General features: G+C 43.4%; 1 protein-coding gene across 3 annotated transcripts; it reads left to right on the top strand.

Moving 5' to 3' along the window:
• Nucleotides 1-81,836: 81,836 nt before the first annotated feature.
• KCNMB4 (potassium calcium-activated channel subfamily M regulatory beta subunit 4) lies at nt 81,837-241,482 on the top strand. Of its 3 annotated transcripts, XR_012222402.1 has the most exons (4): nt 81,870-82,750; nt 133,782-133,909; nt 240,721-241,177; nt 241,324-241,482. XR_012222402.1 is itself a non-coding variant. In XM_073555524.1 (3 exons), exons 1-3 carry the CDS (start codon nt 82,415-82,417, stop codon nt 164,633-164,635), a joined length of 621 nt encoding a protein of 206 aa, XP_073411625.1. In that variant the 5' UTR covers nt 81,837-82,414; the 3' UTR covers nt 164,636-168,232. The 3 variants fall into 3 exon arrangements, 2 of the variants coding, with proteins under 2 accessions (XP_073411625.1, XP_073411624.1); XM_073555524.1 differs by lacking the exons at nt 240,721-241,177; nt 241,324-241,482 and adding an exon at nt 164,479-168,232 and having other exon boundaries at nt 81,837-82,750; XM_073555523.1 differs by having other exon boundaries at nt 240,721-241,482.
• The last annotated feature ends 46,876 nt before the right edge of the window (nt 241,483-288,358 follow it).

Consider the following 288,358-nt stretch of genomic DNA (forward strand, 5'->3'; position numbering starts at 1 on the left):
TCCGTGCGGAACCCAGAGCCATCTGTCCAGGATGAGAGCAAGTCCATGACCTTCAATTGCGTGATGGAGGTACCCGAAGACATGCGAGAAGCGTGTGCCAGCGAAGGTGTGCATGAGACCTTTAAAAAGGCAGTAAAGGCCTATAGTGTGAGCTGGGCACCAGAAACAGACCAGTTGGTGATACTGGCAGAAACGGAAGACACAGAGAGAAGGGTGGCTGTCCTGAAGGAGATGCACCTACAATGTCTCCGCACGAAACAGCTGCTCGTGGAGCGTAATAGGAAAGCCGCTCGACGTCTGGAGCTTGCAAGGGAAGCACAAAGTCGGCTGGGCTTTGTGGAAGACATAATTCCGGTACCCAGAAATCTGGTGGGGAAAGTCGTTGGCAGACTTGGAAAGGTGATGCAGGAGATGGTGAATCGGTCCTGTGTGAAGAGAGTGAGGATCCCACCTGCTGGTGAAATCCAAGTCGTTATTGAAGATGACATGGTTCCTGTCATTGTGGTTGGTTCGGTGGAAAGCATTGGGAAGCTTCGCATGCTCCTGGAACATCGGGTAGCGTACCTGAAGGAGATTGAGCAGCTAAGACAGGATCGACTGCAGATGAATGAGCAGATAGAGAACGTCAGGTGGCGTCCACCTCCAACCCAAGGTGTAAGGACCCGAAGGGATCCTCCAAGGAATGAAAGGACAGGTAGTCGAAGGCAAGAACGTCGAGAGTCCGCAAGTGGCCGTTCTAATCGTAGTAACATAGGCACGAGACCCGGTGGTGGACATAGTGACAGAGGGTCAGACTCAGACCAGCCAGTTGGCCCAGCTGGACGTGGGACTCATGACAGTGTGAACTGGGAGAGCCGGCCGGTGAGAGAAAGGTCGGGTGTCGGAGCGCACTGCAAACAGGTGGAGACTAAAGAGTGTCTGATCACACTGACGGACGTTGACGGGAAGGCCAAAGCCCAAGGCCGAGATACTGACCGCTGGGGGCGGGGGAGGCCTAACGTGAATATGAGGCAGTTTGACTACCGAAACAGACGGAGATGGTCCTCTCGACTTGTAGGGCAAGGTGACATGGGTGCCAGGTCTCAAGATACCTGGGTGATGTCATGTGTTCAACCCCACAAGTTTGAACAGAGGGGGGAGGTATGTGGTGTAGTTACCACTGTGTCGGCTAGGGGGCGCTGTGTGGGTGTCCCAGGACGGGTGTACAGGCACATTCAGTGTGGTAACAGGAGCAGGGTCCTAAATGACCATTGTGGGTGGCCTTGGGATGCAGGCTCCAGGGTGTATTGATCAGCAGAGGTACTGCTGATCTTTCTGTTACACTGTATCAGGGAAGCCTGTGTGTCTATACAACCTTTGGTGATGTCATAGCCATGTGATCCCCTTTGGGTGTGGTTACAGGGCTATGTAATTGAGGTGTTTGGCACATGTGAGAGAGTGGAGGGAGTCTGAGTGTGGACAGACTTCCATGTGTCCAGGTGGGACACTACAGAGAGTGTATATGGGGAGGACTACAGCTCCCAGCATGTGCTGAGACTCTCAGTCCGAGTCTGAAGCCACGGACATTTATGTTCCTTTGCCTGAAGTGAAGGTTACATTTCAGTGTTATGCTGTCTATGGTTTATGGAGTAATAAACCTGGTGAAATTTTAAAGGAACGTGCCTCATGTTTGTCTCCCGCTGCACCTAAGCGAGTCAAATCCCTACAGTGCCATTAAAGCTTTTTGCCTATATATATGTAATAGTACTGCCTTTTTATGGTCATTATAACACTTCTGTGTGAAATAATTTTGTTATGTGCCATTAAAGAGTCTTGCTGTTTTGGTTTGCACTGGGTACATATACTAATTAGGGTTGTATGATATACTTAATTTTAACAAAAAAACTTTTGTACACACTTATTTGTAATTAATTAATAAATATTATTTTCACTTTATCATATTGTCGTGTACTTCATTGTATGTATTGCACTCCTTTTCTTCTTCTGGCACATTCTGTTCGGAGTTTACATTTACTTTATCCGTATTTTTGGGCACATATTATTTTTGTTCACTAGGTTTATTATTGATTGATAATAGGTGTTATTTTGCCCATAGTTGCATTTGGAAATTTGTTGAATATACATAAATAGAACAGACACTGTGAATCAAAGGGAAACGCATTTTCAAAGGGTGTTTTTCAGCTGCAGGGACAGGATGACTGGTTGCCATTGAAGGAAACATGAATGCGGCCAAGTACAGAGATATCCTTGATGAAAACCTCTTCCAGAGTGCTCTGGACCTCAGACTTGGCGAAGGTTCACCTTCCAACAAGACAATGACCCTAAGCACACAGCTAAAATTATAAAGGAGTAGCTTCAGAACAACCCTGTGTCCATTCTGGACTGGCCCAGCCAGAGCCCTGACCTAAACCCAATTGAGCATCTCTGGAGAGACCTGAAAATGGCTGTCCACCAACGTTCACCATCCAAACTGACTGAACTGGAGAGGATCTGCAAGGAAGAATGGCAGAGGATCCCCAAATCCAGTTTTGAAAGACTTGTTGCATCATTCCCAAGAAGACTCATGGCTGTACTAGCTCAAAAGGGTGCTTCTACTCAATACTGAGCAAAGGGTCTGAATACTTATGACCATGTCATGTTTTAGTTTTTCTTTTGTAATAAATTTGCAGAAATTTTTACATTTCTGTTATTTTTTCAGTCATATACTGCCTTAATAAGAGAGGTAGTGAGAAGGGCACAATCTGAAAGAAAAGGAATTATTATTGTATTACTTACTATAAAGCTGGAATAAGGGCAGGTGCAGCGGGTCTGTGACTGTGCATAATAGATTGCGTTCTTAACCGCTCCTGACAGTGACTACCGGGTCTCAGCTTTTCCTTACACCAAGCTACCGGCGGCGATCACGTGTGCCTAGAACCCTCTATCTACCATAAGTGAGTTCAAAGCCGGTACAAAGTATTTTGGTGCCCTAAGCAGATAAAGCCAATGGTGCCTCCCCTCCCAAAGCAAAGGAATGGCTCAGAAATTAACGTAACATTAACCCTAATGCAAATCTCCACTTCCCCGCCGATGAGTTAGGTAGCCAAATCTGATGACTACTTTCCCTAGAATTGTTACCTTTTTCACAAAAAAAATCAAAAGTAAAAAAAAAATGGTGTACTTTAGGGATGCGACTTAACAGGGAGTGCAATATCAAAGTCAGATGCAGAATTATTTGAAGACCATTTACGCAATACAGGTAAAAAAATAGCCATGTTCATCCCAGATGTCGGGTCTGTCACTACCTTTCTGCCTTCCATGTGTAGTGCAGGGGTCTGTCACTATATACATGCCCTCCATGTGTAGTGTGGGGTCTGTCAGTCCCTACCTGACCCTCCATGTGTACTGGGGGGTTCTGTCACTCTCTACATTCCCTCCATGTGTACTGCGGGGTTCTTTCACTCTCTAGCTGCCCTCTGTGTAGTGCAGGGTCTGTCTCTCACTCTCTTACCTGCCCTCCATGTGAAATATTCTCTCACTTTCTACCTACACTTCCAGCAAGCATTGGACTGAAGCACCCTGGGCCTACCAAAGTTAGTCATTATTGGGGATTATTGCGGCCCACTTTGTAGCTACATAGAAATAAATACAATACCACCAATTGTATGGTTATACACGTGGGTCACCCTCCCAGGGCTGTGGGGTACTCGGTACCGGGCCGGTATCAGTGGGATGTGTCACAGCAGCGGTGACCGGGACCGTGGCTCTGGGCGCCCAAGTAATAGGAAGATGTGAATGGTGGACTGTAGGTTAGATGAATAGTTCGTTAAGCCACCTGTGGTGCTCGGCAAGGGAGGCGTTAAGCCGACGCTGCATGCAGGTCCGCTGGGACTGATGGTATGGTGCAGCAAAGATGTAAAAGCTCCCCACAGGTGAAGCTATAGTCCCAGGGCAGTGTAGATGTGGTTGGCACGGGGATGTAGGAAGCAGACAAGACACAGCGGGGTGCAATTTGTGTACCTTTACTTGATAACTGCAGTCCAGGTCCTGATTACAGATGGTATTGGAGCAGGCTAGCCTGGAAGCAATTCATGGATTCTCTCTCAGCAGATGGGTTGTGCAGTCTCCTTACTGGCGCTTGTTTGCAGGATCTCCAGTACCGAGTTACACTGAAGTTCCTCGTGTCAGATGTTCTCAAGAACCTCACTTGCATGGCAGACAGCTGTAGCCTATCTCGGGGACTCCTCTCTCCTGAGTCCCGGCTCACTATCCAAGCTGTTTTTGTTCCCTCAAGTCTTAGATGGGAATAGGGCATTTACAGCCTCCTACTCCTCTGGTGTCTGTTGCAGGACCGTTAGTATCCATACAACCGTGGAGACCAGGCTCCAGTTCATGCGCTCTTACGGGAGATGAGCTCTTCCTCTCAGCGCTCCTTCCACACGTCTGCACACTTCACCCTCCGCAGACTAACTACTCACCACCCCTTCCTCTTGGCCCTCAGAGAGCACTCCTCCCCTTAATCCCTTCTCAGAGTTCCCCCTGCTGGCCTGGAGTGGAACTGTGTTGCATGCATAGATTGACTGCGAGAGAAACCCATCATTGCCTCCAAGCCTGGCATTACCCTCCCCTGGAGGAAGGCAAAGCCACTGTGGCGACCATACCCCTCGTGGCGTCACACACGCTAATGTCAGGGTATAATATAAGGTAGTACACTTCTTAATAATAGGCACCCACATTGTGGTACAAACTCTATAAATGTCTCCTGGTGCTTATTAACCATATAGACTTTGCCTATGGGGAATGCATTATACAATATAGAGTCTGCTTAAGTGGGTGCATTATACAGTAAAGAATCTGCATTTAGGGTGTGCATTATATAATATAGAGTCTGCCTATGGGGGGTGCATTATACAATAAAAAGTCTGCCATAGAGGCCTATAGGGAGTGCATTATAGTATATAGAGTATGCCTATGGGGAGTGCCTTATACAATATAGAGTCTGCTTATGGGTGGTGCATTATACAATATGGCATATGACTATGTGGGGTGCATTGTAATATTTAGAGTCTGCCTACGGGGGTGTATTATATAGTATAGAGTCTGGCAGGTGCAGAACTGTGTAAGGATTGCGCCTCTGACTGTGGAGCCCATCTAACAACAACAATACAATACTGCCAGTGCCAAGTCCCCCCCCCCTCACACCAATCCCCTTGGTGATGCACTAATTGAGATGACCCGGCCGGCCAATGGTTCTTAAAGGGGAAGGGTCCTACGGCCACACCTACAGGGGTTAAATCCAGGTGTCCGTGCCATTAACTCCCTCTTTCCCTCCCGGCGGACACCTGGAAGCGATCGTGCTATTGCTAACTGATGGACTCAGTTATATTTCTGGATTCAAATGAGGTTTATTGTACTAACAGAAAATGTGCAATCTGCATTTAAACAAAATTTGACCGGTGCAAAAGTATGGGCACCCTTATCATTTTCTTGATTTGAACACTCCTAACTACTTTTTACTGACTTCCTGAAGCACTAAATTGGTTTTGTAACCTCATTGAGCTTTGAACTTCATAGCCAGGTGTATCAAATCATGAGAAAAGGTATTTAAGGTGGCCACTTGCAAGTAGTTCTCCTATTTGATTCTCCTATGAAGAGTGGCATCATGGGCTCCTCAAAACAACTCTCAAATGATCTGAAAACAAAGATTATTCAACACAACTTTTCAGGGGAAGGATACAAAAAGTTGTCTCAGAGATTTAACCTGTCAGTTTCCACTGTGAGGAACATAGTAAGGAAATGGAAGAACACAGGTACAGTTCTTGTTAAGCCCAGAAGTGGCAGGCCAAGAAAAATATCAGAAAGGCAGAGAAGAATGGTGAGAACAGTCAAGGACAATCCACAGACCACTTCCAAAGACCTGCAGCGTCATCTTGCTGCAGATGGTGTCACTGTGCATCGGTCAACAATACAGCGCACTTTGCAGAAGGAGAAGCTGTATGGGAGAGTGATGCGAAAGAAGCCGTTTCTGCCAGCACGCCACAAACAGAGTCGCCTGAGGTATGCAAAAGCACATTTGGACAAGCCAGTTACATTTTGGAAGAAGGTCCTGTGGACTGATGAAACAAAGATTGAGTTGTTTGGTCATACAAAAAGGCGTTATGCATGGAGGCTAAAAAACACAGCATTCCAAGAAAAACACTTGCTACCCACAGTAAAATTTGGTGGAGGTTCCATCATACTTTGGGGCTGTGTGGCCAATGCCGGCACCGGGAATCTTGTTAAAGTTGAGGGTCGCATGGATTCAACTCAGTATCAGCAGATTCTTGACAATAATGTGCAAGAATCAGTGACGAAGTTGAAGTTACGCAGGGGATGGATATTTCAGCAAGACAATGATCCAAAACACCGCTCCAAATCTACTCAGGCATTCATGCAGAGGAACAATTACAATGTTCTGGAATGGCCCTCCCAGTCCCCAGACCTGAATATCATTGAACATCTGTGGGATGATTTGAAGCGGGCTGTCCATGCTCGGCAACCATCAAACTTAACTGAACTGGAATTGTTTTGTAAACAGGAATGGTCACAATTACCTTCATCCAGGAACTCACTAATAGCTACAGGAAGCGACTAGAGGCTGTTATTTTTGCAAAAGGAGGATCTACGAAATATTAATGTCACTTTTATGTTGAGGTGCCCATACTTTTGCACCGGTCAAATTTTGTTTAAATGCAGATTGCACATTTTCTGTTAGTACAATATACCTCATTTGAATCCAGAAATATAACTGAGTCCATCAGTTATTAGATATATGAAACTGAAATAGCTGTTGCAAAAACCAAAATTGTTATAAAGAAAAAAGGTTAACATTAATAGGGGTGCCCAAACTTTAACATATGACTGTATATGTGTCCCTCTAGTTAGATTTCCTTTCTGTGGTAGAAAGATCAATAATTTTGGATGATTACCATTGTCCCTTCATTGTCTGCGCCGTTGCATTCGAATAACCTGTTCACAATATCAAAGTATGTCATTGGGTGGGCAAGGGTTAAACAGTCAGTTTTGATGACATCACAAAGCACATAAACATCATAGGCATTGTATGACATCACAATTGGCATAGAATGAGGAAAGTGCAACACATGAGCCATCTTGTTCCATTAGAGCCTGACAGCTTCAAGGAAACAAGTCCAGGTAGGGAACTCTTCACTTATGACCTCACTCACAAATTGTTTAGATGGGAGATTAGAAGTGGGATTCAGAACTGCATCATTCATCTGAAAATCTTACCAAAAAAAAAGCTATAGCCTGTGTCCTGTGAAATTTATAATGATTCTATGATTAAAAAACATGCTATTGATCAGATTCTAAGGAAAATCTGCACATTTGGGTTCTTTACAAAGCGAGTGTGAGCCCGGCCTAACAGGAGTTGCCAATCTGGACCACCCCTTCCCTAAATGAGGACTTGCTGACGATCAACTGATCATTGTCACTGGTCTTGAAGACCCTCAGCAATCGGCTGGTTTTGCCCTCTATGACACCCATGTGCTCTAATAAAATCATATAGGAAGGGGTTGGGCAGTGAGACAACTCCACTTGGTTACATTTTTCGGTAGCTTTGCCATTAATGTTGTGAAAATGGTATCATAACATAAATGTAGTTGCAGACTGCTACAGTTCTCTATTGTCAGCTCTCTTGGTCCTGTTGGATCAGGGGTGACCAGGAACTGACGGTTTATCATGATCAGGAATTGCAGTATGGGGTCCTGTGTTTTCCTTTAGTGCATAGAAAAGTAGGTGATACAGATTAGAAAAATTGGGTGCAAATGCTTAGGTTTGAATATGCATCATACTCAATAAAAAATGAGGCTGGTGGTTATTTGCGGCCTGTGATTTTGTTTTATTAATTCTACTCTTGATGTTGGAAACTTGATACATAACACACCAGTGGCAGTTATGACGACAGGGCACATGACATCACAGGGCACATGCCATCATAGATATCACATAACATCACAGGGCACATGACATCATAGATATCACATGACATCACAGGGCACATGACATCACTGGGCACATGACATCATAGATATCACATGACATCACAGGGCACATGACATCACTTGGCACATGACCTCACAGGGCACATGACATCATAGATATCACATGACACATCACATCATACATATCACAATTGTTACAGAATGTATAAAGTTATTATCCTGAACCACATTGTGTCCCCAGAGGAAGCATCTTGAGGAAGACAAGTCCAAGTAGGTAGCTGCCCAATTAACACTAAGGCCCCATTCACACATTGTGTAGCTGTGGGGTGTTGAAGTTTAGAACTGCACCATTTACCCCTAAAAAAAAAAAAAAAAATCGCAGCAAACATCTTTCTTTCGTGCATTAGAATGATTCCTTAAATAGGACCTACCATTTAATCCTCTTTTTTTGTACTGATAGGTGTTATGTCTCATCTAGTTCAAATGATGTGCTGTAATGAAGCACGGACAGATGACGGTGGCGCAGCAGGAAGGCTGAGCTGAAATGATGGAGAACGTAGTAGCACGATGGAAGCAGGAGGACCAGAACTGGAACCACAGGATATCATGAGCAGAATTGATTTAACGGCAACTGAGGTAAGAGTTGCAGACTCAAATCAGGCACAGATTAGAATTGCATCAGTTTTTCTCAGGTGTGGAGAGGGGGAAAAAAGGTTTCTCCACCTTCTGCATTGACAGTCTGTGAGAATCAGACACACTTAGATGTCATCCAAGTGGAGTGCAATTTTTTCATGGGCCCATAGACTTGCATTGCCGAATTTGATCTGACACTGGGATCAAATTTGGACTTGTCTCAGATTTTTTCCATGGGGCACTGGATCTGAGCCAAAAATCTGTCATTTGCACAGGCCCATAGAATATCATAGGTATGAGTGTTATCCATCAAAACCACAGACAGCAAACTCATATATATATTTATTTATTTTACTCACTTTCATAGCGCCATTAATTTCACAGCGCTATGTATACATACTATATATAGAAAAGAATTAAATATTTATAAATAAATATAAATATATTTATAAAAATATATTCACTCATATATATGCGCTTCGATTTTCACAGACTGACAAAATGAAGACACTTTTTTCCCCCCTCTCCACCACCAAGAAAAACTGATGCCACTCTGATCACACTCTAATCAAAGCCTAATCGGAGTCTGGAACTCTATTATGTATGTGTGTGTATAGTGCAGTATATGTATTGTATAGTAAATGTATTGTATAGTATATGTATATTATAGTATAGTAAATTTATAGTATATGTGTATGCCTATTGTATAGTATACAAGTATGTCTGTTGCATGGCATACATCTATGTCTGTTGCATGGCTTACGTCTATGTCTGTTGAATGGCGTATGTCTGTGTCTGTTGCATGGCATACGTCTATGTCTCATGCATAGCATACATCTATGTATCTTGCATAGCATAGGTATATGTATCTTGCATAGCATAGGTATATGTCACTTGCATAGCATAGGTCTATGTCTCTTGCATAGCATACATCTGTGTCTCTTGCATAGCACAGGTCTGTGTCTCTTGCATGGCAAACGGCTATGTCTCTTGCATAGCATAGGTCTATGTCTCTTGCATAGCATACATCTATGTCTCTTGCATAGCATACAACTATGTCTCTTGCATAGCATATGTCTATATCTCCTGCATAGCATACGTCTGTGTCTCTTGCATAGCATAGATCTGTTGCTCTTGCATAGCACACGGTTATGTCTCTTGAATAGCATAAGTGTGTGTCTCTTGCATTGCATAGGTCTATGTCTATTGCATAGCATGCGTCTGAGTCTCTTGCATAGCATAGGTCTGTGTCTCCTGCACAACATATGTCTATGTCTCGTGCATAGCATATGTCTATGTCTGTTGCATAGGATACGGCTATATCTCTTGCATAGGATACATCTAAGTCTCTTGTATTGCATACGTCTATGTCTCTAGCATAGCATACGTCTGTCTTTTGCATAGCTTAGGTCTGTGTCTCTAGAACAGCATACATCTATGTCTCTTGCATAGCATACGTCTATGTCTCTTGTGTAGCAAACGTATATTTCTCTTGCATAGCATATTTCTGTGACTCTTGCATAGCATAAATCTGTGTCTCTTTCATAGCATAGGTCTGTGTCTTTTGCATAGCATACATCTATGTCTCTTGCATAGCATACGTCTGTCTCTTGCATAGCATACGTCTATGTCTCTTGTGTAGCAAACGTATATTTCTCTTGCATAGCATATTTCTGTGACTCTTGCATAGCATAAATCTGTGTCTCTTTCATAGCATAGGTCTGTGTCTTTTGCATAGCATAGGTCTGTGTCTTTTGCATAGCATAGGTCTGTGTCTTTTGCATAGCATACGTCTATGTCTCTTGCATAGCATAGGTCTATGTCTCTTGCATAGGATACACCTAGGTCTCTTGCATAGCATACGTCTATGTCTCTTGCATAGCATAGGTCTTTGTCTCTTGCAAAGCATACGTCTGTGAATCTTGCATATCATAGGTCTGTTGCTCTTGCATAGCATACGTCTATGTCTCTTGAATAGCATAAGTGTGTGTCTCTTGCATAGCATAGGTCTATATCTCTTGCATAGGATATAGCTATGTTTCCTGCATAGCATACATCTATGTCTCTTGCATAGCATATTTCTGTGTCTCTTGCATAGCATACGCCTATGTCTCTTGCATACCATACGTCTATGCGTCTTGCATAGCATATGTCTATGTCTCTTTCAAAACATGCGTCTGTGTCTCTTGCATAGCATACGTCTGTGCCTCTTGCATAGCATAGGTCTGTGTCTCTTGCATAGCATACGGCTATGTCTCTTGAATAGCATAAGTCCGTGTCTCTTGGAAAGCATAGGTCTATTTCTCCTGCACAGCATAGGTATACGTCTCCTGAATAGCATAAGTCTGTGTCTCTTCCATAGCATACATCTGTGTCTCTTGAATAGCGTAAGTCTGTGTCTCTTGCATTGCATAGGTCTATGTCTCTTGCATACCATACGTCTGTGTCTCTTGCACAGCATAGGTCTGTTGTTCTCGCATAGCACACGGCTATGTCTCTTGAGCATAATTGTGTGTCACTTGCATAGCATACGTCTATGTCTCGTGCATTGCATAGGTCTATGTCTCTTGCATAGCATACATCGGTGTCTCATGCATAGCATATGTCTATATCTCCTGCATAGCATACGTCTATATCTCTTGCATAGCATAGGTCTATGTCTCTCTCTTAGGATACACCTATGTCTCTTGCATAGGATACATCTGTGTCTCTTGCATAGCATAGGTCTGTGTCTCTGGCATAGCATACGCCTATGTCTCCTGCATGGCATACGTCTATGTTTCTTGCATAGCATATTTCTATGTCTCTTGCAAAGGATAGGTATGTGTCTCTTGCATAGCAAACGTCTGTATATTTTTCATAGCAAAAGTCTATGTCTCTTGCAAAGCATACGGCAATGTCTCTTAAAGAGCATAGGTCTGTGTCTCTTGCATTGCATAAGTTTGTCTCTTGAATAGCATACGTCTATGAATCTTGCATACCGTAGGACTATATCCCTTGCATAGAATATGCCTATGTTTCCTGCATAGCATACATCTATGTCTCTTGCATAGCATAGGTCTGTGTTTCTTGCATAGCATAGGTCTGTGTCTCTGGCATAGCATAAGCCTATGTCTCTTGCATAGCATACGTCTATATATCTTGCATAGCATACGTCTTTGTCTCTTGCACAGCATAGGTCTATGTCTCTTGCTTAGGATATGTCTATGTCTCATGCATAGCATAGGTCTATATCTCTTGCTAAGCATCGGCTATGTCTCTTCAAGAGCATAGGTCTGTGTCTCTTTCATAGCATACGTCTATGTCTCTTGCATAGCATAGGTCTATGTGAACTGCATAGCATAAATCTGTGTCTCTTGCATAGCATTGGTCTGTGTCTCTTGCATAGCATATGTCTATGTCTCTTGCAAGGCATACGTCTATGTCTCTTGCATACCATACGTCTGTGTCTCTTACATAGCATAGGTCTGTGTCTCTTGCATAGCATACACCTATGTCTCTTATTTATCATGCGTCTATGTCTCTTGCATAGCATACATCTATGTCTCTTGTGTAGCATAAGTCTTTGTCTCATGCGTAGCATAGGTCTATGTCTCTTGTATAGCGTAGGTTTATGTTTTTTGCATAGCATATATCTTTGTCTTTTGCATAGCATACGTTTATGTTTCTTGAATAGCATAAGTCTATGTCTCTTGCATAGCATACATTTGTGTCTCTTGCATGGCATACCTCTATGTGTCTTTTGCATAGCATAGGCCTGGATCTTTTGCATAGCATACGTCTATGTATCTTGCATAGCATACGTCTGTCTTTTGCATACCATACGTCTATGTTTCTTGCATAGCATAATTCTATGTCTCTTGCATAGGATACGCCTATTTCTCTTGCATAGCATACATCTATTACTCATGCATAGCATACGTTTGTCTCTAGCATAGCATACGTCTGTGTCTCTTGCATAGCATGTTTCTATGTGTCTTTCTTAGCATACGTCTGTGTTTCTTGCATAGCATACGATTGTGTCTCTTGAATAGCATAAGTGTGTGTCTCTTGCATTGCATAGGTCTATGTCTTTTGCATGGCATAGATCTATGCCTTTTGCATTGCATAGGTCTATGTCTATTGCATAGCATACGTCTGTGTCTCTTGCACAACATATGTCTATGTCTCGTGCATAGCAAATGTTGATGTCTCTTGCATAGGATACTGCTATATCTCTTGCATAGGATACAACTAAGTCTTTTGTATTGCATACGTCTATGTCTCTTGCATAGCATACGTCTATGTATCATGCATAGCATACGTCTAAGTCTCTTGCAAAGCAAATGTCTATGTCTCTTGCAAAGCATACGTCTGTGTATCTTGCATATCATAGGTCTGTTGCTCTTGCATAGCATATGTCTATGTCTCTTGAATAGCATAAGTGTGTGTCTCTTGCATAGCATAGGTCTATATCTCTTGCATAGGATATAGCTATGTTTCCTGCATAGCATACATCTATGTCTCTTGCATAGCATAGGTCTATATCCCTTGCATAGGACATACCTATGTTTCCGGCATAGCATACATCTATGTCTCTTGCATAGCATAGGTCTGTGTCTCTTGCATGGCATAGGTCTGTGTCTCTTGCGTAGCATACATCTGTGTCTTGCATAGCATACGTCTATGTCTCTTTCAAAACATGCGTCTGTGTCTCTTGGAAAGCATAGGTCTATTTCTCTTGCACAGCATAGGTATATGTCTCCTGAATAGCATAAGTCTGTGTCTCTTCCATAGCTTACATCTGTGTCTCCTGCGTAGCATACGTCTGTGTCTCTTGCATAGCAAAGGTCTGTGTCTCTTGCATACCATACGTCTGCGTCTCTTGCACAGCATAGGTCTGTTGCTCTCGCATAGCACACGGCTATGTCTCTTGAGCATAATTGTGTGTCACTTGCATAGCATATGTCTATGTCTTTTGCATTGCATAGGTCTATGTCTCTTGCATAGCATACATCTGTGTCTCATGCATAGCATATGTCTGTTTCTTGCATAGCATAGATCTGTGTCTCTTGCACAGAATACGTCTATGTCTCTTGCATAGCATACGTCTATATCTCTTGCATAGCATAGGTCTATGTCTCTTTCATAGGATACACCTATGTCTCTTGCAAAGCATACATCTGTGTCTCTTGCATAGCATATTTCTGTGTCTCTTGCATAGCATAAATCTGTGTGTCTTCCATGGCATCGGTCTGTGTCTCTTGCATGGCATAGGTCTGTGTCTCTTGCAAAGCATACGTCTATGTCTCTTGCAAAGCATAGGTATGTGTCTCTTGCATAGCAAATGTCTGTGTATCTTTCATAGCAAAAGTCTATGTCTCTTGCAAAGCATACGGCATTGTCTCTTAAAGAGCATAGGTCTGTGTCTGTTGCATTGCATAAGTTTGTCTCTTGGATAGCATATATCTATGCCTCTTGCATAGCATTCGTCTATGTCTCTTAGATTGCGTAGGACTATCTCCCTTGCATAGAATACGCCTATGTTTCCTGCATAGCATACATCTATGTCTCTTGCATAGCATAGGTCTGTGTTTCTTGCATAGCATAGGTCTGTGTCTCTGGCATAGCATAAGCCTATGTCTCTTGCATAGCAGAAATCTATGTCTCTTGCACAGCATAGGTCTATGTCTCTTGCATAGGATATGTCTATGTCTCATTAATAGCATAGGTCTATGTCTCTTGCTAAGCATACAGATATGTCTCTTCAAGAGCATAGGTCTGTGTCTCTTTCATAGCATAGCTTTATGTCTCTTTCATAGCATAGCTTTATGTCTCTTTCATAGCATAGCTTTATGTCTCTTGCATAGCATAGGTCTATGTCTGTTGAGTAGCTAAGTCTGTGTCTGTTGCAAAGCAAACTCATACTTCTGTGTCTGTTGCATAGCATACGCCTGTGTCTCTTACATAGCATACGCCTATGTCTCTTGCAAATCATAGGTCTGTTTCTCTTGCATACCATGCGTCTGTGTCTCTTGCACAGCATAGGTCTGTTGCTCTCGCATAGCACACGGCTATGTCTCTTGAGCATAATTGTGTGTCACTTGCATAGCATATGTCTATGTCTTGTGCATTGCATACGTCTATGTCTTTTGCATTGCATAGGTCTATGTCTCTTGCATAGCATAGATCTGTGTCTCTTGCACAGCATACGTCTATGTCTCTTGTATAGCATACGTCTATGTCTCTTGCATAGCATAGGTCTATGTTTCTTTCATAGGATACACCTGTGTCTCTTGCATAGCATAGGTCTATGTTTCTTTCATAGGATACACCTGTGTCTCTTGCATAGCATAGGTCTGTGTCTCTGGCATAGCATACGCCTATGTCTCCTGCATAGCATATGTCTATGTCTCTTGCAAAGCATAGGTATGTGTCTCTTGCATAGCAAATGTCTGTGTGTCTTTCATAGCAAAAGTCTATGTCTCTTGCAAAGCATACGGCATTGTCTCTTAAAGAGCATAGGTCTGTGTCTGTTGCATTGCATAAGTTTGTCTCTTGAATAGCATACGTCTGTCTCTTGCATAGCATTCCTCTATGTCTCTTGCATAGCGTAGGACGATATCCCTTGCATAGAATACGCCTATGTTTCCTGCATAGCATACATCTATGTCTCTTGCATTGCATAGGTCTGTGTTTCTTGCATAGCATAGGTCTGTGTCTCTTGCATAGCATACGTCTACGTATGTTGCATAGCATAGGTCTATGTCTCTTGCATAGCATAGGCCTATGTCTCTTGCATAGCAGAGATCTATGTTTCTTGCACAGCATAGGTCTATGTCTCTTGCATAGGATATGTCTATGTCTCATGCATAGCATAGGTATATGTCTCTTGCTAAGCATACAGCTATGTCTCTTCAAGAGCATAGTTCTGTGTCTCTTTCATAGCATAGGTTTATGTCCCTTGCATAGCATAGGTTTATGTCTCTAGCATAGCATAGGTCTATGTCTCTTGCATAGCATAGGTCTATGTCTGTTGCGTAGCATAAGTCTGTGTTTGTTGCATAGCATACTCATACTTCTGTGTCTGTTGCATAGCATACGTCTGTGTCTCTTACATAGCATACGCCTATGTCTCTTGCATAGCATACGTCTGTGTCTCTTGCATATCATACGTCTATATCCCTTGCGTAGGATGCGTCTTTGTCACTTGCATAGCATATGTCTATGTCTCTTGCATAGCATAGGTCTATATCACTTGCATAGGATACGTCTATGTCTCTTGCATAGCATACGTCTGTGTCTCTTGCATAGCATAGGTCGATGTTCCTTGCATAGCATAGGTCTATGTCTCTTGCATAGTATATTTCTATGTCCCTTGCACAGCATAGGTCTGTTTCTCTTGCATAGCATAGGTCTATGTCTCTTGCATGGAATATGTCTATGTCTCTTGCATAGCATACTTATGTGTCCCTTGCATGGCATACTTCTATGTGTCTTGCATAGCATAAGTCTGTGTCTTTTGCATAGCATAGGCCTGAGTCTTTTGCATAGCATACGTCTATGTTTCTTGCATAGCATATATCTATGTTCATGCATAGCATAGGTCTGTGTCTCTTGCATAGCATACGTCTGTGTCTCTTGCACAGCACGGGTCTGTTTCCCTTGCATAGCATACGGCTATGTCTCTTGCATGGCATACGTCTATGTCTCTTGCATAGCATACGTCTGTGTTTCCTAAATAGAATACAAATGTCTCTTGCATAGCATAGGTCTGTGTCTCTTGCATAGCATACGCCTATGTCTCTTGCAAAGCATAGGTATGTTTCTCTTGCATAGCATACGTCTGTGTCTCTTGCATAGCATACGTCTATATCCCTTGCGTAGGATGCGTCTTTGTCACTTGCATAGCATATGTCTCTTGCATAGCATACGTCTATGTCTCTTGTATAGCGTAGGTTTATGTTTCTTGCATAGCATATATCTTTGTCTTTTGCATAGCATACGCCTATGTCTCTTGCACAGCATAGGTCTGTTTCTCTTGCATAGCATATGTCTGTGTCTCTTGCATAGCATAGGTCTATGTCTCTTGCATAGCATATGTCTATGTCTCTTGCATGGAATACTTATGTGTCCCTTGCATGGCGTACTTCTATGTGTCTTGCATAGCATAGGCCTGAGTCTTTTGCATAGCATACGTCTATGTATCTTGCATAGCATACGTCTGTCTTTTGCATAGCATACGTCTATGTTTCTTGCATAGCATATATCTATGTCTCATGCATAGCATAGGTCTGTGTCTCTTGCATAGCATACGTCTATGTCTCTTGCACAGCACAGGTCTGTTTCCCTTGCATAGCATACGGCTATGTCTCTTGAATGGCATACATCTATGCATCTTGCATAGCATAAGGTCCATGTCACTTGAATAGCATACGTCTATGTCACTTGCATAGCATAAGTCTATGTCTCTTGCATAGCATACATCTGTGTCTCTTGCATAGCATTGGTCTGTGTCTCTTGCATAGCATATGCCTATGTTTCTTGCAAGGCATACGTCTATGTTTCTTGCATAGCATACATCTATTTCTCTTGTTTATCATGCGTCTATGTCTCTTGCATAGCATACGTCTATGTCTCTTGTGTAGCATAAGTCTATTTCTCATGCGTAGCATAGGTCTGTCTCTTGCATAGCATACGCCTATGTCTCTTGCATAGCATACAACTATGTCTCTTGCATAGCATATGTCTGTGTGTCTTGCATAGCATACGTCTGTGTTTCCTAAATAGAATACAAATGTCTCTTGCATAGCATAGGTCTGTGTCTCTTGCATAGCATACGCCTATGTCTCTTGCAAAGCATAGGTCTGTTTCTCTTGCATAGCAAAAGTCTGTGTCTCTTCCATAGCATACATCTGTGTCTCTTGCATACCATACGTCTGTGTCCCTTGCATACCATACGTCTGTGTCTCTTGCACAGCATAGGTCTATTGCTCTCGCATAGCACACGGCTATGTCTCTTGAGCATAATTGTGAGTCACTTGCATAGCATATGTCTATGTCTTGTGCATTGCATACGTCTATGTCTTTTGCATTGCATAGGTCTATGTCTCTTGCATAGCATACATCTGTGTCTCATGCATAGCATATGTCTGTCTCTTGCATAGCATAGAGGTGTGTCTCTTGCACAGCATACGTCTATATCTCCTGCATAGCATACGTCTATGTCTCTTGCATAGCATAGGTCTGTGTCTCTGGCATAGCATAAGCCTATGTCTCCTGCATGGTATACGTCTATGTTTCTTGCATAGCAAATGTCTGTGTAGCTTTCATAGCAAAAGTCTATGTCTCTTGCAAAGCATACGGCATTGTCTCTTAAAGAGCATAGGTCTGTGTCTGTTGCATTGCAGAAGTTTATGTCTCTTGAATAGCATACGTCTGTCTCTTGCATAGCATTCGTCTATGTTTCTTGCATAGCTTAGGACTATATCCCTTGCATAGAATACGCTTATGTTTCCTGCATAGCATACATCTATGTCTCTTGCATTGCATAGGTCTGTGTTTCTTGCATAGCATAGGTCTGTGTCTCTGGCATAGCATAAGCCTATGTCTCTTGCATAGCATAGGTCTATGTCTCTTGCATAGCATACAGCTATGTCTCTTACATAGCATAGGCCTATGTCTCTTGCATAGCAGAGATCTATGTCTCTTGCACAGCATAGGTCTATGTCTCTTGCATAGGATATGTCTCATGCATGGTATACGTCTATGTCTCTTGCATAGCATACGCCTATGTCTCTTGCATAGCATACGTCTGTGTCTCTTGCATAGCATACGCCTATGTCTCTTGCAAAGCATAGGTCTGTTTCTCTTGCATAGCATAGGTCTGTTTCTCTTGCATAGCATAGGTCGATGTCTCTTGCATAGCATAGGTCTATGTCTCTTGTATAGCGTAGGTTTATGTTTCTTGCATAGCATTTATCTTTGTCTTTTGCATAGCATACGTTTATGTCTCTTATATAGCATACGTCTATTTCTCTTGCATAGCATATTTCTATGTCCCTTGCATAGCATAGGTCTGTTTCTCTTGCATAGCATACGTCAGTGTCTCTTGCATAGCATATGTCTGTGTCTCTTGCATAGTATGTTTGTGTCTTTCTTAGCATACGTCTGTTTCCCTTGCATTGCATACGGCTATGTCTCTTGAATAGCATACATCTATATATCTTGCATAGCATAGGTCCATGTCACTTGAATAGCATACGTCTATGCATCTTGCATAGCATACATCTGTGTCTCTTGCATAGCATAGGTCTATGTCAACTGCATAGCATAAATCTGTGTCTCTTGCATAGCATTGGTCTGTGTCTCTTGCATAGCATATGTCTATGTTTCTTGCAAGGCATACATCTATGTCTCTTGCATAGCATAGTTCTGTGTCTCTTGCATAGCATACATCTATGTCTCTTGTGTAGCATACAACTATGTCTCTTGCATAGCGTACGTCTGTGTCTCTTGCATAGCATAGATCTGTTGCTCTTGCATAGCCCACGGTTATGTCTCTTGAATGGCATAAGTGTGTGTCTCTTGCATTGCATAGGTCTATGTCTTTTGCATTGCATACGTCTGAGTCTCTTGCATAGTATAAATCTGTGTGTCTTCCATTGCATAAGTCTATGTCTCTTGCATAGCGCAGGTCTATGTCTGTTTCGTAGTGTAGGGCTATGTCTCTTATATAGCATATGTCTATTTCTCTTGCATAGCATATCTCTATGTCCCTTGCATAGCATAGGTCTGTTTCTCTTGCATAGCATACGTCAGTGTCTCTTGCATAGCACAGGTCTGTGTCTCTTGCATAGCACAGGTCTGTGTCTCTTGCATAGCACAGGTCTGTGTCTCTTGCATAGCACAGGTCTGTGTCTCTTGCATAGCACAGGTCTGTGTCTCTTGCATAGCACAGGTCTGTGTCTCTTGCATAGCACAGGTCTGTGTCTCTTGCATAGCACAGGTCTGTGTCTCTTGCATGGCATACCTCTATGTGTCTAGCATAGGCCTGAGTCTTTTGCATAGCATACGTCTATTATTATTATTATTATTATTATTATTATTATTATTATTATTATTATTATTATTATTGTTATAGCGCCATTTATTCCATGGCGCTTTACATGTGAGGGGGGTATACATAAAAACAAGTACAATAATCTTAAACAATACAAGTCATAACTGGTACAGGAGGAGAGAGGACCCTGCCCGCGAGGGCTCACAATCTTCAATGTATCTTGCATAGCATACGTCTGTTTCTTGCATAGCATAGTTCTATGTCTCTTGCATAGGATACGCCTATTTCAATTGCATAGCATATATCTATGTCTCATGCATAGCATAGGTCTGTATCTCTTGCATAGCATACGTCTGTCTCTTGCATAGCATACGTCTGTGTCTCTTGCATAGCATGTTTCAATGTGTCTTTCTTAGCATACGTCTGTGTCTCTTGCAGACCATACGTCTATGTGTCTTGCACAGCTCTGTTTCCCTTGCATAGCTACGGCTATGTCTCTTGAATAGCATACATCTGTGTCTCTTGCATAGCATAGGTCTATGTCAACTGCATAGCATAAATCTGTGTCTCTTGCATAGCATTGGTCTGTGTCTCTTGCATAGCATATGTCTATATTTCTTGCAAGGCATACGTCTGTTTCTTGCATAGCATACATCTATGTCTCTTGCATAGCATAGGTCTGTGTCTCTTGCATAGCATACATCTATGTCTCTTGTTTATCATGCGTCTATGTCTCTTGCATAGCATACGTCTATGTCTCTTGTGTAGCATAACTCTATTTCTCATGCGTAGCATACGCCTATGTCTCTTGCATAGCATATGTCTGTGTGTCTTGCATAGCGTACGTCTGTATCTCTTGCATAGCATAGATATGTTGCTCTTGCATAGCACACGGTTATGTCTCTTGAATAGCATAAGTGTGTGTCTATTGCATTGCATAGGTCTATGTCTTTTGCATGGCATAGATCTATGTCTTTTGTATTGCATAGGTCTATGTCTCTTGCATAGCATAGGTCTATGTCTCTTGCATAGCATAGGTCTATGTCTCTTCCATAGCATACGACTATGTCTCTTGCATGGCATACAACTACGTCTCTTGCATAGCATATGTCTATGTCTCTTGCATAGCATAGATCTGTTGCTCTTGCATAGCCCACGGTTATGTCTCTTGAATGGCATAAGTGTGTGTCTCTTGCATTGCATAGGTCTATGTCTTTTGCATGGCATAGATCTATGTCTTTTGCATTGCATAGGTCTATGTCTATTGCATAGAATACGTCTGAGTCTCTTGCATAGCATAAATCTGTGTGTCTTCCATTGCATAGGTCTGTGTCTCTTGCATAGCATACGTCTTTGTCTCTTGCTTAGCATACATTTATGCCTCTTGCATAGGATACGTCTGTGTTTCCTGATTAGAATACAAATATGTCTCTGGCATAGCATAGATTTATGTCTCTTCAAGAGCATAGGTCTGTGTCTCTTTCATAGCATAGGTCTATGTCTGCTGCGTAGCATATGTCTGTGTCTGTTGCATAGCATACGTCTGTGTCTCTTACATAGCATACGCCTATGTCTCTTGCATGGCATACATTTATGCCTCTTGCATAGGATACGTCTGTGTTTCCTGATTAGAATACAAATATGTCTCTTGCATAGCATAGGTCTGAGTCTCGTGCAAAGCATACATCTATGTCTCTTGCAAAGCATAGGTCTGTGTCTCATGCATAGCATTCGTCTGTGTCTCTTGCATAGCATACGTCTGTGTCTCTTGCATAGCATACGTCTATGTCTCTTGCATAGCATACGTCTATGTCTCTTGCATAGCATACGTCTATGTCTCTTGCATAGCATACGTCTATGTCTCTTGCATAGCATACGTCTATGTCTCTTGCATAGCATACGTCTATGTCTCTTGCATAGCATACGTCTATGTCTCTTGCATAGCATAGGTCTGTGTCTCTTGCATAGCATACACCAATGTCTCTTGTTTATCATGCATCTATATCTCTTGCATAGCATATGTCTATGTCTCTTGCATAGCATACGTCTATGTCTCTTGTGTAGCATAAGTGTATGTCTCATGCGTAGCATACAACTATGTGTCTTGCACAGCATACTTCTATGTGTCTTCCATAGCATACGTCGATGTCTCTTGCACAGCATACGCCTATGTGTCTTGCGTAGCATACATCTGTGTCTCTTGCATAGCATAGGTCTATGTCTCTTGCATAGCATAGGTCTATGTCTCTTGCATAGCAAACATCTATGTCTCTTGCGTATCATACATCTATGTCTCTTGCACAGCATACGCCAATGTCTCTTGCATAGCATACGCCAATGTCTCTTGCATAGCATACGTCTATGTCTCTTGCATAGTATAGGTCTGTTTCCCTTGCATAGCATATGGCTATGTCTCTTGCATAGCATACGTCTATGTCTCTTGAATAGCATAAGTCTGTGACTCTTGCATAGCAAAGGTCTATGTCTCTTGCATAGCTTATGTCTGTCTCTTGCATAGCATAGGTCTATGTCTCTTGCATAGGATACGCCTATTTCTCTTGCATAGCATACAGCTATGTCTCTTGCATTGCATAGGTCTATGTCTCATGCATAGCATAGATCTATGTCAACTGCATAGCATAAGTCTGTGTCTCTGGCATAGCATACACCTATGTCTCTTGTTTATCATGCATCTATATCTCTTGCATAGCATATGTCTATGTCTCTTGCATAGCATATGTCTATGTCTCTTGCATAGCATACGTCTATGTCTCTTGCATAGCATACGTCTATATCTCTTGTGTAGCTTAAGTCTATGTCTCATGCGTAGCATAGGTCTATGTCTCTTGCATAGCATACGCCTATGTCTCTTGCATAGCATACAACTATGTCTCTTGCATAGCATACAACTATGTCTCTTGCATAGCATACAACTATGTCTCTTGCATAGCATACAACTATGTCTCTTGCATAGCATACAACTATGTCTCTTGCATAGCATACAACTATGTCTCTTGCATAGCATACAACTATGTCTCTTGCATAGCATATGTCTATGTCTCCTCCATTGCATATGTCTGTGTCTTGCATAGCATACGTCTGTGTCTCTTGCATAGCATAGATCTGTTGTTCTTGCATAGCACACGGCTATGTCTCATGAATAGCATAAGTGTGTGTCTCTTGCATAGCATAGGTCTATGTCACTTGCATTGCATAGCTCTATGTCGTTTGCATGGCATAGATCTATGTCTTTTGCATTGCATAGGTAGATGTCTCTTGCATAGCATAGGTCTATGTCTCTTGCATGGCATACAGCTACGTCTCTTGCATAGCATATGTCTATGTCTCTTGCATAGCATATGTCTATGTCTCTTCTATAGCATATGTCTGTGTCTCTTGCATAGCATATGGCTATGCCTCTTCAATAGCGTAAGTCTGTGTCTCTTGCAAAGCATAGGTCTATGTCTCTTGCATAGCATAGGTCTATGTCACTTGCATAGCAAACATCTGTCTCTTGCTTAGCATACATCTATGTCTCTTGAATAACATACATCTATGTCTCTTGCGTAGCATACATCTATATCTCTTGCATAACATACGTTTATGTCTCTTGCATAGCATACGCCTATATCTCTTGCATAGCATACGTCTGTTTCCCTTGCATAGCATATGGCTATGTTTCTTGAATAGCATAAGTCTGTGACTCTTGCATAGCATAGGTCTACGTCTATTGCATAGCTTATGTCTGTTTCTTGCATAGCATAGGTCTATATCCGTTGCATAGAATACACCCAAGTTTCCTGCATAGCATAGTTCTATGTCTCTTGCATAGGATACGCCTTTGTCTCTTGCATAGGATACGCCTATTTCTCTTGCATAGCATATGTCTATGTATCTTGCATACCATAGGTCTGTGTCTCTTGAGTAGTATAGGTCTATGTCTCATGCATAGCATAGGTCTATGTCAACTGCATAGAAAGAACACCGTGAACACAACTCAAGATGGTGCTAAGGTTAGGTTCCCAAACCGTTAAAGAAACAAATATGAACCTAGCACTCAACTTAAAGGTATTTGTAAGGAGGTTTATTGTAGCACACGGCTATGTCTCTTGAATAGCTGTGTCTCTTGCATAGCATAGGTCTATGTCTCTTGCATAGCATAGGTCTATGTCTCTTGCATAGCATAGGTCTATGTCTCTTGCATAGCATAGGTCTATGTCTCTTGCATAGCATAGGTCTATGTCTCTTGCATAGCATAGGTCTATGTCTCTTGCATAGCATAGGTCTATGTCTCTTGCATAGCATAGGTCTATGTCTCTTGCACAGCATAGGTCTATGTCTATTGCACAGCATAGGTCTATGTCTCTTGCATAGGATATGTCTATTTCTCTTGCATAGCATAGGTCTATGTCTGTCACGTAGCATAAGTCTGTGTCTGTTGCATAGCATACAAGTAATAGAAAAAACTGACGGCACATCTAGAACTTGTCTGAATAGGTGCATACCAAAAGGCAACTTACATATTAAATAGAAAATGGTAGCACACCAAATATGAAATATGTGAAATACGAATAGCAAAATGGCTTTAGTAATACATTTCATAATGGCTTTTGTAAGGCATATCAAATATGAAATAAGTGAAACATGAATAGCATAATGGCTTAGTATAGGGACCCATTCAATCTGAGATCACCTTGTCGTTGGTGAATGGGCTCACATCTTTTGGCCAAATTTTGTGCTAAGTATCTCATATGTTTTTCTAGATTACAAAAGCCATTATGCTATTCATGTTTCACTTATTTCATATTTGATATGCCTTACAAAAGCCATTATGAAATGTATTACTAAAGCCATTTTGCTATTCGTTTTTCACATATTTCATATTTGGTGTGCTGCCATTTTCTATTTAATATGTATGTTGCATAGCATACTCATACTTCTGTGTCTCTTGCATGGCATACGCCTGTGTCTCTTACATAGCATACGTCTATGTCTCTTGCATAGCATACGTCTATGTCTCTTGCATAGCATACGTCTGTGTCTCTTGCATAGCATATGTCTGTTTCTCTTGCATAGCATATGTCTATATCCCTTGCATAGGATGCGTCTTTGTCACTTGCATAGCATATGTCTATGTCTCTTGCATAGCATAGGTCTATATCACTTGCAAAGGATACGTCTGTGTCTCTTGCATAGCATAGGTCTATGTCACTTGCATAGCATAGGTCTATGTCTCTTGCATAGCATATGTCTGTTTCTCTTGCATAGCATACGTCTATATCCCTTACATAGGATGCGTCTTTGTCACTTGCATAGCATATGTCTATATCCCTTGCAAAGGATACGTCTGTGTCTCTTGCATAGCATATGTCTATGTCAATTGCATAGCATATGTCTATGTCTCTTGCATGGCATACCTCTATGTGTCTTGCGTAGCATAAGTCTGGGTCTTTTGCATAGCATACATCTATGTATCTTGCGTAGCATACGTCTATTTCTTTTGCATAGCATACGTCTATGTTTCTTGCATAGCATAGGTCTGTGTCTCTTGCATAGCATGTTTCTTTGTGTCTTGCACAGCATACGTCTGTGTGTCTTGCACAGCATAGGTCTGTTTCCCTTGCATAGCATACGGCTATGTCTCAGGAATAGCATACGTCTATGTATCTTGCATAGCATAGGTCTATGTCTCTTACATAGCATACATCTGTGTCTCTTGCATAGCATACATCTGTGTCTCTTGCATAGCATACGTCTGTGTTTCCTGAATAGAATACGAATATGTTTCTTGCATAGCATAGGTATGTGTCTCTTGCATAGCATACGTCTGCGTCTCTTGCATAGCATACGTCTATGTCTTTTGCATAGCATAAGTCTGAGTCCCTTGCACAGCATACGACTATATCCCTTGCATAGGATACGTATTTGCCACTGGCATAGCATATGTCTATGTCTCTTGCATAGCATGTGTCTGTGTCTCTTGCATGGCATAGCTCTATGTTTCTTGCAAAGCATGCGACTATGTCTCTTGCATAGCATACGTCTGTGTTTCTTGCATGGCATAGGTCTGTGTCTCTTGCATAGCATACATCCATGTCTCTTGCATTGTATAGGTCTGTCTCTTGCATAGCATAGGTCTATGTCTCTTGCATAGCATACATCTATGTCTCTTGCATAGCATACATCTATGTCTCTTGCATAGCATACATCTATATCTCTTGCATAGCGTAGATCTATGTCTCTTGCATAGCATACGTCTGTGTCTCTTGCATAGTATACGTCTATATGTATTGCATAGCATGCCTCTATGTCTCTTGCATAGCTTAGGTCTATATCCCTTGCATAGAATACACGTATGTTTCCTGCATTGCATAGTTCTATGTCTCTTGAATAGGATACGCCTATTTCTCTTGCATAGCATACACCAATGTCTCTTGCATAGCTTAGTTCTTTGTCTATTCCATAGCATACGTCTGTGTCTCTTGCATAGCATACTTCTCTGTGTCTTGCATAGCAAACATCTATGTCTCTTGCATAGCATACATCTATGCCTCTTGCGTAGCATACATCTGTCTCTTGCACAGCATACGTTTATGTCTCTTGCATAGCATACTTCTCTGTCTCTTGTGTAGCATAAGTGTATGTCTCATGCGTAGCATACAACTACATCTCTTGCATAGCATAGGTCTATGTCTCTTGCATAGCATACAACTATGTCTGTTGCATAGCATATGTCTATGTCTCTTGCATAGCATATGTCTGTGTGTCTTGCATAGCATACGTCTGTGTCTCTTGCATAGCAAAGATCTGTTACTCTTGCATAGCACACGGCTATGTCTCTTGAATAGCATAAGTGTGTGTCTCTTGCATAGCATAGGTCTATGTCTCTTGCATTGCATATGTCTGTCTTTTGCATTGCATACGCCTATATCTCTTGCGTAGCATACGTCTATGTCTCTTGCGTAGCATACGTCTATGTCTCTTGCGTAGCATACGTCTATGTCTCTTGCGTAGCATACGTCTATGTCTCTTGCGTAGCATACGTCTATGTCTCTTGCGTAGCATACGTCTATGTCTCTTGCGTAGCATACGTCTATGTCTCTTGCGTAGCATACGTCTGTGTCTCTTGCGTAGCATACGTCTGTGTCTCTTGCGTAGCATACGTCTGTGTCTCTTGCGTAGCATACGTCTGTGTCTCTTGCGTAGCATACGTCTGTGTCTCTTGCGTAGCATACGTCTGTGTCTCTTGCGTAGCATACGTCTGTGTCTCTTGCGTAGCATACGTCTGTGTCTCTTGCGTAGCATACGTCTGTGTCTCTTGCGTAGCATACGTCTGTGTCTCTTGCGTAGCATACGTCTGTGTCTCTTGCGTAGCATACGTCTGTGTCTCTTGCGTAGCATACGTCTGTGTCTCTTGCGTAGCATACGTCTGTGTCCCTTGCGTAGCATACGTCTGTGTCCCTTGCGTAGCATACGTCTGTGTCCCTTGCATAAGATATGGCTAGGTCTCTTGCATAGCTTATGTCTGTCTCTTGCATAGCATAGGTCTATATCCGTTGCATAGAATACACCTATGTTTCCTACATAGCATATGTCTATGTCTCTTGCATTGTATACGTCTGTATCTCTTGTGTAGCATAAGTCTATGTCTCATGCGTAGCCAGGCCCGGATTGGCAATATAACCAACCGGGCATTTTCCCGCTGGGCCGCCGTCACCTGGGCCGCGGGCAGCAGCGCCCGATCATCTGGCCGCTTGCCAGCTGCTGCGGCCACTGTTGCTCCTGCCGCCGGCCCTCTGCGGGCACGGCGGTGATAGTTTCCAAGTTCCTCCCGCACTGCAGGGAGATGAGCAGCCACGCCCCCCCTCGCACCCCATCCTCGCCTCCCCTCGCACCCCATCCTCGCCTTAGCATGAGTGTGTGTACGAGGTGTACGGAGCGGAGCCGCGCGTGTACGAGGTGTACGGAGCGGAGCCGCGCGTGTACGAGGTGTACGGAGCGGAGCCGCGCGTGTACGAGGTGTACGGAGCGGAGCCGCGCGTGTACGAGGTGTACGGAGCGGAGCCGCGCGTGTACGAGGTGTACGGAGCGGAGCCGCGCGTGTACGAGGTGTACGGAGCGGAGCCGCGCGTGTACGAGGTGTACGGAGCGGAGCCGCGTGTGTACGAGGTGTACGGAGCGGAGCCGTGTGTGTACGAGGTGTACGGAGCGGAGCCGTGTGTGTACGTACATCTCGTACACACACGGCTCCGCTCCGTACACCTCGGAGAGGATCCACGCGTGTACGAGGTGGACAGAGTGGAGCTGTGTGTGTATGGAGTGGAGCCATATGTGTACGGGATGTACGGAGCGGAGCCAAGTGTGTACAAAGCGTGCTTTTCCCACGGACACAGGAGTATACGGCGGAGCCCCGAGGAGCATTTTAAAACACACATGATGTTCCACCTGAAGTGATGTGCTGGAAGCTGACCGGAAATGAGATAATTTCTTGAGGAGATTGTGACGGAACCAGGAATGCTTCAGATCCATCACCGTGTCCTCCTCCGACAGCGCAGACAACAGGATCGCCTTGGAATCGGGGATGCCGGCCATGTGAGCGGATCATGATAGGTCCTGCACCGGGAGGCTCAGGTGGGCACTACAATGGGAGCCGGGCTGCTATAGTATCTTTGTAGAATCTTTCTTTCTCTCTTTTTCTTTCTCTCTCTGTTCTTTCTTTCTCTCTCTGTTCTTTCTTCCCCTCTTTCTTTCTTTCTTTCTTTCTTTCTTTTTCTTTCCCCTCTTTCTCTCTGTTCTTTCTTTCTTTTCTTTACTTCTTTCTTTCTCTCCCTGTTCTTTCTCTGTCTCTCTGTTCTTTCTTTCTTTCCCCTCTTTCTCTGTCTCTCACTGTTCTTTCTTTGTCTCTCACTGTTCTTTCTTTCCCCTTTCTTTCTCGCTCTCTGTTTTCTTTTTTCTCTCTCTCTCTCTGTTTTCTCTCTTCCTTAGTGCCAGCCACTGTGCCCTCAGTACCAGTCAGTGTGATCAGCAGTGCTAAATGGGTGCGATTAGGTGTGGACATGGGTGTGACTATTTGTGACATGGGTGTGGCTGGGCGTGGCCAAAATTTGCAGTCTTTCTCCGTCTTTCCCTTCTTCAAAAGTTGGGAGGTATGATAGGGGCAGCTATGACCAGGGGGTCTGGTTGCCCAATAGAGAGCAGTTCTGCCAGGAATTCTGTAATCATGCATACAAAAGGGGACAGAGATTTGGGAGGAGTACTGTACCTAAAAGCAATAAATAGGACTGAGCTGAAATACTGGGCACAGCTCTGACTACATGTTATATAGTCTTGTTAATCTCCTCTCACTTCTTGTAAACTACAAGTGTACAAAGATATTATATAGTCACCATGTGACTAGTGGGCCTGTGTAACTTCAAATGCCAGGGCTGAATTTTAGTCCCAGTCCGGCCCTGTGCGTAGCATAGGTCTATGACTCTTGCATAGCATAGGTCTATGTCTCTTGCATAGCATACGCCTATGTCTCTTGCATAGCATATGTCTTTGTCTCTTGCATAGCTTACGTCTGTGTCTCTTGCATAGCATACGTCTGTGTCTCTTGCATAGTATACGTCTATATGTATTGCATAGCATGCCTCTATGTCTCTTGCATAGCATAGATCTATGTTTCTTGCATAGCTTAGGTCTATATCCCTTGCATAGAATACACGTATGTTTCCTGCATTGCATAGTTCTATGTCTCTTGAATAGGATACGCCTATTTCTCTTGCATAGCATACACCAATGTCTCTTGCATAGCTTAGTTCTTTGTCTATTCCATAGCATACGTCTGTGTCTCTTGCATAGCATACTTCTATGTGTCTTGCACAGCATACTTCTCTGTGTCTTGCATAGCATACGTCTGTCTCTTGCACAGCATACGTCTGTGTCTCTTGCACAGCATACGTCTGTGTCTCTTGCATAGCATACATCTATGTCTCTTGCATAGCAAACATCTATGTCTCTTGCATAGCAAACATCTATGTCTCTTGCATAGCATACATCTATGCCTCTTGCGTAGCATACATCTGTCTCTTGCACAGCACACGTTTGTCTCTTACATAGCATACGCCAATGTCTCTTGCATAGCATAGGTCTGTTTCACTTGCATAGCATATGGCTATGTCTCTTGAATAGCATAAGTCTGTGACTCTTGAATAGCATATGTCTGTGTCTCTTGCATAGCTTATGTCTGTCTCTTGCATAGCATAGGACTATATCCCTTGCATAGGATACGCCTTTGTCTCTTGCATACAATACGCCTATTTCTCTTGCATAGCATACGTCTATGTCTCTTGCATAGCATAGGTCTATGTCTCTTGCATAGCATAGGTCTATGTCTCTTGCATAGCATAGGTCTATATCTCTTGTATAGAATACACCTACAGTATATTTCCTGCATAGCATAGTTCTATGTCTCTTGCATAGGATACGCCTATTTCTCTTGCATAGCATAGGTCTGTGTCTATTCAATAGTATACGTCTGTGTCTCTTGCATAGCATACGGCTATGTATCTTGCATACCATAGGTCTATATCACTTGCAGAGGATACATCTGTGTCTCTTACATAGCATAGGTCTGTGTCTCTTGCATAGCAAACGGCTATGTCTCTTGAATAGCATAAGTCTGTGTCTCTTGCGTAGTATAGGTCTATGTCTCATGCATAGCATAGATCTATGTCAACTGTATAGCATAAGTCTGTGTCTCTTGCATAGCATATGTCTATGTCTCTTGCATAGCATACGTCTATGTCTCTTGTGCAGCATAAGTGTATGTCTCATGCGTAGCATACAACTACGTCTCTTGCATAGCATACGTCTATGTCTCTTGTGTAGCATAAGTCTATGTCTCATGCGTAGCATAGGTCTATGTCTCTTGCATAGCATACGCCTATGTCTCTTGCATAGCATACGTAAATGTCTCTGGCCCAGCATACGTCTATGTCTCTTGCATAGCATACATCTATGTTTCTTGCATAGTATACGTCTATATGTATTGCATAGCATGCCTCTATGTTTCTTGCATAGCTTAGGTCTATATCCCTTGCATAGAATACACGTATGTTTCCTGCATTGCATAGTTCTATGTCTCTTGAATAGGATACGCCTATTTCTCTTGCATAGCATACACCAATGTCTCTTGCATAGCTTAGTTCTTTGTCTATTCCATAGCATACGTCTGTGTCTCTTGCATAGCATACTTCTATGTGTCTTGCACAGCATACTTCTGTGTCTTGCACAGCATACTTCTCTGTGTCTTGCATAGCATACGTCTATGTCTCTTGCACAGCATACGTCTGTGTCTCTTGCACAGCATACGTCTGTGTCTCTTGCACAGCATACGTCTTTGTCTCTTGCATAGCATACACCTATGTCTCTTGCATAGCATACACCTATGTCTCTTGCATAGCATACACCTATGTCTCTTGCATAGCAAACATCTATGTCTCTTGCATAGCAAACATCTATGTCTCTTGCGTAGCATACATCTGTCTCTTGCACAGCATACGTTTATGTCTCTTGCATAGCATACGCCAATGTCTCTTGCATAGCATACGCCAATGTCTCTTGCATAGCATACGCCAATGTCTCTTGCATAGCATACGCCAATGTCTCTTGCATAGCATACGCCAATGTCTCTTGCATAGCATACGTCTATGTCTCTTGCATAGCATAGGTCTGTTTCACTTGCATAGCATATGGCTATGTCTCTTGAATAGCATAAGTCTGTCTCTTGCATAGCTTATGTCTGTCTCTTGCATAGCATAGGTCTATATCCCTTGCATAGGATACGCCTTTGTCTCTTGCATACAATACGCCTATTTCTCTTGCATAACATGCGTCTATGTCTCTTACATAGGATACGCCTATGCCTCTTGCTTAGCAAAGGTCTGTGTTTCTTGCATAGCATATGTCTGTGTCTCTTCCATGGCATATGTCTAGGTCTCTTGCATAGCATACGTCTGTGTTCCCTGAATAGAATACGAATATGTTTCTTGCATAGCATAGGTATGTGTCTCTTGCACAGCATACGTCTGTGTCTTGCATAGCATACGTCTGTGACTCTTGCATAGCATAGGTCTATGTCTCTTGCATAGCATAGGTCTATATCTCTTGTATAGAATACACCTACAGTATATTTCCTGCATAGCATAGTTCTATGTCTCTTGCATAGGATACGCCTATTTCTCTTGCATAGCATAGGTCTGTGTCTATTCAATAGTATACGTCTGTGTCTCATGCTTAGCATACGGCTATGTATCTTGCATACCATAGGTCTATATCACTTGCAGAGGATACATCTGTGTCTCTTGCATAGCAAACGGCTATGTCTCTTGAATAGCATAAGTCTGTGTCTCTTGCGTAGTATAGGTCTATGTCTCATGCATAGCATAGATCTATGTCAACTGTATAGCATAAGTCTGTGTCTCTAGCATAGCATATGTCTATGTCTCTTGCATAGCATACGTCTATGTCTCTTGTGCAGCATAAGTCTATGTCTCATGCGTAGCATACAACTACGTCTCTTGCATAGCATACGTCTATGTCTCTTGTGTAGCATAAGTCTATGTCTCATGTGTAGCATACGTCTATGTCTCTTGCATAGCATACGCCTATGTCTCTTGCATAGCATACGTAAATGTCTCTGGCCCAGCATACGTCTGTCTATTGCATAGCATATACCTATGTTTCTTGCATAGCATACGTCTATGTCTATTGCATGGCATGCCTCTATGTCTTTTGCATAGCATAGGTCTATGTTTCTTGCATAGCTTAGGTCTATATCCCTTGCATAGAATACACGTATGTTTCCTGCATTGCATAGTTCTATGTCTCTTCAATAGGATACGCCTATTTCTCTTGCATAGCATACATCTATGTGTCTTGCATAGCATACGTCTATGTCTCTTGCACAGCATACGTCTGTGTCTCTTGCACAACATACGTCTATGTGTCTTGCATAGCATGCGTCTGTGACTCTTGCATAGCATATTTCTGTTTCCCTTGCATAGCATACAGCTATATCTCTTGAATAGCATAAGTCTTTGACTTTTGCATAGCATTGGTCGATGTCTCTTGCATTGAATACACCTATGTTTCCTGCATAGCATAAATCTATGTCTCTTGCATAGCATATGTCTGTGTTTCTTCCATAGCATACATCTTTGTCTCTTGCATAGCATACATCTATGCCTCTTGCATAGTATAGGTCTATGTCTCTTCCATGGCATACGTCTATGTCTCTTGCATAGCATACGTCTGTGTTCCCTGAATAGAATACGAATATGTTTCTTGCATAGCATAGGTATTTGTCTCTTGCACAGCATACGTCTATGTCTCTTGCATAGCATACGTCTGCGTCTCTTGCATAGCATACGTCTGCGTCTCTTGCATAGCATATGTCTGTGTCTCTTGCATAGTATACCTCTGTGTCTTGCATAGTATACCTCTATGTGTCTTGCATAGCGTAGATCTATGTCTCTTGCATAGCATACGCCTATGTCTCTTGCATAGCATACGTAAATGTCTCTTGCCCCAGCATATGTCTATGTCTCTTGCATAGCATATGTCTATGTCTCTTGCATAGCATACGTATGTGTCTCTTGCATAGCATACATCTATGTCTCTTGCATAGCATACATCTATGTTTCTTGCATAGCATACGTCTATGTCTATTGCATGGCATGCCTCTATGTCTCTTGCACAGCATACGTCTGTGTCTCTTGCACAGCATACATCTATGTCTCTTGCATAGCATATGCCTATGTCTCTTGCATAGCATATGCCTATGTCTCTTGCATAGCATACGTCTATGTCTCTTGCATAGCATACGTCTATGTCTCTTGAATAGCATAAGTCTGTGACTCTTGCATAGGATACGCCTTTGTCTCTTGCATAGCATACGTCTATTTCTCTTGCATAGCATACATCTATGTCTCTTGCATAGCATACATCTATGTCTCTTGCATAGCATACATCTATGTCTCTTGTATAGCATACACCTGTGTCTCTTGCATAGCAAACGGCTATGTCTCTTGAATAGCATAAGTCTGTGTCTCTTGCGTAGTATAGGTCTATGTCTCGTGCATAGCATAGATTTATGTCAACTGCATAGCATATGTCTGTCTCTTGCATAGCATACGTCTATGTCTCTTGCATAGAATACTTCTCTGTCTCTTGTGTAGCATAAGTGTATGTCTCATGCGTAGCATACAACTACATCTCTTGCATAGCATAGGTCTATGTCTCTTGCATAGCATATGCCTATGTCTCTTGCATAGCATACAACTATGTCTGTTGCATAGCATACGTCTATGTCTCTTGCGTAGCCTACGTCTGTGTCTCTTGCGTAGCCTACGTCTGTGTCTCTTGCGTAGCCTACGTCTGTGTCTCTTGCGTAGCCTACGTCTGTGTCTCTTGCGTAGCCAGGCCCGGATTGGCAATATAACCAACCGGGCATTTTCCCGCTGGGCCGCCGTCACCTGGGCCGCGGGCAGCAGCGCCCGATCATCTGGCTGCTTGCCAGCTGCTGCGGCCACTGTTGCTCCTGCCACCGGCCCTCTGCGGGCACGGCGGTGATAGTTTCCAAGTTCCTCCCGCACTGCAGGGAGATGAGCAGCCACGCCCCCCCTCGCACCCCATCCTCGCCTCCCCTCGCACCCCATCCTTGCCTTAGCATGAGTGTGTGTACGAGGTGTACGGAGCGGAGCCGCGCGTGTGCGCGAGGTGTACGGAGCGGAGCCGCGCGTGTGCGCGAGGTGTACGGAGCGGAGCCGCGCGTGTGCGCGAGGTGTACGGAGCGGAGCCGCGCGTGTGCGCGAGGTGTACGGAGCGGAGCCGCGCGTGTGCGCGAGGTGTACGGAGCGGAGCCGCGCGTGTGCGCGAGGTGTACGGAGCGGAGCCGCGCGTGTGCGCGAGGTGTACGGAGCGGAGCCGCGCGTGTGCGCGAGGTGTACGGAGCGGAGCCGCGCGTGTGCGCACATCTCGTACACCTCGGAGAGGAGCCGCGCGTGTGCGCACATCTCGTACACCTCGGAGAGGAGCCACGCGTGTACGAGGTGGACAGAGTGGAGCTGTGTGTGTATGGAGTGGAGCCATATGTGTACGGGATGTACGGAGCGGAGCCAAGTGTGTACAAAGCGTGCTTTTCCCACGGACACAGGAGTATACGGCGGAGCCCCGAGGAGCATTTTAAAACACACATGATGTTCCACCTGAAGTGATGTGCTGGAAGCTGACCGGAAATGAGATAATTTCTTGAGGAGATTGTGACGGAACCAGGAATGCTTCAGATCCATCACCGTGTCCTCCTCCGACAGCGCAGACAACAGGATCGCCTTGGAATCGGGGATGCCGGCCATGTGAGCGGATCATGATAGGTCCTGCACCGGGAGGCTCAGGTGGGCACTACAATGGGAGCCGGGCTGCTATAGTATCTTTGTAGAATCTTTCTTTCTCTCTCTTTCTCTCTCTCTGTTCTTTCTTTCTCTCTCTGTTCTTTCTTCCCCTCTTTCTTTCTTTCTTTCTTTCTTTTTCTTTCCCCTCTTTCTCTCTGTTCTTTCTTTCTTTTCTTTACTTCTTTCTTTCTCTCCCTGTTCTTTCTCTGTCTCTCTGTTCTTTCTTTCTTTCCCCTCTTTCTCTGTCTCTCACTGTTCTTTCTTTGTCTCTCACTGTTCTTTCTTTCCCCTTTCTTTCTCGCTCTCTCTGTTTTCTTTTTTCTCTCTCTCTCTGTTTTCTCTCTTCCTTAGTGCCAGCCACTGTGCCCTCAGTACCAGTCAGTGTGATCAGCAGTGCTAAATGGGTGCGATTAGGTGTGGACATGGGTGTGACTATTTGTGACATGGGTGTGGCTGGGCGTGGCCAAAATTTGCAGTCTTTCTCCGTCTTTCCCTTCTTCAAAAGTTGGGAGGTATGATAGGGGCAGCTATGACCAGGGGGTCTGGTTGCCCAATAGAGAGCAGTTCTGCCAGGAATTCTGTAATCATGCATACAAAAGGGGACAGAGATTTGGGAGGAGTACTGTACCTAAAAGCAATAAATAGGACTGAGCTGAAATACTGGGCACAGCTCTGACTACATGTTATATAGTCTTGTTAATCTCCTCTCACTTCTTGTAAACTACAAGTGTACAAAGATATTATATAGTCACCATGTGACTAGTGGGCCTGTGTAACTTCAAATGCCAGGGCTGAATTTTAGTCCCAGTCCGGCCCTGTGCGTAGCATAGGTCTATGACTCTTGCATAGCATAGGTCTATGTCTCTTGCATAGCATACGCCTATGTCTCTTGCATAGCATAGGTCTATATCCCTTGCTTAGGATATACCTATGTTTCCTGCATAGCATACATCTTTGTCTCTTGCATAGCATAGGTCTGTCTTTCTTGCATGGCATAGGTCTTTGTCTCTTGCATAGCATACGGCAATGTTTCTTAAAGAGCATAGGTCTGTGTCTCTTGCATTGCATAAGTTTATGTTTCTTGCATAGCATTCGTCTATGTCTCTTGCATAGGATACGTCTATTTCTCTTGCATAGCATACAGCTATGTCTCTTGCATAGCATACGTCTATGTATATTGCATACCATAGGTCTATATCACTTGCATAGCATAGGTCTATGTCTCTTGCATAGCATACCTCTGTGTCTCCTGCATAGCATAGGTCTGTGTCTCTTGCATAGCAAACGGCTATGTCTCTTGAATAGCATAAGTCTGTGTCTCTTGTGTAGTATAGGTCTATGTCTCATGCATAGCATAGATTTATGTCAACTGCATAGCATATGTCTATGTCTCATGCGTAGCATACAACTACGTCTCTTGCAGAGCATACGTCTATGTCTCTTGTATAGCATATGTCTGTGTGTCTTGCATATCATACGTCTGTGTCTCTTGAATAGCATAAGTGTGTGTCTCTTGCATAGCACAGGTCTATGTCACTTGCATTGCATATGTCTATTTCTTTTGCATGGCATAGAGCTATGTCTTTTGCATTGCATAGGTCTATGTCTCTTGCATAGCATATGTCTGTCTCTTCCATAGCATATGTCTTTGTCTCTTGCATAGCATATGCCTATGTCTCTTGCATAGCATACGTCTGTGTCTCTTGCATAGCAAACATCTATGTCTCTTGCATAGCAAACATCTATGTCTCTTGCATAGCATACATCTATGTCTCTTGCATAGCATACATCTATGTCTCTTGCATAGCATACATCTATGTCTCTTGCATAGCATACATCTATGTCTCTTGCATAGCATACATCTATGTCTCTTGCATAGCATACATCTATGTCTCTTGCATAGCATACATCTATGTCTCTTGCATAGCATACATCTATGTCTCTTGCATAGCATACATCTATGTCTCTTGCATAGCATACATCTATGTCTCTTGCATAGCATACATCTATGTCTCTTGCATAGCATACATCTATGTCTCTTGCATAGCATACATCTATGTCTCTTGCATAGCATACATCTATGTCTCTTGCATAGCATACATCTATGTCTCTTGCATAGCATACATCTATGTCTCTTGCATAGCATAGGTCTGTGTCTCTTGCATAGCATACGTCTGTGTCTCTTGCATTGCATACGTCTATGTCTCATGCGTAGCATAGGTTGATGACTCTTGCATAGCATACGCCTATGTCTCTTGCATACAATACGTCTGTGTCTTGCATAGCATATGTCTGTCTCTTCCATAGCATGTGTCTGTGTCTTTTGAATAGCATAGGTCTAGGTCTCTTGCATAGCATACGCCTATGTCTCCTGCATAGCACACGCCTATGTCACTTGCATAGCATATGTCTATGTCTCTTTCAAAACATCCATCTGTGTCTCTTGCATAGCATACGTCTGTGTCTCTTGCATAGCATACGGCTATGTCTCTTGAATAGCATAAGTCCATGTCTCTTGGAAAGCAAAGGTCTATTTCTCTTGCAGAGTATAGGTATATGTCTCCTGAATAGCATACGTCTGTGTCTCTTGCATTGCATAGGTATATGTCTCTTGCATACCATACGTCTGTGTCTCTTGCACAGCATAGGTCTGTTGTGTGTCTCTTGCATCGCATGCGTCTATGTCTTTTGCATAGCATACGTCTATGTCTCTTGCATAGCATACATCTATGTCTCTTGCATAGCATACGTCTATGCTTCTTGCATAGCATATGTCTATATCTCTTGAAAAGCATAGGTCTGTGTCTCTTGCATAGCAAACGTCTGTCTATCTTTCATAGCATAAGTCTATGTCTCTTGCAAAGCATACGGCAATGTCTCTTAAAGAGCATAGGTGTGTGTCTCTTGCATAGCATAAGTTTATGTCTCTTGAATAGCATACGTCTGTGTCTCTTGCATAGCATTCGTCTATGTCTCTTGCATAGCGTAGGACTATATCCCTTGCATAGAATACACCTATGTTTCCTGCATAGCATACATCTGTGTCTCTTGCATAGCATGTGGCTCTGTCTCTTGAATAGCGTAAGTCTGTGTCTCTTGCATTGCATAGGTCTATGTCTCTTGCATACCATACGTCTGTGTCTCTTGCACAGCATAGGTCTGTTGCCCTCGCATAGCACACGGCTATGTCTCTTGAGCATAATTGTGTGTCACTTGCATAGCATAAGTCTATGTCTCTTGTATTGCATACGTCTATGTCTTTTGCACAGCATACATCTGTGTCTCATGCATAGCATATGTCTATGTCTCTTGCATAGCATACATCTGTGTCTCTTGCATAGCATACATCTGTGTCTCTTGCATAGCATACATCTGTGTCTCTTGCATAGCATACGCCTATGTCTCCTGCATGGCATACGTCTATGTCTCTTGCAAAGCATAGGTCTGTGTCTCTTGCATAGCATACGCCTATGTCTCCTGCATGGCATACATCTATGTCTCTTGCAAAGCATAGGTCTGTGTCTCTTGCATAGCATATGTCTATATCTCTTGCATAGCATAGGCCTATGTCTCTTGCATAGCATAGATGTATATCTCTTGCACAGCATAGGTCTATGTCTCTTGCATAGGATATGTCTATGTCTCTTTCATAGCATAGGTTTTTGTCTCTAGCACAGCATAGGTCTATGTCTCTTGCATAGCATAGGTCTATGTCTGTTCCGTAGCATAAGTCTGTCTGTTGCATAGCATACTCATACTTCTGTGTCTGTTGCATAGCATACGCCTGTGTCTCTTACATAGCATACGCCTATGTCTCTTGCATACCATACGTCTGTGTTTCCTGAATAGAATACAAATGTCTCTTGCATAGCATAGGTCTGTGTCTCTTGCATAGCATACGCCTATGTCTCTTGCAAAGCATAGGTCTGTGCCTCTTGCATAGCATACGTCTGTGCCTCTTGCATAGCATACGTCTGTGTCTCTTGCATAGCATACGTCTGTGTCTCTTGCATAGCATACGTCTATATCCCTTGCATAGGATACATCTTTGTCACTTGCGTAGCATATGCCTCTGTCTCTTCCATAGCATAAATCTATATCACTTGCATAGGATACGTCTGTGTCTCTTGCATAGTATATGTCTATGTCAATTGCATTGCATTGGTCTGTTTCTCTTGCATAGCATACGTCTGTGTCTCTTGCATAGCATAGGTCGATGTGCCTTGCATAGCATAGGTCTATGTCTCTTACATAGCATACGCCTATGTCTCTTGCATAGCATACAACTATGTCTCCTGCATAGCATATGTCTGTGTGTCTTGCATAGCATATGTCTGTGTGTCTTGCATAGCATAGATGTGTTGCTCTTGCATAGCACACGGCTATGTCTCTTGAATAGCATAAGTGTGTGTCTCTTGAATTGCATACGTCTCTGTCTCTTGCATAGCATAGGTCTGTGTCTCTTGCACAACATATGTCTCTGTCTCGTGCATAGCATATGTCTATGTGTCTTGCATAGGATACGGCTATATCTCTTGCATAGGATACGTCTAAGTCTCTTGTATTGCATACGTCTATGTCTCTTGCATAGCATACGTCTGTGTCTTTTGCATAGCACACGTCAATGTCTCTAGCATAGCATACATCTATGTCTTTTGCATAGCTTAGGTCTGTGTCTCTAGAATAGCATACATCTATGTATTTTACATAGCATATGTCTATATCTCTTGTGTAGCATACTTATATGTCTCTTGCATAGCATATTTCTGTGTCTCTTGCATAGCATAAATCTGTGTGTCTTCCACTGCATAGGTCTGTGTCTCTTGCATAGCATACGTCTATGTCTCTTGCATAGCATACGTCTATGTCTCTTGCATAGCATACGTCTATGTCTCTTGCATAACATAGGTATATGTCTCTTTCATAGGAAACGCCTAAGTCTCTTGCATAGCATACATCTGTGTCTCTTGCATATCATACATCTGTGTTTCTTGCAAAGCATAGGTCTGTGTCTCTTGCATATCATACATCTATGTTTCTTGCAAAGCATAGGTCTGTGTCTCTTGCATAGCAAGTGTCTGTGTATCTTTCATAGCATAAGTCTATGTCTCTTGCAAAGCATACGGCAATGTCTCTTAAAGAGCAAAGGTCTGTGTCTCTTGCATTGCATATGTTTATGTCTCTTGAATAGCATACATCTACGTCTCTTGCATAGTGTAGGACTATATCCCTTGCATAGAATACGCCTATGTTTCCTGCATAGCATACATCTATGTCTCTTACATAGCATAGGTCTGTGTTTCTTGCATAGCATAGGTCTGTGTCTCTGGCATAGCATAAGCATATGTCTCTTGCATAGCAGAGATCTATGTCTCTTGCATAGCATAGATCTATGTCTCTTGCACAGCATAGGTCTATGTCTCTTGCATAGGATATGTCTATGTCTCTTGCATAGCATAGGTCTATGTCTCTTGCTAAGCATATGGCTATGTCTCTTCAAGAGCATAGGTCTGTGTCTCTTTCATAGCATAGGTTTATGTCTCTTGAATAGCATAGGTTTATGTCTATAGCATAGCATAGGTCTATGTCTCTTGCACAGCATAGGTTTATGTCTGTTGCGCAGCATAAGTCTGTGTCTGTTGTATATCATACGCCTATGTCTCTTGCAAAGCATAGGTCTGTGTCTATTGCACAGCATACGTCTGTGTCTCCTGCATAGCAAACGTCTGTGTCTCTTGCATAGCAAACGTCTGTGTCTCTTGCATAGCAAACGTCTGTGTCTCTTGCATAGCATACGTCTATATCTCTTGCATAGGATACGTCTTTGTCACTTGTGTAGCATATGTCTATGTCACTTGCATAGCATAGATGTATATCACTTGCATAGGATACGTCTGTGTCTCTTGCATAGCATATGTCTATGTCAATTGCATAGCATTGGTCTGCGTCTCTTGCATAGCATAGGTCTATGTCTCTTGTGTAGCGTAGGTTTGTTTTTTGCATAGCATACATCTTTGTCTTTTGCATAGCATACATTTATGTCTCTTGCATAGCATAAGTCTTTGTCTCTTGCATAGCGCAGGTCTATGTCTGTTGCGTAGTGTAGGGCCATGTCTCTTACATAGCATACATCTATTTCTCTTGCATAGCAAACATCTATGTCACTTGCATAGCATACGTCTATGTCTCTTGCATAGCATACGTCAATGTCTCTTGCATAGCTTATGTCTGTGTCTCATACATAGCATAGTTCTATGTCTCTTGCATAGCATACGCCTATGTCTCTGGCATAGCATATGTCTATGTCTCTTGCATAGCATATGTCTATGTCTCTTGCATAGCATGGGTCTGTGTCTCTTGCATAGCATACTTCGATGTCTCTTGCATAGCATAGGCCTGAGTCTTTTTGCATAGCATTCGTCTATGTCTCTTGCATAGGATACGCCTATTTCTCTTGCATAGCATACATCTATGTCTCATGCATAGCATAGGTCTGTGTCTCTTGCATAGCATACGTCTGTCTCTTGCATAGCATACGTCTGTCTCTTGCATAGCATACGTCTGTGTCTCTCTTAGCATACGTCTGTGTCTCTTGCATAGCATACCTCTGTGTCTGTTGCATAGCATACGTCTATGTCTTGCATAGCATACATCTATGTCTCTTGTGTAGCATAAGTCTATGTCTCATGCGTAGCATAGGTCTATGTCTCTTGCATAGCATACGCCTATGTCTTTTGCATAGCATACAACTATGTCTCTTGCATAGCATGTTTCTATGTGTCTTGCTTAGCATACGTCTGTGTTTCTTGCATAGTATACGTCTGTGTCTGTTGCATAGCATACGTCTATGTGTCTTGCACAGCATACGTCTGTGTGTCTTGCATAACATAGGTCTGTTTCCCTTGCATAGCACACGGCTAAGTCTCTTGAATAGCATTCGTCTATGTATCTTGCATAGCATAGGTCTATGTCACTTGCATAGCATAGGTCTTTGTCTCTTTCATAGCATACATCTGTGTCTCTTGCATAGCATAGGTCTGTGTCTCTTGCATATTAAACGGCTATGTCTCTTGCATAGCATAGGTCTTTGTCAACTGCACAGCATAGGTCTATGTCACTTGCATAGCATAGGTCTATGACTCTTGCATAGCATACTTCTATGTGTCTTGCATAGCATAAGTCTGTGTCTTTTGCATAGCATACGTCTATGTATCTTGCATGTCATACATCTATGTTTCTTGCATAGCATAGTTCTATGTCTCTTGCATAGGATTCGCCTATTTCTCTTGCATAGCATACATCTATGTCTCATGCATAGCATACATCTGTGTCTCTTGCATAGCATGTTTCTATGTGTCTTGCTTAGCGTACGTCTGTGTTTCTTGCATAGCATACGTCTGTGCCTATTGTATAGCATACGTCTATGTGTCTTGCACAGCATACGTCTGTGTGACTTGCATAGCATAGGTCTATGTCACTTGCATAGCATAGGTCTTTGTCTCTTGCATAGCATACATCTGTGTCTCTTGCATAGTAAACGGCTATGTCTCTTGCATAGCATAGGTCTGTGTCTCTTGCATAGCATAAGTCTGTGTCTCTTGCATAGCATAAGTCTGTGTCTCTTGCATAGCATAGGTCTGTGTCTCTTGCATAGCATAGGTCTGTGTCTCTTGCATAGCATAAGTCTGTGTCTCTTGCATAGCATAGGTCTGTGTCTCTTGCATAGCATAGGTCTGTGTCTCTTGCATAGCATACGTCTATGTCTCTTGCATAGCAAACGTCTGTGTCTCTTGCATAGCATAAGTCTATATCTCTTGCAAAGCATACGGATGTGTTTCTTAAAGAGCATAGGTCTGTGTCTCTTGCATAGCATAGGTCGACGTGCCTGGCATAGCATAGGTCTATGTCTCTTGCATAGCATACGTCTGTGTCACTTGCATAAGATACGTCTATGTCTACTGCATAGCGTAGGTCTATGTCTCTTGTATAGCGTAGGTTTATGTTTTTTGCATAGCATATGTCTTTGTCTTTTGTATAGCATACGTTTGTCTCTTGCATAGCATAAGTCTATGTCTCTTGCATAGCGCAGGTCTATGTCTGTTGCGTAGTGAAGGGCTATGTTTCTTACATAGCATACAGTTGTGGCCAAAAGTATTGACACCCCTGCAATTCTGTCAGATAATACTCAGTTTCTTACTGAAAATGATTGCAAACACATTCTTTGGTATTATTATCTTCATTTAATTTGTCTTAAATGAAAAAACACAGAAAGAATTGTCCTAAAGCCAAATTGGATATAATTCCACACCAAACATAAAAAAGAGGGTGGACAAAAGTATTGGCACTGTTCGAAAAATCATGTGATGCTTCTCTAATTTGTGTAATTAACAGCACCTGTAACTTACCTGTGGCACCTAACAGGTGTTGGCAATAACTAAATCACACTTGCAGCCAGTTGACATGGATTAAAGTTGACTCAACCTCTGTCCTGTGTCCTTGTGTGTACCACATTGAGCATGGAGAAAAGAACGAAGACGAAAGAACTGTCTGAGGACTTGAGAAACCAAATTGTGAGGAAGCATGAGCAATCTCAAGGCTACAAGTCCATATCCAAAGACCTGAATGTTCCTGTGTCTACCGTGCGCAGTGTCATCAAGAAGTTTAAAGCCCATGGCACTGTGGCTAACCTCCCTAGATGTGGACAGAAAAGAAAAATTGACCAGAGATTTCAACGCAAGATTGTGCGGATGTTGGATAAAGAACCTCGACTAACATCCAAACAAGTTCAAGCTGCCCTGCAGTCCAAGGGTACAACAGTGTCAATCCGTACTATCCGTTAGCGTCTGAATGAAAAGGGACTGTATGGTAGGAGACCCAGGAAGACCCCACTTCTTACCCCGAGACATAAAAAAGCCAGGCTGGAGTTTGCCAAAACTTACCTGAAAAAGCCTAAAACGTTTTGGAAGAATGTTCTCTGGTCGGATGAGACAATAGTAGAGCCTTTTGGGGAAAGGCATCAACATAGAGTTTACAGGAGAAAAAAAGAGGCATTCAAAGAAATGAACACGGTCTCTACAGTCAAACATGGCAGAGGTTCCCTGATGTTTTGGGGTTGCTTTACTGCCTCTGGCACTGGACTGCTTGACCGTGTGCATGGCATTATGAAGTCTGAAGTCTGCCAACAAATTTTGCAGCATAATGTAGGGCCCAGTGTGAGAAAGCTGGGTCTCCCTCAGAGGTCATGGGTCTTCCAGCAGGACAATGACCCAAAACACACTTCAAAAAGCACTAGAAAATGGTTTGAGAGAAAGCACTGGAGACTTCTAAGGTGGCCAGCAATGAGTCCAGACCTGAATCCCATAGAACACCTGTGGAGAGATCTAAAAATGGCAGTTTGGAGAAGGCACCCTTCAAATATCAGGGACCTAGAGCAGTTTGCCAAAGAAGAATGGTCTAAAATTCCAGCAGAGCATTGTAAGAAACTCATTGATGGTTACCGGAAGCGGTTGGTCGCAGTTATTTTGGCTAAAGGTTGTGCAACCAAGTATTAGGCTGAGAGTCCCAATACTTTTGTCTGGCCCATTTTTGGAGTTTTGTGTGAAATGATCAATGTTTTGCTTCATTCTCTTTTGTGTTTTTTATTTAAGACAAATTAATTGAAGATAATGATACCAAAGAATTTGTGTTTACAATCATTTTCAGGAACAAACTGAGTATTATCTGACAGAATTGCAGGGGTGTCAATACTTTTGGCCACAACTGTACATCTATTTCTCTTGCATAGCATATTTCTATGTCTCTTGCACAGCATACGTCTATGTCTCTTGCACAGCATATGTCTGTTTCTCTTGCATAGCATAAGTCAGTGTCTCTTACGGACCATATGTCTCTTGTGTAGCATAGGCCTTTGTCTCTCGCATAGCTTATGTCTATGTCTCTTGCATAGGATACATCTATGTCTCATGCATAGCATATGTCTGTGTCTCTTGCATAGTATACGTCTGTCTCTTGCATAGCATACATTTATGTGTCTTGCATAGCATTCGTCTGTGTCTTGCTTAGCATACGTCTGTGTTTCTTGCAAAGCATACGTCTGTGTCTCTTGCATAGCATACGCCTATGTGTCTTGCATAGCATAGGTCTGTTTCCCTTGCATAGCATACAGCTATATCTCTTGAATAGCATAAGTCTGTGACTCTTGCATAGCATAGGTCTATGTCTCTTGCATTGAATACACCTATGTTTCCTGCATAGCATACATCTATGTCTCTTGCATAGCAAATGTCTGTGTCTGTTACATAGCATACGTCTGTGTCTCTTGCATAGCATAGGTCTGTGTCTCTTGCATAGCATAAGCCTATGTCTATTGCATAGCATACTTCCATGTGTCTAGCATAGCATATGTCTATGTCTCTTCCATAGCATACATCTTTGTCTCTTGCATAGCATACGTCTATGCCTCTTGCATAACATAGGTCTATGTCTCTTGCATGGCATACGTCTATGTCTCTTGCATAGCATACGTCTGTGTTTCCTGAATAGAATACGAATATGTTTCTCGCATAGCATAGGTATGTGTCTCTTGCATAGCATACGTTTGTGTCTCTTGCATAGCATACGTCTGTGTCTCTTGCATAGTATACGTCTATGTCTCTTGCATAGCATAAGTCTGAGTCCCTTGCACAGCATACGTCTATATCCCTTGCATAGGATACGTCTTTGTCACTGGCATAGCATATGTCTATGTCTCTTGCAAAAAATATGTCTATGTCTCATGCATAGCATGTGTCTGTGTCTCTTGCATAGCATAGGTCTATGTTTCTTGCATAGCATAGGTTTATATCTCTTGCATAGCATACTTCTGTGTCTCTTGCATAGTATACTTCTATGTGTCTTGCATAGCATGCGTCTGTGTCTCTTGCATGGCATAGGTCTGTCTCTTCCATAGCATACAGCTATGTCTCTTGAATAGCATACATCCATGTCTCTTGCATTGCATAGGTCTGTCTCTTGCATAGCATAGGTCTATGTCTCTGGCACACCATACATCTATGTCTCTTGCATAGCGTAGATCTATGACTCTTGCATAGCATACGCCTATGTCTCTTCCATAGCATACGTAAATGTCTCCTGCCCAGCATAGGTCTATGTCTCTTGCATAGCATACATCTATGTTTCTTGCATAGCATAGGTCTATGTTTCTTACATAGCTTAGGTCTATATCCCTTGCATAGAATACACGTATGTTTCCTGCATTGCATAGTTCTATGTCTCTTGCATAGGATACGCCTATTTCTCTTGCATAGCATACATCAATGTCTCTTGCATAGCATACTTCTATGTGTCTTGCATAGCATACCTCTGTGTCTTTTGCACAGCATAGGTCTGTTTCCCTTGCATAGCATAAGGCTATATCTTTTGAATAGCATAAGTCTGTGACTCTTGCATAGCATACATCTTTGTCTCTTGCATAGCATACATCTATGTCTCTTGCATAGCATACATCTATGTCTCTTGCGTAGCATACATCTATGTCTCTTGCGTAGCATAGGTCTGTGTCAACTGCATAGCATAGGTCTATGTCACTTGCATAGCATACCTCTATGTGTCTTGCATAGCATAAGTCTGTGTCTCTTGCATAGAATACACCTATGTTTCCTGCATAGCATAGTTCTTTGTCTCTTGCATAGGATACGCCTATTTCTCTTGCATAGCATACAGCTATGTCTCTTGCATAGCATAGGTCTGTGTCTATTCCATAGTATACGTCTGTGTCTCTTGCATAGAACACGTATGTGTCTCTTGCATAGCATGCGTCTATGTCTCTTGCATAACATACGTCTATGTCTCTTGCATAGGATACGCCTATGCCTCTTCTATAGCATACATCTATGTCTCTTGCTTAGCAAAGGTCTGTGTTTCTTGCATAGCATATGTCTGTGTCTCTTCCATGGCATATGTCTGTGTCTCTTGCATAGCATACGTCTGTGTCTCTTGGATAGCATTGGTCTGTTTCCCTTGCATAGCATACGTCTTTGTCTCTTGCATAGCATATGTCTATGTCTCTTGCATAGCATACATCTATGTCTCTTGCATAGCATCCGTCTGTGTCTCTTGCAAAGCATACGGCTATGTCTCTTAAAAAGCATAAGCCTGTATCTCTTGCATAGCATAGGTTTATGTCACTTGTATAGCATAGGTTGATGTCTCCTGCATAGCATAGGTCTATGTCTGTTGTATAGCATACGTCTGTGTCTCTTGCATAGCATACGTCTATGTCTACTGCATAGCGTAGGTCTTTGTCTCTTGCATAGCATACGTATGTGTCTCTTGCAGAGCATACGTCTATGTCTCTTGCATTGCTTAGTTCTATATCACTTACATAGGATATGTCTGTGTCTCTTGCATAGCATACATCTGTGTCTCTTGCATAGCATAGGTCGATGTGCCTTGCATAGCATAGGTCTATGTCTCTTGCATAACATACGTCTATGTCTACTGCATAGCGTAGGTCTTTGTCTCTTGTATAGCATAGGTTTATGTTTTTTGCATAGCATAAGTCTTTGTCTCTTGCATAGCATACGTTTATGTCTCTTGTATAGCGCAGGTCTATGTCTGTTGCGTAGTGAAGGGCTATGTCTCTTGCATAGCATACGTCTATTTCTCTTGCATAGCAAACATCTATGTCACTTGCATAGCATACGTCTATGTCTCTTGCACAGCATAGGTCTGTTTCTCTTGCATAGCATAAGTCAGTGTCTCTTGCATAGCATAGGTCTGTTTCTCTTGCATAGTATATGTCTGTGTCTCTTGCATAGTATACGTCTGTCTCTTGCATACCATACGTCTATGTGTCTTGCATAGCATACGTCTGTGTTTCTTGCATAGCATATGTCTGTGTCTCTTACATAGCATATGTCTGTGTCTCTTGCATAGCATAGGTCTGTGTCTCTTGTATAGCATACACCTATGTCTATTGCATAGCATACTTCCATGTGTCTTGAATAGCATATGTCTATGTCTCTTCCATAGCATACATCTTTGTCTCTTGCATAGCATACGTCTATGTCTCTTGCATGGCATACGTCTATGTCTCTTGCATAGCATACGTCTGTGTTTCCTGAATAGAATACGAATATGTTTCTTGCATAGCATAGGTTTGTGTCTCTTTCATAGCATACGTCTATGTCTCATGCATAGCATAGGTCTGTGTCTCTTGCATAGCATACGTCTGTGTCTCTTAGATAGCATACGTCTGCGTCTCTTGCATAGTATACGTCTATGTCTCTTGCATAGCATGAGTCTGAGTCCCTTGCACAGCATACGTCTATATCCCTTGCATAGGATACGTCTTTGTCACTGGCATAGCATATGTCTATGTCTCTTGCAAAAAATGTCTGTCTCTTGCATAGCATGTGTCTGTGTCTCTTGCATAGCATAGCGCTATGTTTCTTGCAAAGCATACGGCTATGTCTCTTAAAGAGCATAAGTCTGTGTCTCTTGCATAGCATAGGTCTATGTTTCTTGCATAGCATAGGTTTATGTCTCTTGCATAGCATATGTCTATGTATCTTGCATAGCATATGTGTATGTCTCTTGGATAGCATATGTCTGTGTCTCTTGCATGGCATAGGATTGTGTCTCTTCCATGGCATACGGCTATGTTTCTTGAATAGCATACATCCATGTCGATTGCATTTTATAGGTCTGTCTCTTGCATAGCATCGGTCTATGTCTCTTGCATAGCGTAGATCTATATCTCTTGCATAGCATACGCCTATGTCTCTTGTATAGCATATGTAAATGTCTCCTGCCCAGCATATGTCTATGTCTCTTTCATTATAATAAAACTAGGAAACAGAAAAGCGCAATAGGGTCTTATCTGGTGGACAATTGAATAGATATAGTAAAAGTCTACTCACCCTTTCCAGGAAAGGTATAAGCATATAAACCCGCCGTCAGCCTGCTGCATGCCCGAAGGTCCACTGCGTGACCTCCAATACGAATCCTTATGGATAAAATGTTATTCTCGGGCTTACTGTGCGCTGCTTGACCAGGATAAAATCACCACAACATGAGAAATTTAACCATTTATTTCCCAACGTGTTTCAAAGTGTGAACCACTTCTTCCTCAGGGGATGACATGTCATCCCCTGAGGAAGAAGTGGTTCACACTTTGAAACGCGTTGGGAATTAAATGGTTAAATTTCTCATGTTGTGGTGATTTTATCCTGGTCAAGCAGCGCATAGTAAGCCCGAGAATAACATTTTATCCATAAGAATATGTCTCTTTCATAGCATATGTCTATGTCTCTTGCATAGCATACGGCTATGTCTCTTGCATAGCATACATCTATGTTTCTTGCATAGCATACGTCTATGTCTATTGCATAGAATGCCTCTATGTCTCTTGCATAACATGCGCCTATGTCTCTTGCATAGCATAGGTCTATGTTTCTTGCATAGCTTAGGTCTATATCCCTTGCATAGAATACACATGTTTCCTGCATTGCATAGTTCTATGTCTCTTGCATAGGATACGCCTATTTCTCTTGCATAGCATACATCAATGTCTCCTGCATAGCTTAGTTCCTTGTCTATTCCATAGCATACGTCTGTGTCTCTTGCATAGCATACGTCTGTGTCTCTTGCATAGCATACGTCTGTGTCTCTTGCATAGCATACATCTATGTGTCTTGCACAGCATACTTCTATGTGTCTTGCACAGCATACTTCTATGTGTCTTGCACAGCATACTTCTATGTGTCTTGCACAGCATACTTCTATGTGTCTTGCACAGCATACTTCTATGTGTCTTGCACAGCATACTTCTATGTGTCTTGCACAGCATACTTCTATGTGTCTTGCATAGCATACGTCAATGTGTCTTGCATAGCATACGTCTGTGTCTCTTGCATAGCATAGGTCTGTTTCCCTTGCATAGCATACGGCTATATCTCTTGAATAGCATAAGTCTGTGACTCTTGCATAGCATACGTCTTTGTCTCTTGCATAGCATATGTCTGTCTCTTGCATAGCATACATCTCTGTCTCTTGCAAAGCATACATCTATGTGTCTTGCGTAGCATACATCTATGTCTCTTGCGTAGCATACATCTATGTCTCTTGCGTAGCATACATCTATGTCTCTTGCGTAGCATATGTTTATGTCTCTTGCATAGCATACGTCTATGTCTCTTGCATAGCATAGGTCTGTTTCCCTTGCATAGCATATGGCTATGTCTCTTAAATAGCATAAGTCTGTGACTCTTGCAGAGCATAGGTCTATGTCTCTTGCATAGCTTATGTCTGTCTCTTGCATAGAATAGGTCTATATCCCTTGCATAGAATACACCTATGTTTCCTGCATAGCATAGTTCTATGTCTCTTGCATAGGATACGCCTATTTCTCTTGCATAGCATACAGGTATGTCTCTTGCATAGCATACGTCTGTCTCTTTCATAGCATACGTCTATGTCTCTTGCATAGCATTCGTCTTTGTCTCTTACATAGCAAACGTCTATGTCTTTTGCATAGCATACGTCTGTCTCTTGCATAGCATTCGTCTATGTCTCTTGCATGGCATGCGTCTATGTCTCTTGCATAGTATTTGTCTATGTCTCTTGCATAGTATTTGTCTATGTCTATTGTATAGTATTCGTATATGTCTATTGTATAGTATATGTATATGGCTATTGTATAGTATTCGTATAAGTCTATTGTATAGTATTTGTATATGTCTATTGCATAGTATATGTATATGTCTATTGTATAGTTTATGTATATGTCTATTGTATAGTATTCATATAAGTCTATTTTATAGTATTCGTATAAGTCTATTCTATAGTATTCGTATGTGTCTATTGTATAGTATTCGTATAAGTCTATTGTATAGTATTTGCATATGTCTATTGTATAGTATATGTATATGACTATTGTATAGTATATGTATATGTCTATTGTATAGTATATGTCTATTGTATAGTATTCGTATAAGTCTATTTTATAGTTTTCGTATAAGTCTATTCTATAGCATTCGTATATGTCTATTGTATAGTATTTGCATAAGTCTATTGTATATTATTCATATAAGTCTATTGTATAGTATTCGTATTTGTCTATTGTACAGTATTCGTATATGTCTATTGTACAGTATAAGTATATTTCTATTGTATAGTATTCGTATATGTCTATTGTATAGTATTCGTATATCTCTATTGTACAGTATTCGTATATGTCTATTGTACAGTATACAGTATGTATTTGTCTATTGTATAGTATTCGTATGTGTTTATTGTATAGTATTCGTATAAGTCTATTGTATAGTATTCGTATGTCTATTGTATAGTATTCGTATATCTCTATTGTACAGTATTCGTATATGTCTATTGTACAGTATATGTATATGTCTATTGTATAGTATTTGTATATGTCTATTGTACAGTATATGTATATGTGTATTGTATAGTATTCGTATATGTCTACTGTATAGTGTTCGTATAACTCTATTGTAGAGTATTCGTATAAGTCTATTGTATAGTATTCGTATGTCTATTGTACAGTATATGTATATGTCTATTGTATACTATTCGTATAAGTCTCTTGGATAGTATTCGTATAAGTCTCTTGGATAGTATTCGTATAAGTCTATTGTATAGTATTCGTATAAGTCTATTGTATAGTATTCGTATAAGTCTATTGTATAGTATTCGTATAAGTCTATTGTATAGTATTCGTATAAGTCTATTGTATAGTATTCGTATAAGTCTATTGTATAGTATTCGTATAAGTCTATTGTATAGTATTCGTATAAGTCTATTGTATAGTATTCGTATAAGTCTATTGTATAGTATTCGTATAAGTCTATTGTATAGTATTCGTATAAGTCTATTGTATAGTATTCGTATAAGTCTATTGTATAGTATTCGTATAAGTCTATTGTATAGTATTCGTATAAGTCTATTGTATAGTATTCGTATAAGTCTATTGTATAGTATTCGTATAAGTCTATTGTATAGTATTCGTATAAGTCTATTGTATAGTATTCGTATAAGTCTATTGTATAGTATTCGTATAAGTCTATTGTATAGTATTCGTATAAGTCTATTGTATAGTATTCGTATAAGTCTATTGTATAGTATTCGTATAAGTCTATTGTATAGTATTCGTATAAGTCTATTGTATAGTATTCGTATAAGTCTATTGTATAGTATTCGTATAAGTCTATTGTATAGTATTCGTATAAGTCTATTGTATAGTATTCGTATAAGTCTATTGTATAGTATTCGTATAAGTCTATTGTATAGTATTCGTATAAGTCTATTGTATAGTATTCGTATAAGTCTATTGTATAGTATTCGTATAAGTCTATTGTATAGTATTCGTATAAGTCTATTGTATAGTATTCGTATAAGTCTATTGTATAGTATTCGTATAAGTCTATTGTATAGTATTCGTATAAGTCTATTGTATAGTATTCGTATAAGTCTATTGTATAGTATTCGTATATGTCTATTGTACAGTATATGTATATGTCTATTGTATACTATTCGTATAAGGCCTGTTTCACACTTCCGTTTTTTCAAATCCGTCAAAATCCGTTGTTTTCCGTAAAAAAACGGATCCGCCATTTTTTGCAGGATCCGTTTTTTTTGTCCCATAGACTTCCATTACGGTTACCGCGGATCCGTCAAAAAAACGGATCCGTTTTTAAAAAAACGGATCCGTTTGCATCAGTTTCCGTCAAAAAAACGGAAACGGATCCGTTTGGCGGACACAAAAACGGAAGTGTGAAACAGGCCTAAGTCTCTTGGATAGTATTCGTATAAGTCTATTGTATAGTATTCATATAAGTCTATTGTATAGTATTCGTATATGTCTATTGTACAGTATATGTATATGTCTATTGTATACTATTCGTATAAGTCTCTTGGATAGTATTCGTATAAGTCTATTGTATAGTATTCGTATAAGTCTATTGTACAGTATTCATATATGTCTATTGTATAGTATTCGTATGTCTATTGTATAGTATATGTCTATTATATATTAGAGTGTAAGCTCCTAGGAGCAGTTTGTATATTGTATATTAGAGTGTAAGCTCCTAGGAGCAAGATACATTTATCTTTTCCGTTCCAGATCGACTCTCCTGAGCTTATAATTCATGCAGATATACAGCAATATGCAGCAGGACAGATGTGATCCATGGAAATATCCGATCGCCACAACTGGGGTTAGGAAGGAATTTTTTCCCCCCTGAGGCAGAACTCTCCGGGGGGTTTCTTCGCCTTCCTCTGGATCTTGTGGTCCAGTGGCTCTGAGCCGGTCCTCAATGCCCACAGCTAGTTCTGTGGTCTGTATAGAGACTGACCTGAGAGTCATTGTGATTATGGTTCAATTTCTTAAAGGGCCCGTAATATTTTTATTACAATGTTGCTTATTGCTATTCCAATAAAAAAAGTAAGAAAGAAAATAAAAGTGTCATGGGATCTTTTTTCTATCCACTTTATTTTTACACAGTTACAATGATGGGCGTGATCATTACTACCCTCAGTACTCTACAAGTTGAACCAGGAATTATGGGGGGCACCATTTACAGAAGGCAGACCACATAAATCTCCACCCATTGTGGTATCATAATGTCAACTCCTGTCCCAAGTTACATTAAAATTGTTATGGAGGCAGTGCCCTAAAATAGTATATGTCCTACACAAAAAAACTACCCGATAATAATCTGAAGACTGGGACATAGAGCTCCAGAATGCAAGAGACACAAGCAGTGTCGGACTGGGGTGCCAAGGGCCCACTAGTAACCAACTCCAGGGCCCACTTTTACAGCTACATGCAAATGTGACATTATCCTTAATCACAAATTTATACACTCCCTGACAGAAGTTATATCGCTTTTCCATGTCATGTAAAAAAAAAAGCTTATAACCTGACGTTAAATTCATACATTGTGTCATGATACCAGTGCTGGATGGCCGGCACTTCTGGGGTTAATGTTCTGATCTCAGTGCAGACTCTCACCTGCACACCTGGGACCTATTATGGTGGCCTCTCATTGGTTCTGGGGATGCTTCTTATAGCCGCAGGAAGCTCCCATCCCCAGTCAGTTATACTTTCGCCCTTGGCATTGTGTGGTGACACCTGAGTGTGTTAGTGCTGTGTTCAGGTTGCATGATTCTCTGTGTATGACTCGGTCTGTTCTCTGGATATCACTTTGGATTCTGCTTGGTACCTTCTATGTCTGTTTGGTTTTGATTTCTGCTTGGCCCGGATTATCCGTCCTGTCTCATCCCTGGTACTGTATTGATATCTTGTGTATGACCTTTTGGCTTTGTCTGACCTTCCGTCTGTTTATCCCTCTTGTACCTCGATTGTCTGTATGGTGCTTGACCTCTGCTTCACCCTACTCTGAGTGTTTTTCCATCTCAGTAAGCAGGATGCTAAGCCCCGCCCCTTGCAGTCACATGACCGTTCACATGACCGAAGGTCCTGTGCCTGCTTTCTAGACTTCTACGTTCAGGCCCCGTGCATCTTTGTTTTCCGACTATTCTTGTCCCCTGGGGTCCCTGCGGTGCGGCTGAGTCCCTGCCTAGTGGAGGCTTTATGCCAGCGCTGTCAGGACCCTGACACATTGGTTGTATAAATTATTCTTTTGAAAGCTGAAACCCTCCGAAATGTGGTTTAGGTTAAGAAATTAAATTGGCATCAATGCGGAAATATTGATCATTTAATGGACACAGAATGGTCAGATTTTGGCAAGACAAAAGTTTTGTCGCCTGGTCATATAATGCACCCAATCCTAGTTTACATCCTCACCTGTGCTCAGTAAATGATCGGTTAATTAGTGGGTGTGTATAAAAAGAAACACAGCACCCCAGAACTTCACTTGAACTGCAACTTGAACTCTGACAGCATGCCAAAAATCCACCCTGCGATCAAAGCCTGGATTATCAAGAGGCTGAAGACCAGATCCAATGCAGAGGTGGCTGGCACTTTTAATGTGCCTCAGCGTCAAGTACAAAGAATTAAAAAAAGATTTCAAGAGACTGGAGATGTGTTTGACAAGCTCAGGTCCAGCAGACCACGCAAGACAACTGCTCAGGAGGAACATTTGTTGGTTAGAAAATCCAAAGCAAGCCCCTCTTCCACTGCAGCAGAGCTCCAACAGGCCTGGTCACCTCAAGTCACTGTGTCAACTAGAACAGTTTGTAGGATTCTGTCTCGAAATGGCCTCCATGGTCGAATCAGTGCCCAGAAGCCAGCACTAAACAAAAGGCAAATAAAAAACCATGTGGCATTTGCCAAGTCCCACAGCCTGCTAAACAGATGGACGCTGGAAAAGTGGCAGAAGGTGGATTTCTCTGATGAATCTTCAGTAGAATTACACCACAGCCGCTGCAAATACTGCAGGACACCTACTGGAGCCCATTTGGATCCAAAATACACCCAGAAAACAGTTAAATTTGGTAGTGGAAAGATCATGGTCTGGGGTTACATTCAGTATGGGGGTGTGCAAAACATTTGCAAGGTGGAAGGTATTATCAATAGCTTAAAATATCAAGAAATATTAGCTACCTCTTATATTCCAAATCGTAAAAGGGGTCAAATTCTGCAGCAGGATGGTGCTCCATCTCATACATCCATCTCTACAACAAAGTTCCTCCAGGCAAAAAGATCAAGGTGCTCAAGGACTGGCCAGCCCAGTCACCAGACATGAACATCATTGAGCATGTTTGGGGTAGGATGAAAGAGGAAGCTTGGAAGACAAAACCAAAGAATCTAGATGAACTCTGGGAGACATGTAAGACTGCATTCTTTGCTATTCCTGATGACTTCATTAATAAATTGTATGAATCATTGTTGAACCGCATGGATGCAGTCCTTCAAGCTCATGGAAGTCACACAAAATATTAAATATGACTCTAATAGCACCACAATTTCATTCACCAATGTTAAGCAACATACAGAATATTTGTATTTTAAGTTAATTATTTGTTTGAATAACACATTACTTTGTGACTGACAAAACTTTTGTCTTGCCAAAATCTGACCATTCTGTGTCCATTAAATGATCAATATTTCTGCATTGATACCAATTTATTTTCTTAACCTAAACCAAATTTTGGAGGGTTTCAGCTTTCAAAAGAATAATTTATACAACCAATGGATGAATTTAACGTCAGGTTAGGCCTGTTTCACACTTCAGTTTTCTGTGTCAGTTAAAATCTGCCAAAAAGGCGGAAAGCGGATCCGTTCCTAACTGATGTGAACGGATGCCACTTGATCCGTTTTTTTGACGGATCCGCCGACTGAAGAATTTTAAAGGAACCGCTGCCCGGGAAGGAGAGAGGGAGAGAGAGGGAGAGGTTATTTTTTCTGTCCGCCAGAAGTGAATTCAGGGTTAAATTTCCTCCAGACTTCAATCCTCCGTGCATGCGTAGTATAAAAATGCGGATCCTTCAGCCCAAAAAACGTTACATGGTCCGTCCAGGCATCTTGGCGGACGCAAAAAAATTGACGGACCGCAAAAAAGCGGATCCAACGGATGGCCATCCGTCAAGATCCGCCGGTAATGCAAATCAATGGGGGAAAAAACGGATCCGCCAAAAAAAATGGCGGATCCTTTTTTTTGCAAAAACGGCGGATTTTGACTGATGGTCAAAAACGGAAGTGTGAAACAGGCCTTATAAGCTTTTATTTATAAAACATGGTAAGCGACATAACTTCTGTCAGGGAGTGTATAATAATGAACTGGGAAGATTGTTACACGAATAAGATGCTGCCACTGTAAGTACATAGTGAATAAAGGGTATTTTTCCAAGTACTGCTATATAAGAGGGTGGTGGCCCATTAATGAACAGTGACCCACCGGAGGATTCTCCTGTGGGCCAGTCCAAGCCTATATGTGTAATATATGTAAATGTAATACTTTGTGTTTGTGGTGGAGCTCTGCGCAGCTGCATACTGTAGGGACAGACTTAGTTAAAGCTTAGGACTGGCCCATAGTGGTAGGGGAACCCCCCAGTAAAAGAAGAGTACTTCCTGATAGTCAGGGAAGTACGGTAACCAAGGTTAAGTTCAAGTTGCAGTGGGAGGGTATCACGATCTCATCACTGACACCGATATGTCACGGACAAGGGGATGTGACCTTTGGCCGCATATGGCAATCACAGGCACAGGGGGGCTTATAGTTATCCCACTGCTGGCACCATGTGATAAAAAACAGCAAGCTAGTCTTGCCCTAACAATTTACTGAAGGGGGGTTTATTTTAGTTACCCCACCACTGCCACAATATGTTACAAGCTGTCGGGATTTATGGATATCCCACTTTTTAGTTCCACTTTGGAACTCGCAGCTCTCCTGCACCCCCCTTACCCTCAGGTCAGTCATGGAACTACACCTAGGATAATTGGTCGCCGGACGGACGGCTCACTGTGGACTGACTGTTAGGCATGCTGCAACGAGGGAATTATAAATGCTCTGGCCGCAGCCACACAAAAGCTTATAAACCCCTTCCGTCGCTGCCAGCTTCACCCACCCAACCGGGACCACACTTCGCTGCCACCAGCTAACGATTCCTCGTATTAATATTTAAAATTAATAGAGGGGTTCATAGCAAACGTGAATCAGTAGCGTAATTAGCTTACAGGCACGTATGAATTTGTCACAGAGCAAAGAGACTGAACTAATAAAGTTTATAGTTTATTCCCAAAAGATGGGCAGTGTTTACAGAAGATAAAAAAGGTTTTATGAAATGAGACTATGATATGTATGTAGAATACGATTGCAAATAAAAGGGATTTAAAAGCAGAGATAACTTACATATTGCTTAGATCATTTCAGGCAGAACCATGCTGGGGAGAGGAGCCAGATATTTCAATGCATTTGAGAGTCTATTGGCACGGCATCCCAGGCTAGAATGAGGTAGGGGATAGGGGAAAATACCTTATACCTTTGGACTGGTGACATCACTAAAGGGGCTGTCTTGTGACGATCCTCCCCCTAGCTCAGGGTTACAGAACTGGTTCTGAAACTTATAATAACCATATCTCGCAGAGGGTACCTCGTATAGAAACGCACATAGTATTATCTTTTCCAGCTCATCGCTGGCATTCATCCAAAACCAAACTTGAGCTAGTTATTTCACACGATTCAGGGGAAATCCATTTATCTGGTTCCGTGGGTGCTAGAAATTAGCAAGAACCCCTGTGGTGGAGCCTGATAGGAGCACATCCCAATGTGTAATTTTCATATTTCTGTTGTAATCTGGCAGCTTTTTACGACCAAATGATTAGATTCTCAGTATTGTCTATGAGAGTAGCTGCACATGGTGGAAGGGACAAAGGGACCCCCTGCTGTGAGTCAGGAAGCCAGTCACTAGTAATTCAGGCTACACTGATTGCGTGTGTGAGTGGAGGGGAAGGGACAAGGGGGGTGAGTGGCTGCCTTCTCAGGTTACCGGCTAACAGTGAGCCAAAACTTGCAGGCAAAGGGAAAATGAAGGGGGGTGGTCAAGCCCCCACACTGACATAGCATAGTTCAGTGTGTAAATAGAAGATTCTGCAATGTGATAATCCGGGGAATCTCACGTCATATTTTACATTACCATTACAGAGAGTGTGAAGAAACCAGACTATATCTTAATTACCCAGTGTGCTTTTGCAGGCCAAGGGGAGTTTTTTTTTATCTGTATATTGGCTTGTGGATTAAAGTGTTTGTCTGGTGGGTCAAGAAGACAGTCTTGCAAGCTGATATACTATTTAACATACTGTATAAGGCTAGTTTCACACTAGCGTATGGCCGAGGTGCGGAGGGCTGCGGACTTCCTCCGTGAAGCACCGCCCCTGCCACGCCTCCTCCGTTCAGCCCCACCTCTGTCGGCATGTGGCCTGCATACCCTTTCTTTAGCATTAGGTACGCAGGCCATGCCGATGAATGCGGTTGCTGCCGCATGCGTCTTTTTGACGGTGTGGCGATTGCACCAAAATGCAACACATTGTGTTTGGCGCAGGTCGCCGCACCGACCTGCGTACCTAATGCTAAAGAGAGGATACGCAAGCCGCATGCTGACAGAGGCGGGGCTGAACGGAGAAAGCACGGCAGTGGGTGGAGCTTCACGGAGGAAGCCCGCAGCCCTCCGCACTTCGGCCATACGCTAGTGTGAAACTAGCCTAAGTCTGAAATAGTGACAGTACATAGAGTGTTTATCTTTGTCTATTGATGTGTACTGATATTCTAATTGTGCACTGTATTATGAAACTAGTTTGTTGACTTCTAAAGTAAAGATGGAAAAGAATGTGAGGCTGGATAATTCTAAAAATAGCTTACACGCTGTTAGGGCTGGCAGAACGTGCCAAATAATAAAATGATAGTAAGGTGCGTTCGCTGCCCGGGGTCCACTGTGCAGAGGTGGTAAACTGCTGCTTAGTAATGGCGAATGTATATAGCGGTATACAAAAGGTCACACACGGGTTAACGTCACCCAGTGTGAACAGTACCGTGGAACTTAAATGCCGGAGTCTGTTAGAACTCACAGAGCTCGGCAAGCGGGCGCACAGAATGCGGTCACAGAACTCTGCCCCAAAGGACACGGGGTCAGAGTCCCTCTAGACCTTCTGAGCATGTGACGTCGCACCTGCGGACACCATTATAGACGCTGCCTATGGTGGAGTGTCGAGCACGTGCACCGTGACGTGTAGAGCCACCGGTGGACACTGATTCCAGACTCTGCCTCTACCTACACCTAGGCCTGGGCGCAGGTTAGGCTGCACAACACATGCGTACCAAGGGTAGGGGTTTCTTAATGAGTCATTCACCAGAGACATTCATACATGCAAACATACCCTCCATATGGTCTAATCTTTGTCTATATTAGCGCATGGCCGAGCGGCCATGCGAACCTTTTATAGCAGCGTCCTTCCGGGTCCTTCCTGACCTTCCTGATGGTCCAATCCGAGCTGGAGAAGGACCTGAGCATGTGACCACCGATCTCCAATGAGAGATCATCCCATGGGCATGCTTAGTGGACCAAAAGGAGGACTTAGTCCCTGGAGTAGCTTGCTGCTGTCCAGCATGTGTTGCTATAGCTGGACCAGAGGTGGCAGCAGCAACCAAACCCACAGAGCTGGTCTGAGCAGAATACCGGGATCGACGAGTCTGCTGAGCAGCCTCCTCTGCGGCCGGAGAGGAATGGGAGACTGCCAAATGCAAGGCTCGGGAATCCTGCTGTGCAGCGACAGGAACCCGATGCTTAACACATGCCTTGGGTATAAAAAGACTCAAGAGACAGAGAGAGCAGATCTCATCACCCAGAGTTACCAGTCGTACATTCTGCAAAACATTCAACGGACAAGAGGACTGCAGGCAATTCATCATGGCACCATCACGAGGGACACGGATCTATGGTTCTATAGGAATCAACCTAGGGGTTGTTGGCCCCGGTTGGAAGGACACAGATCTGATCCAGTGACCATCTCTCAACCATGGATATGCTTGGGGAAAGCCAGGTTTGGGACCCGCTGGTCGCCTGGTTCCATGGGGATGGTGGTGACTCTCGTGCCCACTGGCTTTGAACCTTGTATGGACTCTATGGGCTATTCTCAGTCATCTCCCTACACCTGTAGTTTCCTTTTCTCTGTATGTGTATCACAGGGGGAATTACGACCCTGGGAGCTCTGACGTATTATCTACTAGTATCCCGGCGTGTCAGCGGAAAGGTCAGACCCTGTAATGTGCACCATCTAGGGGGTAATTGCTGGGATTGTCCTGTTTGCTATTTGATGTTGTGGTTCAGTAAAGCTTGGTCACACTGTTTTACCCTTACCCTGTGTTGTCTGTGTAGTGTTCTGCCCACAGGGAGAGCGCGTGTTCAGTGGTATGAGCCCTGGTCCATGCAGTCTTGCTAAAGACAGCCAGGCAGGCGGACGAGAGCACCCACTAACCGTGTTTCTCCACAGAGGGCACTCATCGTTCAAGGCAGTGGGAGGCCTTACTATAATCTCTTGTGGACATTCCTGCAACATCCGGTGCCTAGGGTTCGGTATAGATACTGCCAAGAGTGCCTTATCCTCTAGTATACAGAGGAAAAGGATGTGAAACTGCATTAAGAGAAGGTAACGGATGCCCGATGCACTGAGGAACTGAACAGGAAATCCCTGGAAGACCAGTTAACGTGAGGATAGTCCAGGAGGAATGAAGAGTGATGCTGGAGACATACTGTACTAAAAAAACAAAGAATAAGATGTTTTGTGCCAGAAACTGCATGTTACAGTCTGATGAACATAAACTGCCCAATAAATGTTTGCTTGTTACAATGAACTGCGTGTTCCCTTAGTTATGTGTGGTGTCTCCAGAGGAGGGAGATCTGGGGAAAGCAGAGGTCTGTGGTCTACAGGTGAATGTGATGCACCCTACAATTGCCAGTAAGTTGGGACTGGGACCAGGGCCAGTTTTAAACAAAGTGGGGACCTGGGCAAAAGTTTAAAGAGGGGCACTAAATGCTCACATATTGCACCATCACCATTTACATGGGCAGAGCTCATGCTATTAAACGAACGTTTTCAATAATATTGAAGTCGTTCGATGCTTGTTTCCCGGCCTCTTTACTCCGATTGGGGAAGAATGATGGGGACAGATGCAGAAATCTACAAGCCATTAACCCTCATACACTTTCAGACTCCCTACCAGGGGCGTAATTACCATGGTCTCAGCAGTAGCCACTGCGACCGGGCCCGGGGAGAGTCAGGGGCCCGGCAGGTCAGATCATATCTCCCAACCGTCCCAATTCTCGCGGGACAGTCCCGTTTTTGACCCCCCACCCATGTCGAGGTGTACGGAGTGGAGCCGCGCATGTACGAGGTGTACAGAGCGGAGATGTGCGTGTATTTTGGAATGAGGGGACCTCATTTGAAAGTTTGCACCAGGGCCCATAACTTTGTACTTACGCCACTAAAGAGAGTTGACATGCCAGATAAGAAAGCCATGCCGACTGTTCCTCCAATTGATGAGGACGGCGAGTTTGAGATTTCACGCATTTTAGATTCCAGGTGGCACAGAGGAAGGTTGCAGTATCTCATGTCCTGGAAGGGTTTCGGTCCCGAGGACAATTCCTGGGTGAAAGCTGAGGACATCTCAGCCTCAAGGCTGATTAATGAGAAAATGGAAGACGGATCCTCCGTCGAAACGCGTTGTGGTTTAAACCCATCTCTTGTCTGAGTCTTTCCTGCGCTCCTAAGACCGTTTTCCATTTTCTCATTGCTCCTATCCTCCATTGGAGGTTTTCGGCTGGAGCTGCGGTGGAGACCTGACATTCTTGTCTGCCCCTGGGTTGCTTCCTAAGCGCTCCTTTATGACCGCTTATCGCTGACTCTCAAGGCTGATTAAGGCTTTCCACAAGAGATTTCCAAATAAGGCTCGGCCAAGAGGATCTGGAGGATCCTCATAAAAGGAGAGGTACTTTTAGAATCTCTTTCGTTTTGACCATTTGCCATCTTGTTGTGGTTTTCTGGCTGCTGGTCTTTTTCCTCCGGTGCTGGGTTTGTCTTGGGTCAGGTGACTGTATCATCCTTTATTATCCTGCACCTGCTTCCCAGTCCTTTGCTAGACAACAGTGTTAATCCGCTAGTGTTCTGGCTAGGTGCCTTGTTTGCTTTCTGTGTGTGATTTTGTGCAGTTCTTGGGTCTCTAGTTCTGCCAGTTTTGTTTTTGGTTTTCCCTTCGTTTCTGCAACTCCCGCTATTTTCCTACAAGGAGGTTATCTGTTTTTGTTTACCAGTTCCTAGACTTCCCAGGGATTCCCTTCCCCCTACCTACAGGTCTTCGTTTGAGTTTAATCTAGGAAACGCCGGTGGGTCTATTCACAAGGAATAGGTCGCCCACTCCATCGTAGGGTTACAGCCTAGTCCTAGTGCAGGGTCAGTTTCTCCCCGATCTACCCTAGTCCTGAGATGCAGATTCGAAACACCTCTGGCACTGGAGCTGGATACAGCGCAGCCATTTCACAAAGCGGGTAAGGTTCCTCTTGGGTTGAATATCCTGGCCAATGCCAAAGTTCTTAGGCCATTTCTCGAACAGCGGATTCACTTAGACCTTCAGGTGGTCAGAGACAGTTTGACTCTGGGTGATGGACAGGGGATACTGGGCCTTACGAGGGTACGGGGTTCCAGACTCGAGTGACATCCGCACTGGCGCAACTTGAAGTCTCCCCAAATCCTGGGGTCTCTTGGACCATAGGCTTTCTGGTACTACATCCAGCACCTCCTTGGGTAGGCTTGCACCGGTTGTTTGAGTCTCTTGTAGGGCCGCCAGCAAGATTGATTCTTCTTGGGTCAGGGGTGGAGAAAGTGTCATGGTCCCACCTTCCTGGAACACTTTGGTCACCTTCAGCTTCTGCAGTTGGTCTGCTGCCAGCAGATTGAATGGGCAGGTCCTTGACACCACAAACTGGGACAGGATGGAGTGTCCTGGCTGTGTCCACATGCTCAGGGGCTTGTAAGCTGGGATTGTCTGACTTGACCATCAGTCCCCACGCAAGACACAGAGGATTCTGATAGGCAGATGGGATCGGGGAGTTCCACAGTGTCTCATCACACTTCTGGCTGCACCAGTGTCCACAAGAAAAGATTTGACAACGCAATCCATTTTCAGGGTAATTTGAAGTATTGGGCTCACTGATGGGGTTTCACATATTAGGAGTGTGGTGTCCTGTGGACCTGGCTTGCCCCTGTCCTATGGACGGGGTTCTTCACTGCTTCCTGTGTTTCTTCCTTGGCCTGTTCCTCTGAGCAATGTCCTGGGTTGCGGGGGTGCTCTGCACTGGTTCCGGAAATGGCCAAGTTTGCCACAGTTGTAACACTTGACCTTTCTTCTGTCCGTATAGTATGGTTGCTCTTCTTCCAGGTCAGTGGTCACCATAAGAGGGGCTATCTTCCGCACTCCTGGTTGGGACTCAATCCCTTTGGCTACTGTGAGCAGGGTATCCATTGCTATTGACCTATACTCAGGCCTGGCTACTACCAGTGGTTTCCTGATTGGTTCTCTTAGTCCATGCACAAAGGCCTGTGCCAACATTTGTCTATGTATCTGATCATGAATATTGAATCCCAAATCTTGGAAAACTTGCATTACTCTGCGGTGAAACTCCTCTACAGACTGTCTTGTCTTGGCTCATGTCATATAATCTGAGGGCTTGTCCGGCCAATCTGCCTTTGGCCCACTCTCTGAGCTTCTCAATTAGATTTGGTCCTGACTCCCAGGCTTGCACATCTAATTCTGCTGGAAGCTTGAAGTGTTTCTTCATGATTGGCCAGAATGCATCACCTGCTTTTATTTCCATTACGGCCCAGAGATCAATCCAGGTGGCAGCATATGTTTGCTGGTTCTGCTGCATTCTTCGGTAAAATGACAAGGGGGGCATCTCTGGGTTTGGCAGATTATTTAGAATACTGGTCACCTGACTTGGGTTGAAGGGCACATAGTGTAAGGGTCCCGTTACACTAAACATCGCACCAGCGATCCCGACGATACGACCTGGTCAGGATCGCTGGTGCGTCACTACATGATCGCTGGTGAGTTTTCAAACAGGCAGACTCACCAGCGATCAGTACCAGCGAGGACGCTTGTAGCCAGGGTAAATAGCGGGTAACTAAGCGCACGCGTCCCTTAGTTACCTGCTGTGTAACCTTGATACCAGCGTGCTCGCGCTGGGAGCTGGTATCCAAGGTAAACAGTGGGTAACTAAGCGTGCTTAAACAGCCTCTTGTACAGCCTGAGATGGCATGGTTGGAACAATGGTGCCTTCTCCCTGTAGGGAGAAACAGGGAGCACCACACCCTGCACAAAATTTCCTATACCATGGACTCTGTCGGGAGCAGACTACACATATCCGATATCTACCGTCCCTATATGGGGGAGGCGCTGATGGCTTAAAATCTTTTTCCATCTTGAACACATAAAAATCCTTTCCTGGTCCATTCACATAACTTTCTGTACCTCCTAAATGCTGTAAGTCTGCTGCTACTTCTATACCATGCAGTCAGCAACCTAGCTTCAACTAATTTCCCTTTTTTCCTTTCAACACATCATACCATGTCGCAGCCTGAAGACTTCCTGTAAATCCACATGCTTAAATCAACCGTCTAAAACTCTTCACATACTTAACCTTCTTATTCACCAACTGTGTCTATTCCAAAAACTTCAAAAAAAGGAGATAAAAAACTTCAAAAAAGGGTGATTAAAAGACTTCAAAAAAGTTGGTCAAAAACTTTGAAAAGAAAAGGGAAAAAATAAAAAGGTTGGTAAAAACTTTAAAAAGAAAAGGAAAATCACGGAGTTTTTACAACTTAATAAACTCCAAAAAAAATCAAAAATCAAAAGTTGGTACAACTTCCAACACTTTTGTCTGTGCTCAGATGCACAACACACACACTTCCCCTTTTTCTGCTGGTGTATCTATACTCACTAAAGTCACGTATCTAAAAACAGGTGTGTAATGTATTGTAAGATATGTATGTTAAGTAACATTTGATCTTGCTGGAACCTTCCAGAATCCTCCATTCTATGAGAAATCTCCCATTTCACTCTACTGAGGACAATGTAGACTGTCAGCTCCTGCAATTCCCCCTTCCCCCCTCCTTAACAGCTCTGTGCCTGCATTTGGTAACAGGACACCATCCATTTCCTGCTACAAGCATTTGGCCCCTCTCCACAGCTAGGAATGTTAATTAAGCTGAGTGGAGAGCATGTCTTTGTTTAAAACCAGGGGCTTGAATTCAGCTATGGGAAGTATTAAAACAAGTCATATCGCAAAAACCATACACCGCAGAGATATAATAATCACATCTCTGCGTAGGCAACAAAGCCAGCTTTCTAACCCCTCCAGAAACTGAAATATGGATTGCTCCCAAATGGAGTGTCCTAATTACGGCAAGTTTGATGTTGTTTTATTATATTCGAGAAACTACAACCAATGATACCATATGTGTGTTTATACGAGCTTCCCTCGTTAAGATATAGTTATTATAAGTTTTACAGTGAAATTGCAACTGGGAGAAAGGGGGGCTGAACTTCTGCAGTCTGCCCCTTTCGTGATGTAACCGACCTTAGGCTATAAGATACCCCACCCTTACAATTCTTCAGTTGAAGCTGGAGTTCTGATGCTGAAAAGACCTGTAGATGTCCAGGGATAACTGGCTAAGCGGCCCATCCCCCTTGCCACACATGGTCTGCCTAATACCAACTAAGCACATGTAAGTGTCACTCTGTTTTATAAACCTTGTTGTTTTTATATTTGCATTGTACATATTTAATGTCTCAACTTTGTAACAACTTTTATCTGTGTAATCACTGCCCACCTTTTGGGAATAAATAATAAAATTATCAGTTTGTCTCCATGCTCTAAGAAACGAATTATGCGCCTTTTTTAGATAATCGCTACTAATTTGGGGGTTTGCCACGGACCCTCTTAATTAACTCTTTGATTAAGTGAATCGTGGCTGGTGGCAGCGTGGTGTGTTCGGTTGGTTGGGCTAGTTGGCAGTATGGAAGGGTCTTACTTGTCATGCAGGTCATGCGCCAAGAGATCGATGAGATGTTAAGGCTGGAGGTGATTCGACGGTCAAAAAGCGCATGGGCCTCGCCTGTAGTTCTTGTGCCTAAAAAGGATAGGACCACCCGGTTCTGCTTGGACTACAGGGGGCTCAATGCCATCACAACCTCTAATGCACACCCGATGCCGCGCATTGAGGATCTGCTTGAGTGGTTGGTGAAAGCAAAGTACATATCAATCATGGATTTAAGTCGGGGATATTGGCAGATTCCCCTGAGCCCTGAGGCACAGGAGAAATCCACCTTTATCACCCCCTTTGGACTGTACGAGTCCACAGTCATGCCCTTCGGCATGAAAAATGCCCCTGCCCCTTTCCAGCGGATGGTCAACCACCTGCTCCGGGGACTGGAGGAGTACGCGGTGGCGTACTTGGACGACATCGCCATCTTCAGTTCCACCTGGGAGGAACACCTTCGGCATGTCCAGGAGGTACTCAAGCGTCTTCACCAGGCAGGCCTATCAAGCCGGGAAAGTGCCAGATGGGCATGAGCGAGGTCCACTACCCGGGGCACCGGGTAGGCGGAGGTTCCATGAGTCCGGAGCCAGAAAAGGTGGACGCAATCATGTCCTGGCCCACTCCCAGGACCAAGAAACAGGTTAAGTCCTTCTTGGGTACTGCAGGATACTATAGGCAGTTCGTGTAGGACTATAGCGCCCCTGCAAAACCCTTGACTGACCTCACCAAGCAGAGGCTACTCCAAACAGTCAACTGGACAGATGACTGTGAGGCGGCCTTCCAAGCTTTGAAAACAGCCCTGTGCAACTCTCCACTGTTGAAAGCAGTCGACAGCAGTTGCCCGTTCCTGGTACAGACCGACGCCAGTGAGTTTGCACTCGGTGCTGTGCTCAGCCAGGTCGACTCAGGGAACCAGGAGCACCCCGTGATGTACCCTAGCTGGAAACTTTTGCCGAGGGAGGTGGCATACTCCACCATCGAGAAGGAGTGCCTGGCCATGGTGTGGGCACTGCAACGTTTGCAGCCCTACCTGTACGGGTGCATCTTCACGGTGGTAACCGACCACAACCCTCTGAGCTGGTTGCAAACAGTGTCCGGAACTAATGGAAGGTTGCTCCGCTGGAGCCTTGCCCTTCAACAGTACGACTTTACTGTACAACACAAAAAGGGCAGCGAACATGGTAATGCCGATTGGTTGTCCCGCCGAGGCGAACCCGCTGAGGTGAGCATGGCAGATTACCGTCAGGTAATGCCTCTGTAGCGCCCTCTAAAAGGGGGAGGTGTAATGTACTGTAAGATATGTATGTTAAGTAACATTTGATCTTGCTGGAGCCTTCCAGAATCCTCCATTCTATGAGAAATCTCTCAATTCACTCTACTGAGGACATTGTAGACTGTCAGATCCTGCAATTCCCCCTTCCCCCCTCCTTAACAGCTCTGTGCCTGCATTTGGTAACAGGACACCATCCATTTCCTGTTACAAGCATTTGGCCCCTATCCATAGCTAGGAATGTTAATTAAGCTGAGTGGAGAGCATGTCTTTGTTTGTTTAAAACCAGGGACTTGAATTCAGCTATGGGAAGTATTAAAACAAGTCATATTGCAAAAACCATACACCGCAGAGATATAATAATCACATCTCTGCGTAGGCAACTAAGTCAGCTTTCTAACCCCTAATTTTCACGGTTCTAACCCCTCCAGAAACTGAGATATGGATTACTCCCAAATGGAGTGTCCTAATTACGGCATGTTTGATGTTTTATTATATTCAAGAAACTACAACCAATGATACCATATGTGTGTTTATACGAGCTTCCCTCGTTAAGATATAGTTATTATAAGTTTTACAGTGAAATTGCAACTGGGAGAAAGGGGGGCTGAACTTCTGCAGACTGCCCCTTTCGTGATGTAACCGACCCTAGGCTATAAGATACCCCACCCTTACAATTCTTCAGTTGAAGCTGGAGTTCTGATGCTGAAAAGACCTGCAGATATCCAAGGACATCTGGCTAAGTGGCCCATCCCCCTTGCCACACATGGTCTGCCTAATACCAACTAAGCACATGTAAGTGTCACTCTGTTTTATAATCCTTGTTGTTTTTATATTTGCATTGTACATATTTAATGTCTCAACTTTGTAACAACTTTTGTCTGTGTAATCACTGCCCACCTTTTGGGAATAAATGATAAAATTATCAGTTTGTCTCCATGCTCTAAGAAAGGAACTATGCACCTTTTTTAGATAATCACTACTAATTTGGGGGTTTGCCATGGACCCTCTTATTTAACTCTTTGATTAAGTGAATCGTGGCTGGTGGCAGCGTGGTGTGTTCGGTTGGTTGGGCTAGTTGGCAGTATGGAAGGGTCTTACATGCTGAATGAGTGGCTGTGGCCAAAGCATTGATAATTCCCTTACTACAGTAGTCTAATTGCCCGTGCACAACAAGCAGCCCATCCGGCGACTAATAATCCTAGGTGCAGTTCCCTGTCTGACCTGAGGGTAAGAGGGTGCCGGAGAGCTGCAAGTTCCAAAGTGGAACTGAGAAAGTGGGATATTCATAAATCCCCGCAGTTCTTGGAAGGTTGTTAGCAGTGGTGGGGCATCCAAAATAAACCCCTGCGATAAATTGTTAGAGCAAGATTAGCTTGCTGTACATTTTTGTCACATGGTACCAGTGGTGGGATAACTAAGATAAGCCCCCACTGTGCCTGTGATAGCCGTGTGTCGGCAGTGCGTCGCATCCCTCCGTCCGCTGACATACCCGTGTCAGTGGTGGGATCGTGACATATTGGTGGCACAGGGTGCGCGTTCGTCGCAAGGTGGCAGACTGCACGATGACAGATACAGCTCAGTTTCAATTCCTCAAAATTCCTACACTACACTACAGCTAGAAATTAGCTCAAAATACAAAAACCAGGAAACAGAGCAAAAACAGATGTGACAGCGTGATTTACTTGCTAACAGCAGAAAGGAAGTGTGCAAAATACTTTCTGTTCTAACTCTACATTTAAAACAACAGTACATTACATTACATGAACAAACATGAATAGACGTCCGGGAGAAATCGATGCCCTTTTTATTATTCTGTGACACGTACAAGCCGTTCTGGTAACTGACAACTGCCAATCACACTGAACGCTCAGGAGCCCAGGAGTATCACCCTTCTTCCCGGTCGACCTGCCTGGCCCGCTGGGTACGGGAACCCTGTAATATCCCTCTAGGTTTTCACTATCCGTGCCTGGAAGCCTGGGCGCACTTGTCCCTCCTATGCACAGGAAGCCTGTGATAACCTATCGAGTGATTAGCCTGTGATATCTCTTCAAGTTAACACCATCCGTGCCTGGTAGCCTGGGCGCACGTGCCCCTCCTATGCACGAGAAGCCTATGATAACTTATCTGAGAGATTCAACTTCCTGTTATCGGTTTCCTAGCAACCACAAGCAAAATCAGTCACTGTTCCAACTCTCTCCCGGATCTACACATACATGAAACAAATACAGCATGCAGCAGACACCTTGGCTTATATCCCACGGTTTGGATAGGAGCGTGGACTTTTTACACTACCTGGGAAATGCGGCGGTGACCACACCTGACCGGCAAGAGGTATGGACCCAGACTGGGCACAGGGGACGTTCAGGTAAGATGGCAAGATTTTCTTACCTTACTTATGGAGCTGCGCAGTCTCCATCCCGTGAGCCAAGGCCATGGCCGGCACCTCCGTCTCTCCGGTCAGCAGAGTCCCCGTGCGTTTCGTCCACCGCCCCGCGTGCAGGTGCCAGATGTTATGGAAATTTGGTTAGGTTAAATCTATCCCTGTGTGTGCTGCGGCTGTTCCCAATTAAACTGAGTATTTTTGAGCGCTCAAAGAAAATGACCCTGTTCATGCATAGTGACAAGATAACATTCCCTGAATACTCTGGAGGTTTATTGCACATACATGGTTTTATAATTACATATAGAAAGGGGTGGTTAGTTAATTACCATATTGTCAAGCTTCAATGTGATTGGCTGCTTGAGTATATGGAATATATCATGATCAATGCATGGCAAAAGGCTGAATAAGTAACTAAAGTGTAACTCTTGAAATCAGGACAAAGTTGAGACATCTACTCATCACTTTTGCACATCTGTTGTTCTTCCTCTTTTCTTATTTTGGAAAAAAACCCTAAGAGCTGTCTGGTTCGTGGCAGCCATTTTAAAGCACTGGATTATAGTGTATATATTAGCTGTGAATATATGAGTATATATGCAAGTGAGAGCTATATGAAATGTATATTTCCATCACAGAAACAGGAGGTCAATTTTCCCTGCATGAGTCATAAATGACTGCAAAACGCCCTACCAGAGGGAGCAGAGCAGCTGGGTCAGGAGCTGAAGATGTGAATGATGAATGCAGGGACAAGAGACTTACTGTTTCTACATAGAGCAAAGAGAAGAATTAGCTCTGTAGAAAGGCAGAATGAGCAATTGTAAGTACACAGCGCTATATAGTAGGATGACTGAAAAATATATATATTTTTAAATTCTTTATTTTAAATTGTAAACATACAAAGAAGGTAAACTCACAAAGCAACAGATCACGGAGAATTAAGAGGATAAAAACTTTGATGGGAGGAGGAGTGCTTTTTTAATAGTAAGAAAATTAGGAACATACAATGTGATGAGTTTTTGGTGAGCTTTTGATGATACCGAATTTCTGCACCTATAATTTAAATTAGACTACTTTTTTATTGCCTTTTTGTGCTAATTTTTTAATGAGTTTTTATCTAATTTTTGACGCTGAGGTTTTTGTGTGTTTGGTGTGTCATGCTTTAAATAAAGCTGCTTCGTTTTTGATACTACCTCAGCTCCCTTGCATTTTTATCTCTCTTTGGTATGCTATTAGATATGCAAAGATATAGATAATTTGATACAGGGTAATAGAAAATAGATATGGGGTAGATAGATAGCTATGAGATGTATAATTAGTGCTTTGCAAGTGTAGATAACTGTACATGCATTAACCAAATAAATAAATAAATGAAAAACTACATGGGATCCCACCTTATATTTTATAACCAGCCAAGGTAAAGCAAAACAGCTGAAAGCTGATATTATGATAACATGCTGGGAAGGTCCATGGTTATTGGGACCTCCCAGCCAGAAAATACCACACTGTAGATGCCCCAGAAGAGGCGCATACCTTTAAATTAGATTTTCCAATTCTGATGCTTCGCCCGACTCTTCATGATTGCCCTGGTGAGGTGGCTATCAGGGTTATAGTAGTTGGGGTTGATGACTGTCGTGGCTGTGACTTGTCATCCATTACAAACCCAGTAATTAAAAACTGAAACACACAAAAAAAACCATTTTATTTGAATAAAGACTCCCTCACACTATCCCACGTTCACCAATTTATTGAACCACCCCCCCAAAAAAAACGCAGGTCCAAAGTGATCCAACAAATCGGAAATAGTCAAGAAAAGGATACCTGAAAAACATAAAAAGACAAAAATAAAAACAAAACACCACTACGTTCAGCAACCGAAAATGTGGCCATGCAAGACCAATGTAATCCACATTCTGTGATGTCTCCGGAGACTGTGAATAGCAGTAAAGTGACCAATATTCACAGGTGTGGGGAGTGGATTACTTCGAAACTGATTTTTTTTTTTAGGTGGGGTGTCAATAAATTGATGAACGAGGGATAGTGTGGGGAAGTCTTTATTCAAATAAAGTGGGTTTTCTTTTCTGTGTGTGTGTTTTTCAATTTTTTATTACCGGGTTAGTAATGGGGGTGTCTGATAGACCCCTCTCCATTACTAACCCCAGGGGTTGATGGCAGCTGTGATTTTTGCATCAGAAAGAGTGAATGCAAAGTGCCAGAATTGGAGCATTTAACCCCTTAATCCCATATGACGTACTATCCCGTCCATGTGCCCTGGGACTTAATTCCCAGGGACGGGATAGTACGTCATAGCGATCAGCGGCGCACACGTGGTGAGCCCCGCTGATCGTGGCCGGGTGTTAGCTGATTATCACAGTTGACACCCGGCACAATGTGTCAGGGGTGGTAACGAACTGCCCCCGACACGTTAACCCCTTGCACACCGCGATCAAACACGATTACGGTGTACCGGGGGTTAAAGGGAAGCATCGGCAGGGAGGGGGCTCCCTCCGTGCTTCCCTGAGCCCCCCACGGCAGCGCAATGTGCAGCGCTGCTGCGGGGGGCTCCTTCCCTGCAGGCCCCTGAATCCAAGATGGCGACGGGGACCTTCGGGGGCCTGCAGGGAGCTGGCTTCCTCAGTGCCTGCAAAGCGCAGGCACGAGGAAGCCTGATGCACTGCCTGTGACAGATCGCTGATCTGTTACAGTGATCTGTGATGTGACAGATCAGCGATCTGTCACAGGACAGTGATGTCCCACCTGGGACAATGTAATAAAGTTTAAAAAAAAAAAGTGTTAAAATAATTAAAAAAAATTCGCCAAATAAATTAGAAAAAAAAAAATATTCCCCCAATAAATTCATTTTTTGGAAATAGTAAAAAAAACCCAATAAAAGTACACATATTTGGTATTGCCGCGTCCGTAACGACCTGCCCTATAAAACTGTCCCATTAGTTAACCCCTTTAGCGAACCCCTTAAAAAATAAAAATAAAAAACGAAGCAAAAAATAATGATTTATTATCATACCGCCGAACAAAAAGTGCAATAACGTGCGATCAAAAAGACACATATAAATATCCATGGTACCACTGAAAACGTCATCTTGTCCCACAAAAAACGAGCTGCCATACAGCATCATCAGGGAAAAAATAAAAAAGTTATAGCTCGCAGAATAAAGCGATGCAAAAATAATCATTTTTTTATATAAAATAGTTTTCATTGCATAAAACCGACAAAACATAAAAAAACGGCCTAAATGAGGTATCGCTGTAACCGTACTGACCCGAAGAATAAAACCGCTTTATCAATTTTATCGCACGCGGAACGGTGTAAACTCACCCCCCCCCCAAAAGAAATTCATGAAACGCTGGTTTTTGTTCATTCTGCGTCCCAAAAATCGGAATAAAAAGCGATCAAAAAATGTCACGTGCCCGAAAATGGTACCAATAAAAACGTCAACTCGTCCCGCAAAAAATAAGACCTCACATGACTCGGTGGGTCAAAATACGGAAAAATTATAGCTCTCAATATGTGGTGATGCAAAAACTATTTTTACAATAAAAAGCATCTTTTAGCGTGTGACAGCCGCCAAACATAAAACCTGCCATAAATAGTAAATCCAACCCCTCGTTATCACCCCCTTAGTTAGGGAAAAATAATAAAATAAAAAATGTATTTATTTCCATTTTCCCATTAGGGCTAGGGCCAGGGCTAGGGTTAGGGCTAGGGGTGTGTTGGGGTTAGGGTTGGAGTTAGAATTGGGGGTTTCCACTGTTTGGGCACATCAGGTGCTCTCCAAATGCAACATGGCATCTGATCTCAATTCCAGCCAATTCTGAGTTGAAAAAGTCAAATGGTGCTCCTTCCCTTCCAAGCTCTGCCATGCGCCCAAACAGTGTTTCACTCTCACATATGGGGTATCAGCCTACTCAGGACAAATTGCAAAACAACTTTTGGGGTCCAATTTCTCCTGTTACCCTTAGGAAAAAAGAAAAATTGGGGGCAAAAATATCATTTTTGTGGAAAAAAATGATTTTTCTATTTTCACGCCCTGGCGTTATAAACTTCTGTGAAGCACTTGGGGGTTCAAAGTGCTCACCACACATCTAGATAAGTTCCGTGGGGGGTCTAGTTTCCAAAATGGGGTCACTTGTGGGGAGTTTCAATAGTTTAGGTACATCAGGGGCTCTCCAAACGCACATGACACCCGCAGACCATTCCATCAAAGTCTGCATTCCAAAACATCACTACTTCCCTTCCGAGCCCCGACGTGTGCCCATACAGTAGTTTTCTCCCACATATGGGGTGTCAGCATACTCAGGACAAATTGGACAACTTTTGGGGTCCAATTTCTCCTGTTACCCTTGGTAAAATAAAAAAATGGGGACTAAAAGATCATGTTTGTGGAAAAAATACGATTTTTTTATTTTCACGCCTGGTCGTTATAAACTTCTGTGAAGCACTGGGGGGTTCAAAGTGCTCACCACACAACTAGATAAGTTCCTTAGGGGGTCTAGTTTCCAAAATGGGGTCACTTGTGGGGGGTTTCCACTGTTTAGGTACATCAGGGGCTCTCCAAAAGCAACATGACACCCGCAGACCATTCCATCAAAGTCTGCATTCCAAAACGTCACTACTTCCCTTCCGAGCCACGTGTGCACATACAGTAGTTTTCTCCCACATATGGGGTATCAGCGTACTAAGGACAAATTGGACAACAACTTTTGGGGTCCAATTTCTCCTGGTACCCTCGGGAAAATAAAATAATTGGTGACTAAAAGATCATGTTTGTGGAAAAAATACTATTTTTTATTTTCACGCCCGGGCGTTATAAACTTCTGTGAAGCACTGGAGGGGTCAAAGTGCTCACCACTAGAGTTGAGCGATACCGTCCGATACTTCAAAATATCGGATCGGAATGGATCGGCCGATCTTTAAAAAAAGTATCGGTATCGCCGATGCCGATACCGGAAGTCCCATTCAAGTCTATGAGACTTCCGGTATCGGAATTGGAAAAACCCTTTCCTGCCCTTGTACAGCCTCTCGGGGGTCTGTACGGGCCTTCCGGGGGTCTCTGCCGGCCTGCCGGGGGGCTGTGCCGGCCTGCCAGTGGGCTGTGCGGACTGCCCGGGGTCTGTACCGGCCTGCCGGGGGGCTGTGCCGGTCTGCCGGGGGGCTGTGCACCCTGTGGGGGTCTGTACCGGCCTGCCGGGGGGCTGCGCTGATGTCCAGGGGTCCGTGCAGGCATTGTCCGATGGGACTACAAGTCCCATCGGGCGATGCCTGCTACCATGACAGTGATTGACACATTAGCCAATGATGGGACAGTAGTAGTCCCATCATCCGGCTAATGTGTTAAATGTAAAAAAAAAAAAAAAAATACTACATACATACTACATGCATGCTACATACATACTGCATGCTACATACATAGTACATATATACTACATGCATGCTACATGCATGCTACATAAATACTACATACATACTACATATATACTACATGCATGCTACATACATACTACATATATACTACATGCATGCTACATACATGCTACATACATACATGCTACATATATACTACATGCATGCTACATACATACTACATGCTACATACATACCACATATATACTACATACATACTACATATATACTACATGCATACTACATACATACTACATACTACATACATACTACATGCTACATACATGCTACATACATACTGCATGCTACATACATAGTACATATATACTACATGCATGCTACATGCATGCTACATAAATACTACATACATACTACATATATACTACATGCATGCTACATACATACTACATATATACTACATGCATGCTACATACATGCTACATACATACATGCTACATATATACTACATGCATGCTACATACATACTACATGCTACATACATACCACATATATACTACATACATACTACATATATACTACATGCATACTACATACATACTACATACATACTACATGCTACATACATGCTACATACATACTACATGCATGCTACATACATACTACATGCTACATACATACTACATACATACTACATACATACTACATGCTACATACATACCACATATATACTACATACATACTACATATATACTACATGCATACTACATACATACTACATACATACTACATGCTACATACATACTACATATATACTACATGCATGCTACATACATATTACATGCTACATACATACTACATATAGAAAACCAAAAGCAAAACACAAAACAAATATCCTGGAAGAAAAAAGTAAAAAAATATATTGCAAAAATTGCATGAAGGTAGTAATAATAGTAATAATGAGGGTATTTAGTTAACATAATTTTGATCAAAATAATGTAGAAGCCATCCCTCCACGTCACGGCAACCCTTGTGGGACAGTCCTAACTCTTGTATTTAAAACCTTTCCACTTGTCAAGTGACGTAAATGTGAACAAGGACAGAGGGACTGAACCACCAGTAATAGTATAGGCCAGACAGGATGGATTTTCCAACTCAGAAACAGGGCGGTCACACCCTTATATGCACAGAATGCACAATGAAACAAATGAGAAACTGGGTCTGAGCAGAAAAAGTAAATTAATGTGCATTAATGTGCATGCAAAATGTAATTGCATATGAACACATGACCTTTACACAGAGAAAACCAAAAGCAAAACACAAAACAAATATCCTGGAATATACTACATGCATGCTACATACATACTACATACATACTACATGCATGCTACATACATACTACATGCTACATACATGCTACATACATGCTACATACATGCTACATACATGCTACATGCATGCTACATACAATACATTCATACAATACATACATAGACATACAGTACATATAACATAGAGTAACATACTTACCAATACTTGTCACATTGTTCCCTAGTCTCACTTTATGGTAAAAGCTGTGTGGGAAATTCCCACACAGCTTTTACCATAAAGTGAGACTAGGGACTTTTTTTTTTTTAAGTGGCGGAGGAATACAGTGCGGAAGGATACCTACCTTCAGTCATTGGATTCCTGCAGCCCGTAGAGAGCGGCAGCATCAGCTGATGCTGCAGTTCTCTACCCAAGATCATCGTGGGACACACTCGTGGACTGCTTCGGATCATGGGTGAGTGTTTTTGTGGTTTGTTATGTTAATATTTATTCCGTAAAAGACAATGGCTTCGGGGAACAATGTGACAAGTATTGGTAAGTATGTTACTCTGTTATATGTACTGTATGTCTATGTATGTATTGTATGAATGTATTGTATGTAGCATGCATGTAGTATGTATGTAGCATGCATGTAGTATGTATGTAGTATGTATGTAGCATGCATGTAGCATGTAGTATGTATGTAGCATGCATGTAGCATGTAGTATGTATGTAGCATGCATGTAGCATGTAGTATGTATGTAGCATGCATGTAGTATATATGTAGTATGTATGTAGTATATATGTAGCATGTAGTATGTATGTAGCATGCATGTAGTATGTATGTAGCATGCATGGAGTATGTATGTAGTATGTATGTAGCATGCATGTAGTATATATGTAGTATGTATGTAGCATGCATGTAGTATGTATGTAGCATGCATGTAGTATGTATGTAGCATGCATTTAGTATGTATGTAGTATGTATGTAGTATGTATGTAGCATGTAGTATGTAGCATGCATGTAGTATATATGTGGTATGTAGCATGTAGTATGTATGTAGCATGCATTTAGTATGTATGTAGTATGTATGTAGCATGTAGTATGTATGTAGCATGTAGTATGTATGTAGTATGTATGTAGCATGTATGTAGCATGTAGTATGTATGTAGCATGCATGTAGTATGTATGTAGCATGCATGTAGTATGTATGTAGCATGTAGTATGTATGTAGCATGCATGTAGTATATATGTGGTATGTATGTAGCATGTAGTATGTATGTAGTATGTATGTAGTATTTTTTTTTTTTAAATTTAGCACATTAGCCGGATGATGGGACTTCTACTGTCCCATCATTGGCTAATGTGTCAATCACTGTCATGGTAGCAGGCATCGCCAGATGGGACTTGTAGTCCCATCGGACGATGCTTGCACAGACCCCCGGACATCAGCACAGCCCCCCGGCAGGCCGGCACAGCCCCCCGGCAGGCCGGTACAGACCCCCACAGGGTGCACAGACCACCGGCAGGCCGGCACAGCCCCCCGGCAGGCCGGTACAGACCCCGGGCAGTCCACACAGCCCCCCGGCAGGCCGTCACAGCCCCCCGGCAGGCCGGCACAGCCCCCCGGCAGGCCGGCACAGCCCCCCGGCAGGCCGGCAGAGACCCCCGGAAGGCCCGAAATGACGGCGCATCATGATGCGCACACACCGCGCATCATGATGACGTCATTTCGTCTGTCAATCAACTTTGAACTTCCGATTCCGATGCCGATGCCCGATATTGAAAAAATATCGGATGTCGGTATCGGAATTCCGATACAGCAAGTATCGGCCGATACCCGATACTTGCGGTATCGGAATGCTCAACACTACTCACCACACATCTAGATAAGTTCCTTGGGGGGTCTAGTTTCCAAAATGGTGTCATTTGTGGGGGGTTTCCACTGTTGTGGTCAAATGGCGCTGCTTCCCTTCCGAGCTCTGCCATGCGCCAATAGTGGTTTACTCCCACATATGGGGTGTCAGCGTACTCAGGACAAATTGCACAATAACTTTTAGGGTCCTGTTACCCTTGGAAAAATAAGAATTGAGGGTGAAAAGATCATTTTTGTGGAAAAAATATGATGTTTTAATTGTATGGCTGTATGTTATAAATTTCTGTGAAGCCCTTGGGTGTTCAAAGTTCTCTCCACACATCTAGATAAGTCCCTTGGGGGGGGGTCTAGTTACCAAAATGGTGTCATTTTTGGGTGGTTTCCACTGTTTTGGTACATCAGGGGTTTTCCAATCGCGACATGGTGTCTGATCTCAATTCCAGCCAAAAACGTCAAATGGCGCTGCTTCCCTTCCGAGCTCTGCCATGCGCCCAAATAGTGGTTTACCCCCACATGTGGGGTATCAGCGTACTCAGGACAAATTGCACAATAAATTTTAGCGTCCTGTTACCTTTGGGAAAATAAAAATTGGGGGTGAAAAGATCATTTTTGTGGAAAAAATATGATTTTTTAATTGTATCGCTGTACGTTATAAACTTCTGTGAAGCCCTTGTGGGTTCAAAGTTCTCACCACATATCTAGATATGTTCCTTGGGGGGTCTAGTTTCCAAAATGGGGTTACTTGTGGGGGGGGTTTCCACTGTTTAGGTACATCAGGGGCTCTCCAAACGCGACATGGTGTCCGATCTGAATTCCAGCCAATTTTGCATTCAAAAAGTCAAACGGCGCTCCTTCCCTTCTGAGCTCTGCCATGCGCCGAAACAGCGGTTCCCCCCACATATGAGGTATCAGCGTACTCGGGACAAATTGCACAATAACTTTTCCAGTCCAATTTCTCCTGTTACCCTTGGTAAAATAAAAAAAATTGAACCTGAAAAAAGTTAAATGTTCATTTTTTTTTAAATATTCAAAAAATTCCTGTGACGCACCTAAAGGGTTAATAAACTTCTTGAATGTGGTTTTGAGTACCTTAAGGGGTGCAGTTTTTAGAATGGTGTCACTTTTGGGCATTTTCTATCATATAGACCCCTCAAAGTGGCTTCAAATGTGATGTGGTCTGTAAAAATAAAATGGTGTTGCAAAAATGAGAAATCGCTGATCAATTTTGAACCCTTATAACTTCCTAAGGAAAAAAAATTTGGGTTCCCAAATTGTGCTGATGTAAAGTAAACATGTGGGAAATGTTACTTATCAAGTTTTTTATGTGCCGTATCTCTGTGATTTAAGGGCATAAAAATTCAAAGTTGGAAAATTGCGAAATTTTCAAAATTTTCGCCAAATTTCCGTTTTTTTCACAAATAAACGCAAGTTATTTTAATGAAATTTTACCACTAACATGAAGTACAATATGTCACGAGAAAACAGTGTCAAAATCAGTGGGATCCATGGAAGCGTTCCAGAGTTATTACCTCATAAAGGGACAGTGGTCAGAATTGTAGAAATTGGCCCGGTCATGAACGTGGAAACCACCCTTGGGGCTTAAGGGGTTAATAATGATGCGCCAATTGTAAGGAGGCTGTGGGTTGGTATTTTTATGCTGGGAAGGGCCCAATTACCAGGGATCTTCCCAGCACGATAATATCAGCTGTATGCTTTACCTTGGCTAGTTATCAAAAAATAGGGCTATTGACATGCTGCGCAGGAGAGTTTATGCAGTGTAAAAAAAAAAGCACAGTGGGATTTCTAATAGTCCCATCCACTCTGCGAGAATGCATTGCTTCCAGAACTGTTGTGAGTTCATTTTCCCCTTCACCGTCGATGTCTGATGAACTCCCTCTTCTGGTGAAGGAATGTAGTGAGGCTGATTACCACCTGATCTGGTAGATGATGACTGGGTAACAGAAACTGCTGACTGGATATAAGGCAGCCGACGCCCTTCTGAGTCGCTGGTGATTTCTCTGCTGGATTCTTGGAGACCAGTCTGATTCCTGCTTCCAAAGATAAGTTTTTGCTCTGCTATTGAACTTATTAGTTTTGTTTTGTTTACCTTGTTTTTTGGAGTTCAGCCATCCCTGGTCGGGGATGTGCTGAGTTCCATTTTTGTCTCTGATCAGTTTGTCTCTTTGCTCTGTCTTCAGAATTTACCTGAGTGCTGATATAGTCTTTTTGAAGTCCTAGCGACTTCAGGGCCTATTTTTCCTATCAGTCGGTTGGGACATTTTTTGGTAGGGTTTTTTACGGACTGCAGACAGCAGCTTTTCTATCCTGTCCTTTTTAGTTAGCTTGGGCCTCGTCTTTGCTCAGTCTATCTTTCTATCTGTGTTAGTGTTTTCATCTTGCTTCACCATCATTATATGTTGGGGGCTGCCTATTGCTTTGGGGTCTGCTCTGGGGCAGTTTAGATTTGCCCTTTCTTTCTTTAGGCCTATTTCTCTGGCTGTGATCGAGGGGTCTAGGGCACCGTAGGAACCCCCCACGGCTACTGTTAGTTGTTGTGGATAGGATCAGGGGTCTGCAATCCGATAGCTGCCAACCTCTCCGATTTTTTTCCTCCTTCGGTGACTCATTCATAACACAGAACACTAGTGTCACTGATCATGGGCATGCAGCCTTACAGTTAGCTCTTTATAGGGGCTCGGAAGGGGGCAGCCAGTAATGCGGCTGTACAGGGAGAAGCACTAAGGGGGACATGGCGCTAAAGAATTTAGCCCTTTAGTCTTGGGATTTGTAGGGCTCTCCCAAGCAGCAGACTGAGAGCTTGTTCACGTGACAGGTTTTGCCATGTTTTCTACAAATGATAGAAAGTGTGACGTGATGGTGACATGTGGCTACACCCTGAGGGTGTCTGGACATCACCCTACACTCAGCCTCATCCGAGCCTGAAATGGCTGACAACTGCGAACAACAAATTGCATTATCTGCACAGTGACACCGTGGTGGCCACTTTAGGGTCCGCTGTCACGGAGGCTGTCCTCTCCGGGCACATGTGGCCGTCATGTCTCGGCCAGCTGCCGCCATTGGCTGGCGTGGAGTCGGGGCAGTCCCTCCCGGCGGGGCGGGGTGAGACCGGAGACTGGAGCTGCTGTTTCCACGCTGAGGGAGAAGTAGAGGCGGCATGTCCCTGAGTGTGGGCAGAGTTGCTCCTCGTCCCCTGAGTGTGGGCAGAGTTGCTCCTCGTCCCCTGAGTGTGGGCAGAGTTGCTCCTCGTCCCCTGAGTGTGGGCAGAGTTGCTCCTCGTCCCCTGAGTGTGGGCAGAGTTGCTCCTCGTCCCCTGAGTGTGGGCAGAGTTGCTCCTCGTCCCCTGAGTGTGGGCAGAGTTGCTCCTCGTCCCCTGAGTGTGGGCAGAGTTGCTCCTCGTCCCCTGAGTGTGGGCAGAGTTGCTCCTCGTCCCCTGAGTGTGGGCAGAGTTGCTCCTCGTCCCCTGAGTGTGGGCAGAGTTGCTCCTCGTCCCCTGAGTGTGCCCCTCTGCTGAGGACACCATGGCGAAGCTCAGGGTGGCTTATGAATACTCCGAAGCCGAGGACAAGAGCATCCGCCTGGGCTTATTCCTCATCATCTCCGGGGTGGTCTCGCTCTTCATCCTGGGCTTCTGCTGGCTGAACCCGGCGCTGCAGGATCTCCAGGGCACCACCGCGAACTGCACGGTGCTGACGGTGCAGCAGATCGGGGAGACGTTCGAGTGCACGTTCACCTGCGGGAGTGACTGTAAGGGCACGTCCCTGTACCCCTGCCTGCAGATCTACGTCAACAACTCGGAGTCCAACTCCCGGGCGCTGCTCCATGAGGACGAGCAGCAGCTCATCAGCAACCCCAAGGTACGGCCGCCCGGCGGGATGTGGAGGTGCTGCACCCACCTGCCCGTGCCCCCTGTATAACACATATCCCCCCGGAGAGCGCCTTTACCATCTCTCCATGCCACCCTATGTGCCATCTCTTCTCTGTCTGCTACTCCTTGTATTCCTAATGTTCCTGTAATATTTCTGTACGGAACATCCTAATGTCACTCCGCGTGGGTTCTGTTCTTTATGTGCCACCCCCTGTAACTTGTTCTGTGTGTCTCCACTGTCATTATGCCTTCCTCTGTGCCCATATTCCCCTCTACTCCTTATGTTATTAGTGCCCATCGTGATTGCAATCCTTCATTGAGACCAATACGTCCCATGTCCATCTTTCCACTCTATACGTCCCATGTCCATCTTTCCACTCTATACGTCCCATGTCCATCTTTCCACTCTGTGTGTCCCATGTCCATCTTTCCACTCTGTGTGTCCCATGTCCATCTTTCCACTCTGTCCCATGTCCATCTTTCCACTCTGTGTGTCTCATGTCCATCTTTCCACTGTTTGTGTCCCATGTCCATCTTCCCACTCTGTGTGTCCCATGTCCATCTTCCCACTCTGTGTGTCCCATGTCCATCTTTCCACTCTGTGTGTCCCATGTCCATCTTTCCACTCTGTGTGTCCCATGTCCATCTTTCCACTCTATACGTCCCATGTCCATCTTTCCACTCTATTCGTTCCATGTCCATCTTTCCACTCTGTGTGTCCCATGTCCATCTTTCCACTCTATACGTTCCATGTCCATCTTTCCACTCTATACGTTCCATGTCCATCTTTCCACTCTATACGTACCATGTCCATCTTTCCACTCTGTGTGTCCCATGTCCATCTTTCCACTCTGTGTGTCCCATGTCCATCTTTCCACTCTATACGTCCCATGTCCATCTTTCCACTCTGTGTGTCCCATGTCCATCTTTCCACTCTGTGTGTCCCATGTCCATCTTTCCACTCTGTCCCATGTCCATCTTTCCACTCTGTGTGTCTCATGTCCATCTTTCCACTGTTTGTGTCCCATGTCCATCTTCCCACTCTGTGTGTCCCATGTCCATCTTTCCACTCTGTGTGTCCCATGTCCATCTTTCCACTCTGTGTGTCCCATGTCCATCTTTCCACTCTGTGTGTCCCATGTCCATCTTTCCACTCTGTGTGTCCCATGTCCATCTTTCCACTCTGTGTGTCCCATGTCCATCTTTCCACTCTGTGTGTCCCATGTCCATCTTTCCACTCTGTGTGTCCCATGTCCATCTTTCCACTCTGTGTGTCCCATGTCCATCTTTCCACTCTGTGTGTCCCATGTCCATCTTTCCACTCTGTGTGTCCCATGTCCATCTTTCCACTCTGTCCCATGTCCATCTTTCCACTCTGTGTGTCTCATGTCCATCTTTCCACTGTTTGTGTCCCATGTCCATCTTTCCACTCTATACGTCCCATGTCCATCTTTCCACTCTGTGTCCCATGTCCATCTTTCCACTCTATTCGTTCCATGTCCATCTTTCCACTCTGTGTGTCCCATGTCCATCTTTCCACTCTATACGTTCCATGTCCATCTTTCCACTCTATACGTTCCATGTCCATCTTTCCACTCTATACGTCCCATGTCCATCTTTCCACTCTGTGTGTCCCATGTCCATCTTTCCACTCTGTGTGTCCCATGTCCATCTTTCCACTCTGTGTGTCCCATGTCCATCTTTCCACTCTGTGTGTCCCATGTCCATCTTTCCACTCTGTCCCATGTCCATCTTTCCACTCTGTGTGTCTCATGTCCATCTTTCCACTGTTTGTGTCCCATGTCCATCTTTCCACTCTGTCCCATGTCCATCTTTCCACTCTGTGTGTCTCATGTCCATCTTTCCACTCTGTGTGTCCCATGTCCATCTTTCCACTCTGTGTGTCCCATGTCCATCTTCCCACTCTGTGTGTCCCATGTCCATCTTTCCACTCTGTGTGTCCCATGTCCATCTTTCCACTCTGTGTGTCCCATGTCCATCTTTCCACTCTGTGTGTCCCATGTCCATCTTTCCACTCTATACGTTCCATGTCCATCTTTCCACTCTATACGTTCCATGTCCATCTTTCCACTCTATACGTACCATGTCCATCTTTCCACTCTGTGTGTCCCATGTCCATCTTTCCACTCTGTGTCCCATGTCCATCTTTCCACTCTATTCGTTCCATGTCCATCTTTCCACTCTGTGTGTCCCATGTCCATCTTTCCACTCTATACGTTCCATGTCCATCTTTCCACTCTATACGTTCCATGTCCATCTTTCCACTCTATACGTACCATGTCCATCTTTCCACTCTGTGTGTCCCATGTCCATCTTTCCACTCTGTGTGTCCCATGTCCATCTTTCCACTCTGTGTGTCCCATGTCCATCTTTCCACTCTGTGTGTCCCATGTCCATCTTTCCACTCTGTGTGTCCCATGTCCATCTTTCCACTCTGTCCCATGTCCATCTTTCCACTCTGTGTGTCCCATGTCCATCTTTCCACTCTATACGTCCCATGTCCATCTTTCCACTCTGTGTGTCCCATGTCCATCTTTCCACTCTGTGTGTCCCATGTCCATCTTTCCACTCTGTGTGTCCCATGTCCATCTTTCCACTCTGTGTGTCCCATGTCCATCTTTCCACTCTGTGTGTCCCATGTCCATCTTTCCACTCTGTCCCATGTCCATCTTTCCACTCTGTGTGTCTCATGTCCATCTTTCCACTGTTTGTGTCCCATGTCCATCTTTCCACTCTGTCCCATGTCCATCTTTCCACTCTGTGTGTCTCATGTCCATCTTTCCACTCTGTGTGTCCCATGTCCATCTTTCCACTCTGTGTGTCCCATGTCCATCTTCCCACTCTGTGTGTCCCATGTCCATCTTTCCACTCTGTGTGTCCCATGTCCATCTTTCCACTCTGTGTGTCCCATGTCCATCTTTCCACTCTGTGTGTCCCATGTCCATCTTTCCACTCTATACGTTCCATGTCCATCTTTCCACTCTATACGTTCCATGTCCATCTTTCCACTCTATACGTTCCATGTCCATCTTTCCACTCTATACGTACCATGTCCATCTTTCCACTCTGTGTGTCCCATGTCCATCTTTCCACTCTGTGTGTCCCATGTCCATCTTTCCACTCTGTGTGTCCCATGTCCATCTTTCCACTCTGTGTGTCCCATGTCCATCTTTCCACTCTGTCCCATGTCCATCTTTCCACTCTGTGTCTCATGTCCATCTTTCCACTGTTTGTGTCCCATGTCCATCTTTCCACTCTATACGTCCCATGTCCATCTTTCCACTCTGTGTCCCATGTCCATCTTTCCACTCTATTCGTTCCATGTCCATCTTTCCACTCTATACGTTCCATGTCCATCTTTCCACTCTATACGTTCCATGTCCATCTTTCCACTCTATACGTTCCATGTCCATCTTTCCACTCTATACGTACCATGTCCATCTTTCCACTCTGTGTGTCCCATGTCCATCTTTCCACTCTGTGTGTCCCATGTCCATCTTTCCACTCTGTCCCATGTCCATCTTTCCACTCTGTGTGTCTCATGTCCAACTTTCCACTGTTTGGGTCCCATGTCCATCTTTCCACTCTGTCCCATGTCCATCTTTCCACTCTGTCCCATGTCCATCTTTCCACTCTATACGTCCCATGTCCATCTTTCCAATCTGTGTCCCATGTCCATCTTTCCACTCTGTGTGTCCTATGTCCATCTTTCCACTCTGTGTCCCATGTCCATCTTTCGACTCTGTCCCATGTCCATCTTTCCACTCTGTGTGTCTCATGTCCATCTTTCCACTGTTTGTGTCCCATGTCCATCTTTCCACTCTGTGTCCCATGTCCATCTTTCCACTCTATTCGTTCCATGTCCATCTTTCCACTCTGTGTCCCATGTCCATCTTTCCACTCTGTGTGTCCCATGTCCATCTTTCCACTCTGTGTGTCCCATGTCCATCTTTCCACTCTGTGTGTCCCATGTCCATCTTTCCACTCTGTGTCCCATGTCCATCTTTCCACTCTGTGTCCCATGTCCATCTTTCCACTCTGTGTGTCCCATGTCCATCTTTCCACTCTGTCCCATGTCCATCTTTCCACTCTGTGTCCCATGTCCATCTTTCCACTCTATTCGTTCCATGTCCATCTTTCCACTCTGTGTGTCCCATGTCCATCTTTCCACTCTATACGTCCCATGTCCATCTTTCCACTCTGTGTCCCATGTCCATCTTTCCACTCTATTCGTTCCATGTCCATCTTTCCACTCTGTGTGTCCCATGTCCATCTTTCCACTCTATACGTTCCATGTCCATCTTTCCACTCTATACGTTCCATGTCCATCTTTCCACTCTATACGTACCATGTCCATCTTTCCACTCTATACGTACCATGTCCATCTTTCCACTCTGTGTGTCCCATGTCCATCTTTCCACTCTGTGTGTCCCATGTCCATCTTTCCACTCTGTGTGTCCCATGTCCATCTTTCCACTCTGTGTGTCCCATGTCCATCTTTCCACTCTGTGTGTCCCATGTCCATCTTTCCACTCTGTGTGTCCCATGTCCATCTTTCCACTCTGTGTGTCCCATGTCCATCTTTCCACTCTGTCCCATGTCCATCTTTCCACTCTGTGTGTCTCATGTCCATCTTTCCACTGTTTGGGTCCCATGTCCATCTTTCCACTCTGTCCCATGTCCATCTTTCCAATCTGTGTCCCATGTCCATCTTTCCACTCTATACGTCCCATGTCCATCTTTCCAATCTGTGTCCCATGTCCATCTTTCCACTCTATACGTCCCATGTCCATCTTTCCAATCTGTGTCCCATGTCCATCTTCCCACTCTATTCGTTCCATGTCCATCTTTCCACTCTATACGTACCATGTCCATCTTTCCACTCTGTGTGTCCCATGTCCATCTTTCCACTCTGTGTGTCCCATGTCCATCTTTCCACTCTGTGTGTCCCATGTCCATCTTTCCACTCTATACGTCCCATGTCCATCTTTCCAATCTGTGTCCCATGTCCATCTTCCCACTCTATTCGTTCCATGTCCATCTTTCCACTCTATACGTACCATGTCCATCTTTCCACTCTGTGTCCCATGTCCATCTTTCCACTCTGTGTGTCCCATGTCCATCTTTCCACTCTGTGTCCCATGTCCATCTTTCCACTCTGTGTGTCCCATGTCCATCTTTCCACTCTATATATTCCATTTCAGTCTTTCCACTCTGTGTATTCCATGTCCATCTTTCCACTCTGTGTGTCCCATGTCCATCTTTCCACTCTATATATTCCATCTCAGTCTTTCCACTCTATGTATTCCATGTCCATCTTTCCACTCTATATATTCCATGTCCATTTTTCCACTCTATACATCCCATGTCCATCTTTCCACTCTGTGTCCCATGTCCATCTTTCCACTCTGTGTGTCCCATGTCCATCTTTCCACTCTATACTTCCATGTCCATCTTTCCACTCTGTCCCATATCCATCTTTCCACTCTGTGTGTCCCATGTCCATCTTTCCACTCTGTCCCATGTCCATCTTTCCACTCTATACGTCCCATGTCCATCTTTCCACTCTGTGTCCCATGTCCATCTTTCCACTCTATTCGTCCCATGTCCATCTTTCCACTCTGTGTGTCCCATGTCCATCTTTCCACTCTGTGTGTCCCATGTCCATCTTTCCACTCTGTCCCTTGTCCATCTTTCCACTCTGTCCCATGTCCATCTTTCCACTCTGTGTGTCTCATGTCCATCTTTCCACTCTGTGTGTCTCATGTCCATCTTTCCACTGTTTGTGTCCCATGTCCATCTTTCCACTCTGTGTCCCATGTCCATCTTTCCACTCTATTCGTTCCATGTCCATCTTTCCACTCTGTGTGTCCCATGTCCATCTTTCCACTCTATACGTCCCATGTCCATCTTTCCACTCTGTGTCCCATGTCCATCTTTCCACTCTATTCGTTCCATGTCCATCTTTCCACTCTATTCGTTCCATGTCCATCTTTCCACTCTATACGTTCCATGTCCATCTTTCCACTCTATACGTTCCATGTCCATCTTTCCACTCTATACGTTCCATGTCCATCTTTCCACTCTATACGTTCCATGTCCATCTTTCCACTCTATACGTACCATGTCCATCTTTCCACTCTGTGTGTCCCATGTCCATCTTTCCACTCTGTGTGTCCCATGTCCATCTTTCCACTCTGTGTGTCCCATGTCCATCTTTCCACTCTGTGTGTCCCATGTCCATCTTTCCACTCTGTGTGTGTCCCATGTCCATCTTTCCACTCTGTGTGTGTCCCATGTCCATCTTTCCAATCTGTGTGTCTCATGTCCATCTTTCCACTCTGTGTGTCTCATGTCCATCTTTCCACTCTATTCGTTCCATGTCCATCTTTCCACTCTGTGTGTCCCATGTCCATCTTTCCACTCTATACGTCCCATGTCCATCTTTCCACTCTGTGTCCCATGTCCATCTTTCCACTCTATTCGTTCCATGTCCATCTTTCCACTCTATACGTTCCATGTCCATCTTTCCACTCTATACGTTCCATGTCCATCTTTCCACTCTGTGTGTCCCATGTCCATCTTTCCACTCTGTGTGTCCCATGTCCATCTTTCCACTCTGTGTGTCCCATGTCCATCTTTCCACTCTGTGTGTCCCATGTCCATCTTTCCACTCTGTGTGTCCCATGTCCATCTTTCCACTCTGTGTGTCCCATGTCCATCTTTCCACTCTGTCCCATGTCCATCTTTCCACTCTGTCCCATGTCCATCTTTCCACTCTGTCCCATGTCCATCTTTCCACTCTGTCCCATGTCCATCTTTCCACTCTGTCCCATGTCCATCTTTCCACTCTGTCCCATGTCCATCTTTCCACTGTTTGTGTCCCATGTCCATCTTTCCACTGTTTGTGTCCCATGTCCATCTTTCCACTCTATACGTTCCATGTCCATCTTTCCACTCTATACGTTCCATGTCCATCTTTCCACTCTATACGTACCATGTCCATCTTTCCACTCTGTGTGTGTCCCATGTCCATCTTTCCACTCTGTGTGTGTCCCATGTCCATCTTTCCACTCTGTGTGTGTCCCATGTCCATCTTTCCACTCTGTGTGTGTCCCATGTCCATCTTTCCACTCTGTGTGTCCCATGTCCATCTTTCCACTCTATGTATTCCATGTCCATCTTTCCACTCTATATATTCCATGTCCATTTTTCCACTCTATACATCCCATGTCCATCTTTCCACTCTTTGTGTCCCATGTCCATCTTTCCACTCTGTGTGTCCCATGTCCATCTTTCCACTCTGTGTGTCCCATGTCCATCTTTCCACTCTATACGTTCCATGTCCATCTTTCCACTCTGTGTCCCATGTCCACCTTTCCACTCGATATGTCCCATGTCCATCTTTCCACTGTGTGTGTCCCATGTCCATCTTTCCACTGTGTGTCCCATGTCCATCTTTCCACTGTGTGTGTCCCATGTCCATCTTTCCACTGTGTGTGTCCCATGTCCATCTTTCCACTGTGTGTGTCCCATGTCCATCTTTCCACTGTGTGTGTCCCATGTCCATCTTTCCACTGTGTGTGTCCCATGTCCATCTTTCCACTGTGTGTCCCATGTCCATCTTTCCACTGTGTGTGTCCCATGTCCATCTTTCCACTGTGTGTGTCCCATGTCCATCTTTCCACTCTATACGTCTCATGTCCATCTTTCCACTCTATACGTCTCATGTCCATCTTTCCACTCTGTGTGTCCCATGTCCATCTTTCCACTCTGTGTGTCCCATGTCCATCTTTCCACTCTGTGTGTCCCATGTCCATCTTTCCACTCTGTGTGTCCCATGTCCATCTTTCCACTCTGTGTGTCCCATGTCCATCTTTCCACTCTGTGTGTCCCATGTCCATCTTTCCACTCTGTGTGTCCCATGTCCATCTTTCCACTCTGTGTGTCCCATGTCCATCTTTCCACTCTGTGTGTCCCATGTCCATCTTTCCACTCTGTGTGTCCCATGTCCATCTTTCCACTCTGTGTGTCCCATGTCCATCTTTCCACTCTATACATTCCATGTCCATCTTTCCACTCTATACATTCCATGTCCATCTTTCCACTCTATATGTCCCATGTCTTTCCTAGTCTGTATTTCCATGTTTCCATTGTGTGCCTTTCTACTCTCTGCGTTTTATGTCCCATGTTCTCTCTTTGTGTTTCATCCTGCTCGTCTCCATATGTCCCCCCTGCCCTCCCGATTGGTACCATGTTACTTTTGGTAGGTGCAGGGATGGATAGATCTCAGGGAGCAGGCAGCCATTGTGGTAGGAAGTTAATGTTAAATCCTAACTTTTTGAGTTGTTCTATTCTGATGTCTTTGAAGTTTCTTGTTCACTGATAAAATGGCTCCTAACAAGTGTCTAACTGGCCTTAAAGTCTAGGTACCTTGTAATTCTCTGGCTCAATAAATATTATTTTAAAGGCAATTTTGCAACAGTTGGGTAACAGTAGAATAATGAAACAAATACCTGCTCAATCCTCCACCTCTCCATTGCTGCTGTTCCATTGGTCCTTCCTTTACTTCCCTGCACATATAACATTGCGTACATCTGCCTGACCACTGCAGCCAATCACTGGCTCCAGCAGCTTCACTGCGTAGGCCAGTGATTGGATGAACGGTCACGTAAATGTATGTGATGTCACTGTATCAGGTCAGTAAGTATAGCCGGTTGGGTACTGTAGGAACATCGGTGCTGAAAGGACAGTGGGATTGAACAGATGAGTATTGCTCATTTTTTATTTTATCACATTTTCTGTAGTTAGCCATTTTTTTTTAGTTCCGGAACCCTCTTTGACTTTATTTGCTCTGTAGTTGGTAACAGTCATTATTACATTCTATGAGAGTTTCTCATCAACTTGGTGACACGTGATACACTTCATGCTATGACATAGAAGCATCCGAAGAATCATCATCCTCATATCTGTCATCTTTTCACATCATACTTCTGTAGCTAGTAAGGGGTGTGGATAGAGGGTCGGATATGTGTGACAGTGATCTGATCACAGAATAGACCTGTAAGGAATATTACCTACCTAGGTGAAGTATCTGCCATATTCTGTAGGCTGCAGGTAAATGGGGGATCTTATGCCCCTAATCACATAAGAGATGGTACTGATGCCCCCCGGCCAGTCGCTTGTCACTGCTGGGATAGATATATTAGTCGTCTGTAGCGCTGCAGTGTTCTGAGCGGGCTGGATAGCATTGCATTGCTGGCACTAAACCCAACATGATGAGGTTAAGTAACATGTGAATAATGGATTTGTTTCTTCTCCGTGTGCCAGATTTTATGGCGGTGTCTCATGCTGCCTCGCCGTGGCATAGGATGACAATATTCCATGGTGATCACATAGTACAGTCACTGGTATTAGTGCTATGCTATTCATAAATGGTTATTATCAGCTGGTAATATAGCAAGGGCAGTAAGGGTTAATTGGGGCTGTAGACTAATTGATGAAGGAGTTAATACAGCTGTTACCATTGTGACATAAGCTCTGTTGCCTAGGGAATGCGATTCTGTACATGTGTTTCCCCATCACGGCGCTGCGCACACTGTACGCCGGAGTCACTCATTCCTCACACTACATTACACTTCCCGAGATCTGTCACCTGTGCTCATCCCGAATCCACAGTCCAGTTCTGTGGATGATTTCCCTCTGAGCTGTGTGTCCACAGCGCTGTGTTCTGCAGTCTACGTAGGATGTGCAGGTGAGCGCACTGTCACACCTGCGCAGGGCTCCTTACCGTAATGTGTGCTGACACGTCGCCCCTGCGTGAAGGACGTGGCTCTGACTGTTGTGTCTCTCACTCTCTCCCCACTGGAAATGTTGCCTTGCTCTTGACGATGCATGAAGTCTCACAAATCATATATTTTAGTGTATTTTTCAGCGCAGTTATAGGCAGGGTTGCCATTGTAAAATGTAATGGGCAAATCAGTATTTAAAGAGAGTTTTTATATATACTGTATATGTTTGGGGCTAAAACTATTTTTTACAATTAGGTTACATTAAAAAAAAAAGGCACGATTTGGCTTCTAGGCTGGGGTCACACTTGCAAGTGTGATGCGAGAAACCCGCATCAATACGTGGCACTGCCGCCGGCACTCGGGACCGGAGCGTGCACCTGCATGTATTTCTATCAGAAGAGGGGAGAGGCTAAGAGGAGCTAAGAAAAACACAGAGAAAAAAAGAGATACAAACTCCTCACAGCGGGCTCACTGATGCTTGCTCAGTTAACTCATGCAACACTGATGCTATAGAATGCAAACGGTGCAAAATTCGAAATAAAACGCAGATGAAAATGATTTTTAGCCCAAATCTATGAATATAAGTAAAATGTAAACCTCTTCACAGTATCTCCAATACCAGTGTACTAGTGGATGCTATCTCAATACTTATTCCCCTGTGCTGGAAATAAGTGTTCCACTAAGGCCTCTTTCACACGTCCGTGTCTCCGGTACGTGTGGTGACAGTTCTCACACGTACCGGAGACATGTACACACGTAGACCCATTCAAATGAATGGGTCTTGTCACATGTCAGTGTGTTTCCATGGATCGTTTGTCAGTGGACAAAACACGCTGACATGTCCGTTTTTTACTGTCAGTGCGGACGGCAAAATGTTCTGCACATGGAGAACACACATCGATGTCCTCCGTGTGACACGTATCGGGACTGGGGAAGAAGCGCTACAGTAAGTGCTGTTCCCCCGGCGGCAGGCGCTGAAGCTGGCTCTCATCATTCTCCCCTGCTCTGCCGGCGATCAGCATGAGCAGGAGAGAATGATGAGAGTTATATTAAAGTCAGAATGATGACAGCAGGTGGGGGCTTTTGGGACAATTACTCCCATCATCCGACACTTGCTGCCGCTAATAGCAGTGACAGCAGGAGCAGATAACCGGGGTATTCCTCACCCGCCACCTGCGATCTAATGAAATAAAGGAATGGAAATACCCGACGTGGGGCCCCCCTAGTTTCTTCAACCAACCAGACAAAACTCACAACTGGGGGCTGCAACCCTCAGCTGTCAGCTTCAACAAGGCTGGTTATCAGGAATAGAGTGGTCCTCACGCTGATTTTTTAATTAGTTAAATAAATAATTTAAAAAACTGCGTGGGGTCCATCCCATTTTTGACAACCAGCCTTGCTAAAGCAGACAACTGAGGGCTAGTATTCTCAGGCTGGTAAGGGGCCATTGATATAGGCCCCCCTAGCCTAAAAACAGCAGCCCGCAGCTGCCCAGAAAAGGCACATCTATTAGATGCGCCAATTCTGGTGCTTTGCCCGACTCTTCCCACTTGCCCTGTAGTGGTGGCAAGTGGGGTAATACTTATGGGTTTAATGTCACCTTTGTATTGTTAGGTGACGTCAATCCCACGGCTTAGTAATGGAGAGGCGTCTGTAAGACACCTATCCATTACTAAACCTACAGTTACTTGGTAAATAAAGACACAACCAGAATAAAGACCTTTATTTGAGAAACTCCTTTACTAAACTCAATCAAACAATACTGCTTTGACTTGCAGCTTTTACAAATGTTTTTTTTTTTTTTTTTACAATATCTTTATACACCCTTTTTAGCACCTAATGTATTTCCTGCAGATAAAAATGCTAATTGTGAAAGTGCCCTAAGATATTACACCGATGTACTAGTTTAGCCTAGGTGCAGATAACTGTGTATTCCCCTATCTGAGATCATCAGAACAATTGAGCAAATCACACTGTGATTATAGTGTGATGCGATTCTCTCAGATGAGGAGCAGATGGGAGAAAATGATGTCTCCATCTTCTCCATTCTGTCAGGCCATGGACTCATTGACTTGCGTGGCCGACCGTGATCCGAATATCGTGTAAAACTCTGGCATGCAGTGATTTTTTTTTTTGCCTCATGGCAAAGGGCTTATGCACCTGAACGTATTTTGGGTCCAAGTGCGATCTGATACAACATTGGATCGCACTTGGGCCAATGTTATTTCATGGGGCTGTACATAAGTCAGATTTTTATTTTGGATTCAGCTGATCTGAAGGAAAAAAAATCACTTCATTCCCAAGATTGACACGATATTCGGATGACACTCGGCCATGCAAGTCAGTGAGAGAGGAAACCATCGGACTGCACTCGGATGACATCAGAGTGCAGCCTAATTTCCATGGCCTGACAGAATGGAGAAGATTTTAGCCATTTTTATCTATCTTCTCCTCCACCAGGAGAATCGTAACACACTGTGATCACACTGACCAAACTCTGATCAGAAATCAGTGTGATTTGTCGGTACTTAGCCTAAATGTGACTGTACATTTCTAATGGTTGCTCATTATGTCTAATGGCCTTGGCTCTGCCTCAGCTCCTTCTGAATTTGAGCTTGGTATCCTACTGCAAAGCAAAGGGGAGGCCATTGAGTATAGTGAGGACACATAAGAAAAGCTTACTAAGGAGGAGGGGATGTGGTAGAGGTTCCTGCTAAATAACCCCTGCAGGCACCAGAATACTGTAGGATTCATTATGTACTGTATTGACTTACAGTAGAACACACTGGACTTTACAATTCCAACTTTTCGATAGTTGCCAGGGGCATATGTGGAATAAGATAGTCATGGCCCAACAAGTTCTAATTAAAGCTGGAAATGTTATCACGTACGCCCTAATTACAGTATAGATTGCACATTGTGACCACTGCCCCACGATCTGCCGGTACAGAGGCTGATGGATGACGGGGCTCGTAGTACCCCTACCGGCAAACACTGGAGATATATGATGGGACCTATATATTATAACCATAAATAATACTCATGATGGGTATTGATGGATGTGAAATGTATGATTATACTCATTTGTTTTCTCCTTGATTATTAATGAGACAGACCTAAGGCAGCTGATATGTCATTCTGAGATTAGAAAACAGTGTTAATAGTGGTTTCACAAACAGTGCCATTCTTGTACACAGGCTGTGTCTGGTATTGCAGCTCAGGTGAATGACGCTGGAGTGCAGTACCAAACAGGGCCATGGGCAACAGTGGCCATTTTCCTGGGAAAATAAATCAGATCCTTTCTTTTAAATGAACACTGATCAAAATTGTATTATTCCCCGTTTTCATAAGAATCTTATTTTACACAGTTAATCGTTTCAGTATTGATTAGGAAATCCATGACACTAACAGAATTAGAACGTCAGTCACATTCATCAGTGTCAGCTTGCTCTAAACAGGCATAAACCATGCCATTCTGCTGGCGTGAAATGCGCAGTTTTCCATTTCTAGTCATCATCCCATGGTACCAGGCTGCGCTATGATGTTTATAGACCTCATTATGGGTCTGTACAGTGACATACTAACTTTCCTCTTCAGGGGGGACTTCATAAATGACTGAGGACATGCTTTATTGTGCTCCAGTGACGATCAATACATCAGTAAGTGTCCCATATATCAATGAAATGGAGCTACTCTCTCCAGCTCAGATGTCTCTGCTGCCGTCAATTAAAGGAATTGTCTGGGATCTAAAAAAAAAGTGGCAAAAAATGGCCCAAATTAGCAAAAGAACCATCACTGTTTAATCCCTGCTGCACCAGTGTCGAGTGCTACTGATCCCATTCCCATGACTGGCCTCAGTGTTTTGTCAGCATGTACGGGACTCGACCTATGAAGCAGTGATTGGCTGCAGTGGTCAGAGTGGGATATGATAAATGAGCAATCCTGTTTTTTTTTTTTTTATGGAATTTCCTTTCGTATTGAAAATGACCTCTTTAGTCCAGTACTTTGGCGTCACTATGGCTGCAGTTATATGTGCAGCAAAAAAGTGTCATCGTTTCTTCAGAGTGTCTGGATGACGCACCAGCAATCTGATAGGCGACATAGGTAGCACGCGCTCTCCTGTGCCGTGTTGTGCGGTGACTTGTCACTTCTTGGCACAAAACGTAAACTCTTCTTCCAGTTATTCCCTGGCTTAAGAAATGATCATTAGATTTATAAAAACGTCACTTCCAGGAACTGAAGTTTTTATTTACAGAAAACAATCCATTTATTTGTAAACATGTCACAGTGATTCTGACTTGGTGAATACAGGGCATACAAGGATCAGCACTTCCAGGGTCTAGCAGTCCATGAGAATAAATCTGCCCACGTAGTCGTCCTATTCATTATTAGCGTGTTATTATACAATTTGCGGGATCCAGAAATTAACGGTTAATTCAGCCTTGTATTACAGGGACTGCTTTAGGAACGGTTCTCTTTTATCGTTTATTCTTTTCAGTCATTTCCGTTTTGAGCAGTCAGTGCCTAAAATTATATGGACAGAATAATGTATGTCTTAATGGATGTCGCAGATGCTCAGTATAATCTTTGTAATATATCTCTATTACATTTTATGTATTTTTACTCTTATATTCCAAGCCCTCCGCATAGAAATAAATCTTTGCCCATAGTCCGTGCTTGCTGATCTTGTGATCCATTGAAACTCTCAGCACGTGTGAGTGCATAAGGCTGTGTTCACACATTGCTTTTTTTTTCTGCAAATTTTAGCTTTGCTTCCATCATACAAGCATGAGCAATACAAGGTGTTAGGCCACCAATGCAACACCTATATGAAACCATAAAATGTTTTTGGAAAAAAAGGGCAATTGATCAAATTATTTAGTTGAAAAAGACTTTTGTCTGAAAAAATGACTATTCTGAACGAAAAAGTTTATATGAGTTTATGAAAAAATGCACAATTGAAAATGTAAAAACAGCGGAAGGGAGTGAATTGGTCCGGCATAGTTTACCTCCGGCCGGGATCACACATGCTAGAAACTCGGACGAGTCTCGCATGTTAATACCCGACACTGCCGCCAGCACTCGGAGCGGAGCGTGCAGCTGCATAGCAACACATGTAGCCACAGGCTTCACTCCCTCGTGCCGGCGGCAGTGTCGGGTATTAACATGCGAGACTCGTCCGAGTTTCTCGCATGTGTGATCCCGGCCTAACACATTGGCAGTGCATTGAGTTAGTCAGGTATTGTTCAATTTCACACTGTGGTCAGACAATATTTACTTTTACACATATCACTAATTTAATTAAACTGTACTGATACTAAGGGTCCCATTACATTTAGGGATGCACCAGTGATCCCGACAATGATATGACCCGGTCAGGATCGCTGGTGCATCGCTAAGTGGTCGCTAGTGAGCTGCCACACAGGCAGAACTCACAGCGACGCAGCAGCGATCGTTACCTACCTGTCATACGCGGCGATGAAGACGTCCTCCCGCCCGCGTCCACGCGTCGCTCGTTGGCGCCAGCAGGAAGTGGCCGACGAGAAACGGCCCAGGAGGTTCTCGCGTGATCACCAATAGCCAGCGGGGGAGACGGTCGGAGGTGAGTGTCACACATAGCGATATCGCTAGCAATATCGCTGCTGCGTCACAAAATCGGTGACGCTTTAGCGATATCGCTAGCGATCTCACTGTGTGTAACGGGGGCTTAACTGCCAGGCTCATGGGATGATACCAAGACATTGATGTTTAAACTTAAAAATCACAAAACTAAATGGGTTTCACATCCCGCTGTACCTGCTTTTTTTCATTAAAAACACTGCAAAAACTGATGGCAACATTTTTTTGCTGTTTTTATCCACTTACTCATTGCTTTCTATGGGTGAAAAAAAGTTACAAAAACACTGAAAGAATTGACATGCTGCAGTTTTCAAAAAAGCAGCAGTTTTCTACTTCAGGCAGGAAAAATCAACAACGTGTTTGCCTGAGATTTCTGAAAAGCTTTTGCTGTTGCTGTAAAAAGCAGCTTATCGCTATGCCTAAAAAGACGCAGCAATAAATCACAACAAAAGCACAACGTGTAGCATAGCCTACAGTACACTTGTGCAGACTATGTTCCTGCATGGTCAGTCACAGCCATTAGGATAGTTTCACATTTGCGTTTCAGGGCGCAGCGACAGCCTGCGCACGGCCGCCACTAAGCCCCACCCCTGCCGCGCCTCCGCCAGTAGCTCCACCTCCGGGCGCATGACGCTGCATGCGTCATGCGTCCCCTATCTTTATCACTGAGGGCGCAGTATGCGTTTGGCGGTGCCTGCGTCCTTTTGACGGTGCGCCGAGCACAACCAAATTGCAGCAGGTTGCGTTTGGCGCTGGTCGGCGCACCGTCAAAAGGACGCAGGCGCCGCCAAAACGCATACTGCGAACGGCCTGCGTCCTCAGTGATAAAGATAGGGGACGCATGACGTATGCAGCGTCATGCGCCTGGAGGCGGAGCTATCGGAGGGGGCCAGGCAGGGAGCGGGGCTTAGCGGCAGCCGTGCGCAGGCCATCGCTGCGCCCTGAAACGCAAATGTGAAACTAGCCTTACACAGTACATAGCAGGGACAAGTTGCACTTTTGAATGACACGGCTGATTTTACCATGTAGTGTACTGGAAAATGGGAAATTCCCCTGGAGAATGCAAGATTTAAATGTAAAACTCGTTTTCTATGACATGAAATCTATTCCTCGGATGTTTGGGTTAGGCTGGTTTCACATTCGCGCTTTTTAAGCGCACGCACGGCCAGGGGTAGCTCCGCCCCCGAGCCGGCTCTCTGCCCGGCGTGCCCGCCCCTTCCTTGTAGCGCCGCCTCCTAGCGCACAGCGGCGCCTGCGATCGGCGCACCCTATCTTTAGCATAGGGTGCGCAGATCGTGCGCAGGCCGTGCGCTAGTTGCGCTTTGACCTGCGCTGCGCACTTTTGACGGTGCGCCGTGCGCGCCAAAATCCGAAAAGTTGGATTTTGGCGCGCACGGCGCACCGTCAAAAGTGCGCAGCGCAGGTCAAAGCGCAACTAGCGCACGATCTGCGCACCCTATGCTAAAGATAGGGTGCGCCGATCGCAGGTGCCGCTGTGCGCTAGGAGGCGGCGCTACAAGGAAGGGGCGGGCACGCCGGGCAGAGAGCCGGCTCGGGGGCGGAGCTACCCCCGGCCGTGCGTGCGCTTAAAAAGCGCGAATGTGAAACCAGCCTAAGGTGCGCCCTTCTAAACTAATTGCTAATTGTGCCCACTAGGCCTGTAATATTTGATCATATAGGCTGATTAGGGTTGCTCCTACCTATAAGCATACTGCATGTATAAGCACTTGTTCCTTACTCACTGCGGCAGTGATCACTCATGGTTGTCTGTTTGCGTGTCTTTTCTATACACTGTTTGAAAAACTGCTTAAACTTTTGTACTTTTTTGCCCTGCAGATTTTTCCGCACAGAATTGAAGAAATCCGCAGGTCAAATGACCTGCATTTTTCCTGCGGATTTCTTCCTGTTTTTTTGCGGTTTTCTTGCAGTTTTTGTGCGGTTTTCCCCTGCGGATTTGGAGAATGGAGCAGGTGGAAAACCGCACAAAAGAAGTGACATGCTGCATATTTTGAACCACAAGAAAACCGCGCGGAAAAATCTGCAGCGTCTGCACAGCGGGTTTTTTTTTTCTATTGATTAACATGCTACTGTACATCACAATGCGGATATGCAATGTTTCTGCGCGGTAAAATCCGCTGCGGATCCCCTGGAAATCTGCATCGTGTGCACATGGCCTTAGACTCCGTTTTCTCCAGTTCCTGTATGTCTGCTTGGAGTGTTTTTCCCCTGTAATCTATCTCACAGTTGTCATGCGACTGCGTTATTCTATGAAGATACCAAACATGTATAATTTATTATTTAAATGGGGGAAAAAAATTCAGAAATTTGTAAGAACAAAGTTTTTGCTTTTGTCGTCAGTTTCCGGGACCCGTAACGTTCTCATTTTTCGAGATCTGGGGCTGGGTGATGGTTTATTTTTGCTGATGTTTTTTATTGATACCATTTTGGTGTAGATGCGATCTTTTAATCTCCCTTTATTGCATTTTATTGCAATGTTGCAGCTTACAAAAAAACATAATTCTGGTGTTTTGATTTTGATGTTGTTACGCCGCTTACCGATCTGATTAACTTACTTTATATTTTGATAGATTGGACATTTCTGAATGCTGCAGTATTAAATATATATAAATCAAACCGTACCACTATACGATATTCCTAGAGAAGCCTAGTAGGCAGACATGAACACTGGGGGATAGTTATGCAGAATATATCCTTTATTGAACACGATCAAAATTGACATACAACATTAATAATAAAAACTGATGCCTGTAGTGTGAGGAACCATATAAAGTACAGACCCAGCATATGAAAATTGTACTGACCAAGTGCAGATATGCAATTAACCCTTATGAGCTATACATCAGCCTAATCTGGAGACAGTTATATTGTTAAATGCATGTGCATGCAATGAACAGGAGGTGATGTCTAGCCCAAAATACTGTATTATTTTCCTTAAAGTGTCAGTGCATAAGGGGATTCCATTATCCTAGTGGGACCATATCATCCAATACTATAGTATCATAATGGCAATAGTATAACTTAAATATTTTCTGTTTTGGTGCTGTGATTCGCTTTGTACCCAGAAGAGGCAGACCCTAGGCTGCCATGACAACCCATCGATCATGAGACAGGGGTGCCGACGGGCAGGACTTGTGATGCGCTTACGGCCTGCGCATGTTACGTGCCGCTGTCAGTAATGGATAGCAACATTTGACTTGCAAACAGCTGCGGGTAGATACAGTATGTGGTGTGTGCAAGGTGAAAAGACCTTGCTTGTGTGGCTCAGTCTCTGCTAGAGGTTGAGTGAAGGACTCACATTTAACCCGCCGATACGCATTAAAACGGCGGCCGCTAAGTGTACCCATTCCCTCATTGCCCTCACCGTTTTAGAACAGCGATAGAGAATAAGGCTGTAGTGCCCCTCAGAGTCCAAAAATCCAGTGTACGATCACGTGATCGCTGTTATTCACTGAATAATGACGATCACAAAAAAAAGTTGCCAGCTGATTCAATGATTTCTCTCTCTTCTGACATGATATGCATATTAGAGGAGATGGAAATAATGGGTTAGGGTTGGGGTTAGGGGTATGTTAGGGTTAGAATTGGTGTTTTTTCAAAAGTAAAAAAAAAAAATTTTGATATGTCTTCATTAGTGTTGAGTCAAGTGCTCGCTAGTCAAGTTTTCATCAGGTGCTTGGGTATGCACAGAGTATCTCAGATCTCTATTTGTTTTTTTGGGTGTTTATCAGCTCTGAAACATGCGGGGCAGGATCTCAACCACCCAAGATATTCGTTGCATACCAAGCACCTGATGCAAACTGGAGTAGCAAGTCAACACTAAAATAATGAATATGACAACCTAATGTTATCAAATTCTGTGTCGTACCTGTGGGTTCAAAATGCTCACCAGACACTTGGATAAAATCCTTTAGAGATGTGGTTTTCAAAATGGGGTCACTTGTGGGGTTTCTCCACTGTTTAGGCACAACAGGGGCTCTCCAAACGTGACATGGCTAATTGTTCCACCAAATTTTGCATTCAAAAAGTCAAATGGCGCTCCTTCTCTTCTGAGCTCTACCATGCGCTCAAACAGTAGTATTCTCCCACATATAGGGTATAATCATGCTCAGGAGAAATTGCACAACATATTTTAGGGTCTTTGGTCTTGATAAAACACAGTGGACCTACACCAGCAGATGTCACGGCTCCTGAAACCATCATTGGTTGTGGAAACTTCACACTAGACCTCAAGCAGCTTGGATTGTGCGCATCTCCACTCTTCCTCCAGACTCTGGGACCTTTATTTCCAAGGTCTAGTGTGAAGTTTCCACCATCAATGATGGTTTGGGGAGTCATGTCATCTACTGGTGTAGGTACACTGTGTTTTATCAAGCCCAAAGTCAGCGCACCCATCTACCAGGAAATTTTAGAGCACTTCATGCTTCCCTCTGCCGACAAGCTTTTAGGAGATGGAAATTTCATTCTCCAGCAGGACTTGGCACCTGTCCACACTGCCAAAAGTACCAATACCTGGTTTAAAAACAACAGGATCACTGTGCTTGATTGGCCAGCAAACTTGCCTGACGATAACCCGTATTGTCAAGAGGAAGATGAGAGACACCAGATCCAACAATGCAACCTGGGCTTCCATAACACCTCAGCAGTGCCACAGGCTGATCGCCTCCATGCCACGTCGCATTGATGCAGTAATTGATGCAAATGAAGCCCCAACCAAGTATTAAGTGCATTTACTGAACATACATTTCAGTAGGCCAACATTTCGGATTTTAAAATCATTTTTCAAGCTGGTGTTATAAAGTATTCTAATTTAATTGGATAATGACTTTTGGGTTTTCATTGGCTGTAAGCCATAATCATTATCATTAACAGAAATAAACACGTGAAATAGATCCCTCTGTTTGTAATGACTCTATATAATACATGAGTTTCACTTTTTGTATTGAAGAGCTGAAATAAATTAACTTTTTGATGATATTCTAATTTTGTGAGAAGCACCTGGATATGGACTGTTTATTTTCTGTGTTGATGCTGTGATTCCTTTTGTCCCCTGAGGAGGCTGTTTTCGTTTAAGCTGGATGGCTTATGTACATTTAATAAACCGCACGTTTGTTTGAACCAATGAATTGGACTCCTGTGTTTGCTCCAGCGTTTACCTGAGAGCTCATCCCTTGCAATATATATATATATATATATATATATATATATATATATATATATATATATATATATATAATTTTAATTTATATTTCTCATCTTAGGCAATGTCACTTTGTTATATGTTTGGTCAGACTGAAAGGAAAAATTCTTGAATGGATAAAGATTTAAAGGGATTGTCCACTACTTTTCTTTTTCTGACTTATCATTTTGGTCATCAGTATAAAGGCGACGTCTCACATAGCGAGATCGCTGAAACGTCACAGATTTTGTGACGCAACAGTGACCTCGCCAGCGATCTTGCAACGTGTGACACATAGCGGTGACCAGGCCCCCGCTGTGATCTTGCTGATCATGCTCGAATGTCCTGGGCCATTCTCTGATCGCTGGTGTCCCGCTGGGCAGCATGCATCGCTGTGTTTGATGCCGACGAGCGACCTCGTTGGTGACTCAGAACTCAGGGATGCAGGCGTGAGTCGTCAGAATAGCTGCTGTGTGACAAGGTCCCAACGACGGCTAAGGTCGTTATACGGATCCCCGGATCGTTAGTGCATCGTTGTGTAGATCTGCTTGTTTGACAGCTTACTAGCGACCATTTAGCGACGTACCAGCGATCCTTACCAGGTTGTATCGTTGTCGGGATCGCTGGTGCGTCACTGGAGTGTAACGGTACCTTAAGATTAGAGCTGGTCCGAGACACAACATTCCCACCAATCAGATGTTATCACCTCTGGGAGAGGCCATAGATAAACTTTGTACGGAGGGGAACCACACAGCTCCTTACAGTGTATAGTGTCTGCTGAAAGATACTGTAGCTCAGCTCCCAAAGTGCACAACCCTTTAGAGGAGAAAAGTTGTGAGATTACGCTTTAGGTCGGGGTCACATGATCGTAGATTTTCTTTTCCGAGACAATCAGATTGACTATGTAAATGACACTCGGATCAAACACTGATCAAAGTTTGATCCGAGTGTCAGCTTTGTATGATGATAAAACGTTGCACAGGTGAGGTGAAGATGGGGAACAAAATTTCACCTTTGTGTGAGTCTGAGGATATCGGATTGCATTCAGATGTCACCTCAGTGCAGTCCAATGTTTTCCATGCAACCGTACATTTCAGAGCGTGAGTGCAATCTGATTTTAGCTGCTAATTGCAGTGTGCTGCAAATTTTTTATTATGCCTAACAGGCATGAGAAAACAAAAACACTGATCTGCACTCCCCCATAGAATAACATTGGTCTAACACTTGTCTGATGTATACGCTCGCTCATGATAATACAGGGACTACCAGGGCCATTTTACACAGGAACTCTGAGTATAGTGTACAGATAATATAGGGATCACCAATGACATTATACACAGGAGCTCTCTATATAGTATATAGTGTACAGTAATAGTGATCACCGGTGACATTATGCAGAGGTGCACTGTCTATAGTGTGCAGGTAATACAGTGATCACTGGTGATATTACGCACAGGAGCTCTGTATATAGTGTTCAGGTAATACAGTGATCACTGGTGACATTATCAAAGAAGCTCTAAACATAGTGTATAGTGTACAGGTAACACAGTGATCACCTGTTGCATTTTACACAGGAGCTTTGTGTATAGAGTCAGGGTACTGGTAATACAGTGACTTACCAGTGACATTATGCACAGGAGCTCTGTATGTAGTGTACAGGTAATATAGTGATCACCAGTGCCATTATACGCAGGAGCTCTGTATATAGTGTCAGAGTACAGGTAATACAATGATTACTGGTGACATTATACACAGGAGCTTTGTATATAGTGTAAGTGTACACAGGTAAAACAAGTGATTACCTATGGAATTATGTACAGGAGCTTTGTGTATAGTGTCAGTGTACAGGTAATACAGTGACTTACCAGTGACATCATACACAGGAGCTCTGTATATAGTGTACAGGTTATAGTAATTACTGGTGACATTATACACAGGAGCTCTGTATATAGTGTCAATGTAAAACTTTATAACTCTGCCGTTTATCTGGCCAAACAATCCTACTTCACCACACTCATCACTTCACTAGTTAACAATCCAAAAAGACTTTTTCATACTCTAAACTCCATCCAGAGCCCTAAAGCACAGGTCTCCATCACGAACCTCAGTGGTGAGGATCTGGGCAGAAATGAGTGGCCAATCTCCTCAGAGCCTGGATCTCCTTACCTGCTGCACTTCAAGTTCACTTGCCATCTTTGAGCCTGTTGCAGAAGAAGTTGTTACCCGACTCCTCACATCTTTTCGGCCTACAAACTGCAACAGTGACCTCTTGTCCTGCAGTCTCTCTCACCAGTTGTCACCACTCACTTAACTAAAATAATCTCTATCTTTCTTCTGGTATCTTTCCACCTAATTTAAACACGCCATCATAACCCCTTTACTTAAAAAACCATTCCTCGACCAGAACTGTGCTGCTAACTATAGACCTGGTTCTAATCCTCTCTTCATAGCTAACTCCTGGGACTCTTGAGCCACTCCTGCCTAAGGGTACCGTTACACCTAGCGATGCACCAGCGATCCCGACCAGCGATATGACGCGGTCAGGATCGCTGGTGCATCGCTAGGTGGTCGCTGGTGAGCTGCCAAACAGGCAGATCTCACTAGCGACATCGCTGGGGACGGGGGTCGCTACTTACCTGTCAGACGCGGCGATCCTGCGTCCTCTCGCCTGGCTCCACGCGTCGCTCGTCGTCACAGCAGGAAGCGCCGCAGGAAGTGGACGACGAGAAATGGTCCAGCAGCTTCTCGCGCGATCAGCGATAACCAGTGGGGGAGCCGGTCGGAGGTAAGTATCACATGCAGCGATATCGCTAGCAAGATCGCTGCAACGTCACAAAATCGGTGACTTTACAGCGATATTGCTAGCGATATCGCAGTGTGTAACGGGGGCTTTATCAGCTATCTCTCAGATCACTTTCTTCTTGATCTTTTACAATCTGGTTTTTGCTCTTCACACTTTACCAAAACTAAAGTCTCTAACGGTCTATTAACAGCTAAATCTAATGGTCACTGCTCCCTGCTGATTCTCCTGGATCTCTCTGCTGCATTTGACGCTGTGAATCATCAGCTCCTCCTCACTATGCTCCACTCTATTGGCCTCAAGGACACTGTTCTTACCTGGTTCTTCTCCCACCTCTCAGACCCCTCCTTCACTGTATCCTTTGCCGGCTCTTACTCCTTTCCTCGTTCCCTTACCATAGGGGTTCCTCAGGGCTCAGTTCTAGGCCTCCATCTCTTCTCCCTATACAAACACCCTAATAATGGACAAGCAATCAGTAGATTTGAATTCCAGTATCATCTTTATGATGACGACACGCAATTATACACTTCTTCCCCTGACATCACCGCCACCCTAAAAGAGAATGCAAAGGATTGTTTGTCTTAAAACAATGTCCTCCCTCTATCTGAAACTGAATCTCTCCATATCTGAAATTCTTGTGTTTGCTCCCTCTACTAACCCTAACTCTACATGACATAGAAATTATCTTGGTGGGTTCAATCATAGCTCACAAGCAGCACTCTCACTGTCTTGAGTTTATATTTGAAACAAAATAGGAGAGAGGAGGGGGCGCTCCTGGTGTGATACTCGGTGGTCAAGTAGAGGAGGTTAAGAACAAAGTAGTCTAACCTGCCATGGTTATGCTGCCGGCAAGACCACGTTTGCAGAGCCTGCTGTGCTTATCGTGCACCATTTGTCGTCCCGACTTCCGGGTTCAGAGGTTAGCCGGTCACGTGGGGCGTCACGTGATGCTGATGTCAGCACAGGTCCTCCGTCTTTAAGGTCTTGCAGGATGGCTGAAAGTCTGCTGGGTCCGTGCTGCACCAAGCCGCTCACCCAGAAGGGTGTAAAATGCAAGGAAAGAGAAGTACGGCTGATTAAATATTTTTACGTTACAATGTTACCCACTTAAGAAGTGAAGACAACATTGACTTGGATCACACCATGCTGACACTCTCATCAAAATTTGGTCAGAGTGTGATCAGAGTGTGCTTAGCATAATCGACCTGGATGTCTCCGTTGAGAGAATCTACCGCCGTCTGCACCTGCCCTTAATGACTATCACCATTATCACTTGTCAGGAAATGTCATGTGATACGTGTGAAGGTGGGATATAGTGGTCTGTAAGATTTTCTACCGGTTGTCAAGATGGCTGAGTTATTGATTTTCTTTGTAGACTGTTTATCAATATGATTGGTTGGAAAAGGTAATTGAAGCCTTCAGCCGTAATTGCTCTATAACTCTGCCTTCTCAGTTTATGGCATTGTCAATCAATACGTAGGACTGACTGTACACTTCAACAGCAACATGATGTTACAAATAACAGTCTCGGAGAAGTGAAAAAAAAAAAGAACATTGATTTTGTTAGAAAGCCAAAAACAAACAAAAAATATCAGTACTTAATAAAAGTTGTGTTTTAGTTTTTAATTACAAGTAGCTGACTCACCCGCTGTCGGTGGATTAGAAGCACTTTATTAAAAACTTACCAATCAATAATTGTGCAGAGTGAGGTGACTCGCCATCAGCACGTAAGGTTCAGAATATGCTTGTTCCTATAGAAGAAAACATCTCATACACATTACCCTCAAATGACAAACTGGGGCTTACTGGAAACATATTTGTCAAAAGGTGAAATTCTGACTTTGCGGCTCACCTTACACTACAAGGTTGTTGGGTTATTGGACATGCCCAATGAAGAGTAGGCGCAAGATCTGCGTGAAAGATTCAAGCAGGGGTGGTACACGGGGCGGCAACAAGGTCCAGCAAGGAAGACCCCTACTTAAATGAGAAAAAGTCAAGTCAGCCACGAATTGGATGAAAGTCACCCTCAGAGGGGTTTATTTGGCAAAAATAGTAGCCATTCAAATGTGTTCTTGCGCTACAATGCTTCTATTTGCCGCAAATACAGCTGCAGATTGTTTTGTACTTAAATACATGTGTTTTTTTGGTTTAACTTCAATTTATGATACAACATTTTTAGGGAAAGAGTTTATCATTTGCCTTCTACAGCCTTTATCTCTTAGCAGAATGAGTGAATAAAAGGGTGAAAAAAGGCCCTCATACACATTACACTAAACTCAGCCGCCGGTGCTAATGTCAGTGTAATGTACAGATGATGTAGGAGGAGAAAAGGATCCAGCCTGCCGAATTTCAGCGACCAGTAATTTTATTCTGCCTGAAGATTAGCCACCAAGCTCAGTATTTCTGTTTATCATCGGGACAGGTGGCTGTCGGCCAAACAGTCATTGGGTAGTTGTCCCTTATGACTTATAAACTCTGCCATCACTAGCAGATTTAGTGTTAAATTATTTTGCAGTCTGCCATGCAGTGTGATAAAAAAACAAAAACACCTTATAAGAATGAAGGATAGGGTCTCGTATGTAGATTCTGGATTCATTTCATATAAGCATTTATGTGCTTGTGCATATGCTTAATGTCTATTGTCTGTACAAGTCGCCTCTAAAATGTAAAGTGCTGTGGAATATGTCGGCGCTATCGAAATAAAATTATTATTATTATAATTATTATTATGTGCCCCAAACAACCCACATGGTTATATTTTCTGCACTAAGGCTGGTGTCACACTAGTGTTGAGGAGAGCTGCGGCTGGCTGCCTTCTTCTGCCTTCCTTCTTCCGTGAAGCTCCGCCTACTGCTGCATGCGTCCTGCGTTTCCCTGCGTACCTATCTTTAACATTGGATACGCATGGTCATGCGTTGTATGCGGATGCATCCGCACGTGGCGATTTGACGTGTGTGGCGACCGCACGGAAACGCAAAAAAACAGAGAATTGTTAAATGGTAACAATATATATTCTATTCTTTTTCCTGCTAGAAATTTTTGTAGTGTTTGTGTGGGTGTCCGTACAGTGCTTTTAAAATTATCAATAAAAGTGTATTTTATAGGGCCCCGTCTTATGGTTTTTCTATGCGCTGTCATACATAGAAGCTGTGAAAAACAAATTTTGTTTTATCAAACTCTGTTGTAAAAATGTAAACAAAATGCCCCTGAGGGTGTTTATTGTTGGCGAAACTGAGCTCCACGTTTTCTAAAGAACCCCATACATTAAAGTATTTATTTTTATTATTTAGTATTAGTGATGAGCGAGTATGCTCGTTGCTCGGGTGGTCTCCGAGTATTTGGAAGTGCTCGGAGATTTTTTTTCTGTTGTCGCATCTTCATGATTTTTGGCTACTTGACAGCCTGAATACATGTGGGAATTTCCTAACAAACAGACAATCCCCGCATGTATTCAGGCTGTCAAGTAGCCGCAATTATGTATTTATTTTGTTTGCGTAAAAAGCACCATCATATATGTTCATCGCTGTCCACATTGGGGCTCACAATCTAAATTCTCAATCAGTAAGGCTATGTTCACACGTAGCGGAACTCTCGCGGAAGTTACCGTGAGAATTCCGGAATTTCATTCCACGGGAAAATCGCATTTTAAATTCCCGCGATTTTCCCGCAGAAAAACTAGCGATTTGCAAGCGTAATTAGCTTGCAGAATGCTAGCGTTTTCCAAGCGATCTGGCGCATCGCTTGGAGAACTGATTGACAGGTTGGTCACGTCACACTCGTTAAACACAGTGTTTGACTATTGTGACCAACTTTTTACTATTGAGGCTGCCTATGCAGCATCAGTAGTAAAAGACAGGATGTAAAAAAAAAAATAAAAAATATTGTTATTCTCACCTTCTGGCGTCCCGCACAGCCTTCCCGCCTCTCTCCACGCACCCGACATCTTCCGGTCCCAGTAATCCTTTGTGTGAATGACCGCAAGATGTCGCGCTCCCTCGACGTCATCTCGTATGACCGCGAGACCGCGACGTCATCGCGGTCATTCTTGCAAAGGATTACTGGGACCATAAGATGCTGGGAGCGTAGAGAGAGGCGGGAAGGCTGTGCGGGATGCCAGAAGGTGAGAATAACAATATTTTTTATTTTAATTCTATTTTTTACAGGGATATGGTACCCACAGCCCGGAGGACAGTCTCCCCTCCTCCGGATCGTGGGTACCATTCGCAAATGTTCTGCTTACTTTTCGCATGGTGGGCACAGCCACATGCGGAAAGTAAGCAGAACAATGCATTCCTGTCTGGGCGGAATCGCCGCCATTCCGCTAAATTAATGAGCATGCTGCGTTTTTTACCGCGAAGCGATTCTGCCGCGGAAAAAAACGCAGCATTAGCACAGCATTGCGGAATCCCATAGGATTGCATGGGATGCTTATTTTTCGCGGCAAAATCGCGCATTTAAAACCGCCGCAAAAACCGCGACGTGTGACCTCAGCCTAAATCTTTGACCCATTGCAGTCTGAATACTAGCCATGAGACTATTTTCTTAAATAGGTGTTTTATAAATTGGGATAGTGCTTTTAGACATTGTCTGGTAGTGGGATTACATTTGCTTCAGTTACCCCGTTTCCAGAGGACATGGCTTTACATAGTGGAGTGATAACCTTCTTCAAGCTTTCTTTTACCCTCTGTAATTCTGTTACTTTTCTAGCACAAAAACATGACTGGATAATTACATTTCCTCATATCATGTTCAACAGATGACGTCAAGTATTTCTGCTGCATAGGTTATTTGTTCTTTTCATCATCTTCTCTGTGATCAAAATTCCTTAAATTAAATTTAGAGTTGTCTGATCGTAGCACTTGTGTCCAAACATCTTCTATATCTTCTATCCAATGTTTATCTTCTTGTTTTCCCATTTAATCTCCTGCTTTTATTACTAATGCCAGATGTGCCACAGAGCAGTTATCCGCATAGGGGTTTATTGTTCCCTATGCACATAATGATTAACAAGCATCTAGAGAACGATGGCTTTTCTGGATGAAGGCAGTGGAGAAACACGTGTGTTTGATGGATGAACCAGTGCAGGAGCTCCAGAGCGCTAAGGCTATGTGCACACGTTGCGGATTTTGATGCGTTTCCGCAGCATTTTTGGACTCGCGAAATTTAATCAAATCCGCAGTGTAGTGCACTACCAATGTTAGGCTAAGTTCACATTTGCGGTTGAGTCCGCAGCGTATCGTCCGCAACCACATGCAAAAACGCATGCATGCGTTTGCGATTGCAGACGATCGGCAAGTGCTATTTTCCCTGCGAATTTTTGACTGTACACACGCCACGCCCAATGTCTTATGTAAATTTGTGCGTACGCAAAGCGTACCCATGTCGTTGCGTACGCTTGCGTTTCTATAGCCAGTAATGCGTTTTTTTACGCACGTCATCCGCATGCGGATCACTCCGCTGTCGGGAAAATTCTCAAGCAGAAGTGCCGTAAAGTGAGAGCATAAAGTGAACCATCAGTGATAAGACTGCAGGAGCCATTATCTCCTGTCAGTGTGTCACTGGAGGCCCTGTAGAGAGGTTACATGTCCTGACCACTCTATAGGGGATATCATCATGGGACACTCGTTATTAAATAGATTACGTCGGAACAGGGAGTATACTGTTGGTTTATTATTTTTTTTAGCAGATTATCAAGGGCGTTGCAGGAATTAGGAGTACAATAAAGATGGCAAAGTGTGTAGTGTTTTATTTAATTAAAATACTTTATTCTGGCTGTGTGTTTATTTAACCCTTTACCAAATATAGGATTAGTAATGGATAGGTATCTTATTGACGCCTCTCCATTACTAAGCCGGGCTTGATGTCACCTTACAATACAAAGGTGACATCAACACCACAAATATTACCCCATATGCCACTGCTACAAGGCAGTGGAAAGAGAGAGGCTAAGCACCAGAATTGGCGCATCTTAGAGATGCGCCATTTCAGGGGCAGCTGTGAGCTGGCATTTGTAGCCGGGGGGGGGGCAATATCCATGGCCCCTTCCTAGGCTATTAATATTAGCCCACAGCTGTCTGCATAGCCTTTTCTGGCTATTAATTATAGGGGGACCCCAAATCGTTTTCTTTGGGGGGTCCCCCTATTTTAATAGCCAGTAAAGGCTAAATACAGCTGTGAGCCTGGCTATTAACCCATTGCTAGGCTATAAGCATCGGCCCCCGGTCGCCAGCTTTCCCTGTCTGGCGCAGAAAATTGCGTGGGAGACCATGCCATTTTAAAAAAAAATTTTTTTTTAATTAAACATGTTGCGTAAGGCCGGGGTCCCATTTGCGAGAAACTCGCACAAGTCTCGCACCTCAGTACCCGGCCCTCGGAACTGGAATGTGCGGCTGCATGCATTTCTATGCAGCGAATGCTCTGGTCCGAGTGCCGGGTACTGAGGTGCGAGACTCGTGCGAGTTTCTCGCAAGTGTGATCCCAGCCTAACGCAGATTTTGTGTGTTTGTGTGTCTTTATGTACCATTTTATTATGTTTATTACTAAACATCGGGCTTGGCATTATCTATCTGTCTAATGTGAGGTAGCGCTGTTATTCAGATAGGGGATTCTCGCTTAGCCGCCACAAAACCAGATCCAGCACGGGTTTTCATAAAGCATAACACATTCCATGCGGTTTATTCCTCCTTCATAAACCCATAGAAGCAACATAAACAGCATTACAGCATAGCGTCCATTATAGCTTCACTCTCGTTAAGCCTGTGGTCACACACCGGTTACTCAATGTCCATACTCAGGCTCTTCAGCCTCATCATTATCTCACCCACGTCAGGGTTTCCTCATGGCTGTTGCTCCACGCTGCAGACATCCACTCTCTCCTCTGGGACTCTCAGACGCTGGCAGCCATTACACCCAGCCGCACACAGGCTGTTAGCCAGGAGACAACTCTCCTCACGGGACCTTCCGCTCTGGACCAACCAGGTCCCTGCATTCACCCCCATGTGACCTACCCTGGCCACATTATATGGTTCATAGCCACGCCCATTAGGTCACATGACTCTGACCTCATCACAGGTCCTTCAAGCATTTACACACTCTTTCCAACAGTGCTTTAAACACATCCCCTGGGTGGATTTGTAGGTAACCAGGTCTGCCCATCTCTTTAGTTACCTGGAGACTTCTCCCTTACACCTTGAAACAACACCTCAGCAATATCATTGCTGAACAACACCTAAGTCTCCATCTCAAGGCCACCCACCTTGAGATACATAACGGTCCTTCCATATTCTGCCACTCATCTTCTCTCTTGGAACATCCATACAGCGCCCCCTAGAGGACACAGTGGTTACTACACCACACTATCTATCTATAGATATATCTATCTATCTGTCTATCTATAGATCTATCTATAGATAGATCTATATATTATATCGATAGATCTATTGATAGATAGATCGATAGAGCTATAGATAGAGCTATAGATAGACAGATAGCTCTAAAGATCTATCAATAGATATACGCGTATCTAATCTATCTGTGTGTGTAAACATTATTCAATGGAGTATGTAAAAGAAGAGGTTGGACAAAGAAATGACATCACAATTCTTTTTTTTTTGTTAAATAATATGTCTTTATTTAGCTTACAAAAACACATACAAATCCACATGAAAAAAACGCATAAAAAATGCATGGATTTTTACCTGCGTTTTCTGCCAAGAGATGCAGAATCTGCGCAGAAAATTCCACAGGCAAATTAGCAATGTGTGCACATAGCCTTACTGTTTATGGCGCAGAAGTAGGGGTATCCATCCTGAGTATTTAGTAGAGTGTTACTAAGCATTTGGTATTAGTAATTATCCGTTTATACAATATACATGTTGCATCCGGACTAGTTAGCCATTAAAAGGTATCAACCATTGAGGACTCTCAAATTCTATATTTTTCTTTCTAATCGCTAAAATGGTACAAAGCTTTGTTTTTCCTGCATCCGGACAATGCCCGTTTTGCCGACATAGAATACTAGTTTGTTCTATACTGCCTGTCTTGCTCTTTCAGTGTGCTTTTTTATGTCATTTTAATCTGTATATCATGACAGGTAATTTTATTATATGTAACAAATTTTTCTCTGACATTTATCTCAGATATGATCAATAGTTCTTGTGAAAATAACCATTCTTTAAAAGAGAACCTGACCTCTGATACATGCTGCCAGGCACAGGCAGTATGTATCAGGCACTAGCTGTATGATCTCAGCCAGGTATGTCTGACTGCGGCAATTCTCAGAAAAATATACATTAAAGCCTGGGACTGAGACCGTGCTGAAGACTAGTTGGACAGATAGTTCCCCAGCGGCTTCTCCATATCTTCTGGCCTAGATTGACAGGTCTCTGCCTATGTGGGTGTATAGGCAGATACATGTCACTCCCGGGCAGCAGGCGGGAGAAGCCGCCGGGGACCAAACTGTCCAACTAGTCTTCAGCACGGTCTCAGTCCCAGGCTTTTTAAGTATGTTTCTCTCTAAAATGCTGCAGCATTTCAGAGTCAGACTTATGTAGCTTAGATCATACAGCCGGTGCCTGATACAGGCTGATGATAAATGCTGTTTGCGGATCCGGCGGCATGTATAAGAGGCTAAGAAAGGCTAAAACCCAAGTGACCAATTGGTAGAATAAAATGCCATCACGTATCTGCCGGCTCCATTGCAGCAGATTTTTGTGATTTGTGAGAATATAGTAATGGTAATTTAGCACAAGTTTCCTGCCACTGTTGAAATTCATGTGTTGGCAATGACTAACCGATATTGTGGAGAAATTACATTTGTGACTTAACTTCACTTTTGGTAAAACTTACGTGGTTGTACACAAATTGTGCCATTAAACATCATGTCTTTTATAAATTATTATGGCTGGTGATGCCTTGGTTAGATGGCATATGGGTCAGAAGGCCGACAACACAGTCTTCTCATTAATCACTGGAAGGATGATGATCCGTCTGTGTCAACAGCTAATACTGCATCCTTTTCAAGAAGAGTCTTTCTTTTAAAATGTTCACTTTATTCAGAGTTGGAAGGAGCTTATGGGAGACATGAATGAAAACCATTTCTGATATACATACATTCTTGAAGATTTCCTCCACCTCTGAGCCCCGCTTCTGCTCCAAGGGGATCTTCTCTTACAAATTCTAGGGCTATAATTGTCTAAATGGCTGTGGCATGATCGGCCTCCACTTTCTCATGATTGGCTCTCTCGCTCATTTGATGTAATTCTTTGATCTTTTAAGCAAAGCAGTGTAGCTGGAGACAAAGTGGGCCATATCAGTACAAGTACTGTAGGTACAGTGCTCAGCATAAATTAGTACACCCAATTTGAAAAGAAAGATTTTAATCAGTATCCTACTGAACACAAGAACAACTTCCAAATGTTTGATATCACTGAGTTTCATAGGACATTTTTTAACCCATAACATGAAAGTAAGGTTAATAATGTAACTATCCTTACAAAAGCTTCAATTTTACTCCAATTAGTTAATGAAAACACGAATACACACACATCAAAAAGTACAGTGAACATTTGGTTTACTTTTTATTGTGAAGCAAACAACAAATAAGACAAAATAACTGAAAACTTCAGAGTGCGTAACTATTCACCCCCTTAAAGTCAGTACTTTGTAGAGCCTCCTTTTGTGGCAACTACATCTGCAAGTCTTTGAGCTTTTCACATCTTGCCACTGGGAATTTTGCCTCATCCTCAAGGCAAAACTGCTGCAGCTCCTTTAAGTTACCATATTTGTGGACTATATGATGCACTTTGCCCCCAAAAAACATTTAGGAGGAAAATGGGCGTTGCCTTAGTCCAAATGTAGCTTACTGGAGGGGGCGGAGGCGGTGGAGTGGTGTCTCTGCTGCAGGAAGCTGCCAGCAACAGGAGTGGGGCGATGCTGCGGGCCCTGCACTATGAGGAGGGGATGTCTCGTCAATGCAAGGCAGGAACGGAATTCTCGTTGCACACATTGACCTTGCAGTGGGCTTCAGGAAAATGGCACCAGTTGTCATCCCTTGTGCAAATTTAGATTTTGTATCCTCTAAACTTGAGGTGTGTCCTATGGTCCAATGAGTCTTTTAGTCCAAAAAATACGTTTCTTCCGGTGACAGCAATCTTTTAAGTCTGACCACAAATGTTCGATTGGAGTAGTGTCTCGTCTTCCAAAACATTTACATTTCTTTTCAAACCACCAAGTGTTGCATCAGCAGTATGCTTTGGATCCAGCGGCGTACATAGAAATCATGGTGCCCCATGGCATAAGTTCTACTCCCCCCCAAAAAGAAGTAAAACAACAAAAAACAACCAAACCTCATTATTCAGTATTGTCACAGAAGAGCATATCTCACCACTTTTTGGATCATTGTCTTCATAGAAGGTGAACCTCCGTCCCAGTCTCAAGTAAATGACAGACTGAAACAGTATTTTTACCATTCTTCATCCCCTCAACTCTGACCATTTTCCCTGTCCTTGCTTCCGAAAAATATCCCCACAGCATTATTCTGCTACTACCATATTTCACTGTAGGGATGGTGTTCTTGGGGTGATGAGCTGTGTTGGTTTGGCGCCAGACATAGTGTTTACCTTGATGGCCAAAAAGTTTCATTTTGGTCCCATCTGACCACAGCACCTTTATCCATACATTTGAGGAGTCTCCCACATGTCTTTTGGCAAACTCAAAACGAGCCTTACAATTTGAGTGTGTGAATAAAATTTTCTGCCCACTCTTCGATAAAGACCACTCTTTGGAGTGTACATATAATTGTGGTCATATCTACAGATATTCCAGTCTGTGCTTGGAAACTCTACAGCTCTGATTGGGTTACCTTTGCTCTGTGCACTGCCTCTTTGATTAATGCCCTCCTTGCCCGGGCTGAGAGTTTGGTGGGCGACCCTCTCTTGGCAGGTTTGTTGTGGTACCATGTTCTTTCCATTTGATGATAATGGATTTGATGGTGCTTCGGGGGATCATCAGAGATTGGGCTATTTTTTTATAACCCAACCCTGACTTGTACATCTCAACAACTTTGTCCCTGACTTGTTTGGAGATCTATTAGGTCTTCATGGTCTTTTCTGGTTAGTGGAGCCTCTTCCTTAATGGTGTTGCAGCCTCTGTGGCCTTTCAGAAAAGGTGTGTATATACTGACAGACCATGTGACACTTAGATTGCTTGCAAGTGGATATCCTTTCCCTAAACATGTGATTTAGGAATGCAATTGCTTGCACCATAAATTTTTAGGGACTTCATAGAAAAAGGGTGAATACATATGCACATGCCAATTTTTAGTTATTTTTAGTTATTTCATCCCATAAATCTTATTTATGCCTATATTTTTCTCACTTCACTTGACCAACTTAGGCTGCACACCATACACAAATCGCATTAAAAAAATATTTACGCACAGGTTGTGCTATAACAAAAAGAGGTAAAAAGCCAAGAGGGGTGAATACTTTCATAAGCTACTGTACTATATCTAATATTTTGTATGACCTCGATGATTTTTATAAGTCTTCTAGTCATAGAATGAACAAGTTGCCAACATTTTGCAACATATATCTTTTTCTATTCTTCAATTGCAACATTTTTTAGCACTTGGATGGTGGATGAAAAATTTCAGTTATCTTCATATTTTTTTAGCATTGGTCTTGGCAAATTGTAGGCAGTCTTTTTAATGTGTGGGCTTTAGGAGGAGCTTCCTTCGTGGACAAAACCCATGCATACCATTTCTCTGCAGTGTATGCGGTTTTACTTTCTACTTCTTTAGCTAACTTCAGTGAACTTGCATGTCATTTTTCTTCAACATTTTTCATCAGAAGACGCTCCTGTTTAGGTCTTAACCCCCATGGTCGGCCTGTACGTCTTTGTGAGATAGTTGCAGTTTGTTAAATTTTTGTATTACTTTTGCTCCAGAATTCTGACTGACAAATCTTTGATCATCTTGTAGCCTTCACTTTTCTTGTGTAAAGAAATTATTTTCTCTCTTGTGACATTTCTCTTCCATGTGGTACCATTGCTAACAGCATTAAACTAAGGGGTTTTTCTTTTTTAAATAACAACTTTTTATAGTCAACTGTCTGCTGGACACCTTTTTAATGAGTAATTAATTACTTATGGTTCATTTCTTGTTAATTAGAATTTTGTAGTCTAAACTTTAGCTTTGCTCCCTTCATTGGGTTGTACTCATTTTTGCAACATGGTCTTGATTGAATTTGTTAGACAAATTACTTTTTGAGGTAAGTAAAATTACAAATCTTGTTTGCCCTCAATGGCCCACACTTTTGAGAGTATTTGGTATTATGGTATCCCAAAGAAATGCTGATTCTGAAAGGAGAATAAAGGTTTTCTGAAAAAACTGTTGGGCTGTACTCATTTATGCTGAGCACTGTACATTTGACCTTTTGATGTACTTTCTCACAGCAAATACCAAAAATATCAAAGATATTGTTTTTTTAAATTCACTGGATTGTTTCAATGTAGAAACCACAAAAAAAGTTCCGTCAAATAGCTAAATTTATAAAATACACCTTTGTTAAGACATGTTAAAATCAAGTTAAGCCATGATAAAATGAATAGAGGACCAGCATTAGATACAGAAAATAAAAGTAAAAAGCTTAGAAACCTCCTGGTTATGTTGTGCTTAACCCAGATTTAAAATTACTATGTATAATGGTATCTGTATAATGATATGACATGGAAAGCTGAAACAAAGCTTATGATGTGAACAGGGCCTAAGAATAAAGTTTCAAATATTTTAATACCTGAAAACATTAAATTTCTAATTAAAAGAAAGTTAAAGATAATCTGTCAGTAGGATCAACCTTCCTAAACCATCAATATGGGCACGCAGGTCATTGGAAGATGAATGATGTCTGTCTGCAATCCGGTGTCTTATTCCAAAGATATCCATGTTTTTCTTATATGTAAATGAGCTGCTAATATCTATGAGCTGGACACTGATCTGCCTGAGAATCTGTCTCTAGAAATTATTTTTATTAAAAGGGGGCTTATATAGCACCCACTGGGACTCACAATATATATTCCCAATCCATATGTCTTTGGTATGTGGGAGAAAACCAGAGAACCTGGAGGAAACACGGGGAGAACATTCAAATGCCCCGCAGATGTTGTCCTTGGTGGGAATTGAACCCACAGCTCATTATTATGCAGATCCTTAACTACTTTCTTATGTTATGTTATTTTTTTAGTAATCTCCTGGTCTTTTAGACAAGGGTTTGCTATGTACTGATCAGCAGTAGGGTTTCCTCCTGGCCAAAGGTGGAGATACACCAATAGATATTTTGTTGCATTTGGATCTGTGTTGTGAGAGATCAAGAGCATCTGACTGTTATGTCCCAATTAGGCTGGTTTCACATTTCTGGTTGTGTCCGCAGCGTTTCTGACGCATACATCTCCATGCGTCATGTTTTCCTATCTTTAACGTTGTGGACGCAGGTACATGCGCTTGTATGCGTTCAATCGCGTTTGCTTACGCATGCGTCGTTTCCAGTTGTGCGGCGGAGCGCGGCTAACGCAACATGTTGCAATTGTGGAGGCGGCAAATTGCCGCCACCAAACGCATGCGGACACTTGCAAAAGGAATGCGTCTAAACAACGCATTACAGTCTATGGTAACGAATGCGTACGCAAGCACATGCATACGCTTTGCGTTTGCATATGTAAGAATTTACATAAGACGCACCCATCGGCGGTGGCTTGTGTACATTCAAAAATTAGCCAGGAAAATAGCACTTGCCAATCGTCCGCAACCGCATGAATGCATTTGCATGTGTTTTTGCATGCGTTTGCGGTTGCGGACGATACGCTGCATACTCAACCGCAAATGTGAACCTAGCCTTATTGAGGTGAATCTTGGAAATCTTTGTCCCGATGAGGTGAGATAAATCAGTTGAAGCATCAAAGGCTACTTAAGCAGGAAGGTGGCTGACAGAATAGAGGCTGTATGGCAGATGAAGGAATGGAAGCTGTAGAGTCTAGTTGGCTTTATGGCACAGCAGAGTTGTGTCACAAATCGTAGATGTAACAGAGTAGAGTGCTGTCGCATAGCCCAGTGAAACATCAGAGTTGGGTATGTGAGGTGACTCAGTAAATAATGCTGAGTCCAATGCTCCTAGCAGAGCTGGATTTGTCTATAGAGTCCAGCAGTTGTAGTAGACTCCAGCAGTTGTAGCAGAGTCCAGTGGTTGTAGCAAATCTGGTTTTGACAGGGGGCACTTCTGTGGCAGATGGTGGAGCTCAGTGACGTAGCAGTGGTAATGATGCCAACCACCTGAATACTCAGGCAGCATTTCACCACCTTAGCTGGCCTATGTGGCCTTCTAAAGTCACTTCAGTAGTATGCCCCATATTAAAATAGTAACTTAAAGAGCACAGGAGTAGAGGGAGCCAGCTGCAACGGGAGGAGGACAAGGAGCCTGATGCTGGACCTGGGACAGATGGTTAACACTGACATTCAAGAGGACATGAACTTGATATTTCCTCATGAACTACTAGACAGACAAAAGAATTGGGTCATGTACAGACATTTTATTGTTAAAGATTTTTGAAAACCAAAATAGACTTCTGTACAACATTAACTGTGGCAGTGCTGTACCAAGACAAGCACAAAAGAAGTGCAGCGAAGGGACCTTGTTTAAAACTAGATTTTGCAGCAAGGAGGAGGAAGAGGACAGACAGAATGAGATAGATCAGAGTTGTGTAGGAGGAAGACAAAGCAAGCTGCAGAGACAACATCAAGAAGAGTGACAAGAGCAGGGGGAGATGGAAAATGGAAAGATTAATGGAAGAAGAGAAGACAGAGAATTAATCAGGCACCTTGTAAGAAAGAATTGGTGGTAGAGCTCAAAAAGTCAACTATACAGTGAAGCAGATAAGGACAAAAATTACTAGACTTATCGTGGTAAGCAACCATGTAATGACTCACATAGAAAAGTTATGGGAGGATTAACCTATATAGTTAATGCCATAGATATTGTTTAGAACAAAGCACGGCTGTGCTAGAGACTGGCTGAGATGTAAATTGCAGAAAGCTGGATCTGTACTTTAATCTGATCTATGAACAACATATCGTTTGATCCACTTTGATGCAATTTTAGGAACGGTTCTGAAGTGGTAGGACTCGTATATCTGTCATTCACAACAATTTATATGTTCTTGCATTGTGAAACAGAATAAGTTGTCAGAAGTTCTGTTATTTCAGAACATTATACCTCTGAAGGTGTTTTCTCGTTAGTGGAGCCTCTCCCATTCTTCTCAGTGACACTTTCCGCATTTTGCCAAGGATTCATGGTTCCTTTTCATTCTTGTAATCACTTCTGATGGGCTGATAACGCCTTTCCATCCACTGATTTCATATAATTCTGTTCCTTATTACAGCAGAAAAACCTATAAGGCTATGTGCCCACGCTAGCGTTTTTAAACGCTCAGGAATCGCATCCCCTTTCCCAGAAAATGCGCGTCTTTTTCCGCGCGATTCTTGCGCGTTTTTTGTCAAAAAGCCGCGCGTTTTTGACGTGTTTTTTGACACGCGTTTTCTGGGAACATTGGGGGAATGCTAAAAACGCTCAGCTATGCGGAAATTATTGAGCATGCTGCGTTTTTAGCCGCTAAGTGATTCCTGAGCAGTTAAAAACGCATGCATTGGCAAAAAAAAGCCAAAAATGCATGCAAATTAATTGTATGCATCTTGTAAGCGTTTCTGCAGCGTCTGATCCGGCACAAACACTGCGGAAACGCTTACAAAAACGCAACGTGGGCACACAGCCTAAATGTTTTTTTGCCGCATAGACACTGTAACCTTTCCTGCTTTAGGAGCGGCCTAAAGTGTTTCTTTACATGTACAGGGACAATTAATCTATGAATATGGCAATCATTATGCTGCAGTTAGTCCACGTTATTCTCATTATGCAGTTTACTGATTGTGCCTCTAAAGGGACGTGCAATTTATTGTAAGACCTAGATGAAGTCAGTGCACATCTGTGTCCTGTTTGTACAGCATACCAGATGCTTGCCCGTCCCCCTGCCTTTTTCCAAAGTTAAGCGGGAGTCACACATAGCAATCTCGCTAGCGAGATCGCTGCTGAGTCACAACTTTTGTGACACAACAGCGATGTCACCAGCGAGATCGCTGTGTGTGACAGCGATCAGCGACCGGCCCCTCTGCCGGTATCGCTGATCGCTGCAAGAAACCTCTGGACATATTTTTCGTCGCTGGTCTCCCGCTGGCCAGCACGCATCGCTGCGTGTGACAGGCGGGAGACCAGCGATCAGCAGTAAAAAATAATAAAAAAATAAAAAATATTGTTATTCTCACCTTCCGACGTCCCGCGCAGCCATCCCGCCTCTCTCCACGCTCCCGGTCCCAGTGATCCTTTGCATGAATGACCGCGAGATGTCGAGCTGCCGCGAGACCGTGACATTCTCGCGGTCATTCTCGCAAAGGATTACTGGGACTGGAGCGTGGAGAGAGGCAGGATGGCTGCGCGGGACGTCAGAAGGTGAGAATAACAATATTTTTTATTTTAATTCTATTTTTTTACAGGGATATGGCATCAGCGCTAATGAACACAGCGATGCCGGGCGCTCGGTATCGCTGTGCTGATCGCTTTTGAAGCTGTCTGTTTGACAGCTCACCAGCGATCACATAGTGACTTACCAGCGATCCTGACACGTTGATATCGTTGTCGGGATCGTGGGAAGTCGCTATGTGTGACTCCAGCTTTAGGATGCCTAACACAATGACAGGAATGCCAGATAGCCAAGGAGGAACTTGCCAGATGGGCTTACCATAAATCAGGGGTGGGGAACCTCAGGCCCCAGGACCATTTACGGCCCTTGATGACCTTTTATCAGGCCCCCGAGCAGATTCTCAGGGACCGCATTCTTGGGCAGGGAGCTGTGTTTTGATTGCCACAAACTCATTAATTTCTTCTTGCTCTGTTACCGCACACACGCAGTGTTTACTAATGAACACTGAAGGTCATGCAATGCAAGATTACGTCCTGACACCAGTGCCAGAGTCAGGATGTACTTTGTGGGCGGAATTTGTACGGCCCCCGAAGGATGGTATAAATATCCAAATGGCCCTTGGCAGAAAAAGATTCCCCACCCCTGCCATAAATAGTGTGAAACATGGCACGAGTCTAGGCGCATAACATTTTAGTATTGCAATTTAAAATGGCATCGCTATTAGTTTTCCTCTTGATGCAAATCAAGGTTCACTAATAACTCTGTTGTCTAATACCTCGCTCAACATCCTTGATCTGACGTCTTCATATGGAAAAAATATAAAAGTAATTGAACTGCACATGCAACCTCCCATTCTGGAAACCAGCACTACTAATACAAGTTGCTTAAATATTTTTGTATGGGTGTACGATTCTGATTAAACACTGCATATATTTGATATACTATTTGTATGTGGTGTAGTTGGATGTCTTTTTTTATTTAAACACATACTTGAAGCCTCATCAGCATCACTTTGTGTCAGTGCCTCTCTCTCTGTCTAGCTGATCCCTCCTTCTCCCCCCGACCTCTCTGTACAACTTTATAGGCAACAGCTGTAGACATTAGAACACATACTAGAAGCCGCAGCATCATCACTTTGTGTCAGTGCCTCTCTCTCTGTCTAGCTGGTCCCTCCTCCCCCTGACCTCTCTGTACAACTTTATAGGCAACAGCTGCAGACATTAGAACCCCTACTAGAAGCCGCAGCAGCATCACTTTGTATCTGTGCCTGTGTAGCTGGTCCCTCCTCACCATGACAGCTCCAAACAACTTTATAGGCAACAGCTGTAGACATTAGAACACATACTAGAAGCCGCAGCAGCATCACTTTGTGTCAGTGCCTCTCTCTCTGTCTAGCAGTTGTATTGTGACCTCCTTAAAATGCTACTAAACCTTCTTCATTGTAGTTACACTGAAAATGAATTTTAGCACTGAGTTGGGAGTAAGTGAATACCGTAATACATAAAGGCAGTAGGAGGAAGAGTGGTGTCTGATAAGTTTTTTTCCTGTTAAAAGCACCATGGATGTATCTTATCTTGGCTTTTATTATACACTTATGGACAAATAGTTTAAGCAACAGTCACTCTTTAAATAGGTTGGCTAGAATTAGAATAAAGGGTCTTCTTTTTGTCAAGAAACAGTACTACTCTTGTATTTGATTTGTGTCCGGTATTGCAGCTCATGTCCTCTGAAGTGAACAAGCTAGAGCTACAATGCTAAACAGTTTCTGGGAAAAAATTGGGCTATTTTTAATTAAGGACTAAAGCTTGATTAAAATGTGAAAACTTTTTGGTATATAGTCAATAGTCTTGATTATGAAAACTGTTATAACCTTTGGCCACAATAGTTTCAGAAGAATCCTACATCCAGTGCTACTGTGGTTCTAGTACAGGTTGAAAATTTGATGCTCAGTTTTTCACACATTTATATATAATATACAGCAGGTGAAATAAGCATTGAACACCAATTTTCTAAGTAAATTTATTTCTAAAAGTGCTATTGACATTTCTCACCAGATGTCGGCAACAACCCATCCAATGCTCACAGGCAAATAAATCAAAACATAGATGCCCATAAATTCAGTTATGTGTAATAAACAGAAATGACACAGGGAAAAGTATTGAACACGTTTACTGATATTTAATTAACACTTTGTCCAAAAGTCTTTGTAGGTGAATGTACAGTTGTGGCCAAAAGTATTGACACCCCTGCAATCCTGTCAGATAATACTCAGTTTCTTCCTGAAAATGATTGCAAACATTCTTTGGTATTATTATCGTCATTTAATTTTTCTTAAATGAAAAAAACACAAAAAGAATTGTCCTAAAGCCAAATTGGATATAATTCCACACCAAACATAAAAAAGAGGGTGGACAAAAGTATTGGCACTGTTCGAAAAATCATGTGATGCTTCTCTAATTTGTGTAATTAACAGCACCTGTAACTTACCTGTGGCACCTAACAGGTGTTGGCAATAAATTAATCACACTTGCAGCCAGTTGACATGGATTAAAGTTGACTCAACCTCTGTCTTGTGTCCTTGTGTGTACCACATTGAGCATGGAGAAAAGAAAGAAGACCAAAGAAGTGTCTGAGGACTTGAGAAACCAAATTGTGAGGAAGCATGAGCAATCTCAAGGCTACAAGTCCATCTCCAAAGACCTGAATGTTCCTGTGTCTACCGTGCGCAGTGTCATCATGAAGTTTAAAGCCCATGGCACTGTGGCTAACCTCCCTAGATGTGGACGGAAAAGAAAAATTGACAAGAGATTTCAGCGCAAGATTGTGCGGATGTTGGATAAAGAACCTCGACTAACATGCAAACAAGTTCAAGCTGCCCTGCAGTCCGAGGGTACAACAGTGTCAACCCGTACTATCCATCGGCATCTGAATGAAAAGGGACTGTATGGTAGGAGACCCAGGAAGACCCCACTTCTTACCCCGAGACATAAAAAAGCCAGGCTGGAGTTTGCCAAAACTTACCTGAAAAAGCCTAAAACGTTTTGGAAGAATGTTCTCTGGTCAGATGAGACAAAAGTAGAGCTTTTTGGGCAAAGGCATCAACATAGAGTTTACAGGAGAAAAAAAGAGGCATTCGAAGAAAAGAACACGGTCCCTACAGTCAAACATGGCGGAGGTTCCCTGATGTTTTGGGGTTGCTTTGCTGCCTCTGGCACTGGACTGCTTGACCGTGTGCATGGCATTATGAAGTCAGAAGACTACCAGCAAATTTTGCAGCATAATGTAGGGCCCAGTGTGAGAAAGATGGGTCTCGCTCAGAGGTCATGGGTCTTCCAGCAGGACAATGACCCAAAACACACTTCAAAGAGCACTAGAAAATGGTTTGAGAGAAAGCACTGGAGACTTCTAAGGTGGCCAACAATGAGTCCAGACCTGAATCCCATAGAACACTTGTGGAGAGATCTAAAAATGGCAGTTTGGAGAAGGCACCCTTCAAATATCAGGGACCTGGAGCAGTTTGCCAAAGAAGAATGGTCTAAAATTCCAGCAGAGCATTGTAAGAAACTCATTGATGGTTACCGGAAGTGGTTGGTCGCAGTTAATTTGGCTAAAGGTTGTGCAACCAAGTATTAGGCTGAGGGTGCCAATACTTTTGTCTGGCCCATTTTTGTAGTTTTGTGTGAAATGATCAATGTTTTGCTTTTTGCTTCATTCTCTTTTGTGCTTTTTCATTTAAGACAAATTAAATGAAGATAATAATACCAAAGAATTTGTGTTTACAATCATTTTCAGGAAGAAACTGAGTATTATCTGACAGAATTGCAGGGGTGTCAATACTTTTGGCCACAACTGTAGCTTCAAGATGACTCCTGTATGGAGAAACTAGTCGCATGCATTGCTCAGGAGTGATTTTGGTTCATTCTTTCACACAAACACTCTTCAAATTCTGATGGTTCCATGGGCTCCTTCTGTTAACTCTGAGCTTTAGTTCCTTCCATAAATTTTCTATTGGATTCAGGTGTATACTTCATCAGTTTAGTTTAGAGATTGATTGTTTTTTTGTATCAGTGCAAATGGGTCATTGGGGCCATTGGATAGGCAACCATTTTTTATTTTTCTGTCAATATAGCCATATGTTTTACATATTTCCCATAAGGGATGGGGGCAGTGCTCTAGAATCACTGCGTTGAGAAACACGTGATGGTGTCTCCGCAGTGTCGGATGTTGATCTCCATGAGTTCATTCATCCTCCTCTTCATAGTCTTTTTACTAGGCATTGCTCCTACCAGCCAGTTTCCTACTCCACACTGATGAGGGGCAATACCCCGAAACAGCTGTATGTGGATGGATACCATGTTTTGGCATAGGTGGTTTCCTTCATTGGAGACTGCCCTTCCCTTGGTTGTTCCTTCCCGGGCAAAGACCTGGCTGGTCATTGCTTGCGTTGAGAAACACGTGATGGTGTCTCCGCGGCTTCTGTTTTCTATGTAACTGAAGACTTATGAATGCTCACAACATTCGCATCATCTTTTCACTTCTATTGCTTGAGGCGACTCAAGTTTTGCCTTTTTCATGCCACATCTTTCCCGTCACATGTCAGCTGTTTTGAACAGCTGGCATATGCCCCTAACAGCCGCAGGTGGAATCGTGATGCACCCTAGGCTGTTAACCTGTTAAATACCGCTGTTAACCTTCGGCATTTAATGTGATCGCGCAGGAAGCGCGTCACTAATCCCGCCCATCGGCACCCGTTTCACAGGACCGTGGGTCGGCGATGGGTTTGCATGACAAAACAGGGTCTGCAGTAGGCCCCTGTGGTTGTCATTGTCGGATTGCTATGAGTGCCGCCCATCTGTCACACAGGCGATTTGACCATCGCGTGTGTGTAGCATAGGCGATCAGATTATCGCAGCTTTTTGTCTCATATGAAGACTATTGAGGTAAGTGAAAAGTAAAAAAAAAAATTTCAAATCACCCCCCATTTACCCCATTCGTTGCTATGCCCTCTTCATAAGCGAACCTGACAGCTGATTCATGCTGCCCTAACCACGGGCACCCTGGGTCAGTGACTGCCACCATTATTGTAGCCAGGATTTAAATGCTGCATTATTTAAGAAAAAACATGGTTTTAAAATCTGTTTAGGGATGATGCAGCTAGGATCCAAGTCCATGATGGATTCTTCCTGCCCTTCACCTCTAGTCTGACAGGTCTCTCCTTATGTGTGTGAATAGGGAGAGACCTGTCAGTCAAAGATAGTGGGTTGGGGAGAAGCTGTTTCTGACTAGTCATCCAAGACACATTGTCCAAGCTTGTTTTCTCTGAAACGCTCCAGATAAAAATATACATGCCTGCAATAATGGAGACAGTATTGTGTGGCCTGTGGTTCGGACAGCATGAATCAGCTCTCAATTTTCCTTTAAGATCAAATATCATAGGAAGAAGAGTGTTTAGGCCCCAATATATATTTGATTAACATTGAATGAACCCGCCAATATTGATGGATTCAGCCAGCAGTCTAATATGTATGGGGGCCCCATGAAAAATGATATCGGGGGAGATTAGGATCCACTATGTCTGATTTTGTTCTGTAAGAGATCAACTGCCGCAATATACGGTATGTCTAGCAGCAGCTCTCTCAGGGTATGTGCACACGATCAGGAATTGGCAGCACTTTGGACGCAGCACATGTCTGCTGTGTCAAGCATTGCCATCTATTTAACGTAGGCAAATCCGCTTGTGTGCACTGAACCATGCGGAATCACCGTGTCCAATACATTGTATGGGTGAAATTTACCTTGCGCAGATTCAGGTCTCCTTAAGAGAAATAGACATGCTGCAGTCTGGAAGACGTGCCGCTTGTCCGTCTCCGTGGGTGAGCCGCAGGCGTCTCTGGATGCATAGTGGGCATGGGATTTCATGAAATCCCATTCACTATGCTGTAACATCTGGACGCCGTGGGTTGGACACTGCACAAGTGTGTAGCGTCCAACCTGCTACGTTTACTGATCGTCTGCATATACCCTAATGGAAAACACTGGGGTGCTTGGCAGAGTGAGCGCTCCTGTGTATGGGAGAGATGGCTAGTGGCCGAACCATTGTTTGCCCAACAGCTACCCAGTGCAGTGTTGGACTGAAGTGCCAAGAACCCACCAGTAACCAACCCCAGGGCCCCACTTTTCAGTTAGATGCGAATGTGACATTATCCTCAATCACTAATTTATATAACATCTAGCTGAAGAGCCCGGCGCTGCCCGGGCATAGTAATTAACTACGGTTAGTTATAACAAATTATAATGATTATCTCTATATATAAAGCTGAATGTTTAGCCCCGCCCACTCCATAGCCACATTCACTATAATATCTCACATCATCCCGTCAGCCAGAGGTACCGGACTACTACCCCTAATTTACCACATCGTCCCGTCAGCCAGAGCCACCGGACTATTACCCCTAATATCCCACATCATCCCGTCAGAGCCACCGGACTACTACCCCTAATATCCCACATCATCCCATCAGCCAGAGCCACAGGACAACTACCACTTATATCCCACATCATCCCGTCAGAGCCACTGGACTACTACCCCTAATATCCCACATCATCCCGTCAGAGCCACCGGACTACTACCCCTAATATCCCACATCATCCCGTCAGCCAGAGCCACCGGACAACTACCACTAATATCACACATCATCCCGTCAGCCAGAGCCACCGGACTACTACTCTTAGAATCATAGAATCATAGAATTGTAGAGTTGGAAGGGACCTCCTGGGCCATCTGGTCCAACCCCCTGCTCAAAGCAGGAATCTCTAAATCATCCCAGTCAGATGTCTGTCCACCCTCTGTTTGAAGACTTCCATTGAAAGAGAACTCACCACTTCTTGTGGCAGCCTGTTCCACTCATTGATCACTCTGTCAAAAAGTTTTTTCTAATATCTAATCTGTGTCTCCTCCCATTCAGTTTCAACCCATTGCTTCTAGTCTTTCCTTGTGCAAATGAGAATAAAGATGATCCTTCTACAATGTGACAGCCCTTTAGATATTTGTAGACAGCTATTAAGTCTCCTGTCAGTCTTCTCTTTTGCAAACTAAACATTCCCAAATCCTGCAACCTTTCCTCATAAGACAGGGTTTGCAGACCGGTCACCATTCTGGTCGCTCTTTTCTGAACTTGCTCCAGTTTGTTGATGTCTTTTTTAAAATGTGGTACCCAAAACTGGACACAATATTCCAGATGAGGTCTGACCAAAGAGGAGTAGAGGGCAATAATGACTTCACGTGATCTAGACTGTATGCTTCTGTTAATACATCCTCGAATTGCATTTGCCTTTTTTGCTGCTGCATCACACTGTTGACTCATATTCAGTCTGTGAATATGAGTCAACATCCCACACCAACCCGTCAGCCTGGGGTCAGAACCAGAGCGCTGAGTGGAACGGTCCTAACTTCCATACTGGGAATCCCTTTAAGAGAGGCCTGGTGTCAGAACCAGAGAGCAGAGTGAATTTGCCCTCACTCCCATACCGGGGATCCCTTTAAGAGGGGCCTGGGGTCAGAATCAGCTCAGAGTGGATTTGCCCTCACTTCCATACCGGGGATCCCTTTAAGAGGGGCCTGGCGTCAGAACCACATTGCTTAATGGAATTGCCCTATCTTCCATACCAATGATCCCTTTAAGATACGCTGGGGTCAGAACCACAGAGCTGAATGGAACGGTCCTAACTTCCATACCGGGGATCCCTTTAAGAGAGGCCTGGGGTCAAACCCAAAGCGCTGGATGGATTTGCCCTGACTTCCATACCAATGATCCCTTTAATAGAGGCCTGGGGTCAGTACCAGAGCATTTGAAGGCAATTGACCTGACTTCCATTCCGGGGATCCCTTTAAGAGAGGCCTGGCGTCAGAACCAAAGCACTGGATGGATTTGCCCTGACTTACATACCGATGATCTCTTTAATATAGGCCTGGGGTCAGTACCAAAGCGCAGAATGGATTTGCCCTAAGCTCCATACCAATGATCCTTTAAGAGATCCTGGGGTCAGAACCACAGAGCTGAGTGCAACGGTCCTAATTTCCATACTGAGGATCCCTTTAAGAATGGCCTGGGGTCCAAACCAAAGCACTGGATGGATTTGCCATGACTTCCATACCAATGATCCCTTTAATAGAAGCCTGGGGTCAGAATCAGAGCGCTGAGGGATTTGCCCTAACTTCCATACAGGAGATCCCTTTAAGAGGGAAGATGTGCCTATGGGATGGAGGATGTGTGATGGGTGTAAGGGCACGGGAGGGGGGGATTCATTTCTGTCATGTGCTCTCTGCTTTTTTCTGGGGGGCAGACGATGGCTGGGAGCTTATGTTTCCGGAGATGCTAGATTTCTCCTACCCACCCAGTGTCTGCTAAGGTGTTGTCGTGAAGTGAGAAAACTGTTGCTCATAGCAACCAATCACAGCTTAGCTTCTTTTAAACAGCTCTGGTGAAATGAAAGATGCTTCGTGATTGGTTGGTGATACACACACATACAGTGGGGCAAAAAAGTATTTAGTCAGTCAGCAATAGTGCAAGTTCCACCACTTAAAAAGATGAGAGGCGTCTGTAATTTACATCATAGGTAGACCTCAACTATGGGAGACAAACTGTGAAAAAAAAATCCAGAAAATCACATTGTCTGTTTTTTTTTCATTTTATTTGCATATTATGGTGGAAAATAAGTATTTGGTCAGAAACAAAATTTCATCTCAATACTTTGTGATATATCCTTTGTTGGCAATGACAGAGGTCAAACGTTTTCTGTAAGTCTTCACAAGGTTGCCACACACTGTTGTTGGTATGTTGGCCCATTCCTCCATGCAGATCTCCTCTAGAGCAGTGATGTTTTTGGCTTTTCGCTTGGCAACACGGACTTTCAACTCCCTCCAAAGGTTTTCTATAGGGTTCAGATCTGGAGACTGGCTAGGCCACTCCAGGACCTTGAAATGCTTCTTACGAAGCCACTCCTTCGTTGCCCTGGCGGTGTGCTTTGGATCATTGTCATGTTGAAAGACCCAGCCATGTTTCATCTTCAATGCCCTTGCTGATGGAAGGAGGTTTGCACTCAAAATCTCACGATACATGGCCCCATTCATTCTTTCATGTCCCCGGATGAGTCGTCCTGGCCCCTTTGCAGAGAAACAGCCCCAAAGCATGATGTTTCCACCACCATGCTTTACAGTAGGTATGGTGTTTGATGGATGCAACTCAGTATTCTTTTTCCTCCAAACACGACAAGTTGTGTTTCTACCAAACAGTTCCAGTTTGGTTTCATCAGACCATAGGACATTCTCCCAAAACTCCTCTGGATCATCCAAATGCTCTCTAGCAAACTTCAGACGGGCCCGGACATGTACAGGGTTAAGCAGTGGGACACGTCTGGCACTGCAGGATCTGAGTCCATGGTGGCGTAGTGTGTTACTTATGGTAGGCCTTGTTACATTGGTCCCAGCTCTCTGCAGTTCATTCACTAGGTCCCCCCGCGTGGTTCTGGGATTTTTGCTCACCGTTCTTGTGATCATTCTGACCCCACGGGGTGGGATTTTGCGTGGAGCACCAGATCGAGGGAGATTATCAGTGGTCTTGTATGTCTTCCATTTTCTAATTATTGCTCCCACAGTTGATTTCTTCACTCCAAGCTGGTTGGCTATTGCAGATTCAGTCTTCCCAGCCTGGTGCAGGGCTACAATTTTGTTTCTGGTGTCCTTTGACAGCTCTTTGGTCTTCACCATAGTGGAGTTTGGAGTCAGACTGTTTGAGGGTGTGCACAGGTGTCTTTTTATACTGATAACAAGTTTAAACAGGTGCCATTACTACAGGTAATGAGTGGAGGAAAGAGGAGACTCTTAAAGAAGAAGTTACAGGTCTGTGAGAGCCAGAAATCTTGATTGCTTGTTTCTGACCAAATACTTATTTTTCACCATAATATGCAAATAAAATGAAAAAAAAACAGACAATGTGATTTTCTGGATTTTTTTTTCTCAGTTTGTCTCCCATAGTTGAGGTCTACCTAAGATGTAAATTACAGACGCCTCTCATCTTTTTAAGTGGTGGAACTTGCACTATTGCTGACTGACTAAATACTTTTTTGCCCCACTGTATACATTCAATATATATATATATATATATATATATATATATATATATATATATATATATATAGAGAGAGAGAGATTAACATGGTAGATTAGTAAATGAATAAGATGCCGCCTTTGTCTGTACATTGTGATTCAAATGTATAGTGCCAAGTACTGCTCATATAATAGGATGGTGGCCCACCGGAGGATTCTCCTGTTATCATGTGGGCCAGTCCAAGCCTGATCGAGTCTGTGGGGGGCTTCAAACTGATGCACCACAGTTATTAATAAATGTGGCACACCTTAATCTCTTTGTTATGGCATCAGAAAATGACCTGTATGAGCTTGAAATGATTTGCCTTCTAATTTTCACCAGTTTCTGACATGAAGTCTCTCAGACCATACCCTACCTCATTAAACACTGTCCTCCCTTCTTGACACTTCTGAACAGTTGTGAGAGATGGGGAAATCCCCAAGAAGTCACCATTTTTGTATTTATGTTCTAGTAATGGTGGTGGGAAAATAAAGATAAGAATTGTTTTTTTGTTTTTTTTATTATTACAATGGTCTTCCCCTTAAGCTATGCGTTTTTTACTTTTATTTTGTTAATATGTACTTTAAGTTTAAAAACGTTATTCATTTTTATTGCAATATTTTTGTCTCATTCTGATCCTATGAAATTATAGTATCACTTTAAGGTCACATCCACACATTCAGTATTTGGTCAGTATTTTCCCTCAGTACATGTAAGCCAAAATCAGGAGAGGGTGATAAGTACAGAAGTGGTGACGTGTTTCTATTATACTTTTCTCTGATTGTTCCACTCCTGGTTTTGGCTTATAAATACTGAGGTAAAATACTGACCAAATATTGATAGTGTGAACGTGGCATAAAGAAAGTATACAGAAATATCGCTTCTGTTTCAGTGGAAAATTGACTATTTTACATTTATCCCAACAGTGTTCGTATATTCCTCCTTGTGAGCGAGAGAACCAAAAGAATTCAGACAATGTTCTACAATGGGAGAAGTATTGGAACCAAGAGATTGGATTCCAGCCATTTATCTGCTATTTTAACCAGCATAGAAGGTACGTATATTATGTTAAAGCTCATTTTAACCCCATAGCGACCGCCGATACGCCTTTTAACGGCGGTAATTAAGTGTACATAAACCACAGCGCCGCTAATTCACGGCACTGTGGAGAAAGTGAATAGCGCCCCCCAGTGTCGGATTTTCTCCGGGGTCTCGGCAGCCGGGGGTAGCCGAGACCCCAGAGAACATGAATCGGTCGTTTTTTACCGACTCCGCTTTTGCGATCGCCGTTATTAACCCTATAACGGCGACCGCAAAAAAAAAGAAGCCGCGATTTTGCATTAAATTTCTCTTTCCTCTGATGTGATCGCACATCAGAGGAGAGAGAACTAGGGTCCCTGATCCCCCCCCCCCCGGTACCTCTCTGTGGTCCAGGGTCCCCTCCCGGTGGTCCCGCGTCCCGCCGGCATCCTCCGGTGGGTGCCGCCATCTTGGATCTGGAACAAAATGGAATCTCTGGCTGGCAGATTCCATTCATTCATTTTGATCACTATGATAAACTATCATAGTGATCAAAATAAAAAAAATAGTACATAACCCCCCTGTTTATCACCCCCTTAGTTAGGCCAACATAACGAAATAAAGAAAATATTTTTTTCAGTTTTCCATTAGGGTTAGGGCTAGGGTTAGGGTTAAGGTTAGGCTAGGGTTAAGGTTAGGAGTAGGGTTAGGGCTAGGGTTAGGGCTAGGGTTAGAATTAGGGTTAGGGCGAACTAAGATTAGGGTTAGAATTATGATTAGGGATTAGGGTTGGGATTAGGGCTAGGGTTGGGATTAGGGTTAGGGGTGTGTTGGGGTTAGGGTTGGAGCAAGAATTGAGGGGTTTCCACTATTTACCAACTTTGGGGGTCTAAAAATTGGGGTCTAAAAAAATCACTTTTGTGGAAATAAAAGACTTTATTTTCACGGCTCTGCGTTTATAAACTTCTGTGAAGCGCTTGGGGGTTCAAAGTGCTCACCACACATCTAGATAAGCTCCTTGGGGGGTCTAACTAATTTCCAAAATGGGGTCACTTGTGGGGGGTTTCCATTGTTTAGGCCCATCAGGGGCTCTGCAAATGCAACAAGATGCCCACACTCCTTCCCTTCCAAGCTCTCCCATGCGCCCAAACAGTGGTTCCCCCCACATATGGGGTATCAGCGTAATCAGGACAAATCACACAACAACTGTGGGGGTATGATTTCTCCTGTTACCCTTGTAAAAATACAAATTTGGGGGCGAAAAAATCTTTTTTGAGGAAAAAAAATGGATTTTTTATTTTCACGGCTCTACGTTATAAACTTCTGTGAAGCACTTGAAGGTTCAAAGTGCTCACCACACATCTACATAAGTTCCTTAGTGGGTCTAGTTTCCAAAATGGGGTCACTTGTTGGGGGTTTCCACTGTTTAGGCCCATCAGGGGCTCTGCAAACGCAACATGATGCCCGCAAACCATTCCATCAAAGTCTGCATTCCAAAATGGCACTCCTTCCCTTCCAAGCTCTCCTATGCGCCCAAACAGTGGTTTCCCCCCACATATGGGGTTTCAGCATACTCAGGACAAATCGAACAACAACTGTGGGGGTATGATTTCTCCTGTTACCCTTGTAAAAATAAAAATTTGGGGGCGAAAAGATCATTTTTGTGGAAAAAAAATGATTTTTTATTTTCACGGCTCTACGTTATAAACTTCTGTGAAGCACTTGAAGGTTCAAAGTGCTCACCACACATCTAGATAAGTTCCTTAAGGGGTCTAGTTTCCAAAATGGGGTCACTTGTTGGAGGTTTCCTCTGTTTAGGCACATTAAGGGATTTCCGAACGCAACATGGCATCCGATCTCAATTCCAGCCAATTCTGCGTTGAAAAAGTCAAACTGCGCTCCTTCCCTTGCGAGCTCTGCCTTGTGCTGAAAAAGTGGTTTACCCCCACATATGGGGTATCGGCGTATTCATGAGAAATTGTACAACAAATTTTGTGGTTGGTTTTCTCTTTTAACACTTGTGAAAATAAAAAAAATTGGTTCTGAAGTAAATTTTTTGCAAAAAAAAAGTTAAATGTTAATTTTTTCCTTCCACATTGCTTTAGTTCCTGTGAAGCACGTAAAGGGTTAATAAACTTCTTGAATGTGGTTTTGAGCACCTTGAGGGGTCTAGTTTCTAGAATGGTGCCACTTTTGGATATTTTCTGTCATGTACACCCCTCAAAATGACTTTAAATATGATGTGGTCCCTAAAAAAATGGTTTTGTAAATTTTGTTGTAAAAATGTGAAATTGCTGGTCAACTTTTAACCCTTATAACTTCCTAACAAAAAAAAATTTTGCTTCCAAAATTGTGCTGATGTAAAGTAGACATGTGGGAAATGTTATTTATGAAGAAATTTGTGTGACACATCTCTCTGATTTAAGGGCATAAAAATTTAAAGTTTTAAAATTGCAAAATTTTCGCCATATTTCCGTTTTTTTCATAAATAAACACAAGACTTATCAAAGAAATTTTACCACTAACATGAAGTACAATATGTCACAAAAAAACAATCTCAGAATCAGCGGGATCCATTAAAGCGTTCCAGAGTTATAACCTCATAAAGTGACAGTGGTCAGAATTGTAAAAATTGGCCCGGTCATGCTGCAAACTGGCTCTGTCGCTAAGGGATTAATATCAGGCAGGAAAACTTTTAAATATAGTTGTACACCAGTTTTGACAATAGTTTTCAAAGTACACCAGCCTCATCAGGTCTAAGATCTGTTGATGACCAATCCACCGTAAAATTTTGTAAGATGTATAATAAACTCACACACGCTTAGCATGTATCTCTCTTCATTAATCTTAAGTCCACGCTGAAAACTTGGTGTAATGGATATCATTTCACTCGGAAAGTTCTTTTGCCTGCCTTCAGTAATTATGGTATTGGCCTACAGACTACAAAATGGATGCCTGTAAATGACAAGGAAAAGCCAGCACTACGTAATTTCTTGTGTGTTTTTTCTCTGCTATCTTCTCACAAGAACATTCTCACTCCTTCTGAGCTTCACCATTACCATAAGGAAAACACTGTTGCAATATTAAAATTGTAATTAAAATTGTATTTAAATTGGCGCTAAAATTGTTTCTATAAGACAAAAAATTCACTTAAAAAGCAGCTTTCCACACCCACAGCAAAGTAAAGAACCGCAATTAAAAGGAATTTTATCATGAAAGCTACCGCTTTTTAAAGGGAAGTCATAACCAAAGAATGACCTATTGGTTAAATCAGGTTTTTTCTTACATGTATGGTAAAAAATAATTGGGCAAAGGTTTTTTTTTTTAAATATTATCTTTACTAAAAAAGAAAATTAAGAAATCTTGCAATTTTGACTTTGGCTACTGGGGCTTTTTTAGACTTATACTTCTGGTCCTTTGACAAAGAGTTCTAGAAAATCTCTTAACCAAAGGCAGGATTACAATGACAGGTAACACCTCTATACACAGCTGATATCACATCTGACCCTGCTCCCCGTTACTCCACAATGACCTTTGCTCAGGCTCATTAGACATTTTAATACAAAATGTAGTCAGGATTTGACTATTGTGACTATGTACATGTGTTGTTTCCTGAAACAAAAGGGAATGCTGAAATTTCAAGAGTTCTTTTTTTAAAATTGTGAAATGTTTTAAAACATTTAACACAGAATCCTGTTGTAAACAATGTGTCATATTGTGATAGATTAAAAAGGAACCTGTCACCTGTTCCGGCCGCTATAAGATGCGGCCACTGCCTTTCAGGGCTTATATACAGCATTCTATAATGCTGTTGATAAGCCCCCGGTCCGACCTTAAAGATAAAAAAAAATAACTTTTATTATACTCACCCAGGGGGGCGACCGGTCCGATGGGTGCCACAGGTCCTGGTCCGGCGCCTCCCATCTTCTTGCGATGCCACCCTCCTGCTTGCTTCATCGCTCCCCGGGCATCACGCTCCTGCGCTGCTTCTCTGCCCTGTTGAAATTCCTGCAGTGCCCAAGCACTGGGCCCCACTGACCTTTCCCGGCGCCTGCTCACTGCAGTACTTGCCAGGGAGCAATGAAGCAAGCAGGAGGGCGCCGTCGCAAGAAGATGGGAGGCACTGGACCCACAATACCCATCGGACCGGACCGCACCCCCCTCCCGGGTGAGTATAATAAAACTTATTTTTCTTATCTTTCCGGTTGGACCAATGGCTTATTGGCTTATCTACAGCATTATAGAATGCTGTAGATAAGCCCTGAAAGGCAGTGGCCGCATCTTATAGTGGCCAAAACAGGTGACAGGTTCCCTTTAAAATACCTGCTGCTTGCCATCTCGAACTTCCATGATTCAGCTGGTCATGCATCTCCTCTGCAATGGCGGCAGCATGCGAATCATTGCAGTACATGGTGGGTATTCCATTGAATAATCATCTTATGTATGGGAGGATTGAGTCCACCAGATTCCACCAGAGTTGGAGTCGCTCTTACACAACTGCTCTTAGTTCTGAGCCCTAGAAGGAGGTCCCAATTTAGAAATTTCTTCCTAATATATGTATATGCTTAATTGGGCCACATTAAATGATCATTTATTTTGCTGAAATTCTGATGTATTAAAGAAACATATGAGAAGTTGTGTACCGAGAGCTGGGTGCAGACTATGCAGGACCTTGTTTCTAGGTTGACAGAATTTTAGCAAAATGTTATGGGGCCCTTTAACAAATATATGACCATGTGCTTCTTTCCAGAAAAGACAGTTGCTGCCGATTGCTTACCATGTGTTTTACAATCCTGCCAGTGTTTGAGTAGGAAGCAGTTTATTCGGAGCCAGTTTACTGTGACTCTGACTTTAGATGAGGTTGTAAATTTGGTGTGTAACTATTCTTTTTTTTTTTTTTTTTTAAGTTTAGTGTAAACATATGGCTGCACAAAGTATAGTAAAGTTCTGCAGGCAATGTGATTTAGGTGCTGTTCTGTTTCAGCTATCTTGGGGTAATTGAATGAAGGACAATAGACATACTGCATTGCCTGCATTCACATGCAGTCTGCAGTGATTTATTAGTATGAGTTAGGCTGCGGCAACCAAATCACTATTCTGTCTTCACTGCAGAGCCAGAAATTACACCACTGATGGTTTTCCTAAAGCACACAATGTTTTGTAGAAAGATAAAGCTAACTGATTCCTTTATAGCTGGAGTGAAATCGGCTGAGCCAAAGTTTCAGCTTGGGAAGATGTGTCAAGTTCAAGGTTTCATATATGAACCTGATCTTCACTCTTGGCTTCCATCTTTTAAGTTCCCATATCTACATAGTCATCCACAAGGACATGCTATAAGTGTTACTGTCTTCTTAGCACAGCTATTTACCATATATTCACATAAATGACTGATAGACATTGGTCATAGCCATCTTCTGCAGATGCCTTATTCACATAGATGACTGATAGACATGGGTCATTGCCATCTTCGGCAGATCCCCTATTCACATAGATGAAAGACATTGGTCATATCCACCTTCGGTAGATCCCCTTTTCACATAGATGACTGATAGACATGGGTCATAGCCATCTTCAGCAGATCCCTTATTCACATAAGTGACTGATAGACATGGGTCATAGCCATCTTCAGCAGATCCCTTTTTCACAGATGTCTGATAGACATGGGTCATAGCCATCTTCGGAAGATCCCCTATTCACATACTGTAGATGACTGATAGACATGAGTCATAGCCATCTTCGGTAGATCCCCTATTCACATAGTTGACTGATAGACATGGGTCATAGCCATCTTCGGTAGATCCCCTATTCACATGGTTAACTGATAGACATGGGTCATAGCCATCTTCGGCAGAGCCCTTATTCACATAGATGTCTGATAGACATGGGTCATAGCCATCTTCGGTAGATCCCCTATTCACATAGTTGACTGATAGACATGGGTTATAGCCATCTTCGGCAGAGCCCTTATTCACATAACTGACAGTTAGACATGGGTCATATCCATCTTCAGCAGATCCCCCACTCACATAGATGACTGATAGACATGGGTCATAGCCATCTTCTGCAGAACCCCTATTCACATAGATGACAGATAGACATGGGTCATAGCAATCTTCAGCAGAGCCCTTATTCACATAGATGACTGATAGACATGGGTCACAGCCATCTTCAGCAGAGCCCTTATTCACATAGATGACTGATAGACATGGGTCATAGCAATCGTTGGCTGATCCCCTATTCACATAGATGACTGATAGACATGGGTCACAGCCATCTTCAGCAGAGCCCTTATTCACATAGATGACTGATAGACACGGGTCATAGCCATCGTTGGTTGATCCCCTATTCACATAGATGACTGATAGACATGGGTCACAGCCATCTTCAGCAGAGCCCTTATTCACATAGATGTCTGATAGACTTGGGTCATAGCCATCTTCGGTAGATCCCCTATTCACATAGTTGACTGATAGACATGGATTATAGCCATCTTCGGCAGAGCCCTTATTCACATAGATGACTGATAGACATGGGTCATAGCCATCGTTGGCTGATCCCCTATTCACATAGATGACTGATAGAAATGGGTCACAGCCATCTTCAGCAGAGCCCTTATTCACATAGATGACTGATAGACATGGGTCATAGCCATCGTTGGCTGATCCCCTATTCACATAGATGACTGATAGATTTGGGTCACAGCCATCTTCAGCAGTGCCCTTATTCACATAGATGACTGATAGACATGGGTCATAGCCATCGTTGGCTGATCCCCTATTCACATAGATGACTGATAGAAATGGGTCACAGCCATCTTCAGCAAAGCCCCTATTCACATAGATGACTGATAGACATGGGTCACAGCCTTCTTCAGCAGAGCCCTTTATTCACATAGATGACTGATAGACATGGGTCATAGCCATCGTTGGCTGATCCCCTATTCACATAGATGACTGAAAGACATTGGTCATATCCACCTTCGGTAGATCCCCTATTCACATAGATGACTGATAGACATGAGTCATAGCCATCGTTGGCTGATCCCCTATTTACATAGATGACTGATAGACATGGGTCATGGCCATCTTCGGTAGATCCCCTATTCACATAGATGACTGATAGACATGGGTCATATCCATCTTCAGCGGATCCCTTTTGCTATCATAGCTGCATCTATTAGACAGTTATTGAATATTTTGTGGATATGCTATAAAAGTCTGTGTTGGGAATGTTGGGAATACTCTTCTATGTTGGAATCGTGCAAACAGCTTTTATATTTCAACATCCATGATCCTTAGTTCTCAAGTGAAATACAGTAAGTCTCTGCTAAAAGTGTCTGGTAGCTTAAGGTCGCAGCCATGGATTAGCTGCAGCGCTCTCCCGACACTGCTTGTGGATCTATGCCTTGAGACTAGCAGGGGACACACTAACAAGTGCACAAAAGCAGTGATAGTCCAGGAGATGTGTGGAGGAAGGACGCGGTTCCTCCCACGTCACCAATGTGACGTAACTACACAGGCACAGCTCTCCGGCGCCCCCTTTGTCTCTCAGGTCAGTAAGGGAACTGCACCTAGAGCAAATGGCCGCCGGGGAGGATGTCCTGTTACCCGCTGGGTATTCTAAGATCCGTAAACAGAGTAAAATCATCAGCCCAAGACTAATTTTATGGTTTAATTGCCTTAAGGGCGCACTAGATAATTACAGAAATATACAGTAAGCTATACAACGGAATTACAGTGGATTTGCAGTCAGAGTAAAAATATAACAATAATGGTACAAGACTTAGATATTAAGCTGGAGGTCAATTTACCAGGTTGTAGGTTGCATGTGGATGCCGGGAGCTCTGCAGTCCACAGGTACAAGAATCTTAGTCGCCGGACAGACCCCAAAGTGTGGGCCGCTGCTCCCTTGGCAGGTCTGCCCCCAGTTCCTTCTTAGATCATCATCATCTGGTTCTTCTGTGAGAGATAGTGTCTGCCATGTGCTCCGAGTTCGTAAGCATGCTGGGTTCCTCCCCCCTGTGTCAGAGGGTGGGCTAATAATCTCCACCCTTTAGCTCCCTGCAGAACTTATTCCCAATATCTAAGAAAGGGGGTAACTTCCTCCAGGATGATCGGATCAGGACACGAGAGGTACCGGTGAATGCGGTTTGTTTTGCCTGTCTTGTGGAGAGCAAACATGGCCCCAGTGGGTCGCTGTGGAGGGCCAATCTCTATATCTCAGGTCCCAGAGCCTTCACCGACTCAGGAGGCGCACTGCCAGATGCGCAATTTCCTCAGGATCATGCAGATATTTTTTATGAGTTTATAACTTGAAAGGTGTGTTCATAATCCTTGATCCTAGAATGGAGTCGGAGCGGCTGGGAGAGACAATGGATGTGTATTTCTGTGTCCAGCTGACTGGTATATTCTAATTGAAGCCCCCAGACACCTTCCTGCCCCATGCTGGCGTGGCTCCTACTCAAGCTTTGAAGTTCTGTTTTGGCCTTATCTCATTATCATACTAAAAGGCCTTGCTATTCAACATTGGAGCACTAAATCCTGTTTTCTTCAATATGCTTACAGGCCCTGTGGGGGGGTAGGAGCAGTTAGCTGCCTGTAATTCTTGTGAACTCAGACCAAAATGGCATTACTGGGACAGGCCAAGCTCAGACATGAGGCAAGCATTAGGCCCCATATCCAAGATGGCGGATGCTCCTTCATCACAGATGAATATTGGATTTTTGTTTTATAAGTCCACCCTGGACCTATGTAGAATAACTTTTGAAGTAAGGAAACCTCATTTAAAGTTCCACGTGTACCTCGTACTGGCATGTGCTAATGGGTAACTGAAATATAAAAGTACATTATGAAGGCAGTCCAGTGGATCACCATATGTGGCCATACATACCCCAGAGACTATCACCTAATGGTAACCAATCCAATCTTATTCAAAGAAGTCTGGTACCACACAATGGTATAAAGTTATAAAAATACATCTTTATTAATATAAAGCACAATATAACAAGAAAGGTATCAGACACTAGTTAGGGACGAAAAAAATCATGGAGAATCCCACTCTAACGAGTTGTCAGCGACATGTAATAAACCCACATATAGGCAATAATCAGGGGGAAAAAACACACATACCGCCAATATAGCAATTATTATTGTCCATAACGGACATATATAGATACTAATGGCTAAATGCACAACCCCTTCTGAACATAAGCCCGAATGGCGCTAACCGCAACCGGGTAAACAATTACCTTGTGTGTGTCAGCTGGTGGGAAATCCTGGACGTCCCTTCTGCCCCGACGCGCGTTTTGCACTGCTTCTTCCAGAGGTGTGTCAGGGCAGGGGGCGCTCTGATCTAAATACCTAACCTCATTCCACCATTGGCCAGAAAATGTGATGTCAATCATGAATATAAATGAAGCGCCAAATCAGCGACTGCTCAGTAAAAACCCGAAGGTCCTGTGTACAACTATGTGTGAAAAAGCTAAAGAGAGTTCTTGGCAGGCTAAGGCCTCAAATATTTTTCAGAAAGGTGCTGGACATTCTACTTTCACTACTAATGACTGCAATGAGAACATTAAAAAATACAAAAATGTTTTACATAAAAAAAATAAAGATTTGGTGGACCAAGATTACCCTGGAAAATTATGTTGTCCAAAAGATTATTCCAAGGGGATTGAGAATTAATATTTTTCCCACATTTGACTTGGGTGATGAGAGTTTGATTAATCGGTGGATAAAGGCGGCAAACACATGTTCCTTGGAGTTTATTGCCATTATTATTGAGAAAAACACTTCATCATTAAAGATTATTGAAGCAGAAATAGATGTCCTTCAAAAATCTCTCCAACAAGAACTTGGTGTGGATAAATTTCAGGAAAAGGTAAAAAACCTGGAAAAAGATATTGAGAAATGGGAGAGTAATATCAGCCAGGGTTAGCAGAAGAAATATGAAAGAGATCCGGGAGATTTTGAATCAAATAAGATTTTTTGTTGGCAATTTAAGAAAGAATCAGTTAAAAGGAATTTCTTTAGAAGCTCCTCCATGGCTTCCATCTCATCCTTGAGTAAAAGTGGGGGATCCAATTTTGAAGGAAGATATGGCCCCAAAACGAGACAAGCATATAAGAAAAATGCCTCTATGAGGAAACCAGAAAACTATGGTGTTAAGGTAATTAATTTATCCTCACATCAGTTGACTGAGGCTCAGGAAAATGTATTGTTCAAGGGATTGACCTTTTCACCTTCATCTGATTTAGACCCATGCACGGTCATAAAAGACCTTCATCTTTTTTCAAGAAAATTGGTCTTGAAAAGGATGCATTGCAGAGGAGAAACAGATGATGGGATTCCTAATAGAGAGGAATTACAGGCCATTGAAATTTTGGAATCATTAATGGAGGAGAATACTTCCACAGTAAGTACTGTTTTCCCTATGAAGTTAATTAACAAGTCCAAAAAATTTCCCCCTCTAACTACGGTACCTGCAGTGGATACTTTCATGAAAATGGTGTCACTTGATATAGAAGACTTGAGGAAGTCCAAAAATATGACATTTAATAATTTGACTAGGGTTGAGAGGGAGGCCTTGCAGCAATTGAGAGAATGGGATGAAGTTGTCTTCAAGATGGCTGATAAAGGGGGGAATATATATTTATCTGGCCTAATACTATGTACGAGGCCCAGGCATATAAAATTCTTGATAATTCCATCGAATATAAGCCACTTACTTATAACCCCATGACTAAATTCCAAATGGAATTGGTTGACATCTTGAGGAAGGCACATGAAGACAACATCATCCCAAAAAAACTCTTGGAGGTTTATAAGAGCTTAACCCCAGATTAGCTACCTTTTATTTATTTCCAAAGGTGCATAAGGATCCCCTCAACCCCCCTGGAAGACCAATAATTTCTGCTAACGAAGGTCTCTGTGAGATCATCTGTGATGTGGTGGAGTATTTTTTGAAACCACTTGTGGTACAACTACCATCTTTCATAAAATACACCACTGCGGCCTTAAGTCATTTGGAAAATGTATTACTAACAGGCATTGTACTCCTCAATTGAACATGTGAATGGCCTAAGAGCTGTTGAAAAGTACCTAAGACAAAGTAATCTTAGCAGTGAGACAGCATCTTTTATTTTGGTGCTGTTGAAATTTATTCTTACCCACAATGCCTTCATTTTCAATGGCAAAATATTTTTACAACAGAGAGGCACTGCTATGGGGCCATCATGTGCCCCCTCGTATGCCAATTTGTTTATGGGGGCATGGGAGTGGTCAATTTTCCAGGAGGGTGACATCAATGTTGATCGGGTTCACAACTGGATCCGCTATATAGATGACATACTGTTCATTTGGGAGGGTCCAGTTGTGGACCTTGAGGTTTTCATGGATCATCTGAATGTGAACGATCAAAATATCAACTTATAAATTTGTACGTCAAATCGATTTTTTGGATTTATCAATTTCAATGCTTCCGAATGGCCGTTTATCCACATCCATCTACCAGAAACCTACTTCTACTAATTCTTTCCTGCATGCCTCATCCGCTCATCCCAAATCTATATCTGGTATTCCAATCGGACAGTTTTTATGTGCAAAAAGGATTTGTTCTGAGGAATCACATTTTGATGAACAATCACAAATTAAAAAAAAACGTTTTCAAGATCGTGGCTATGGACATCGTGCCATTCAAAGAGAATACAGAAGAGCAAAAAATATGTCAAGGGATCAACTTTTACATAAAAATCTACCTATCTCGTCCAAGGAGGATGATGGTAACCAGGTAGGTTCATAACGAACTACAACAACAGATGGTGTGATCTCAGAAAGATCTTTGAAAAATATTGGAAAATTCTTTTTACTGATCCGATTCTCAAGCAATGTTTGCCACCCTCTCCTTTGTTCATGGCAAAAAGGGCTCCGAACCTACGTGATATTTTGGTTCACAGTCCCTATGAGGTTAAGAACAAAGAGAGAATTAGTAGAAACCCAGTACGCAAAGGATTTTTTCCTTGCGGTCTCTGCAAGGGCTGCGCCAATATGAAGAAAGCATTCACTTTTCTAAATTTTGATCAATTAAGGAAATTTGAAATTCGAGCACATATGTGTTCGACAAAAGGTGTGATTTACTATGCAGAGTGTCCGTGTGGGAAAATCTATATAGGTATGATGAGCCGAGAACTCAGGGTGAGGGTACGTGAACATTGCCTTGATATAGATAAAGAAAAACCATTATGGATGTTACAACTCTAAAAACTCTTCCTAAACATTTTAGGAAACATCATCAGTGTAATTCTAGGCTTCTTTCTATTAAGGGAATTGATGCCATTGATTTGGGGTCTAGAGGGGGGGATCTGTCCAATCATTTGGCCAAAAAGGGATGCCAATGGATTTTTCGATTGGGAACTTTAACTCCCCAAGGGCTGAATGAAAATGCAGGGTTTGGTGCTTTCATATAGTAGCCTTATAGTGAGGGGTGGGGGGTTGCTTTTAATACTTCTGTATTTTATAATGTTTTAATTATTCATTATTGTTTATTCTAGTCACTTCATCCATGGTTTGATCATGTGCGCCATCCTTGATAGGTCGTCTTGGAATATCAATTTGTGGTCCGGCATCAGAAGAACATGTTTAGTTCAGCTTTTTATTACATTGTATTATGTTGTTTTTTCAGTTATTTTTGTGGCCTTTTTTGACCACCATTTGGCTATGCATTATGTGTGATTATTGTAGCACAAATTGTTTTTATGTAATTGCACTTTGTCTATATATTAGAATATAAAATATTGGACTAGCGGTAATCATTTGGCATTTATAAATTGTAAACTAAGCACTATGCACTTATTTATGGATATTGTTTACAGTGGGGAAAAAAAGTATTTAGTCAGTCAGCAATAGTGCAAGTTCTATCACTTAAAAAGATGAGAGGCGTCTGTAATTTACATCATAGGTAGACCTCAACTATGGGAGACTGAGAAAAAAAAATCCAGAAAATCACATTGTCTGTTTTTTTTTCATTTTATTTGCATATTATGGTGGAAAATAAGTATTTGGTCAGAAACAAGCAATCAAGATTTCTGGCTCTCACAGACCTGTAACTTCTTCTTTAAGAGTCTCCTCTTTCCTCCACTCATTACCTGTAGTAATGGCACCTGTTTAAACTTATCAGTATAAAAAGACACCTGTGCACACCCTCAAACAGTTTGACTCCAAACTCCACTATGGTGAAGACCAAAGAGCTGTCAAAGGACACCAGAAACAAAATTGTAGCCCTGCACCAGGCTGGGAAGACTGAATCTGCAATAGCTAACCAGCTTGGAGTGAAGAAATCAACTGTGGGAGCAATAATTAGAAAATGGAAGACATACAAGACCACTGATAATCTCCCTCGATCTGGTGCTCCACGCAAAATCCCACCCCGTGGGGTCAGAATGATCACAAGAACGGTGAGCAAAAATCCCAGAACCACGCGGGGGGACCTAGTGAATGAACTGCAGAGAGCTGGGACCAATGTAACAAGGCCTACCATAAGTAACACACTACGCCACCATGGACTCAGATCCTGCAGTGCCAGACGTGTCCCACTGCTTAAGCCTGTACATGTCCGGGCCCGTCTGAAGTTTGCTAGAGAGCATTTGGATGATCCAGAGGAGTTTTGGGAGAATGTCCTATGGTCTGATGAAACCAAACTGAAACTGTTTGGTAGAAACACAACTTGTCGTGTTTGGAGGAAAAAGAATACTGAGTTGCATCCATCAAACACCATACCTACTGTAAAGCATGGTGGTGGAAACATCATGCTTTGGGGCTGTTTCTCTGCAAAGGGGCCAGGACGACTCATCCGGGTACATGAAAGAATGAATGGGGCCATGTATCGTGAGATTTTGAGTGCAAACCTCCTTCCATCAGCAAGGGCATTGAAGATGAAACGTGGCTGGGTCTTTCAACATGACAATGATCCAAAGCACACCGCCAGGGCAACGAAGGAGTGGCTTCGTAAGAAGCATTTCAAGGTCCTGGAGTGGCCTAGCCAGTCTCCTGATCTCAACCCTATAGAAAACCTTTGGAGGGAGTTGAAAGTCCGTGTTGCCAAGCGAAAGCCAAAAACATCACTGCTCTAGAGGAGATCTGCATGGAGGAATGGGCCAACATACCAACAACAGTGTGTGGCAACCTTGTGAAGACTTACAGAAAACATTTGACCTCTGTCATTGCCAACAAAGGATATATCACAAAGTATTGAGATGAAATTTTGTTTCTGACCAAATACTTATTTTCCACCATAATATGCAAATAAAATGGAAAAAAAAACAGACAATGTGATTTTCTGGATTTTTTTTTCTCAGTTTGTCTCCCATAGTTGAGGTCTACCTATGATGTAAATTACAGACGCCTCTCATCTTTTTAAGTGGTGGAACTTGCACTATTGCTGACTGACTAAATACTTTTTTTCCCCACTGTATATATCTCAGTATATTATTATTAGTTTGATTTTTTATTACTTTATTATATTGTATTTTTATTATATGTGATTTATTGAATTTATATGGTTTCTTATATATAGGCGCATTTACTTGTATTCACTATAATATGAGTATTTATAATTTTCTGAGGCTGTGCGCATGCCGATCTACAGAGCCACCGGGGGTTTATGCCATGATCGGTTGTGAGTTGCGGTTTCAACATGTCCTACTAGGACCTGTCGCTGCCGAGCCACGTGATTGCTAACTATTCCCCCTATTGGTTGGTGAGTCTCATGTGATTAGACGCATGCGCCGTTTATGCTTCTTCACACATAGTTGTACACAGGACCTTCGGGTTTTTACTGCACAGGCGCTGATTTGGCGCTTCATTTATATTCATGATTGAAGTCACATTTTCTGGCCAATGGTGGAATGAGATTAGGTATTTAGATCTGGGCGCCCCCTGCCCTGACACCCCCCCCCGGAAAAAGCAGTGCGAAACGCGCGTCGGGGCAGAAGGGACGTCCAGGATTTCCCACCAGCTGACACACACAAGGTAATTTATCCGCTATTGTTTACCCGGTTGCGGTTAGCGCCGTTCGGGCTTATGTTCAGAGGGGGTTGTGCATTTAGCCATTAGTATGTCCGTTATGGACAATAATAATTGCTATATTGGCGGTATGTGTGTTTTTTCCCCCTGATTATTGCCTATATGTGGGTTTATTACATGTCGCTGACAGTTCATAGAGTGGGATTCTCCATGATACTTTTCGTCCCTAACTAGTGTCTGACACCTTTCTTGTTGTATTGTGCTTTATATTAATAAAGATGTATTTTTATAACTTTATACCATTGTGTGGTACCAGACTTCTTTGAATAAGATTGAATTGGTTACCATAAGGTGATATTGAATTTTGGATGGTATATTACCCTTGAGTGGGGATTCATGTGATCTCTTGGGCAGTTTTTGTGATTACATACACCAGAGACTGCCTGGTCCTTTATATACTACCTCTCCTCCTCCTGATGTGTCATCTGGAAATGGAGACCTCATACTTAAAACATTTTGTTTAATCATAGCAAGGCTGTGGCTTAGGAGACAAAGGGAAAGCCTAAAATATTCAGCTTTTCCTCCTTTTCTTCTGACATCTGCCATGTACACGTATACATTATTAAAGGGCAAATCTGTCACAGTGATCATGCTACTCTTTCTGCAGATCCTATCAAGTCATTTATGGTGTTTTAAAGTGTTGTCTCTTTTCCAGGAGAACAAAGCTCCTTTAACTCTAAAGTTCTTGCTTGCCAGGGGTGATAGTTTGAACCAGCCGCATTGTTGAGCTGCCGACCCCTTTTTACTTTCTTTGATAAGCTTTGCCTCTGCAGCATCGGGTTAGTGCAGTGACACAGGCTGGATTCGGCCAGTTTATCTGCAATGCTTACAAGCTCTATTCAAGAGAACTTGTAAGCACTGCTCACCTAGCCTAAGAGACTTTCCATCGCTGTTAGCTTGCAGTGATAGTTGATAACCTAGGCAATGAGCAGTAACAATACATTTAAAAATCAGTTTGGTATCAAGAATGGAGGAATTTTTAAGAATTGGTAAATTGCAAAGTTGATTGTTTTTGCAAGCTTCTTGCAATTATAACAATTTATGCTGTTGGAAAAACTGCTGTAGTTTAATGCGTGGCCCTACATATTGGGTGAAAAGTGAAGGTTTTTGCATTGTTATTGAGCATTCTAAGCTGTTCATTAAGGGTAAATCACTACTCTTTGCATTGCTTTTGTATGTGTTTCTCTTGTCAGCTAGATGATTTTTCGACAATTCCACTTTACCATGAGACTTAAAATGCAAATCTGTTGAGTAATTTGTTATCTCTTTCCAAGCCACCTCGATTATTAAATGCAAACAGTATGACCTTTTCAGCTTCCTACATTTCAAATCTTACAAAGAACGAAGAACAGGAGAGGAAACTAGTAATACTCATAGGTTAGGCATTGCAAGACATTGGATATCCTTCTGCAGTTTCTTTGTATTTCTAAGGCACATTACCTTGTATTAAAATTGTACTTTGCTTAGAGAAACAAAGATAAATGAGCTGTTAAGTGGTAAGTAGTCTGAAATATACACATTGCAGAAAGGGCCATGTGCACCTTCATAATCATTCTTTATTGCTCCGGGGCATCTAAAAGGAAAATTGAATCAAATTTGTAAACAGTTTCACAGTCTATGGAAATCTGTTGTTTGGCATCTACATGTCCTGTGCAGGCTTTTACATCTCCATTGTAACAAGACACAAATGTACCCTGCCTAGTCCAGTCCCCCAGTTATACTGCCTTCCGTACTGAGTGTGCATTAGGACATTGAACATATAGTGGGTACGGAAAGTAGTCAGACCGCTTTAAATTTGTCACTCTTTGTTTCATTGCAGCTATTGGTAAATTATTATTATTATTATGCATTTATATAGCGCCATTTATTCCATGTCGCTTTACATGTGAAAAGGAGAAATATAGACAAGTATAATAAACATGTGTAAGACAAGGGACACACAAGTACATAAGGAGAGTGGACCCTGCTCGCGAGGGCTCACAGTCTACAGGGATGGGTGAGGATACAGTAGGAGAGGGTAGAGCAGGTCGTGTGGTGGTTCTGTAGACCGAAGATCATTGCATGCTGTAGGCTTGTCGGAACAGGTAGGTCTTCAGGTTCTTCTTGAAGGTTTCCATTGATGGTGAGAGTCTGATGTGTTGCGGCAGAGAGTTCCAGAGTATGGGGGAAGCACGGGAGAAGTCTTGTATGCGGTTGTGGGAAGAAGAGATAAGGGGAGAATAGAGAAGGAGATCTTGAGATGATCATAGGTTGCGTTCGGGTAGGTACCTGGAGACTGTGTCACAGATGTATGGAGGAGACAGGTTGTGGATGGCTTTGTATGTCATGGTTAGGGTTTTGAATTGGAGCCTCTGGGCAATAGGAAGCCAATGAAGGGCCTGGCATAGGGGAGAGGCTGGGGAATAGCGGGGAGACAGGTGGATTAGTCGGGCAGCAGAGTGTAGTATGGACTGGAGTGGTGCCAGAGTGCTAGAGGGGAGGCCAGAGAGTAGGATGTTGCAGTAGTCAAGGCGGGAGATGATAAGAGCATGCACTAGTGTTTTTGTGGTTTCGTGGTTGAGGAATGAGCGGATCCGGGAAATATTTTTGAGCTTGAGGCCGCAGGAGGTGGCGAGGGCTTGGATATGTGGTTTGAAAGAGAGCGCAGAGTCGAGGATCACCCCAAAGTACCGAGCGTGCGGGACTGGGGAAAGAGCAGCCATTGACATTGATGGATAGGTCTGGTGGAGGGGTAGAGTGAGATAGCGGAAAGATGATGAATTCTGTTTTGTCCATATTCAGTTTGAGAAAGTGAGAAGAAAAGAAGGCTGAGATAGCAGACAGACATTGTGGGATTTCAGTCCGTAAGGAGGCGAGGTCGGGTCCAGATAGGTAGATCTGCGTGTCATTGGCGTAGAGGTGATACTGCAAACTGTGGGATTCTATGAGCTGTTCCAATCCGAAGGTGTAGATGGAGAATAGTAGGGGTCCCAGGACAGAGCCTTGAGGAACACTGACAGACAGGGGGCGAGGTGAGGAGGAGGTGGTGTGTGAGAGGGAGACACTAAATGTTCGGTCTGTTAGGTATGATGAGATCCAGGATAGGGCCAAGTCTGTGATGCCAAGAGATGAGAGAGTCTGTAGCAGGAGGGAATGGTCTGCGGTGTCGAAGGCAGAGGACAGGTCCAGGAGAAGGAGGACAGAGTAGTGTCGGCTTGCTCTTGGCGGTTAGTAAGTCGTTAGTGACTTTAGTTAGGGCAGTTTCAGTTGAGTGATGCGGTCGGAAGCCAGATTGTAACTGGTCAAAGAGGGAACAGGAGGAGAGGTGGGAGGACAGTTCAAGATATACATGCTGTTCCAGTAGTTTTGAGGCATAAGGGAGTAGAGATTTTGGGCGATAGTTAGACACAGAGGATGGGTCAAGGGAGGGCTTTTTGAGGATGGGTGTGATTGAGGCATGTTTGAAGGAAGAGGGAAAGACCCCATTTGTAGGTGAAAGGTTGAAGAGGTGAGTTAGAGATGGGATGAAGACTGTGGCCAAGTTAGGGATGAGATGGGACGGGAGTGGGTCGAGAGCACAAGTGGTGAGGTGTGATCTTGACAGAAGAGTGGAGAGCTGATCTTCTGTCATGGTGGAGAAGCTGGCTTTTGCAGAACAGGGCTGAGCGGCTAAGAGGGGCATTGGGGGCTGCGGGTCAAAGTTTTGTCTGATCGTGTTGATCTTCTGCTTAAAGAAGAAGGCAAAGTCTTCAGCAGAAATGAGAGGAGAGGGAGGAGGTGCTGTGGGACGGAGTAGAGAATTGAAAGTGTTGAAGAGCTGTTTAGGGTTGTGAGACAGGGAGGATATGAGAGATGCAAAGTAAGTTTGTTTTGCGGCAGAGAGTGGACTTAAAGCTGGCTAGGGACTGCTTGTATGCGCTGAAGTGATCAGTAGAATGGGTTCTCTTCCATCTCCGCTAAGCGGCCCTGGAAACCTGTCTCAGTTCTTTGGTCAGCCTGGTCAGCCAGGGCTGCCTATTGATTGTTCGAGTTTTGCTGTGCGTGAGGGGGGCAGCCAAATCAAGTATTGCTGTTATTGTGGTGTTGTAAAAAGTGGCGGCAGCATCTGTGTCTTGAAGGGAAGCTATGTCTGTAAGAGGGAGAAGGGACTCGGAGAGTGATTGTAAATTGAGGTGTTTGAGATTCCTGCGAGGGTGAGAAAGTTTATGGAGCGGGGGTTGCGCAGTAGGAGAGGAGAGGGAAGAGAAAGTCAGTAGGTTGTGGTCAGACAGGGGGAGGGGTGAGTTATTGAGATTAGTGAGAGAGCAGAGGCGGGTGAAGATAAGGTCCAGCGTGTGACCATCTTTGTGAGTGGCCGCAGAGGACCATTGAGTGAGGCCGAGGTAGCCGTCAGCGATAGAAGTTTAGAGGCAGCCGGGGTGGAAGTATCAATGGGGTTGTTGAAGTCGCCCATGATGATGGTGGGGATGTCAGCAGAAAGGAAATGGAGTAGCCAGGTGGTGAAGTGGTCGAAAAAGGTGGAGATGGCTAGTTCTGGGGGCAGTAGATGACAGCCAGTTGGAGGTTGAAGGGGGAATAGATGCGGACGGAGTGCACCTCGAACGAGCGGAGGGTGGCAGAGGAATTGTGGTAAAGGAGCAGGTATCAGACAGGAGCAAGCCAACTCCTCCACCACGTTTGTTGCTGGGGCGAGGGGTGTGAGAGAGATGGAATCCGCCATAGGAAAGCGCAGCTGGAGAGGCTGTGTCAGATGGAGTGAGCCAGGTTTCAGTGAAGGCAAGGTATGAGAGTTTGTTGGTGATAAAGAGGTTATGGATAAATTACAGCTTGTTGCAGACAGAGTGTGCGTTCCATAGGGCTCCAGGTAAGGGGGTTGGGGGAGTGGGGGCTGGATGAATGGGTATGAGGTTATCATGGTTGTGAAGACGTGTACAGGGTCGTGGCAGGGTGATAGAAGTGAGTATAGGGATGTGTTGAGGATGGCCAGGATTTGGGGACACGTCGCCAGCAATGAGGAGTAGTAGACAGAGCATTAGAAGGTGGGAGCAGGATAGGACATGATGATGTGGCCGTGTGTGTCTGGAGAAAAAGGATTGTATGTGGAGGAACAGTTGTGACGAAGAGGTGAGATGGCTGGGAAGGATGGAGGGGGAAATGACAAGTTCCTTACTGGGTGGAGGGATTGCAGGAGTTAGGGAGAAATAGAGGAGTCTGGGGGAGATAGTAAAAAGAAGGTGAAACATTGTTGTGGTGTTATAGTCTGTTACCTTACAGTCAATTCCAGTCGAATTCTAGTCTAATTCAGAGTATTGTACTTAGAAATCTGTACTTTGAAACATGAATTTTGAAATAGATGGAGCTGACTACATCTGGAGCAGACCAATGGTGCTGAATATATGTGCAGCTAAAGACAATCAGGTGTGAGTGAAAAGTGGGGTGTGACTGCCCAGGCCAAATGCACAGAGTTAAGCAGAGGTCATAAAAGAGGGAAGGGGTTATCTAGACCACTTAGATGTGTGGCAAAAATAACAAGAATGGAGTACAATTATGGATAAGCAATGCATACCATATAAAATACAATGCAGTTCAGATGGGGCATTCAGGAGCATGAGAGAGAGAGGTGGAATTCAGCAATGCATACCATATGCAGTTCACATGGGACATTCAGGAGCATGAGAGAGAGAGGTGGAATTCAGCAATGCATACCATATAAAATACAATGCAGTTCACATGGGGCATTCAGGAGCATGAGAGAGAGAGGGGTGGAATTCAGCAATGCATACCATATAAAATACAATACAGTTCACATGGGACATTCAGGAGCATGAGAGAGAGAGGTGGAATTCAGCAATGCATACCATATAAAATACAATGCAGTTCACATGGGGCATTCAGGAGCATGAGAGAGAGAGGTGGAATTCAGCAATGCATACCATATAAAATACAATGCAGTTGACATGGGGCATTCAGGAGCATGAGAGAGAGAGGTGGAATTCAGCAATGCATACCTGTGGGAACAGAAGAACATCTCGGTCAGATGGTGATGATGACAATAATGTAGGAGTCATGAGTGGCCTAATGCATTCTAGAGTTCTAGTCTGATTCAGAGTATTGTACTTAGAAATCTGTACTGTGAAATATGGATTTAGAAATAGGAGCAGACCCATGCTGCTGAATATATTCAAAAAAGTTCATTTTTTCTTATTAATGTACACTCTGCGCCCCATCTTGACTGAAAAAAAACAGAAATGTAGAAATTTTTGCAAATTTATTAAAAAAGAAAAACTGAAATATCACATGGTCATAACAGACCCTTTGCTAAGTATTGAGTTGAAGCACCCTTTTGAGCTAGTACAGCCATGAGTCTTGGTAATGATGCAACAAGTTTTTCACACCTGGATTTGGGGATCCTGTGCCATTCTTCCTTGCAGATCCTCATCAGTTCCGTCAGGTTGGATGGTGAACGTTGGTGGACAGCCATTTTCTGGTGTCTCCAGAGGTGCTCAATTTGGTTTAGGTCAGGGCTCTGGCTGGGCCAGTCAAGAATGGTCACAGAGTTGTTCTGAAGTTGACTTCTTTGTTATTTTACCTGTGTGCTTAGGGTCATTGTCTTGTTGGAAGGTGAACCTTCGGCCAAGTCTGAGGTCCAGAGCACTCTGGAAGAGGTTTTCATCCAGGATATCTCTGTACTTGGTCGCATTCATGTTTCCTTCAATTGCAACCAGTCGTCCTGTCCCTGCAGCTGAAAAACACTCCCATAGAATGATGCTGCCACCACCATGTTTCACTGTTGGGATTGTATTAGGCAGGTGATGAGCAGTGCCTGGTTTTCTCCACACATGCTGCTTAAAATTATCACCAAAAAGTTCTATCTGTGTCTCATCGGACCAGAGTATCTTATTTCTTATAGTCTGGTGTCCTTGTGTTTTTTAGCAAACTCTATGTGGGCTTTTATATGTCTTACACTGAGGAGAAGATTCCGTCAGACCACTCTGCCATAAAGAATGGTGGAGGGTTGGAGTGATAGTTGACTTTGTGGAACCTTCTCCCATCTCCCTACTGCATCTATGGAGCTTAGCCACTGAGCTTTTTTGGTTCTTCTTTACCTCTCTCACCAAGGCTCTTCTCCCACGATTGATCAGTTTGGATGGATGGTCAGGTCTAGGAAGACTTCTGGTGGTCCCAAACTTCTTCCATTTAAGGATTATGGAAGCCACTGTGCTCTTAGGAACCATGAGTACTGCAGAAATTCTTTTGTAACCTTGGCCAGATCTGTGCCTTGCCACAATTCTGTCTCTGAGCTTTTTGGCCAGTTCATTTGACCTCATGATTCTCATTTGGTCTGACATACAGTAAACTGTTAGCTGTGAGGTTTTACATAGAAAGGTGTGTGCCTTTACAAATTAAGTCCTATCAGTTTAATTGAACAGCTGGACTCCAATGAAGGAGTAGAACCATCTCAAGGAGGATCACAAGGACATGAACAGCATGTGAATTAAGTATGAGTGTCTGAGCAAAGGGTCTGAATACTTCTGACAATGTGATTTTTTCAGTTTTTCTTTTTTAATACATTTGCAAAAATTTCTACATTTGTTTTTTTTTTCAGTCAAGATGGGGTGCAGTGTATATATTAATGAGAAAAAAATGAACTTTTTTGAATTTATCAAATGGCTGCAATGAAAGAGTGAAAAATTTAAAGGGGTCTGAATACTTTCCATACCCACTGTACAGTGGGGTAAATAATTATTTGATCACTTGCTGATTCCATATGTTTGCCCACTGACAAAGACATGAAGAGTCTATAATTTTAAGGGAAGGTTAATTTTAACATTGAGAGATAGAATATCTAAAATAAAATCCAGAAAATCATATTGTATAAATTATATAAATTTATTTGCATTTTGCAGTGAGAAATATGTATTTGAACCCCTACTAACCATTAAGAGTTCTGGCTCCTACAGACCAGTTAGATGCTCCTAATCAACTTGTGCAATAAAGACAGCTGTCTTACATAGTCACCTTTATAAAAGACACCTGATTACAGACATACTCGATTAATCAATCAGACTCTAACCTCTACAACATGGGCAAGACCAAAACACTTTCTAAGGATGTCAGGGACAAGATCATAGACCTGCACAAAGCTGGAATGGGCTACAAAATCATATGTAAGGCGCTGGGTGAGAAGGAGACAACTGTTTGGGGCAATAGTAAGAAAGTTCAAGTTTAAACTTAGCAGAGGCCTTCTCATAGAGAACACTGGAGCGAGTAGGAAATACGTATCAGCTGAATAACTATTTGGCTGGTGTTCTCTAATGTGTATCATAGCCTTAAAGGGAACTTGTCATATGAAAAAATGACACCGTGGCTACCGTGAGGAAATGAACTTCATTCCTCTCAGCAGCCTCCGACTTTCAGTCATAGAGGCACGGCTGGAGTGACTTCAGTCACTGCTCAGTACATAGTGAGCGGTGGCTGAAACCACACCCAAGTACTGATTGACAGCCATCTCTACGTTGCAACAGTACAGAGCCGGCTGTCAGCCAGTATCGGGGTGTTTTTACAGTCTCTGCTCACTATTTATTGAACTGTGACTGAAGCGGGCATGACTGAAAGCCGGAGGTTGCTGGGAGGAATAAAGTAAATTTTTTCCTGGCATGGGGGATTCAGTTCCACGGCCACACGGCATCAAACACTATTCACCTGCAGATTGACCTGATATCTGCAGGTTCAAACTGTTTTTTTTCACATGACAGATTCGCTTTAGGCATAAAATGAAAACTAAGCTATGAGTAACATAGATTTCTAACATAATGTATTGTATGTGTTGAAGCTGATAATATAATATATTTGTTGTTCGTCACTTCAACAATCCCCTTTGGCTAAACCTCACCCTTTTTTCTTTTATTTACCTGGCCAGCATGTTATTAAAAATCGCCTCACTTATGCACTTAATACCCCTTGTGCCCATTTTTATGTTTTTCATTTGACACCAGAACGCAGAATGATGAAAAATTAACCCAATAGACTTCAAAGCTCTGTACAAGGCTTATATCTGGAGATGACTAGCATCTATAAAGCCGTGGCCTTCAGTCTGTGAGTCTATAGCTGTTGTGACATGACAACTCCTGTCAGCCCCTGACAACTGCGTGCTGTGTTTTGAAATTTTGAAACAGACGGAACGCCACAATTTGGAGCTGACTGCTATACAGTGTGAAGAGATACATGCATGCTAGCATAAAAAGGGCAAGCTATTGCCATCATAGGAACTTCTGCATGCCTAATATATAACAGGTCATTTGTTCTTAAAATAACTTTACTACTTAGGATCTATTGGTTCAAAGCAATTATCTTGTATTCATACAAATTGGTCATTTTTGGAAAGTAAAATATGTATAAAAACACAATTGTAGGATATTTCCAAAACCTATCATCCAAAATATTTTCTAACTGATTTGTATGGTGGGAAATATCTGTTCCGCTCCACCTATTTCCAGATGAATGTCTGAAGGCTTAAAGCAGAACTTTGTTGGGTTATTGGAAAATTCTCCCGTATATGGACAGACCAAGAAATGTTCCTCAAAAAGGAAATCATGAGGTTAATTTATGGACAATCTAAATAAACAACAAATCACCAAAATTAAATGTATGTGTGAGATGAATCCCCCCCACTGATTGCTAGAACAGGCTGAGGTGTCAAGCAATCATGTCCCTCGGCTATGTCAGTTTCACCCAGAGATCTCCATACGCGATGCCGATAGGCATCACAGTCCTATTGACAGAATTGCTTCTGACAAATCTGAGTGACAGAGGAAAATATTTAAAGGTGCACACACCCTATAATTGACTCATTAGAAATATCGCGTAAAGCATAATAATCTTCATCGAAATAACAAAAGAGTACTTAATACTTATATTAGCTAATATTATGTTACAAAAAGGGGTCTAAATGTTTCTACAAGGATTTGTCAGATAGTGCAACTCATCCCAAGTGAAGTCAAACTGCAATACCTGACACAGCCAATGTACAGAAGTGGTGCAAACCCTTTAATGATTTGATTTAATCAATTTTTATTAATCCAATCATCCACACACTTTCCACAGTAGAACACTGCTATTAGGCTAAGTGCACACGTACCGGAACTCTCGCGGAAATTACCGTGAGAATTCCGGAATTCCAGTCCGCGGGAAAATCGCATTTTAAATTCCCGCGATTTTCCTGCGGAAAAACTAGCATTTTGCAAGCGTATTTAGCTTGCAAAATGCTAGCGTTTTCCAAGCGATCTGTAGCATCGCTTGGAGAACTGATTGACAGGTTGGTCACACTCGTCAAACATAGTGTTTGACGAGTGTGACCAACTTTTTACTACTGAGGCCGCCTATGCAGCATCAGTAGTACAAGATAGAATGTAAAAAAAAAATAAAAAATGGTGTTATTCTTACCCTCCGACGTCCCGCGCAGGCGTTCCCAGTAATCCTTTGCAAAAATGCCCGCGATGGCGTCCGTTCTCGCGGGATCGAGATGTCTCGCGGTTATTCGCGATGACGTCGCGCGAATGACCGCGAGACTTCGCGATCCCGCTAGAACGGACGTCATCGCGGGCATTTTCGCAAAGGATTACTGGGAACGAAAGCGTGAAGAGAGGCGGGAAGGCTGCGCGGGACGCCAGAGGGTAAGAATAACAATATTTTTTATTTTTAAATTCTATTTTTTACAGGGATATGGTACCCAAAGCCCGGAGGACAGTCTCCTCTCCTCCGGACCGTGGGTACCATCCGCAAATGTTCTACTTACTTTCCGCATGGTGTGCACAGCCACATGCGGGAAGTAAGCGGAACAATGCATTCCTATGGGTGCGGGATCGCCGCGATTCCGCAAATTAATGAGCATGCTGCGGTTTTTACCGCGAAGCGATTCCGCCGCGGTAAAAACCGCAGCATTAGCACAGCATTGCGGAATCCCATAGGAATGCATGGGATGCTTATTTTTCGCGTTTTCACAGCAAAATCACGCGGTTAAAACCGCCGCAGAAACGCGAAAAAAACGCCACGTGTGAACTCAGCCTTAGAGTTGGTGCAAATTTATTTGCAGGACCTGATCCAGCGGTCAGGTCAATAATCTATGGCCGCTGGTTGGAAGCCCTGAGAACCACCTCTTCTTATCTTACAGTATCCACTGTTCTACTTTTGATTAGCCAGCCTGTTGTGATGTTATTTTCATGTGACATCGTTCTAGGCTGGCTAATCAAAAGAAGAGCTGTGGCTGCCGAGAGGTACGAGGCGCCTCTCAGAGCTCTCGTTTAGCAACTGATTCCGGATGTGGCTACTGGATTGGTTCCTGTTAGTCGATTTGCAAAAGCGCTCAAGGTATGACATAGAGACTTATAGTAAGAACACAGATCTGTCAACAGCAACTTGTTGACAGTTTTCAGGAAGCAAAAAAAGCAAAACTAAGTCAAAGTCAGTATGAAGAAAATCATGAGCTATTACATAGATGCTAGATTTGATATGGTCAAGTATTTCTAGTTTTGATGATATGGTGTACATCTGAGTGGACATCAGAGGGGGAAGGTGCAGTTTTGAGAAAATCGGTGTCCACCAGACAAACCTTTCAGAAACTGCTCATAAAGAAGGCATCCATGGGTGTAAGCCGTTCTGTCATCTTTTATAGCACCTAGCCTCAGTACACGTAGGTGTCAACTGGAGCGTGAAGCCTATAATTCCTTTTGGGAAATTTTCAGTCTCAGAGTTTGCTGAGGTATCATCTACTAAAACACATAAATTGCCATTTTTTTTTTCCTGTAATTTAAACTTCTATGCGGGGGCAGATATTTAATGTCCTTGTTACATTTGGGATTTATTTATTCTAGATACATTTTATCAGCTTGGAATATCTTAATCCTCTTGAAGGTATTTTGCTGTTAATCTAAATAGGTCAGCCAATCAAAATACATTGAACCTGACATGGTTCCACCTAGTTCTTTGCTTTAAAAGTCGCAGATTGCCAGGAACGTGTGCCAAATAAATATGCTAGAAGGTTGCAGTGTGGACCCTGTTCTCTGCCAGTACAGAATTACAACCTTTTATTAAGTTATCTTTCAGTTCTGAGATTTTTCCAAGTATTGATTTTCAGAAACAAGTGATCTTCACATTGAAGAGTGACAAATGTTTGGATGTGGCCTTGTTTTGTATTTTTAATTAATAAAATGAGGATTTAGATTTCTTTTTTCTTTTCATTTCAGGAATCATAGAAATTTAAAATATTTTAGAATTTATTTAGGTAATGTATAGTAAATTCCTTTAATCAGATATCCTACAGATATACAGATATCCTAGAATAGATGATCAGACAAAAGTATATGAAATTTGTTTGTGAAGATAAATGACCTTACTGAATGAAAGCACAAAAATATTAACCTACAAAATGGTATCGTTCTTTTCTTAGGACCATTTTTCTTTCTTCTGGTTTTATTGTATGCAGTTCTAAATGGATATTATAGCTCTGTGCAGGAAACACTCAGCAGATTGTGAAACTTTTTAGATTTTAATTATCCAATTTCAGTTTTCTTCAAATCTTGAATTGCTTAAAAAACCACCAATGAGAAGTCTCCTCTCTTGTCTGTCCACTTTTTATAATGTACTCCACCTTCTATGCTAGGGTCAGTGTCCATCATCCGTAGGAAGATGGGCTGGGCACACAGAAGTGTGCGTATAAGTAATACCAATAACTCGTCATACATAATTAATACATTAGTAACCAACAGCAAAACAAAGGGCGGTAGAGGCCATTTCAATCATAAAAAATGTTTATTAGAGAATATTTTTCAAAATTACGGACAAAAATATTGAAAGAGAGGAAGAGAAAAGCATAGCTAGTAAAGTCCATCAGCCTCTGGCAACACAGAAATAGCCGGTATAAACAGTATAATACTAACAGCATGACCCAAGTTGTCCCTATTTAAAGAATAAGGCTCCAGTATTTTGGGCAGATATTGCAAATATTGACTGACCAATAAAGAAGTCTATACGTAATAAAATGCCATGGGGATACCTTTTGACATCGTGATCTGCAATTTAATTGCCCCTGTGGCTTTACAAGTGTAACAGCCATTTCCTTGTAAGTTAATGTTGTTTTGCAGAGAAGCAGGGTGAAGAACAAAGCGGCTAAGAATTGTGATTTTCAGCTGCATCGTGACAGCTTATTGTGAACACAATCTTAATTTTTCAGAAGCAGCCAGCAGAATTGGGAATTAATCTCTGGATTATGATTTTGATTGCAGTTGTTCCCGTTGATTTTCTGACGGTCGCTCAGCATTCAGGTGTTAATGCTGAGCAAAAGACCCAGTAGATCTTATTTGGCAAAACTACAGGTAAAATATAAGTGGCTCCTGCTGAAATCCGTGGATATGTGGATCTGCTGGACCTGTACCATCCATATGCCAAAGTAAGCAATACTTTAGATATGGAAGTTGGTTTGCTTATTCTTAGAAAGTTGTAAAGAGGAGTGCTGTAGACATATGGGCACATATTTATCCTAAAATTGTTTTTGGAGTACTGGAGAACAGCTCCTACTCCCCGAATGTCTATTCATTGTGTTTACATCTGGCCACTTCTGGAGCTGCTAACAACTAACCAGTCGAGGTGCTGAATGTCAGAACCCCAACAATCTGATATTGATCACCTACTCTTTTACCTCACTAGGTGGGTCCCTGGATTTTTACCAAAGTTATTTTGTGTGCCATGCTAAATATGCTTATATACATTACTCATGTTTTCCTATCACCACGACAGCACCCTACTGAGAGAGGGGATCCGCCCACCAGTACAAGGAACCTACAGGTTAAAAGGAAGCGGTCCCCCACGCCTCCTCCGTTTGGTTTCCTGTCCTGATGGGAGCCTGTGGAAGAAATCTTACCTGGGTCCAATGAGCCTCTGTGCGATGTCTGTGAGAACGGCAGAGCCTGGGATGCCAGAACCAGCATCGGGGGTGCTCTGCCTGTTTAGACCCCTCCTCGTCTGGCATGGATGGCACGATCCCAGGGCCCAGGTAATACCGCTCTGGGTCACGTGGCGCAGGTGGAGGTGAGCTCCCATTGTTCCGTCCGGTGTAGCCATCGGCCGCCCGGCACTGCGTGGGGCCGTTTCCAGATTGGGCCTCCACGCATACAAGTTCATCAATGATGTGCCCGTGAACTGGAAGTGCTTCTACTTAACTTCCGGAGGGACCGGGGAGGTGCATTGTTAATGGGGAAGTGAAAGGGCATGACCAGGCCTACTTAAACCGGCGGCATGCAGCATCGATGTGTGTATTGCCAAGTTTTTAACACTAAGGCCGGGGTCACACTAGCGATTAAAACGGTCGAATGCAATGCGATAAAAAAATCGCATTGCATTCGAACCCATGTTATTCTATGGGGCAGCTCACATCATGCGATTTTTTATCGCATCCGATCCTCGGACCGAGACACTCGCAGCATGCTGCGATTGTCACCGATTTTCGGATCGGATTCCCCAATGCAAGTCTATGGATGCGATAAAAAAACGCATGGAAAAAGCACCAAACGTGTGACTTGCGATTAAATCGCACAACTTCTCCAGGTCTACAGGATAGGGCATCAGGCATTGGCATTGGATGTCAATTTGATGCTTAGATGTGATTAAAATTGGTTCCTTGCCGGAAAATGGGATGACAGACGGATATCTGGTCAAGAATTCTTTGTGCGATTTCGTACCGTTAAAATAGGACCGATTTTTTAATGGTTGTGTGTGACTCCAGCCTAAGGTTCAGATACGGCTTTAAAGAAGGCTACTACTTGCGATAAAATGCAATTTTATTTCAATGTACAAAATTAAAGGAATAATATGATTGGATAGTATGATTGCGTACACTTTTTTATATTTTAAGATACAAAGGTTAAGTACATATAAAGATTGAATACGTATAATGATTAAGTATATATGAAGATTAACTACATACAGTATACTCACATCATCAATCACCAAGAGGCTTTTAAACATCTTCTGTCTGGAATATCAGAGAAGCAACGCCAAGACAGAACCCCTGGAAGATTCACTACACTGCATGGGCGTCCCCAATTATGCAGGTATCACAACACTGTACATGTGTACAGGTATCCAAGTTGTGCTTCTGTCTAAGTCATGTTTCTCTGGTCTTAAATAGTAAATTACACTTATGTGTAACTACTAGTTTCATCCCACCCCTCAAGTGGCCAGCTGTCAAGGTTGGATGAAACAGAGATATCATGAAACCATCAGACAATGGGTCGTAAACCCTTAGAATATAAAAGCCACAATGGATTTAGATAAAACTACCACAGACAAACATTAAGTAAACCTTAATGTTTTACAATGACAAACAACAAATATAGGTAAAGATAGAACTGTTTGTGAAACAACAGTTCTCAAGATTGTGTCACTGTATCGTTTGTCTGTAACTGTTAATGTCTGACCAGAAATGCAGGTCTGAATGCATTCTGTATATTTCAATATGGACTCAAACATAGCCATTTTTATATTCGCACTACAGTGTACCGTTAGAATGTCTTCCCCAAGAGACGTCGAGGAGCACCCACCGCCTAAAGAGGGGGTCACCGAACGGCACAGAATTCGCAGCAACAGTGGTCGTTCTAGAGGGAGTGACACCACGGATGCTAGAAGTGAATGGGTTTGCCAGTCATCTGTAACCTCCAAATCACGCGCTGTGTCTCCACCTCCAAAGCCGGTACCCTGCTAACAAAGTTCAGATGTTGAGTGCATACGGTGATCGCCTAGTAAACTGAATCCCCCTTCTGTTTCTATGTATTCCCAGGTAAAGAAGTCTGTTAAAACCAAGCACAAACAGTGTGCTTTATGTACAGAGCCCCTGCCTGATGCTTATCTTAAAAGGCTGTGTCAGTTGTGTATATGCGGAGGAAGAAGTTCCTATGCGTACGTCTGATCTTAAAACATTTATCAGAGGAGATTAGGCACTCCCTTAAAGGGAAAACTCGTAGGAAGGCTAGCTGCGTAGAATGTGACCCAGGATCTAGCCTTTCAGCAAGAGGACAGCAGACGAGGCGGGCAGGTTGTGTTTCCCTATTGAGAATTTGGATCCTTTGGTCAGATCAGTCTGTTCCACCATGGGGATGGCTGACAAGAAGGGGCCCAAGTCTGCTCAGGACCCGATATTCACAGGCCTAGGCCAGAGGAATCGGAAATCCTTTCCTGTGATTGTTATGGTTAAAAACCTTGTGAAGAGGGAATGGGAGAAGCAGGACAGTCGGGGGGGGGGGGGGAGGGGGTTCCTGCCATCCCCTTCAAAACATAAATAACCCTTTGATGATGACGTGTTAGCAGAATGGGTTAAAGTCCCTAAATTCGATACTGTGTTAGCCTCTTCATCAAAACTGTCAGCATTGCCCCTAGAAGACGGAGGTCTTCTAAAGGATCCGTCTGATAGAAAGGCAGAAATGTTTCTAAAGCGGACTTGGGAGTCGTCAGCCGGAGCAATCAAACCAGCTATTGCGAGCACCTTTACCGCCAGGTGAATGATGGTCTGGCTGGACCAGCTGGAGGACCAGATTCGATCTGGAACGCCTAGGAACAAGTTGCTGGACTTGATCCCACTAATCCGTGGAGGGGCAGCCTATGTGGCTGATACTTCCGTTGACTCATTGAGGTTAGCTGCCAGGTCTGCTGGTTTGTCCAATGCTGCCTGTGAGCCCTCTTGTTGAAGAGCTGGAAGGGGGATGCACACGCTAAGACCAAATTGTGTGCCATTCCATGCCGGGGTGAGTACTTGTTTGGCCCTGTGCTGGATGAGATCCTCGCAAAAGCAGGTGACCGGAAAAAAGGGTTTCCTAAACTATATACCCCTACTTTCAGGAACACCATTAGCAGGTGGTCATTTTTTCAGAGGAAGTATAGAAACCGAGACTGGGAGCCAGCAGAGCCGAAGCAGAAAAGTGCCTTCTTCGGTGGGGCCTCATCGTCCAAATTTAGGAATATAGGCACAAGTGTCGCTAGCCCTGATCTCCTGGTGGGGGTAGGCTGAAATATTTCCTTAAACAATGAGTCCGTATAACATCTAACACCTGGATCCCCTATATATTTTTATCTGGGCTAAGATTGGAATTCCAGAATATTCCTCCGGACGCCTTCGTATTAACAACCTTAAGAGATTCCCCTGATTGACAACAGTCCCTGGAACTGGAGGTTCTGCAGTTGATAAATAAACGGGTCCAAGTTGAGGTTCCTGAGGGCCGGGAGGGGAGGGGTTTTTATTCTCTTCTGTTCTTGTTCGAGATTGTACCCCCGATGTGTCTGATTCCACTAGTACTCAGGAAAATCAGAAACGAGGAAGCGAGAGTAGTTTTGATCACCCCCTTCTGGCCCAAGAGGTCTTGGTTTTCTTGGCTGAGGGCTATGTCCGTGACCGACCCTTGGGTGCTGTCAACGAGCCCGGGGCTTCTCTCTCAAGGCCCATTCTGTCATACCCAGATGGAAGGTGTCCACTTGACGGCATGGAATTTGAGAGGGAGCTGCTGAGGCATAGAGGGTTTTCAGAAGCCCTAGTCACCACCTTGCTGAAGAGTAGAAAGGAGGTTTTTGTTATTCTCCTCAGCTTCCCTGTTGGACCAGGTTTCAATTCCAGCAATTCTGGAAATTTTGTAGAAAGGCCGGGAGTTGGGATTATCTGTTAACACCCTTAGGGTACAGGTCTCTGCTCTGGGTGCACTCTATAATTATAATGTAGCAGGGGAAAGGGGACAGGTGAGTCACTAGATTTATAAAAGCCTGTGAACGTGGTGACCCAGTGCATATTCCTAGGTTACCTCCGTGGGATTTGAACCTTGTACTAGAAGCCTTAACAGGTCCCCCCTTCCAACCCTTAAATGTTGCCTCTGTTTAAAATTCTGACCCTCAAAACAGCTTTGTTAGTAGCCTTATCTTCTGTAAGACGAGTCAGTGACATTCAGGCACTATCGGTAGTTTTGATGATTTATCAGGATAAGATATTTCCGAAACCGGACCCGGCTCATTTACCAAAAGTCACGTCTAGGTTTCATAAGAGTCAAGAAATGTATTTACCATCCTTTTTTGATAGCCTCGTTACAGCAGAGGAACAAAGATATCATACTTTAGATGTCAGAAGAGCTGTACTGGAGTCTTGGAGACAGTGTAGGGCCTTGTTTGTCTCCTTTCAGGGCAGAAAGATGGGGTCGAGTGTCATCAAGAACACTATCACCCGGTGAACAAGAGATGCGATGTGTCTGACTTATTAAACCAAAGGGGAAACCCACCCGGAGGAAGTGAGAGCTCATTCAGCGTGCGCCATGTCATCCTCCTGGCCTGAAAAGGTTGACGTCTCCATTGATTAGATTTGTAAGGCGGCAACGTGGTCTTCACCATCCACCTTTTATTGGCACTATCGTCTTTACCTATCATCCACCTCTAGTCTAGACTTCAAACGATCAGTTCTTAAAGCTGTAGTCCCTCCCAGGTGACGGTCTCTGAAAGTCTCTCAGTAGGGGGCTGTCGTGGCGATAGGAAAACCGGATATTACTTACCGGTTACAGGATTTTACGGAGTCCACGACAGCACTCGCACGTTACCCCCGTAATTATTCACTTGGCTTCCTGCACTCTGAAGGCAAGTGTATTATAATTTTCTTACTCTTTAGAGGTGATGGTATTTTGTGATGTAAATATGATGATTACTGTGTACTAATCCAGCTGGCGGTTCCTCTCATACTCTGAACCACAACTGAGAAGGCAAGGGGACCGCCCCCTTTTAACCTGTAGGTTCCCTGTCCTGGAGGGCGAATTCCCTCTCTCAGTAGGGTGCTGTCATGGACTCCGTAAAATCCTATTACCGGCAAGTAATATCCGGTTTCTATATGTTTGTATAACTGATATACTGTGTCTGGTAGCATTATGTCCTTAGCACTATTGCTACTTAACACCTTCATTTGCTTATTAGCACATTAACTTAATAGCTTTTGATGGCTTGACTACTCAATGCCGCTGTATACTTCCGTTTTTTCCAATACTGTGAATGTTATGGTTCTTTATTCTTGAATTAATAATTTTTGATATACAATGATTGCATATGTAAACAATATTTGCCTATTAGGGGCATAAAGCATTTTATAATCGAGCCTGGTGCACAAACCTATTGATTATAATATATGTATATCCAGGCACACCGACTCTCTGCCTTATCAGTGGTTACTCACTTTTTATATGTGTCTACTTTGGTTTTATATTTATGTATTTAATAAAAATCAATTGTTTTATCCGTGGCCCTTGTTTAAACCTTTTTTTTCGAAGTTCATCATCTATCTGATGACTGGACAACCCATTTACAGTGGTGCTTAAAAGTTTTGTGAACCCTTCATATTTTTCCATATCTTTGTGTAAACTTCACATAAACTACATCAAGATTTCACACATGTGCTAAAAGTAGTTAAAGAGAACTAAATCAAACAAATAAATAAAAAATTTTAGACTTTGTAATTTTTGTAACTGAGGAAAATGATCCAATATCACTTGTCCGTGAGTGGAAAAAGTATGTAATCCCTTGCATTCAGGTACCGGTGTGACTGCCTTGGACAGTAATAAGTGCATATACAGTAGGTGTTTCTTGTAATTGTTAATTATTTGCGCATATCGACTTGAAGGAATTTTAAGCTTCATCTCTGTTATGTTGTTGGGTTTTCTCCTATAAACTGTTTGCTTCAGGAACTTCCACAACATTTATGTACGATTAAGGTCAGGACTTTCACTTGGTAATTCCAAAACTTACACTTTATTTTTCTTTAACCGTTCTTTTATAAAATACTAACTTGTGTGAATTGGGAATTTGTCATGTTGCAAGACCTATGTTCACTTGAGAAGCAGCTCATGGACAGATTTCCTGATATTTTCCTTTAGATTTTACTGCTATAGTTCAGAATTCATTGTTCCATCAATGATAATAAGCCGTCCTAACCTAGATGCAGCAAAACAGGTCCAAACCATACTACCTCTACCATGCTTCACAGATGGTATGAGGTTTTATGCTGTAGTAAGAAAATAGAGGGGGAAGTCAGCACTGCTTAAGGTTAGAACGCATAAATTGGAGTGCATATGCACATAATGTCTAGCTGTATTCAAAAATGAGATATTTAGCAAAAAAATTGATCAATTCAATTGAGCCACCCCGCCGCGCCAAGGCAATCTCATATGGGGGGTCCTACTCTATATATTTTTAATAAATGCTGTGCCATTACGGCCTCCTAAATACATTTAGAGCATGACCACATCAAGTGCAATCTGTACCTGAACATTGCTGGATCGCTCCCATGAAGCCAGATGAAGCAAGTGCAGATGAAGGCCAACCAGGTCTGAACACAGACATATCAGGAATGGCCTCCACACATTGCCTGACCAGCAAACATAGATGAAGGGCGATGTTGGTCCAGACACAGGTGCACAATTAAATAAAGCTTGGGGCAGGGTGGGGCTGCCGTGTGTGTGCACAGCAGCCTAATCCATCACAATGAACACAGAAAAATTATGGCGGACATAACCAAGCGTGCACGGCAACAGTGGTGGTGAGCCACAAACCAACAACAAGAAAATAGAGGGGGAAGCCAGCACTGCTTAAGGTTAGAACGCATAAATTGGAGTGCATATGCACATAATGTCTAGCTGTATTCAAAAATGAGATATTTAGCAAAAAAATTGATCAATTCAATTGAGCCACCCCGCCGCGCCAAGGCAATCTCATATGGGGGGTCCTACTCTATATATTTTTAATAAATGCTGTGCGATTACGGCCTCCTAAATACATTTAGAGCATGACCACATCAAGTGCAATCTGTACCTGAACATTGCTGGATCGCTCCCATGAAGCCAGATGAAGCAAGTGCAGATGAAGGCCAACCAGGTCTGAACACAGACATATCAGGAATGGCCTCCACACATTGCCTGACCAGCAAACATAGATGAAGGGCGATGTTGGTCCAGACACAGGTGCACAATTAAATAAAGCTTGGGGCAGGGTGGGGCTGCCGAGTGTGTGCACAGCAGCCTAATCCATCACAATGAACACAGAAAAATTATGGCGGACATAACCAAGCGTGCACGGCAACAGTGGTGGTGAGCCACAAACCAACAACAAGAAAATAGAGGGGGAAGCCAGCACTGCTTAAGGTTAGAACGCATAAATTGGAGTGCATATGCACATAATGTCTAGCTGTATTCAAAAATGAGATATTTAGCAAAAAAATTGATCAATTCAATTGAGCCACCCCGCCGCGCCAAGGCAATCTCATATGGGGGGTCCTACTCTATATATTTTTAATAAATGCTGTGCCATTACGGCCTCCTAAATACATTTAGAGCATGACCACATCAAGTGCAATCTGTACCTGAACATTGCTGGATCGCTCCCATGAAGCCAGATGAAGCAAGTGCAGATGAAGGCCAATCAGGTCTGAACACAGACATATCAGGAATGGCCTCCACACATTGCCTGACCAGCAAACATAGATGAAGGGCGATGTTTGTCCAGACACAGGTGCACAATTAAATAAAGCTTGGGGCAGGGTGGGGCTGCCGTGTGTGTGCACAGCAGCCTAATCCATCAGAATGAACACAGAAAAATTATGGCGGACATAACCAAGCGTGCACGGCAACAGTGGTGGTGAGCCACAAACCAACAACAAGAAAATAGAGGGGGAAGCCAGCACTGCTTAAGGTTAGAACGCATAAATTGGAGTGCATATGCACATAATGTCTAGCTGTATTCAAAAATGAGATATTTAGCAAAAAAATTGATCAATTCAATTGAGCCACCCCGCCGCGCCAAGGCAATCTCATATGGGGGGTCCTACTCTATATATTTTTAATAAATGCTGTGCCATTACGGCCTCCTAAATACATTTAGAGCATGACCACATCAAGTGCAATCTGTACCTGAACATTGCTGGATCGCTCCCATGAAGCCAGATGAAGCAAGTGCAGATGAAGGCCAACCAGGTCTGAACAGACATATCAGGAATGGCCTCCACACATTGCCTGACCAGCAAACATAGATGAAGGGCGATGTTGGTCCAGACACAGGTGCACAATTAAATAAAGCTTGGGGCAGGGTGGGGCTGCCGAGTGTGTGCACAGCAGCCTAATCCATCAGAATGAACACAGAAAAATTATGGCGGACATAACCAAGCGTGCACGGCAACAGTGGTGGTGAGCCACAAACCAACAACAAGAAAATAGAGGGGGAAGCCAGCACTGCTTAAGGTTAGAACGCATAAATTGGAGTGCATATGCACATAATGTCTAGCTGTATTCAAAAATGAGATATTTAGCAAAAAAATTGATCAATTCAATTGAGCCACCCCGCCGCGCCAAGGCAATCTCATATGGGGGGTCCTACTCTATATATTTTTAATAAATGCTGTGCCATTACGGCCTCCTAAATACATTTAGAGCATGACCACATCAAGTGCAATCTGTACCTGAACATTGCTGGATCGCTCCCATGAAGGCAGATGAAGCAAGTGCAGATGAAGGCCAACCAGGTCTGAACACAGACATATCAGGAATGGCCTCCACACATTGCCTGACCAGCAAACATAGATGAAGGGCGATGTTTGTCCAGACACAGGTGCACAATTAAATAAAGCTTGGGGCAGGGTGGGGCTGCCGTGTGTGTGCACAGCAGCCTAATCCATCACAATGAACACAGAAAAATTATGGCGGACATAACCAAGCGTGCACGGCAACAGTGGTGGTGAGCCACAAACCAACAACAAGAAAATAGAGGGGGAAGCCAGCACTGCTTAAGGTTAGAACGCATAAATTGGAGTGCATATGCACATAATGTCTAGCTGTATTCAAAAATGAGATATTTAGCAAAAAAATTGATCAATTCAATTGAGCCACCCCGCCGCGCCAAGGCAATCTCATATGGGGGGTCCTACTCTATATATTTTTAATAAATGCTGTGCCATTACGGCCTCCTAATATGCGGGCACTGGGTTACAAGCTAGATATGTCTTGTAGCTCTGTTTGTAATTTACATATGTGTGTAACTTGAAAGAGGGACAGGAAAAAAAAACCTCACCCCTGATGGCTTTGGCAGCCTTATTGCTCGCCGCCCACTAGACTGTCCTCTTCTTTCCGTCCTATGGTTTGCCACATCTCCTGGTCTCTTCATTTTTGTCAGGCCTTGGAGATTACTGTGAGTCAGTGTAACGACCTTATGGTGCACAGTGACCTCTGGGACTTGGAAGTGCCCGAAAGTCTGACTGACTGGATGGTGAGCAACTAGGTTCTGAAGAGGTGGAGTATTTCGTTGTCTGTTTTTAACCAGTACTCACCTCTTCTTTCCATCTCTGGCCTCTTCGCTATAGTTCAGGACCTCTGACTGCATCCATATTGGAGCTTACTGGATGTTGTAAGGTTGCAAAGATGATGCAATTTCATGGCGCACAGTGAGCTCTGACATGAACACGGCTAGGAGCCTGAACTACGCAACATGCGATGGTGGAAAGAACATTTCTGTATGATGGAGAGGTCAGCGATGAGGTGAGCATGTTAGTTTTTTTTTTTTTTTCTTTGAACATCCTACGTTCGTAACAAGGCAAGTCTTTACTGCCCATCCACCACAACCCCTATGTCTAAAAGACCACTGCTCCTCCCCCATAACCTTCTTCCCCACCATTATTGAAGGAGAACTCACTCATCTCCTCTCCAAATTGCACCTCACCACAAGTGCTGTTGACCTCATTCCACCTCCTCCATAACCTCACCACCACGCTTATCCCAGCCCTAACCTATCTTTTCAACCTTTCGCTAACCTCTGGTGCCTTCCTTTCTGCTTTCAAACTTGCCACAATCACACCTACCTTAAAGAAGCCATCGATCCGACCTACGTCCAGCCATCGCCCCATATCGATTCCGTTTGTCTTTTAACTCCTCAAACAGCATGTTCATGCTGACCCTTCCTCCAATCTCTTATCTATCCCACTCTTTGACAACCTACAATCCAGCATCCGTTCCCACCATTCCACCGACACTGCCCTGACCAAAATTAAAAGGGGGCAGCATTGTTTACCTGCCCAGGTCTCAGAACTAATGCACTCTCAGGATGCAATAAGAGAACCGACTGAGAATGATGAGAGAAAAAACCTGGTAAAAGCCGTGATTATAAAATAAGAGCGAAAAGGATAAAATTACTTGATAAAATAGCTTTTATTATAAGAATGACTCAACAACAAAGACTGTAAAATTAGTTCATAAAAAGGCAGTTCAACCGCTGTAATATATTGAGCACATATATAAATATATAGGACCATGAATAAAGTGCAAAATACTGGACCAGACAAAGATATGCTCATGTATCATATGTACCCAAACCACTCAAGCCTAATTGCAAAACCTTATGTAATAAACCAATAGTCTGGCTGGAAAAATATACATATATGATATATATAAAAAGTGCAAAAAGTGATTGCTCTCACTGGAGTTCTTCAAAATTGCAAATTGTGCAAAAGAATGCAAATAGTGCAAAAAAGGGGTGAATATCAGTGCAGTAAATAATTCAGACTGCGGCAATATAGAAAAAATGAGAACAATTGTACAGAATATAATTGTATGCACTTAAAGTGTGCTAGGCCAAGGCTGGACGTGTGGTCCAAACAATTAAAACATAAGGCCAGTAATGTGTTAATAAGGCCGTTAATACCTGTGAGGGTGGGTAGCGCGGTGTGCTTGTATTCACGTAGATGATCATTATATTGACTCATTGAGTCTAATTGTTTCATGTAAAGTGAGCTCTCCCAGCTAATCTACTCTAAGTATGCAGCAAACCCATGTAGTAAAGATGACGGCAATACAGGCACAAAATACTGATGAGATAACCACTCACAACCTACCAGTTCATGGAGGGGGTGATTGCTTAGTACATTGCATAAAAGAGGCTTGTATAGGGCGCTTGTTACACACAGGTAATGCACAGTGTCTGGTTTACAGCCTATTAGTGACACACATACTATTAGATTAGGCGGGCTGCCCAGCACTAGCTAAGTGCATCTCATGAGAACAGACACTCTAGTTTACAAGGTCAAAAATGAAATGTAACTTGAAAACGCATCTCTTCAAGAAAGCTTACAGCCTGCAATAACCCCTGTGCCACCCCACCACCACCAAAGCTGCTGAAACCTCCCCAACTTACTGTCTCCTTCCCCATTATCCAGTAGAATGTAAGCCCGCTGTCAGGAACACCGCACTGCACTTGCACACTGAGCCAGTGCGCTTGTCCTGAGTACAAAGACTGTGCACAAAGATACCTGCGGAGCGGGCAGCAGTGGTGACAATGCATGCTCCAGGACCTGAAGCACGTGACTGCTGGGGGCGTGGTCTAAGCTCCACAGCGCTAGGAGCTGCAGGGAAACTCCTAGAAAGGTAACTACAGGACAATGTTACCAATGGGCATAGACAGAGACAGAAACCAGATCAAGCCGAGGTCAAAGCACGAGATAGCAATACAGTACCAGAGGATTAGACAGAAAGGACAGTCAGGACGTAGCAATAGATCAGAAAACCAGAACGGGCATTAGATGGTACAATAGGGGTAAACTGTAATGGAGTAACGATAGCCAAGCCAGGAGGTCAGAACCGGAGAAGACAATAGTACCAAAGCGAGAGACGGAGTACAGAGTGAGGGAACAAACCGGGTCATACACGGGAAGCAAACAAACAACGCAGAATACACGCACACCAGGGGTCAGACACACCACAGAACAGCAGTATAACTGACAGAGAATGCTAGTTTGGAGTGAGTATAAATACCCCTCCCAGATCCAAAGAGAGGCCGGCAAAAGTTAACCCTGTGAGAACAGGACATTAACCATGTCCTAACCATGACACCCGCAAGGGCAGGGACTTCTCCCCCTCTGTACCAGTCTGTCATTGTAGCTTGTTCACTGTAATTTCTGTTTGTATTTTGTATGTGACCCCTTCTCATGTACAGCACCATGGAATCAGTGGTGATCTAAAAATGTTCGTAAGTCAGGGACTCCCTGTACTTTTACCACTCTTGGACAAGTGATATTGGATCATTTTCCTTAACAAGAAAAATATTACAAACAAATTATAGTCAAAACATTAGAGTTTGGTTATTTTTATCTACTTTTAAGCTCTTTATCCACTTTAAAGCACAAGCACCACTGTAAACTGGCCATACACATTATATATCTATGTTTTTCTGACAGCCCAATACAGAGGAATGCTCAATTCCTCCAAGTGTATCTGTATTTTCTATGAAACGACTGTTGCCATAATTGTTTGCCAGTGATTAGTTTCTTGCAACAAAAGGAACAGTTGATTGAATTCCAACCTTATGACACGAACAAGTGCTTCTCACTAAATTAAAATATAATCAGTTATTTCAGTTCTTCAATGTAAAAAGTGAAACTCATATCTATATATATAATCTTCTTATGGTGTCTGTCTGTCTGTAACCGAAATCCCGTGTTGCTGCTTGGTCGCAACCGCCATGCCTCGACCAATCAGCGACAGGCGCAGTGCGAAGGCGCAGTGCTCAATTAGAAGGACGCAAGCCAGTGCTACCGTCGGGAGATCAGCGGCGCTAGCTGCTGATCTCCCGACGGTTGCCGCGGGTCATCTCCGGGTGCACGGGCGTCAGCGGCGACGCAGCCGGGAGATGACCGGCTAGCGGTACCCAGGGTCCAGAGGAGAGGAGACTCCTCTGGACCCTGGGTACAATAAACGTGTAAAAAATAGAATTAAAATAAAAAAGAGTGATATACTCTCCTTCCGACGGCCTCCGGACTTTTTCTCTCCTCTCCACGCTCCCGGCATCTTCCGTTCCCAGTAAGACTTTGCGCCAAAGACCGTTGATGACCTCGCGCTCTCGCAAGAGTGACGTCAGCAGCGGTCTTTGGCGCAAAGCATTACTGGGAATGGAAGATGTCGGGAGCGTGGAGAGGAGGAACACCGTCCGGGGACTGTCGGATGGTGAGTATCACTTTTTTATTTTAATCTCACGCTGGCCATATTCTAGAGTACCCGATGCTTTAGAATCGGGCCAGCAGCTAGTATTATGTAGTCATTACAGAGTGATCTATCTCAAGTGTTTATTTCTGTTAATGTGATGATTATGGCTTACAGCCAATGAAAACCCAAAAATCATTATCTCAGTTAATTAAAATAATTAACAAAAACACCTGCAAAGGCTTCTTCAGCATTTAAAAGGTCCCCCTTAGTCTGTTTCAGTAGGCTACACACTCATGGGGAAGACTACTAACTTGACAGATGTCCAGAAGGCAGTCATTGACACACTCCACAAGAAGGGTAAGCCACAAAAGGTCATTAGTAAAGAAGCCAGCTGTTTAGAGTGCAGTATCCAAGCATATTAATGGAAAGTGTTGTAGAAAAAGGTGCACAGGCAACCGGGATAACCGCAGCCTTGAAAGGATCTATATATCTAAACACCTTATCGTGTCTGTCTGTAACCGAAATCGCGAGCCGTTGATTGGTTGCGGCCACCAGGCCCCCGCCAGGCCGCGATCAATCAGCGGCAGGCGCAGGCCTTAATCTGTAAAAAAGAGAATTAAAATTAAAAAAAGTTATTCTCACCTTCCGACGACCTCCTGTCTTCTTTCCACGCGCCCGGCCTCGCATTCCCAGTAATGCTTTGCGGCTTAGACCGCTGATGATGTCACTCGCAAAAGCGAGAAAGCAGACCGTGTTGCTGATTGGTCGCGCACATAGGACCACGACGCTGATTGGTCGCGGCTACACAGAAAGGGGTGAGGGGACCATGCATACCAGGATTGGGGGGTGAGGGGACCATGCATACCAGGATTGGGGGGTGAGGGGACCATGCATACCAGGATTGGGGGGTGAGGGGACCATGCATACCAGGATAGGGGGTGAGGGGATCATGCATACCAGGATTGGGGGGTGAGGGGATCATGCATACCAGGATTGGGGGGTGAGGGGACCATGCATACCAGGATTGGGGGTGAGGGGGCCATGCATACCAGGATTGGGGGGTGAGGGGACCATGCATACCAGGATTGGGGGGTGAGGGGACCATGCATACCCCGAAAGGGGGTAAGAGGACCATGCATACCAGGATTGGGGGTGGGAGGACCATGCATTCCAGGATTGGGGGGTGCCTGAGGTCTAGCGTGACGTTTCCACAATCAGTGATGGTTTGGGGAGCCATGTCATCTGCTGGTGTAGGTCCATTGTGTTTTATCAAGACCAACTTCAGGGCAGCCGTCTACCAGGAAATTTTAGAGCACTTCATGCTTCCCTCTGCCAACAAGCTTTTTGGAGATCGACATTTCATTCTCCAGCAGGAATTCGCACCTGTCCACACTGCCAAAAGTACCAATACCTGGCTTAAAGACAACAGTATCACTGTGCTTGATTGGCCAGCAAACTCACCTGACCTTAACTCCGTAGAGCATCTATAGGGTATTGTGAAGAGGAAGACGAGAGTCACCAGACCCAACAATGGAGACAAGATGAAGGCTGCTATCAAAGCAACCTGGGCTTCCATAACACCTCAGCAATTCCACAGGCTGATCGCCTCCATGCCACGCCCATTGATGCATTAATTGATGCAAAAGGAGCCCCAACCAAGTATTGAGTGCATTTACTGAACATACATTTCAGTAGGCCAACATTTCAGATTTTAAAATCTTTTTTCAAGCTGGTGTTATAAAGTATTCTAATTTACTGAGATAATGACTCTTGGATTTTAATTGGCTGTAAGCCATAATCATTAACATTAACAGAAATAAACACTTGAAATAGATCACTCTGATTGTAATGACTCTATATAATATATGAGTTTCACTTTTTGTATTGAAGAACTGAAATAAATTAATTTTTTGATGATATTCTAATTTAGTGAGAATCACTTGCATGTTCCTCCATATAATCTATTGGATGCACACAGTGCAATTAGATGGTCCCAAGATTCTGCTAAAATTGGTGGGTCTACCCAACTTTAACGTGATAAGGGACCTTTGTAGGGAAAAGGGAATAGAGATTGTTCTAAAACAGGGGTGGGGAACCTCAGGCCCCAGGGCCATTTAGGGCCCTCGATGACCTTTTATCCGGCCCCCGGGCAGATTCTCAGGGACTGCATTCTTGTGCAGGGAGCTGTATTTTGATTGCCACAAGCTCATTAATTTCTTTTTGCTCTGTTAGCACACACACGTAGTGTCCACTACTGAACATTGAAGGTCATGCAATGAAAGATTAAGTCATGAAACCAGTGCCAGAGTCAGGATGTACTTTGTGGACGGAGTTTGTACGGCCCCCGAAGGATGGTAATAAATATCCAAATGGCCCTTGGCAGAAAAAAGATTACCCACCCCTGTTCTAAAATAAGACAACAAAGTGGTATAAAGTATGGAAAAAGTTTTGAAATATTACCAAATATATCTTCGGGCACGAGCTACTGTGATAAATTTCGAGCATCTCTTCTAATTCTAAGCTGTCTACATTTAAGGCAGTATTAATAAATCTGGCCCATAGTTCTTAGTCATAGTTTTCTTTTTTCGAGTGAGAGAAAATGCTTTCGATTATGTCAGAAATCGTGCTCTGAATTCTAAATGTAGAATATTTCTGAACTCCTAGCATTTTGTCAGATTGCAATAGTATACATATATATCTAAATGCTTGAATCTTTAGAAGGATGTTCATTAGGGATCCGAGGGAAATTTAGCCCCGTTACAATTTATGAGCCTTCTAATTATTCCAGGGACGTTTTTTTTTGGCTGACTCAGAGAACTTCTTGTTAAAATAATATTCTGTTCCGTTTTGTCCATTACCTTTCGGAGTGCCCCTCGTAGGGAACAATTGTTGCAATATTGTTAAGTGGCAATTGGCAAATGTAACCTTTCTGATTATTTACACAATAGACAAATTATCCCAAGGAACGAACTATTGTTGTCGTGCTTGCTATGTCTTTATTAGCCATATTTACTAATGCAGCGCTCTCTATGCTAATCAGTCGTCTCCGTTTTTTCTGTAATAATGGTTTGTGCTCCAGGACAGAGCTTTTTCAGCTTTTGTAACTGTTCTTTCCAAGTTGTAAGATTCTATGTTCAATTTAAAGATTATCAATATCAGATTGGTGGGCGTCTGCCACCTCCCACAATTATTGATCTGCTGCAAGCAGCTCCAGCAGCGGCCAGATGGAAATATTGAGCTCTGTAGCCGTCACGGCCAGGTACCGCTTACCAGTTCCTTTTCTAGAGAATGTTTGCTCTTTGCAGTACTCGGCAGCAGCTGCTACACATTGAATGGGACTGAGCAGAGCAACTCCGTTCAGTATTACATGTAGGGTCGGGCTGGGGTGCCTAGAGCCCACCAGTGGAATTAACTGTAGGGGCCCACATTCTAGCTACCATAAACGGCTTTATTACTTGTTCATTTTTCTGCCTCTCTCACTAAAACGTGTGCCTTTTAGCAAACTAGATCTGGCAGTGAGTTGGCCAAACGGCTGAACATCAGACCTCAATATGGTGCAATTTCCGGTCTCTGACTCCCGACCAGTCTCCTATTGTAGTCAATGGGAGCATCTGGCTGCATCAGGAAAGTGCTGGATCCTGTGAAATCCATCCTGCTCTTCCCAGACAGAAGAGCATGCCGGATTTCGTAACGCAAGTATAAAAGTAGCCTTAAAGTGTGGATGACTTCTGATGTTTTGGGTTCAGATGCAACACCTGTCCCCGCATCATCACTGCAGTAACAAAACTACAACTCCCAGCAGGCCCTCAAGGTTAGTATCAGACAGGGCATGCATGGGGGTTTAATTTTCTAAGGGGGAAAGCAGTAAAATTTGAAATTATTATGCATTATTTTTAGCACTAAATACCAGACTTTAAGATGGAATCTCTCAGTGTGGCGGCAGTCCGGCTTACTTGAAGCATATCCCTCTCTGCTCACCCGGGAACACACGCAGTGAAAGTCTGCTGCCATGCTCTGCAGACTGGGGGTGAGCCACGGGGATGCTCACTGTCTGCCACGTGCACTAGAAGCAGTGAGAGGAGAGAGTAGACGTCAGGAGGCGAGTCACACTGTTGACTGCGTAGGATTCCCAGCCCAGCAGGCCCACGCCGGACTGGGACACAAAAGCACCCCGGCCACAGTGCAACAAAAATCACACATAATAACACACACCCCACCCCACGATCAATTAATTTTGCTTCACTTTGTCATACCCCTCATCACTCTCTTAAAGAAGTTATTTGAAGAGCCACATGTGAATGGCGCCACAGTGCGTATGATTGACCACCGCTCCATTTACATGGTGTTATTTAGGGCTCTGGTTCTCGGGATCGTAGTGGTTTCAACGTTCGGATCCCCAGAGATTAGAGAGTTTTTCCTTATCCATAGGATAGGATATAACTTAGGATAACCCATTTAAACAGGTTTTCCAAGACTTATTTTTATTTGCCTATAGGAATATAGAAAATTATAAACTAATAATTATTCTCCAAACTTCAATGCTGCCTCTCTTCAACAGCAGGACAGGTGCAATGTACAGTATATATACAGAATAATACAGATACTGAGAATTACACACAGTATACAGGACAGGAGAAGTGGTACTGTGCAGTGTATATACACAGGACAGGAGAAGTGGTACTGTGCAGTGTATATATACAGGACAGGAGAAGTGGTGCTGTGCAGTGTATATATACAGAATAATACAGATACTGATAATTATACCCAGTATACAGGACAGGAGAAGTGGTACTGTGCAGTGTATATATACAGGACAGGAGAAGTGGTACTGTGCAGTGTATATATACAGAATAATACAGATACAGAGAATTACACCCAGTATAGAGGACAGGAGAAGTGGTACTGTGCAGTGTATGTACTGTTTACAGAATAATAAAGATACTATTAATTACATCCAGTATACAGGACAGGAGAAGTGGTGCTGTGCAGTGTATATATACAGAATAATGCAGATACCGAGAATAACACCCAGTATACAGGACAGGAGAAGTTGTACTGTGCAGTGTATATACACAGAATAGTACAGATACTGATAATTACACCCAGTATACAGGACAGGAGAAGTGGTACTGTGCAGTGTATATATACAGAATAGTACAGATACTGATAATTACACCCAGTATACAGGACAGGAGAAGTGGTACTGTGCAGTGTATATATACAGAATAGTACAGATACTGATAATTACACCCAGTATACAGGACAGGAGAAGTGGTACTGTGCAGTGTATATATACAGAATAGTACATATACTGATAATTACACCCAGTATACAGGACAGGAGAAGTGGTACTGTGCAGTGTATATGTACATGACAGGAGAAGTGGTACTGTGCAGTGTATATATACAGGACAGGAGGAGTGGCACTGTGCAGTGTATATATGTATATATACAGGACAGGAGAAGTGGTACTGTGCAGTGTATAAATACAGGACAGGAGGAGTGGTACTCTGCAGTGTATGTATACAGAATAGTACTGAGAATTACACCCAGTATACAAGACTGAATTGGTACTATGCATGTCATTCACACACAATAAGAGCAGATACTGAGAATTACACCATATATACAGGACAGGATTAGTTTACGCAGCATAATGTTGCTAAACAATATATTCTAAAATCAATTACATACTCAGCTCCACACTGGAGTGGCATATAAAAGTTTGGGCACCCCTGGTCAAAATTACTGTTATTGTAAACAGTTAAGCAAGATGAAGATAAAAATACCTCTAAAAGGGCTAAAGTTAAAATGACACATTTACTGTGTATTTTAGGCAAAAAAGAAAAAAAATCTATTGTCATTTTTTATATTTGAAAAATTACAAAAAGTAAAATGGGCCAATGCAAAAGTTTGAGCACCCTTTATGGTTAGTACCTAGTAGGACCCTGTTGTGCAAGTACCACAGCTTGTAAATGCCTTTTGTAGCCAGACAAGAGTCTTTCAATTTTGTTTGAAGGAATTTCATCCATTCTTCTTTGGAAAATTCTTCCAGTTATGTGAGATTCCTGGGTAGTCTTGCATGCACTGCTATTTTGAGATCTAGTCTCAAATTTTCAATGATGTTCAGGTCGGTGGACTGTCAGGGCCATTGTAAAACATTCTGCTTGCTCTTTTTGAGGTAGTCTATTGTGGAATTTGATGTTTGTTTAGGATCATTATCCATCTTTAGAAGCCATCCTCTTTTCAACTTCAGTTGTTTTACAGATTGTTTTGTTTGCATCAAGAATTTGTTGAAATTTCATTAAATCCATTGTTCCCTATACCCATGGAATGTCCCCTGTGCCATTGGCTGCAACACAACCCCAAAGCATGATTGATCCACCACCATGCTTAATGGTTGGCGAGGTGTTATTTTCCTGAAATTCTGTGCCTTTTTTTCTCCACAAATACCTTTGACCAGTGTGGCCAAAGAGTTCTATTTTAACCTCATCTATCCACAGGACTTGTTTCCAAAATGCATCAGGATTGTTTAAATGTTCTTTTGCATACATCTGGTGCTGAATTTTATGGTGAGAACACATGAGAGGATTTCTTCTTAATTGTGCAATAGGCTCTGAAAAGTAGAACACTGTACCCCAACTCCAGCAACTCCAGCTAAATATTTCTGAAGGTCTTTTGCAGTCAAGCAGAGATTCTGATTTGCTTCTCTAGCAATCCTGCTAGTAGCTGTCTCTGAAATCTTGCTTGATCTTTATTACATTTCAAACTGAGGAAAGGGCAACTTGAAAACGCTTTGCTGTCTTTATAGATTTCTCCTGCTTTGTGGGCCTACACCATTTTCATTTTCAGAGTGCTAGGCAGCTGCTTAGAAGAACCAATGGCCTATTTTTTTGGTGGAAGATTAGAGGAGGCTGGGTTTTTATAAAGCTGGGAATTTTGCATCTCATGACCTTTTCCTAATGTCATCTTTAACTCTAGCCCTTTTAGAGATCATTTCATCTTCAACTTGCTCAACTGTTTACAGTAACAGTAATTTTAACCAGGGGTGCCCAAACTTTTATATGCCACTGTATATACTATGTTCAGTAATATAGAGTGGGGCTGTGCGTATATATATAGTGTAGAGATTTGGCAGTGTTTATAGTGCAGATTACACACTATATACTGTATACACAGCACCATACTATATAAACTTCTGTACACTGTATACTATATACACAAATCCATATTATTATATAAACACAGCACCATACTATAATCTTTATTATGCTGTATGTATCACATAGGGTAAAAAGAGACTACGATCTATACATCATGCAGGAGGCTTAGAGTGTGGGGTATATGTCGTATAGGAGCCCTAGAGTGAGGGATATACAGTACATCATATGGGAGGCCAAGAGTGAAGTTCATGTGTCATATAGGAGGTCGTGAGTGCAGGATATACGTCATATAGAATGCCCAACGTCAGCGTTCATCTTGATGTGCGTCGCTGCAGTTCAGGCAATGGCCTAGAGTGTGGGATATTCTGTACATAATATAGGAGACTGAGAGTACACATTGAACAATGCTTTGCAGTGCAGCTCTGCTCATCGTTGACATTCGACTGTGGCCGGAGGAGCTTAAATTAGCTTGGTCCAAGCGACCATGCATGATTTGCTTCTGATAAACAGATGACACTCGCCCATTCATGCCTATGGGTCCGTGGAAAACTTCAGAACACACTTGGATGACAACAATGCTACAAGGAGAAGGTGCCCACTATTACAGCATGCAACGCTACATACCTTAATTATATTCCCTTAAAAGGTTTGCTCGTAATCCGTCATAAAAATAAATTTGCACACAGTATTGTAAAAGAAAGGCTTCTGCACACTTTCCCAACACATTTAGATGTTTGGAACGAACTCCATATTTCTCTATTTATTTACTCCAAGGAATTAGGATGCATACATTGCGCCCAGTGCAAAGCTTCAGTGGCCGTCCACCACACAGGGCCTGGAATTACCCTATGGGAATATGGATATACTAGCTAAGGTGACATCATGTATTATTTGTCATGATCCCAGTGCAGGTTTTTGAGCTGCACACCTGGGGATAATGTCTGGAGCTCGGTGCAGGTTTTGACCTGCACACCTGGGGTTAATGATTGTGGCCTCTTTCTGGTTCTGGGAGAGCTTCTTAAACCCCTGGGAAGCTTCAATCCCTGCCAGTTATACTTTTGCCTTTGGCCTAGTGTGCTGACCCCTGTGTGACTGTGCCTGTTTGTTGTTATAGCTTGTTTCTATGGTTCTGACCCTGTTCTGCTTCCCGTTGTGAGTTTGCCTGTTGATTTTATACTGCGTTAATATCTCTGTGTATGACTCATTGCCTGTGACCTGACTACTCTCTGCTCGCCCTCTTGTACCTTTGCAGCTATATCTGTGTGTGACTCATTGGCTACGTCTTGACTATTCTCCCTGTCTATGCCCCCTAGTTACCCTGCTAGGAGTTATCTTGCAGCTCCTAGCTTTGTGGAGTTTAGGCCACGCCCCTAGCAGTTACATGCTTCAGGTCCTGCGGCTCTGAAGTACGCATCTACTCAGGCTGCTGCCCGCTCCACAGGTATCTTTAAGCACTGTTCGCTTTACTCAGGACACGCGCACTGGCTCAGTGAGCAACTTCAGTGCGGTGTTCCTGACATAACTGGCCTACAATTTTTTTTTTTCTCCTCACTTCTGCAGCATGGACCCAATGTGTGCTTTATCTGAGCAGGTGAAATGCTTGACTCAGTCACTGCAGAAGCTTAGTTTGGAACACCAAGCTCTGGCCCAGTCCCAACGGCGGGTGGAGGACTCAGTTCAGGGGGTGCTTTCCGCAGGCTTCCAGCAGGTGGGGAATAGAGATGTCATTCTAGTCCCACTCGAATCCCCGGTTAAATTGCCAGATACATTTTCTGGTAACAAGGATGATTTCTGGGCATTTAAGGAGGGCTGCAAGCTCTTTTTCTCTTTGAGACCCGCTCCTCTGGAGATGAGAAACAGAGGGTGGGGGTGGTGATGTCCCTGTTTAGGGGGTCCCCACAAGCCTGGGCATTTTCACTTTCCTCTTCTGCCCCTGAGAGAATGTCTGGATGCGTTTTTTGAGCCTTAGGGCTTATTTATGATGAGCCTGATAGAGTGCGGTTGGCTGAGGACAAGGTGATGAGTGTCTGTCAGGGGGAGCACTTGGCCGAATGGTTCTGTACTGAATTCAGACGTTGGGCAGCCGAGATTTCCTGGAGTGATGCCGCCCTTCGGGGGCTGTTCCACACAGGCCTGTGTGAACGTCTGAAGGATGCTTTGGCACTTCATCCTCCGCCTGACTCCCTGGAGAATGCCATGATCCAAGCGGTTCGCATGGATCGCAGGCTGCGGGCTAGAGGCATTATGCAAGGGGAAACACCATTATTCTTCAGTCGAGATGAGACCCGGACTCTTCCTATGGCTATGGAGGTGAGCGCTGTCACCTGTGAGGGAAAGGAAAGAAGACGCCACCGGGAAAAGCAGTTGTGCTTCTATTGTGGGAAATCTGGACATTGGAAGAAGGACTTCCTCTCCTGTCCGTCATCCTCCAAGATGGCGGGAAACGACTAGGTCTGGGTAGTAGTCGAGGAGTCTACCCAGACCTTCAGGTACAATTTTCCTCATGTGCAAAAATGGTGCTGCAGGTGGAACTGGAACTTGGTTATGGTCCTGTTCAGACTACTGCTTTTATTGACTGCGGTTCTGCTGTGAACCTGATTGATACCAAGGTTATGACTCTTAATAAGATAGGGACAGTCAGGCTTCACAATCCTGTTAAACTTGTGGCAATTGATTCGTCTCCTCTTACCCAAGACGATATCTGTTGCAGGTCTGAACTTTTTTCTCTAAAAGTGGGTTCCACTCATGTGGAAAAACTAAGTTGTCTTGTGCTAGATAACTTGCCTGCAGGACTGGTACTGGGGATGCCTTGGCTTCAATGCCATAATCTTACCATTGATTGGGTTACAGGGGAAATCACTCAATGGGGATGCAATAATAAATGTGGTAACCTGGGACATCTTGTTAACGCTGTTAAATCTGTGTCTGTGTCGGTCTGGAAGGTATTCCGGAGTACCTGAAGGATTTCGAAGACGTTTTTTCCGAAAGTGAGGCTGAGGCGCTGCCACCACATAGACCCTACGATTGTGCCATTGATTTAGTACCCGGAGCTAAGTTACTTAAGGCTCGATTGTTCAATTTGTCTGGGCCTGAACGCCAAGCCATGAAGGAGTACATAGCTGAGAGCCTCCGCAAAGGGCATATCAGGCCTTCTGTGTCACCTGTGGCAGCAGGGTTCTTCTTTGTGAAGAAAAAAGATGGTGGTTTGCGGCCGTGCCTCGACTTTCGGGAACTGAACAAGATAGCGGTTAGGAACTCTTACCCGCTTCCCCTCATCCCAGACTTATGTAACCAGTTAGTTGGGGCCCAATGGTTCTCCAAGTTAGATCTGCAGGGGGCCTACAATCTGATAAGGGTTCGGGAAGGGGACGAGTGGAAAACGGCATTCCTCACATCAGAAGGACTCTTTGAGAACCTGGTAATGCCGTTTGGGTTAATTAATGCACCCGCTATTTTCCAAAATTTCATCAATGTGGTTTTTTCTGATCTGATAGGCCGTTTTGTTGTTATTTATTTGGATGACATTTTGGTGTATTGCCCGGACAGTCAATCTCACTTGCAACATCTAAAGACAGTTCTCCAGAGACTCAGGGAGATCCAATTGTTCGCTAAATTGGAAAAATGTTCGTTTTTTGTACAGGAGCTGTCTTTTTTGGGGTTGATTGTGTCCTGTGAGGGGTTTCGTATGGATACTAAGAAGGTGCTGGCGATCGCTGACTGGGTTCAGCCTCGAGATCTCAAGGGGCTCCAGTGCTTCTTAGGATTTGCGAACTATTACCGGAGATTCATTAAAGGTTTCTCACAAGTGGTTAAACCACTCACGGATCTTACCCAGAAGGGCGCTGATGTAAAAAATTGGTCTGTACTCGCTAAGGAATCCTCAGCGATTAAGAAATGTTCTGGGGGGTACTGTCATGATCCCAGTGCAGGTTTTTGAGCTGCACACCTGGGGTTAATGTCTGGAGCTCGGTGCAGGTTTTGACCTGCACACCTGGGGTTAATGATTGTGGCCTCTTTCTGGTTCTGGGAGAGCTTCTTAACCCCAGGGAAGCTTCAATCCCTGCCAGTTATACTTTTGCCTTTGGCCTAGTGTGCTGACCCCTGTGTGCCTGTGCCTGTTTGTTGTTATAGCTTGTTTCTATGGTTCTGACCCGGTTCTGCTTCCCGTTGTGAGTTTGCCTGTTGATTTTGTACTGCGTTATTATCTCTGTGTATGACTCATTGCCTGTGACCTGACTACTCTCTGCTCGCCCCTCTTGTACCTTTGCAGCTATCTCTGTGTGTGACTCATTGGCTACGTCTTGACTATTCTCCCTGTCTATGCCCCCTGGTAACTTTGTCTCCCAGTTACCCTGCTAGGAGTTATCTTGCAGCTCCTAGCTCTGTGGAGTTTAGGCCACGCCCCTAGCAGTCACATGCTTCAGGTCCTGCGGCTCTGAAGAACGCATCTACTCGGCTGCTTCCCGCTCCACAGGTATCTTTGAGCACAGTTCGCTTTACTCAGGACACGCGCACTGGCTCAGTGAGCAACTTCAGTGCAGTGTTCCTGACATTATTCATATAATTTAAAATCTGATTACATTAGTAGATAAAGGATTCAGAAATGGCACTGTCCATGGAAATTTTAAGTCACCGGAAATGGAATGACCCCATTATTCAGAAACCAAGTGCATTTGTTTCCATTTTCAGTAACTTTATGATGAGCATGTCACATTCTGCAAGGATGCAGACATTGGAATGGGGGTCCAGTGCTAATGCATGTCACCTTTTTATTTATGTGAATTATTGACAATTGACTGTCACTTTCTTATACTGTCATAATTCCATATATTAGTAATTAGCTGTCCGTCCCGCCGCAGTGACCTTCTTACTGTATATGCTCAGCTACATTACTGCACATCAATAACTCATGATGATTAATAATATATCTGACATTAACTGGGCACATATAAGAGTGATACTCTGTGGGGGATAAATACACATATACTCAAGCTATTAGTGTGATGTTAGCAGCTAAATGACCATCATATACACTATAGCATGACAATGCACTGGAGTATTATTATTTGGTCTATGGTTAGATTTTGTATCGTCCATTTGCCTGTACAATTTGTATCTTTTTAGTACCTAGCATTTTATACTCCAGCAGCTTTGCATCATTCACCTTTGTAGAATCGGTAAATTATCTGTTGCTACAGTTACGCCATTCCACTTCTGTGGACAATTTAATATCCTCCATATCTAATTAGCACAAAGAGAAAACAACGCAGACACAAACAGCTTCCTACATCTGCTGTCAGGGAAAGGGTCCTTACATAGATCCAGCTTTTTGTTACCTTTTTTTTTAACCTAATGATTTGTTTCATAAAGAGCTAAATATCCTGTATATCCTTAATGCTAAATGCTTTGTCAACTGAGCATTTTCGGATCTTTACATGTTTTCCTAAAGTTTTTTTTTAGACTAATAATCATTTTAATTTTTATTCAATAAACCAATAGTGCACGTGGAAATAAGAAACTTTGCTATATACTGTATCTTATTGGAGAAATCGGCTTTTTCTCATTTTGAACTAATTCATTCTCAGAATTCTCAATTCACAGGTAAAATCTGTCTTCAATGAATAAATATTTTACCCATGAATTGAGAGTGAAAGATCATTCAAGGTGATGAACGAAACAAATTTATGTTATAAAATTTATTACAATTCATATTAGCGTTATTCCTCATGAAAACGCACAGCTCATTATGGAAAGTTGCCAGAAAGTGCAATTATACTTTAGACGTCATTGACATGTCAGTATTTTGCATCAGTGTTTGTCTACCAAAACCAGGAGTGGAACTTACAGAGGAACGCTATAATTGAAAAACTATAATTACAAGCTTGCCATCTGTTCTGTGTTTTGAAGACACTCCTGGTTTTGGCACACAATACTGATGAAATACTGATCAAAAATACTGATCTGTGAATGAGACCTCAAAGGCATCTATGTGCAGGTGTTGTTTGGGATGCATTATTGCACATTAGTATGGTAAACGGCATCACGCTCTCTCCCGCACCTGAAATCCGCTGCCTCGGAGTAACTCTCGACTCTGCCTGTCCTTCAAACCACACGTCCAAACTCTTGCCACCTCCTGCCGCCTCCAACTCAAAAATATTTCCAGAATTTGACCCTTCCTCAGCCCTCAATCTACTAAAACTCTTGTACATGCCCTCATCATCTCCCGCCTTGACTACTGCAACACTCTCCTCTGTGGCCTCCCTGCTAACTCTCTTGCACCACTCCAGTCTGTCCTCAACTCTGCTGCCCGACTAATCCACCTCTCTCCTCGCTACTCCCCTGTCTCTCCCCTCTGCAAATCCCTCCACTGGCTCCCAGTTCCCCAACGAATCCAGTTCAAACTACTAACACTGACCTACAAAGCCATCCACAACCCTTCCCCTCCCTATATCTCTGAACTAATCTCCCAATATCTTCCCTCACGTAATCTTCGATCCTCCCAAGACCTCCTTCTCTCCTCAGCACATAACCGCCTCCAAGACTTCTCCCGAATATCCCTTTTCCTCTGGAATTCCATGCCTCAACACGTCCGATTATCCACCACCCTCGGATCCTTCAAATGGAACCTGAAAACCCATCTTTTCATGAAAGCTTACAGCCTGCACTCACCATTCTGCCACCTCACCACCGCCTGAGCTACCGCCTCAAAACCACCGGAGCTTCTGCAACCCCGACCTTCTGTCTCTTCCCCACTATCCCATAGAATGTAAGTCCGCAAGGACAGGGTCCTCTGTACTAGTCTGTCGTAAATTGGTTTACTGTTAACGATATCTATAACTTTGAATGTAACCCCTTCTCATGTACAGCACCATGGAATTAATGGCGCTATATAAATAAAAATAATAATAATAGTAGTGAATGATATTGTACATTGTAGGTTGTAGCCTTCAAGAATTAAGATGGGTAAATTAATAACTAATATGGCTTTGATATTGTGTTATTGCGCTCTGCTGTTGAATGATTTGTAAACTAGTTTCTGCACCTTATAGGGAATCTGTCAGTAGGACCAACCCTCTTAAGCCGTCTATATGGGTGGCTTGCAAAAATATTAATCCCTTGGCTTTTACCTATTTTGTTACATTACAACCTGTCAAAAGCGAACCTGTCAGCAGCATTGTTCACAGAGACCTACAGACAGTGTCAAGACTGTGTCGTTATACTGATTAATATGATACCTGGTGAAGAAATCCGTCTTGTGGTTGTTTTTTATTCTTTATGTTCAGTTTTGAGTTAATGATATGCCCGTGCTCCAGAGCAGCCTGTGGGGGGCTTCATGTGGTGCTCTGCTTACAAACTCATCAGTGTAGCATGTGACAGGTCATTTATCCCTCAGTGACATACCCCCTATTTCACATAATACATATAAAATTATGGCTATTGTGAAGCTTAGAAAAAAAAAATTACGTCCAGAAAATGGCACCGGTGCCTGCGCAGTAGCATCTCTTACCGATAGATGCTAATGCGCAAGCAGTGCCGGCGTCACCATTTTGTTGAAGGAAGAAAAAAATTGGCTGCTGCAAAATGGCGGCGGCGGCACTTGGTATAAAAATCCAAATGGCCCCTGGCAGAAAAAAGGTTCCCCACCCCTGACATAAAGAGTACCAGAGGTTTAGGATCTTCTGCTGGTTCCAGGCTATTTCACAAAAAAAGGCCTCAAAAAGTCAGGAGACAACCATATTTAGAGCTGACTTTGGAGCCAGTGGCCTAATTATAGTGTACAGTGATTGTAATCTTTGAGATAAACATTTGTCACATATAATTAACCAGCCTACATAGATTATTAATTATTATATCAGTTATTTTTATCGTTAGGTGTTTAGCATTGCCTTCTTGCAGACACATCTAGCATGGTGTTTATGGCTCTGTTCTCTATGCGGTGCATTAAATGATCATATATATTACCTTTCAGCGGCAATTCATTCTCACATCCCAGCCATGGCAAATCAATTGTAATTATATATCCATTACACAAATGAAATTTCAAAGATGCTTGTGATCATGTTTCACCTCATTCTAGTGTAATTTGTAATGCATTGAGGCGTAATTGCCAATACACAGTCTTTTATATAGGGAAAATATAGTTTTATTCCATTTACATAAATAGCATAAGAGAACACCCTGGGCAAGCCTAATACTGTGATATACCCAGTGCAGGGCCAGGGGAGGGGGAGACAGGGCTGCGCTTCGTGGCACAAGAACGCTAACAAGCTATAGTCCTTCAGGCCGTGCACCAGGCAGAACACCGCGCACCACTTTGTCCGGATGCGTTCAGTTAATTCCTTATTTTAGCACGTCTGAGATGTTGCTTTTGGCTTCATCATTTCATGTAGTTGCAATTCTTTAAAATATATCATTCTTAAAATGAATTGTTCAAAATATTTTTGGTTTGCTTGTATCTTTGATTTTTATAGCATTGTTTTTATCATTTCCAATGAAAAAAACATTATCGCTGGTAATGTACAGTAACTATTAACCCCTTTACCCCCAAGGGTGGTTTGCACGTTCATGACCGGGCCAATTTTTACAATTCTGACCACTGTCCCTTTATGAGGTAATAACTCTGAAACGCTTCCATGGATCCCGGTGATTCTGACATTGTTTTCTTGTGACATATTGTACTTCATGCTAGTGGTAAAATTTCATTCATATAACTTGTGTTTATTTGTGAAAAAAACGGAAATTTGGCGAAAATTTTGCTATTTTCCAAATTTGAATTTTTATGCCCTTACACAGAGATATGGCACACAAAAAACTTAATAAATAACATTTCCCACATGTTTACATCAGCACAATTTTGGAACCAAATTTTTTTTTTGTTAGGAAGCTATAAGAGTTAAAAGTTGACCAGCGATTTCTCATTTTTGCAACACAATTTTGTTTTTACGGACCACATCACATTTGAAGTCACTTTGAGGGGTCTATATGATAGAAAATACCCAAAAGTGACACCATTCTGAAAACTGCACCCCTCAAGGTGCTCAAAACCACATTCAAGAAGTTTATTAACTCTTCAGGTGCGTCACAGGAATTTTTTGAATGTTTAAAAAAAAAAAATGAACATTTAACTTTTTCTCACAAAAAATTACTTCAGGTCCAATTTTTTTTATTTTACCAAGGGTAACAGGAGAAATTGGATGCAAAAGTTATTGTGCAATTTGTCCTGAGTACGCTGATACCTGATATGTGGGGGTAGCCACTGTTTCGGCGCATTGCAGAGCTCAGAAGGGAAGGAGCGCCGTTTGACTTTTTCAATGCAAAATTGGCTGGAATTCAGATCGGACGCCATGTCACGTTTGGAGAGCCCTTGATGTGCCTAAACAGTGGGAACCCCCCACAAGTGACCCCATTTTGGAAGCTAGACCCCCCCAAGGAACTTATCTAGATATTTTGTCAGAACTTTGATCCCCCAAGGGCTTCACCGAAGTTTATAATGTACAGCCGTACAATTAAAAAATCATATTTTTTCCACAAAAATTATCTTTTCACCCCCAATTTTGATATTCCCAAGGATAACAGGACCCCAAACGTAATTGTGCAATTTGTCCTGAGTATGCTGATACCCCATATGTGGGGGTAAACGACTATTTGGGCGCATGGCAGAGCTCGGAAGGGAAGCAGCCCCATTTGACTTTTTTGGCTGGAATTGAGATCGGACGCCATGTCGCGTTTGGAAAGCCCCTGATGTGCAAAAACAGTGGAAACCCCCCACAAATGACACCATTTTAGAAACTAGACACCCCAAGGAACTTATCTAGATGTGTGGTAAGAACTTTGAACCCCCAAGGGCTTCACAGAAGTTTATTAGGTACAGCCGTACAATTAAAAAATCATATTTTTTCTGCAAAAATTATCTTTTCACCCTCAATTTTTATTTTTCCAAGGGTAACATGACCCCCAAAAGTTACTGTGCAATTTGTCCTGAGTACGCTGATACTCCATATGTGGGGGTAAACAACTATTTGGGCGCATGGCAGAGCTCGGAAGGGAAGCAGCCCCATTTGACTTTTTTGGCTGGAATTGAGATCGGACGCCATGTCGCGTTTGGAAAGCCCCTGATGTGCCAAAACAGTGGAACCCCCCCCCCAAATAACACCATTTTGGAAACTAGACCCCCCAAGGAACTTATCTAGATGTGTGGTGAGAACTTCGAACCCCCAAGGGCTTCGCAGAAGTTTATAACGCCCGGGTGTGAAAATAAAAAAATCATATTTTTTCCACAAACATGATCTTTTAGTCCCCAATTTTTTTATTTTGCCAAGGGTAACAGGAGAAACGACCCCAAAAGTTGTTGTCCAATTTGTCCTGAGTACGCTGATACCCCATATGTGGGAGAAAACTACTGTATGGGCACACATCAGGGCTCGGAAGGGAAGTAGGGATGTTTTGGAATTCAGACTTTGATGGATTGGTCTGCGGGTGTCATGTTGCCTTTGGAGAGCCCCTGATGTACCTAAACAGTGGAACCCCCCACAAGTGACCCCATTTTGGAAACTAGACCCCCCCAAGGAACTTATCTAGATGTGTGGTGAGCACTTTGAACCCCCCAGTTCTTCACAGAAGTTTATAACGTCCAGGCGTGAAAATAAAAAAAAAAATTTTCTTCCACAAAAAATGATATTTTTGTCCCCAATGTCTTGCAATTTGTCCTGAGTAGGCTTTTACCCCATATGTGGGGATAAACCACTGTTTGGGCGCATGGCAGAGCTTGGAAGGGAAGGAGCGCCGTTTGACTTTTTCAACACAGAATTGGCTGGAATTGAGATCAGACGCCATGTTGCATTTGGAGAGCACCTTATGTGCCTAAACAGTGGGAACCCCCCAATTCTAACTCCAAGCCTAACCCCAACCCACCCCTAACCCTAATCTCAGCCCTAGCCCTCGCCCTAATGGGAAAATGGAAATAAATACATTTTTTTTAATTTTATTATTTTTTCCCTATCTAAGGGGGTGATAAAGGGGGGTTTGATTTACTATTTATAGCGGGTTTTTATGTTTGGCAGCTGTCATACGCAAAAAGACGCTTTTTATTGTAAAAATAGTTTTTGCATCACCACATATTGAGAGCTATAATTTTTCCATATTTTGACCCACTGAGTCATGTGAGGTCTTATTTTTTGCGGGACGAGTTGACGTTTTTATTGGTACCATTTGGGCACGTGACGTTTTTTGATCGCTTTTTATTTTTGGGACGCAGAATGAACCAAAACCAGCATTTCATGAATTTCTTTTGGGGGTGCGTTTACACCGTTCCGCTTGTGGTAAAATTGATAAAGCTGTATTATTCTTTGGGTCAGTACGATTAGGGCCCCGTCAAAACTGCTGAGTCACTAGTTTATCTCACCAGCGAAATCGCTGTGTGTGACAGCGATCAGCGACCGGCCCCCCTGCCGGTATCGCTGATAGTTGATGGAAAGCCCTAGACATTTTTGGGGTCGCTGGTCAGCACGCATCGCTGCGTGTGACAGGCGGGAGACCAGCAAGCAGGAGATGGTAACTAAAGTACACATTGGGTTTCTAAGGGGGCGCCCTGTGCCTAGAAACCCGATGTGTACCTTAGTTACCAGCGCGCTGATGCAGGGAGCTGGTAACCAAGGTACACATCAGGTTTCTAAGTGACGCACGCCCCTTAGAAACCCGATGTGTACCTTAGTTACCAGCTCCCTGCATCAGCGCGCTAGTAACTAAAGTACACAGCGACGCCGCGCTGTGCTGATCGCTGGTGAAGCTGTCTGTTTGACAGCTCACCAGCGATCATGTAGCGACTCACCAGCGATCCTGACACGTTGATATCGTTGTCGGGATCGCTGGTGAGTCGCTATGTGTGACGGGGCCCTTACAGCGATACCTCATTTATGTCTTTTTTTTATGTTTTGGCGCTTTTATGCAATGAAAACAATTTTATATAAAAAATAATTATTTTTGCATCGCTTTATTCTGCGAGCTATAACTTTTATTTTTTCACTTATGATGCTGTATGGCAGCTTGTTTTTTGTGGGATGAAATGACGTTTTCAGCGGTACCATGGTTATTTATATCTGTCTTTTTGATCACTCATTATTGCACTTTTTGTTCGGCGGTTTGATAATAAAGCATTGTTTTTTATTTTTTAAGGTGTTCACTAAAGGGGTTAACTAATGGGACAGTTTTATAGGGCGGGTCGTTACGGACGCGGTGATACTAAATATGTGTACTTTTATTGTGTTTTTTTATTTACAAAAAATGAATTTATTAGGGAATATTTTTTTTATTTATTTATTTAGCGATTTTTTTTATAAATTATTATTACACTTTTTTTTTTTTTTACTTTATTACATTGTCCCAGGGGGGGACATCACTGCCTTGTGTCAGATCGCTGATCTGACACATCACACAGCGCTGTGACAGATCAGGGATCTGACAGGCGCTGCACAAGGCTCCCTCATGCCTGCGTTCTGCAGGCACTGAGGAAGCCGCCTCCCTGCAGGCCCCTGAAGGCCCCCGCAGCCATATTGAATCCGGGGACCTGCAGGGAAGGAGGCCCCCAGAGCAACGCAGCACATCGCTCTGCGCCGGGGGTCTCAGGGAAGCATGGAGGGAGCCCCTTCCCTGCCGATGCTTCCCTATGGCCCCGGTACACTGCGATCATGTTTGATCGCAGTGTGCCAGGAGTTAACGTGCCGGGGGTCGTCCGTGACCGCCCCTGACACATAGTGCCGGGTGTCAGCTGTGATAATCAGCTGACACCCGGCCGCGATCAGCGGCGCTCCCCCCGTGAGTGCCGCTGATTGCTATGACGTACTATCCCGTCCATGGGCATAGGGTCCCGTGGACGGGATAATGCGTCAGATGTCAGGAAGGGGTTAAAGAATATTTCTAACTGAGCACATAAAACACTTAATTACAGTAGTGTTCAAAATAATAGCATTGTATTTACAAATATGAGTTAATCACAAAATCTTTATACTGGTTTTTATTTCCAACATTGCACACTGTTTTCTAATTCAAAACATGAAGAGAAATGTAAATAATTTTTAACTTCTCTACAAAAAATGAGCATTGGGCTGCTCTAAAATATAGCAGTGTCTGCATTTGTCTTTACAAACTCACACTATACTTTTTTATGGCAATTTTTAGCATTCTTGTGAATCACTAACCTATTACCGTATTTAGTTGTATACCCACAGTTTTTTAGAACTGCTTCACATCTATGTTGCATAGAGTCAACCAACTTCTGGCCCCTGTCAACTCTTATTCCAGCCCAGGATGCTTGGACTACGTCCCACAATTTGTTTTGGCATTTGTTGGCTTTGCCTCAGAAACCGCATTATTAATGTCACCCCACAAGTGTCCTATCAGATTAAGGTCTGGGGATTCGGCTGGCCACTCCATAATCTCAATTTTGTTGGACTGGAACCAAGATTTTGCTTTTTTTGCTGGTGTGTTAGGGTCGCTGTCTTGTTGAAACACCCATTTCAAGGGCATATCCTCTTCAGCGTAAGGCAACATGACTTCTTCAAGCCTTTTAATATATGCAAACCAGTCCATGATCCCTGGTCTGCAATAAATAGGTCGGCACCATAGTAAGAGAAACATGCCCATATAATGATGCTTGCACCACCATGCTTCACGGTCTTCAGAGTGTACTGTGGCTTGATTGCAGAGTTTGGGGGTCATCTGACGAACTGTCTGCAGCCCTTGGACCTAAAAAAAGAACAATTTTACTTTCATCAGTCCACAAAATGTTTCTCCATTTCCCTTTAAGCCAGTTGATATGTTCGTTGGCAAATTGTACCCACTTCAGTAGATGGCTTTTTTTAACAGTGGGACTTTGCGGGGACTTCTTGCTAAGAGATTAGCTTCTCACAGGCGTCTTCTGTCACAGTACTCACAGGTAACTTGTGACTGTCTTTGATCATCCTGGAGCTGATCATTGGTTGAGTCTTTACCATTCTGACTATTCTTCCATCCATTTTAATGGTAATCTTCCGTTTTCTTCCATGTCTCTCTGGTTTGGCTTTCCATTGTAAAGCATTGGAGACCATTTTAGCTGAACAGCCTAACATTGTCTGCACTTCTTTATACGTTTACCCTCTCCAATCAACTTTTCAATCAAAGTACACTGAACAATGTCTCACACAACCCATATTTCTCAGGCTTTCAAGGAGAAATGCATGTACAACATGTCCTGGCTTCGCCCTTAAATACGGGCCACCTGATTAACACCTGTTTCTTTGTTGGTTTTCTTAGAATCTACTGCACCAACGGGTAAATTGTTTGACATGTGGTAATATAATTTATACCAAAAACAGTGATTAATCTGTTTAGTCATATTGAACTGCTATTATTTTGAACACTACTGTACATGATTTACCTAGTGTGAAAATTCAATGTAGTGCAAAATGTATACTCTTAAATAAGATAACCTGTCACTCTGAAAATGCAGTCTAATCTGCAGGCATCATGTAGAGCAGAGAGAACTGAGTAGATTGACACCAACTGGGTGGTCTTACCAGTGACTGAAAGCATATTACGTGTAAATGTGTGCACAGAGATGGCTGTCAGTCATTGGTAGGGCCACCCACTGGATCAAAGATCACAGACATGGCATAGAATTAAATAGTGAAAACACAGGTATGCTGAATGTTTTCTCACAAAACTATACATAAATCTGCCCATCTCCTACTTGATATCATGGTGCCTGTAGATTGGACTGCAATTTCGTGTTGACAAGATCCCTTTCATACATTTATTTGATCCAATAATAATAACTTTGTCTATAGCACCAACATATTCTGCAGCACTTTACGTTTTAGAGGGGACTTGTACAGCTAATAAAATACATTACAGCATAACAGTAATCTCATAAATCAACAGATACCAAGAGGAATGGTGGACCTGCTCACAAGCTTACAATCTATGAGGAAACAGGGGAAGCATGAAAGGTGGATGGTAACAATTGCTTTCATTGTTCTGACCTGCCGTAATGTAACAAGTCGGGTGTTCATGTAATGCTGCATAGATCGGTTATCAGCCAGAATATATAACAGAGAAACAGTAAGAGTTTTTGCAGAGTCGAAAGTAAGAAAAGGTTGAATTCTAGAAATGTTTTTGAGGTGCAGATAACAAGAGCGAGCCAGTGACTGGATGTGGGGGGTAAATGAAAGCTCTGAATCAAGTATGACCCCAAGACAGCGGGCATGTTGCTAGGGAATAATGTGTTGTGAACTCTCTTAATCCGACTTTTGTGGCAGGACTCCCTCTGGTGGATACTGCTGGTAGTGGAGCTGGTCAACAGGATGTTAATCCAGCAGCTGCAGAGGATGATTGGAGAAGTGGAGGTAGTGACTGGGAGTACATAAGCGAGCAAGCTTCTCTCAGTGGCTGCCGGTGATACTCCTGTCTGTGCATAATGAGGATATCTGTCTCCTGCCTGATCCTGCATTTTCCAGCTAAGTGTCATTTGCTAAATCCTTTGCATCTGATTTTGCCTTGCTGTCAGGAATCAGCTGGCTCCCCCAGGGGCTGCTGGCTCCTGCCCCGTATTTTTGTATCTTGTGTTTGTTTGCTCAGTCCCCTGCTGTATTAGCCTGTTGCTAGCCGCCGGTTCACACCTGAGTGCGTATATAGTGGGGGCGAGGTTGTGCTAACCTCAGTTTTTTTGTGCTTCAGTCGTGTTGGAATTTTTAGGGTTTTTACGTGATTGCAGACAGTGCCTTTTCTGTCCTGTCCTATCTAGTCAGTGTGGGTCCCATCATTTGCTCAGTCTATTTTCTGTCTGTGTCCGTGTTTCATCTTGTCTCACCGACAATATATGTTTGGGGGCTGTCTATTCCTTTGGGGATCTGCTCCGGGGCAGTTTAGGTTTCACCTTTCTGTCGTTAGGCTTAGTTAATCCTCCAGCAGTGACAAAGTGTCTAGGGCATCGTAGGAATGCTCCACGGCTACTGCTAGTTGTGTTGCTAAGATCAGGGGTCTGCAATCCGCTGAGTGACCAACCTCTCTGGTGTTCTGGTGGCATAGCCTTTTGCGCTTTCCTCCTTGGTGACCCATTCATAACAGTAATGGTAGAACCACACACGGAAATGGCAATGTCAGGCTTAGGTAGGTTAGTAGAGGGAGGAAACTCCAGGAGTTCAGTTTTTGACAGGTACAGTTTCAGATAGAGGTAGGACATGATGTTGGAGACAGCGGTAAGACAATCACTGGTATTTTCTAATAATGCAGGCGTGACTTCAGGAGTAGAGGTGTATAATTGGGTGTCATCAGAATAGAGATGGTGCTGGAAACCAAATCTACTGATTGTTCAATAGGGGCAGTATACAAGGAGAAGAGGACAGGGCCTAGGACTGATACTTGAGGAACTCCAACAGTAAGGGGAAGATGAGAGGAGGAGGAGGAGCCAGCAAAAGATACAGTGAAGGAGCTGTCAGAGTGGTAGGAGGAGACCGAGAAGAGAATAGTGCCCTTGAGGCCAATGGAGCGGAGCATAGTGAGGCCAATGGAGGGGAGCATAGTGAGGAGGAACTGATGATCCACAGTGTTGAATGCTGCAGAGAGATCCAGAAGAATTAGCATGGAGTAGTGACCATTAGATTTATCTGTTAGTAGATCATTAGAGACTTTAGTGACGGCAGTTTCAGTAGAGTGTAAAGAACAGAAACCTGATTGAAGTGGGTCGAGAAGAGCGTTATCTGAGAGATAGTGGATAAGATGGGCGTGGACCAAGCGTTCCAGGACGAAGGGAAGATGAGAGACAGGTCTATAGTTAGCAGCACAGTTTTGGTCTAGGGATGGTTTTTAAGTAATGGATGTTTGATGGCATGCTTAAATGAGGAAGGAAAGATACCGGAAGAAAGAGAGAGGTTGAATATTTGTTAGGTGAATGGTGAAAGCAGCGGAAAGGGACTGGAAGACATGTGATGGAATAGGGTATCTAGTGCAGGTAGTAGGGTGAGAAGATGCAAGGAGCCTGATCACTTCTTCTGTGACTGGTTAAAAATCAGAGATTGAGCTAGATGCAGTAGGGGAGGGAGGAAAATGCATGATATGAGGGGATTGGGAGAAAATTTCTGTGAAATAATTTGAGAGATTGCCAGCACGGAGATCCGTGGTTGGGGCATGCACTCTTGGGTTGAGTAGGGAATGAAAAATGTCAAAGAAATGTTTAGGGTTATTGGATAGTGAGGTGATGAGGGTGTTGAAATAGGTTTGTTTGGGGAAGTGAAGGGCAGTGTTATATGTTTTAAGCATAAACTTATAATGGATGAACTCTTAGGGCACATTGGATTTTCTCCATAGACTTTTGCCGCACCTGGAGCAACGCTGTAGGAAGCGTGTTTGTGTGTGCCAGGGTTGTCGCTGTCTGTGCCGAGTTGTTCTAGGTATAGGAGGTGCAGCTTCATCCAGGGCAATTTGCAGTGTTTTGTTATAATGCTTCAGTGCAGAATCAGGACATGAGAGGAAGAAGAATGGGGCCAATGATAACTGCAAATTCATCATAAGTTTCTCGGTGTTAATGGCCTGTATATTTCTATAAGTGTGGAAAGCGGGGGTGCCCTGAGCAGGATGGCAGTTCTTAACCGAGCATGAAAGAAGGTTGTGGTCAGAGAGCGTGAGAAGGGAGTTGGTAAAATCATACACTGAGCAAAGCCGGGAGAAGACTAAGTCGAGTGAGTTTCTGTCTTCATGTGTAAGAGAGTTAGTAAGCTGTGGAAGGCCAAAGGATGAGGTTAGAGATAAAAGGTGAGTAGCAGATGGGGAGAGGGGAAAAGCAATGGGGATGAGGGTGGAGATGTCACAGGAGAGAAAATGTGAAAGCCAAGTGGCAAAATGATCAAGTAGCTAAATACAAATTTCAAACATCTTAAACGTGTGGTAGATAGGCTCACTTGGCTGCACATGGAGATAGACATGGGTACACTATGGCTTTAAGAACTTCCTTATGTTTATTATAGGCAAACCAAGGTGTAGTAAAGCATATACAGCCCTCTGGGCAAAAACAGGAAAAGAAAACAAAATGGTGGCAGAAAGCACAGTGCTTCTGAGAGTGGGGTTCCTCCCGCTCACGGCTAGCAGAACACACACGGTTCAGGCTTTAGCATACACTTTCCTTGAGTGCTTCCTCTCCAGGCACACACTGAACCCTGAAAGCTTTGGAAGCCAGCCATTTATGCCCCAAACCATTTGACTGATCACATGATTGTGACATCACCAAGGTCCTATCAGCACATGGCAGTGTAGGTGGAGATAAGGTGGACATTCTCCCACCCGCTCTTTGAATGTCCAAATAAAAAACTACCCATAGTATAACTTTAACTCTCACAACACATAGTGTGCTGGAAGAAACTACTCTGGTTTCACATCACTGATGCCATTATGTGCAGTGGCACATATCTCCCCTCTATTACTTTACCAGTGACTTTGTCACAAAGGATATAGCCTAATTTAAACCTTCATCGATTTACAAAATACTGAGTGTCGTAAACCTTTTCCAGTTTCAATGTTCATTTAAATTTTGCTTAGGATTTTGTATAAAATTTTCAGTAGTCTAAAGTCCGCCATGCACAATACATTGTTGTCAGCCAAATGATGGTGCAGCTGTATGCTATCTCTCCCGACTCCTCCATACATATTAGCACTTGGCTTTGCAGTCATATCGATAACAGAACTGCTGCCAGATTCCTCTGACGGCAACTTATTTTGCCAAGAACAAAATGATTATCAGTCCAAAACTGAACTTGCCATATCCTTCTCTTCCTTGGCATCATCTGTTGCGGGAGAGTCTGGAAGCCCCATCCAAATACGTTAGACTGTTGGCCAAGTCTGCTGATATCAGTAGGTTCAGGTGACATTAATCTATTGTGTTTAAGGGCCTTGTAGGGTTTTGTCACAATGATCCCCCCTTCCCGATATATAGTACTGTGCAAAAGCTGCAGATGTAGAAAAATGCTGCAAAGTAAAAATGCTTTCTATAATAGAAGTGTTAGGCCTCTTTCACACTTCATTTTTTTGCATCAGTTCAAATCCGCCAAAAAGTCATACAAGCGGAAATGCTGGGAGAGAGAGAAGAGAGAGGAGAAGAGAGAGAGAGAATTTTTTTTTTTTTTGTCCGGCACCCAGAAAGAATTTCGGGTTAAATGAGTGTCTGGAGGATCCGCCAGAGAAAAAAACGTTAGAAGCTCCGTTTTCAAATCTTTGAGGATGGTGACGGACAGCAATTTTTGGCGGATCCTCAAAAAAAACGGATGCAACGGACAGCAATCCGTCACAATCCGCCATTAATGCAAGTCAATGGGGAAAAAAACGGATCCTCAAAAAAAATTTGAGGATCCGGTTTTTTCAAAACCTGGCGGATTGTGACTGATTGTAAAAAACGGAAGTGTGAAAGAGGCCTTAATTGTTTATTTTTATCAATTGATAAATTGTAAAGTGAATGAACAAAAAAAAATCAAAATCAAATCAGTATTTGGTGTGAGCATTCAACACCCTTTAGCTTCAAAACAACATCAATTCTTCTAGTTATACTTGGCACAAGTCCTGCCTCCATGTAATCCCACACAGACTTGGTGATGTTGAGATCAAGGCTCTGAGGGCTCCATATCATTACTTCCAGGATTTCTTGTTCATCTATACGCTTAAGATAATTTGTAGTGACACTGGCCGTTTGTTTGTGGTCATAGTTCCACTGCAGAAAAAATTTGGAGCCAATCAGCCGCCTCCCCGAAGTTATTGTATGATGGATCTGTAGTTGGTTCTCCAAGATGTTTGGATCAACCTCCTTTCCAAATGCTTTCAAAAACTGGGTGCAAGTGTACTTTAAAGCTGTTTTGAAACTTAAGAATAAAACGTATTACATGCGATTACATGAGAATCTGCAGCTTATTGATTTAAGAATAAAATCTCCATTTTGGGGGTTTTATATGAGAAGCGATCACCTCCTCTTGTTGGGCATGAATGTAGAGGAGCAGCATATGATGAGGATGATACGTACAGTGTCTGATTTCTTGCATGACTGCTGTGTGAAAAATCTAGCTCAGCGCTGTTTCCCAGGACAGGGAGTTGAGCTCTCAGGTCACCAGACAGTCTTAGAAAGCTGCTGATATCATTTTAAAAATGCATGGAACTCTCAGAGGTAACAGACATCTAAGAAAGAAAAGAGCCTTCTCACCTTGTGTCACTTTTGCTCTTTAGAAACGGGCTGGTGTACATGGCATTACTGATCGTCTGTCTAGGTGAAAGCTGCCCTCTGTGACTGGCTTTGTGTAACTTGTATATTTAGTTAGTACCAAGTGACTTTTGCATTACTTAGTATATAATGATACTGAAAATCTAATAATTGTCTAAATAAAAAAGTTTCTTCTTTGAGGTATTAATGTCTTCTTCTTTTTACCCGCAGTGAGTCTAGTGTGAAATTCCATTATAATCTAGAATGTGCAGGTAAAATAATCCTGCTAAGTTATCCATTATACAAAGCAGTAACTGAAGCTTGGCCGTCCATGTGATGGCTAACACCACAGCAGCCTCAGATGCAAACATTCTGCCTGCAGAGTAAGGCTATGTTCACACGTCACGTTTTTGCTGTGTGTTTTTGCAGCTTTTTTAAAATGTAAATTAACCATGCACCAGCAAAAGCTATGAGATTTTGGAAATCTCATGTACATGCTTGTTTTTCTTTCCTGATTGAATTGGAAAACTGCTGCATTTTTGAAAACTGCAGCATGTCACTTCTTTCAGGGTATTTGCAGCGTTTTTTCACCTATACAAAACAACGAGTGCAAAAAAGCAACAGAAACGCAGCAAAAACTTTGCCATCAGTTTTTGCCTCGTTTTTGGTGAAAAAAATGCTGGCCTAACATGATTTGAAACTCATTTATTTTTGTGATTATCCCAATTTTAACCCTTTAATGACCCCCCTGAAATGCATAAAAATGGTGGCCTTACTACCTCATCACTGTTTTAAAAAGATCGGGAATAAGGTAATAGCGTTCCCATTATCTTAAAACCTCCGGGGTTTCAGCTACTGGGCGTATCCGAGTCCCTGGGGAACATGATCAGGGCAGTTTTTTCCATTTGGCGGTCATGTAAAAAAAAAAAAGTGAGATCCGGTGTAAAAATCATTTAGATCATGTCAGAGGAGAGAGAAAAGGTATCCACAGGCCCACCATGGTACTTAGTACTGGAACCACCATCCCCCGGCTCCAGGGCTGCCACTAGGAATTTCAGGGCCCCATACTGGCAAAATTTTTGGGGCCCCCCAGTGAGACTCTGCCCAGGCACCACCCCCAGTTCCACCCTAGCTCCTCCTCCGCCATGTGGACCTTCCAAAATCCCTCCACCCTTTCTTAGAAAAACTTCACTTCTGAACCACGCCCTCACCAATCACACATTAACACCATATCACCTACATAGCCATCAGCTTTTATTTTATAGGTCGGGTTGTTGTGGACGCGGTGGTGATACTAAATATGTGGACTTTTAGTGTTTAGATTTTTTTCATTCAAACATTGATTTAATGATGGAATATTGATTTTCTTTTTTATTATTTTTAAAAAAAAATATTTTTACAATAATTTTTTTTTAACACTGTGTCCTGCCCTGGGCCCTGTTGATGGAATGCTGTGCTCCCCCCCCCCCCGTCTGCCCTGGGGCCTGTCCGCCAGGATCCTTCTCTTATCCTGTAGTAATCGGATACTAGTCTGTATGAGGGCCCCTATACACAATATGATGACCTACACAGATTCCAAAAGCAGTGCGAGGGCCCCCACACACTATAATGTCACCCAGAGCCCCCACTAAAATATGAGCGCTCCCCCAGCCTCACACACAATAAATGTCCCATGCAGCCCTAACATGTAGTATGAGGGTCCCTACACGATATCAGGAATTCCACACACAATATGATGGCCCCTGCATACCTCCATTCAGTATAATGGCCCCCACGATGCCAACATACTACGGGGACCGACCCCCACAATTTCCCTGCCCTGCTGTACCCCTGATACAGTGCCATCGTCAGCGCACCCCTTATACAGTGCCATCCTCAGTCCACCCCTTATACAGTGCCATCCTCAGTGCACCCCTTATATAATGCCATCCTCAGTCCACCCCTTATACAGTGCCATCGTCAGCGCACCTCTTATACAGTGCCATCCTCAGTGCACCCCTTATATAGTGCCATCCTCAGTCCACCCCTTATACAGTGCCATCGTCAGCGCACCTCTTATACAGTGCCATCCTCAGTGCACCCCTTATATAGTGCCATCCTCAGTCCACCCCCTATACAGCACCATCTTCAGAGTCAGCGCACCCCTTATATAGTGCCACGCCACCGGAGTCAGGGAGAGATTTAGAGAGAAAAACTACTCGTCCTGCTCGCTCGCCGCCGTGTCGTTACTGGTCTGCCTGCCATCTGCGTCTCTCCGTCCACCATCCCGCCGCTGTCCACTGTCTTCTGCTCCCAGTCCCACGTGGCGCACGCACACCACACATTGCTCTGCTCCGGAATGAGGAAGTGGAGCAGAGCAGCGTGTGACGTCACGTGAGGGCGGTGCTGGCAGGACCATGGGGGGGGGCCCCGAGCGTGGACCGGGCTGCCAGCGTGCTCGGGCTTGCATGTGCAATGAGCCCTCTGAGATCTGCCGGCTGGGAGCCGCAGAGATTTTTTTCATTGGCTTCTGACTTTTGATTACTGTGAAAGACCCTATCACAGTGATCAAAATCCCAATATTTTGTAAATGTCTTCTCTCCTTGTAGTTGTTCTGGGAGAGAAGAGAGATACACTACATCCAAAGTGCTGTCCTGTCAGATAAGAATTAAAATTTATAGCTCAGTTTCAATAAATCCTTCCCCAACTTCCTAATCACCCCTTGGTCATTCCCTCCGTGTCATCCTCCTAGCCAGAATACTTTTTTTTTTCTACTTTATAATTTTTACTTTTTTCATTCTTTGTCATTAGGGTTAGATTTTTTTAAAGTTACGAAAAAAAAAAAATATATATATATATTACTGTTCATGACGTTTAGGTCTGGTATTGTTATGTTAGGCTATGTGCACATGTACTTTTGATATCTGTGGATTTGTCCCCCCGGATTTGTAAAAAACCGCAGGTCAAAAGTCCTGCTGCTTACCTGCGGTTTAGCCTGCGATTTAGCCCTGCGGTTTCACACCTCACAATGGATAAGGTGTGAAACCGCAGCGGAATCCGCACAAAGAATTGACATGCTGCGGATTGTAACCCGCGGAAAAATCCACAGCATGTGCACAGCGTTTTTGGTTTTACCATTGGAAACAATGGTACTGTACAACGCAGCAGAAACTGCTGCAGACCCACAGGGCCAGAAACGCTGCGGACCCGCAGCAGAATCCGCACCGTGTGCACATAACCTCAGGTTTGGGTTTTTTCAAGTAAGCAGGCATTAAAGAAAAAAATGGCCCCCTAGAATGTGTACCTTGGAGCAAGAATACACCCTGCTTTGCTCCAGCCGTGAAACGCGGAATCTACCTCTGAAGCAGAGCAGTTTTCACACAGTGAAGACTGCTTTCTTCCATGGGATCCCACAGCCCAATGGTAGTGGAGTCAGTTGTCACTGCTGAAGTGTCAGAGGCATGGCCAAGTTCTGCAGTTCCCCCTTCAATGTGGTATCCCAACTATTCCTTTTCCCTGCAAACTCCCCCTTTTTTAGTCCCCACCTGTTTTAAAAGTTCATGTAACTAATTTCGCCCCCTTTGATTTTTTCCAAGTTTTTGTTACCCCAGATGCCCTTCAATTGATTGCCCACCAAACAAATGTATATGCCCATTAATACATTTCCCCAAAAACCTACTGCCTTTCATTCCAATTCATGGATCCCCATAAATGTTCCTGAAATTAAAAAAAAAAGTACCATAAGTATTACCCTGCACATGGGTTTAGTAAAAAAAAAAAACACCCCTCTCCCACTGGGCAACACAATCTATTCTCCGCACCCCTGTATTTGCAGCTGTCATGCCCTAAGCCTGTTATGAATCCCCAATGAGAGTCCTTCATTTTACTGACAGCTCCCAAGCCCCCCCCCAAGAAATTACCCAAAATACGATTGTTTTAAAAAAATTGAGACACTTAATTTCCCTCCTAAAATATTTTTAAATTCATTTACCCCAGAGCAAAAGGTTGCAGATGACGAGTTCTTGATGAGTGTCACGGGCCTTCGGTCATTCTGCCAATTTATCCACTCCAAGTGAGCCAAATACGGAGTCAAATTATACAATCATACAGTGGGTACGGAAAGTATTCAGACCACTTTAAATTTTTCAGTCTTTGTTTCATGGCAGCCATTTGGTAAATTCAAAAAAGTTCATTTTTTCTCATTAATGTTCACTCTGCACCCCATCTTGACTGAAAAAAAACAGAAATGTAGACATTTTTGCAAATTTATTTAAAATGAGCAACATATCACATGATCATAAGAATTCAGACCTGTTGCTCAGTATTGAGGAGAAGCATCCTTTGGAGCTAGTACAGCTATGAGTCTTCTTGGGAATGATGCAACAAGTTTTTCACACCTGGATTTGGGTATCCTCTGCCATTCTTCCTTGCAGATCCTCTCCAGTTCAGTCAGGTTGGATGGTGAACGTTGATGGACGGCAATTTTCAGGTCTCTCCAGAGATGCTCAATTGGGTATAGGTCAGGGCTCTGGCTGCGCCAGTCAAGAAAGGTCACAGAGTTGTTCTGAAATCACTCCTTTGTTATTTTAGCTGTGTGCTTAGGGTCATTGTCTTGTTGGAAGGTGAACCTTCGGCCAAGTCTGAGGTCCAGAGCACTCTGTGGTCGGCGGGCACATCAAAGCGCCGCATGCAGATGCATCTGCATACAACGCATGTCCCTGCATAACCAATGTTAAAGATAGGTATGCGGGACAACGCAAGACGCATGTGGAAGTAGGCGGAGCTTAAGGGAGGACGTAAGCAGCCATACGCAGACCAGCCATATGCAAGTGTGAACTTAGCCTTATTACCACATAAAGTGACACTGGTCAGATTTCTAAAATTTGGCCTGGTTATTAAGGTCAAAATTAGCTCAGTCACTAAGGGGTTAAACCATAAATTCTGGGTATCCTCACGTGAGCAAGGCAAATAGTATTAGTTCAGTTTAATTAAATTCATGATATATGTAAAAAGTAAGCAATGCCTGACCAACTCAATGAACTGCCAGTGTGTTAGGTCCTGCCGCTGTTATTTCATTTGTGATGAAGGGTAGTATACGGCACCCCTAGTAGGAGAAGCGGTGAACAAGTAGGGTATCCAGCCTGTATGTAGTGGTGAAAAAACTTGGCACTCAAGTAGATAAACAGTGAAATAAAGTTCCTTTTATTGATGCAATCATAAAGGTTGTTGATTGTTTTCGGTCTTGCATTCAGACCTTCATCAGAACTGTGGGGGATGGGGGTGTACAAGAAATAAAGGGGGAGCCATATAAAGTAAATTGTAAAGTAAATTGGCAAAATTGGAATATCATTAATACGATTGCATTTGCTATGCAATAATCCTTTGGAAAAAAAAGATATTTCATTCATATCTGGCTCAATGAATAGTACTGCAGCCTTGCAGCGCTGGGGTCTTGGGTTCAAATCCCACCAAGGACAACATCTGCAAGGAGTTTGTATGTTCTCCCCGTGTTTGCATGGGTTTCCCTCGGGTTCTCCGGTTTCCTCCCACATTCCAAAGACATACTGATAGGGAATTTAGATGGTGAGCCCCATCGGGGACAGTGATGATAATGTCTGTAAAGCGCTGTGGAATTAATGGCGCTATATAAGCAAAATAAATAAATACATAAAATATCTGTGTCCTCTTTCATTTGCAATTGTGTATTTTTCATATTTATATACTCATGAACTCATGTGAGACTTTTTGTTCACTATATTTTAAAACATAATTTTTTTTTCCACTATATAATTCGATCAAATTGCTCTTTTCCAAAAAGCTTTTATGGTTTGACATACATCATGCACTGGTGGCCTAACACCTAGTATTGTTCATGCTTGCATGGTAGCAGCAAAGGTGAACTTTGGAATCCTGAAAAACATAGCAAGAAAAGCAGCAATAAAGCCAACAAAATCTGCCTTTTGTCTGCAGATTTTACCTCTTAAGACCCCGTCACACTAAGCGACGCACCAGCGATCACGACAACGACAGGACCTGCCTGGCAAAGATCGTTTGTGCGTCGCTACATGGTCGCTATTTAGCTGCCAAACAGGCAGATCTCCTAAACGACGCAGCAGCGATCAGCTATCTGTATAACGACCTCGGCGGTCGTTGGGACCTTGTCACACAGCATGTAGTGTTTTAACGATTCAACCTAGTCCCGCCTGCGCCGCAGAGATATGAGTCGCCAACGAGGTCGCTCGTCGTTTATAAAGGGTGTCAAGCTCAGCAATTCAGGCGCAGCAGCGGGACGCCAATGATCAAAAAACGGCCCAGGACGTTCGAGCACAATCAGCGACATCGCAGCAGGGGCCACATCGCCGCTGCATGTCACACATAGCGACATCGCTGACGATGTCGCTGTTGCGTCATCAAATCAGTGTTGCTTAAGCGATATCGCTAGCGATCTCGCTAAGTGTGACGGGGCCTTAACTGCCAAGAGGTAAGGTTTTGGCAGAAAAAAAACATAAAGTACCAAAAAAATCCCCTGTTAATGGGAAATAAATAATAGCATAACTCAAATAACAGTATGTATCAACAAAGAACCATATCTCAACTATTAAGTGAGAATTAGGGACCAGAGGAGTTTTAGCTAAAAAAGTTAAATTTTATTACAAAATATTTAAAAACAACAACAGAGCATCAATGCTAAAGCAGGCAGTGATAGACATGAATAATAGGTGACATCTAGAGAAGAAATCCAAGTGGAAAGAATGATAATAGAGAGCGTAACTCCCTTAAGGTACTCAATAAAAAGTCGCATCCATATAATATAAATATGATCTAAAAAGCCTTATTCATTAATCTGCCATATTTATGTAGTAGAGATAATAAGGAATATTTCTTTTGCCAAAGAATTTATTATAATAAATTCACTAAAGTGTTGGTTATCAGCTAAGGAAAAAATACAGAGTCAGTATTGTATAGTGTACATGCCGCCGTAAGCAGTTTTCACCGCACGGAGGATAGATTTCGAAAAGCTACACCAATCACGTGAACTCGCATAAAGTGGCAAGAGTTGAAAGTGGATATAAATAATTGCCACAATGAGAGCCGGCAGAAAAATTTTTTTTTTTTTTTTTTTTTTTTTCTTTTCCCCTACAATAATGTTCAGAACGAACAGCATAAGCAAACAAATAGTTGCTCGGCAGAGTAAACCACTTATTAAAGCAAATAAGACTGGGCGCAATTTGAGAGGAAAATACAAGTAGTAACCTCAGCAATTACTGGCAAAAGTAAGCCCATAGAAATAACCGACCTAGGGCAAGGTAAAATATACTCTACTGTGCAGAGAAAAAGACCTAATGATGCAAATTGGACCAGATAACAAATAAGCAATAGAGTACCGTAACACTTACATTAAAGTGATTATGTGCTGCCGCTGCCTGCCGCCTCTACGCGCGTTGCGCCTTGGCTTCCTCAGGAGGCGTAACTCACAAATGCCCCGGAATTAGTATATATAGGGTCAATGGGCAATAAACCACATCGCGCATCAGGTGTCATCCTGATTAAGCACATGCGCAATGACAGACCACAGGACTCCCCATTCAAAAGTCTGAAAATAGGTGACGCATGCGCTGATGTATCCCGACTCAATAAATCAGAGATTCTCCTTCAGCGCTCATGGGGAGCAAATGGATCCCGCTGCGTGAGCAGCAGGACACCACGAGCGCACCTGGTAAGCGTGTCTGGAGATCTCAAGTAGGGAGAATCCTGGGCATGCGTACTAATCAGACTGAAAAGACAAAATGAAAAAAAGAAAAAAAGGAAAAAATATATTCAAAATGTGAGCAACATTTGTTGAAATATAACTAAATAATAAAGTGTGTGGAAAGAAAAACAGAAATTAAATGCTGATGCCAAATAAGTTATACAAAGAAAGTGACTAGTGATTGAAGATTATGAAATCACTAGTCACTTTCTTTGTATAACTTATTTGGCATCAGCATTTAATTTCTGTTTTTCTTTCCACACACTTTATTATTTAGTTATATTTCAACAAATGTTGCTCACATTTTGAATATATTTTTTCCTTTTTTTCTTTTTTTCATTTTGTCTTTTCAGTCTGATTAGTACGCATGCCCAGGATTCTCCCTACTTGAGATCTCCAGACACGCTTACCAGGTGCGCTCGTGGTGTCCTGCTGCTCACGCAGCGGGATCCATTTGCTCCCCATGAGCGCTGAAGGAGAATCTCTGATTTATTGAGTCGGGATACATCAGCGCATGCGTCACCTATTTTCAGACTTTTGAATGGGGAGTCCTGTGGTCTGTCATTGCGCATGTGCTTAATCAGGATGACACCTGATGCGCGATGTGGTTTATTGCCCATTGACCCTATATATACTAATTCCGGGGCATTTGTGAGTTACGCCTCCTGAGGAAGCCAAGGCGCAACGCGCGTAGAGGCGGCAGGCAGCGGCAGCACATAATCACTTTAAAGTAAGTGTTACGGTCCTCTATTGCTTATTTGTTATCTGGTCCAATTTGCATCATTAGGTCTTTTTCTCTGCACAGTAGAGTATATTTTACCTTGCCCTAGGTCGGTTATTTCTATGGGCTTACTTTTGCCAGTAATTGCTGAGGTTACTACTTGTATTTTCCTCTCAAATTGCGCCCAGTCTTATTTGCTTTAATAAGTGGTTTACTCTGCCGAGCAACTATTTGTTTGCTTATGCTGTTCGTTCTGAACATTATTGTAGGGGAAAAGAAAAAAAAAAAAAAAAAAAAAAATTTTTCTGCCGGCTCTCATTGTGGCAATTATTTATATCCACTTTCAACTCTTGCCACTTTATGCGAGTTCACGTGATTGGTGTAGCTTTTCTAAATCTATCCTCCGTGCGGTGAAAACTGCTTACGGCGGCATGTACACTATACAATACTGACTCTGTATTTTTTCCTTAGCTGATAACCAACACTTTAGTGAATTTATTATAATAAATTCTTTGGCAAAAGAAATATTCCTTATTATCTCTACTACATAAATATGGCAGATTAATGAATAAGGCTTTTTAGATCATATTTATATTATATGGATGCGACTTTTTATTGAGTACCTTAAGGGAGTTACGCTCTCTATTATCATTCTTTCCACTTGGATTTCTTCTCTAGATGTCACCTATTATTCATGTCTATCACTGCCTGCTTTAGCATTGATGCTCTGTTGTTGTTTTTAAATATTTTGTAATAAAATTTAACTTTTTTAGCTAAAACTCCTCTGGTCCCTAATTCTCACTTAATAGTTGAGATATGGTTCTTTGTTGATACAGAAAAAAAACATAGTGTAAACACAGCCTTTATACTGTATATTTAGTTTTTTATTTTAGGGTTAATGATATTGTAACTTTTTTTGTTTAGAGAAAATCATTAGGGCTCTTGCACATGACTGTATTTTTGATCCACGTGCGATCCCATAAACATTGGATTGCACTTGGACCAATGATATTCTATCAAGCTGTGCCCAGAAGCGGGGAAAAAACATCATATAAATATAGAATAAATATATACAGTAGCATGCAAGTGCTGAGGTCTATGGAAGTATGAGTCAAGCAATAACAGATCATGTAAGGTATCTGCTAGCACAGTATATGGGATCTTTTTTTTTATTGATAACATTCCTTGTAAGTGGTATTTACCATATTCAGAGGATCCTACACCTTCCCAACATCCAAGGAGGCAGCATCCTCACCAATGATAAAGGAAATCACCACTGCCTTCTATACACAGAGTCTTGCTGTCTCTGACTTCTGTATGTGCACAATGTCCACGCACCTGCTGACTCAGCAAGGACAGTAGTATCAAATTATATGCAGTCCACCCTGACATTTTAAAATGTTTGATAGTCATCAAATGCATAAATTATTTTTAGGTACATTATTATGAGTCTTCCTGCACACAACACACCAACTGATTGGTACGGTACATAGAGCTCTACTTATCCCACGCACTCTGGTTCATAAGTTTAATGCTAGGTGACCGAGGGGTTAAATGTATTCTGAATATACTATTGTTGTCACCCTTTGAAATACAGCAGCTGTTCATCCGTGGAGACAGCCTCAAAGATTAAAGGGCTTTGCACTAAGGAACAACTAATGGATTATTGCCAGAATTTTTTTCCCTTTTAAATTTCAATACACTTTTTAATAATTAAAACCTACCTCTACTTTTTTCAGAATTTGAAATAAAACGACATGCTTCTAGTATCTATTTAATCCTTTGTCATTGGAGTTCGGTACTCACCCCTAATCTGTTTTTCTCAGCAGTGGCTTTCATTAGGGACATTACTACAGTGAGTGGAGGTTTAGCAGTTGCGCCTGTGGGCTTGGAGACTATGGTGGTCTGAAAGGTCCTTTTGGCTCATATGAGAAGACTAACTTTATTGAAGACCCATGGTAACTGAGAACTCTATTACAAATTTTGCCCATGAACTTCAAATAGTCACTGCTGTTCATTGATGTCCGTCTTAGTTCAGTGCAAAACATCTACAAGTTCTGATGTCTGCCGGCAGATTACATACTCAGACTTGCTTTCCCTTACTATTAGTGTTGCATCGTGTGTAGAGATTAGCAGATCAGTCAGATTTTCCCAGGAAATTCAATTTTCAGATAAGTTATTCTCCGCGAATTGAATGTTCCTATCCGGATCCCAGAGTATAATAAATATAACATGCAAAAAATTTAAAAAAGTTGTTATACTCACCTTAGCACTCATCGCTCTGACCCGTCAGCTTCTCACCGTCCCCGTCCCCCGACCGGTACTCGTTGTATTGTCTCATCATTATCACTAACAAAAGAAAGAGCATGTCTCTCTTTTAGGCCAGGATCACACTACCGTGTGTGATGCGAGAAACTCGCACGAGTCTTGCTTCTCAATACCCGGCACTGCCGCCAGCACTCAGGACCGGAGCTGCATAGAAATACATGCAGCCGCAGCCCTTAAGGACCAAGCCACTTTGTAGGTTAATGACCAGGCCTTAATTTTGAAATCTGACCACTGTCACTTTATGTGGTTATAACTCTGGAACACTTCAATGGATCCCACTGATTCTGAGACTGTTTTTTCGTGACATATTGTACTTCATGTTAGTGGTAAAATTTCTTAGATATAACTTGTGTTTATTTATGAAAAGAAATGGAAATATGGCAAAAATTTCTAATATTGTGCAAACTTTTAAATTTTAAGCCGTTAAATCAGAGAGATATGTCACACACAATACTTAATAAATAACATTTCCCATATGTCTACTTTACATCAGCACAAAAAAAAACAAAACTGGACTAGACTTGAGTGACATGCATGATGTAGAAGCATGTGCACACTGGCCATAAAAGCAAGCAAAACCAAAGGAAAAAACAATATGTGTATACACCCTAATAAAAGTAAATAACGTATATACTCGTGTATAAGCCGACCCCCCTAAATTTGCCACAAAAAACCTGGGAAAACGTATTGACTCGCGTATAAGCCTAGGGTGGAAAATGCTGCAGCGACTGGTAAATTTCAAAAATAAAAATAGATACCAATAAAAGTAAAATTAATTGAGACATCAGTAGGTTAAATGTTTTTGAATATCCATATTGAATCAGGAGCCCCATATAATGCTCCATACAGTCCAAGATGGCCCCATAAGATGCTCCATACAAAATACACCCCATATAATGCTGCACAAAGGTTAATAATGCCCCATATGCTGCCCCATAAAGGTTATGGCCCCATAAGATATTCCATAGATTATGCTCCATAGATTATGCCCCCATAAAATGCTCCATAGATTATGGCCCATATGCTGCCCCATAAAATGCTCCATAGATTATGCCCCCATAAGATGCTCCATAGTTTATGCCACCATATGCTGTGCCATAGATTATGCCCCCATATGCTGCTCCATAATTATGCCCCCATATGCTGCTCCATAGATTATGCGCCCATATGCTGCTCCATAGATTATGCCCCCATATGCTGCTCCATAGATTACGCCCCATATGCTGCTCCATAGTTTATGCCCCCATATGCTGCTCCATAGATTATGCCCCTCATATGCTGCTCCACAGATTATGCCCCCATAAGCTGCTCCATAGTTTATGCCCCCATATGCTGCTCCTTAGTTTATGCCCCCATATGCTGCTCCATAGTGATGCCCCCATATAAAATGACATATTAACTTCTCGTCGCTGGGTGCCCTCTGACCTGAACATGACAGACAGAGGACGCGGAGAGGACAGAGCAGCACGCAGTGATGGACCCGGGACAGGTGAATATAGCTTATACTTACCCCCTCCTGACGCGGTCTCTACAGCCCCGCTTTTCCCGGTCTCAGGCTCCTTCCATCAGCGGTCACGTGGTACCGCTCATTAAAGTCATAAATATGTGCATATTCCTTACTTTAATGAGCGGTACCATGTGACCGCTGAAGGAAGGAGCCTGAGACCGGGAGAAGCAGGGGAGCTGCAGAGACCACGCCAGGGGGGTAAGTATGACCTGACACCCCCGCCCCCCACCAACCCCCTGGTATATGATTCGCGTATAAGCCGAGAGGGGGACTTTCAGCCCCAAAAAATGGGCTGAAAATCACAGCTTATACGCGAGTATATACGGTAGTTAGTGGTCTGATATTAACATGTGTTATATAGCTCAATAATATTATACAGGGATTGTACTTACTAATTTGCTGCTGGACCTCACAAGACTTGTCCTCAAATTCAGAAAACATATGGCCACATATCCTCCTCCATGCTGACTCCTTTCTTGTCCAGTCAGCATAATGGGCGTCCCTCAAATCCCATAGTTCTGTCCTCTCTTGGATCAGAACTATGAGCATCTCCACGTTTATGTATGTGGACTTGATGGTGGACTTCGTAGAGGCATTCTTACTGTTTTTTTGTAGTGCTTGCCAAGCTAATTAGCATGCCCTATCTTCCTGATAATGGCTGCTTCAATTTCCTGTCACCAGAAGAACTCTTGCGTATTTCTCGCAAGTCACACGCATGGTCCGTGTGTAATCCGTTTTTTTCTCGCACCCTTAGACTTACATAGGCGAGTCTCGGGCGTAATTCGGTGCAAATCGCAGCATGCTGAGATTTCGCCCGCACGTGTAATATGGGCGAGAAAAGATTGGCTGATGGGAGCTGCCCCATAGATTAACATTGGTCCGAGTGCTATGCGATTTTTTATCGCATAGCACTCGTCCGTATTTCTCTCTAGTGTGACTCCGGCCTAACACTGTGAACCACCATGATTTGAAAAAGTACAAGTAATTATAGAATGTTTACAAGTTCTACATTTGGTTCCTCTGCAATTAAAACAACCTGAATGATTTAACCAACTTCTACGATGACTTTTTTGAATGGAAGAAACTAAGGGATATAATGTTGCCCAGAGTAGCCGCTCTTTTAGCAATAATGAGACAAATCGGTTGAAATATATGCTCACAGCTTATGTTTCATTATGATATCTTTTCCCCAATAACTTATAATTAGTTCATCAGGTTTATTTTTATTTTACTGTGTAGAATCACCAAAAAATCTAATGTACTTAATTATAACTATTAAATAGCAGCTAAAAAAATTGAAGAAAACATTTTTTTGCAGTGTAATCTTTATTTTTATAATAATATTTATTTTTATATTGCGCCAACATATTCTGCAGCGCTTTACAGTTTGCACACATTATCATCGCTGTCCCCATTGGGGCTCACAATCTAAATTCCCCATCAGAATGTCTTTGGAATGTAGGAAGAAACTGGAGAACCCGGAGGAAACCCACGCAGACACGGGCAGAACGTACACACTCCTTGCAGATGTTGTCCTTTGGTGGGATTTGAACCCAGAGCTGCAGTGCTAACCACTGAGCCACTGTGCCGCCCTTATAATATAGCCTTATTAGTATAGCCTAATATGCAGTAGGGACAGTATGTTGTGTCAGTTAATGCAGCAGATGTGACAGACCTGGCAACAACGTGTAGGAGTTTGACTCCCTGCCTTAATCCTCTTAGGATATTGTAAAAGTTATACTTACATGATACACGCATTAGTTAAAGATATTCACTTTATATTAAATGGTGATCTTTTTGCCGCAATAATACTTGGTTATTTTATAACAAATTGGAATTAATTCTGAAAATGAGCGTAGCTATGATATTCCAATTGTGTATTCATGGAAGAAAGAACTAATTTTAGAGAATTTTGACTAAACTGTTTTTTGTTTATTGTGAGGCAGTGATGGGGGTCATATGCGAGGGCTGCTATGTGTCCCCAAGGATGCGCACAGAAGCGTATTGAGGCCGCATGAGTGCATTGCAGTAACAAGCATAGCTTGGGATGCACCCCCGAGTACTGCAGGAATTAAGCACAGTCATAGATAGACCATTATTTTTAATCTTTAAAGATTCCATAATAACAGGGTCTGTACCACAGGACTGGCGTATAGCAAATGTGGTGCCAATATTCAAAAAGGGGACAAAAACTGAACTTGGAAATTATAGGCCAGTAAGTTTAACCTCAACTGTGGGTAAAATCCTGGAGGGTTTTCTAAGAGATACTATACTGGAGTACCTGGAGAAGAATAACCTCATGACCCAATATCAACATGGGTTTACAATGGACCGTTCCTGTCAGACTAATCTGATAAGCTTTTATGAAGTGGTAAGTTCCGGACTGGACCAAGGGAATGCAGTGGACGTGGTGTACATGGACTTTTCAAAAGCTTTTGATACGGTGCCACACAAAATGTTGATACATAAAATGAGAACAATGGGGATAGGGGAAAATATGTGTAGGTGGGTTAAGAGCTGGCTCAGGGATAGGAAACAAAGGGTGGTTATTAATGGAGCACACTCGGACTGGGTCACAGTTAGCAGTGGGGTACCACAGGGGTCAGTTTTGGGCCCGCTTCTTTTTAACATATTTATTAATGACCTTGTAGGGGGCATAGAGAGTAGAATTTCAATATTTGCAGATGACACTAAACTCTGCAGGGTAATCAATATAGAGGAGGACAATTTTATATTACAGGAGGATTTATGTAAACTAGAAGCTTGTGCTGATAAATGGCAAATAAGCTTTAATGGGGATAAATGTAAGGTCATGCACTTGGGTAGAACGAACAAGATGTATAATTATGTGCTTAATTGTAAAACACTGGGCAAAACAGTCACTGAAAAAGACCTGGGTGTATGGGTGGACGACAAACTCACATTTAGCGGCCAGTGTCAGGCAGCTGCTGCAAAGGCAAATAAAATAATGGGATGCATTAAAAGAGGCATAGATGCTCATGAGGAGAACATAATTTTACCTCTATATAAGTCACTAGTGCGACCACACTTAGAATACTGTGTACAGTTCTGGTCTCCAGTGTATAAGAAAGACATAGCTGAACTGGAGCGGGTGCAGAGAAGAGCGACCAAGGTTATTAGGGAACTAGGGGGTCTGCAATACCAAAACAGGTTATTACACTTGGGGTTATGTAGTTTGGAGAATCGAAGGCTTAGGGGTGATCTTATTACAATGTATAAATATATGCGGGGACAATACCAAGACCTTTCTAATGATCTTTTTACTCTTAGACCTGTGACGGGGACAAGGGGGCATCCTCTACGTCTGGAGGAAAGAAGGTTTAAGCATACTCACAGACGCGGATTCTTTACTGTAAGAGCAGTGAGACTATGGAACTCTCTGCCATATGATGTTGTAATGAGTGATTCCCTACTAAAATTTAAGAAGGGACTGGATGCCTTTCTTGGAAAGTATAATATTACAGGGTATATACACTAGTTTCCTTAATATTGCGTTGATCCAGGGAGCTAGTCTGATTGCCGTATGTGGAGTCGGGAAGGAATTTTTTTCCCCAATGTGAAGCTTACTGTTGCCACATGGGTTTTTTTTGCCTTCCTCTGGATCAACATGTTAGGGCAAGTTAGGATAGGATATGGGTTGAACTAGATGGACTTAAAGTCTCCCTTCAACCTTAATAACTATGTTACTATGTTACTATAGCTGTGATTGCAATGCAAAATAAAAGTAAGTGTTGGTCTTGGACAAGCTGTTGGTCCAAAGCAGATTTAGGAAAACCTACCATGGGCTTTTATTTTTGAAACGTACTACAGGATGGTAGTGGGGCGGTCTGTTTCCTCCCCGGCCGGGTTTTCCATGTGGTGTATGACCAAAGGATCCTTGTAAAAACCCTTGCAGTAGAGGGTTGGGTGTGTCAGTTTGGTTTTGCAAGTGTGCGGAGCTGAAGGCTCTGCAGAGCCCAAACTGTGTGAAGCAACACAGAGCCAAGCAGAGCCAAAAGGCTGGCACTCCTCAACATACACGGCGGTGCAGTTGCCTACAGCAACAGGTCCTGGTTACGAACTGTCTTGTTTTCCCGGCTGTGATGCGGTGGATACCTTTTCAGTTCCAGTGTAAGTTTGGACATTAAAAGACTTTGTTTTGAAATTTCCGGGGTCACTGCCTGTTTGTCACACTGCACCAACCCTGCTGCACTACAATATTTATTTACTGGTGCCACATTTGTGCAGTTTATTTGCTTCCATGGATGCATTAATGCATAATAAAGTTCTGGATGAAATTTTAACTGGTGTGTAGATTGTAATATTGTTTATTGTATCTACTAGTAGAAAAAAGCATTGTGCGGAGCTTCTCTCCCTAGACAAAGAGAAAAATTTAGAAAAGAAGACTAATAATAGTGCCGTACGGTGTCATGATCCTGATTCCTACTTGTCCAGTGCAATAGCTAGAAAGATAGTTGCACCTAAAAAGAGGAGTTACTGGGCAATTGCCCATTTTGCTTGTTTTAGAGTATGTTTCCACGGTCAGGATTTGCTGCGGATTGGATGCTGCATACAGCTGCAGCGTCCAGATGTTACAGCATAGTGGAGGGGATTTTATGAAATCCAATCTCCTCTATGCGTGCAGGGACGCCTCCGGCATCCCTGAGTATACGCATATGTGGCGCATCTTTCTAGGCCGCAGCAAGTCTATATATCTTGCGGAGATGCACGGTGTCCGCAAGATAAATAGCACTGTCTCATGCGGAATCACTGCACGTACAACAAGGGGCGGCGCTTTGGGCGGAGCGGGTATCCACTGTGTCCAATGCGCAGCATTAGAATTCAGCTCTATTGTAGATGCAAAATTCCTGATTCCAAGCCCCAAAATTATTGTGGGAATCCTTGAAACGTGTTAATTTAGAGTTTAGATCGCTAAGTGCACGCAACATCTTTTTCAGGTGGATTCAACCTTGAACCTACCTGAAAAAGTGCTAAAAATAATGAACATGTGCATAGCAATCTATAAACGACTCACTGTGCAAATGCTCTGTCGCCCTATGATTGCCTTTGCTTTACATGCCTCTATACCAGGGGCGTAACAATGCAGAGGTTACGACTGTGACCTTGCCCCTGCGGGAGGGACACGCGGCAATGCCAGCGCCTATGACACACATTCAGCTGAAATTTGTTGCGTCGCTGAGACCCACTGGCTCCCTGCAACCCAATACACGCGGCCTAAGGCAAGCAGTTGCAGCATAGTAGTGACATTGTGCGCTGCTCATGGTGGGCACATCAAAGTCATCTGCCAGCTCTTTGTGCTGGCAGTGGAAGAGAACGCTGCATGTCATGGAAGCAGGGAGGGCTAAGAAGAATAATTTATTTTTGTTTTTAATGTGTTTGAGAAGATCAGCAGAACAGGGGACAATATTACAGAAAGGAGAAAAGATGGGGGATTTTATTATAGGATGGGGCCCAAGATGGGCAGAAATTATTATAGGATGAGGCTCAGGATGGGGAACATTATTAACGGGACTAGGATGGATACCATTATTATAGGATTGAGCATATTATTATAACATGGAGGACATTATTAAATAAAGGGTCCAGGAAGGGGGACATAGTTACCGTATTTTTCGGGCTATAAGATTCACCGGACCATAAGATGCACCTAGGTTTTAGAGGAAGAAAATAGAAAAAGTATTGAAGCAAAAAATATGATCTTGATGCAATGTTATGGGGTGCTGCTGACACTGCTACAGGGGTAATGTCCCCCAATTCTGTACTATTATCCCCCATCCTGGTATCTACAGTTGTGCTCAAAAGCTTACCTACCCCAGTAGAATTTTTGCTTTCTTGGCCTTTTTTCGGAGAATATGAATGATAACACCAAAACGTTTTCTCCACTTATGGTTAGTGGTTGGGTGAAGCCATTTATTGTCAAACTACTGAGTTTTCTCTTTTTAAATCATAATGACAAACCAAAACATCCAAATGACCCTGATCAAGAGTTCACATACCCTGGTGAATTTGACCTGATAACATGCACAGAAGTTGACACAAATGGGTTTGAATGGCTAATAAATATAGTGACCTGTTTGCTTGTAATCAGTGTGTGTGCATAAAAGCTGTTTGAGTTTCTGGGACCCAGTCAGACTCTTGCATCTTTCATCCAGCCACTGACATTTTTAGGTTGTAAGTCATGGGGAAAGCAAAAGAATTGTTATCGGATCTACGGGAAAAGGTAGTTGAACTGTATAAAACAGGAAAGGGATACAAAAAGATATCCAAGGAATTGATCATGCCAGTCAGCAGCGTTCAAACTGTGATTAACACATGGAAAATCAGGGGCTCTGTAAAAACAAAACCACGGTCAGGTACACCCACAAAAAGTTTGTCCCAAATTGTTTGGGATGCAAAGAAAAACCCACATCAGCTGAAATACTGGACTCTCTGAAAACTAGATGTGTGGCTGTTTCAAGATGCACAATAAGGAGGCACTTGAAGAAAAATTAAAGAAAAAAATAAAGAAACATTATAGAAAGGGCCTAGGATGGGGGATATTATTAAATAAAGGGGTCAGGATGGGGGATATTATTAAATAAAGGGGTCAGGATGGGGGACATTATAGGAAGGGGTCCAGGATGTATTACATTATTACAAAAAGGGGCCCAGGATGGAGGACATTATTAGAGGAAGGGACCCATGATGGGGAAAATTATTAATTAAAGGTTCAAGGATTGGGGCATTATTATGAGATGGGGCCAGGATGGGAACATTATTACTGGATAGGGGATGTTATTACGTGTGCAGAGAAATACATACGTCTTTCTAAGGCCTCTTTCACACTTCCTTTTTTTTGGTCAATTGCAATCCGTGAAAAATGCAAAAGACGGATCCGTTTCCGTTGTGACACCAACGTATGCCACCCGACCATTGTTTTGACGGATCCACTGAAGTGGGAAATTTAAAGGAACCGCAGCCTGGAAAAGGAGAGAGAGAGTTAGTTTTCTGCTGCCTCAACGGGATTTAGGGTTAAATTTCTGGCAAGGAAATTCTTCCAGGCATGGTCAGTGTAAAAATGCGGATCCGTGCAGACAAAAAAACGTTTCATTGTCCGTCCACTCAAGTCAGCAGACGCCAAAATTTTGGCGGACCCATCAAAAAAAGGGATCCAACGGATGACCATCCGTCAAAATCCGCCGCTAATGCAAGTCAATAGGGAAAAAAACGGCAGATTTTGATTGATGGAACCAAACGGTAATGTGAAACAGGCCTTAGATCTAGAATGCTACAAGGACCCATATATCTGCTAACATGCAGGTTGGGACCCATGTTCAAATTTTGCAATGGGGCCCATCGGACTCTAGTTAAGCAACTGCTCTATACCAAGCAGTTTAAAACAGGTGAATTCAGTTTATCATGGTTACTGTAAAAATGACAGTCCTTCTGTTTCATTCCGTAAATTCCTAACATCATCACAAGAAACCCCAGGTTTCAAGTAATCCCAAGATACCTGCTGTATAATCTAGGTTTTGAGCGTTTGTATTGACATGTAGACTGGAGTTTATATAATGTCAGTCTTTAAAGCACATATGAAGTGTTATGCCCATAAACTTTAGGAAAACAAATCTCCAATTGTGGATGCTGCTTTTTATCACATTGTATTATTATATAGGTTTTTCTTGACAAAACAATATTGAGTGTTTGCTTACGTTTTTATCGTACAGAAGTGTACTACGTATAATATAGGCTTGTTAAATTGACATTTGGAAATGTGATATTTAAATGCCGTACCTGCTGTCGATCATTGACCCAGGCTGAAAAAGAAAGAATTGAACCTATTAAGTTCTTAAGTGCTGTATAATATTTATATCTGACAATGCCTACAATGGTGTCCTTTCCATTGTTCTGTCCTTGTATTCTTACCCAAACAGTTTCCACAGAACTCCCAGTCTCTGAAGCCTCAATCTCTGTGCAGATATACGCGTTTCTAACATACAATGCGACACCTCCTCCTCGTTTATCAAGTCTGTTTCTTGCAAATAAGTTGTATCCTTCTAGTCTTGTATTCCAATCATGTGTATTGTCCCACCAAGTTTCAGTGATTCCAATGACATCATATTTCTTTTCCTGTGTTAGTAGTTCCAATTCTCCTTGTTTGTTGCCATGCTTTGTGCATTAGTATAGAAACATTTTAGTTTGTGATTGGTTTCTCTTTCTCCAATATTTTTATTAATTAGATTCTTTCGTCTTTGTTCTTCCTTTCCACTTCTAATAGCAGAGTTCTCAATAGCATTTGTCAGGTGTATGGCTTTTTCTGGTCTTTTGCTTCCCTTCCCATGTTGTTCTAGTTTAAAGCTCTCCTTACAAGTGTAGCAAGGCGACTTCCAAATACATGCTTACCAGTCTTCGTAAGGTGCACCCCATCTCTAGCAAGTAGTCCATCGTATAAGTAGTTCACTCCGTGATCCAGAAATCCAAATCGTTGCTGACGGCACCATCGTCGTAGCCAGTTGTTCACCTGCAGAATCTTATTCCACCTCCTTGTTCCATGGCCATCCACTGGGAGGATGGAAGAGAAGACCACCTGCGCTCCCAGTTCTTTTACTTTCTTACCTAAGTCTTCAAAGTCTCTGCAGATGGTTTCCAGGTCGTTTCTTGCAGTGTCATTTGTCCCCACATGTAGTAGCAGGAATGGGTAGTCATCTGTAGGTCTGAAGAGTCCTGATATCCTGTCAGACACATCTTTAATTTTTGCACCTGGAAGACAACACATTTCTCTTGAAGTTATATCCGGTCTGCAGGTAGCGGCCTCAGTTCCTCTCAACAGGGAATCCCCCATGACCACCACTCTCCGTTTCTTCTTCACAACATTTTTCTTTCTCCATCCAGGAGGACTCTGAAGGCGTACAAGGTTGCTGCTTGTTGGCAAAGTCTTATCCTGATGTATTTCTTCATTGTTTTCCTGCGTGAGAGCCTGGTACTGGTTCCTGAGCAGTATGGGTGCTGACTGCCTCCTGATCCTCCTGCTTCTCTGGGTCACATGTCTCCATTCCTCTGTTTCTTCAGGTGCACTTCGAATTTCTTCTCTTTCTGTAACATGAAGAGATAATTCTGCTCTGTCCAAGAACTCTTCACCTTCCTTAATGATCTTCAACGTAGCTAACCTCTCTTCGAGATTTTGCAACTTTTCCTCCAACAGGGACACAAGCTTGCATTTGTGGCATGTGAAGTTTGGCTTTTCCACTGGTAAGTCTGTGAACATGTAGCAAGAAATGCAGCTCACCAAATGGCTCCTGGCCTCTTCCATCTTGAGATTTCTTAAAAACAATGAAAGATGAGCCAAATTTCGCGCGTGGTTTTTCCGATTTCCTCTTTTCAGCTGCAACGGCCAAAACCCAGTGATCGTTGAGCTCGCGGAGACTCTTCACTTATCCCAGAAGGCACTGGGAATATGCAAATGATCTCCTCAAGACTCTTCCCCTGGTACCTCTGAGGGAGACCCAGTTTTCTCACACTGGGTCCTACATTATGCTGCAAAATTTGTTGGTAGTCTTCAGACTTCATAATGCCATGCGCACGGTCAAGCAGTTCAGTGCCAGAGGCAGCAAAGCAACCCCAAAACATCAGGGAACCTCCGCCATGTTTGACTGTAGGGACCGTATTTTTTTCTTTGAATGCCTCTTTTTTTCTCCTGTAAACTCTATGTTGATGCCTTTGCCCAAAAAGCTCTACTTTTGTCTCATCTGACCAGAGAACATTCTTCCAAAACGTTTTAGGCTTTTTCAGGTAAGTTTTGGCAAACTCCAGCCTGGCTTTTTTATGTCTCGGGGTAAGAAGTGGGGTCTTCCTGGGCCTCCTACCATACAGTCCCTTTTCATTCAGACGCCAACGGATAGTACGGGTTGACACTGTTGTACCCTCGGACTGCAGGGCAGGTTGAACTTGTTTGGATGTTAGTCGAGGTTCTTTATCCAACATCGGCACAATCTTGCGTTGAAATCTCTTGTCAATTTTTCTTTTCCGTCCACATCTAGGGAGGTTAGCCACAGTGCCATGGGCTTTAAACTTCTTGATGACACTGCGCACGGTAGACACAGGAACATTCAGATCTTTGGAGATGGACTTGTAGCCTTGAGATTGCTCATGCTTCCTCACAATTTGGTTTCTCAAGTCCTCAGACAGTTCTTTGGTCTTCTTTCTTTTCTCCATGCTCAATGTGGTACACACAAGGACACAAGGACAGAGGTTGAGTCAACTTTAATCCATGTCAACTGGCTGCAAGTGTGATTTAGTTATTGCCAACACCTGTTAGGTGCCACAGGTAAGTTACAGGTGCTGTTACTTACACAAATTAGAGAAGCATCACATGATTTTTCGAACAGTACCAATACTTTTGTCCACTCTCTTTTTTATGGTTGGTGTGGAATTATATCCAATTTGGCTTTAGGACAATTCTTTTTGTGTTTTTTCATTTAAGACAAATTAAATGAAGATAATAATACCAAAGAATTTGTGATTACAATCATTTTCAGGAAGAAACTGAGTATTATCTTACAAAATTGCAGGGGTGTCAATACTTTTGGCCACAACTGTAGCAACAAGGTTATTGCTCAGTTCAAGTGGCCAACAAATCCGTGTTAGCGGATGGTGTTGCCAAGATGAATGTACTTTTTTTTCTCCACACATTATTCTATGCAGTATGTAAAATAGGGGGCAGGTCAGTGACCTGTCAGAAGCCATACACATGAATATGTAAGCAGAGCACAACATAAAGACCTCCCCCAAAGTCCACCCCGGAGCACGAGAATCATTCATCCATTATATTGGTCTACAAAGATGGCGAAAGTTATTCTGAACCCAATTTTAATTTTACTGTAGGTTACATTTGTGTTCTATATGTATCATTTTATTGTTAGGCTGAGTTCACACGTGGCGTTTTTTTTGCATTTCCGCGGCGGTTTTAACCGCTCGATTTTGCCGCGAAAACACGAAAAATAAGCATCCCATGCATTCCTATGGGATTCCGCAATGCTGTGCTAATGCTGCGGTTTTTACCGTGGCAGAATCGCTTCGCGGTAAAAAACGCAGCATGCTCATAAATTTTGCGGAATCGCGGCGATCCCGCAGCCACAGGAATGCATTGTTCTGCTTACTTACCGCATGTGGCTGTGCCCACCATGCGAAAAGTAAGCAGAACAATTGCGGATGGTACCCACTGTCCGGAGGAGAGGAGACTGTCCTCCGGGCTTTGGGTACCATATCCCTGTAAAAAATAGAATTTAACCCCTTCACTACCAAGGGTGGTTTGCACGTTAACTCCCGGGCCTAAGTGCTGTATAATATTTATATCTGACATTTATGATGAATATAAAATGAATAATATTTTAAGTGTAATTTTCCTATTGCACTTAATAAATAGCTTGAAGCAGGCAGGTTTGTGTCATCTGTACTTTACATTATGTGGAAATATTTAATATTGATTTAACTGCTTATATTTGCAATTTTTAGCCTCTGTACAATGTACAATTCTGAAACTCTGAAATGTAGATATTTAGCTGAAAGTATGGGAAATCTATTCAGAGCTGTGGAGTCGGTAAACCAAACCTCTGACTCCTCCATTTCTATGACACCGACTTCAACTTCACCAAAATGGGCTTCGACTCCACAGCCTAGCCAGAGCTGTGGAGTCGATAAGCCAAATCTCCGACTCCTCAATTTCCATGACACCGACTCCGACGCCACAAAAATGGGCTTCAACTCTCCGACTCCACAGCCCTGAATCTATGTAACTGCATACTGCCAAATTGACTTGTTAGGGATACTATTGAAGAGAAATAGCGCAATAGTGCATTATCCAGTATAGGTATATCAATTTAAAAATAATACACTCACCAGATGGAGCTTGTAATATGCATGGAGGATTCGCTGCTGCAGAAACCACAGATCCACGAGGGACCAACGTAGAAGATGCAGGATAGGAAAAAAGTGGTAAGACAATCCGCGCTGCGAATCACTAAAAACAATTATTATTACAGTGGTCTTTATTTGACGCGTTTCGTAGTTTCACAGAACTCCTTCCTCAGGAAAAAAAAACACCCGAGGAAGGAGTTCTGTGAAATGTCAAAACGCGTCGAATAAAGACCACTGTAATAATAATTGTTCATAGTGATTCGCAGCGCGGATTGTCTGACCACTTTTTTCCTATCCTTCAAATTGACTTGTGTGATGTGCGCACTGTCACAATTCCGCTGTATTTCCTGTGTTTCAGGACTGTTTTTGATACTTGCAGTCACATGCCAATATTAGACTCATCATAGACTCATCTAGTCAGCATGTGACTGTAAGTATACAAAACACAAAATGGTGATCATGTGACCACCTTCCTCCATGGGGAAAACAAGGGAGTTGTGACATTGTGTGTATTGCACACTATCAAAATTCAGTAGTTTACAATCACATCACGTAGAGTAACTGCAGAATTTTCATTTCAGCCCCAACGGACAACTCAGTCAACCTCTTCACAACCGACAACAGAAATAATATATTTACGGTTGGCGCTTGCTGGGTCTCGTGCGTCGTCGAACACAGGAAGAAAGTGAACTGAGCCTTAAGTGATCCAAAATTTTATGTGTCCAAAAGTGGTAGAAGTAAAACCTTCTACTCAACCCACAAAAAACGAGTTCCCACTCAGGTCCACTATCTATTAACTGAAATATGGGAGAATTCTTAATTAATGGTACCGTTAAGGCTCTAGAAAAGATGCATGGCTCACCCCAAAAAGAAATCCCGCTAAACCTAAACTCCCAAACCAATTTCCCCCGTCCCTTCTGAACCCTATAGTGTACCTAAACCACTGTAGCAAGGAGAGCCCATTTAATACTTTATGAGGGGGAGGGGGGTGTCTCCAAAAACACAAGCTGGGTACTGCGTTTTGGGCACTACAATGCATTGGGCAGTAACCTGACATATTTGTAATTTTCACTCTGCAACATCCACTGCATCCTTATTTCTGTAAACCAGCCATGGAGTGAAAATCATCATTTCACCACTAGCTGAATTCCCATGGGGCTGTGATTTTTAAAAAGAGGTCACTTTTGAATAGCTGACATGTGCCCGGAACAGCCGTTAAATGCCGCTGTCAAACTTTGACAGCGTCATTTTATGCACGCTTCCTGGTAATGGCGCCAGAAATCCACCCATCGGTGACCGCCATCACATGATGGCAGGTCACCAATGGGTCGGCATGACAACCAGAGGTCCTCTGCAGACCTATATGGTTGTCAATGCCGGATTGCTATGAGCGACGCCCGGTGGACGGTGCTCATAGGAAATCAGCCCGGTGGACGGTGCTCATAGGAAATCAGCAATTCTACATACAGGTGATCTAATCATCGCCTGTGTGTAGCAGAACCGATCAGGTTATGGCAGCTTCTAGTCTCCCATGGAGGCTATTGAAGAATGCCAAAAGTAAAAAAATATATATATAAAAGTTCAAATCATCCCCCTTTCACCCCATTCAAGATAAAACAATAAAAAATCAAACCTACACATATTTGGTATCGCCACGTTCAGAATCGCCCGATCTATTAATATAAAAAAAAATTAACCTGCTCACTACATGGCGTAGTGAGAAAAAAATACAAAACCCCAGAATTACGTTTTTTTGTCACTGCAACATCACAATAAAATGCAATAACGGGCGATCAAAATAACGCATCTGCACCAAAATGATAGAATAAAAAACATCAGCTCAGCACACAAAAAATAAGCCCTCACCCAACCTGAGATCACGAAAAATGGAGACGCTCCAATTACAAGTCTCGGAAAATGACGCAATTTGGGATTTTTTTTCACACTTAAATGAAAAAGAGCCTAGACATGTTTGGTGTCTATGAACTCGTAATGACCTGGAAAATCATAATGACAGGTCAGTTTTTGCATTTGGTGAGCATTGTAAAATAAAATCCAAAAAACGGTTGTAGAATTGCACTTTTTTTTGCAATTTCACCACACAGAATTTTTTCCTGTTTTTGAGTATGCGATATGGTAAAAGTCATAGTTAGCACCCAGCATTTAGCTTATGTACAGTTGTTGCCAAAAGTATTGACACCCCTGCAATTCTGTCAGATAATACTCAGTTTCTTCCTGAAAATGATTGAAATCACAAATTCTTTGGTATTATTATCTTCATTTAATTTGTCTTAAATGAAAAAACACAAAAGAGAATGAAGCAAAAAGCAAAACATTGATCATTTCACACAAAGCTCCAAAAATGGGCCAGACAAAAGTATTGGTACCCTCAGCCTAATACTTGGTTGCACAACCTTTAGCCAAAATAACTGCGACCAACCGCTTCCGGTAACCATCAATGAGTTTCTTACAATGCTCTGCTGGAATTTTAGACCATTCTTCTTTGGCAAACTGCTCCAGGTCCCTGATATTAGAAGGGTGCCTTCTCCAAACTCTGATTTTTAGATCTCTCCACAGGTGTTCTATGTGATTCAGGTCTGGACTCATTGCTGGCCACCTTAGAAGTCTCCAGTGCTTTCTCTCAAACCATTTTCTAGTGCTTTTTGAAGTGTGTTTTGGGTCATTGTCCTGCTGGAAGACCCATGACCTCTGAGGGAGACCCAGCTTTCTCACACTGGGTCCTACATTATGCTGCAAAATTTGTTGGTAGTCTTCAAACTTCATAATGCCATGCGCACGGTCAAGCAGTTCAGTGCCAGAGGCAGCAAAGCAACCCCAAAACATCAGGGAACCTCCGCCATGTTTGACTGTAGGGACCGTGTTTTTTTCTTTGAATGCCTCTTTTTTTCTCCTGTAAACTCTATGTTGATGCCTTTGCCCAAAAAGCTCTACTTTTGTCTCATCTGACCAGAGAACATTCTTCCAAAACGTTTTAGGCTTTTTCAGGTAAGTTTTGGCAAACTCCAGCCTGGCTTTTTTATGTCTCGGGGTAAGAAGTGGGGTCTTCCTGGGCCTCCTACCATACAGTCCCTTTTCATTCAGACGCCAACGGATAGTACGGGTTGACACTGTTGTACCCTCGGACTGCAGGGCAGGTTGAACTTGTTTGGATGTTAGTCGAGGTTCTTTATCCAACATCGGCACAATCTTGCGTTGAAATCTCTTGTCAATTTTTCTTTTCCGTCCACATCTAGGGAGGTTAGCCACAGTGCCATGGGCTTTAAACTTCTTGATGACACTGCGCACGGTAGACACAGGAACATTCAGATCTTTGGAGATGGACTTGTAGCCTTGAGATTGCTCATGCTTCCTCACAATTTGGTTTCTCAAGTCCTCAGACAGTTCTTTGGTCTTCTTTCTTTTCTCCATGCTCAATGTGGTACACACAAGGACACAAGGACAGAGGTTGAGTCAACTTTAATCCATGTCAACTGGCTGCAAGTGTGATTTAGTTATTGCCAACACCTGTTAGGTGCCACAGGTAAGTTACAGGTGCTGTTACTTACACAAATTAGAGAAGCATCACATGATTTTTCGAACAGTACCAATACTTTTGTCCACTCTCTTTTTTATGGTTGGTGTGGAATTATATCCAATTTGGCTTTAGGACAATTCTTTTTGTGTTTTTTCATTTAAGACAAATTAAATGAAGATAATAATACCAAAGAATTTGTGATTACAATCATTTTCAGGAAGAAACTGAGTATTATCTTACAAAATTGCAGGGGTGTCAATACTTTTGGCCACAACTGTAGCAACAAGGTTATTGCTCAGTTCAAGTGGCCAACAAATCCGTGTTAGCGGATGGTGTTGCCAAGATGAATGTACTTTTTTTTCTCCACACATTATTCTATGCAGTATGTAAAATAGGGGGCAGGTCAGTGACCTGTCAGAAGCCATACACATGAATATGTAAGCAGAGCACAACATAAAGACCTCCCCCAAAGTCCACCCCGGAGCACGAGAATCATTCATCCATTATATTGGTCTACAAAGATGGCGAAAGTTATTCTGAACCCAATTTTAATTTTACTGTAGGTTACATTTGTGTTCTATATGTATCATTTTATTGTTAGGCTGAGTTCACACGTGGCGTTTTTTTTGCGTTTCCGCGGCGGTTTTAACCGCTCGATTTTGCCGCGAAAACACGAAAAATAAGCATCCCATGCATTCCTATGGGATTCCGCAATGCTGTGCTAATGCTGCGGTTTTTACCGTGGCAGAATCGCTTCGCGGTAAAAAACGCAGCATGCTCATAAATTTTGCTGAATCGCGGCGATCCCGCAGCCACAGGAATGCATTGTTCTGCTTACTTACCGCATGTGGCTGTGCCCACCATGCGAAAAGTAAGCAGAACAATTGCGGATGGTACCCACTGTCCGGAGGAGAGGAGACTGTCCTCCGGGCTTTGGGTACCATATCCCTGTAAAAAATAGAATTTAACCCCTTCACTACCAAGGGTGGTTTGCACGTTAACTCCCGGGCCTAAGTGCTGTATAATATTTATATCTGACATTTATGATGAATATAAAATGAATAATATTTTAAGTGTAATTTTCCTATTGCACTTAATAAATAGCTTGAAGCAGGCAGGTTTGTGTCATCTGTACTTTACATTATGTGGAAATATTTAATATTGATTTAACTGCTTATATTTGCAATTTTTAGCCTCTGTACAATGTACAATTCTGAAACTCTGAAATGTAGATATTTAGCTGAAAGTATGGGAAATCTATTCAGAGCTGTGGAGTCGGTAAACCAAACCTCTGACTCCTCCATTTCTATGACACCGACTTCAACTTCACCAAAATGGGCTTCGACTCCACAGCCTAGCCAGAGCTGTGGAGTCGATAAGCCAAATCTCCGACTCCTCAATTTCCATGACACCGACTCCGACGCCACAAAAATGGGCTTCAACTCTCCGACTCCACAGCCCTGAATCTATGTAACTGCATACTGCCAAATTGACTTGTTAGGGATACTATTGAAGAGAAATAGCGCAATAGTGCATTATCCAGTATAGGTATATCAATTTAAAAATAATACACTCACCAGATGGAGCTTGTAATATGCATGGAGGATTCGCTGCTGCAGAAACCACAGATCCACGAGGGACCAACGTAGAAGATGCAGGATAGGAAAAAAGTGGTAAGACAATCCGCGCTGCGAATCACTAAAAACAATTATTATTACAGTGGTCTTTATTTGACGCGTTTCGTAGTTTCACAGAACTCCTTCCTCAGGAAAAAAAAACACCCGAGGAAGGAGTTCTGTGAAATGTCAAAACGCGTCGAATAAAGACCACTGTAATAATAATTGTTCATAGTGATTCGCAGCGCGGATTGTCTGACCACTTTTTTCCTATCCTTCAAATTGACTTGTGTGATGTGCGCACTGTCACAATTCCGCTGTATTTCCTGTGTTTCAGGACTGTTTTTGATACTTGCAGTCACATGCCAATATTAGACTCATCATAGACTCATCTAGTCAGCATGTGACTGTAAGTATACAAAACACAAAATGGTGATCATGTGACCACCTTCCTCCATGGGGAAAACAAGGGAGTTGTGACATTGTGTGTATTGCACACTATCAAAATTCAGTAGTTTACAATCACATCACGTAGAGTAACTGCAGAATTTTCATTTCAGCCCCAACGGACAACTCAGTCAACCTCTTCACAACCGACAACAGAAATAATATATTTACGGTTGGCGCTTGCTGGGTCTCGTGCGTCGTCGAACACAGGAAGAAAGTGAACTGAGCCTTAAGTGATCCAAAATTTTATGTGTCCAAAAGTGGTAGAAGTAAAACCTTCTACTCAACCCACAAAAAACGAGTTCCCACTCAGGTCCACTATCTATTAACTGAAATATGGGAGAATTCTTAATGGTACCGTTAAGGCTCTAGAAAAGATGCATGGCTCACCCCAAAAAGAAATCCCGCTAAACCTAAACTCCCAAACCAATTTCCCCCGTCCCTTCTGAACCCTATAGTGTACCTAAACCACTGTAGCAAGGAGAGCCCATTTAATACTTTATGAGGGGGAGGGGGTGTCTCCAAAAACACAAGCTGGGTACTGTGTTTTGGGCACTACAATGCATTGGGCAGTAACCTGACATATTTGTAATTTTCACTCTGCAACATCCACTGCATCCTTATTTCTGTAAACCAGCCATGGAGTGAAAATCATCATTTCACCACTAGCTGAATTCCCATGGGGCTGTGATTTTTAAAAAGAGGTCACTTTTGAATAGCTGACATGTGCCCGGAACAGCCGTTAAATGCCGCTGTCAAACTTTGACAGCGTCATTTTATGCACGCTTCCTGGTAATGGCGCCAGAAATCCACCCATCGGTGACCGCCATCACATGATGGCAGGTCACCAATGGGTCGGCATGACAACCAGAGGTCCTCTGCAGACCTATATGGTTGTCAATGCCGGATTGCTATGAGCGACGCCCGGTGGACGGTGCTCATAGGAAATCAGCCCGGTGGACGGTGCTCATAGGAAATCAGCAATTCTACATACAGGTGATCTAATCATCGCCTGTGTGTAGCAGAACCGATCAGGTTATGGCAGCTTCTAGTCTCCCATGGAGGCTATTGAAGAATGCCAAAAGTAAAAAAATATATATATAAAAGTTCAAATCATCCCCCTTTCACCCCATTCAAGATAAAACAATAAAAAATCAAACCTACACATATTTGGTATCGCCACGTTCAGAATCGCCCGATCTATTAATATAAAAAAAAATTAACCTGCTCACTACATGGCGTAGTGAGAAAAAAATACAAAACCCCAGAATTACGTTTTTTTGTCACTGCAACATCACAATAAAATGCAATAACGGGCGATCAAAATAACGCATCTGCACCAAAATGATAGAATAAAAAACATCAGCTCAGCACACAAAAAATAAGCCCTCACCCAACCTGAGATCACGAAAAATGGAGACGCTCCAATTACAAGTCTCGGAAAATGACGCAATTTGGGATTTTTTTTCACACTTAAATGAAAAAGAGCCTAGACATGTTTGGTGTCTATGAACTCGTAATGACCTGGAAAATCATAATGACAGGTCAGTTTTTGCATTTGGTGAGCATTGTAAAATAAAATCCAAAAAACGGTTGTAGAATTGCACTTTTTTTTGCAATTTCACCACACAGAATTTTTTCCTGTTTTTGAGTATGCGATATGGTAAAAGTCATAGTTAGCACCCAGCATTTAGCTTATGTACAGTTGTTGCCAAAAGTATTGACACCCCTGCAATTCTGTCAGATAATACTCAGTTTCTTCCTGAAAATGATTGAAATCACAAATTCTTTGGTATTATTATCTTCATTTAATTTGTCTTAAATGAAAAAACACAAAAGAGAATGAAGCAAAAAGCAAAACATTGATCATTTCACACAAAGCTCCAAAAATGGGCCAGACAAAAGTATTGGTACCCTCAGCCTAATACTTGGTTGCACAACCTTTAGCCAAAATAACTGCGACCAACCGCTTCCGGTAACCATCAATGAGTTTCTTACAATGCTCTGCTGGAATTTTAGACCATTCTTCTTTGGCAAACTGCTCCAGGTCCCTGATATTAGAAGGGTGCCTTCTCCAAACTCTGATTTTTAGATCTCTCCACAGGTGTTCTATGTGATTCAGGTCTGGACTCATTGCTGGCCACCTTAGAAGTCTCCAGTGCTTTCTCTCAAACCATTTTCTAGTGCTTTTTGAAGTGTGTTTTGGGTCATTGTCCTGCTGGAAGACCCATGACCTCTGAGGGAGACCCAGCTTTCTCACACTGGGTCCTACATTATGCTGCAAAATTTGTTGGTAGTCTTCAAACTTCATAATGCCATGCGCACGGTCAAGCAGTTCAGTGCCAGAGGCAGCAAAGCAACCCCAAAACATCAGGGAACCTCCGCCATGTTTGACTGTAGGGACCGTGTTTTTTTCTTTGAATGCCTCTTTTTTTCTCCTGTAAACTCTATGTTGATGCCTTTGCCCAAAAAGCTCTACTTTTGTCTCATCTGACCAGAGAACATTCTTCCAAAACGTTTTAGGCTTTTTCAGGTAAGTTTTGGCAAACTCCAGCCTGGCTTTTTTATGTCTCGGGGTAAGAAGTGGGGTCTTCCTGGGCCTCCTACCATACAGTCCCTTTTCATTCAGACGCCAACGGATAGTACGGGTTGACACTGTTGTACCCTCGGACTGCAGGGCAGGTTGAACTTGTTTGGATGTTAGTCGAGGTTCTTTATCCAACATCGGCACAATCTTGCGTTGAAATCTCTTGTCAATTTTTCTTTTCCGTCCACATCTAGGGAGGTTAGCCACAGTGCCATGGGCTTTAAACTTCTTGATGACACTGCGCACGGTAGACACAGGAACATTCAGATCTTTGGAGATGGACTTGTAGCCTTGAGATTGCTCATGCTTCCTCACAATTTGGTTTCTCAAGTCCTCAGACAGTTCTTTGGTCTTCTTTCTTTTCTCCATGCTCAATGTGGTACACACAAGGACACAAGGACAGAGGTTGAGTCAACTTTAATCCATGTCAACTGGCTGCAAGTGTGATTTAGTTATTGCCAACACCTGTTAGGTGCCACAGGTAAGTTACAGGTGCTGTTACTTACACAAATTAGAGAAGCATCACATGATTTTTCGAACAGTACCAATACTTTTGTCCACTCTCTTTTTTATGGTTGGTGTGGAATTATATCCAATTTGGCTTTAGGACAATTCTTTTTGTGTTTTTTCATTTAAGACAAATTAAATGAAGATAATAATACCAAAGAATTTGTGATTACAATCATTTTCAGGAAGAAACTGAGTATTATCTTACAAAATTGCAGGGGTGTCAATACTTTTGGCCACAACTGTAGCAACAAGGTTATTGCTCAGTTCAAGTGGCCAACAAATCCGTGTTAGCGGATGGTGTTGCCAAGATGAATGTACTTTTTTTTCTCCACACATTATTCTATGCAGTATGTAAAATAGGGGGCAGGTCAGTGACCTGTCAGAAGCCATACACATGAATATGTAAGCAGAGCACAACATAAAGACCTCCCCCAAAGTCCACCCCGGAGCACGAGAATCATTCATCCATTATATTGGTCTACAAAGATGGCGAAAGTTATTCTGAACCCAATTTTAATTTTACTGTAGGTTACATTTGTGTTCTATATGTATCATTTTATTGTTAGGCTGAGTTCACACGTGGCATTTTTTTCGCGTTTCCGCGGTGGTTTTAACCGCTCGATTTTGCCGCGAAAACGCGAAAAATAAGCATCCCATGCATTCCTATGGGATTCCGCAATGCTGTGCTAATGCTGCGGTTTTTACCGTGGCAGAATCGCTTCGCGGTAAAAAACGCAGCATGCTCATAAATTTTGCGGAATCGCGGCGATCCCGCAGCCACAGGAATGCATTGTTCTGCTTACTTACCGCATGTGACTGTGCCCACCATGCGAAAAGTAAGCAGAACAATTGCAGATGGTACCCACTGTCCGGAGGAGAGGAGACTGTCCTCCGGGCTTTGGGTACCATATCCCTGTAAAAAATAGAATTTAACCCCTTCACTACCAAGGGTGGTTTGCACGTTAACTCCCGGGCCAATTTTTACAATTCTGACCACTGTCCCTTTATGAGGTAATAACTCTGAAACGCTTCCATGGATCCCGGTGATTCTGACATTGTTTTCTCGTGACATATTGTACTTCATGTTAGTGGTAAAATTTCATTCAAATAACTTGCGTTTATTTGTGAGAAAAACGGAAATTTGGCGAAAATTTTGAAAATTTCGCAATTTTCCAACTTTGAATTTTTATGCCCTTAAATCACAGAGATACGGCACACAAAAAACTTGATAACTAACATTTCCCACATGTTTACTTTACATCAGCACAATTTTGGAACCAAAATTTTTTTTTGTTAGGAAGTTATAAGGATTAAAAGTTGACCAGCAATTTCTCATTTTTACAACACCATTTTATTTTTAGGACCACATCACATCTGAAGCCACTTTAAGGGGCTATATATGATAGAAAATACCCAAAAGTGACACCATTCTAAAAACTGCACCCCTTAATGTGCTAAAAACCACATTCAAGAAGTTTATTAACCCTTTAGGTGCGTCACAGGAATTTTTTTGAATATTTAAAAAAAAATGAACATCTAACTTTTTTTCACAAAAAAAATACTTCAGGTTCAATATTTTTTATTTTACCAAGGGTAACAGGAGAAATTGGACTGCAAAAGTTATTGTTCAATTTGTCCTGAGTACGCTGATACCTGATATGTGGGGGGAAACCACTGTTTCGGCGCATGGCAGACCTCAGAATGGAAGGAGCGCCGTTTGACTTTTTCAATGCAAAATTGGCTGGAATTCAGATCGGACGCCATGTCACATTTGGAGAGTCCCTGATGTACCTAAACAGTGGAAACCCCCTACAAGTGACCCCATTTTGGAGAATAGACCCCCCAAGGAACTTATCTAGATATGTGGTGAGAACTTTGAACCCACAAGGGCTTTACAGAAGTTTATAACGTACAGCCGTACAATTAAAAAATCATATTTTTTCCACAAAAATGATCTTTTCACCTGAATTTTTATTTTCCCAAGGGTAACAGGACCCTAAAAGTTATTGTGCAATTTGTCCTGAGTACGCTGATACCCCACATGTGGGGGTAAACCACTATTTGGGCACATGGCAGAGCTCGGAAGGGAAGCAGCGCCATTTGACGTTTTTGGCTGGAATTGAGATCGGACATCATGTCGCGATTGGAAAACCCCTGATGTACCAAAACAGTGGAAACCCCCTACAAATGACACCATTTTGGAAACTAGACCCCCTAAGGAACTTATCTAGATGTGTGGTGAGAACTTTGAACCCCCAAGTGCTTCACAGAAGTTTATAACGCCCAGGCATGAAAATAAAAAAATATTTTTTTTCCACAAAAATGATATTTTTGCCCCCAAATTTTTATTTTCCTAAGGGCAACAGGAGAAATAGGACCCCAAAAGTTGCTTTGCAAATTGTCCTGAGTAGACTGATACCCCACATGAGGGGGTAAAACACTGTTTGGGTGCATGGCAGAGCTTGGAAGGGAAGGAGCACCATTTGACTTTTTCAACGCAGAATTGGCTGGAATTGAGATCAGACGCCATGTTGCGTTTGGAGAGCACCTGATGTGTGCAAATAATGCAAACCCCCAATTCTAACCCTAGCCCTAACCCTAGCCCTAATCTCAGCCCTAACCCTAGCCCTAACCCTAATGGGAAAATGGAAATAAATATATTTTTTAAATTTTATTATTTTTCCCTAACTAAGGGGGTGATAACGGGGGGTTTGATTTACTATTTATGGCGGTTTTTATGTTTGGCGGGTGTCGCACGCTAAAAGACGCTTTTTATTGTAAAAATAGTTTTTGCACCACCACATATTGAGAGCTATAATTTTTCCATATTTTGACCCACCGAGTCATGTGAGGTCTTATTTTTTGCGGGACGAGTTGACGCTTTTATTGGTATCATGTTCGGGCATGTGACATTTTTTGATCGCTTTTTATTTCGTTTTTTGGGACGCAGAATTTACAAAAACCAGCGTTTCATGAATATCTTTTGGGTGGTGCGTTTACGCCGTTCCGGGTGCAGTAAAATTTATAAGGCGGTTTTATTCTTCGGGTCAGTACGGTTACAGCGATACCTCATTTAGGTCTTTTTTTATGTTTTGGCGCTTTTATGCAATGAAAACAATTTTATATAAAAAATAATTATTTTTGCATCACTTTATTCTGCGAGCTATAACTTTTTTATTTTTTCGCTGATGATGCTGTATGGCGGCTCGTTTTTTGCGGGACAAGATGACGTTTTCAGCGGTACCATGGATATTTATATGCGTCTTTTTGATCGCGCGTTATTGCACTTTTTGTTCGGCGGTATGATAATAAATCATTATTTTTTGCGTCGTTTTTTATTTTTATTTTTTAAGGGGTTCGCTTAAGGGGTTAACTATTGGGACAGTTTTATAGGGCGGGTCGTTACGGACGCGGCGATACCAAATATGTGTACTTTTATTGTGTTGTTTTTTTTTTTTTATTTCCAAAAAATGAATTTATTGGGGAATATTTTTTTTTTTTTAATTTATTTAGCGATTTTTTTTAAATTATTTTTACACTTTTTTTTTTTTTTTTTTACTTTGTTGCAATGTCCCAGGGGGGACATAACTGTCCTGTGACAGATCGCTGATCTGTCACATCACAGATCACTGTGACAGATCAGATCACAGGCACTGCACAGGCTTCCTCATGCCTGCGCTTAGCAGGCACTGAGGAAGCCAGCTTCCTGCAGGCCCCCGGAGGTCCCAGGCGCCATATTGGATCCGGGGAACTGCAGGAAAGGAGTCCCCCGCAGCAGCGCTGCACATTGCGCTGCCGTGGGGGGCTCAGGGAAGCACGGAGGGAGCCCCCTCCCTGCCGATGCTTCCCTTTAACCCCCGGTACACCGCGATCGTGTTTGCATAGGCAGCCTCAGTAGTAAAAAGTTGGTCACACTTGTCAAACACTATGTTTGACGAGTGTGACCAACCTGTCAATCAGTTCTCCAAGCGATGCTACAGATCGCTTGGAAAACGCTAGCATTTTGCAAGCTAATTACGCTTGCAAAATGCTAGTTTTTCCGCGGGAAAATCGGGGGAATTTAAAATGCGATTTTCTCGCGGAATGGAATTCCGGAACTCTCGCGGTAATTTCCGCGAGAGTTCCGCTACGTGTGAACTTAGCCTTACAGTTTTATGTACACTTGATTTTGAGTCCTCTAAGAGGCCTGCAGAGGTGTAGAACATACCTTTGGGTAGAGTTGTAACAGCAGCATTAATGAGAAAGGGAAGTTTTAATCCAGTGTTCCTGCTGCATTCCTTGTCTTTCCAGTCACTAATGCTGAAATGTTCTCAGGTTTTTGCCGGAAGAGCTCCACATCCCCGCCACCCTCTTTGTGTCACTTTTACCCATAAGCTGAATGAATGGTTTGTGGATCGCTTACAGAGAGCTAAGAGCGCTTCATCCTTAGGGACTGCCCGGATGGCGTTTGCAAGAGCAACACACTGGATTTTCGTTGACTTATCTCAGTTGGTGATCTGTATAACATTCTTGTCTTTCAGGCCAGAAGATGTTCTGCTAAGGCGAACCCACGATGAGAATGTTCTCCTGCACTGCTTCTTGTGGCCGCTAGTCACCTTCATGGTGGGCGTACTGATTGTGGTTCTCACCATTTGCGCACGAAGTCTGGCTGTAAAGGCAGAGGCTATACAGAAAAGAAAATCTTCATAGAGTTTAAAGGCGGAAGCTTCAGTTCAAACCAAAACCCCAAATACCTATAGTCCTCTCGTTGCCTCTTCATCGCTGTTTTTCTGAACTTGATCATTGATGATATGCAGAACAGAGAATATTTTCTCAGACTTCTTTTAGATTACTGCTCCCTGTGGGAAGGATGCCCAGAAATGCTGAGGACAGAGGAAAATCTGTTAGAAGAAAAGTAATGACTCATTCTTAGCCAAGTGTAAAGTGAAGCAGTCCAAAAATGTCATTTCACCTTTGCGATAAAATATTTTTTATTTGGTATGTAAAATATCAAAAGATTTAAGTTTATTTTGTATCATGTACTTCTATAAGATTAAAATGTGCTTTTTTTATGTCATAGCACTGAATTTTTATAAGCTTGATTTTTCTTTCCCCCCCTGATTGCATTTCATTTGCTTTTACAGGTCAAAGACTAAACAACTTACAATGTATTTGCAAAGCTTCTCTTGTCCTTGTAGTGACAATAAATCAGGTATATTTGTCTATATTGTATACTTTATATTTAGAAATATATAATTTTACTTTCAGAATAGCCAATTAAAAATCTACAGAAGTTGCAATTATTTTTCTTGCTATGATCATTATTTGTTATACATCATTTTATATTTTATTTCCCTAGTCTTATGGTGACACTAAAGACATGTTGAAACACATGTATGATTTGTATTGCTATTATCATTATGACATATTTGCAAGTCGGGACAAGGGCTAGGCAAAAATAGGCACTCGCTTGTGGAGTAGTGATGAGTGAGTATACTCGTTACTCGAGATTTCTGAGCATGCTCGGGTGTTCTCTGAGTATTTTGGGAGTGCTTGGAGATTTAGTTTGCGTCGCCACATCTGCATGATTTGCAGCTGCTAGACAGCCTGAATACATGTGGGGGTTGCTTGTTTGTTAGGAAATCCCCACATGTATTCAGACTGTCTAGAAGCCGCAAATCATGCAGCTGCGACAACGCAAACTAAATCTCCGAGCATGCCCAAAATACTCAGAGAACACCCGAGCATGCATCTCGAGTAACGAGCATACTCACTCATCACTACTGGGGAGTCATCCAAACATGAATATTAAAGGGAACCTGTCAGGTGTTTTTGATTATCAGAGAGCAGCATGATAAGAGCAGCTGAATCCAACAATGTATCACTTAGTTTATTTGGGAGCAGCCGTTCTAACACAATCTTGAGTTGTTAGGTTTAGCAATGCAGCAGAGCTGAGAGAGCTGCCCCCGCCCCCACCAGGCTCTGTATGTACATAGACAGTTGGGGTTGGAATCGGACTTGGAAGCGCGTGCCAGCTAGTTACAGCCATGATAATTGATAATCATAAAGTGATTAATACTTCAGTCTAAGTAAACAACAGCTCACAGCTTGATATGTGAAACATCGTTGAATTCTGTGTTTTAATCACCACCTCTTGCTCTTTCTGATTGTGCAGCAAAAACCTGCTGACAGATTCTCTTTTTTATTAAGAACAATCGGTACACTTTTTTTTTCTGCCTCTCCATTCAGCACTGAGTGGCTAGCAATCAGTTCAGAGTTCCCTCAGCACTAAAGGGAAGCTTTTCCTTAGTAAAGGGGAGGTGGCGAACTGGCAGATGAAGGAGCCGATCATTGCTCTATGGGAGGAACCACAGCATATGGAGAAGTTCTCCAACAAAGTGTACTACTAGCTTCTCTCAGAGTACAGAGATTTGTAATTCCGCTAAACTCCCTGTGACACATGGGTCCTGACCACCTTCATTAGGCCTGTTTCACACTTCCATATTTTCCCGTCAGTCAAAATTCGCCAAGTTTTTAAAAAACGGATCAGCCAAAAAAGGGGCGGATCCGTTTTTTCCCCCATAGACTTACATTATTGGCGGATCTTGACTGACGGTCGTCCGTCCCACCCGTTTTCTTACAGATCCGCCAAGATTTTAGCGGCTCCCCGGCGGATGAGACGGACCGTGCAACGTTTTTTTGCTTTGACGGTCTGCTATTTTGAGCATTAACCCATAAATGCCGTTCCGGGAGCCGCTAAAATCTCTCTCCCCACCTCCCGTTCCCGTGTCCCATCCGCGCGATCTCGCTCCACCTCCCGATCTCGCTCCAACTCCCGATCTCGCTCCACCACCCGTCCGCGCGATCTCGCTTAAACTCCCGATCTCGCTCCGCGATCTCGCTCCAACTACCGGAATTTCTCGATCCACCTCCCAGCCGACCGCTCTCGATCCAACTCGCGGTCGCTTTAAATTACGCCACGTCGCTTCTCCTGTGGATCCTTCCTTCAACAACTCCGCTGCCATCCGTCCGTCAAGTTGCTCTCATCCTTTGGCGGATTTCAACTGACTGCCGACGACGGAGGTATGAAGCAGGCCTTAGGTAATTCACAGTGTAGACCACATACAGTATGTCAAATTCTGGCCAGCAGGATGAGTATATTTGGCCCGCAATGCCAGGCAGGCACCCTGCCACTATTACACTTTCAAATGTTTTAGCTTCATGGATTCCAATACACTTGAAAGCAGTGATGGAGGAGGGAATGTCAGCTGATACTCCCTCCGCCATCATTATCTCTCTGCGTCTAACATCTCAGCGCAGCAGGTGCGATGATGTAAGTACAATGCTTCCGCAGTGCTGAGCAGTGAAGAGCTTCAGAGCACTTGCTGCCGAGACCTGAGTAGCGGGGGAACGATGAGAGGCAAGTATTTTTTTATTTTAATCTGGGGCCCATTCTGTATAGAGGGCAATGCAGGGCCCCGTTATACTGTATGGAGCATTATGTGGGGCCATTATACTGTATGGGGCCATTATTCTGTATGGAGGACTGTGTGGGTCCCATTACACTGTTCGGAGCACAATCTCGGGCCCATTATGCTGTTTGGAGCACTGTGTGGGACACATTATACTGTATGGAGAACTATATGGGGCCACTATACTGTGTGGAGCACTATGTGGGGCCCATTATACTATATGGAGGATTATGTGGGGCCCATAATATTGTATGGAGTACTATGTGGGGCCCATTATAATGTATGGAGCAGTATGTGGGGCCACTATATTGTATTGAGCACTATGTGGGGCAATTATACTGTATGGAGAACTATGTGGGGCTCATTATGCTGTGGAGCACTATATGGTGCCACTATATGGAGTATTGTGTGGGGCTCATTATATTGTGTGGAGCACTATGTGGGGCCCATTGTAATGTATTAAGCACTATGTGGGGCCATTATATTGTATGAAGCACTGTCTATATTGTATGGAGCATTATGTGGGGCCCATAATACTGCGGAGCACTATGTGGGCTCATTATATTGTGGAGCACCATATGGGGCCACTATATTGTATGGAGCACTATGTGTGGCCCATTATACTGTGGAGCACCATGTGGGGCCATTATACTGTATGGTGGACTATATGGGGAACATTTTACTGAATGGAGAACTATATGGGGCCACTATACTGTGTGGAGCACTATGTGGGGCCATTATACTGTATGAAGCACTATATGGGGTCAATTATACTATATGGAGCACTATGTGGGGCCCATTATAATGTACGTAGCACTATGTGGGGCCATTATATTGTATGGAGCACTATTATATTGTGGAGCACCATGTGGGGCCATTATATTTTATGGAGCACTATGTGGAGCCCATTATTCTGTGAAGCACCATTTAGGGCCATTATACTGTATGGAGGACTATGTGGGGCCATTATACTATATGGAGAACTATGTGGGGCCCATTATACCGTATAGACCACTATGTCTTCCCATTATACTGTATGGACCACTATGTGGGAGCAATTATACTGTATGGCTCACTATGTGGGGTCCATCATGCTGTAATATTTGATAAGGAAAAACTTCCTCAGTTGTAGACATTTTTTTTAATAAAGATCAAGGTTGGTTTGCAACTTTGTCCGAGCTTTTAATTTTGACCCTCTGTATATTTGAGTTTGTCCCTGGTGTAGAGGGTCAGTAGCTGAAGGGCAGCTGTTCCATAAGACACAGGATGCTACACATTAAACAAAGCTCCTGCAACTTGACTTCTATGCTGTGTCATCCATGAAGGTGCTCCCCAGTCCCCTTCATCTTCCCTACTGAAAACTGCTGACTGGTAGTTCAGTGCCCAGTATCTGCCTCTTTAGCATACTTCCTGCAGAATGTTAGATTGTACTAGGGTTTTATTATAATATACAGTGGATTTGGAAAGTATTTAGACCCCTTTAAATTTTTCACTCTTTGTTTCATTGTAGCCATTTGGTAAATTCAAAAAAGTTTATTTTTTTTTCATTAATGTACAATCTGCACCTCATCTTGACTGAAAAAAACAAATGTAGAAATTTTTGCAAATTTATTAAAAAAGAAATAATTCAGACCCTTTGCTCAGTATTTAGTAGAAGCACCCTTTTGAGCTAGTACAGCCATGAGTCTACTTGGGAATGATGCAACAAGTTTTTCACACCTGGATTTGGGGATCCTCTGCCATTCTTCCTTGCAGATCCTCTCCAGTTCTGTCAGGTTGGATGATGAACGTTGGTGGACAGCCATTTTCAGATCTCTCCAGAGATGCTCAATTGGGTTTAGGTCAGGGCTCTGGTTGGACCAGTCACGAATGGTCACAGAGTTGTTCTGAAGAAGCCACTTCTTAATTATTTTAGCTGTATGCTTAGGGTCATTGTCTTGTTGGAAGGTGAACCTTCGGCCATATCTGAGGTCAAGAGCACTCTGAAAGAGGTTTTCATCCAGGATATCTCTGTACTTGGCCGCATACATGTTTTCTTCAATTGCAACCAGTCGTCCTGTCTCTGCAGGTGAAAAACACCCCCATAGCATGATGCTTCCACCACCATGTTTCACTGTTGGGATTGTATTGGGCAGGCGATGATCAGTGCCTGGTTTTCTTCACACATACCGCTTAGAATTATCACCAAAAAGTTCTATCTTTGTCTCATCAGACCAGAGAATCTTATTTCTCATAGTCTGGGAGTCCTTCATGTGTTTTTTAGCAAACTCTATCCGGACTTTCATATGACTTGCACTGAGGAGAGGCTTCCGTCGGGCCACTCTGCCATAAAGGCCTGACTGGTGGAGGGCTGCAGTGAGAGTTGACTTTGTGGAACTTTCTCCCATCTCCCTACTGCATCTGTGGAGCTCAGCCACAATGATCTTGGGGTTCTTCTTTACCTCTCTCACCAAGGCTCCTCTCCCACAATTGCTCAGTTTGGCTGAACGGCCAGGTCTAGGAAGACTTCTGGTGGTCCCAAACTTCTTCCATTTAAGGATTTTGGAGGCCACTGTGCTCTTAGGAACCTTGAGTACTGCAGAAATTCTTTTGTAACCTTGGCCAGATCTGTGCCTTGCCACAATTCTGTCTCTGAGCTCCTTGGCCAGTTCCTTTGACCTCATGATTCTCATTTGGTCTGAAATGCACTGTGAGCTATGAGGTCTTATATAGACAGGTGTGTGCGTTTACAAATCAAGTCCTATCAGTTTAATTAAACACAGCTGGACTCCAATGAAGGAGTAGAACTATCTCAAGGAGGATCACAAGGAAATGGACAGCATGTGACATAAATATGAGTGTCTGAGCAAAGGGTCTGAATACTTATGACCATGTGATATTTCAGTTTTTCTTTTTTAATAAATTTGCAAAAATTTCTACATTTCTGTTTTTTTCAGTCAAGATGGGTTGCAGAGTGTACATTAATGAGGAAAAATGAACTTTTTTGAATTCACCAAATGGCTGCAATGAAACAAAGAGTGAAAAATTTTAAGAAGTCTGAATACTTTCCGTACCCACTGTATTGTGTCTGTGTAAAGAATACATGTGCATGTATTATATGTGGTGTGAGTGCTTGCTTGGTGCGCAGTGAGTGTATGTTTGGTGCAGTGAGTGTATTTATGGTGCAGTGAGTGCATGCTTGGTGCGCAGTGAGTGTTTGGTGCAGTGAGTGCATGCTTGGTGCGCAGTGAGTGTATGTTTGGTGCAGTGAGCGCATGCTTGGTGTGCAGTGAGTGTATGTTTGGTGGAGTGAGTGCATGCTTGGTGCGCAGTGAGTGTTTGTTTGGTGCAGTGAGTGCATGCTTGGTGCGGTGAGTGCATGCTTGGTGCGCAGTGAGTTTATGCTTGGTGCGCAGTGACTGTATGGTGCAGTGAGTGCATGCTTGGTGTGCAGCGAGTGTATGTTTGGTGCAGTGAGTGCATGCTTGGTGCACAGTGAGTGTATGGTGCACTGAGTGTATGTTTGGTGCAGTGAGTGTATATGTGGTGCAGTGAGTGCATTCTTGGTGCAGTGAGTGTTTGCTTGGTGCGCAGTGAGTACGTGTGCCTAGAGTGTATGCATGATGATTGCATAAAAATGTCTTACATTGTGTGCAGTTCTTTGAACAGATCAGCAGGGCATTTTTTTTAGAAATGCAGATCATGTGGAGTGTCTGGAGTGTATGCAGATTTATACTGCGTATATACAGTGGGGAAAAAAAGTATTTAGTCAGTCAGCAATAGTGCAAGTTCCACCACTTAAAAAGATGAGAGGCGTCTGTAATTTACATCATAGGTAGACCTCAACTATGGGAGACAAACTGAGAAAAAAAAAATCCAGAAAATCACATTGTCTGTTTTTTTTTTCATTTTATTTGCATATTATGGTGGAAAATAAGTATTTGGTCAGAAACGAAATTTCATCTCAATACTTTGTGATATATCCTTTGTTGGCAATGACAGAGGTCAAACGTTTTCTGTAAGTCTTCACAAGGTTGCCACACACTGTTGTTGGTATGTTGGCCCATTCCTCCATGCAGATCTCCTCTAGAGCAGTGATGTTTTTGGCTTTTCGCTTGGCAACACGGACTTTCAACTTCCTCCAAAGGTTTTCTATAGGGTTGAGATCTGGAGACTGGCTAGGCCACTCCAGGACCTTGAAATGCTTCTTAAGAAGCCACTCCTTTGTTGCCCTGGCGGTGTGCTTTGGATCATTGTCATGTTGAAAGACCCAGCCACGTTTCATCTTCAATGCCCTTGCTGATGGAAGGAGGTTTGCACTCAAAATCTCACGATACATGGCCCCATTCATTCTTTCATGTACCCGGATCAGTCGTCCTGGCCCCTTTGCAGAGAAACAGCCCCAAAGCATGATGTTTCCACCACCATGCTTTACAGTAGGTATGGTGTTTGATGGATGCAACTCAGTATTCTTTTTCCTCCAAACACGACAAGTTGTGTTTCTACCAAACAGTTCCAGTTTGGTTTCATCAGACCATAGGACATTCTCCCAAAACTCCTCTGGATCATCCAAATGCTCTCTAGCAAACTTCAGACGGGCCCAGACATGTACAGGCTTAAGCAGTGGGACACGTCTGGCAATGCAGGATCTGAGTCCATGGTGGCTTAGTGTGTTACTTATGGTAGGCCTTGTTTCATTGGTCCCAGCTCTCTGCAGTTCATTCACTAGGTCCCCCCGCGTGGTTTTGGGATTTTTGCTCACCGTTCTTGTGATCATTCTGACCCCACGGGGTGGGATTTTGCGTGGAGCACCAGATCGAGGGAGATTATCAGTGGTCTTGTATGTCTTCCATTTTCTAATTATTGCTCCCACAGTTGATTTCTTCACTCCAAGCTGGTTGGCTATTGCAGATTCAGTCTTCCCAGCCTGGTGCAGGGCTACAATTTTGTTTCTGGTGTCCTTTGACAGCTCTTTGGTCTTCACCATAGTGGAGTTTGGAGTCAGACTGTTTGAGGGTGTGCACAGGTGTCTTTTTATACTGATAACAAGTTTAAACAGGTGCCATTACTACAGGTAATGAGTGGAGGAAAGAGGAGACTCTTAAAGAAGAAGTTACAGGTCTGTGAGAGCCAGAAATCTTGATTGCTTGTTTCTGACCAAATACTTATTTTCCACCATAATATGCAAATAAAATGAAAAAAAAACAGACAATGTGATTTTCTGGATTTTTTTTTCTCAGTTTGTCTCCCATAGTTGAGGTCTACCTAAGATGTAAATTACAGACACCTCTCATCTTTTTAAGTGGTGGAACTTGCACTATTGCTGACTGACTAAATACTTTTTTTCCCCACTGTAAGTGTGCAATGTGTGACTGGAGTCTATGCAGATGTGCAGTATGTACATACACTGCTCAAAAAAATAAAGAGAACACTGAGGCTGTGTGGCCACGTTGCGTTTTTTTAAGCGTTTCCGCAGCGTTTGTGCCGGCTCAGACGCTGCAGAAACGCTTAAAAGATACTTCAAATTAATTTGCATGCGTTTTTGGCTTTTTGTGCCAATGCATGCGTTTTTAACCGCTCAGGAATCGCTTAGGCTGGTTTCACACTTGCGTTTTTTTGCGCTGCTTTTTAGCGCAAAAAAACACATGCGTTTTCCCCCTATACTTTAACATGGGTGCGCATATGTGCGCATACATATGCGCACGTACGAGTTTGTATGCGCATGCTTTTTTTGCAGTGTGCGCTCGGGCGCACAAAATGCATCCTGTTGCATTTTTTGTGCGTCCGATTTGCCCCAAAATAACGCATGCACACGCAATGCGTTTTTTTTTACAGCAAAACACCCATTAAAGTCTATGGGTGCGCAAACGTGCGCATTGTAATGCGCACGTATGCGCAAAAAAGCATGTGTTTTTAAAAAAAAATGCACCAAAAAACGCACACAAACGCATGATGCGTTTTTTTTCATGCGTTTGTGTGCGCAAAAAACGCGCAGCAAAAAAACGCAAGTGTGAAAGTAGCCTTAGCGGCTAAAAACACAGCATGCTCATTAATTTCCGCATTGCTGAGCATTTTTAGCCTTCCCCAATGTTCCCAGAAAAGGCGTGTCAAAAAACACATCAAAAACTCTCGGCTTTTTTGCACAAAACGCGCAAGAATCGCGCGAAAAAAAGACGCACGTTTTCTGGGAAGGGGATCAGTTTCCTGAGAGTTTAAAAACGCTAGCTTGGGCACATAGCCTTAAACAACAGATTATAACTCCAAATAAATCTAACTTCTGTGAAATCAAACTGTCCACTTAGGAAGCAACACTGATTGACAATCAATTTCACATGCTGTTGTGTAAATGGAATAGACAACAGATAGAAATTATTGGCAATTATCAAGACACACTCAATAAAGGAGTGGTCCTGCAAGTGGGGACCACAGACCACATTTCAATACCATTGCTTTCTGGCTGATGTTTTGGTCACTTTTGAATGTTGGTTGTGCTTTCACACTCGTGGTAGCATGAGATGGACTCTACAACCCACACAACTGGCTCAGGTAGTGCAGCTCATCCAGGATGGCACGCTGTGGCAAGTAGGTTTGCTGTGTCTGTCAGCGTAGTGTCCAGAGGCTGGAGGCGCTACCAGGAGACAGGTCAGTACACCTGGAGACGTGGAGGGGGGCCATAGGAGGGCAACAACCCAGCAGCATGACCGCTACCTCCACCTTTGTGCAAGGAGGAACAGGAGGAGCACTGCCAGAGCCCTGCAAAATGACCTCTAGCAGGCCACAAATGTGCATGTGTCTGCACAAATGGTTAGAAACCGACTCCATGAGGATAGTCTGAGTGCCGGATGTCCACAGATGGGGGTTGTGCTCGCAGCCCAACACCGTGCAGGACGCTTGGCATTTACCACAGAACACCAGGTTTGGCAAATTCTCCACTGGCGCCCTGTGCTCTTCACAGATGAAAGCAGGTTCACACTAAGCACATGAGACAGACGTGACAGAGTCTGGAGACGCCGTGGAGAGTGATTTGCTGCCTGCAACATCCTTCAGCATGACCGGTTTAGCAGTGGGTCAGTAATGGTGTGGGGTGGCATTTCTTTGGAGGGCCACACAGCCCTCCATGTGCTCGCCAGAGATAGCCTGACTGCCATTAGGTACCGAGATGAGATCCTCAGACCCCTTGTGACATCATATGCTGGTGCAGTTGGCCCTGGGTTCCTCCTAATGCAGGACAATGCCAGACCTCATGTGGTTGGAGTGTGTCAGCAGTTCCTGCAAGATGAAGGCATTGAATCTATGGACTGGCCGGACCGTTCCCCAGACCTGAATCCGTGTGAGCACATCTGGGACATCATGTCTCGTCCCATCCACCAACGTCACGTTGCACCACAGACTGGAGGAGTTGGCGGATGCTTTAGTCCAGGTCTGGGAGGAGATCCCTCAGGATAACATCCGCTCTTTCATCAGGAGCATGCCCAGGCGTTGTAGGGAGGTCATACTGGCACGTGGAGGCCACACACACTACTGAGCATCTTTTCCTTGTCAAGGCATTTCCACTGAAGTTGGATCAGCCTGTAATTTGATTTTCCACTTTGATTTTGAGTATCATTCCAAATCAAGACCTCCATGGGATATTCATTTTGATTTACATTGATAACTGTTAAGTTTTATTGTTCTGAACATATTACACTATGAAATGAATAAAAACTTGCAACTGGAATATTTCATTCAGAGATATCTAGGATGTGGTATTTTAGTGTTCCCTTTATTTTTTTGAGCAGTGTAATTGTGCTTTGGGTGCCTAAAGTATATGCAGATGTGCAGTGTGTTCATCCAGATATGTCATGGGCAGTTTTACAATGTGTGCATATTAGTGTGTGGAGTGTGTGTTTGGAATAAAAGTATATACAAAATATGTAAAAACAAAATTGCCGCATTTGTAGCAAAACATTGAAGTTCTACCACTGAGGCAATAAAAACAAGTGTGTGACTGCAGACAATATTCTCTTCTATTTAAAGCTCACTCATACAGTATGTCTGATTTTCTCATATAAGGGCTATCTGTGTTTTTCATGGTTAGCACTCATACCTTTGATACTTCTTTGGGGCTGTTCACATATCCAAAGTCACAAAAGCCTGAAGACTTTTCCAACATTGATCTGAGTATCGGATCAAATTTGACAGTGTAAGTCTATGGGTCGGTGAAAAAAATCGGACAGAACTCAGATGCCTTCCAAGTTCTGTCTGTTTTTCACCTTTGATAGGAGAAGCTGGAGATACATCCACCAGTTTTTTTTTTCTTCATCTGAGAAAATCTGATGAAACTCTGACCAAACTAATGGTGAAAACTGACACGTTGACCAAGCCCTGATGACAACCTACTAAAGAATACTAATGAAACTCGGACCATTATTTGCTTACGAGAAGAGAGAAAAATCTGTGACGTACGATGAAGCCTCTTTGAATTTCTAGTATCTGACAGCTCTCCAATTCTGGCCATGGAGGATTCGTTAGGTGCCCGAAAACGTTTGTTTTATTCGGAAATCTTTCTATTGCCTTTTAACAAATTTGTAGACATCTTTGTCAATTTGACGTTCTGTTCATCCGTGACGGCACTGCAGACTGTGCTATTCTGGTGGTGAAACTATTGGACAGTAGGGCGGAAAGAGCACAATACAAATATAAAATAAGTATTTTACATTTATCAGAGAGAAAGACTATCTGTAATCTGTTTACTTTAATCCCTCGTTTTTATTCCGCTATACGATTTTCGATCGGAGGATAAGAAAATTGGGGTTCAAATCATTTATAGGAAGGAGCCATTATATATAATGTGTACTTGATTATTCATCTTTTTCATATCTATCTATAAATATTGTTATGATCTTGGTAATGCTACAGATGGGGTTTAATGGATCGAAGGGACTTTTTTCTCTATTACATCTATGGTTACCAGCGTACCCGGCCAGGCTTTGGTTATTCACAACAACGTGGTCCAGCGATCTGTCACTTCCTGGGCTGCTTTTTTTAGTTTTAGTAAAATCAGTGTTTTATCAGCAGGAGATCATCACTAGAGGACTAGTTGTATCGTGCCATGTAGTCCTCCTGCTCTGTATAGCCTTACCCCCACCAAGGATCTGTAGCTATTTGCCAATGTGGAAAGCTGTAATCGGCGGGGTTGGGGTTATAGAGAACAGCTAGATCTCTAGCAGAGAAAACAGAGATTATTTTTAAAATGACTACAGTAAGTGACACATCGCTGGAATCAGGGTCTCTGCCCCTACCTTATACTGCTGTCAGATTACATGGCAAAAAACTGACAGATTCCCTTTAAAAGCTCACAGATTTTTAATTACACTTATTCCATTCATCAAAGTTTCTAAAAAAAAAATCTAAAAATGAATCCAAGATTTCTATTTTCCCTTCTAGCAACAAGTCTTTTAGGTTTAGTAAAAAACATTGTATTCCTTTTTCACATTGCTCGAACGCTCGATTTTATCTTAGGTTTGGAAATAGTTGCTAAGTAACCAGAAAAAAACCACGACACAATGCTTAGTTGTCACATCATATCTAGCGGAAATTGTCACCTTTGGGCCCCGTTGTCTGGATAGAGTGAAAACGATATTTCAGCGTCGGGGCCAATACGGCATTAGTGCATCAAGCAAAGCCGGCTTTGAAAACAACATTGGGAATCTTCTACTCCATCACAATTCATTTTGTTTTCACGGAAATGTTAATATGAATATAGAACGACTTCTTACTAAAACCCGATTAACAAAATTCTTCCTAGGCTTGCTGCTGGATTCACAGTGAAGTGAATTAGGTTAACTACTTCACTACCATATGGCCTCGCAGCAAACAACAAATCTGGACTTGTAGATTACATGTGCACTGGGAACTCGCGTCACACTAGAGAGGAATACGGACGAGTGAGAGGCGTTAAAAAACCACATTGCACACGGACCAATGATTCTCTGTGGGGCAGCTCCCATCAGCCGTATTTTTGTCGCGTATTTTATACGGTCCGTGCCTATCGCAGCATGCTGCGATTGTCAGCGTACTACCACCGTAGTACGCCAATGCAAGTCTATGGGTTTGCAAAAAATACGCATTACACACGGACCACACATGTGACTTGCGAGAAATACGCAGGACTTTGGCAGGTGACAGGAAATGTTCCAAGCAATTATCAGGAAGCTTAGACATGCTAATTAGCTCAAAAAGCGCTCCAGACATACAGGAAGTACGCCTCCACGGAGTAGAGCATCATGGCACCCTACCTGAATCTGAATATGGAGATGCTAATTGTTCTTGTGCAGGATCACCTGGAATTATGGGACCAACGGGATGCACATTATGCCGACCGGGCAAGAAAGGAGGCTGCACGGAGGCGCATATGTCGCCAAATGTTCCCTGATTTTGGTGATCGGCCACGTGAGGAGCAGCAGCACATAAGTAAGTGCCCATAAATTATGTATGTCAAATTACCTGCCATCAAAAAATTATTTTACAAGTAGGCCCCCCACATCCTGTGCTTCTGATATTGGGCTCTTGTGGCTTGTATATTATTTTTGGACCCACTGTTTGACCCTGAGAGAATGTTACCCTGTCCCCAAGCTCCTCATAATGCCAAAAACAGTTTTAAAGAGTTGCTACTTGCCACATGAGCTACTGTGACCCTGTGCATCTGGCCTGGTTGCACCAATGCTATATGCCACTCTGGTTAGAATTCACACCCTAGTAGGCCACATGACTTTGATACGAGTTTGTGACCCTATGCATCTGGCCTGGTTGCAGCAATGCTATATGCCACCCTGGTTAGAATTCACACCCTAGTAGGCCACATGACTTTGATACTAGTTCAAAAACTTGTTTTAGGCAAATTGTAATTTTTCATTCTTTTATGTCACATTGCAGTCGAAGATGTTATGAGATGCTGGCGCAGCATCCGTGACCAGTATCGCTGTGAGCGCCAGCAGCGGGCAAGAAGTGGTTCTGCGGCCCCCACAAAGTGGAAATATATTTCTTTCGACCGCCTCTCGTTCCTCGATCCAATTATGGATCTCAGACCGTAAGTATACCAAAAACACCACATGACACAAATGCTTTATAGGTCCCAATCCAAATTTTCCTTTTTCTACATTTTATATTTAATCACAGAACTCAGTCTAACCTCACTGAAAGGAAGACAGGGTCTGATTCAGAGGCCATCCTCGATCCTGTAGGTGGAGGGGTTGAGGTGTCTGGCCCATCTTGTGACCTTCCAGGGAGCCAGGCCCAAGTGACTTCTCCTGCTTGACCTGATCCTGCCCTAGAACCTGGCCCGCCACCAGAAACACCACCACCAGGAACAGAGCCACTGCAAGGACCGTCAGCTGCAGCCCCACCCAACATCCAAGATGAACAGGGCAACAGCAGCAGCCCAACTGTTCAGCTATAGGGCTCCCCCCAGCCTGCTGTGCCATACCGGTGAGGTAGATGAAGGAGCCATATCCCTGCCACTGATACCAGGACCATTGTGGATACAGGGGACCAAAATTATCTTACCAGAGTTGCCACTGATGATGGGGAGGAGGAGTACTCACGCACCCTTGCCCATTATCTTCGTTCCCTTCCCCGTGAGGTGTGGCTATGTGTGCGAGGATCCATTCAGATCCTAATTGACGCAAGCACACCCTCCAATACCCCTTATGAGGTGTTTGAGTTTCTGGAGAAGTGGCAGCTGTCACCCAGGAATCTCATGCGTCTTAACCCACACCCCCAAGTGCTTGCTCAATCAGGGTCTGAGGATCCTCCTACACGTGGGCCTACACCTCACCCCCTTCCCCCCCTACCCAACATTGGCAACATCATTCCCAAATGTCAGGGTATAACCCAGCACACCAATATGGCCACTTGTTCCCAGCCAATGTTGGAGGCTGGTCCCAATCTGGTTGGGGACGACATGGCCATTTTGGTGGTTTAGACTCACGGCCCTACCAGCCCCAACAGGAGAGTCGTCTCCAATATCATAGTGCCCATTGTCCACCTCAAGCCCATGAGCCGGCCCACTACTCCATCATGTGCAAGAGTATGCCCCCACACAGGCCGAGGGACAAGTTGGCCAAACTAGCCATCAGGCAACAGGCTGGGCTGCCGCCTTCTCCCCCCCTACTTACTTCAATTTATAAGTTTGTGTGTTTTTTTGTGGTTAATGCTGTATTGTAACATTCTATCTTTTTTTTTTGTTCTAAGGCCAATTATGGCCATTTTGCTAAATAACATATGGCTCGAATATGGTTTCACAAGGCCTTGAAGAAAAGGATACATAAAAAGTTTTAACTTTCAATTGTTGTTGTCTTTATCAATGATGCACTTACATCACGACATGCTGCCATATGCTTACACAGTGATTTAGAAACAGAGAAAAGACATAAGGGGTTGTAATATATGTACAGTAGTTTCCCAAAGGCCAAAAAGAAAAATTTACAACATAGACACAGCATGCTCTTGCCAAGAAGTTTCCCCCTCAGGTGACATAGTAATTTGTGAAATTATCACGCACTTTGAGCCCAGAGAGTGGTCTGCGTTGAGGGTTGGTAGGTGGTCTCGCCCTACGTACATTGTCTGACCCACGCACAACACCAGCAGAGGAGGAACAATCATGTATCCTGGTGAAGTTATGAAGAACGCCACATACTTTAATTACTTCATTTACATTTTGTTCACTCAGCTGAATGGCAGACTGTAGAACCTGCCATTTGGCCCAAAGAATGCCAAAGGAACACTCCACCATTCGCCGAGCACGTGATAGGCGCAAGTTAAAAATTCTGCGCCAGTGGTCCAGGTTGCGCCGGGGATATGGCCTCATGACATTGCACATTAACTGAAACGCCTCATCTGCCACAAGGACATAAGGGACTGATTCTTGAGTGGAGCCTGGTAGCTGGCGTGGTGGTGGTAGATCCAACTGGTTGGTGCGTAGCTGCCGACACATAATGGAAGTATTGAAGACTCTAGAGTCTCCCGTCCTTCCATAGGCCCCAATGTCAACAATTATAAACTTGTATTGAGGGTCGGCCAGAGCCAACATTACAACAGAAAAGTTTTGTTTATAATTGAAGAATTGGGAGCCAGAGTTCCGCAGCTTACGCACCCGGATATGTTTGCCATCAAGGGCCCCAATACAATTAGGAAACTGGCATTCCTCCTCAGAGCCCCTTGATATCAACAACCAGTCTTCCATCCTGGGCTCGGGCATGACGAGTTGATGTAGTCTTGACCATATTTTACTACATGTCGACCTGACTATGCCAGAAATGGTAGATCTTCCAATGAGAAATTCATGGTGGAGGACGGCATAAGACAGGCCAGTGGACAGGAAGCTGAAGAACAACAGAAAAGGAACATTTTAGAATGCACAAATTAATCAAAACACCAGGTACATACATACCAAACTTGTTAGTGATTCATATCTACTAACACACATATATTTGGTCACACAATCACTACGTGATATTTAGTACATATTACACATAACATTCTTGTCTGAAAGTTTATACATATCTGAAATAAGATGAGGGCATTAAACTTAGTAAAAAAAAAAAAAAATACATACTTTGGGCAACACATCATGAATATAGAGAATGTGGTTGTGTAGTACATACCGTAATGTGAGTAGAAGTCGCTCCTCTGCAGATATAGCTTTGGACATCCTTGTGTCCTGAAAGGTTATCCCAGTGTGCACTGTCTCCAAGAGTAGATCAAATGTGGAAATGCTCATGCGACAGTACTGGTAAAATTTCTCAGGATGCTCCCGCAGAGAAGAATAGAGGCGGTGAAAATGACCTCTTGTGAGTCTTTGCCTCAAAAGTGGATGGACCCACATGCGTCTCCGTGGATCCACTATCACTGGATATGGCTGACCAGAGCGGCGGGACAGAACCCAGTTGAAGAGAACACGGTCAGTTGGGGTGAACTGAAGCGTGTCAGACATGTTTGCTACCAACCACCAAGACACCAACACAAGCACAGCACCAAAATGGGCAGATTGGAGGCTGCCACCTGATGTTGAGGCAATAAATAGGGTGGGTGCTGATGATTTAAATTATGCGCAGGCCTCAAAACCGTTAAATTTACAGTTTGCAAGGTTGCGAGAAAAAAGCGCTATACGGATTACATACAGTTGTGGCCAAATGTATTGACACCCCTGCAATTTTGTCAGATAATACTCAGTTTCTTCCTGAAAATGATTGCAAACACAAATTCTTTGGTATTATTATCTTCATTTAATTTGTCTTAAATGAAAAAAACACAAAAAGAATTGTCTTAAAGCCAAATTGGATATAATTCCACACCAAACATAAAAAAAGAGGGTGGACAAAAGTATTGGCACTGTTCGACAAATCATGTGATGCTTCTCTAATTTGTGTAATTAACAGCACCTGTAACTTACCTGTGGCACCTAACAGGTGTTGGCAATAACTAAATCACACTTGCAGCCAGTTGACATGGATTAAAGTTGACTCAACCTGTGTCCTTGTGTGTACCACATTGAGCATGGAGAAAAGAAAGAAGACCAAAGAACTGTCTGAGGACTTGAGAAACCAAATTGTGAGGAAGCATGAGCAATCTCAAGGCTACAAGTCCATCTCCAAAGACCTGAATGTTCCTGTGTCTACCGTGCACAGTGTCATCAAGAAGTTTAAAGCCCATGGCACTGTGGCTAACCTCCCTAGATGTGGACAGAAAAGAAAAATTGACAAGAGATTTCAACGCAAGATTGTGTGGATGTTGGATAAAGAACCTCTACTAACATCCAAACAAGTTTAAGCTGCCCTGCAGTCCGAGGGTACAACAGTGTCAACCCGTACTATCCGTCGGCATCTGAATGAAAAGGGACTGTATGGTAGGAGACCCAGGAAGACCCCACTTCTTACCCTGAGACATAAAAAAGCCAGGCTGGAGTTTGCCAAAACTTACCTGAAAAAGCCTAAAACGTTTTGGAAGAATGTTCTCTGGTCAGATGAGACAAAAGTAGAGCTTTTTGGGCAAAGGCATCAACATAGAATTTACAGGAGAAAAAAAGAGGCATTCAAAGAAAAAAACACGGTCCCTACAGTCAAACATGGCAGAGGTTCCCTGATGTTTTGGGGTTGCTTTGCTGCCTCTGGCACTGGACTGCTTGACCGTGTGCATGGCATTATGAAGTCTGAAGACTACCAACACATTTTGCAGCATAATGTAGGGCCCAGTGTGAGAAAGCTGGGTCTCCCTCAGAGGTCATGGGTCTCCCAGCAGGACAATGACCCAAAACACACTTCAAAAAGCACTAGAAAATGGTTTGAGAGAAAGCACTGGAGACTTCTAAGGTGGCCAGCAATGAGTCCAGACCTGAATCCCATAGAACACCTGTGGAGAGATCTAAAAATGGCAGTTTGGAGAAGGCACCCTTCTAATATCAGGGACCTGGAGCAGTTTGCCAAAGAAGAATGGTTTAAAATTCCAGCAGAGCATTGTAAGAAACTAATTGATGGTTACCGGAAGCGGTTGGTCGCAGTTATTTTGGCTAAAGGTTGTGCAACCAAGTATTAGGCTGAGGGTGCCAATACTTTTGTCTGGCCCATTTTTGGAGTTTTGTGTGAAATTATCAATGTTTTGCTTTTTGCTTCATTCTCTTTTGTGTTTTTTCATTTAAGACAAATTAAATTAAGATAATAATACCAAAGAATTTGTGCTTGCAATCATTTTCAGGAAGAAACTGAGTATTATCTGACAAAATTGCAGGGGTGTCAATACTTTTGGCCACAACTGTACGGATGCTTACATGAGAAAAATATGCGGCCACACCCTGACAACGGATGATATACGGAGCACTATTTAGGGACCATTTATGCGTATTACGGCCGTAAAATACGGCCCGTATTTTTCTACGTTGTGTGTGACTCCAGTTTTATGAAGTCATCAGGTGGGTTCCAGAGCAGCATCTGGCAATTTTGATGGTATCTATATCCCCTATATATCATAGTACAATACACACTCACCTTGGCAGAAGCATTGAGGTCAGAAAATGTTCTAGTTCTGTGAAATGAGTGTTAAGCAAGCTCTGCAGTATCAAGAATAGATCAGAAAGATAATCTGCTCCTTGCCACCTAATCTGAAGCAGATGCCAACCATGTGTCTTGTTACTGGCCTGCTTGCTGTAGTTTTGATAAAATCACTGTATCACTACAGGACTAGTACGAGTGTATACCTGCTTCTATGGAGACCTCTATATTCTTGCGCTCTTTATAACCTTTCCCCCACTAGTGATTGACTGCTTCCTGTCTATGCACAGTATACACAGAAAGCTGCCAATCAGTGACTTAGGCGGGGTTATACTGTACAGAGCTCAGCATTCAGAGAACTGCTAGATCTGCAGCAGATAAAAGATTTTATCAAAACTTTAGTATGTGATTCATTGCTAAAATCAGGGTCTCTGCCCCTACTTTATGCTTCTCTCTAATGAGTCAGAAAAAAATCTGCTGAAAGATTACGTTTAAAAACTGCCATATTCTGCCTTTATATTACATTTAATAAGAATTGATACATCTGTGGTTTTGCTTCTCTTTGATCCAAAGAACAAGGTAAGTGGACACTAAAGTGCGCTCACCCGGATCACTTCTTAATGGTTCTCTTTACTGTAAATGCAATGTATCAATTTACAGATATTTTGTGTAACACTATACAATCAATACACATGCTGCATGATCACCCTGACTTCTACACCGATCACCTCTGATCTATTAGCCAACTGCAAAGATATCGGCTTACCGTGCTCATGTCTGAAGTTTGTCTTGTTCCCAGGTCCATATACTTTAATAGTTAAAGTGAACCTGTCACCAGGTTTGGCTGATATAAGATGCAGCCACTGCCTTTCAGGGCTTATATGCAGCATTCTATAATGTTGTAGATAAGCCCCTGATCCGACCTGCTAGATAAGAAAAATAACTTTTATCATACTCACCTGGGGGGGGGAGGTCCGGTCCGATGGGTGTCGCAGGTCCGGGTCCGGCGCATCCCTGTTCTCCTGTTGCTTCATGGCTCCCCGGCATTGCGCTCCTGTTAAGGTCAGAGCAAGGTACTGCAGTACTTTGCTCTGTCCTCAACAGGGCAGATAAGTACGCCTGTGGAGGAGCGCATGCCAGGGATGAAGAAGCAGGAGGACGGCGTCGTAAGAAGATGGGAGGCGCCGGACCTGCGACATCCATCGGACCGGACCGACCTGCAGGTGAGTATAATAAAAGTTATTTTTTTTATCTTTCAGGTCGGATCGGGGGCCAAACCAGGTGACAGGTTCGCTTTAAAGGAAATCTGATGGCACATGCATCTTTCCGATCCACGAGCAGTGTGTATCAGGCACGTGGTGCATCATTTCATCCATGTATGTTTGACTCTGAAACTCTGTAGCAATTCAGAGAAAAACATACTCGGAAGACTAGATGAACAGGTGGGTCCCCGGCATCTCCCCCTGCCCGCTCCCCCGGAGTAACAGGTCTCTCCCTATATACATATATACGTTTGCAGGGAGTCATATACATGGCGGAAATTATGCAGCCAGCACCTGATACAGCATGTCCATGGATGGGGCAGCAATTATCCGCCGTCAGGTTCCCTTTACCCTTTAAAGCTGCAGCCATATTATCCATACTGAACGTGAAGGCCGGTAGCACCTACCCATCCACATTTCTATGTATCGCACCACAGTAATATGAGCATCTACTTATTGTACATGAAACATACTGTGATGGACATTAGCATCATGGATTTGGTTCCCAGAGACGACCCATTATTGGCCGCGATTTCCTAAGTGATACGTCAGACAAGCTGCCTTCAGCCGGCGCTCCCTCCTCAGATCGTCCTCTGTCCTTACATCTGTCAGCTGACCCTGGAGCAACTGTTATGTGATCACAGCGTCATGTTTCTTGAAGCCGATGTTAGGACGTTCCTGCATCATAGCTGTCGGTATCCTAGCAACCGCATGAAAAGAGACACATTTGGCGTCCTTACACCAGTGCTTAAGAAAATCACAGCAAACAATGGAAAATTAGTAAACGCATTGTTAATTAATTTACTGACATAAATAAGGGTCTAAAGGCAGCGAAGAGTGGAGTTTGATCATAAAGTAGTTCAATGAGAAAAGAAAAACCCAAAGGGGCTTATTGTTATGTAAGAAGTGAATACGAGGGTGGGCGCACAATAGGTCCATTATGCAGAATAATAGCAGGGAGAACGGAGGCCACAGGCAGTATTCACAAATACTTGCATCTGGTATAGATAAAATCACATAAGCCACGATGGAATGGAAGGATTTAGGAGTCACATTTGTCTGGCTTGATTACCTATGTTAGTGCACAGCCCCATTATATATGGATTGCTAGATCCTATTAGGATAGATGTCTTAGAATAAACATCAACGTAAAGGACCAAACCTGAAATACCGCTGGAACATGAGTCTATTGCTGGATATTAAAGGGAACCTGTCACGTTTTACATGCAATCCGATCTGTGGACAGCGCGGTACAGAAATGTAGAGAAGGACAGGGACGGAGTGTCTTGGAAAAAATTTACTATAACTTGTATTTATTCATTGACGTCCCGGGATTTGTATGGATAGTCCAGGGGGCGGTCCCACTAGTGATTGGCAGCTACCTCCGCATGCACAGTCTTACAGGGCAGACTATCAAACACTAGTAGATCTGCCCACTGGACTCATACATACAGGCAGCAGGAATTCAGTGAATAAAATTCAAGCTATACTGAAACTTTTCCCACAAAGATGTACACCAATCTGATCAGCTCCTCCTGCCCTATAACATCCCGCCTGCAGATCAGGTACTAGTTTCAACATGACAGGTTGCCTTTAATTCAAGTTACATATTCAAGTGTGATAGTTGTATACCTGTCGTGTCAACTTTCATCAATGCAAACAAGTAGGATGACTTAAAATGAATCTTTTAGGAATGTTTAAACAAGCCAAAGCATTATTATGATTGTGTAGAACTTTAAAAGTTAAGCAAGTCAATGCGTTTATGACCCAAAAATGTGGCTTCAGCAGCGAGAATCCGTGTTTTGAAGTTAAATCTCGAAGTGCACAGGGATGTGACAATGCACTTCTAGCTTCTCAGTCTCAAGTTGAATTCCTTAACAATCAGCATCCTCCCTTGGCTGATTGACCCTCCATTTGCTTTGATACACTAGCCACTAACCTGTGAATCAAAAAGGGGAAGGTGCTGCAAGTTCTGGAACACAGCGGAGGCTAAGGACCTGTAAGAGCATTATAACACCTCAATGCACTTCCAGACACAACTTCAAAAGGAGATTTCACCATCACTTTAGGGTCATAATGGGATAAATGGCTTATCTTTTAAAGCACTACACACCCATATTAATGGTTTTGGGGGTTTAAAGTTTGACAGTTTCTTTTTAAGGAATAAATGTCTGAACAGTAAAGACAGAAATAACAATAAGATGAACAAAATTACATGAAAGCTGTAGATTCTTTGCAAATAGAAGCAACTATATGAGCAGAAATGGTTTAGTTAATTTTCTATTGTTATTTTCCATTCATTGTATCCATTTACCTGGCACCCTTAGCTCCCATTGGGTTATCTATGAGCAGTAGCTTGATGTGTTAAAGTGTAACTTTATTCAGATGTTTAGATGTTCTCTATGCAGTTTTATAAGTGATAGAAAAATGAGTGGTCCAGACAAGCCGAAATCTAAGGTTGCTAACGCTTACACATTATAGGCCCAATTCAGTAAGACAGTCATTTTGCATGCCAATGACGGCACCAATGGAGTAAAATGAGTCTAGTTCATTACTAAGTGCATGTGAATTATGCGCATGTAACAACTGCCTTGCACCTCCGTCTGAAATGTTACTCTAGTCCAGTCCAGACTCTACGCTCCAATTTTGGCAGCACTGGTACATGATATACTTTTTCTTTCTGACTGCCTATGTCATGAAGGGGGCCAATTTTCCGCTCTGGTTTTAGTCAAAGTGGAGCCCTGGGCAAAAGTTTAAAATGTGGCCCCAAATGCTCACATATTGCACCATCACACAGAAACATTTCAGATATATTTTTGTCCTGAGTTCAGGCCGTTAAATGAGCGTAATCAACAATATTAAAGTCGTTCGACGCTTGTTCTAGAGTTTCTTTACACCGGCTGAGGAAGAAATGTGGAGACAGATAGTCCTTGATACAGTACAATACAGGTCCTATATAGTACATATAATTATTATTTATTTATATAGCGCCTTTAATTCCATTGTGCTGTACATGAGAAGGGGGGTACAAACAAAGTTATAGATATCATATATAATATGATACACTCCTCTTTGTCCTTGATAGAGTATAATGCAGTGCCCCTCAGAGTTAAATGCAGCCCCTTCAGAGTATAATGCAGCCCCAAACAGATACACAGTACAGGGTGGGCCATTTATATGGATAAATAAAATGGGAATGGTTGGTGATATCAACTTCCTGTTTGTGACATATTAGTATGGGAGGGAGGAAACTTTTCATGATGAGTGGTGACCATGGTGGCCATTTTGAAGTTGGCCATTTTGGATCCAACTTTATTTTTTTCAATGGGAAGAGGGTCATGTGACACATCAAACTTATTGATAATTTCAAAAGAAAAACAATGGTGTGCTTGGTTTTAACGTAACTTTATTCTTTCATGAGTTATTTACAAGTTTATGACCACTTATAAAATGTGTTCAAAGTGCTGCCCATTGTTTTGGATTGTCAATGCAACCCTCTTCTCTCACTCTTGACACACTGATAGCAACACCGCAGAAGAAATGCTAGCACAGGCTTCCAGTATCCGTTGTTTCAGATACTGCACATCTCGTATCTTTACAGCATAGACAATTGCCTTCAGATGACCCCAAAGATTAACGTCTAGGGGGGTCAGATCGGGAGACCTTGGTGGCCATTCAACTGGCCCACAATGAAACTGCTACATGATGATGTGTTGCCCTCTATCCACTGAAGATGGCACGTGGGCTGCTTTGTATACTACACTGCTAACAATCTGTGTTCTCAAGCCATCCATACTGTTAAGAGTTGTGACGGAGCACAAAGTCGCCGACTCCATCACTTACCCCAGCAGGCCACGGGAATCATTAGAAATATTGGTCTTGTAGTAAATCTTTGTTTTCTCCATCCAGGGTAATATTAATAATATATCCCATCTGGTTCTTGGGGACATGGACAACATAGGCCTGTGTGATTTCAAATGCCAGGGCTGAATTTAAGCCCCAGTCCATACCTGCATACACACACAGTATAATAAAGTCACGAGAAAATGCCCCAATTAAAATAACTCATTTACCAGCAGGGTACATGATCCACTAAATAAATGTTATATCACTATATTGGTGACCACAAAGAGTAAAAATTATCCCAAATGTGGTACTTGAAGCTTAAAATATAGTTTTATTAATTTAAATAATTAAAAACAAAGCATACAAAAAGAGAAAGGTACTAGATTCAATGAAAGAGGGACCTGGATGCCATGGGGTATACCAATACAATGGCCACAATATAAGGAAATATATATCAATGTGAAAAAATAAGGTACACAATATCACAGTCAGCTTGTGAAAAAAAAAATATATATATTAGATCTAAAGAGTATGAATTAGCTACCCTACCAGCAATATTAGACCATGACATATAATATCAAAGAAATATGAATTAGCTACCAACAATATGAGACCATAACAAATCCTCAAAAGTACATAATATGCCTATTGTACAGAGGCTAATAGTAATATGTATTGTTAATGTAAAAAGTAGCTCTGCGCTAAATAACAAGTACCCAGATGAATCCTATGCTGCCATCATGTGCCTGTGTCAACTGCACCATATAATGACTTAGCCCAAAATGATTTGTACCAAAATGGCATAATATACCTGATATTGGCCACGTGGAAAATCCATCGGCTTCCCTCTGCCCCAATGTGCATTTCGCAATGCTTCTTTGGAAGGCACACGGTATAATGCATAAACATACATACACACACACAGTAAAACGCATACACATACATACTGTCTGAATAGCGCGAGTCGGGGGGTTGTGGCCCCACTGTGCCACAAACCAGACTACCCTGGAAGAGGTGTGACTACGACAGCTGCCTGGTCTCTGGAGCCTCCAATGGTGAGGTCAGGCTTGTGCGGCAGATAGCTGTCGGGTGCCACTCCAGGGGGGTGTCTGGCTGTGGCTGCTGATCCCACTCGGGGACAAGTCACTTGGACAGGTGTGACTAACAGGCAGGCTGAGACACAGGGCAAGCAGGCACGGCTTGGAGACACAGGGCAAGCATGCACGGCTTGGAGACACGGCAAGCAGGCACGGCTTGGAGACACAGGGCAAGCAGGCACGGCATATGAGGGAACAGGTAGAGACCTGTTCACACAGCGGGTACCAATACTGATACAGGCAGGAAGGAGTGGAATATGAAGGAACAGGTTTGGACCTGTTCACACAGGAGGTGCAGGTATGGATACAGGCAGCAAGGAGTGGAATATGAAGGAACAGGTTTGGACCTATTCACACAGGAGGTGCAGCTACGGATACAGGCAGGAAGGAGTAGAACAGGCGGAGCCACAGGATTGCGGAGTAAGCTGAACCACAAGGTCTGCGGAGAGAAGCTGCAGCAAGGGGTTCTGCAGTGGCAGCAGGAGCGGAGCAAAGTCGAACCACATATATACACACACAGTATAATGCATATACATATAAACACAGTATAATACATACACATGCATACACATACAAACACACAGTAAGGCAGTGGTCCCCAACTTTTCTGACCTAGAGGTCCACATTCAGCTTTGAGGGAGGGTCGCAAGCGACATCCAGCTCCTGCCCCCCTCACAGTAGTTGCAACTGAAGCCACCATTACGGGTATAACGATAACCAAAGCTTTTCCACAGAAATCACCCTGAAGCAGTATACCTAGATCCAGAGGTCCCAACAATACCCCCATTCAGTATTCTACCATCCAGCACTCCCCACCACACTGTAACATCCATCTTTAGGCACCACCTCTCACAGGTAGTATCATCCTGTCTCCAGCGTACCTTACTTCAATGATCTCTAATCCCCTCAGACCAATATATGTGCATCCAGATCTTCTCTTCTGTGCAGGGCTTCTCACAAAATTCACCATTTTTAAATTTGCTCCTCATACCTGTTTACTAGACCTGGAGCTAATGCACCAAGATAGCAGACAGCCACGAACCACAATTCCTGGGACTGCGAGCCTCATGTGGCTCCCGAGCTACAGGTTGGTGACCCTGGTATAATGCATACACATACATACACACACAGTATAATGCATACACATACATACACAGTATAATGCATATGTGACACCCCAGAGTCCAGTTGTCACAGTGACATTATCTCCCTCTAATGGGTAATGTCATGTTTGGAGGCAGAAAAGGGACCCCCATGCCAGGCAGCATAGATTTAGTCACAAATTTACAATGTGCCGCCCCCAAGAGTATGGTCGCCACAGTGGCATTGCCTTCCTCCAGGGAGGGTGATGTCAGGCTTGGAAGCAATGAAGGGTCTCTCTGACAGTTAATCTCTACATACAACACAGTTTCCACTCCAGGCCAGCAGAGGGAGCTCTGAATCAATACTAAGGGGAAGAGCTTCTCTCTGGGGGCCAGGAGGGGAAATTAGTCAGTTCTGTGAGGAGGGCGAAGTGTGTGGACGTGGAGAGAGGAGCTGGGGGATTGAGCAGAGAGTTGAGGCTCATTCCCAGCTGGAGTGCATGATCTGGAGCCTGGTCTCCAAGGTTGTATGGATACTGACGGTCCTGCAACAGAAACCAGAGGAATAGGAAGCCGTAAATGCTCTATTCCCATCTAAGACTCGGAGGCACAACAGCGACGTGTGAGCCAAAGGAGATAGAAGGCTACAGCTGTCTGCCATACAAGGTAGATCCAAAAGGGAAGAAGGAGGAACGTCAGTGTAACACAGTACTGCATGTACCTCAAGTAAGCGCTAGAGAAGAGACTACACAACCCATCAGATAGAGAGATTCCTAAGTTGCTTCCAGGCTAATTAGCTCCTGTGCCATCTGTAATCTGGACCCTGGACTGCACTCACAAAGTAAAGGTAAAGAAACTACACTTTGTTGTGTCCTTGCCTTCTTCCTTCAACTTCTTCAGCACTGCTACATCTCTGTGCCAGACACTGCACCCTCTTCCTCAACACCTATCCTCTTCATCTACTCTGCCCTGGGACTACAGCCCTGCCCGTGGAGGGCTATAACATCACTGCTGCACCCCACCATCTGTCCCAGAGGATCAGTCTGCAGCATTGGCTTAACACCTCCCTTGCCAAACACCGCAGGTGACATCACAAATCACTCATAAACCTTATTCCACCACTCAACCCCTTTTACATGGGCGCCCAGGGCCACGGACCGGGTCACCGCTGCTGTGACATTCCCCTCTGAAGGACTGGCCCAGAACTGAGTACCCCACAGCTCTGGGAGGGCAACCCATTTTGGCGTCACAAACAGGATTTACGGAGCCCCGTGTCCCTGGGTCCTGTGTGCCAGAGACTGTGTTGTGTGCTATAGACTGTTAGTGAAAGTGCCGCCATTACCCCGCTGCTTGGCACATGCGGGAAACGAAAGAGGCGGACCGTCGTGGGCGGAGCCTGCCGAGGAGCGCGAAACAGTGATGTACCGCGTGGGAAGAGAGCAGCGCGCGAGAGGTAGGAGGAGCAGAGGCCTGCAGCCCCGGCGTCCCCCAATCCAACCGGAAAGCCAGCGCAATCCAGGGCCTGGCCCACTATTAACTAGGGGGGAAGAGAATGTCGGAGGCACGCGCAGATGCAGCGGCGGACGCACCCGCCAACCCCTCAGCGCCGCAAGATACAGGGCCCAACGCGGCTGCTGCTCCAATAGCACCCACCGCAGCAGTCCCCATAATGCCGCTGTCTATGCCTTACATACCGGGAGCAGCATGGCTACTGCAGTATTCAGGGGAGTCACATACCCTGATTGTCTTCAAAGAGAGACTGTGCAGTTTGTTTGAAGTGTATCCTCTGTCTGAAAGCCAGAAGGTGAACATCCTTATTGGGCAGCTAACAGGTGCAGCACAGAGAGAGGTAAAAGCCTGGCAGGACACTTATAAAGAGACTGTTAAAAAGATCCTGGCTAAGCTAAGAAGTACCTTTGACACCCGCACTGCCACTGAAATCAAGATGAGATTCTTTGGGTGTAAGCAGAGAGCGCAGGACAGTATACAGGCCTATGCCCTTAACCTGCAGGAGGCGCTGCGAGCCATCAAGCAGATTATGCCAGACAGTGTGAAAGATGGAGGCGGACTGTTAAAGGAGAAATCATTGAGGGACTCCTGTCCAGTACCCACAGAGCACAGCTGCGCATCATAGCCCTGCAAAACCATGACCTAGACTTTGCTGATTTCAAAGACAGGGCTATCCGGGTGCTGCATGAACCAAATGTCAGCCGCCCAGCGCCCCCTAGGCGCCCAGCGATTACATACCACCAGGAAGCAACATCTTTCCCTTCCATCCCTGTGGAGGCTGATGCAGACTCTGGACAAAGATCCATCTGCAGAACTGCGTCCTCAGGTCCAGGAGTTGACCAAGGCTATGCCTGCACTTGCTAAAACCATGCAGTCCCTGCAGGTATCCTCCAAGGAGAAGATCCAGCTCGCCTCCAGTCCAGAGGATGTCCCATGGCTAAAGAAGAAGAGGATCCCGCCACTCTGAGGAAGAAACAATGATCGCTATGACCAGGACGGACGTCCCATCTGTCGTCACTGCCACAAGGCAGGCCACATTGCAAGATTCTGTCATTTAAACGAGCAATCCCTGGGGCAGAGGGCCAACCCCTAGGAGTAGGACCGCAAGGCCCAAAGAACTGGCGAGCCAAGTACTGTATGTTGGAGGGAGACCAGTCCTCCCAGTGGTGATTGACGGTATCCCCATGAACGCTTTGCTGGACACTGGCTCCCAGTTGACAGCTATGCCCTATATCCTTTACAAGCGGTATTGGGCTGATTCTGAACTTACTCGCGGCCCAAGTGATGAAATCACAGTAGTTGCCAGTAATTGTCAGTCTTTACCACAAGTGGGATGTAAAGAAATTACTGTTAAAGTGGGTCGAGTAGAGTTAAAATCTCAAGGTCTGATAGTTGTGGATATTGATCAACGAGAATGTTACCCAATGATGACTCTTGGTACCAATGTAATTGAAAATTGTCTTTCCGAGGTTATAGTCTTGTTGCAACAGGTGGCTGAGTCGCTGGTTCCAGTGAACAACGAGTCCTGCAGAAGGAGATCAAGGCCCTGATGCAAAGACAGCAGGTAGAACTCTTTGGCGGAGAAATTGGCAGCATCAGAGTGAGTGATTCTTTCCCTATTGCAATACCCCCCAGATGTGAAATGTTGATTTGGTGTCGGGCAGCCATAGGCCTAAGAGGAAAAGATTACCAGGCATTGGTAGAAACAGTGTACTCTGACAGCCAGCCCACTGTCCTGACAGCCAGAGAGGTAGTTGATGTCCGTAAGGGGAGGGTACCTGTACGCCTCTTGAATTGTGGGGAGGAGGAGGCCATAGTACCTCGGTATGCCACAGTTGCTAAGCTGCTTACTGTCAGCAACAACGCCATACGGGCAGCAGAGCCCTTGGACTCTTCCGACCAGGTGGAGGACAATGGCTCTGTAAAGCAGCTGGAGGAATGGTGCCAGCAACTGCAGGTGGGGACTGACTCCACCCCTTCATACCAAAAGAATGGGGTTTACCGAGTGACTCAGGAGTATGAGCGTGTATTCAGTAAACACCCTCTGGATTTTAGGAAGGCAAAAGGGGTTCAACACCATATCCCCACTGGAGATCATCCACCCACAAAAGAAAGGTACCGGCCTATAACCTCAACACAATACCACTGTGCCAAAGGTATGTTGCGGGAAATGAAGGAGGCTGGGGTGATCAGAGACAGTTGTAGCCCTTGGGCAGCCCCAATAGTCTTTGTGAAAAAAAAAGATGGTACCATGAGAATGTGTGTTGATTACAGAAAAATTAACAGCATTACACATAAGGATGCCTACCCATTACCCAGAATTGAGGAGTCATTAGCTGCACTTAAAACTGCTAACTATTATTCCACCTTAGATCTCACTAGTGGGTATTGGCAGGTTCCCGTGGCAGAGGCAGACAAGGAGAAAACAGTGTTTACTACCCCAATGGGTCTCTGCGAGTTCAACTACATGCCATTCGGGCTCTGCACCGCCCCTGGGACATTCCAATGACTGATGGAGTGCTGTCTTGGACACAAGAACTTCGAGACAGTCCTGTTGTACCTTGATGATGTCATTGTTTTCTCCAAGACTTATGAAGATCATCTGAAGCACCTGGCTGAGGTGTTTGAAGCCTTGTCCAACTTTGGCCTGAAGGTGAAGCCTTCCAAATGCCACGTCCTGAAGCCCAAAGTTCAGTACCTCGGTCATATAGTGAGTGCAGAAGGTGTGGCACCAGATCCTGACAAAGTCACAGTCATCCGGGACTGGCAGAAACGCAGGATAGCGATCCTGCAGTCCGCCTGGTGAAGGAGCTACTGTCACAAGCTGACTCACGCCCAGAGTCGGATACTCCTGAAGAAACCCAACAGTTGTGGAACGAAAGAGGTCGGCTGTTTATCTATGAAGGAAAGCTGTGCCGGAGGAGTATCAATGCCCGCACTCATGAGCTAGTATGGCAGATGGTAGTCCCAAAGAGAGAAGCATCAATGGTCTTGGAAGCATACCATAATGGAGCTGGACACTTCGGATGGAAGAAGTTGGAAGCCTTGCTCCGGGAGAAATTTTACTGGGCTGGTATGAGGAAAGCCATTGAAAATTGGTGCCGGGAGTATGGACAATGCAACCTGCACAGAAAGGACGTAACAGCCAGAGAGCACCATTGCAGCCAATAATAACCAAACAGCCACTTGAGTTGGTCACCCTGTACCATGTGAAGCTGGTCCCAAGCCGTTCAGGCTACATTTATGCTCTTACCATCGTTGACCACTAAAGATTCTTGGTAGTTGTGCCTGTCAACGATCAAACAGCCAGGACAGCAGCCAGAGCCTTCCAACAGCACTTTTGTCGACGACACGGATACCCCGAGCGAGTGCTTACAGATCAAGGTCCAGCCTTTGAGGCGGAAGTGTTCCAGGAATTCTGCAACTTGTACGGTTGCAAGAAGATCAGGACAACATCGTACCAACCACAGACCATTGGCATGTGTGAAAAGATGAACCAGGTGGTGATCGACCTACTGAAGACCTTGCCTTTGGAAGAGAGGAATCTGTGGCCAGAGAAGTTGCCAGATCTGATAGACCTCTACAATCACATTCCTGTGAATTCCACCAACTGCACTCCAGCCTACCTAATGAGAGCGAGGCCTGGTAAGCTGCCTATTGATTTGGATATGGGAGTCCTTACACCTGAGGTGATATCTCCAGATGCTGACTGGGATACAGAGAGGCAGCAGTACCGTAGAGTACAAGAGTGTGTAGAAAAGAGTCTAGCTCAGGCGAGACAAAAACAGAAGAACTACAATCAACATGCACCTGCAGTACCCTTGTCACCAGGAGAACAAGTCCTAAAAAGGAAGAGGAGGATGCATAAATTGGATGACCAATGGGAAGCTGAACCCTACACCGTCTTACCATCAAACTTTGACAACACCAAAGTGTGCCTTATCAGTAAGGATGGAGGAGAAACCTCAGCAGCAGTATCAAGGGATCATTTGAAATTGTGCCCTGACCAGTTAATAGAAAGAATGGAAGAGCAAAACAACATCCAACCCATAGAAGAAGAAGAAGAAAAGGTCAGCACTGTACTTGGAGAATTCCCTGCAAATTGGACTAGAGCAAATAATGCCATAGTGGTGCCAGTTTTGACTTTTCCCCAACTGGTAGTACAAGAAGTGACTCAAGAGAACTCTGAAAATCAGAAAGTTCAGGTAGCAGATGCCACACCAGCAGTGGAGCCAGAGAATCCTCGCCCTGCCAGTGGTGAATCTGTTATACCCATGGTGAGTCTAAGAGTCCGTAGACGGCTACTACCCAGTTTACCCACACCAGAGTTATGTAGGTCTGTCCGTAGTACCCAAGGCATGCCACCCCTCAGGTTTCGCATCTAAATAATGTAAATGTTAACCTGTACTTGTAAATATGTAATGTTTCAAGTTTTGTGCCTACAGAGACTCTGTAAGAAATCCCCTTTTTGAATTTTCCAGTTTGTTTTGATGGACAATTGGGCCACAGGACTAGGTGTGGTCAAAAACTTCTTTTGTATATAGTTTATCCATTACCCAGGAATGGACCATGGACATTGATGCATGGACTAATTGTCACAGGACTATTTTTGGAGCTTTTGGTTTTTGTATTTTTAATTTTTTCTAAATCTTGTACATTTATAATTGTTCATTTGTTTATATGTTCATATGTTTTTTTTTATCAGTCCAGGAGTACTGAATTTCACTAGAGGGGAATGTGGCGCCCCCAGGAGTATGGTCGCCACAGTGGCAATGCCTTCCTCCAGGGAGGGTGATGTCAGGCTATGAAGCAATGAAGGGTCTCTCTGACAGTTAATCTCTACATACAGCACAGTTCCCACTCCAGGCCAGCAGAGGGAGCTGTGAACCAATACTAAGGGGAAGAGCTTCTCTCTGGGGGCCAGGAGGGGAAATTAGTCAGTTCTGTGAGGAGGGCGAAGTGTGTGGACGTGGAGAGAGGAGCTGAGGGATTGAGCAGAGAGTTGAGGCTCATTCCCAGCTGGAGCGCATGATCTGGAGCCTGGTCTCCAAGGTTGTATGGATACTGACGGTCCTGCAACAGAAACCAGAGGAATAGGAAGTTGTAAATGCTCTATTCCCATCTAAGACTTGGAGGCACAACAGCGATGTGTGAGCCAAAGGAGATAGAAGGCTACAGCTATCTGCCATATGAGGTAGATCCAAAAGGGAAGAAGGAGGAACGTCAGTGTAACACAGTACTGCATGTACCTCAAGTAAGCGCTAGATAGGAGACTATACGACCCATCTGATAGATTCCTAAGTTGCTTCCAGGCTAATCAGCTCCTATGCCATCTGTAATCTGGACCCTGGACTGCACTTACAAAGTAAAGGTAAAGAAACTACACTTTGTTGTGTCCTTGCCTTCTTCCTTCAACTTCTTCAGCACTGCTACATCTCTGTGCCAGACATTGCACCCTCTTCCTCAACACCTATCCTCTTCATCTACTCTGCCCTGGGGCTACAGCCCTGCCCATGGAGGGCTATAACATTACTGCTGCACCCCACCATCTGTCCCAGAGGATCTGTCTGCAGCGTCAGCTTAACACCTCCCTTGCCGAACATCATAGGTGGTGTCACGAATCACTCATAAACCTTATTCCACCACTCAACCCCTTTTACATGGGTGCCCAGGGCCACGGACCGGGTCACCGCTGCTGTGACATTCCCCTCTGAAGGACCGGCCCAGAACCGAGTACCCCACAGCCCTGGGAGGACAACCCACCTGCTGCAAGTCAGAAAAGGGAGATGCCTTATAGATTCTGGCCAGCAGAGGGGGTTGGTGAGTCAGCTAGAAATCAGCTGAGGGAGTGGTCATGGAAACGAAGCAGCTGTGAGGAGAAACAATGACAGTTAAACATGAGGACGTGAGGTAAAGAGATCTTTCTGGAAGATCCTGTCAGATGAAGACAGGGAGCTAATCTGAGAGGAGCTCGATAGGCAAAGCTGATCTGTGAAGAGGGAAAGGACAAGAGCAGAGACTGAGAGACTCTAGGGAAGCTAAAATACTGCATATAGCAGACCCCTGAGAGAAGCGCTCATAAAGAGAAAAGGGACATCAGAGTCCAAGGCTGACAGGAGTTGTACGCCCTAATAGTCAAATCTGAAAGTACAGGGGATTGTAAATTCCTGTGCACATTGAACACATGAGGGCACGTCAGCGGATAAGGAGTCCGGGCCTGACGGTGAAAAGGACGGTACCAGTGGAATAGGCTTACGCTGACAGCCGTACAGGTTAGTGAAGCCATCACGAATAGAGGGTCGCAGCATAGTTATATACAGCGGAGACCCACACACAAAGCGCAGAAAGGAAGGTCCTAAATCCCCACCTGGCAAGGTGGATCCCCTGAATGCCTCCAGGTGAGCCGGACTCATTCCATCACCTGTATGTGGTACTCCGGACTGCAACCTATTACCAGTAAAAGGTAAAGAAACTGCACCTCTCTGTGTCTTTCTCTCATTTATCTGTACCCCAACGTTTACAGCCACTTTTACTATTTATTTAACATCTTTGCCCTGGGACTACAGCCCTACCTGTGGAGGGCTACAACATCATAGCTGCGCCCAACATCCATCCCAGAGAAGCAACACCGCAGCGCTGGTCACCTCTGACTAGAATACCACAGGTGGCATCACGTATTTCACCATCTATAAACATTATCTTTATTTTTACCACAAAAATACCACACAACTTTCCCCTATTTTATTACTCTACGTCTCTGGGCCATGGACCGGGTCGCCACCGCCGTGACACTGTCCCCCATGGAAGTTGACGGGCCTGGTACCGAGTACCCCCAGGCCCCACGGGGCGCTCCACATACACATACTGTACTTTATATATACCCACACACTATAATGCATCCACATATATACACACACATACAGTGTAATACATACACAAACATACACACACAGTATAATGCATACACATACAGTATAATGCATACACATATGTATATATACACACACAAACTATAATGCATACACATATATATACACACACACACACAGTATAAAGCATACACATTCAGCTCTGGCAAAAATTAAGTGACCACAATATCAAATCCCTGTCATGGGCGGCCCATTCTCCAGACCTGAACCCCACTGAAAACCTCTGGAATGTCATCAAGAGGATGATTGATAGTCACAAGCTATCAAACAAAGTACTGGTGAAATTTTTGAGCCAGTAGCAGTGTGAAAGACTAGCAGCAAGCATACCAAGACGCATGAAAGATGTTTTTAAAAATCATGGTTATTCTGCAAAATATTGATTTCTGCATTCTTAAAACATTAGTATTGTTGTTTCTAAATCATTATGAACTTGTTTTCTTAGGCCTCTTTCACACTTCAGTTTTTTCGCATCAGTCATAATCCGCCAATTTTTGAAAAAAACGGATCCGCTAAAAAAGGGGCGGATCCATTTTTTCCCCCATAGACTTACATTATTGGCGGACCTTGACTGACGGTCGTCCATCTCCCCCGTTTTTTGATGGATCCGCCAAAATTTTCCTGGCTCCCGGGCGGATGAGACGGACACTGCAACGTTTTTTCTTCTTGACGGACCGCTATTTTCATGTGCGCATGCCCGGAAGCTTTGCTCCGGGATAATTTTTAACCCAGTAATGCCGCTCCGGGATCGTAAAAAAATTCTCTCTCTCGTTTTTCCGGGCACGGTTCCTTTAAAATTCAACCTTCACCGGACCCGTCAAAACAACGGTCTGGTGCCACACGTTGCTGTCAATCCACTGACATCCGTTTTTCGCCATTTTCGCAGATTACAACTGATCTGAAAAACGGACATGTGAAACAGGCCTTAGCATTATTTGAGGTTTGAAAAAACTTTTTTTTTAATTTTGACCATTTTTCTTTCAGGAAAAAAAGTATAAAAAGTATTGCTTGGAAATTCGGAGACATGTCAGAAGTTTATAGACTAAAAGAACAATTTTACATTTTATGTCTATGATGCCAATAAGTTAAATGCGGGGTAGGGGCCAGGTGTGTCGGGCCCCTCTTACTCACGGGCCCCATAGCTTCTGCGTGGTGTGCCGCTATTAGCAGCACACCACTGGCTGAGGGCCCCTGGAGGAGCCTGACCTGCCTGGTCTCTCTCCTGACCTGAAACGCCTCATCAGCAATAGGCAAATTTGAGGCTGTGAGATTGGGTCAGGAGACCCACGGATGGTTTGGATATTTAGTTCCAAATATGGAGCATGAAGCATGGACCTGTCAGCACAGCCTTACAAAAAGGAAATCTAGATCAAAAGTAGATCTAGAATTGTTAATTGTCTGTCCTCTTATACCGGTAACAGAAATGCCACAGCATACATAAGTAGTAAAATGACATTTACTGCATCCTACACCATTTGTGGCCAGAATAACTCTGGGTCAGCTCTTATCCCATCTTTTGATTTACTGCTGTTTTTGTTTTGTTGTGTTTTTACATTTTATTCAGAAGTGTATGTGAGCGGCCAAACAGCGTCCATGCACATTGCCAACTCTTTTCATGTCCTAAAATAATGTATGAGGAGACTTCTACAAAAGGGAAAGAATCTCTTATGGATGAATTTTGCTTCAGCAGTGTTGACCTAGCTAATGCTAATGAGCATGATTAGTTTTAGATAATTTGTTGCTTAAAGGTTTAGTACAAAGTTGGTAAGTTATAAATTAATATAGGATATGTGATAATTTACTGATCAGTGGGGCTTTGACCACTAGGATCCCCACGTTCCAGGGAAAAGGAGAGCCTCATCTGAATGGATAGGAGGTAAACATGTACATCACCACTTTATTCATTGTCTATAGTACTGCCAGAGATACAGTACGCTGCAGTTCTAAAGGAAGTGAATAGACCATTGGTGCACATGCTAAAATATTGCTTCATTTAGACAGGTTTCTGCAGAGCCTCTGAATTACTGGGGTCCCAGGGGTCAGACCCACGAGAGGTTAGTAAGTCGTTATAAACCTTTTATAGTAATAATAATGCCAATGGAAATATATTTTTTTGTAGCTCTGTGTTTTTAGAATACAACTTGTCAAATGTGACCTTGGTGGTTAACATCTTTTCCCACTTGCATGGATACTTGGAATTATCTGGCCATTTTCAGGGATAGGATTCTTAGTAATCCTGTATTGAATCACATTATATGTACCAAGCAGTCTTCTAAAAATAATATCTTTAAATTATCATAATGACTGAGTCAGTGCCAAAAATAATGGCTTGAACTTGAGAACAAATTGTATTGATGCCAGTTTTCAACATTTGCATTGTGATTATTCCAGCTATGTCAGTGAGCAATAATGGCCTCAATTAACAGGTTAACCCTGTGTCAGGGACCCAATTTAAAGACACATTTTAATTTTTGATCTCTGACTTTGCGTGACAGTTTTGTTCTACATAAAGTCAGTTTTTTAAAGTTCACGTTTAGTATTAACCTTTCTGAATTACAGATTGCTAAATATGACAGTGAGGCAAAGACAAATATTCTATCCTTTATAAAGGTCAGTGTTAATCTAGGTACCTTATTCAGTGTCACAGTTTAACTAAAGGGGGTTTTACACTAAGCGATATCGCTAGCAATATCGCTAAAACGTCACTGGTTTTGTGACGTTATAGCGATATTGCTAGCGACATCGCTATGTGTGATACTTACCTCCGACAGGCTCCCCCGCTGTCCATCGCTGATCGCGCGAGAATGTCCGGCTCCATTTCTCGTCGTCTGCTTCCTGCTGAGACTTCCTGCTGTGACGTCCAGCGACGCGTGGAGGCGGGCGGGAGGACGCAGGATCGCTGTGTGTGAATGGTAAGTATCGTGCGCTGCGTCGCTGCTGCATCGCTGTGAGATCTTTCTGTGTGAAAGCTCACTAGCGATCATTTAGCGATGCACCAGCGATCCTGACCGGGTCGGATCGCTGGTTGGATCGCTGGTGCATCGCTAAATGTAAAAGGGCCTTTAGGGTTTGTCAGATACTGATGTAACAATCTGTACAGGCAATCTACATGTAAAAGGGTAACAGGAGAAAATAGACACCAAAATTTGTTGTGCAATTTCTCCTGAGTTCACCTATACCCTATATGTGGTCGAAAACTACTTTTGAGGCACAGCGCAAAGCTCAGAAGGGAAGTAGCGCCATAATACAGTGCAGATTTTTGTTGTTACATTGGCAGAGCCCCCCATAAGTGACCCCATTTTACAAACTCAACCTCTCAATGAATTCACCTAGGGGTGCAGTGATCATATTGACACCAAAGGTGTGTCACAGACTTTATACCATTGGGCCGTGAAGAAAAAATCATTTACATTTTTACCACCAAGATTGTGTGTTAACCCCAAGTTTTAGATTTTAATACTGGGAAATGGGTAAAAATGGCACCAGAAATTGTCCCACAATTTCTGCTCAATGTAGAAATACCCCATATGTGGTTGTACAGTACTGCTTAGCCATATGGAGAGACTCAAGAGGGACGGAGACCTATTTGCCTCCTGGAGCACAGATTTTTCTAGAATAGTGTGCGGATTCCATATAAAGAGCCCCTAAGTGCTAGAAAAGCAGAATCCCCCTCAAGTGACTCCATTTTGGAAATTATAACCCTTTGGGAAGTTTTCTACAGATGTAGTGACGATTTTGACTCCATGGGTATTTTCCAGAAACAGGCAGCAGTGGATGTTGCTGAGTGAAAATTGCAAACTGCCATTGTAGTGACCAGAACCCTGTAGTGACCAGTGCGTTGCAGTCACCAGTACGTTATGCTCAGCTCATGCTTCTGGAGATATGCACCTGTAAATTAGGCAGGCCCTCTTCACTACAGAAATGCCAAACATGTGGGTGCTAAATGTGGTTTAGGCACACTGGGGCTCAGAAGGGAGGGAGGACATTTGGATTTGGGAGTGGAGAATTTGCTGAATTTCTTTTGGGAAGGCGAGGAGCCATTTCACTTTTCTAGAGCCTTTGTGCTACCAGTAAAAGGCCACTATAATTCCATTAACAGATGATGGACATGAGTGGGGACTTTCTTTTTTGTGGATTGAGTTGAAGATTTTATTGGGAACATTTTACATAACGTTTGGGATCACATTTATATGGTGCTCTACCCTGAGCACTTTGGTGTTTCCATCTAAATTTTCAAGTGACGTGACAGATGAAAACCCCCGATCAATTCATTCACTATAATGAGTCAGCAGAGTTACTCTGGACTCTGTCTGGTGTCTGTTCAGTGGCACTTTTATGGAATCCAAAAAAGATGGACACCACCACATCACAGGTCCTATGGCGTCCGCAGTGCCTCTATCTGCCTCATTATAGGGAATCTTTCGCTAGAGGTTCTCTCTGAATCACATATTTCAGAGATTTACATGGAAATCCCAATGCAAGCGCTCAGCATAGAGCGTAAGATAAATGTGTGCTGAGCCTCACTACGATCTGTGGGAGGCAGAATGAAAAAAATCAACAGCATGTGAAGTATTGGTTTTATTTATTTTTTTAATGCCGTTCCTCGTGCAGTATACGTGATTAGGCGATTTTATTCTTTGGGTCAGTGCGATTACAGCGATACCAGATTTATATTGGGTTTTTATATTTGGCTGCTGTCACACACTAAAAGATGTTTTTTGTTGTGAAAACTAGTTTTTGCATCACCATATTTTGAGATATATAATTTTTCCATATTTCGTCCAACAGTCATGTAGGAACTTATTTATTCGGGGATTTTTTATTGGTATCATTTTCAGGCACATTACATTTTTTGATCTCTTTTCTATTACGATTTTTGGTAGACAGAATGAACAAAAACCAGCAATTCACAAATTGCTTTTTGGTTTTGTTTTTTCTTTTATACTGTTCTGCCTGTGGTAAAATTTGTAAGGCAGCTTTATTCTTCGGGTCAGTACGATTACAGCGATACCCAATTTATATTTTTTATGTTTTGGCGCTTTTACACAGTAAAAACTATAAAAAAGAAATAATTATTTTTGCATCACTATTCTGAGAGCTATAACTTTATTTTTCTGCTGATGGAGCTGAATGGTGGCTTTTGTTTTGAGGGGCAAGGTGTCGTTTTCAGCGGTACCATTTTTATTGCATTTTATTGAACGTTTGGTTCAACGAAATGATGATAAAGCATTGCTTTTTGCCTGTCACCTCCTTACTGACCAAAATCCAACAATGTCTGCCTGCTATTTCATTTTTCTTTTCTGCTCGCTTTCTAAAGCTGAACATGGACAAAATAAAATTCATCATCTTTCCCCCATTTCACTCTACCCCTCCACCAGACTTATCCATCAATGTTAATGGCTGCTCACTTTCCCGTCCCACATGCTCGATGCTTCAGGGTGATCCTCGACTCTGCTCTTGGGTCGCCCCTCACACCCAGGGCAGCGGGGTACTCGGTACCGGGCCGGTGTCAGGGGGAAGGTGTCACAGCAGCAGTGACCCGGTCTGTGGCCCTGGGCGCCCAATATCAATGGCGGTGATGTCAATAGTGTTATAGCGTGACGCCACCCGTGGTGTTTGGCACGTAACATGTTGAGCCAACGCTGCATGCAGATCCGCTGGGACTGATGGTGTGGTGCAGCAAAGATGGTATAGCTCCCCACAGGTGGAGCTGTAGTCCCAGGGCAGTGTAGGTGCAATGGATGAGGAGAGGCGCAGAATGGTGTAGATGCTGGTACCCAGATGTAGCGGTGCTGAAGGTGTTAGCGACGAATGAATGGAGGACACCAGGGCTTGTAGTTTCAAAGCTTTACTGACAGTTTGTGGTACCCACTGGTGCCCGCCTCCGTGCCGTGTCCTCTGGGATAGAGACTCAATCAACCTCCCGGGCAAGTCAGGGTTCTCCTCTCCAAGTCTTGGATGGGAGTAGTGCATTTACAGCCAACTACTCCACCGGTGTCTGTTGCAGAACCATAAGTGTCCATACAACCTCGGGGACCGGGCCCCGACCTTGCGCTGGTAACCTATAGGCAGGGTTCCTCTTCCAACCCACAACTCCTCTCTGTTCTCCTACTCCTTCGTTCCGCGCTGTTCCTTCTTTTTCTTATGGAAGCTGAGGTTGCAGGTCTACGTCCTTCTCTTTCTCTTCTCTTTCCCGTGCCAGCTGGCTCAGATCACTGAGGCAGCTGCAGCACTCTCTTTCTAAACTGAACTCAAACTGAACTCAAAACTGAACTTCAGAACTGAACTTCTCTGGTACTCACCCCAGACTGACCTTCTGTCAGACTGATCTACTATTCTCTACTTTCCCCTTCTTTTATACTAACTCCACCCACCTCCCAGCACATCTCGTGTTATGAAGCAGGGTTCCCCGAAGGGTGCTCTGCTACCCCCAGCCTGAAGCTGCTAGGTGGACCTACTGAACTATCCTGTGTGTGGGATGCAGGTGTTGGAGTGTGGAATGGAGTTCCCAACTTACCTAGTTGGTGGGGCACTACACCTTAGGAGAAGGTGCAGTACCTCTGTGGCGACTGAGCCTCAGGGGCGCCACATACCCCCCCGTTAAACACAGCACGTCCGAGGGCTGCAAGATAACAAAGTAGACAGCAAAGAAACATGCAAAAATTTTGTAATGCATAATAACTTTTCTTATACTAATCTTCCTAGTATAGGAGGTACTCATCTTGAACGTTACAAACAATTCTATCTTAAATCCTATCTAAAATTTTTAATTCTAAGTGCAATTCTCAATTCAAAGTGCTATTCTCTGTAACACATTTTCTCTCATTTTTCTCTCTCTCTAGTACACATTTATTTTTCTACTTTCACTGTCTCTTCTAGACGCAAGACGCTGACCACAAGCACCTGGTCCGTCACCTGTCTACTTTCAATTCTTTATTCATATCACTCATCTCTATATCAGACATTATTAATTCTTCTATAAAAGCCATTTCTCAGTTACTAATACTCAATAAACACATTATCAAATACTTCACAATAAAACATTCAACAGTTATTCTTGTCAGGTGCTGGACACCGCTCCCAGCCGGGATCTCTTGCAGTGTCCTTTGAGGTAGACATCATCTTCGAAAAGTGTCCATGCAAAAACATTATCTTCGCAAAGAGTCTCTAAATGTAAAACCAAGAGAGGGCACCTAAAGATGTGCAACTATTTACAAGTAAGAGTTTTTGGATCACTCCAAGTTCATGATCGCTAGTTCAAATTGTGAAAACACTGCCATTGCAAAAACTAGGCAGCAAAAGTGCTACCAGAAAAACAAAACATGATAGCAAAAACAACAAAGCACAACTGGTGCAAACAAACCCTCCTGGGTAACGAGATTTGAAAAGTATTTTAACGGCTACCAGATTCCAAGTAGTCGTTGGCAATCCTCAAGTACTCCTCTTCCCACGGTGTTAAGCCAGGGATCTTTGGTTTGAGCTGCCGGACTGGAGGTGATACAAGAGCAGCCTGGTTCCTCGATTCAGGTACCTGAGCAGTCTGAGTGGTAACGGTGGGTGGAGGGGCAGCAACAGGTCTCTTTGGCTTGTACCTTTCGATAAACTCCTCTGGAATATGGCGGATATTCAGGGCGTACCACCCCCGGAGTCCTTCATGCCGGGTGAAGGTCACATACTCCCCAGGCTGCAGGTCTCTATCAGGATGCCCCCTCCTCAGATGGGGCTCCACTTCCCGCCGGTTAAAGAACAGGTCGCTGATTCTTTTGGGGTCCGAAATAAATCCGAACCCCTTCTCTCGGTTGACATTCGGCACCTGCCCCCATCCAGCTGCCTCCCGAGGACCATGATGCCCAGCACTGGCCCTCTCCTTCCGGGCCAGATCCGGGCCCAGCACAGCCTGCTTTCTTTGCTCCCTCTCCCGATATTCCGCTGCCAGCTGTCGAATGGTGTCCCGACATCCTGCCCAACTCTCTTCTTTATCCCGCTCTTCCCGGGACCTGCTCTCACCCAGGGCACCAGCATCCCGGTCCCAGACCAGATCCAGGACGACCTGGCCAGCCACTGCAACTGCGGTACACCCCAGGGCCTCCCCAGGTGAAGAGACATCCAACATACCTGGGGCCTCCTGGCGGTGCGGCCTCTGCTCCGCTGCAGGTGGTGATGGAGCGGATGGTGGCTCCGGATCAGCAGGGGTCTCTGCGGGGACCTGCGCAGCCGCGTCAGGTTCGGGCGGGAACTCCGCTTCCACTCCTGGGTCCTCCGGTAACTCCTTCGGACAGGCGGCACTCAGCCGTACAGTCAGGGTAGACGTGTAGATCAGCACTGCCCAGGGACAGTCCGGTGTGGTAGCGACAAGTACCGACGGAGGGGGTACCGCTGGTGTAGGCCCCGCCGGGGCATGCTGCCGTCTCAGCTTCTCCAAGGCTTCCTTCCTCAGCTGCAGACTGGCTGTCGATTCAGCTATTTCAGCTTCTAGTTGCTGGCGGTTCATTCCGGAGTTCGGGTTGGAGCCGTCAACCATGGCGCCATGGAGATTCATTTCCTCACGCTCCGCAGGCCTCCTTCCCTCACTCTCCAAAATGGCTTTCTGGCGTTCTTCCTGCCTTGGCCACTTTCCCGCTACTGGCTTCTTCTGCCCCTCCTTACGGGGGCGGCGTCTTCTTCCAGCGCCTCCATACCAAGCCAGGATGCGTACCCCTCAGGGATGCGTACCCCACAGGGGGTGGGACATGTATCTGTCACATAGTAATTCAGGCAGGGAAGGCCCAATACTCTTTGCGGTCTTTTCTTAGGACCTCCCATCTCTTCACGCCCTTCTTCTCCGCGCCAGCGGCCATTTCTCATGTCCATTTTACAGTCTATTAAATTTGGTCTTCTGCACATTTTCAAAAGCACAAAGTCTCACAAATGTCAGGCACACAGAACCCGATGGCATCGGGTCTCGTCATCCTCTTCGTGATGCCAAAATTGGGTCGCCCCTCTCACCCAGGGCAGCGGGGTACTCGGTACCGGGCCGGTGTCAGGGGGAAGGTGTCACAGCAGCAGTGACCCGGTCCGTGGCCCTGGGCGCCCAATATCAATGGCGGTGATGTCAATAGTGTTATAGCGTGACGCCACCCGTGGTGTTTGGCACGTAAGATGTTGAGCCAACGCTGCATGCAGATCCGCTGGGACTGATGGTGTGGTGTAGCAAAGATGGTATAGCTCCCCACAGGTGGAGCTGTAGTCCCAGGGCAGTGTAGGTGCAATGGATGAGGAGAGGCGCAGAATGGTGTAGATGCTGGTACCCAGATGTAGCAGTGCTGAAGGTGTTAGCGACAAATGAATGGAGGACACCAGGGCTTGTAGTTTCAAAGCTTTACTCACAGTTCTTGGTACCCACTGGTGCCCGCCTCTGTGCCGTGTCCTCCGGGGTAGAGACTCAATCAACCTCCTGGGCAAGTCAGGGTTCTCCTCTCCAACACTCCGCCAACATGTGCCTTTCCTGAACGACTCCTCTATTGCGCCTTTTAATGTGAAGAGCTCCAGTACCGTAGTTCTCTGGAATTCCTCCTGTCAGATGTTCCTAGAACCTTACTTGTATGACAGACAGCTGTAGCCTCTATCGGGGACTTCTCTCAGAGTCCTGGCTCGCAAATCGGTTGCTGTTGTGTCTAAAGTCTTGGATGGGAGTAGTGCATTTACAGCCAACTACTCCACCGGTGTCTGCTGCAGAACCATAAGTGTCCATACAACCTCGGGGACCGGGCCCTGGCCTTGCTCTGATAACCTATAGGCAGGGTTCCTCTTCCAACCCCTAACTCCTCTCTGTTCTCCTACTCCTTCATTCCGCGCTGTTCCTTCTCTCTCTTATGGGAGCTGAGGTTGCAGGTCTACGTCCTTCTCTTTCTCTTCTCTTTCCCGTGCCAGCTGGCTCAGATCACTGAGGCAGCTGCAGCACTCTCTTTCTAAACTGAACTCAAACTGAACTCAAAACTGAATTTCAGAACTGAACTTCTCTGGGACTCACCCCAGACTGACCTTCTGTCAGACTGACCTACTATTCTCTACTTTCCCCTTCTTTTATACCAACTCCACCCACCTCCCAGCACATCTCGTGTTACGAAGCAGGGTTCCCCGAAGGGTGCTCTGCTACCCCCAGCCTGAAGCTGCTAGGCGGACCTACTGAACTATCCTGTGTGTGGGATGCAGGTGTTGGAGTGTGGAAAGGAGTTCCCAACTTACCTATTTGGTGGGGCACTACACCTTAGGAGAAGGTGCAGTACCTCTGTGGCGACTGAGCCCCAGGGGCGCCACACTCTCTCTTTCAAGCCACATATCCAAGCCCTTGCCTCCTCCTGCCGACTCCAACTCAAAAATATTTCCTGGATCCATACATTCCTTGACTAAGAAACTGCAAAAATGTTCGTGCACACCCTCATCATCTCCCGCCTCGACTATTTCAACCTACTCTCTGGCCTCCCCTCCAATCTATCCTAACCTCTGCTGCCCAACTAATCCACCTGTCTCCCCGTTATTCCCCAGCCTCTCCTCTCTGCCAAGCCCTTCACTGGCTTCCTATTGTCCAGAGGATCCAGTTCAAAGCCCTAACTATGACATACAAAGCCATGCACAACCTGTCACCTCCATACATCTGTGACATGGTCTCCCGGTACTTATCTATACGCAACCTTCAATCCTTTCAAAATCTTTTTCTCTACTCCCCTCTTATCTCTTCTTCCCACAAGCACATACAAGACTTCTCCCATGCTTCCCCCATATTCTGGAACTGTACCCCAACACATCAGACTCTCACCTACCATGGAAACCTTCAAAAGAAACCTGGAGACCCACCTCTTCCGACAAGCCTACAACTGCAGTGATCCTCAGTCTACTGAACTGCCGCACGACCAGCTCTACCCTCTCCACCCATCACCTGTAGACTGTGAGCCCTCACGGGTAGGGTCCTCTCTCCTTCTGTACTTGTGTGTGCCTTGTATTGCTCATGTTTATTGCACTTGACTATATATGCCCCTTTTCCACATGTAAAGCGCCATGGAATAAATGGTGTTATAATAAATAATATTAATATACTGCTGTTTGCTGGAACACAGCTCCCGCAGAGCAGTATATGTATGTAAGGGGTTGTAAAGTCTTGTTAACCCCTTAAGTTACGTCCCGGTTGTATATATTTCTGCTGCATGTATATATCTTGTATATTTATGTAATATATTCGTGTAATGTTATTGTACTGGTAGGGTAAGTGTAGTACCCAGGTTTGGCCACAAGATGGGGATACATTTTAGTGGTTGTGTAAATAGTTAAGATAGGAGGGGCATGGTGGATAAGGTAGTAAGGACTTCCTTACAGAAGTCAGTTGGGGCCAGGGCGCCCGTGCAGCTCACTTGGGCTAACTTGCCCCGGGCAACACCGTGTCACATAACGTTGCGGAAGATTAATGCCCAGTCATTTAGTGTTCTTGACCAGGATTTCACCAGAGGGAGCATCAGCAACTGTGCTAGCGGTGCAGTATTAGTGGGACTGCAGTTGCCGGCGAAGACTAAGCAGTACGGTCATACCTGTCAATATGTGGCAGCTTATTGCGTGGGCTGATGCCCTCAGGACTGGGGCAAAATGGCTGAGGGAGTCCCCTAATGAAGTAAGGCTGAACAGTGATGAAGCAGTAGGATCAAAAGGTATGGTCCATCCTGGAAGGGAGCTTAGTACAGGGAAAGAGGAGTTGCACATTGTGAAACCTGATGTTGATGCTGGAAAGAATGTGAATATACTGTGTACTACAATCAGTAAAGTTACGAGTTTAAAAGTTGAATTGGACTGTGACTCATTTTGTATAAAACTGGACCGTGAAGACCTCCAGAAACGGACAGAGGACCCTGACGATGCTTGCTGGGGAAGAAGCCACAGGTATGCAGTGTTATGGCCAGTACGTGGATGTGATGGGAGGGCAGGGTGCGCTAACGCAAATGCTATCAGCCACAACAGCCGCCCTGTATCTCCCTCACATGTACACCGCATGTTGGGAAGGAGTTATAGAAGAAGACCAGCTCCTTGTACCTGCTGGTTATCCCTTGCCCAGTGAGTAAAATAGGTCATTCCAGATAGAAACCTTTGAGCAAGAAGTTGATTGGAGAGGGGAAAACATATAAAGTAGTACCGAATATAATTGGCTGTTCAGCTTAAAAGATTTCCAATGCTTTAACATGACAAACAAAACACAAAACACGTGATAGGAAAAGAAATACAACCATCTGCAGATAATAGAATCACAGGAATTGCATAGAAGAATCAGCTTTAGGGAGATCAGAGAAGATCTTCAGTTACCTGTGAGCCCTGCAACCATCAGAATAGCCCTATTTGAAGCCAAATTATTTGCGAGAAACCCTTGTAAAGTACCATTGCTGAAAAAAGACGTGTTGAAAAGGTTAATTTTGCCAAAGAACACACCGACTGTCCTAAAGAGAAGTGGTGCAACATTCTATGGAAATATGAGAGAAAGATTGTTCTTATTGGGCCTAAAGGCTGCAGACAATTTGTGACACTAGTCTAGTGTTGAGCATTCCGATACCGCAAGTATCGGGTATCGGCCGATACTTGCTGTATCGGAATTCCGATACCGACTTCTGATATTTTTTCAATATCGGAAGTCAGCATCGGAATCGGAAGTTCAAAGTTGATTGACAGCCGAAATGACGTCATCATGATGCGCGGTGTGTGCGCATCATGATGCGCCGTCATTTCGGGCCTTCCGGGGGTCTCTGCCGGCCTGCCGGGGGGCTGTGTGGACTGCCCGGGGTCTGTACTGGCCTGCCGGGGGGCTGTGCCAGCCTGCCGGTGGTCTGTGCACCCTGTGGGGGTCTGTGCCGGCCTGCCGGGGGGCTGTGCCGGCCTGCCGGGGGGCTGTGCTGATGTCCGGGGGTCTGTGCAAGCATCGTCCGATGGGACTACAAGTCCCATCCGGCGATGCCTGCTACCATGACAGTGATT

The sequence above is a fragment of the Dendrobates tinctorius genome, unplaced genomic scaffold (genome assembly GCF_039654945.1).
Source record: "Dendrobates tinctorius isolate UK_male_01 unplaced genomic scaffold, ASM3965494v1 ptg000224l, whole genome shotgun sequence".
Lineage (NCBI taxonomy): Eukaryota > Metazoa > Chordata > Amphibia > Anura > Dendrobatidae > Dendrobates > Dendrobates tinctorius.

What these genes read in the sequence shown, in the direction of transcription:
- KCNMB4 (XM_073555523.1), top strand. Translation starts at nt 82,415, where the DNA reads ATGGCGAAGCTCAGGGTGGCTTATGAATACTCCGAAGCCGAGGACAAG. An exon ending in AGCTCATCAGCAACCCCAAG is followed by an intron (nt 82,751 to 133,781) that starts GTACGGCCGCCC and finishes TTATCCCAACAG; the next exon opens with TGTTCGTATATTCCTCCTTG. An exon ending in TATTTTAACCAGCATAGAAG is followed by an intron (nt 133,910 to 240,720) that starts GTACGTATATTA and finishes CTTGTCTTTCAG; the next exon opens with GCCAGAAGATGTTCTGCTAA.